General features: G+C 41.6%; 1 protein-coding gene and 1 long non-coding RNA gene across 2 annotated transcripts; one reads left to right on the forward strand and one right to left on the reverse strand.

Annotated features, from left to right (window-relative positions):
• Positions 1-37391: 37391 nt before the first annotated feature.
• MIPEP (mitochondrial intermediate peptidase) lies at positions 37392-237844 on the reverse strand. Its single transcript, XM_073227530.1, has 19 exons — positions 237567-237844; positions 234677-234850; positions 231474-231562; positions 228803-228889; positions 221167-221230; positions 217030-217212; positions 216326-216482; positions 212124-212172; positions 210537-210597; positions 206889-206941; positions 159090-159243; positions 157660-157737; positions 155972-156176; positions 154656-154765; positions 126388-126462; positions 123448-123567; positions 71325-71446; positions 68334-68407; positions 37392-37653 (listed from the first exon to the last, which is right to left on the reverse strand). Exons 1-19 carry the CDS (start codon positions 237723-237725, stop codon positions 37556-37558), a joined length of 2112 nt encoding a protein of 703 aa, XP_073083631.1. The 5' UTR covers positions 237726-237844; the 3' UTR covers positions 37392-37555.
• Positions 220799-224032, forward strand: LOC140847380 (uncharacterized). Its single transcript, XR_012127363.1, has 3 exons — positions 220799-220987; positions 221586-221698; positions 222343-224032. It is a non-coding gene; the product is annotated as an uncharacterized lncRNA (long non-coding RNA).
• Positions 237845-247466: the final 9622 nt, after the last annotated feature.

Below are 247466 nucleotides of genomic sequence, written 5' to 3' on the forward strand. Positions count from 1 at the left end.
TTGGTCCTGGTTTTCATCTGCTCTCATTGCTGCGCGAAACCTGGGCGCATGCAGGCAGCAGCTGTGAGATGTGGAGGCCAGGTTCCTGATGCGGTTCCTGATGAGGCCCCCGTGGGGCCTGGGAGGCCTCCCGTCCCCACACCCCGCTCCGGTGGGAGACCTGGGATGCGGGGTGCCTGCTCAGAGGGAGTGACGCACAGTTACCCCTTGCAAGTCCCCTGAACTGCCTAGGGTGCCCCTCCCGAGAGTCCCATCCCTCCAGACGCTGGGCTTCACGGGGCTGCCCGGGTTCGGAAAGGCCTGGATCCTGCTGACCCAGTGGAAGCTGGTGATCTCAGCATCGTGCAGCTGCTTTTCAGCAGGGAAGCCGGGCCAATTAAGCTGAAACCAGTCATTCTGGCATGAGGTGGAGAGAGGAAGAATTTCTTCTTTGTTGTGGACTCTCCCAAGGCCTCCAGCCCTCACTCCTGTGAAGTCCGTCCAACAGCAGTCTGTGCTCACCCACTCACCCTCTCTTCTCTGACTGCTGGCTGAGGTTTGCAGTCCTGCCTACAGCTCGTCGGCCTCAGACACCGCTGCTGCTTCTCACCCACACAGAGACCCTCAGAGCCGGCGGCGTGCAGGGGCCCCCAGAGCCGGAGGGGCAGGTCCGTGCTGCCGCCAAGCCCCACGGGGCGCTGCGTGCAGGCGGTACTCGCCATGCCTTCCAGATTTAGCCTGGCCCGCCTGCGTGTTGGCAAAGCCTGCCTTGGCCTTTCCCAAGCCGCTCAGCTATTTTGATGGTGCCCCGGGATCAGGGCTGGCTTCAGGGCTGTGCCACCCATGAGTCACATCCAGCCCCACCCCCGTGCTTGGGCTCACGCTCTGCTTGCCTCACGCTCTTGAAACTCAGTAATTTTTTTTTTTAACAAAGGACCGCAAGTTTTCTTTCTGAATTGGGGCCCCCAGTGGGGTCGAAAAACTGGGCCCAGACAGCAATGCTTTCATTTGAATGGCAAGGTGAGGGGCTGCCCAGGCCGGGTGAGGGGTCAGGGGAGACAGGGAGGGTATAAGACAGGTGAGATGAGCCGCCCTCCTGCCTTTCCTTAGCCCTGCCTCCCCTTGCCTGCATCTCTATTTCAAAACGCCTACTGTGCCTGCCAGGACCCAGTGTCTGCAAGGGTGTCAGGCAGCCCTGACCCCGTGGGCTGAGCCATCCCTGACCCGGGGGACAAGGAATGGACTCCACCACCTCTGTTTCACTGTGTTTGAAGCATCTCAAATCACAGTAACTTGGGAAGGAAGGTGGCACCTCTTTGGAATTCCTGATAGAACCTGACCAGAGAAAGCCCAGATCTGCCTAAGTATTGCAAAAGCATCCTGGCTTTCAAGAGGCTGCGGCGACCCTCCAGGGACTAAGAACGCATGGCGTTTGTGGTGCCCTGAGCTCTGAGCTCCAGCTTGTCTTGGAAGGCCTAACTGCTGACTCCCCTTTCTCTGGTTTTATGATCACCTCAGGTTTTGGAGGAGACTTGGCTCAGTCTTTACTTCCTGTGCTTTACGAACCACAGGGCCCTGATGACAGGCACCTGGGGAGCAGTGGTAGTAGGAGGAAGAATGGAAATCGGGGGACCTCCAAAGACAGGTCAAGGGGACACTGGACTACTCCCTTTCTCAGGCCGGGCAATGCTTCCACTCATTCTCTTTCAAATATAAAAAGGCTGGAAAAGTGGCACCTTATGGAAAGTATAGGACTTTGAAAAATCCAGCCCATTCAGTGAGATTCCACCCAATTCCATTACCCTTGGTCTGGGTGGGGGTGGGGGTGGTGAGGCATTTGTTAACCAGACCTAGAGAGTACATCTGAGAGCTGGAGGGGACTTTATACGTAATGAAGCCCTGAATATAAATGTATCGATACCCGGGAAGTGAGGCCCTGAGAGGGAAGCAACCGACAGAATAAACCGTCCCCATGAATCAACAGGATATTCATCAACCACGTCCTCTGTTTCAAGCACTGTGTTTGCCACTGCTTCACAACAGCCACGTTAGGCAGCAGGTACCTGGGGTGTAGTGGTTGGTTAAGTGTCAGCGGCCTCGGGGTTCAGTTCAGATTTCCTCCGGTGAGATCCCTCCCTGCACTGACTGGCTGCCAAGATGGCTGATTCGGAAGCTGTCAGTTTAAGGCGGGATTTGAGTTTGGAAGTGGGCGGCACATGGAAACCACTGGCATGGAAACCGCTTTCAAAGTCTGAGATGAGGTGTGGGCAGATCAAGTAAGGTTCTGGGGTCGGGAATGCGTGTTGTAGACCTGCTCATTTTCAGTTGATAGCATGCTCCTCAACAAAAATAATCCCAAAGATTCTGGGGTAAGTGGCTCCCGTAGAACAGAAGGGAAGAAAATTACGGGAAAAAAAAATGTCTGGAGGGCTAGACTCAAAGCCAGAAGATGTTGACAGAGTCTAAGCGTATTAAGGATCCCATTTTACAAGAGCCCTTGTGGACTGAACAATCCCTGTTTTATTTTTAAAGATTATTTAGAAAGAGAGCCTCCCTCCCTACGCCCACCACCAGGAAATCTTTATTTGTCTCCCATCCCATGCCTCATGATCAGATTTCTCAAATCTAAATGCAATCCCTTATTCCAGTACTAACCCATTCACATCATGTAAAAGAGATGGAACACATTGCTAATCTCTGTCCCTGATATAGCAATGCCTCGCCCACGAGAACACAGTTAGCTCATTGCATCTATTCCCCAGTCGAGCCATCCCAGTTATTTTATGTTTTCATTTTTCTGTCATTTTCCATCTAGTGCCACAATGGGCCCTGGTTGGCAGAAGTAACGGGATAGGCTGCATTCTGCAAGGCAGGCCAGCCAGGCAGCATGCCAGCAGCTCCAGGATATAGTTCATTCTCTTGGACATTCCCTCCCTGTTGTGGAGACTGGGGTAGGCGGCTGTCCATTAACTGAAACTAAATAAGCCTCCCACTCAAGGATGAGAATAGGATCCGAGGGCAAAAGGCGATAATTAAGGGCAGCAAATAAACGGAGGTCTGATGTGGAAAGAAACGCAAGCTATTACACTAAGCAGGACAAGACTCCCAAACACAGTTATTAATGGCAAGGAGATAAAGTATTTGGAAAATACAAACACTGAACGAGACCTCAGGGGAATGAAAAGAGGCCAACAAATTATATGTGAGCTTGTAATGCGATACAGCCGAAACAACCACTCCAAACACGAGTAATTCTGAATCACATAGTTGAGGTATCAAGTCATGGCCCAAGAGAGCTCTTTCCCTGAGCCCCCAGAGACCACAGCCAGGGCCCTTGGACAGCAAGGGGATGGAGATGAGATGGAGGGAACTGGAAAGAAAACAACTGCAAAGGGCAAGGCGTGGGAGGGACGCAGTGGTTTTAGAGGAGAATTGACCAGCAGGGCTTGTGCCAAGTGGTGACTGAGGGCCATGGGCCCGAGGCGGGGCCCTGCTGAGCAGGGGCCGGTCAACCAGCTGATGTGGCTCTGGGGTGCTGGGGACAGCCACAGGGACACCAGCAGGCCAGGGGGCCACTGGCCGGAGGGAGGCCAAGTAGCATCGCGACTGTGATGGGGTCCACAGGAGGCCAGGGCCATGGGTCCACGAGAGCCTTGTGGGTGCTCAGCGGGAAGGGGCCTGGGATTTACCACCAGCCTTACCAGAGAATCGCGGCCTGACACCTTCAGAGGTGAAATTCTCAAGGGCAGGGCTGCCTGCCCCACCTTCGACCAGCAAGACCCTGATGGCTGCGAGAAGCCGCGTGACAGAGATGATTTCTCCCTGGTGGCCCTCCCACCAAGCCTGGTCTTCCTGTGGTTTTCTGGGATGCATTTTCTGCCCATGATTTCATAAAATGCCAAGAGCTAAAGGCAGTAGAAGACAGAGGGGACAAGAAGAAGAGGGGCAGAGACGGGGGATGCCCCTTGGGCAGGGGTTGGGGGCCTGGTACAGCCCAGGGGTGCAGAGAGCCCCGGGCCCGGGGCCATGGAGCAGTGGGCCTGTGGGGACATGGAAACGGGGTCATGGAAGCAGAAGCATGCAGCCATGCATGCCAGCCTAAGTGGGAGAAGACGACGTGAGAAAAGACCCCTGAGCCAGGGGCAAACACGGCCTCTCCTACCAACAGGGAGGGCATTACAGGGACGCAGTGTGGCTCCTGCAGAAGGAATGGGGCCTGACCAGGCAGGGGAGGGCGTTAGGGCAGCAAGGTGGAGAGGTAGCTCTGCAAAGCAATGAAGTATAACATGGTCATGAGTAGCATGGACGCCAGATTAACTCTGTCTGCGTTTGAAGCCGTGTGACCTCTGGCAAGCTGTTTAACTTCTCTGTACCTCAGTTTCTTCATCTATAAAATAAGGATAAAAAAATAGTATCTACCTCTCAGGGCTGTTTCTGAGTGTTATATGTGTTAATGTACATAAAGCCCTTAGAACCCTGTCTGCCACAAAGAAGATACTTGTTATATAGGAGCAATTGATTATCTTTTCTGTCATATGTTGGGAGGACTTGGAGAAATTCAACATGACTGGGCAGGATAGGAAGCCAGCCAGGCCAGCAGCAGAAAAGCTGGAGAGGGCCTGACAGGGAGTGTGAGGCCAGCGAGGGCCCCTGCCAGGTGGCACAAGGCCCTGAGACTTGTAGAGAATCAGATGAGGAAGAGCTTCCTACTTCTAATTTATAGATTCCAAAACATATCACTTCTTTTCATTAAATTTTAAATCACTTTCCAATTACATGACCTACAAAACTAAAATTAAAAAACACTGGCATTTTTATATTGCATAATTTAAAAGCTGTAGGAAGCTATTGCTTAAACGTGCATTTACTTGTGGCCAAAAGAACAAACAAAAAACAAATGACAGAGTTTAATTATTTGGCCCAAAAAATACATAATGCTAGAGCAGCTTGGGGAGGAAAAATGAGCTCTACAAAAATAGGTTCCTGAAAATGGTAAAATTAGCGATCAAAGCAAAAATAGTTGACCTTTTAATGCCTCTGAAATCTTCCAGCTGAGCAGAAGGCTCCAGTGTCCAGCCGCCCTTCGGGCTCTCGGCCTGGGCGGTACAGGGCAGGGCCTCTGGGGCCCTGCGAGAGGTGCTGGGGGTCAGAAGGACCTGCTTCTGACACTCACCCCAAGTCTCAGCACCTCTCTTAGATGGCAAAGGAGAAATTGACTTTTAAATTAATTTATTCACTTGTGCTTCTCAAAAATATTTACACATCCTTTCTCCAAAAGCTGTATTTCTGCTAGTGCAGGATGGAAGGTGCAGCCGCTCTGTGGCCTCTGTGCAGGGGCCCCGGCCTCCCTCCACCTGGCTCCTGCCTGGGGAGCAGGGTCTCAGGCAGTGGGGCTCTGCAATGGCTCCCCCAGACAGCGAACTCCCGGGGCCCTGGCCGGCTCTCTCCTGTCTGCCCCCCAGCACTCGTGGGCCGTCGTCTCCTCTCTTTGCCCAGCTAGCTAAGACTGGGGGGAAGGCTTGGGAGGAGGCGGCCATTCCAGGCCCCTGGTGTCCGGAGTGCTGCACAGCCCCCAAGCAGTGACGAGCGATTTGGGTTTATGCGGCCATTGTATTTTGGGTGGAGGCCTCCTCCCTGGAGTTCCTGTCCAGAGGCAGCTGGGTCAAAGCCGGACTGGGCAATCCTGTGGCCACGTCCGGAACTGCCTCTGGCTACCACCAGAACCACCCAGGCCAAAGCAGGCCTAGGTCCCCATCCCAGCTGGTCTGCTGCAGAGCAGCCCTCCTATGTCACCGAAGTGCTGACAGGGGACATGCGGGAGGGCCAGGGCGGGTGTCTGGACCACCAGCCCCACGGCCCCCAGGCAGCCTCGCTCCCCCAGCCCCTTCCATCCATATCCCAACCTGAGTCTCTCAGCCAACCAGGTGTGTCCTGGGCCGATGCAGGAATCCTTGACCCGCTCTCTGATGACCAGGTTACCTGCCAGGCCTTCTCCAGCTTGCAGGCCAAACCGCAGGCAGTGTTTTGCCCAGTTGGCACTGGGCAGCGATTATGATGAGGACAAATAAAGCATGAGGGGCGTGACACAGGGATGTTCTCACGGGCTGAGGAGGGAGAGCTCAGCACAGGCCTGGCACGACCGACCCAGGCCCCTGACGCCTACACGGCCTCTCGCATGATTAACATGGCCTCTCTCAGGCCTCTCCCGGGCCACTTTCCATGCAGGCTTCATAACAATTATAAGCTACTTTCTCCGGGGATGCTTGGGAATTCTCATGGCCTCTTAAAATGCTGAGGTTTGGAACAGTGAGTCCAGAAGGGTAGAAAGCATCTGAATGACGAATTATGAAGTGGGTGGTTTCCAGGCAAAACTCTAGGCGTCATAATACCTTCAGGGTAAGATGGCAATATGGCAGGATCCTTCCTTTGACTGCAGCAGCAAAGTGTAAAGAGTTAAAAAAAAAAGTGCTCAAAGGTCAGGGAATTTGATGCCGGATTTCAGCAGCAGCTTCCCTGTGCCCACACATTCCCACTAACTGCCCGAGGTCGGCCTGAAGTCTTGCCAGATGCGCCACTTGAAAGACGAGAGTTTGTTCTGTGCTTGCTAGCACTGCAAGTTGGCAAATCAAAGCCTTTGATAAATATTTAATGATGCCACTCCTGTTCAACTCTTCTCCCTCTCTGCCCGGAGAGTGCCAGGACCTGGTCTCCGGGGGTGTCAGGGGCTGCAGGATTCTGCCCTGGCCTTGATGGGGACCAGCTGCTCACATGGCCGGAGCCCCCATAGCCCTACTCCCTGCGATTCCAGAGAGGCCGGGGGACACTTCTCAGGACGCATACGTAGTTTGTGTGTGAAGCAGTTACTGTGTGCCCAGCTCCAGGCTGCGGACCTAATGTCAGCTGGTCAGCTGTCAACAGCTTTTTGCTGAAGGCCTATTACGCCTGATGCTCTTCTAAGAGCCGAATAAAAAAGCGCTTTGCCATCAAGGGGCTTATGTTGTGAGTGCGGCAGATGTTCCCACATCACAAAACGAGCTAGGTAATCCCTGGTAGCGATGGGTGTGCTCTGAAGGTAACAAGGGCACAGGGCAGACACTGGGTGCACAGTGACCGCGGGGCCTGGTGCGGGGAGGTGCTGAGCTCCGGGTTGACACTGAGTCGTCGGAAGCAGCCACCCGGAGATCTCTGGCAAGTCTTTCAGGCAGGAGGGAAAGCACGTTAGGCCCCAGGAAACGGGTGAGATGTGAGATGGCATCTGAGAGGAAGGTGTGCCCGTGGGGCCCTGGGGGCAGGGTCACAAGTTTGCACTTGTTGTTTCCTCACGTTGGGTCCCCGCAGCCAGGCTTCACAGCAGATGTGACTCATTATTTCCCATTTTATGGCTGAGGAGGGTGGTGAACAGGGATGGGAAGGGAGCCACTAAGACCGTCTACCTCCTGAGCTGAGCCAGAGGGCAAACCCGGGTCTTCCTCTCGCCACGGTGCTGCCCTCAGAAGACCTGAAAGGACACTGACTTCCAGCCAGAGCCCAGCAGACGTCAGCCCTGTTGTGCTGTGACAGTGGCTGGTGCCTGTGAAATGGGAGTAATTGGCATCTGAGGGGACTAGGTCAGGGGAAGAGTCGAGGAGGGCAGGAACCAGCTGTGGAGTGCAGAAGGCGGGCAGCCCAGCGCGTGTTGGTAGGTGTTTAACAGCCAGTTCTCCAGCATGAGACCCTGGTTGGTGGCGTGTGTTGATGTCCATGGTATAAAGATCCTGCCAATTGCAAGTTATGCAGGTGACACCACCAACGTGGAGTTGTAAAGAGATTCACACCACGGGCTCTTCAGAGTTGGTCTGCTGGGTCCAGCTCTCCACCAAGGAAGGTGCCCTATTGGAGGCTGCATCATGTAGAGGTGAAGGTGAAGAGGACAGACCCCCAGAGCTGGAGAGACTGGGTCTAACTCACAGCTCCTGTGCTTATCAGCTGTGTGATCTTAAACAAGCAGTCTAACCTCTCTGCCTTGGTTTACTTCTCTGGAAAATGGGCACAACAGCAGTACCTCAAGATTGTTATGAGGATCGAGTGTGTATTTTCAACATTTAGAAAACCTTTAGCATGTAGTTCATGATGTTAAAATGTCTTCCAAGTAAAATATAAAAGAAAGAAAAGCAATCTGGGCTGAGTTCCTGTTATGGCACCTCTAGGTCCAAGGACTAGGTCACAAGCAGGTGCTATGTTGTACTGGCAGCAGAATGCTAGATAATAGTATGAAGGAAGCCCTTTCACTTGTTGCTCTTTAAAATACATTGTTAGTATTTAGCAGAATTTAGTGCTTTCAGGTCGACATCTACAGCCGCCAAAGGGTCAGACTTACTTCCGAATCAGAGCCTTTGCACGTGCTGTCCCCTCTGCTCTTCCCCCAGACAGCCCATGGCTTTTAAGTCACTGTTCCAAATGAGGGTGCCTCTGACCACCCAATTTTAAATTGCATATGTCCCCAGATTCCATGTTCTCATAGAAGTCGTTACCTCTTAACCTAACCAGTTCACTTCACTTGCTGACCTTCCTACTAGAATGTAAGTGCCATGACTGTGGAGATTTGTGAACAGATGTGTCCACTGCTGTATCCCTAGTGCCTAAGAAAGTACCAAATACACAGCAGGTGTTTAATAAGTATTTGTGAAATGAACAGAAGAGTATGTCTGTTTGGGCTCGGGTAAATTTTCAGAGTTACCGATTTCATAATAATTATACCAAACTGCAGTAAAGCTTCAGCTGTAAATTTTAGCTGTCTAGATTTTAATTCAAATATCAAAGTAGTTCAAGAAGACCCATCAATAAGGTTGCCATTATACAGTGTGTGTTCATTGCTTCAACTCAGATAACCTTTCACCTGTGCGCAGAACCATCTTTGAAGATTTATCTTACAGACTTTTCTTTATTCTTATCCCTACACCTGGACCCAGACATAAACTACTGAGGACTGATGTACCAGGTACTGAGGGGATAGATTTTCTCTAATCTGTTGAGGTAGATATCAAAACCTCAGTCTTCTATACAAGGGAACTGAATCCATCGAAGGTGCCGCAGCTGGTAAATGGCTGACCCAGAAGTTTGCCCAGATCTATCAAACTCTGACCCTGTGTTTTATCTGCTATGTCAAATTGGCTACATGTGTAAATTCTAGCTGACTCATTTGCTTATTGGGTTTACTTTTCTTCCACAATAAAGTTGAGTTAATATTTTCAAACCCCAATGTGGTTCACATCCCAGAAATGATACATTTGAAGGACCCCTATCAGTAAATTGATTAGATAAATGTCATGGTCTTCTGTCCTTCCATTTTTCATAGACCTCAAGGTCTGTTAGTCTCACTATTTTTTAATTTATCTATTGCTCTTGATAGTTGATCTGTCTCTATCATTTACCTAGTATAACTGTGCAAAGCATCGTTCTTGGAAGTAGGCCTCCAATAAGAGCAACAGTAAAGCTCTCACAGCACCTGCCTTTAAAGCTATAAAGTTTTCCCTGACATTCACATATTTGACAAAGATTTATTGGATATCAGCTGTGGGTAAATACAGGAGATAAAAATATGCTATTTTTATCCTCAACAGAGTGTTCCATATAGTAGGAGATATGTGGATAAAGAATGTAATAACATATTACAGAAATTCTGCAGATTCCCCAAATCATCAAATTAATAACAAGTGGTAACACTTATCTTTCCTGCAGCAGTCCTCAGGCAATCAGAGCCCCTGCATCTGAGATACCAGGAAGGCTCACACACACACAGACACACACACACACACACACACAGACACACACACACACACACACACAAGCAGGACTAGAAAGACTGAATCAGGATTTAAATTTAATCAAATGAATCACGTGCATGTTTCACATCTGTGTATATATGTTTTTTACTAACACATTCTTAAGACACTTACAATGTCTTTAAAACCCTGCAGTTATTAACTAGCAGATATATGTAAGCTATGATGAACTCTTTCAGTAATAATCATGATTAATTCATAATCACCTTAAACTTACTCATGACTTCCAGGAAAGCCAGGCGCACACTTTATGGTACATTTCAGAATGCTTTTGCACTATTAGCATAACACAATAGCTAAATTTTAAAGGCATGATCTGAATGGAAAGTATACATGACCACTTAAAGTGTTAGAAATCTCTCATTCTGAGGTCTCTGTCCTGGGTACATTTGGGCACCAATTGGATGCCATCAGGTAGTGATTTAATAGATCCACAGATCTCTAGCTCTGCACTGGGTGGGAGGCTGGCCACAAGACCTCAACTATTCCAAACAATTAAAGAGTTCCAGGAATACCTAAAACATGGCTAGCTGGCCATTCTTTGCAAAATTTAGGCAGGAAGAGGCTACCCTCTCCCACTCCTCTCACCAGAACATCTGGGCCCTGAACCACTCCTTCTACAGAACTTTAATTACAAAACCGTCTCTTTTGCCCTTGAAAAGCCAACAGTTAGTTTTGTTTTTTTTTTAAGAGTAACCTAAAAACTAAAAGATCAAAAACTGATAACTTACCACAGGGACAAAATTATATATGAAGGTGGAAAAGCTACACAAGAACAAGGATTATGTGGCCACAATGGCACTCACAAACACCTCCTGGCCTGAAATAGTACTGCCACGTTCCGAGGTGGGAGAATCCGTAACACTTCTCGAAAAATTTCTAGTGCAGCTCAGGAATGAGGGAATGGGTCCCCTGGGATTCTGCCTTGCCCCAGTGCCCCGTCCCCTGCCCCCCGGACACGTGTTCCCTCTGTCTCCAGGTGGTTTCCATCACCTGCCCTCTCCCCATCATCCAGGCCTCCCCAGTATCACTGGTGTGTCTGAAACCTGGTCGAGCTGGCTGTGAGGACTGCTTGGTGCCTCTGCAGCAGCTCCTGTCTGCTCTGGACACCTCAGCAGCACTGGCGATGGTCTCGGCCTTAGACCTTCCGCCTCATCCGCTGCCTTGTGCTTCCAGAAACCGACTCAGTCCCTCCCCCTAAGCCTGCTCTCCCAGTCCTCCGGTCCTCCACTGTCATAGTGGCATCCTCCTCGTCACACCACGTGCAAGGGAGAGGAAGGCATCTGCCAGGTTCTGAGCTCGGTGAAGGCCCAGGTCCTCGAGCTCCTGGCACCAGCCCTGTGTCTAACCGTTGCTTTGTTCATTCGATGGCTCACTACATGGGGAAGAGCCTCATCTTACACATTCGGACAGTCATGAGAGTTCCGTACACACTGGAAGAACATCCACACACGTTTGTCCCGCCATGGGAAAGAGTCTGAGCATTTCCTCACAGGCAGAGTCCCGCACGAGCTCGCTCAGAATGGGTTCTATTTTAAATGAACATATGAAAGAGTTTCATGGTGATCTAGTAACAAGAGAAATTTTTTACTCATGAGGTGAATGACAGGAAAGCGAGACAATAAAGCAAGTAAATCCAAGCTTTTAGTAATTGAATCATCTTTCCTTATGACATTAGACATCATTGGAAAATTGGAAAAATATACATTATCCTTAATCCCACTATCCTAAGGAATCAGGTAGCCATTTGTTACATTTCTTCCTTTCTCCTTAAATGCAGAATCTAAGTTGCCAAAGTGAGCTACGGGCACACAAGGACAAATGCCGTATGATTCCATTTATAGGAACATAGCTCCTGGGGGAATTCACCTCCGGGCAAGTTCTCTCTGGATTCGATGAGACTGAATAACCACATCAGGGGTAAAAGGGTTTACACCAAGCTTTATTCTCATGGTCGAGTGCTGGAGTCACATCTGCATCCGGCAAGTCTGCTGTCCACGTTGGCCTCAACCTTTGCCTCCGGATAGAGCGCTGGGCGGAGCTCTTTATATAGTGACGCGTCCATAATGGCTCATTGCCACGGGGTGTTGCAAGCACTGGCCCACTATGTAGGCCAAGTAGATTAGGGTCAGGGGAGGATCTTGGCCCTAGGAACTTCCATTTTGCCTGCAAGGAGTCCCTAGATCAGACAAGTTCATAGAGACAGAAAGTAGAACACTGGTTGCCAGGGGCTGAGGGACGAGATGGGGAATTCGTGTTTAGCGGGGATGGTTTCAGTTTGGGAAGATGAAAGGTTCTGGAGATGGATGGTGGTGATGGTTGCACAACAATGTGAATGTACTCAATGTCCAGAACTATGCACTGAAAAACGGTGAAAATGGTTAATTTTTAGGTTAGGTATGCTTTACACCAATTTTTAAAGAGTGAGAAAATTGAATGCTCAGAACTCAGAAATATTCTTTTCAAATGAACTGTGAACTACTGTCATTTATTTCACCTTAATTTAGCAGATGAGCAAGATGAACTAATGCCATGCCAGGTGAGGGAGGAATAAAGTGGGGGACCTGGTGTGTGGTATTGAACCAGGTGTGTGGTACTGAACCTCACAGTTTGCCTTTTGAATTTTCTACCCAGAAAACAACTTGAGAAAATACAGCTGACCCTTGAACAATGTGGGGATTAGGGGCATCAATCCCGGGAGGCTGGAAATCCACATATTACTTTTGACTCCCCAAAAACTATATTAATAGCCAAGTTAATTTTATGGTTGCAAATGATAAAATAGACTAGTGTCTACATATATTTTATGTATTCATGACTTACCTTTTCCTACATTTTTTAAATCTTTCTGGGCTACACGTTTCATCTTCAAGTTTTGTCAAATTGTCACAAATCTCCAAACACTTTTCCAATATATTTATTGAAAAAAATCTGCATATAAATGAACCCATGCTGTTCAAACCTTGTGCCATTCAAGGGTACACTCTCCTGAAAATGTGCATTGTGTGGCGATTTTTGTATCAAGTGCAGCATGAGGTGCCCGAGTATTCTTGTCCATGCTCTGGGCCCAGCCGCCCCTGCCCTCTGAGCCGGCCCATGCGGGACAGTCCTCTGGCTCTCCCAGGACTGTGCGTGCAGCAGAAGGAGGTGCGCACCCCATGCCAGGCGACAGCACCAGGCCCTGTGTATGAGGTTATCTTCCCTTAGCTTTCATTTTCTCCTGTCTCACAGAATTCATCTCAACGTAAGAAATATTTGGGAAATTTATTCTTTAAAAACTTTATCTTAAGTAGAGAATATTTAATTTTACCCCAAACCTCTTCTAGGGGGATTAAAAAGGCTGGTATATTTTTATTATGGGGATAGCTTTGAATTGTCTGAAGACCTGTTACAGAATAAACAGTTATGGTTAATGACTTTGCTTGTGGAGGGCTGCCTTGCCGATGGGTTTCAGCCCCGGCAAGTCCAGCATGGATTCTGTGAGACTGAAAAAAGGACACTGGAATATGTTCTTGGGGTGAAAGGGTTTATACCCAACTTTATCCCATGGTGGCAGGTCAAGCACTAGAATCCTCTCCACTCAGAGCGAGTCTGCAATAGGCAAGCTGGTCTCTGCCTCGGGGCCCCTCTGCCCCCGCAGCCGGCTCACTCTCTGTCCTTGGTGCTTCCACCACTCCTGCAGCCCTGCAGCCATTCAGCAGCCCAGAGCACTGGGCAGAGCTCTTTATATAAAGTCAATAACAAGGTATTGTCCACATGTGGGTACTGAGCAAGCTGACCAGGGCCAGGTGAGAATCCTGGCCACGGGAACCTTCACTTTCTCCACAAGTGCTGATTTTGTCTGTGGAAATCATACAATATTAGGAACATCTGTTTATATTTGAACATTCAACATTTTGTACACAGAGTGCTTTAAGTTTTACTGACATTGAAGAGCCTCTGCTGTTCTTTAATGAAGTAATAATTCAAATCAGAATGTTATCATCTTGAAAAAAGTAAGAAAGAGTTACTTCCAAATCGACAGAGGTAGTGTCTTTGACAAAACTAAATGTTCTTGGAAGGGACATCTTATAGGTGAGAATGTGGCTGTGAATGCACATATGTGTGAAAATAATCTTGCTTCAAATTGATTAGAACCGGCCCAATTCCCTCAATTCCAGTGTCAAATGCTAGATTCAAAGTAAATTTTAGTGGCACAGATAATTTGATTTAGGAATGTAATTGATAGAGTCAATAAAAAAGTAAGCTTTGTGAGGTTTTCTTTTAAATATGGCTTTTCACTTGAAAGGAAGACATTATTTTCTTCACTTTGAAAGGAAGACATTAGTTTTGGGGAAATAGAATACGGATAAAAGCCACATTAAATATGAAATATAAGATGTGATGAATATTATTTTCAATACAATTCTCATACCATTTAAGTATGATTTTGATCAGCAAATTTCTCTCAAATTCCAAATAGTCTTGCCTTCGATTGGCCTTGAATGTGACAGTAAATGGGCGCAGTCTGATTCTGAATTCCTGCAAGACAAAGAGTCCCCTAATGATAGAGACGGTAGCAAGCAGAGGGGCTGGAATGGTGTCTGCCCCGTGGGGTCCAGGAGGCTATGCCTTTAACACCAGCCCCTGGTTACAGCTGATGCTGCTTTTCCACCGAGAGAGAGAAAGAGAGAGTGTGTGTGTGTGTGTGTGTGTGTCACGGACAGTGGAAAGCTTGGGAAATTTGGAGGCCAACAGTAAGAGGCAGCCATCAAGGAGATGGAAACCTTCAACACAGGCTATGCAGTTGTCTAGAGATAAAATGTAATTGTAGCTGGAGGCCTTAAGACCCCATTAATTACAATATCATGCCCAGGCTGCTCATAACAGTTCTTTGACTTCCTTCTCTCAGGCACGAACACTCTCCTCGCCCTTTTCTGTTTATGCTATCAGGAAGTTATTCACGGCCTTGGGGAAAGTGCCAGTTGATCTTCTGGGGTGATACGACCTGCCAGTAACAGGACTGGCAGACTCACAGTGAACAACAGCCAATGCATATAGCATCGCCCAGGGACCTCCTTGTGCAGAGCGACCAGTGCGCGGATGCCCCTGTGCCTTCCTGTCTCTGTCCCTTCCTTCTCCTGCCTATTCAGTGCCCTGGGCCAGCACAGGGCAGGGCACACTGGAGAGCCAGGTACTTTAGGATCATGGAAGGCTTCTGTGATCGTGGATAAAATGAAAGTTCCTGTGGCCAGGATTCTCACCTGGCCCTGGTCGGCTAGCTCACTACACAAGTGTGGGCAATATGTTGCTATTGATGCTATATAAGGAGCTCTGCCCAGTGCTTTGGGCGACACAGTGGCATGGCTGCAGGAGAGCAGAGCAGAGGCTGGAGTGGTGGCAGTGCCAAGGACAGAGGCCCAGAGGAGGCTGTGCGGGCAGAGAGCCCCGGAGGCAGAGACCGGCTTGGTGCGTGCAGACTCACTCTGAGTGAAGGGGATTTTAGTGATTGACCTGCCACTGTGGAAATAAAGTTGCGTATAACCCTTTCACCCCAAGAACTTTCTACCGTCATTTCTTTGGTCACACTGAATCCATAGCGAACTTGCCCGGGGCTGAAACCCACTGGCAAGGCAGTGATTCCCACTTGTCTGACACCAAATGCACTGGTTTCTTTTTTCCCCACATTTATTTATAACAATAACAATATTATACACAGCAGTAATAGCGGTATAACTCCATTCAGGTTCCCGGCCCCAATTCCAGTGTGTGTAAGTCTTGGGGAGGGGGTCTTCCCACACATACTGACACCAAGCAATTCTCGAACACCAGCAGGGTAGCCAAGAACTCAACTCAATTCTGATGCTATCTGCCCGGAGTCAGCGCCAGACTCTGCAGGTCAAGGGCTCCATCCTACACCCTCCACCCCTCAATTCCAGATGCTGGTGGCAAGCCCCAGGCAGTTACCTGTGCTTCTGACCCACCAGCTACAGACGGGAGGGCCCCACGACCTCCCCCTTAGGTTCAATGAAATTGCTGGAGCAGCTCATAGAACTCAGGAAACCAGTTTAATAAAGGATACGAATGAACAGCCGGATGAAGACAGACACAGGGCAAGGTCCCAAATAAAGGAGCTTCTCTCCCCGTGGAGCTTGGGGCCTGTCTCAGTGGTATGTGGGGCTGTTCTGGTTTCCCAAGCCTAGAAGCTCTCTCCGACCAAGACGCAGGACCCAGCCAAGCAGAGCCGTGCAGAGTAGAGCGCAGAGAGAGAGTTCTTCTTTGGGGTTTTTTGTGAGCACTTCATTGCACAGTCATGATCGACTAAATTATTGGCGATTGGCTGTTCAGCCTCCCTGCCCTTCGGTGGGAGCCCCAAAGTCTCTCATTAACATGGCAAAACCCCCATTTCACCCTTAAGACTGCAGTGTTTTAAGGAACTGCGGATGCAGACCAGTCAGTATACCCGGGAAATACACGTACCTGGCCGTATGTGTGACCATTCACTACATCACTGCTTCCTATTAAGCTCCGTTCTCGCGGGCTGGGGGAGGGCTTTGAAAAACCCCGAGCATGTCTCCAGGGGTCTTCCCGCACCCTTCAGAGCAGACAGAAGCTTCTGCACCATCAGGGCCACCTCAAGCTCTGTTTCTCCAGCTTTGGAAGAGCTGAGTTGAAATATATACTCGGGAAAACAGATTCTTCTTTAAACTCTCTCCAAATAAGCTGAACTGAGATGTAAGTGCTTGTCAGATGTGCTTTCACTCTACCTCCTTCCTTTTTCCAAAGCAGTGGAGAACATTCCTAAATGAAATCTTAGTTGAAAGCCCAGTGTATAAATTCTGTCCCCTGTGTCTGTCAACACGGCCCACCCTGAGGTGACCCCCGAGGTCCTTGTGAAACTCCTGGAAACCACAGGGCTCTAAGAAACAACCCCCCGAGCCTCCCAGGAGCAGCCGCGTGCTGGCCCCGGTTCTTTCCTGCCACAGTCCGCCTGCTGCGGACTTGTACTCACTGCTGCCCACTGAAGTTTCTGCCCTTTGGGCAGAGGAAGGGTATCGCAGGTCCCTTTGGGAATTTGAAGCTGACTGTACACTCTCATCCCAAGGAAATGGCCACGCATGAAAAGGTCTGCATATTAATTTGGTTGCTCCACGGCTCTGAAGCCCATCTATACGGTTAAACTACGCCACAGTCCGGCCAACTGATGTCCTTTCACGGAGCGATTTTCATCCCAGGTCATGGGTGAGCCACGTCTCACAGATAATTCTTTGCTGAAGCAGCAGCTTCTGAGTAACCACGACGAGTCAGCTTCTTTCCTAAATGCTAGGGATCCGACGGGAACCCAGCCGAGGTCTCTGGCATCTTATTTTAGAGGGGAATAGACATGAGATGATAGTCACGTAAGTCGTGCAATGGTTTCCAGTTCTGAGAAATCAATGAACAGGCCTGACTGGCGGGCCTGGCAAGCAGGTGTCACAGCCCAGGCACAGGCATGGGCGGGGGCTCCCGTATGGCCTTTGGGCTGGGACCCGGGGACGAGAGGGACTCTGCGGAGAGGGAAGGGCAGACACTCCAGGCAGATGTGGCCCCAGGCGAGAACGAGCTCGACGGCTTGGAGAAGGAAGGTGGCCACGTGCCTGGAGCTGTGGGCAAGGGGATCAGGCCGGGGACGCAGTGGCTGGGCCGTCAGTTTGTTCCTAGTTCACAAGGACAGATGGGTCTGGGTCTCCCGGGAGGGCCACGCACACCTGCTCCCATCCACACCCCAGAAGCAGGAGGGGCCCGTCTGCCCCCGCTGCCTCACCCCACCGTGCCCCTCCCCCAAGGCACCACCCCTCTGCCTGGACTTGGGCTCGCTCATGTCCCCCCTGGGGCGCAGGCAGTGCCTCACCTGTCCCGCATTTCCCACGGTGCTGCACACTGGGAACCTTCCGTTATCACCAAGCACGATGATCTGTTGCAAGAAAGCAGCCGGCGTTTGTGCGGCCTCGGGCCTCGGCGGTGCCAGTGGTGCAGTGACGCCTGGGCCTAAGGTCTGCCTCAGATAAAAGCAAGCAAACAGCCCCGTTCTCTGGGGAGACCCCTGAAGGGCTCACTCTAGTCGGTGATTATTTACACCTACACTGTACCCATGTTTCCAGCATGTAAGCTTGCCAGGTGGTGAATTTTATAAGCCAAGTTTATTAACTATGTAACCATTAAAAGTGTAAGTAAATAACTTCAGTGCTGTTGGTGGCAGAGATTTCCTACAGTAAAACAGCAAGAGATGAAAACCTGGCCCACGGCGTTTATGAAGGTGTTGCCGGTGGCCAGCACATTTCTGTCCATCCCTGTCCCCCTCCCTCCCTCCTTCCCCTCCCCCCTTACACACACACACACACACCATGTTGCTGATGGAGAGAAAACACTGGTCAGATGGCACTGACGGCAAAGAACTCAATGAGCGCCGTCGCGAGACCGCGGCTGGTGTGGCCCCTGGCCGTGCACGTCCTGCTGAGCGCGGCCTGCCCCCGAGTGCGCGGCCCTCCTCTCTGCCTCCAGACTGCTCCTGGTCTTCACCACGGACAGTGGTATGTTGGTTTCCTGTCTTCTTTCCGTGCCAACTTCCAGAGAAAATGAACTGACCACACAGCTCCCGGAAAGAGGTGCGCCCAAATGGAGGAAGAGCCCAGGCTGGGTCTGGGCCTGCCTCCTGCTGCCAGGCCTCCATGTGCCCCTGGGAGTGAATCCGAGAGACTGTGTCTAAGGAGTCTGCCTGAGGACAAAGGTGACCCACAGGTGGGGAACCACAGTCAGACAAGGAGGGCAGCGAGGACTGCTGGGCATTCCCTCCCCGGGCTGGGCCTTTCACCAGCAAGGCGGGGGCTGGGAAGGGCTCACTTGGCAGTGCTCCACGCAGGTGCAGGAGCCGCCCTGAGGCCTCTGAGAACCTCTCCGCCAGTCCCTGGGTGTGAGGGACACAGGGCGTGGACGGCATGCTATGGGCTGACGGGCCAGAGACCACGGGCTGAAAGTCCTGGTGGCTCCGAGAGCTCCCGGGCGGTGTTCTGGTCAGCAAGCCTGAGAGCGCCCAGATCACTGTGCTGGTCAGCCGTCCTCCCTGGGGGTCAGTGGAGAGAGAGCTGCACAAAGCTGGGAGGGAGAAGGGGGACTGCTTTCAGATTCGCCCAGCCCCCACCCCTACGCCAGAGGCTCTAAGGGGATTCCAGGAGGGTCACAATTCATTCACTGCCTACCATGGGCCAAGCAAGGTCCACGCACTTAGGTTCACATGGCCCCCAGCCCTAGAACAGGTGAGGAGCCGTGTCTCCCCTGGGCCGTCCTTCATCAGCCCCACTGTGATGGCCCCGTGATCGGGAGAATATCTGTGTGCAAAAGTGGTGGGACAGGGACCACCTCAGGGCCTTTCGCCTTTGGAAGCATCTAGCCTCTTCGAGCAGTTTCTCTGCCTCTTCCATCCCCTTGTCCTCCAGGAAAAAGCCTCCATTAAGGCTACTTAAAACTGAAACAACACTCAAGTGCTGATGTTTGGCCCATCAAATTCACAAAGATCGACAGAACAGAACCAATGCAGAGCATGTGTCAGGGAACCTGGTCTCGTGTACTGTTCGTGGCCATGCACATCGATACAAACTTCCTGGGAAAATGCATCAGAAGCTATAAATATGCTGATATTGTTCGGCCCAGGAATCCCACGTCTGTGACTTTATCTAAGGAAATTACCATCAAGGTACACAAAGATTACTTACAAAGGCATTTATTGCAATGTTGTTTGGAAACAGACTGCCTCTCCCGGAGTGGGTCAGTTAAAGGAGCAGCGGGCCGTTCCCGCGTTTGCAGGGAGTGCCTCCTCCCCGGCCTCTAGTCGGTGGACTTTCCTCCATACCCCCGCCTCTCTCTCCATCCATCCTCCTCCCCAGAGAGGCAGCAGGCGCTGGCTGGAGCCATCAAAGGCCCTCTGCTGGGAGAACTGCTCTGTTCTCCATGCCTCTCCCCCAGGTCAGGGGGCAGGGCGGGTGGGAGCCTGGGGCATGGTCGGCTTTAGGCTTTCCCCGATGTGGCCTCTTCCAGGGTCCGGGCAGAGGCACAGGGTCAGCGAGCCTGGTTCATGTCTTACATACGAGGTCGCCTCCCACTTTAGCCTGAACTAGGAGAAGGCGGATAGTCTGGCCTCTCCACTGCTGTGGGTGGGAAAGACGGCTTCTACTTGTTAATCTCTGTCTGAAACCCTCAAACATTCAATAGCACTATGTAGCCATTAAAATGGTATAGAAAAATATCATAATTAAAATGGTCTTATTTTAAAGGAAAAAAGGCAGGTTTTAAAACAATATATCATACCTACCACAGGTTGGTACGAGGGCTTACTAACATATTGCTGTCACTTTCTTGCTTATTCTGCATCCTCTGGTGTTTTTACAAAGTTGTGTAGATTTAAAAAATGATAAAAATCTGTATTGAACAGGTCACTCTGCTCAGTCGTAATCACCCCTGAAGTCCCCTTGTGCTCCTCCCAGCTCCCTGGCGTCACCACACCGACCTCCTTCTTCCAGGCCCGCGTGCTGTGCGGGGCCAGTTCTGTCACCTCAGTGTCTACGATCATCCATTATTTAGCTCTTTTCTGCTAGATTTCAACCTCCTCGGGGCAGGGACCATAACTTCACCATCTGCCCACAGCGACCACCAGGGCACTTGGCTCCTATCTGGTGTTCAGTTGATGTCTGTCCAGGGTCTTGGTGAGCGCAAGGAGGAACGACACTCGAAGAAGGGCACCTAGAGGGCGGTGACAGGGGAAATGACCAGAGGCTACGTCATCCAGACTGGAGAAATGGAGGCACGCTGGAAGGAGGGAGGTGTGTCAGGCTCTGCAGTGGCAAGCTCCTCAGGGGCTTTGGGGGAAGGAGGGCACCCCTCCTCTGCGGGGTAAAACAGCCCGTCACCCGTCCAGGACAGATGGGGTGTGCCTGTGCCTGTGCCTGTGCCTGTGCCTTAGCAGGTGGCAGGATGAGCTCCGGAAGGCCGTCTCCCTCCTGGGATTCCAAGGTTAAGCAAGTGTGGCTTTATTGCTGCTATCAGGACATGGCCCCACCCCTCAGCTGGTGAGAGCCGCCTCTTACACAACAGGAGGCAAGTGTGCCCAGGGAAATACAGCGACCATGGATAGGTGTGACAGAGCTCTGTGGAATCCTGCAATCAACCTCATGACCCCATGCCAGACTCGGTGTGGACCCTACGGAGCAGCTGCGGCCGGACTGCCTTCCGTCCTGGTGGGCTGTGGCTGCTGTCCCCACCCAGCACCTTGCACACACAGCCACCATGGCATAATCCCTCTCATGTGAGCATCTACTGTTCTGCCTGCCCAGGACCCCATCCTCTGCTAACAGGTGGCTCTGGTGGCCATTTCCCTCGGGTGACCACTTCTCTTCTAGCTCAGAGCATGCTTCCCATTGGGCAATGGGCTTCTGCCTCCTGGATGGACACGTGTCCCGGACGCCACATGATCCTGTGATCCACACGACTGTACCAGAACTCCTCTGCTGCGGTGCTTGCCTCAGTGATGAACGTGGGACCAAGAGTGGCCCAACCGGAGGCCACCCGGGCGCTTGGCGCACTCTCACCAAAGGGGCATTCTGCCTGTGGGGTGGAGCCTGCCGCCCCCGACAGCCCTCTTTACGGCATTGTGGGACCAGGGCACCTGCCAGGGAGTGAAAAGCACAGACACACTTACCTAGACATTCAGAAAGAATAGGCTTTGGAAATTGGTAATTATTTTTTATTAGCTTTTTGGTCTTGGACAAACTTAAATTCTGCAAGGTATCCTTGGTAAATAATGATAATCGTAAAGAGCTTAAATGAGGAACAGATAATGTACTTGAAACAATATAAACTGTAACGAGCCATTAGTTAGCCAATCATGTGTGGCAATAGAAATAAAAACAAAGGGAGAGGAAAAATTTATAAGTAGTTGTGACCAGGAGACCAGCAGGGCACATGGAAGTGTTTGTTACATGAAGGTGGGGCAAAAGGATTCACTGCGATGTTTCCTCTGAAAATCAGTCATGCAAATTTGATGTGGTTGTGGGTGTGGGTGCTGTGGGAGCTGTGGACATGTACTGTTTAGATCTTCAAGAGAACCTGCTGTGGGGACGAGAGCTGACGGAGGGCACTGGTTGCTCAGCCTTGGGGTCTCTGCAGTGTCCTAGGCTACGCTTCCTGGGGCTCCGCCGGTCGGTGACTGAGCGTGGTGAGGTCCCAGGGCTGGATCATTTCTTTTTTAACAGCTCAACTGAGGTATAATTCATATGCCACAAAATGCACTCATTTAAGGCTGGTAATTAAACGGCTTGTAGTATGTAGAGTTGTGCAGCCATTACCACTACCAATTCTAGGGCATTTTCATCATCCTGAAAGAAACCGCATACCCATTAGCACTCCCTCCCCATCTCCTTCACATCTAGCTCTAGGCAACCACTAATCTACTTTGTGTATCTATAGATTTGTCTATTCTGGACAGTCTATATAATTGGAATCACAAAATTTGTGCTCTTTTACTTAGAATAATGTTTTAAGGCTCATCCACATTGTAGCATGTAACAATATTTCATTTTTGCTGTTGAATAATATTCCACCGTGTGGATACACCACATTTGTTTATCTGTCAGTTAATGAACTGTGGGTTGTTTCCACCTGTTGGCAATACAAATAAAGTTGCTATGAACATCCATGTACAAGTTTTTGGGTGGACATATTTCATATATGCATATGAATGGGTTATATTCATATAGATTCACATAAATATCAATATAGATTTGATATATTCATATTTCATTTCTCTTGGGTATATGCCGAGTAGAAATTGCTGAGTCATGTAACTCTATGTTTAGCTCTTTGGGCAATACCAAACTGTTTTCAAAAGTGGGTGCATCATTTTACATTCCACTCAGCTACATGTAAGGATTTCCAGTTTCTCCCCATCCCCACCAACACCTGTTGTCTTTTGCAGTCTAGCCATCTGAGGGATGTGAAGTTGATGTCATTCTGGTTTTGACTTGCATTTCTCTTATGTTTAGTGATGTTGAACATCTTTTCATATGCTTATTGGCTATTTCTGTGTCTTCTTTGGCAAAATGTCTTTTCAGATTCTCTGCCCATTTTAATTAGATCATTTGTTTTTGTATTATTGAGTTATAAAATTTCTATTTATATCTAGATAAAATTTCTTTTTATATCTAGATAAAAGGCCTTATCAGAGATAGGATTTGCAAACATTTTCTCCTATTCTGTGGGCTGTCTTTTTACTTTCTCATTGGTATAACTTGCAGCAAAATTGAAGTTTTAAATTTTGATGCAGTCCAATTTATCTTTTTTTTTTTGTCTCTTGCACTTTTTGTGTCATATCTGAGAAACTATTACCTAAGCCAAGGTCATAAAAATTTATAACTATGTTTGTAGTTTTAGCTCTTTTATTCAGGCTTATAATCCATTTTGAATAAATTTTAACATATGGTATGAGTTAGAGGTCCGATTTCATTCTTTTCTGTGTGGATATTCAGCTGATCTTGAAACATTTGTTGAAAAGACTGTTCTTTCCCCCATTGAACTGTCTTAGAATTCTTGTCAAAAATCAATTGATCATAAATATAAAGCTTTATATCTGGATTCTCAATTCTGTTTCATTGGTCCATATGTCTGTCCTTAAGCCAGTACTAGCCTGTTTTGATTACTGCAGCTTTGTAGTAAATTTTGAAATTGGGAAGTGTAAGTCCCCTGACTTTGTTACTTTTCAAGATGACTGTGGCTCCTCAGAGTCCTGTACATTTCCATACGAATGCTGGACAGTTTCTGTGGGAGTGGGACCTCTCTGGTGGGCAGTTTTGATGTGGGGACTCCACACTGCCTGCTCAAAACTTCCTCACAGCTCTGCTGGGGTGAGACTCTCCTGCCCCGTCTTCCTTCCCTACTCCTCTCCTTCCGCAGGTGCTAGACCTGCATCTGTGTCTACAGGCGCTCCCTGCGTGCGTCTGCCACCTCCTGTTGATCCTTCACAGGCATTTCCCCCGACATACCTCCTGCATATCTAGTCCAGTCCTGATATCTGCTTCTCAAGAACCCGAAACTGACTCAGGAGAAAAAATAATTAACCTTCAGATCTAAGACTCCTAATAAGTTCCAAGCAGGCTAAGTAATAAATAATAAATAGGGTACATAAACCTACAGTTACATACATCATAGTGAAACTATAGAATGACAAAGAGAAAAATCTTAAAAAGAGCTGAGGCAGGAGAGAATACAAAGAGATTACTTCAAAGGAGCAAGATTCAGACTGACGAGTGACTTCTCAATAAGAACAATGGAAGCCAAAAGGCAGTGGCACGGCACTCTCAGGGTGAGGAGAAAATAACTGCTAACATAAAATTCCATACCCAGTGAAAGTATGCTTTAAAATGAAATGAGAAATTTGCATGATAAAACAATGGAAAAGTAAATAATGAAATAAAGACTTCACAGGTAAATGGAAACTGAAAGAATCTTCTTCAAATTCCATTAAATTCTGAAGATGATCTCAATCCCACAATCCCACATAGAAAGTGGGAGGTAGGGGAAAGAATAAATAATTTATGTAGATAAAAAGATTTAGATAATTTAGATAATAAGTAAGAATATATAGTTTTTGAACTCATAGAGGAAATAGCATGGAATTAAAATAAAAACTCATATAGGAAATAAAAATGGAATAAGATAAAATAATTAAAAAATGCAAGAAAAAGAGAAAAGAACATAAAAGAGGTTAACAAACATAAATAATATACTGAGGATTGATTTTAACAGAAATGAATTAGCATTTTACATGAAACATAAATTAACTAAGTGATCCAGTTAAAAGACAAAGAATACCAGAATGAGAAACAATACACTGTGTACCCAAGACATCAAACATTTCAAGATATACTAAAAGAATGAAAAATATTGCATTCAAATGGTAATAAAAAGAAAACTAGTGTAGCTATACTAAATCAGGCTAAATAAATTTTAAGCTAAAGGTGTAACTAGAGGAAAAGGGAATCATATCATATGAATAAAATTTAATTTGCCACAAAGACATAATAATCCTAAATTCATTTATAGTTAGCAATATGGCCTCAAAATCTATTTAAAAAAACTAACCAAATTACAGTGATAGATAAATCCACAATTGTGGCAAGAGATTTTTAACTCATCTTTCCATAATTAGTAGAACAAGCAGACAAAAGATAAAGAAAGTAGACATGGTACTTAACTAAAAATATACCTTCTTTCCAAGCATGTATATAACATGTTTACAATACTGAAAATTACAGGACCATAAAGCATGTCTCTGAAAATTTCAAAAGATTCAAATTTTACAGTATAGTAACTGACTACAATGTAACTGAATGAGAATGATAATGAAAACAGTACATGTGGAAACTTCTGTGATGTAATTAAAGCCAGTACTTAGAAGAAAGCTTATAGTTTTAAGTGCCTATCTTAGAAAAGAAGAACAGTTGAAAATTAAAAATTAATGAGCTAGGCATCCACCCAAGAAATAAGGAAAAAATACAGCAAAATAAACATAATGGAAGTTGAAGAAAACAGTAACTAGATCAAAATTAATACCAATAAAACAAACACAAAAAGGAGAGGATCAACAAGGCTGATGGTTTTAGTCTTAGAAGATGAACAAGATTGATAGGCTTTTGATACTAGGCGAGAGAAAGATGCACACACAACACAGGAGACGCCTCGGACAGCGCACAGGTAACTCAGTGCACGCGAGGCCATCTCCGCAGACCGTGCACCAGAATAATCAAGCAGAGTGCTAGCCTGTGGGCACCAAGACCATGCAGGTGGGGCAGAGGAGCGGGCATCACTGGACACTAGCTGGAGGGAGGGATCCTTGCATCCAGGAGCTTAGCTGCATTGCCTGAATGTAAAGCTATGAGGCTCCTTCTCAGTGAGCTGTGGGCTTTTCCTTTTCCGCTGATGGCTGCAATTCAGTTCCCACATTCTGGATCCCTTTACCTAGAAAAACATCTCCCATGAACCAGCCCAACACCCACATTAATTTTCATTCTATTTTCCAAATACGTGTAACCTCACCTGGGTTATGAAAGCATGCAGCAGACCATGTGTTGAGAAAGAAAATGAGGCCATCACTAGTGTCCTACAGGAATCATAAAAGGATATTAAGAACAAATGAATTACCATGTATTGTGATATGCTCACCATCAAACTCTCATAGGCTCCTTGGCTTCCAGGCGGAGCTGGGATACAGGAACCACGTCCCGCTATTCCCAGGCCAGCCTCAGTGTTCACCTGCCTGCCCGATTCCCACATGATCAGCAATCTCCCATCAAGGGTTCTGGGTATAAGTGGGGTCCAGGTCTAAATGCAGAGGTAAACTCCCCAAGAATGTTATTTTTTACCTTCATCTCCCCCATTCTAGCTGCCTTTGTCCCTAAGACACTTTGATACATCCCTTGTCCTCTGGGGCTAATTGAACATAAATCTCAATGAGTTTCAGCTTTAACAAGCAAGATCAGGTGAGTAGTTACCTTCTGGTGCTTGGCAATCTTAGAATGAGGAAGAACAAGGTAAGTTTATGTCCACTAAATTTCCCAACTGTTCTTTAATGGAAATGTATATAAAGCAAGAGTATGGGAGATGTGTCTCTCTCTGGAGTGGTTCTGACAAACTTCCCAGAGCAACTGGTGCTCTAGCTGAGACTCTGAGATAGGTATAGAAATTTGTTAGACTAGTTAGCACAGGAGACACCATTTTTGAGGGTAGAGAATATATATCTGAAGCCAGAGAGGTAGGAATGGGTGAGAAGACACTGAAATCATAGGAAAATGGGTAAGCCTCTTAGGTATTCTTGGCAGGGCTTCGTCCCATGAGTTACTTAAGAGATGATAATCAATAAGAAACAACCTAAATAATTTAGAGAAGCATGGAGAAGTGTGCGCACTATATCCTAAATATTAACAGTGTTTTCCTTTCCAAACATACAGGTCTAATAACCGAGAAGCACAGGATGGGGTTCTGAAACTATGGTCTTCATTGTCAAATCATAAAGTGAGAAGGCATATGAGCTAATCCACCTCCCTCGCCACACAGGACCCCTTCTGGAGCAACCCTGATAGATGTTTATCAGCTCCTGTCCCAGCATTTCCAGTGATGGGGAGGAGAGCTCAGTACTTTATCTGAATCCCTGTCCCATTGCTAGCAGCTCTAGTTAATGGTAAGATATTCCTTATATTGAGTCATAACTAAACAGCTTCTACACCCTTGGGTCACTGGGAGTTTTGCTCTTCTGGGACTCACAACGAAGCCTGATTCCTCCTCTGGCTTTTAAATGGCAGCTTTTTAAATGTCTATAAAAGGCCATAATGAAGTCTAAAGGCAGTCTGCTGCAGAATTCCCTCCTGTTCCAGGGGGCCTGTGGGGTGCGGAATGTTAGTCTGTTCTGTTCAGGGTTTTGACTGATTGGATAAGGATCACCTAGATTATGGAAGGCAATCTGCTTTACTCAAAATCCACCAATTTCAGTGCTCATCTCATTGAAAAACCCCCTCACAGAAACATCCGAAGTGATGTTTAACCACCTACTTGGGGACCATGGCCCAGCCAAACCGACACATGAAATTAGCCATCATAAGGTATCACAACCACTATCATCACAGTGGAGACCCTCCCCTCCCCTGGCCAGTATGCTCCGCATTCCCTTCCCATTCTGTTCAGTTTAACAGCTAATGACTGTGTGTCAGGCACTGGGTGCTGGGGACAATGAGACTGCTGGACCCCATTTCCTCTTCAGTTCTCCTGACTCGGTCTCTGCTCAGGCTCTTTCTTTTCATGCATGGGAGAAAATGCACAGTAATAAAGAGACTGCACAGAAGTCTGTAAAATATGCATTATCCAATAACCAAGCACTGAGATTCCATATGAGCAAGACAACATAAGGGACCAACCCTAAAACAAGTGAGATGTGGCCTTTCCCCTCAGGGAATTAATAGTCTAGTAGCAGGACTGATAAACATGTTCACAAATACATACATTATAAAGTAGAAAGTCCAAGAGCTTTAAAAAAGACTCAATTATGTGCCATAAGTCAAGATCAAAGGAGGGAAACCTACTTTTTGGTCTCAGGCAAGTTACATATGTGGGTTGAGCCCTGAAGTGAGTGCCGGATGTGGGCCTGTGGGCAGAGGGAGGGCACCGCAGGCAGAAGCAGCCCGTACAAAGGCTCACCCGTGGCGTGGGATGGAAGGGGCATGGGGCCCAGATGTGGGCAGCCGTTCATTTCATTCTGAGCAGCTTGGCATTGTTCTAAAATGCTCAGCAGGGACTCAGTGGGGGTCGCAGCCACAACATGGTCCTGTGAGCAACATGTTTCAGAAGGGTCCTCTGAGAGGCACTCTGGTGACCTGGAATGAGCAGTGGTGGCACCAGGGCAGGTGGCAGGGCACACAGCTGAGTCAGAGGGAGGCCTAGAGCAGGCAGGAAGGAAGTTGAGCACCAGGCGGGGGGAGAGTGGCTGGGGATGGGCTGCCATGGGAGAGCAGGGCCAGGACAGCGCCTGCCCAGGAACTGGGCGACTGAGAAGTCTGCACTGCCTTTAACAGAAACAGGGCATTTAGAGCTACACGTGTTTGGGTGATGATGACTTCAGGGAAGAGGAACTTCTTTATGTGAAAGGCTGGTATCTCAATGTTGTGTGTGTGCATGAGAAACCAGCAAGGAGACGCATTCCCGTGAGACTGGAAGGTCAGGGGTGGTGGAAGCCACTTCCCTGCCCTGCTCCGCCTGGCACCTGCTGTGCACAGACTGTGCACATGTGCACGTGCGATTCAGGGGTTAGTATCAGCTTCTGTGTGTCTTGTCCTGCCTTCCAGGCTCTCAAGAGGCAGCAGTGCTGCAGGCAGCAACCTGCGTGGGCTCCCCGTCTCCAAGTACATGCCCTTGAACCCGGAGCCCTAGGGGCAGTGTTAGAGATGGTGGTGCCCATGCGTCTACTTCCGGGAGTCTGCCTGGCAACTTGGAAAGCACCTTGTTATGGATTAAATGGACTGATATTTGTGTTCCCCAAATTCCTAGATTCAAGCCCCAATCCCAATGTGATGGCATGTGGAGGTGGGGCCTTCAGGAGGGCGAGCTCATTCTCTGCCATGTGAGGACATAGCAAGAAAGCGGCCATTAGCAGCCCGGAAGGGAGCCCCCAGAGCCTGGTGATGCCAGATCTCCAATCTACAATTTCCAGCCTCTGGAACTGAGAAATGTCTGTTGTCAAGCCGCCCGGTCTATGGCATTTTGTTACCGCAGCCCTAGTTGACTGAGACATGCCTAATACCCTGAATGAACCCTTTCCTGCTTGAGCCACTCGGAGTGGGTTCTGCTCCCGTTCTGCACATTGCTTCTGGTATGTGTCCGCACTTGGTGGAAGGAGGAACAAGCGACCCGGTGCCGGAGCCAGAAACATGGGTCGTGAAGGGGCCTGTCAACATCGTTAAAAGCAGCGGAAAAAATGGGGAAGATGATAAAGAGGACACAGTGAGTGTGGCAATTTGAAAGTCACCTCGGAAAACACTGTCTCCCTGAGGGGCAGGGGCAAGACGGCAAAGGGGACTCGGGCGCCAGTGGCAGGGGAGCCAGGTGATCTCTCAAGAGGTCCCTTTAGGACGGGGAGATGGCTGGAACATCTGGTCAGGATGGGAGGTCACAGCAACACACAGCTTACCCTTGTCATAAATTAAACCTACTTAATCATGACTGAAATCCAAATGACATTAGAAATTTGCAAAACATGAACATCATTTAAAGCTCCCTTAATATTAGCATCTTTTAATTTGTAGGGGAAACATAAAATAGCCTGTCTAGTTCTGAGTCTCCCTGGTCCTTCTGAGCAATGATCGGTTTATCTTTTACTTGTTATTGGCATCCTTTACTTGTTAACCTCAGAGGAATGGACTTTCTCACGTCCAAATGGATGTAGGCAAATCCATCCAAAAGACACGCTGAGCCTTCATTTCAGTGACTTTCCTAATTTTCACTTGTCACTTATCTCAAGATCTTCCCAAAGTCTCACTTCCTCTTAAAATGCAAGGTGACATTAAAATTCCCTTGATTCTTCAGCATCTACTGACTACAATGTCAGCAACTGGAAGGCAGGACTCAGATTTTATTCATCTTTGTATTTAGAGCACCCAGTGTGGTGCTTAGTAAATGAGCCGCAAATGACTGTGTCACTGAACAACTAGCCCCTGCACTGAGAATCTACACACCCAGAGGCATGAGCACGACTCACACACGTGCTCTGATGTCACACGGTAGCATGCACGCTCCTACGTGTTCCTTCCTAGTGGTTCCCAGAAGCGCAGCTCCTCTATGCTCCCTGGGGCTGGCAGAGCCGTGCCCGTGGCCCCTGAAGGGGGTCAGCAGTGTGCTCACGTAAGGAGCCCAATCATGTGCTGCAGGAAGTTCCCCTGGCTTTTGACCTCTCAGGGGCCAAAGGGCTTGCTAAATGTTCTGTGATGTTTGATGAGCTAACCAAAGAATGGTGGCCATCAGTGGTGAGAGTGTGGCCCTCCCTGAGGATGCGACCCAGCCAACGTACCTTCACGTGCATGACGCATCGCACTGAAAGCACTGTGGGCAATCGCATCATCACGTGTTGTCTCGGTCTGCTCTGGTGCTGTCACAAAATACCACAAGCTTGGTTTATCAACAACAGGGATTTATTCCTCACGGTCCAGGAGGCTGGACACCTGAGATCAGGGTGCCAGCATGGTTGGGTGAGGGCCCTTCTCTCCACTGAGGCTCTGGTTGTGTCCTCATGTGGTGTGAGGGACAGGGATCTGGGGCTTCTTTCATCAGGCACTGATCCTGTTCACGAGACCTTCGCCCTCATGACCTCGTCACCTCCCAAAGGCCCTGCCTCCTAACACCATCACACTGGGGATCAGGATTTAGCACATGAATTTTGGAAAGACAAAGATTCAGACCGTAGCACATGTCTGGCTCTTATTTAGTTTTAAAATTTTGAACCTAAAAAAGCAAAGAGACTTGAGAACACACAGTGGGCCATAAGGTTGCCAATGAAGAGCCGCTGCGGTCTGGAACTGGCTGATTTCAGAAACAACGTGCCGACAAGAGCATCACTAGAAAGGTGGTGCCCCAGTTTGCCGCTGCCCCCGTGTGATCCTCCTCAGCCAGCTTCTGGGCACACCGGCCATCTTTGCTCTCAATCTCCACGCTTTTTCTCCAACTGTAACAAATTGTTAGCACAAGTTCGGCCTCTTCTAATGCTCGCGTCTCCCTCTTACGTTGGAGCCTGTACTGTCGGAGATGCAGCTGTCCCGTGAGGAAGCGAGTCCAGGGGGCCCTGGAGGGGCCATCACACTGCCAGCGCGCCCTCCACCTGATCGCTGCTCTTTGCGTCGGGGCTGAGCACTTCTGTCCTTCTTTCCTAATCAACTCTGTTTAACCCCAGATGCCTTTGCTGGAAAACAGCTCAGTGCAGCCTACCACCAGGCCTTTATGTGGCTGTGCCAGCCCGCAGGTGCTCAACAAACCATTTTGCTGGGGCTCATCCCTTTCCTAAGCTAGGAAAACTAGAACTAGGCCTTCTCGCTCCAATTTTTTTTTTGCAAAAATAAGAAATCCTCCTACTAGCTAGGCATAAGCAAATGACTGAATTTGAAAAGCAGCATTTGCACAGATATAAATATACAGTTTGGTACTAACTTTAACAAATTGCTATTACATTTGATAAGTTTAAATAAATCAACCTTAAACCTTTTTTCAGAGCAGCTTGGCCTCTGCAGGAGAGTTGGACAGGGTTTTAGTCCTTTCTAGGGGGGAAGGACTCTCCAAATTCTTAGCTAACAGCCTCTCCCAAACCACTGGTAAAAAAGAGCAAAAATAACTTCGTACTTGATGCTGAGTGAGCATAAAAAGCCATGAAAACGATTTCCGCCAACTGTTCATGACATTCGCCTCTTTGATGCTTCCCTCTTCCTGCTGAATATCTGCAGATTACCACCAGGCTTGTGTTTCAGAATTAAACCAAGATCTGGGCTCTGCCAGGGAGCCCCCTCCCAGTGAGCAATGCCTTTTCTCCAACTATCATGTAAAACACGCTGGAATAGAAATTAACAGCAGCACCAGGTCGAGAGGTCTCTACACAAACTCTAATGCAGACATGCAGCTGTGCATGGGATTTCTTTGCTGAGGGGGTTTTGGTCCTGGTTTCCTGGGTGGGTGTTTGACTCAATTTTCTTATAAATTCCAAAAAACACTCTGGGGCCTTTGTGGGTTCTTCTTATAGCAGCAATAGGAGCAGTAAGTCCTTCTTAAAGGAATAGAGAAATTTCCATTAATCTCAATCATTGTTAATTAAAAACTATATCTGATGGGCTTTTAAGAAGTTTCCAAGAGAATAAATTCACGCCCGCCTGCACAGTATTTCCTGTAACGGCTCCTCTTTTCACATCCGTGGCCCCCGCAATACTTGATGCCCAGGCTACACTGCAGGCTTCTACTGATGTTCCAATACATATCTGGTAATTGAGATTGGCAAAAGCAAGCTGAGTAAGACATGCCCCCTGCCTGATGGAGACAGATATGTGATCAACAGGTCAGGTGCCCACGGGAAGGATGAGGGTGCACGGGGAGGGACTAGCCCCTCTGTCGGTTTTCACTTCAGCAGCTGGGAAGAACGGCACGCCACTGCTCAAGAGAGTGGCTCAGGATGAGTGTTTGGGGTAGTTTGATGAGTTTGATTTTGGAAGTTGACTTTGATGTGTCTTTAAGACATACAGGTAATGCAGACAGCTTGAAACACACTCAGAATTCAGGATAAAGGTTCTAAAAATGGCATGCCACGTGACTTCCCAGGTGGCATCTGGATCCTCAGTGCTTGCATTACAGAAGGGAAACTGCATAAAATGGTCTGTCTGTCACCTTGTGGCCTCCCTAGGTCACATGCATTTTACGTTTATGTAGTAAATACATGTATTTATGTTTCCTGAGTCATGTATGTATCAGGTACTTTTATATTCCTCAATCCTTTATTTCATATTACCAAAAGCTGAATTCTCCTTTCAAGCATGGTAAGTTAGCACCTCATGCTTTGCCACGGTGAATTAATCACACTGATACCATGGGCTCTCTTTTGAGTCCAGTTCACATCCACCATCTGTTTCAAGCTTTTGCTTAAGGCTTGTTCCTCCTGGAAGTGTTCCCTAACCTGTACTCTGGCAGGAATGAAGATTCACCATCCACATTTTATACCACATTACTGCATATGCTCGAGTTGTTTTTTTAAATATAATCTCTCCCAAATGTCACTCTAATGGGGATCATTTCACCCACCCCAAAGAATGGACATGAGGATGAAATATCTGAAAGCTTGAGCACACTGCCTGTGGTGTGCAATTAACCTCAGACCAAGAGAGTACTGTGGCCAAATGCGTGTGCATTTCAGAGGGGCACCTGACACAGGCCTTAACGATTTTCGCATAGATGTCATTGAGAAAGGCCCCTGCGGAACAGTTCACTACTGTGGGTGATCTTACTCAAAAGGTGCAGATGACATAACACATCAACCTGACGGGTGGGTGCTGGAGGCCCTCCACAAGCCTGTGTCTCGTTCTTGCTTCCCCACCCATTTTTTCTAAAATCAAGTTTGAGTTATGATTTAGATGAGCACATAGGTGGTGTATTCACCTAATTCCATCCCACAACCATATACTGTGATGTCAAGTTCTGTCAATGAATATTTCAGAATGTCTGTCTCTCCACTCCATCTTCCCACACCAACACTGTCCTAATGCAGCCCCTCGTCTTTCCTCGTCTGATGTTGTCACATTATATCATGTTTCACTTCATCTTCTATCTATCCCCAGGCAGTGGCTTCCTCCAGCAGAAAGACAGTGTATGACACATGGCCCTGTGGCCTGTGTAGGTCATGGAACCGCCAACACCCTATGTCAGTGTTTAAAGGTACACCTGAGACCCCGCAGAAAATAAGCACGATCTCCTGAAGACTCAGACCGAGTGGAAAGGGTAGTAGGCGAGGAGTCCAGGGAGCTGGGGCTTGTCCTGCGTCAGCCAGTGACCAGCTCTGTGATGCGGACAACTCACCAGACCTGTCTGCCTTACTAGTAACGCTGACACACAAGGGCCTTGTTCTCTCATAGGGGAGGAGCATCCCAGGAGGCAACCACAGAACTAGCTCTTTGGAAACTGAAAAATACTAAATCAGTGTTGAGCACTATTGTCATTAATATTTTATCTCAATCACTTTTACCAAATCAAGCTAAACCTTGGGTATTAGTAAAGTTCTTGACTGCACAAATCATTCACTGAATGCCTCAGAGATATTTTCTGAATTTACTTACATTAGCTAAGCATTTCTTCAGAATTGGAAAAATGCTTTAAATTTGGCTCTGTCATCATTATTAAAGTTTTCATAAATTTTAAATTATTAAAATGAACACATTGTTTACTCTTAAAAATCTGGAAACAGAAGAAGAAAGGAGAAAAATAAAAGGCCAAAATCCCAAGACTAAAGACAACTACATTAACATTTGATTCATTATCCTCCAGTTCTTTTTCTACATTATTTTTTTTAGTGTTTACATATTTGTAAGTACTTTAAATTGCATTTTTGGAAGCTGGTGGTAAATCTCAGCTACAGGGGGGATGTTTTCCTGGAGGAACTGCTCTGAGCTTACAGGTTTATTCCCATTATAAGGAAAAGCACTCACAGTACAACCATTTGCTCTTATGATTTATCCAGCTGTTAGTGTGAGAAGGGGCAATGACCCCTCTGCATTCTTCAAAGTTCCTTGGAGATTTCTTTTGCTTTGATGCTCGGTCTGAAGTACTTATTCTTTCAGCAATGTTTGAAGAAGGGTACAAGGCCGGGATGTTTCCTGAGCCCTCATTAATCTGAAAATGCCACTTTGCATTTCAGCCTTACCTCTTAACTTTTTTTCATTGTCCTTTGGCTTGTAATGGTGATGAACAGTTGCATTCTGGGATTGCTGAGCTTTTGCTCCTTTATATGGAAGCCTGTTGTTTCTGGCTGAATGCTTTCAGCAGTTCTTTCCCAGTGTTCTGAACAATGCCCTTAATAGGTGCTCCAGTGAAGAGGGTAGGTTCTAGAACCAAATATGTTTGGGAAATATTGGCAATGTATGCAATGCTAAAGATGTTTTATGATTATAGGATTGCTAATGTGCACAGTGAACCTTCAATGCTCATTTGGAATTTCCCAAATTGTATTTAACAACAGGACTCTTCTGAGTTTATGGAACACTAAATAACAGTTCCAGGGAAGTGTTCTTGCAAAGCCCAATTTGGGATATGCTGGCTTATAATTTTAATTATATTTAAACTCTTAAAAGGAAAGGCAGATTGTGTCCAGGCAAGTCTCACTGTTTTGTTTGTTTTGGTCTGGAATGCAGGATTCTTTTTTTTTCCCTCTAAAAATTGTGGAAAAACATAACAAAATTTACCATTTTAAACATTTTGAAGGATAGAGTTCAGTGGCATTCAGTACATTCACATTACTGGGCAACCATCAAGGATTCTCTTTTAAATTGCACACTCATTTTTTCTTTTCATATCAATATCAAGAGAATTTCCTTAAATCCACCGAACAGCATGTATTCACCAGAGCACCAATAATGTGCTCGCGGCCATTCGGAGCGCTGGGATACAGCCAGGAGCACAGCGCTTGCTGCCGCTGCTGTGGCCCCACTCTCGGGAGGGCCACAGCCCAGAGGCGGCGCAGCGGTGCTGGGGGAGGTGGGCCGCGGCCCTGGGCCCCCTCCCTGCCGCCTGCCGGGCCCGCCGTGCGCCCTCCCACCCAGTGAGAGGCTCTCTGTTCGTCCTCGACCACTTTAACTCTCTGATGTGCTGTGTCTCAGTTTCTCTGCATTCCGTGCCTTCTTAGTCTGTCTTCTATTTTTAGTTTATCCTGTTAGCTTTTCACTTTTGCTTGTTTTCTTTGTGGCTTTGAGCCTTCATAAATATTGCGTTCTCTCAAATCTCACTAAGATTCCCAGAGAGGTTTTCTGCAATGTGCTTTAGCTTCCTTTAAAAAGTGATTTTCCAAGTTCTGATCTTCCAGGGGAGCTTTTCCTGCCCTTTTCCTGAAGGATGCTTGCCAGGAGGCTCACTGTTCTTCTCCTCTCTCACCCTCAACAGAGAAGGGATTTAGGAAGACCCAGGGGTCGTCACTTGCGGTACCCCTGGGAGGGGTGAGAGCACCTTTCCAGATTTACCTGTAACTGACTGGCAGCGTGATGCGAATTTCTCCAAGCCCACTTCCCAGAACAGGGTTAGGAGCATTTGTGTAGGGCGAGTCCCTGAGATAGGAGCTTCCCTTCCCTTAGCTCAGATACTGTGAGTAAGTGGATCGATGCAGAAACAGCTCGACTCCCCCCTGCGCACTGGTACTGGGACCCCTCCTGTTCTCACCATCTCCTGAGCCTCGCCTCCCTTGCCCGGCCTTGTGTGGGGTGCAGAGGAGCTACCACTGCCAGGCTCGCCGACTTCCTGCCCATGTATGTATGCTGTGCCAGCCGGAGTTACCAAGTGTTCACAGACAGATTCAAATGGGGAGGGACCGGCAGAGAGACAAAGGGCAGCGCCGCCGCTGACACATGGGTGCCGCTGCGGGCTGTGCTGGCGGCGCTGCTTTCCAGTGGGCACCACAGGGACCTCTCAGTGTGAGCAGGTGGGGAAGGAGTGCAGGGTCGGCCTCCGGCATCCGGCACACCAGGCACGGGCGGGGCCTGACATTCCTTCATCTGGTCCTATCTGTTTCTGAGCTTGCAGAAATTCCTTCAGGTCCCGTGAATAGGCTGGAAGTGTGTCCTAGTTTGGGGGATTTTCAATCTTGCCTGTTTGCAGCATCATTGGTCAGTTAGTGTGAGGCAGGAAGAGGCTGCTGGCAAATGCCATTTTCAAGTCTATAATTAAATCCTTGACTTTGATGGTGGGAAAAATCCATTAAATTATGTCTTTCCTGTTATTATCACAGAGGGATACAATATGCAGTAATGTAATGCAGGTGGGTTCAGGGCAAAGATGGACACAGGCTGAATCCAAGCTTCCTTCCTGTTTGGTTGCTGGATCTTAGGCTTGTGCCCCATCATCAAGCCAGAGAAGTGTGAGTTCAAGTCCCCTCTGCTCTGAGTGTATCTGTGCTGTGCCTAAACATGCAAAGAACTCCCTGCAATTTGAGCACTCTGGAAACCGTACTTGGCTTTCTGGTGGCTGTTAACTGACTTTCCAAGTGCCCCTTCCAAGCCTGCACAGTGATCGTAAGAAATGGTCATCATTCAAAGAATGCTACGTGCAATCTTTCTGAAGACTGCTTCAAACTAAAATAATTTTGCTTTTAATTAAGTCTCTAGTTTAATCAATTCAAGGTCAAAATGGAAAGGGAAAGAAGTCCAAAAGGAGAGTGGCTGGACTAAGGCAATGCCTGTATCACAAATTTAACAACTCTGTGCTATGGTTTTCTACTCACTGAGTAGATTTCCTTATGTTCAAAAATCTTCCAGATAGGCTAAAGGCCAGAGTAATTAAAACAAACTATTTATTCCAAGTTCCATCGATTAAGGTTTTTCAGAAGTTGTTACGGAAGTGAATGCTGAATCCAGAAATGCGCGTTCACAGCTGTAGCATTTACAATGAAGTTAATATCCACTTGACCTTGATTTAAAAGACTCAAGGTGTTATCATTCAGAATCCATGAGGAAAGTTTCGAAGTCCAGGTCCAAGTCCGAGACAAGGGCCCTTACAAAGTCATCGATAGAAGGACACTTCTGCAGCATACCTGCAAACAAGGAGAAGTCAGCCAGCACGCTCACCTGCAGGCAGTAAGGAGGACAGAGACACACATGCAGTCTATACCCCAGGGGAACACTCTGGCTTTTTGAAGTAACAGCATAGGATGACTATAAGGACCTTACAAAAAGCACGGGGGGGAAAAAAGTCATGGGCAGTGTGTGTGAGGTCTCGAAGCTATTTATGACGTTAATTCTTTTTTACCATCTAACCAATGCTTAGCATAGAGATTTAGGCCGAAATATGTTTCCCAGGGTTTTTATTTTGCAGATATTACTACATACTTGGAGTGATGTTAGAAGACTAAATTTTTCAGCATCTTTACTGGGGTGATTCAGTATTTAATACATTTAATTACTTACCAGGTCTTATTATCAAGCTCTGTACACTTTAAAATCAATCAAGCATTTATTCTTTTGCTGAAATCTTACATCAGAGTCAAGTTACTGTCTTTCCTCAGATTTTCCTATTTTGGAGAACACCTAACTTTGCAGCATGCTAACTGTGTAATGAGGAAGTCACTTAAAATCTCTGGTGCTCAGATTTCCTCATCTAAATATAATGTTGCTATAATGATAAGAAGATGTGATAGAAAGCAAGCAGGCATTGTGCCTGGCATAAATTAATTCAGTTAAAGCCTGAGTTTATCTCCATTCTTCACTCCAAAGAAGCCAAATACAAATATTTGAACAATCAATCTTGTTGCCTGGACCTCTGTTCTTGGCAGATATGCCAACTCAGAGGTTAAACAGGATGCTTTATACAGTAGCATTTAATCTGGGGGATCTTATAAAACTAATTCCAACGCTGATACAGTAACAGCCAGCCAGAATCCTCTACTATCCCCTAAATCTTTAAAAGAATTCAATGAACAAGTCCTGAGTATTTGCTGTGTGTAAGGGTCAGGCCGGGTCGTAAGCAAAGACAAACAGGAAGTCCCAATATGAGGGCAAGAGGGACACAACCAAAAGGAAACTGTGCGGAACTGGACGTCCAGTTGGGGAAGAAGCTAACCTTGACCCCTACCACATACCATACATAAAAAATAATTTGAAATGGGCACAGGACTAATTGGGAAAGCTAAAATTATGATGTGTTTGGAAGAAAATATATTTATTTGTGTGCTTTTGAGGTAGGCAAAGGGTCCTTTGGACGAGGAAGTCAAAACCATACAAGAACAAAAATTGCTATCTTAGATTTCATCAAAATTGAAAACTTCTACTCTTTAAAAGAAACCATCAAGAAAATGAGTAAGTGAATGACAGAAGGAGAGTAAACACTCAACACAATGTATCTCACATAAGGCTGGTACCCAGAATATGGGAAGGACTCCACCTGATCATAAAACCATTAAAAAAAATTAAAAATGGATGAAAGATTTGATCAGACCTTTGAGAAAAGATATCCAAATAAACACACAACTAACAGGCACTGAGAAGACACATCATCACTGTCATCTGGGGGAAAGAAAAAAATCACACACATACCACCAGAATGGTTAAAGTTAGAAAGACTACCACCGCCAAAGGTAGGCGAGGCTGTGGCGACCTGAACTGTCAGGCCTCGGCGGTGAAGGGCAAAATGATAAAAGCACTTCGGAGAAGCTCTAGCAGTTTCTCATACAACTAAGCACACACCTACCCTATGTATGACCCAGTGGTTCATCCCAGGCATTTGCCTGAGGGAAATGAAAGCATGTCAACAAAGGAAAGGACTTCACAGCCCCAGCCTGGGGACAATGCACTTTCCATCAACAGGATATGGACAAACATGTGGTCTGTTCATAAAGTGGAATACCACTCAGCAACCAACAGAAACAAGCTACCTATACATGTAACAACCGGGATGGAACTCAAAGCATAACACTGAATGCAAGAAGCCTTACACAAAGGAGTACATATTGTTGGATTTCACTTACATGAAGTTCAAAAATGGTCCAATCTAACTTGTGGAGAAAAAAATCAGGACAGTGGTTGCTTTTGGGAGCAGACATGGCAGTTGACTGAAAAGGGACACAGGGAACTTTCTGGTGTGATGGGAATGTTCTACATCTGCACAGTGACTTGTGTTACAAAGGTGCATGCACGTGTCAAGATTCATCAGATGGTCTCTTAAAAGATTTTTGCATTTCACTGTATACAAATTTTACTTAAACAAGAAAAGTGACTATTGAACTCTCATTAATGCTATGCATGTAAAAGTGCATAGGGATAAAATGTACAATGTCTACAACTTGCTTTAAAAAATGTATATATATGAATGATGGGTTGATAGGTAGACTGAGGAATGGACAAGAGGTGATAAAGCAAATATAGCAAATGTTACTTGTAGCATCTAAATGGCAATTATATGAGTATTTACTATTCATACAATGTCTCTAGATGTTTGAAAATTTTTTATATAAAATGTTTGAGAAAAATTGTGACTGTTCATAGCACTTAAAGTGCAGTCAGTGAGGGAAGAAAGAGAGGAAGATGAATTCTGATGGACAGATTCAGAAGGCTCTGTGCAGGGCTGGGATCTGAGCAGAAATTAAAAAATGGGGAGATGTAGGTTCATATTAGGGCCTTTGAGTTGGGGAGGATAACATAGAAAAGGCCCAAAGTGGGGAAATGCAGACCACATGCTGCCCACTGGGTGGTCTGGCGGGGCTGGCATAAGCGGGGAGGAGGTGCTGGGAGAGGCCTGTTCCAGAAGATTCTGTAGCTGGGAATCGGAGAGAGCAGGAAGGGGAAGGGTGGCCGTGCTGGAGCACAGGGGGACACCAGAGGCCTGCCATGCTAGGTGCCAGGGGTGCTCTGCCCGCAGGCAGCAATGCTTCTGCCAGCAGGGAGAACTCAGACTTCGGGACACACAGCCCTGCTCTGTGTGGGAAACAGCCCGAGGACTAGTTTGTATGGTGGACATGAAAACAGCGGCTCCAAACACATATTTATAAGCCACCAGTTAGACTCGGAGTAGTTAAAAACAGTAAGAATATTGTAATATTTTCAACTGTAAACCAAAGTATTTTCATCTTCCTTCAAGTTCAAATTCTAATATCCCCATTTTAGGAAATACCTGAGAAATAAGGAGAATTTCTTACTTTTTTAAAATAAAAGTATTGTTAATATACAACCTTATGTTGGTTTGAGGAGCATTTCACTGCGATGTCTTTATTTGTGAAATTAAAGTTCAAAACACAATTTTCTTTTTACAAGAAAATAATCTCTATTGATGAAAAAAGGCCTCTCCTTTGGTCCAGCTGTGTCACACTAATGACACTGAGTCTTTGATGACTGCTGAAGTAGCACATTTCACATCGTATCTTCTAGATGGAGGTTTTTACTCAAATAGATGCAATCTGATTAATAAATCAGGTTTCATCCATTTTCTATGTGCCAGGTTTCTTAATATAGGGAACATTTAAACATGGCTTTCAATCAGATGTGTTAACCTATTTCACCACTTTCCTCCTTTTAGTATGTAAAACATTCTATAATTAAATGACTGGTCGTTTATAATTAAATGACTAGAACTGTCAGAAGGCAAAACTCATTTATTCAGAGCCAACCTATTCGGTTAAGCATGGCCCTTCTGTCCCTTTGAAGTGGTTCATTTCAGCTTGACAAACCGCCAATATAAATATGACCTTGCTCTGTCCTTGGCAAATGGACCTGACTAGCACACATCCTTCTCCAATTTCCCATCTTCAACCATTCCTACATTTCAGAGAATGGCCATTCTGGCAACAAAGAGAAAAACATTTACACTCATGGCATTTTAAAATACAATCTGATCAGAGCTCAATGATTTCGTAATTTTGTATGTTATGTGATTGCTGAAGATGAAGGTACACAAAAAAGGGAATCAGGTCCAAAGGGGAGAAAGCATAGTTCCTGGGCCAGGAATTCTCCTGGTATATTGTTGTGCTATCCTTGCTTTAATTAGATTGAAATGTTTTTCAAGTGTCAACATGAACTAACTTCTACACAGAGAATTAAAAGAAAAATAGTGTTTTCAGGCAGTTCCACAAATAAGAAAAATTGAAGTTCACTTTTATATATGTGTATAGTCCAAAAATTCCAAGAACTCTTTTGATTTTTTTTTTTTTTAAGCTGACAAAGATGTCCTCTTTATCTTTAAGCCTTAATCTTAAAGGGTGATGATTAGACTTGCAGTTTCTTAAGAAGCCCTGGGAACCAGGTTAGAGCTCTTAGGGCTATCGGTGAGTGGGTGGGTACAAACACGTATCACTGCAGAAATCACTTAAATTAGGCAGGAAATAGACTGATTTTGCCAAAATGATGGAAATAAACAACAACAACTTTACAACTAAAAAGACAAAAGTGTTGACAGGAACGTTAAGAAGGACAAAACTGCATTAAGACACACACTGCGCTGCACGTATTTGTTCATAAAAGGAAAATAGGTGGTTGAGTTTTGTTTCCCTGTCCTACTCGGAGGAACAGAGAATATTTAATGAGTAGTTCAAGAACAATGACTTAATTTATTTTTCTCCTCATTTTACCTGAGAGGCAAACGGGCTAATAAAAGTTGGTACAAGCCAGAACATTTCACCTCGACTACTCTGCTAAAACTAGCATGTTTCATGACCCTGAAGCACCAGGGCAATTATTCTAGGCCTGACTAAAGTAAATTATGATATCAAAAGGATTCCAAGACTGGCTCTTGAAGCAGTAAGGGTTTCCAAATTACACCATATGCCATTCTTTCTGGTGACTGTTGACAAAAAGCTGGAAATAAAGTAAGAATAAAGACACGAGGCGTGAGGCCCTGACCCACAGACAGCTAGTATAAAAAGGGTTTACTGGAAAGACACAAACAGTGAAATGATGACGGCAGCTCTCTGTTGAGCATTTACTACGTGCCAGGCTTAGCACTACTGTGCTAAGAGCAGTAACTCATCTGATTCTTAGAACATAACTGTGAGGCAACTATTTTACAAGCAAGAAAATGGAGCAAAGAGGCCATACAACTCTCATATTTTTTGCCCAAGTCTGGTCCAGAGCCCATGCTCTTCGCACACCTCATGCCCCGGAATTTCATAGAATACTACACATGCTAAAAAGGTCCATATTGAAATATCAACATTCTGGATATGACAAAACCAGAAAGCATGGAGAACTTCTGGGAAAAAAAGTCCAATAGCTTCCTAATGGCACCCACCTTACTAATTGTCCCCTCACTGCCTTGAAGACAGAGCCCAAAGATCCTTAACTTTTTGGGCAACTCGGCTTCCATACTCTGGTGTACACTTCACAGGAATCACAACTATGTACCCATCCACGGAGGCAGAGGACAGAGAAGACTGGGAGCAGTCTCTGGTGGAGACGCAGTGGGCTTTGCCCAGCCGTGACTGGGACAGGCGCCCAGGTCATGGCCAAAAGCCTCTTCCTCTCAGGGCACAAAGCTTGGCTGTGCCCGGCTGCTGCTGGAGTTCTTCTCTAGGCCTAATACTAGGAGAAAAAAGTATCTAAGAGTTTTGCACCTTAGACATTTTCTGGATGGCCTCCAGGTGTCTGTGGTAACCCCTTGCAAACAGAAGCCCTTACATGTTTAAAGACTCCTAACTATGCATATTTCAATGCTTTTACCAAGAAAAAATTCTGTCAGCCCCAGGTTGAGTTCAATACATGTACAAAGTTGCAAGCTCACACCCTGTTATTTTGTAATATATAATATATAACCTAACCAAGCCATCATTTAACTATCAACATATTCTTGGCATGAACTCTTTAACCTCTTAAGTGCCCATTTGGATGTACAATTAATACAGTTATTTGAAAACATGTGGGGAGAAAATGGCTGGCAGTTTGATTATGCCTCTAAGCCAAGCTGGCAAAGATGGAATCTTGTCTTGGCCCCCTTTACCAAGTGCCTGGGGTGAAATGGTCTGTGTATCATTTCATTTAGAAAATACAGGGGATTACTGGGGCAATTAAAAAACATTAGAATTATTTTAAGCCTCAGAAGGAAAGCAGCATAGTTACATCTCCTCTTTCAGTCTATTTCATATATTGCTTAACATCAACTAAGGCTGCCCAATCAAACAAAACTGTGGTTCAGTGGGCTCAAAGTTAGTGACAGCAAAGATGTGTGAATGAAGAAATGTGTGAATTTCTTTAATTTATTCATTCATTTGCTCATTCTGTACCTTACTGTGTAATGTGAATTTAAGGCTGGCAAAAAGATCACATTATTTATTAGGAAGACACTACAGAGAAAAATTATTAACAATATGCTTTATAGAAATATATATCTAGTGGTTGTAAAAGTGTAGCTCCCAGACTAATATCATGAGTACGACCTGGGAATCTGCTAGAAATACAATTTTTCGGTCCTACCCTAGACCTGATGAGTCAGTACCTGGGGGTTGGGCTCACCCCTCGGTGTTGTGATAAGCCCTCCTGGTGTGGGATGCGTGACCAAGTATGGACACACTGCTCAGACAGGTGTGCAGGAACTAATTGAAGTGGAAAATGAGGGAACACTTTTCTCAGCTGGCAATGGTAACCTGAAAGATGGTGAACAAGGAAGATGTACTGGTTTTCTATTTAACTAAACTAAAAATTACTGATTTTTCAAATGAAATAGGAAACAATCTTGGGAAACAAAGGTGGGATGTGTTTGGGACACTGTTCAAAGTTATGATCCCAAGCCCCAAAGAGTTGACACAGCTGGCTGGAAAAGCACCTTGAAGGATCGAGTGGATCTGGCAGGAAAAGAGCCTTAAAGTCTGGGGAAGGAGGAGGAGGCGGCGCCCAGGAGCTGTGAGAGGAGGTGTGGACACTGTGCCTAAGGACCGGCCTAAGAAGGTTCCCAGGTGGGAGGCATACTTCAGGGCTTAGCGGCGGTATTTTTAGTTTTAAAAAAGAAGCACAGGCTCTTCCTTAATAAATTTAAGAAGAATAAAATCATACAGAGTATCTCTTCTGACCAGAACAGTATGAAACAAAAACTGGAGAAAACACAAATGTGGAGGCTGAACAGCAGGCTACTACACAACTGATGGGTCAGTGAAGAAGTCAAAGAGAAAATTAAAAAAAATATTGGAAGAATAATGAAAATAGAAATACAACAATTCAAGATGTTGGTGCTACGGTAAGTGCAATTCTAAGAGGGAAGTTTATCACATTAAAAGTCTACCTCAAGAAAGAAAAATCTCTATTTAACCCTAAACACTTGAAGGAACTAGAAAAATTAGAGCAATACCCAAAGTTATTAGAAGGAAGGAAATAATAAAGATGAGAGGAGAAATAAATGAAATAGGGACTAAAAACCAAAAGATCAATGAAACTCAGAGCTGGTTCTTTAAAACAATAAACAAAATTGACAAACCTTTAGCTTCACTCATCAAGAAAAAAAGAAAGAAGACTCAAAATCAGAAATGAAAGAGAAGTTACAATTGACACCACAGAAATACAACTATAAGAGATTACTATGAAAAATTACATGCCAACACATTGGACAATCTAAAAGAAATGGATAAATTCCTTGGAAATATGCAATCCACCAAGATTGAACTAGGATGAAATAGAAAATCTGAATGGACCAATTATTATTAATGAAATCAGATCTGTAATAAAAAAACTTCAAACAAAGTCGAGGATCAGATGGCTTCACAGAAGAATTTTACCAAACCTTTAAAGAAGACGTCATGCCTATCCCTCTCCAGCTATTAAAAAAAATCAAGAGGAAGGAAAGCTACCAAGTTCATTCTGCAATCACCTGGCAGAAAGACCAGCATCACCTTGATATCAAAACTAGACAAAGGTACTACAAAAAAAGAAAATTACATACCAGTATCCCTCATGAACACAGGTATAAAAAGCCTCAACAAAATATTAACAAACTGAATTAAAAAATATATTAAAAGGATCCAGTTTTAATTCACCACAACCAAGTGGAATTTATTCTGGGGTGCAAAGACAGTTCAATATCTACAAATCAATCAATGTGACACACCACATTAGCAAAAGGAAGGATAAAAACCACATGGTCCTCTCAATAGATGCTAAAAAAAGTATGACATAATTCAACCCCCATTCATGATAAAAGCCCTCAACAAAGTGGGTACAGCAAGAACATATCTCAACATAACATAGGTCATATCTAACAAGCCCACAGCTACCATCACATTCAATGGTGCTGGCAAAAGCTGAAAGTTTTCACTTTAAGGTCAGGACCAAGAGAAGGTTGCCCGCTCTCTTTTATTCAATACCGTACTGAAGTCCTCACTATGGCTAGGCATCCCCATTGGTAAGGAAAAAGTAAAACTGTCACCATTTGCAGATGACATGATACTCTATATAGATCCACCAAAATACTAAAATCAGTAAATGAATGGAGTAAAGTTGAATTCAGTAAAGTTCAGTAAAGTTACAAAATCAATATACAGAAATCTATTCCATTTCTATATGCAAACTACAAACAGAAGTTAAGAAATCAACCCCACTTACAATTACATCAAAAAGAATAAAACACCTAGGAATAAATCTAACCAAGGAGGTGAAGGCCTGTACTTTGAAAAGTGTAAGACACTGATGAAAGAAACTGAAGAAGACACAGATAAATGGAAAGCTATTTCATGCCCATGGATGGGAAAAATTAATATTGTTAAAATGGACATAATACCCCAATCAACAGATTCAGTGCAATCCCTACCAAAATACCAATGCCATTTCTCACAGAACTAGAGCAAATAATCCTAAAATGTATATGAAAGCACAAATGACAATGAATCGCCAAAGCAATCTTAAGAAAGAATAACAAAGATGCAGGTATCAGTCTCCCTGGTTTCAAACTATGCTACAAAGCTAGCTAATAATCAAAACAATATGGTACTGACACAAGAATAGGTACATAGATGAATAGAACAGAACAGAGAGCCCAGAAATAAACTCACACCTACATGGTCAATTTCTATATGACAAAGGAGGCAAGAATATACAATGTGGAAAAGACAGTCTCTTCAATAATTGATGCTAAGAAAACTGGACAGCTACATGTAAAAGAATGAAACTGGATTACTGTCTTATACCATACACAAAAATTAACTCAAAATGGATTAGAGATCTAAATATAAAACCTGAAACCATAAAACTTCTAGAAGAAGACATAGGCAGTATTCCCTTGGACACTGGCATTAGTAATTTTCTTCTGGCTATGTACCCCCAAGGCAGGGGAAACAAAAGCAAACATAAACAAGTGGAACTACATGGAACTACAAAGCTTCTGCACTGCAAAGGAAGCCATCAACCAAAGGAAAAGGCAAACTACTTCACAGGAGATATTTACAAATGATGTATCTGATAAGGGGCTCAGACCCAAAATATATAAAGAACTCCTACAACTCAACACCAAAAAAACCCCAAGTAATCTGATTAACAAAATGGGTGGAAGACCTGAATAGACATTTTTCCAAAGACTACAGATGGCCAAGAGACACATGAAAAGATGTTCAACATCACTAATCATCAAGGAAATGCAAATCAAAACCACAATGAGGTATCACCTCACATCAGTCAGAATGACTAACATCAACAAGACAAGAAATAACAAGTGCTGGCAAAGGTGTGAGCAAAAGGAACCCTCCTACACTGCTGGTGGGAGTGTAAATTGGTGCAGCCACTATGGAAAGCAGTATGGAGGTTTCTCAAAAAACTAGAAAAGCAGAAATACCATACGACCCAACAATTTCACCTTTGGGAAATACCTGAAGAATACAAAGTCACTAATTAGAAAAGATACATCACAGCATTATTCACAATAGGCAAGATATGGAAACAGCCTAAATGATGTCCACCAATAGATGAATGGATAAAAAAGATGTGTGTGTGGGTGTAATGGAATATTACTCAGCCATAAAAAAGAACGAAATCTTGCCATTTGTGTCAACATGGATGGACCTATAGGGTATTAATTCTAATTGAAATAAGGTAAAGGCAAGTATATTTTTTACTTATATGTGGAATCTAAGAAACAGAACAAATGAAGAAGCAAAACAGAGACAGACTCATAGACATGGAGAACAGACTAGTGGTTGCCACAGGAGAGAAAGGGGTAGGTGGATGGATGAAATAGGTATAAGGGCAGAAAATTAGTGAGACTATTTGGTATCTTGTTCTGGGTGATAGCTACATGAATGTACACAGATGTCAAAATTCATCAAGCTGTACACTTAACATTTTATTGCATGTACCTCAGTAAAAACATTTGTATACATGTCTATGTTCTCTGCTGAACTGTAAATTCCTTAAGGGTACAAATTTTATCTTATTCATGCCTGTATTTCTTGCACCCAGCAAACCACAGACACAAAATAATTGCTTAAGAGACAGCTATTGTCATAAACAAGAAAAGAAGAAGAAAAAAAGCAGCACAGCATATACTGATTATAGAAACCGCCTAGAAATAGTGCTTTGTGTAGCCAAGCTCCATGCCACACTGGAGCAAGCAGACCCACACCCCTGGGGAGTCTGCTCATGCGTTCATGAAAACCAAAATGGAATGAGTACCTGTGTGCCAAGCACTGTGTGCCAGAGACACCAGACACACAGACATGAGCAAGAGAAGATTTCTGTTCTCAAGAAGTTCAATATTTGGGAAGGAAACCACTGAAATACGTAGTTGTTCATGTAGAAAAAAATACATATAAAACACAGAGCTGGTGCAAAGGAGGGAGCTGATAACTGCTGGGGGAGGAGACACCCGGAGACTGCGCAGTGCACGCTGTCAGCAGACAGGTGGTCTCTGAGTGTGAACTGCGTGCAGCGGGGAGCCCACAGACAGAGGCGTGAGTACAGCCAGGGCCAGGCACACTGCGGACAGAGAGAGGCTTTGTCGTGTTGCTTTTTCTGCTACCTAGTCCCCATTTCCCTTCTGGTTGCAGGACTGATTTCACTCTAGAGCAGTGGTTCTCAACTGGAGGCAATTCTGTCTCCCACCCCCCAGGACACTGGACAATGTCTGAAGACACGTGTGGTCGCTACACTGGGGGAGTGCTGTGGGCACCTAGTGGGTAGGGCCAAGGAAACTGCTGAGCCCCATCTCATGCACAGGCTCAGTCAGGCCGAGGCCCGAGCTCCTGCCGCTGTCCTCCAGTGAGCACGGCCTGCTGGAGCTGCTGGCTGGAGGGCCTCCCTGCCGCACTTCCGCCAGCTGGGTGGGCCAGGTGCATCCCTCCTGGATAGCAGGCTGAAGGTGGCTGGCACTGGTTCACCGGCACCAACACCCGGACACCGGAGCTCTCGTTTCTACCAAGACTCCTGAAGCGCCTCTTCTGAGCCCTGCTTTGCCTTCTCTCTGATTCTGTGGCCTCCTCCATAAGGTTCCCCAAAATTCCTTTGCTATTTTGGTAAACCAGAGTTGCTTCTATTTCGTTCAAGAGGATTCCCAGTTGATAACAAGATTAGTTCACAATTTATTAAAAGGGATTTAGTGATGCCTCAGGGACAGTGACATTTTTGTTTATCAAGGACTTTCTCTAGATCCAAGGTTTGGGCTAGGAGCAGTTTTTTTATTTCACTTATATGTCTGTGTCTTTCCTCAGATTCATAAAGTCAGGGTGATATACAAGCAAGCTTTAATGTCAGATTTCCTCTCCCCAAGTTCACTGGAGAGGAAAGGAGAGTGTTCCTGGACAGAAAGAGGAAAATGATATTGCGCTGTCCCACAGCCCTGGCCAGCGTGGGCCAGGGGGGACAGCGGGTATGGTGAGAAGCAGGGTGGGAATGTCTCGGTAGTTTGTGGGTCCTTCTGAAACTGTGCTGAATTAATTTTCTGGTTCAGCATAGCATTAAAATTTCAGCATAACTTTAAATTTTAGTCTAATTCTCCTTTACCTTCCTTCCCTTTAGAATCAGGGAAGGAAATGCCCTTCTATTTGTGGGCTTCAAAAGTGCAATGGAAGTTCATGGATTGGGTGTGTCCAAAGGCTGTCCAGAAGAGATGGGGCCTGGGTGTTCCATATTTGGGGCCAGGTAGATAAAGTCCTGACATCTACCAGGATAGCCAGGTATTCAGAGCCCAAGATGGCCCAGGGCAAATAACTCATCAGTTCTTCTTAAAAATCAAAGCTAAAAGCCAATCATACTCTTCCATTTCAGATACACAATGGTAGTTGGCTTAAATTATGCCAGTTGGGTTTATATTTAAAGCCTACTGGTTTCATTTATTAAGGGGTCAGTCTGGTGAACTAAGAAGAGCCCTAGGCTCCAAAAAGTACATGTGCTGCAGCAGCCGGACCAGGACAAGTGAGCTGGGAAACCCAGAAGTAGCTACCACGCAATTCAACAGCCTCAGGGGCGCTGCTCGGGTTCAGATTTTAGGCTGAATGAATTTTCTGGTTCAGCACAGCATCAAAATTTCAGCATAACTTTAAATTTTAGTCTAATTCTCCTTTACCTGACCATACAAAAGTTTTCCTTTGAAGGGTTGCCAAAGAGGAATTGAGAGGAAAGAGAAATTCTATCTTTTCTAAACAATTTTAGATGCCCTCAAAAGACAGCACTATATCCTGATGGTTAGAGCAAAGGTTTGGTGAATGATTACCTAAGTTAACCAACTGGTTTAGGGACCTCAGACCAGTCACATAACTTCCTAAGCTTCATTTCTGCTAGAAGACATCTGAATAAAGGTAGAATGTTAGAGTGAGGTACAATGTTCGAAGACCATAAAACAGGCATGCTGTCTACTTGCCAGGCTTACAAGGATAAGACGAGGTAGTGCATTTCACAGGCAGAAACAGCTCCATAATTGGTAGCGACAAGAGTCAGATCCGATGGTTCGTGAAAACCTACTTCCCGGTTCAAGAGTTGAAGGATGAGGTTGCTTATTATTTTTGCACAAATTGAATTCCAAAACACTGGTCGATGATTAAGTATGTAGGATGTTACCACCAAACTCACAGTCACCAGCTAATTACCCAGCTAATGAATCACCGCTCGCTTTACCTCTTCTCCTTTTTATGAGATAACTGTTTATCTACTATAAGAAGGAAACACAAGATGTCACTAAAATCAATCTATTTTTCTATCTATTAGCAGCTGTGACTAAGAAGAGATCCTTGCACTGCAAAATGCCTCCAATGTGCCAATTCTCCATGCAAATAATCACAGATATAAAGGTTGTTTTTTTCAAGTTTGGGACAAGTACATTTGGGTTACTCCAACAGCAAGACACTTAAATCAAAAGGCCCCCGTCTGCTGGGAGAAAAGAAACCATTCTAACAACCATCACCCAAGCTTCACCTGATATTTAGGCTGGCCTCCCAAAGACCACTGTTCACACATAGTAACTTTACAGGCTACAGACTGGCTTGCCACAGACTGGACACCTGCCCTGGTATCCGTTGGTGCGCCCCGAACAGCACTCACTGGCTTGTGGGACTCATCTCTGGCCATGGCTCCCTCCAGGGTGGATAGAGAGGTGCCCTCTGGGATTTCCTTGGTTGTAAGGACGTTGGGTTAAGAACATCCCACACCCTGCAAACTTCCCAAGCCTCCAACATGGATGGACTAGGAGTGTTTTTCATTAGTATGATCACCTAGCTTCCATTTTTATACCATTTCTTGGTTTAGAAAATGTAATTTGGCAAATCAAATCCTTAACCAATTTTACTCAAAAGGCCTTAAATGATACTATCCAAGGAATAGCTCTCCTAAATACTGAAGTTAAACTAATGCACCAAGCAGTTACAAAAAATGAAATGGCACTAGATATCTTAACAGCAGCACAGGGTGGAACCTGGGCTATAATTAAAGTTAAGTATTGTGTGTACATTCCAAATTATTCACAAGATGTCTCTGATTGACTCCAGGACCTCCAAAAGGAAGTCCGAGCTATGTCAGGCCCAGAAGTCCCACGGACTACTACGATATGGAGCTGGGTTCCTAAATCCTTTTGAAGCCATAAAACTGCAAATGGTGATAGAAATGGAACCCAAGGTGGAAGTGCCCATCTCCCGAGGCCCTCCCGACTGACCAGTGATGGGGACCTAACTGCACCCTTTACTGCGCCCCCCTCTCAGCAGGAAGCAGCCAGAGCAGTCGTTGTCCCCTTTCCCTAGCAGCAGCTAGGGTCTCCGTCATAGACGGGGGAGTGAGACAGGAACCATGGGCTTAGACAGAGTAGGGTGAGGGCCTCCGGAAAAAACCAAGCAAGATCATCCATTGTGAGATTTGCTTTGGCTGCTGGGGGGCCTGGCTTATTTTTCTGACTTTACCCAGGTGCTGCTTTTCTTCCTCCAGCCCTAGTGAAGTGATTTGCAACCTGGGCAATTAACAAGCAAGCCCAAAACAACTAGTAAAAACAGGAAGGATTCTATCGTGAAGATAAGACTGTATTTTAAAACCGAATTAGTTAAATTGTAAGTTTCTTAACATACTCTTTAACAAACAGACAGTAACTCAGTCCACCTTGGGAGCAAAGCAGGCAGTCTTGAGTGATATGTTCAGAGACCAGGAAGCTGCTATCCTGGGAGGAAATCAGAGCAGTAAATTTCTTGTAAATAACCTGGAAGGAAACTTAATGTCTCTTCAAAGATAAACATTTTGGGACCACTTAGCAGGTGTACATCCCCCGCCCTTTGTCTCTCAACTGCCTATAAAACCCCTGGACAACGCACCACCCGGGGCTCTCTTGTCCCCTCCTGGCCTGAGCCCGGAGCTCTGCCCTCTCACTTCATCTCTAAATAAAAGCCTCTCACTTGCTCTCCTGAAAAGAAGTGGTCCTTGCAATGATGGAAAAGTTCCGAAAACAGAGAGTGGTGATGGTTATACAAGACTATGAACGTACAACATTATAAAGGCCACTGAACTAAAAATGGCTGAAATGGCAAATTTTATGTTATACATATTAACCACATTTTAAAAAGAAGAGAGACCCACAGTACTAAGATAGTGCCTTTGCCTCAACCTCATTCAGCTCTCTATGCTCCCCCATCCTCTCCTACCAAATACCAAAACCGGGATATAAGGAATAGCAGATCATCTATCTGGATTTCGGAGCAAGTGAGGACTGTCTGTATTCCCAACACCACTATTCATTCTAAAAACCCATCATAATAGTTCATGGCTATTTTTTATGTTGAAATAATTGTATGTGCTGAACTAAGCTCAGACTGATTAAGAATTAAAGCACAAAGGCTGGTCTGGCAGCTTGAAAAGTCTGAGGTGAACTTTATGGGATCAGAACCCTCCTTCCACATCTGTCTCTCCCAGGCCCGGGGCGACTGTACGGCTCAGCCCGTCTCCTTTGAAGTTTTCTCGGCTACAGGGCTGTGGTTACCCACACCTTTTTCTGAAGGTGGATTCCTACTGTCTACAATCAGTTCCTGGGAAAATCGGGGTGTCAGGCAGAAAGAGAAATTCCTTTTCTCCTTTGAACTGAAAAAACGCTGTTGCCCCCTAGGCTGGGTTAATACCTGCTGCTGCTGTCGTATGAGCCTCGGCCTCTGGGTTTACTGACGGACTGAAGCAGAGCGGAGCCTCTTGCCAGGCAGAAGCCTAGGCGGCGAGGGAGCCGAACGTACCTGCTCTGTTTACAGATTGGTTTCTTTTTAATTTCATCGTCAGATTTAGTAATTCCACTTACAATTACATTTCTGGGTTACAAAACACTTTGCCTTTTGAAGCTTAATGTCTTCCTTAAACAAACACACCCACACATTACACATGCACACACCCTCTTCATAAATCAGTGCATTTACAAAGGGAGGCTGCAGCCCTGAGAACACAGGTGCTCTCTTCCATCTCTCTTCCAAAAAAGCTCTCAGCTCTTTCTGAGTCTACACTGAGTAAATATCCAAACAAGCCAAAGATTAGGGATTCTATTTACTTGGCTATTATTCTGGGTTGCCTTTTGCTTCTATGATTGAAACTACGTTGTAATCCTAGAGTCACTGAAGTCTAAATCTGATCGCATGGCATGCTTTTCTCATTTACTTGTTACGCTGCACAAGAATAGAAGGTTTCTGCCAATAACTATGTGGTAAAGCACCAAAACTTGCTCTGCATTTCTGCGTTCTCATTAAAGAAATCTTATTTTGCTACAAAACCACTAGAGTACGTGGAAGGCAACTGTTACCTTATCAGTTCTAGTTAGCATATGCCACCTTTCAGATGTGCCCCCAGGATATCTTGCTCTGGGAACGCAACATCTTTTAAGTATCAGTGTATTCATGACAAGGCAATTCAATCACCAAAAACTATAAAAGAACAAGGGGAAAAACACAGTGGAAGACGCACACAGGTATTTCCAAAGCAAAAGCTGCCTGGTAGAACCTGAAAGAGAAGTTTGGGAGATTACCGATTCACACAAGGCACAGTCAGAGTGCCTGAATTCGGATCCTGCTTCTCCCACTTGCTGCTGCTTGACTTCAGGGGTAAGTTACTTAAGCAGCCCTTGTTATGTCAGCAAATTAAATGAGGTAATATATGCCGTGTGACCAGCACAATACCCTGACACCTCAAAAACCCCCAGTGAATGTTTTCAGCAGTAGTTGTTGGTACCATTCTCGTTACTGTCAATAGTACTGTTATTCTCTCCTGTTCATTCACCTCTGGAAATGGAAAAGTAGTGGAAATTAGTCTTACTGGTTAATATCCCATATAAAGTATTATTTATCTTGGAAAATTGGTATTCAAAGCCACTGCAGCATTTTAATAAAATTACTCTTCTAAAGTGAAAAAAGGCATGTGCATGAAGTGGAAGACAAAATGAATGTGGTGTTAAAATTCAAATTATTTTGAGTGTGTGATTTAAGGTTTTCAGAATCTTTTTAAGCTCTTTTTGGTTTAAACTTAAAGGGAAAATGAGTGGATTTGAGCTGTCCTAATCCTACAGCTTAATCACACTAAGCATACATTAAAGAAAGCAGTACTGTAATACTAAGCAGTACTGAAAGGAGTGAAAAACTAAAAATGTGTTACTTACCGAACATACCCTAACCTATGTGATGGGGTAGAAAAAGAATCTGATAAAATTATTCAAATATTTGAGTGTGCAAACTCTGAGATTAAGGAGTGAAAGCTGAACTATTAAGTAAAAAAGAAAATCAGGTTTAGGTAAAATCATTCCTCAACCTAGTTTTATTAGTAGTAATGTTACATAATAATCAAAAGGAAAAAGTTTCTTTTAGAGATAGTTGAAAAGACTCAAACACTAGAAGGTATCTTGCAAGTGACATTTCAGGAAATGATCCAGTTAAACCAAGAGAAATTTTCCTGTCCCTCTCTACCCTCTCTGGCAACATTTCAAACAAGAGTTGGTAAGCAAATGTCAATTTCAATTCTTCAGCTAAAATCTGCTCTAAATCTGCACTTTCACTGGTATACTTTGCAAATATAAATTCACTGGTGTATCCCCAGCACCAGTCCTGCCTGAGATACTTTTAGCTCCTAATTTCCTCAAGTCCTTGAAGCTCAGTGCCTCAGGGTATCAAGCTAAGAATCCAGATCAAGGGCTTTGGGGAAATGACATCTGCTTTTCTAACTTGCTTTTAGCCCACTGCCAACAGCACTCATTTGTAATCACATGTTAAGAACACCATCTGCAATGACCATCTTTAAAGAAGATTTTATAATGTTTCCATTAAAGCAATCCAAGTAGCTGAAAGAATACTACACGTTCCTTTTAAAAAGTAGTGTGTCACTGACATAATCAAAAGTGGAATCACTGGTACATTTCTTGGACTGAGTCTACAACCAGATATTTACTTGGAGGGGAAAAAAAGCCTCTCACACCCCAAATAAAGTCAGACTCCAGAAACATTATCCTAGATGGCTACACAAATGGAAGAGGGCTCCATAACATTTACCTGGCAAGAAGAAAATAAGTTTTCTAGTATTGAGAAAACTATCAAAATAAGCACTACCCACCAAAAGTAAACAGCAACAAGAGAGTTTGTTGAGAGTCCATGGCCCGGAGAGGGGTCAGGCGTAAAGCGCTGGGAGCTAGCAGATGCCGTAGGCAGGCACCTCTGGGGCTCTGAAGCCAAGGCTTGGGTCAAATCCTGACTATGCCAATTATTAGCTTTGCAACGCAGGAAGTTTCCGTTTCTAGGTCTTACTCTCCACTGACGTGAAATGGGGATAATACCACGCATCAAATGTTTGGTGGGTTACAGACACTGTGTCTGCATCTTGCATTTTCATTATGTCACGGTCCCTTGACCTTCTTTGCACAGCAAATCTCCTTTCTTCCAACCTGCTATTTCAAACATTATCTGAAATCATTTAGGCAGGAACTTCTGAGGCTCAGGGTTTATTAAGAGGTGCTCTTACTGTGAACACCAGTGAACTGCCTTTGTCTCCTAAGATCCTCTGCCCTCAACCTCTACCAGCTGTTCTGCAGTCAGCATACACTCACCCTGTGGACAGGGCCAAGGCACGATACTGAAATGAAAAGTGCCTAATATGTATATAAATACATAGTACATGGTCTACAAGGTAAAAGTTAAAATTGTTTAACAGTAACTTTCCCAGAAGTTTTTCATCTTCTTTGCCAACAAAAATTATGCTGGTTGAATTTAGTCACTGGAACATTGACAATAAAATAGGGAAAAAAAATCCAAGAATAGTAGAGGCTTCTGGGTTAAGTTTAGCAGAAGAGAAGATCTATCATTTTCCGGTAAAGGCTGACTTCCTTTTATTGGTGTGAAGAGATCAACGTGCCATGTGGTTTCTATTACCCTACACTGTAAATAAATACACTATGCTCATCCATTTCTAGTATTGTTGTATGCAATTATCCGCCTGGTGTGTTATCAAAACATCATAAAACCTGCAGGAATTACTTATTCCTGGTGTTCCAAAGTCAATTTATTTAGAAAGTCAAAAAATTGCCACCCTTTCCATAAGGGCATTTCACTTACAACTCATGCATAATTTCTTTTATCTATACCTTTGAAATACTGACCTTTTATTTCTTTGTATCTCAAATTCTACTACTCTGTTTAGCTCAAAGTTTGACTTTTTCTTTTCTATCTATAAGCAAAGAACACCTGAATAGCTATCCAACAGGTGGGTGCGTCTGGTCTTAGAGAATGCTACCTGTCCCTGGGAATACACTGATATCTGGGGAGAGCATCTGGTGAGAGCAGGCTGCAGACGTGAGGCCTGGTCATCTCATGGGTCTGTCTAGAGCCTTCCTGTAGGGGGCATCCTGTCGTATTTACTTACGTTTGTGCCTGGAGCCCCTCATCTCCCAGTACTCACTGAGGCACGGAGGCCCAGGAGCCTTGCAGCACCCCGGCCCTGTGTCCTGGTGTGCACTGCATAGGACCAGCCGGGAACCTTTCTGCAATTCCACCTCCCAGAAGGGATTCCATTTTGTAATTCTGACAGGCTGTTATAAAACCCGTATCAACATAGGGTCTATTTATTATTGCTTATTTTTGCATCCCCAAAGTGCCTGGTTAGCAGTAAGATTCAATAAGCATTTGCTAAGCGTAAATGAATTAATGTCATCAACAATTAACAATATTTTTTTAATTGTATCAGATTATTTACTAGCCTCTAACATAATAGTAAAATAATACATTTTAACAAAAGACAGTATTCTCAAGAGCTATTTTAATCTTAGGCTACAAAGGCAGTGTGACAGATGGTCCTGCGAGCCGACACCTAGAAGGAGCCTGTGTGGAGGAGGGGACATCAGAGGGAGGTGGTGAAGGCTGTGGCCTTCAGGGACAACTTGGCCAAATGTAGAGTTTTGCCTAGAGTTTGCCCTGCTTTAATGAAGCCCCAAGAGTTGACTTATCTCATCTAACAAAGTATACAACTGTCATGAATCAAGCTGCAGAATTTATCTCTGATTTCTTAGTGAAAGTATTTTCTACTTCCATGTCTGTTACTTAAGTAAATTTATTAATTTACCAGATTGACTTGGTCTCATGGTATGAGAATTATAAAACACAAGAATGACTTATTTTATAACACCTTGTAGAACACTGGTTATGTATAGTGTAATAAATACGTTGTAGAGGAAAAGCTCTACAAAGAACAGAAAATAGCTCAGATAGCCAAATGGATGGTGTTCACTTAAAAGCTGCGGCTCCCTTCTACGTGCTGACGTAGGCTCTTGGATCAAAAAAGGACTCAGGTCGGTGGGGCAGGGATCCAGAGAGCAGGTGCGGTGGGGAGCAGGAAGCTACGACTAACGTAGGGGGACACAGGCCACTGGACCTCGGGAAGACTGAGCTGATGCAGCGACAAGATATCACGGAGGGGCTGACGGACTGAACAAGCAGGCGACCAAACAGCTTTACTCTGTGTTATTTTTCATTATAAAAGAACCCCACAAGAATATTTAGGACCACAAACTACTTGGAAATATTTATGTGATGCAAAAAGTTTCAGAACAAGGTGAATAAAAACTGTCCCCTTCCTAATAATTACCGCTTTTTTATGGCACAAGATATTTGACCTCGTAAGATTATTTTAATGTCCATGTACTCACTCATTTAACAGATATTTATTGGTTGACTAGGCACCAATCCTATCATAATGTTACATTATGTCAGGAAGTAAGAATATGTTATAAAGAAAAGACAAAGCACAGTACCGGGAGGAGAATGACGGGGGAAGCCTCTGACTGTAGGGGGAAATCAAGATGATGTGTCCTTACAAACATTTGAGCGATACACCAAGACTATCTAACTGACTGACTCCCAGTGGCACAGTTTTGCTTGGGATGTTGGTAGTTTTAAATCACCTTATCTTTTAATATTTAATACATCCGCATGAGGGGGTTTCCTGATAAGTCACTTACAAATGTAAACTATGCACTGGGTATGCACGTGTAAGCCGTGGTGCGTCTCCTTCGAGTACGTCCTGGCGCTAGGCCCCCACACACCCGGGGCACAGACATGGGCTGAGTCAGGCAGAACTTCTCGTGTGTCCATGCTTATCTCTCCCTTGAAAATTCCACTTAGTTAAAAAAAATTAAAAGCAAAGAGGCCTATTTTAACAAATAAACTTAGGAGTAACCACCCAAAACTCGTGTACATTTACTATTCTCATACAGTGTCAGGCCTTTGCCCCAAAATGGCAATATTTAGGGATTACCTAGATTGCATAATTAAATGTTAACTGAGCGTTTTAAACCTGTAAGTAATAACTACTGCTAATTGTTGGTGTTATAAAACAATGTAAAATTTCTTTTCTGTTGAAGTTACTGTGTATACATTTTGAGAATAGGGAAAATCACTCAAGCCAGTCAAACAATGACTGTTTATGTAGCTTCCTTACTTTTCTGCTGGCAGACAGACTTACTGCTCCTTGACTGCTGTCATGTTTCTATTGTGCAAGTAACAACTGGCAGTAAAGCCGCATGCTAAGCACATTTGGTCTGTCAGGTCAGTAATCACGATATTAACAAAAAGAAAACATCCATGTTCATTACCAAAAAAATGTGGTGTCAACAAGACATCAATCTTTTCGAGTAGATGCAATATTTTGCTTCAATTCAAGGCGTTGTGTCATCCTGCCAATTAAAGCTGTCTAAACGAATGAGTTTGCCTTGTGCCAGGTTGGTTTCCCACCGTTAGAACCACTCAGGAAGGAGGGCTTCGAGCTAATTCAGTACAAGGGTCCTTTAGTGACTCAGGAATTGAATCTCTCAGCTTGGGAGCTTTTTGAACTGAATTTTACACAGTGGCTGAACTGTGTTTGGGCCACTGTCTACTTCTTGCTTCTATGCTTCTAGCTTGTCCTTCCTAAGAGGCCCTCCCTGCTCCCAGGGTTCCGGTGGCTGGGTTCCCAGGACTCCCTGCTGCCCTAACAGCACGATCACCTCCCCAGCTGTCAGAGCGGGAAACCTGGGAGTCGCCCTTGACATCCCTCTCACTCACTTCCACGTGGAATCAATTCCAAGACCTGCTGTTCATATTTCATAAATATTTTTAAATCAGAAAACCTCTTGTCATCCCAACTGCCTGCTCCCCCTGGCCCAGCGCCCTCATCTTGCACCAGGCCTCCTGCTGCTGATGAGGGGCCCATGCCAACCAGCCTGTTCCAAGGTCCCTCCCCAGCGCTCAGTGGATAGTGTAAGCTGTAGACCCAATCTCGCCGCCGCCTGCCTGACAAGCCCCATCAATGCTTTCTCGTGGTCCTCAGAATAAACGCCACAAATCTCCGGCGTCTCCACGGCCCTCCAGATGGGATGCTTGCCTGCCTCTCCCGCTTCATTCTGTGCCCCAGTGTCCCCTCCTCCCACTGTGCTGTGTGTGACCCCCCTGCGAGTGCCAGCAGCACCAGGAATGGCTGCGGGGAAGCAGGGTGTGTCTGAGGCAAACGGAGTCACAGTGGGGAACCAAATCATGGGTGGTGTCATTACCAAAAATCTTACCAGAGAGGCATCTTTTTTTTCACTTTTCTTTCAAGATAGTTTTATATTTACTGAAAAATTGTGAAGATGGTTCAGAGTTCCCACACACTGCACATCAGTCAGTTTCCGGCTTCTAGTATCTTACACTGGTTTGGCACATGTGTCACAACTAACTAACCGATATTGATACAGTACTATTAACTGGAGTCACACTTTATTCAGATTTCCTTAGTTTTTACCCAATGTCCTCTCTCTGCCCCATGGTCCCACCCAGGAACCCACACGGCATGTAGGTGTCATGTCCCCTTTGGCTCTTCTAGACTGTGACAATTTCTCAGATTGTTTCCCTTGTTTTTGAAAACCTTGACAGTTTTGAGGGGTACTGGTCAAGTATTTTGTACTATGTCCCTTAATCTGGGCTTGTCTGATGGTTTTCTCATGATCAGACGGAAGTGACAGGTTTGGGAGGAAGCCCCCAGCGGGAGGTGCCCTCCCCATGACAGCATATCAAGGGCACATGCGCACAGGCCCCATCGCTGCTGATGCTGACCTTGAACACCTGGCTGAGGAAGTGCTGGTCAGTGTCCTCCCTAGAAAGCCACTCTAATTTCCCCCCCTTCTCACACTGTGCTCTGTGGGAAGAAGGGCTCTGCAACCCAGCCCACACTTTAGGGGTGTGGAGTTAGGCTCCGCCTCCTTGGGACAGGGGTACCTACACCAATTACTGGCAATTCCTCTGCATGGGAGATTTTTTATTCTCCCCATTTATTTATTTCTCATTTATATCAGTAAGGAGTCATGAATATGTATTTTATACTGTGTTATATTCTAACATGGCCTTATTTATTTGCCACGATCAAATTATTGCAGCCCCAGCCAGTGTGAACCCTTTCACGGGGAGGCAGGGCGTGGTTTGGACTTCCTTTGTTCCTGTGCGTGTTTTTGAGCACACTCTTATTTCCTGGTGCTACAAGACTCCAGGTTCATCCTGTATGTTCAACCCTAGATTCAGCCATTTCTCCAAAGAGCCCTGGTCCTCATAATGAGAACACTAGGAAACCATGATCCAGCTGCTGGGTGTGCTCACTGCTTCTAAGACCAAGAAGGTTTTTAAAGAAAAAGTGTAGTTATCATTATGGATTATTTGCATTAATCTCCTTGGAGCAGGGGGATGTCCTTTTGGAATATAAACCTCAATTCTCTGGCTTGTTTCTTCAACAAAAATAACACATAATAAGTTAGAAGAGATGATACAGGATAATTATGGCAAAAATGAGTATGTTTTGAAAACTATAAAGCTCTGCAGAAATGTAAGGTATTATGATTTTAATCAGCTTAAGGTAAAGCCCTGTGGGCCTCTAGACTGGTTCCATGAGTCAGTTTGGCAACACAGACAAGCAAACTGCAGGGAGTTGCAGTGAGACCTGGCTCATTTATCTACTGTTTCGGTTGGTCTTATCTGAGGTTTGGCTCTTTTCAAAATTCTGTCCAATTATTATTTTGTCTTTAGTTGCATGATGTTTTTGGCCAGAAAGGCATAAAAAAATAAAGCTAAGAGTTTTTCTTCTGGAAAGGAGCACAGGAATAAAGTTGTTCAATATTTGAAATAACCTCGTGGAATGCTAATATCTTGGACTTTAACCTTTCCTTTCCCCCACAGAATTCTTTGCGCACAGGTTGAAGGTTGAGAGCACAAGGAATGTTATAACCAGAGGCAGGACCGTGAAGCCTGGCCTGGCATCAGCTGTCAGCCACGGTGAGAATCCTTCTCAGAACTGCCGTGACTAAAAGTGATTATAAACTGAGTCGATCACCTTACCACAAAAGTTCAACACAGTTCATATGAAAACAGATAAAGGAAAATTTTATTGGTGATCATGTGGATGTCAGGATGTCAGGCAAGCCTCTCCAGTGGTACTGGGAATAGGAGGTGACATTGAACAAACAAACAAAAAATCAGCCTTTGGGGAACATTAAGGTCTCAGAACTCGGGGCACTCACAGTTTCTGTGCTCTAAAGACCAGCTCAGTCTCAGTCAGAATTTAAAAATCAGCTGAGGAGGACATGGGAGTTGGGAGGAAAGGCAGCACAGAAGCAGAACGAACTTTATCTATGTCTCATTACCTGTAAAATGGGGACAATATAACCGATGTCATAGAGAATTAAATAAGGTCGTCTAACAGAAAGTGCCCTGCATGAGGCAATTTTTCAATGTCAGTATTTTTCTACTATTTATAGGTAAGTAAAATCTGAACCTAAAAACACATCAAGGGCCATTTACTCAAGAATTTCAGTTAACATAAAACACAAAAAGATAAAGTAGTCGGCTGTGGACTATATGTAAACTTGCATGAGTAATTCACCTGTCATTCACAAACTGCTGAAATAATGTAGCTTCTATCCCTAACAGCCATCTAATTCCACTCTTCCATTTGTTGTAGTAGGAAACAATTTGGCTTCCTAATGAGTCTAAAATATTATTTTTGCTATTCACAAACTATACTACATGTTTATCTTTCTGGATCATTTTCTGAAATGACTGTAACAGAAACTGAACTTTAGATCATGTTCACCATGCAGCACACTTAAAAAATATTCTTGCACATATATGTTTTTAAATGGCAAAATGAATGAAAATACCCTATCATCATGGTTTCTTTAAAGTAAAAACTTTAAGTTCTCTTATTACTCAGAAATGTGATACTTAACATAAACCAAAAAAACACTGTGTGTGGGTGAATGGAATGAACAGCAGAAAAACTTAACATTGACAACTGAATACAAAGAGTTCAACCTCACCCTAGGAGTTCTGGTAATTAAGAAAGCTGGTTTCAGTCAGGTATTGCCAAACTCTGTTTAGTGGGGGATTAAGCAACTAAATATTATACTTATTACATATATCTTTATATATGCTATAAATGTGTGTTCTATATAAGGACACAACATCGATCTGTAATGCTCTTTCTATTGCACCTATTACATCAATCATATAACACAACCCCATTTAGAGATGGACTGGGAGAAGGAGGTAAGAAGCAGGTTTGAAAGAAGTCATTCCACTCTTCCATTTGTTTTGAAGTCCAATCATATTTTCTATTCCTTAGGGAGATTAAGTGACTTTCTTATTCTTACAGATAGCAAGTAGCAGAGCTAGTATCTGTGAATCCAATTGTACTGTACTGTGTGGCCTCTTCTTCTCTGAGGACAGATACTGTTTAGCCACTATTTTGTTGTCTTCAAATGGTGTTTAGTGTGTTGACAGGACACAAATGTAGACTCTATAAGAAAAGACGCTGCTGTTGCATCGTGGATTTCCCGTGAGCCTCCCTCCATACGGAGTTAAGAGCACAGAAACAGTTGCCTAGAAGCCTTTAACTGATGAACGTGTAGCAAACAGGGAGTAAAGAAAGTAGAGGGAGGCTGTGTGCTCTGAGACTTCCTCTAGACCAGGTTCGGGCCACTAGGAGGCTCGCCTGTCAGTGGGGACTAGAAAAGACTAGGGACTCAGAGTGAAGATGACTCATTCTAAAAATGGTAAGTGACCAAAAGTTCACTTGTGTGGTCAAAGATCAAATGTGCTCTATATGTTATTTCTATGAATATGTATGACTCAAAGAACAGTAAGTACAATGGATAGGTATTCCAAGGCTAAGAAATGACTTGGAGTTCATAAAGTTGTCATTTGGTCAGGGAGGTACCTAACTGGAAGGTAGATAATTCCATCCACTTTTTTATTTTTTGCTACCCAATATAATTCCTTACATTTACCTAGTAGGTAGGTAAATAAAACATTACATTTTCATTAGTGAATAATACCAACTAGATCACTTATGCTTTTATATCACAACACTCAATGATTTTACCATTCATGACTCCCAGAGATTCCCCCCAAGTGAAGGCCATGAGCCATCATCCAGGACACTCCTGTTTTGGGGTACAGGCAGCCTGCATCCAAGAAAATGAGAACCACTGCTGGTCCTGTCTTACAAATCCAACCCTGTGGAGTGACAATGGGCATGAGCTCTTCACATGCTCCCTTTCACCATCAACATGTAACAAATCATGTGAATTAATAACATTGGACAGAACAACATTAAAAAAAATATTAAAGTTTAAAAGTAGAACTGTTCTACTGTTGGTGCTAACTGGAATCTTAAGACTTTATCACCCCCGGTTTGAACCACAATTTCATTTTTCTCTCATGAGTGTGTGAATTTTAGTGTGGAAAGTATTAAGTTTCTTAACACAACAATGTTTCATATAAAGAATAAAATTTTTAGAGAGGTTTGTTACAACATTCTTGGAAGCAAAGTAGAAAAACACACCTGCCAAAGACAGACACAGAGAAAGGATTTGTTTCTCCTTCAATGGAACCATATGTAAGCTAATATTCATGTGTGGATAGTATTTAGACCCTGGTCTCAAAAAGGATAAACTAAGCCTGGCTTCTGGGAGAATATTCTAGGTGTCCCCTTCTACAAACAGGAGGAACAGCATGGACTGCTGAAGAGCTTGGTCTCTGCTGCCAGGAGTCACAGGTTTGAATCCTGACCTTTCTGCTCACTGCCTCTGTCGTGGGCCAGGGACCCACCTCATCAGCTGTAAAATGGGGGTAGTGATGACTGTACCTCATAGGGTTGTTAGAAGGGTCAGTTAATCAGTACATGAAAACCATTTAAAATAGGACCCTGGCTACAGCAGAGCTCCGTAAGGGCCAGTGAGGGCCAGCTGGAAAAGTGAGGCACATCAGCCTGCCTGTTTGTTTTGAGGAGCCTGCTCTGAGGCACAGTCCTCGATGGAGACCGGAGGGCCGCTGTTCAGGGGTTGCATTACCTTGGTTTTGAACCAGCTGGGCAAGCCACATACACTGTAGGAGCTCTGGGCTGGCTGGTGTGCTTTACAAATTTGCTGTGGCATCAGGCACATGGAGCCTGCGAGAGCACACCCTCCTGGAGAAGCTGGCGGAATGCCAGTCCCAGGAGGGCGGGAGTTCTGTCTGGGTTGCCTGCACTCTTTCACTGGAAGCACTCGTAGCACCTGTACCGTGGTTAGCAGTCAGAAGGATCTGCTGAGGAAGGCGACGGCGGAGGGGAGGGTCTGGGCTCTGCAGAAGAGGGCAGGAGGAATTACCGGGACAGGGAACATTCACAGCCGGGCAGGCCCTGCCATCAGGCCCCACTCAGCGACATGCAGACCTCACTTCACTGCGCTTCACTTTACAGCACTTCATACGCACTGCATTTATTACAGACCGGAAGTTTTGGTGCTCCTGCATTGTGCGAGTCTTTCAGCACCATTTTTTTGAACAGCATTTGCTCACTTCATGTCTCTGTGTCACATTTTGGTAATTCTTATAATTCAAATTTTTTCATCACTACTATATTTGATATATTGATCTGTGATCAGTGATTGCTTTGGGGCACCACAAACTGCCATGTTAGAGGGCAAACTTAGTCAATAAACATGTGTTGTTCTGACTGCTCCATAGATCGGTCATCGTCCCACCTCTCTCCATCTACCTAGTCCCTGAGACACAACAATAGTGAAATTAGGCCAGTTAATAACCCTACAATGGCCCTAAGTGTTCAAGTGATAGGAATAGTCAGACATCTCTAATTTTAAATCAAAAGCTAGAAATGATCAGGCTTAGTGAGGAAGGCATGTCGAAAGCCAAGACAGGCTGAAAACTAGGCCTCTTGCACCGAACAGTCAGCCAAGCTGTGAATGCAAAGGGAAAGTTCTTGAAGGAAATTAAAAGTGCTACTCCAGTGAACACACAAATGATAAGAAAGCGAAACAGCCTTGTTGCTGATATGGTGGAGAAAGTTTTAGTGGTCTGGACAGAAGATCAAACAGCCACAACATTCCCTAAAACCAAAGCCTAATCTAGATATATCAAGGCCCTAACTCGCTATAATTATGAAGGCTGAGAGAGGTGAGGGAGCTGCAAAGGAAAAACTGGAAGCCAGCAGAGGTTGGTTTATGAGGTTTAAGGAAAGAAACCATCTCCATACCATCAAAGTGCCAGGTGAAGCAGCAAATGCCATGTTGGATCTGCAGCAAGTTTATCCACAAGATCCAGCTTAAGGTAATCAATGGAAGTGGCTGTACACTAAACAACAAAAATTCAGTGTAAATGTATCAGATTTATCTTGGAAGAAGATGGTATCTAGGACTTCAATAGGTAGAGAGGAGAAGTCAATACTTCAAAGCTTCAAAGGACAGGGTGACTCTCTTGTTAGGAGCTAATACAGCAGGAGATTTCAAGATAAAGTCAATGCTCATTGACCATTCTGAAAATCCCAGGGCCCCTCAGAATTATGCTCAGTGTACTCTGCCTGTGTTCTATCAATGGAACAACAAATCCTGGTGATAGCATATCTGTTTATAACATGGTTTACTGAATAAATAATTTAAGCCCACTTTTGAGACCCACCGCTCAGAAAAAAGATTATGTCCAAACTACTACTGCTCATTGACAAGGCTCCTGGTCAGCCAAAAGTTTGGATGGAGATGGACAACAAGATGAATGTTGTTCTGATCTCAGTACCACAGCATTCACTCTACAGCCTATGGATTAAGGAGCAATTTCACTTTCAAATCCTATTATTTAAGAAATACATGACAAGCTGTAGCTGCCAGATAGTGATTCTTCTAATGGATCTGGACAAAATTAATTGAAAATATTCTGGAGAGAATTCACTATTCTAGATGCCATTAAGAACTCTTGTGATTCATGGGAAGAGATCAAAATACTAACAGGAGTTTGGAAGAAGCTGATTCCAATTCTCATGTATGACTTTGAGGGGCTCAAGACGTCTGTGGAGGAAGTACCTGCAGATGTGTTGGAAACAGCAAGAGAACTAGGATTAGACGTGGGGTCTGGAGGTGTGACTGAACTGCTGCGGTATCGTGAGACAACTTGAACAGATGAGTTGTTTCTTATGGATGAGCAAAGAAAGTGGTTTCTTGAGAATGAATCTACTCCTGGTAAAGATGCTGTGAAGACTGATGAAATGACAATAAAGGATTCAGAACATTACTTAAACCTAGTTAGTAAAGAAGTGGCAGGCTTGAGAGGATTGACTCCAATTCTGAAATAAGTTCTACTGTGGGTAAAATCCTACTGAACAGCATTGAATGCTACAGAAAAACCACTCATGAAAGGAAGAGTCCATGGGCGCAGCAAACTTCATGTTGTCTTACCTTAAGAAATGGCCACGGCCACCCAAACCTTCAGCACCCACTGCCCTGCTCAGTCGGTAGCCACCCACACCGAGGCAAGACCCTCCCCCAGCAAAAAGATGATGGGTTCTTGAAAGCTCAGATGATGATTAGCAGTTTTTAACCACTATTGTTAAATTAAGGTATGTACATTGTTTTTTCAGACATAATGCTATTACACACTTGATAGACTACAGTATAATGTAAATATAACTTACATGTACTGGGAAACCCAAAAAATTCATTTGACTCATTTATTGTGATATGCACTTTGTAGTGGTAGTCTGGAACTGAACCCACAGTAGCTCTGAGGTGTGCCTGTACTACAACAAAACAATATTTCCTCCAATACCAGAAGTTATTTCCTAAGTGCAATTTTTATCAGCTAGTCACAGGGATCAGCTGCAAATAAGATTATCAATATACTGAGAATTTCCAATAATCACATCTTCCTTGAAATGTGTGACAACATTTCATGAAAAATCATGTCGGTCACTTTCATTTACAACTAAATTTTCAGTGAAAATACTTCAATAAAAGAACTACTTTAAAAATTACATTGGCCAAGAGGCATCGTGATGCCTCAAAGAGACAATTTAATCAGGGTCTAACCTTTCAATCGGGAAAAAAATCCAAATGGATGCCTCGGAGTTCATAGCAAATGTGCAGTTAAGCTTTCAAAGAAGGAAATAAAGGAATAAGAAATAAATGAGTTCTTTAGACTAAAGAATAAAGAAATATATTGTGACCTCTTAAAATCTAAAGGCAAATTTTTTGAAAATTTATGACAAATTAACAAATTTCCTATTAGAGCATTAGTACCATTCTGAAAGTTAAAACCTGAAATTTTATCCTAGCATCTAAGTAAATCACAGTAACTAAAAATTGCTGTTATTTGGGATACAATGAGATGGATGCCCACAACAAAGTCCACAGCTAAAGCATCATTTCTTTAAAGGATAAAGATGTATGCAGAAAATGTGAAACAGCTTTCACCACAGATGGTGCAGAAAGTAACTCAGAGCCAATACTAAAAGATGTAACCAAAAAGTCTTAAGAATTGGGGGAGGAGGGAGGTGTTACAGAGAAGTCCCCAGTCCGCATTTCACTTACCTTGCACCATGAGCAGAGGCTCCTTGCCCCCGCCGTGGGCCAGCATCTCCCTGCGGTAGCGCTCACCCGCTGCCCTGGGGGAGACAGGAGACGGTTACAGGCCCCTGCACGCACAGCCTGCAGCCCACACTCACACGGGCCATTGTTTCTCAGATGAAACTGCACTGATGTCACCCCTCCATAAGGCAATCTGGCCCCTTATTATTTTCTTGCCTCTAAAAATCTAGTTCCAAGTTTTAAATGATTCTAGTACGTAAAACCAGGTTTAAAGGGATAACTGTATTTTCAGCTTCCTGTTTTACAGCAGGCAACCTCTCTTCACAGAAAGCTTTATTTAGTTTATGTATTAGAGAATAAGTAAAAGATTATATCCTATGCTCTGTCATCTTTAGGATTATCTTAAAGGGAGACTTGGAATCATTTATGCTGTCTTTTCTGTTCAACAAAGAATTTGAGATGGCACCTAATAAAGAGAGAAAAACAACACTGAAATAAGAGAGAAGGAAAAAAAGCTGGTGGGAGAGAGTTAATGACACCAGGAGACCTGGGCTGAGGAGAGCAGCTAATGGGACAGAAAACTGCCCCTGGAGTGAACTGCTGGCTAAGGGGAAGGGGGTACATGCCTGTTTTTGTCTTCTGATGGATTCTAGAAGGAACATTGTCTATAATTGACAAGGCTGATTTTGAAGGACTCTCACAGATAGAAAGTCTCCAAATTAAGGGTAGATGGAGACGAACTATTTAGTGCTACTCATTCCTATTTTATGGGAAATTCAATTCCTTTAATGCCAATGACTACACGCTATAATGACATAAACTATATAAGTTATGTTTCATTCCACTATTTTTGAAGCATCTTTACGTCTGAGCAATTTTATGAATATGGTCTCTAATTAGAATTTTTGATAGCATTCTAGTATCAAAAATATGCTTATATCAAGCACTAATCCTAGTTAGATCCTAACGTGGGCACTAAGGCAAGGTGTGCCATGAAGCAAGAAATGTGGACAGAGGCTGGCCCTTCTCTGGGAGGGGACGCGGAGCCTGAGGAGCCCTGCCTGACCTCCGGCCTGTGGAGCTCGGAGTCCCCTCCCGGGCCTCCGGCTCTCGGCTGGCCTCAGCTCTGCACTGCCCGGCTTCCCGATGTGGGCTTCGGCCTGGTGGCTTTTCAGAGTCGGGATCAAAAAGGACCTTTTGACAGAGGTTAGCAATAGTCTAGTTCAATGAGTATTTTCACTAGCTTACTTTTACATGTCTATAAAAGTATGGCATCTACATGTCTAGGCAAGAACGCACCTATAAACAAGATATAAACACTTGGAAATATATATATTTAATAGTATGTGGTTTTCTAGTAAAATGTAGTTCCTTTAAACAAGATATTTTCCCTATTTTATAGAAACCTCCAGTAAAGAATCATAAGCCCCCAAATCGATTTACTGTAGTCAGTTTTGGCTTTAGATCCCTTGAAAATAGTAAAATCTGAAAAGCAGATCAAATGTCTGCCGTGTGCAAAGGGCAGAAGAAAATAACATGTGGGTACCAAGCTGTAAAACACTAAAAAATCCTATTACATCAGATACAAGTTCAAAAGACTCTGGAACCACTTGTGGTTATTGACTGCTGAAAAAATCCAAAGCTATGTCACACTGTATGAGGAGCTAAGGGGTACAGGAGACAGACGGGGGTGGGGGGGGTAAGAGGGCTAAGAATTAAGAGATCTAGACTACAATCTCAATCTGGTTTGTTAACAGGGAAGTCTCTGAACGGATCACGTCTCTCTGAGCCTCACTCTCCCTAATAATAAGTACCTGCTCTGCCAAGGCTGCTGAGCATGTGAATTACGTGCCCTAAGGCACGTCCAGGGCACTCTAAAATCTGAGAGGCCAGTTATCTTCAACATGGAAGCAGGGGAGCCAGCAGTCACCAGCCCCGGCTGCCTGAGCGGTAGCTGTGTGGTGAGGAGGTAAGAGGCTTTCTGACTATTGGACCAGGTCATAATTAGTGGTTTGCTTTCCAAGGAAGCTCCTTGTAAGGCATGAAACTGGAACTTGACTTCCCGTGGTTCCTGGGGTCAGAGGGAGGCCTGGAGGAGCACGAGTGAGGCCCAGCAGGGAGCACAGGGAACTTCTCTACCTCGCAGGAGGCTTCCCCTTCCCAGATCCGGGGACACAGGCCGCCCATCCAGCCCGACGGCTCCTCCTCTTCCAGCACCCCTCGGCCTGCTTCCATTGTGTGGTGTCTGAGCCACTGACTACCCTGACTACAGAAACCCTGAGCGAGGCTGCGCGGGAGGCCCCAGGAGGCTGGGGGGTGGTCAGCGATGTTGTCACCCACGCCACGGGGTGGCCACTGTCTCCACCGAGGGGTGCCTGGAGGAAGGCCGGGGGAGCAGTTCCCGTTCCTCACTCTGCCCTCCTCCTACCAGCAAGGCCTCCACCGGCAAGAGTGCCCCACAGCCATGCAGACGGGAACTTCCCAGGACAGGCTGGGCGGTCAACTGACATCGGTAATCAAATTCTGCATTGGCGCTGACCCCAGCGAAGCACAGGCCAGCCCTTTGCTGGGCAGTAAGGAGCGAATGAGGGGTTCCCTGTCAGGAGACTTCAGGAGCTTGGGCTGAAAATAAGGAAGCCCGCTGAAGGGGACAGGAGGCCCGAGGGTGGCAGCCGGGTGCCAACAACCAGGGGCTGGTGCAGCCAGGAGCCACAGGAGAGCCCTGGCCGGGTTTCCAAGGGCAGGCCGGGGGCGCGAGATGACCCGGCGGAGCAGCCCAAGGGCCAGGGTGGGAGGGGGCTGAGGAGCCCGGGCCCGGGAGCAGGAGTGGGGCCGGGCCTGAAGGCAGCTGGGCAGTGGTGGGGCTCGGTTTCCTGCCAGGTTTGGGCTGTATTCCAAGGGTCTGAGGCCCTCAGGGCCTGACTTCAGATGCTGGGGGTGGGGACTGCTGAAGTTGAAGAAGGGGGTGTTCTATGGGCCCCTCCCCCTTATTACCTGTTAAAAGGATCCTGTTGAAAACATTCCTTCCAAACCATGGAAGCTACTGCTCTGGACATCAGGTAAGCATAATATTTGGCACCATAGCCCACGAGGTGGCTGAATCGCAGCTGCCAGGCCTTGCAAAACAGAAACACAGTATGGGAAACAGGGAAGGCTCTCTATCCTCAGATGTTAGGTATAAGAACACAATGGAAGCATGTAAGGAAACCTGCAAATATTTTAATTTAACCATAGAGGGCCACATTATTCACAAAACTACTATTTTTTCACATTTTGTAAACTGTTACAGGCTAAAATGCATCCCCTTAAACTCACATGTTGAAGCCCTAACCCCCAGTATCTCAGAATCTTGACTATTTGGAGAGAGGGCCATTAATAGGATGACTAACGTCAAAGAAGCTGTTGGGCAGGGCCCTAATCCTACAAGGGGACAGGTCCCGGGCAGGGTGGGCACAAATGGAAGACCACGTGAGGACACAGCAAGAAGGCAACCGTCTGAAAGCCCCAGAGAGAGGCCTTGAAGACACCAAGCCTGGCACTTAGCCGCTCTGCACGAGTCTGACTCTGCCAGGGCTCACCCGTGTGGCCGCAGTGTTGAGAACAGCCCAGACACTGCAGCGGGGCTGAGGCTAATGCGGCAGGGCCGGACCTGTGCACCCCCTGCAGCCTGCTTGGACTGTCTGGCCATCGGCATCAGAAGAGGGGACTGTGGGTCTGGCACTAAGCGCACCCCTTCTTTTGGGACAATTATGTACTTATTACAAGGAGGGCCATGTGAAGTTTCAAGGAGGAGTGCCCTTCCACTGGAAAACTCTTTTTCTGCCAGTACTGTTCTTTCTCTGTACCGAGAGCTGAAACACCTACGTTGTGATTAGCAGGAGGAAGGTTATCCGAGTGCAAATGCATAAGGTTGCCATGGTGTATTCATGTTAACACTGACACAACAGAAGCTAGAGTTATCAAAACTATCCTCAAAAGACATATTTATCACTTAAAGATTTGTACTTCTCTAAAACAAACAAGTCTGACATGCAATAATCCACTGTCTTCTAATGTATGCTTTATCTGTCATTAAAGTTTGTTGGAAAAAAAAAAACGGGAAGCCTGTTTGTTTTTTTAAAGATGTAACCAAAAAGCCATGCATTACTCGTTACTGACAGATGGACATACTATTCTTTCATGCATAGTTGAATTTTTTCACTTTTTAAAAATTACAGTATAACTGACACATTATATTAGTTTCAGGTGTACAATACAATGATTCAGTATTTGTATATGTTGCGAAATGATCACAGTAAGTCTATAAGCCCAAGTTTTTTAAGTAAGTCATTCTCTAATACATCTTTTAATTCCTTGGAAAATAAAATATGAAGTAAAATCCTCACCACATATCTTTAAACTAGATAAGCAACTTCTACCTGATTAAGAAACAAATATTAAAAAAAATAGATGCTCCATGATCACAGTGGTGTGGTAAATTTTAGAACATACTCTAAGTCCCGTATCTACTGCACAGTGACTTTCATGATGAAATAACAGTGCTAGTTACTCTGTGAGTGTGCTCAACACTTTGGGACAAATATTGTGCCTGGATCAGGCACAGGTGCTGTGTTAAAGGAAAGTGTGCCCAGAGTACCTCAGCTAGTTCTGAACATGAGTGATGAGCACATCACGGCTGAGATGAACGATCACCATCCGTACGCACTCCAACCTTTTTCAAAAAGGATACGACTGGATAGGGCAGACGCCTGGTGAGTCATGTCCCTGAAGGAGAGACGCTTCCTCTGCTGCTTGCTGGTGTGACACTTGGGGCCATCTGTGAGGGTGAGGCCCCAGCAGAGGGACGGCCACAAGCCAGAAGCATGGTTTCTGACTCCATGCAGCCACCACCAGCCCTGGCGTGGCTCACAAGGCTGTGGTTTGGGGTCTGTTACAGTAACCAGCCCCGGGTCCTATCTAATTTGCCCCAGGCACTGGTGCTGCCACCGTACAGCACCATGGAAGCAAGAAGAGCGGTGGGGCTGAGGCCCTGAAAGCTCAGCCAAAGCCTTGCCCCGGCCAAGAGAACGTGACCACACCCTCTCCCGCCAACAGGTACCTCAGGGGGAGTGGAGGGCATGGGAAGGTAGAGACAGGCTTTCTACCCTGTTTATAAGCCAGGGGTACTTAAATCGAAGGCACAGAGCCAAGGACAATCTATGGGTCAAATATGATCACAACAAACTTTGAGTAAATTTTTAGTCAAAGAATTTGGTTCTTTAGGAATTCACCTGTAACATATACACACTTCTGCATACCCTGTCATATTTTTAAAAAAGAAATCTATGTGAGTTTTTGTGTTATGCTGGAATCTTAATGGGCCAGTGGTAATCTTTCTCATATAAAGCCACTGGAATGTGATGCTATCTTCTGTAATGGAATATGGCCTGCTGTTTTGCTACTCCACTAATACTGGTTCTCATGCTATTAACGATGCACACCTCTCTCTAGTAGCATGGTAGCATACAGTCAAGGGGCTCGGGCTTTAAAATGTTTTCTTCTTGGCGATCTGCCAGAACTAGTCTGGCAGTCTTTGTAGTATAGAGCAGAGTTTAATTTTGTTTAGATTCAAGCTGAATACAGTTTTGTTTTGTCTTGAAAGATGGCTTACTTCAACAGTGGCATTTGAATTGAGCTAAGAAATTCCTAAGTTCCTTAGTTTCATCAACTTGTAACTGAGTTCTCACATAAACAGAGTAATAAAAATAAGACCTTTCAGAAGTGTAGAAGAAACATCAGGATTTGTGCACTGCCAAAGCATCTGTCTTATACCAACATCCCTACCTGGATACAGATAATTTGGCACAACACACCCCTCATTGCATCCTGTTCTTTAATTACAGGTTTGAGTTTGGTACTATGCCCTTTCCATAGCACAAGAAATGTTAAATAAAATATATCCACCTGACACATTTCATAAGTGATGTGTAAGTTCATGGCACACTGACACCTACAATTCCACTGTAGTCTGACTACTAAGAGCTGAATTCCTGCTAATTCAACCCAATATTAAGTCATCGTTACCATTTCACTCATTCATTGGGAAAAATAAAAGCATTTCATTTTTAAGCTCTGGAATTATGTCCTCCCCCTTTTAAATAAAAGTTTTCTTCTTCCTAAGGGATATTTGTCAGATGGGACAAACGTTTCTGCCCTTTCTTCAAAGTGTAATGTGTAGATCTGACCTGGAAAACAGGACTCAAAATATCTTTGTGGTTTCTTTTTCATTCTGACCAGAGTGGCTTTTCCAGCCTAACACTATCCCAAGGCAAGGCTATTCAGATCGTTCTAAGTTGGACTATCTCAGTGATCCCATATGAAAGACAGAAATGTGGGGTGGGTGCTCCAACATATTAGGAACTCTGTGATACTGTGACTTGCTTCAGAAATCAGGGAAGGGGAGGCCTTTTGAGGATTCTTATTTGCTATAGACCCTTCCAGACCACCTGACCGCCCTCTAATTGGAGACACGACAGGTATGAAAGGAGACAGGCAGGAATGGAAAGGCTACAAGGTAGCCAGTCACTTACTCTCTATTTTCAGTTTGAAGCTAGAAGAGGGGCCAGTACAGAGTAAGCCCTCAGAAACTACGTGTTAAATGGCGAATGACTGAACTAATCATGTCTCTTAATTATACTTTCAAATAGTGTATCTATCATTTCTTCATTTCTAACTCTATGTGTGTGACTAATTTATTCATTTTAAAACATTTTTATTGGTGGAATACTATAAACTGTGTGAGAAGAGAAACGCAACTGCTGCTCCCTTGGTGAGCGACTTACTTAACTGAAATTCCCTCAAGAGCAGAGACCACAGCACTGTACCCATGCCCAGTAAGGTACGTGAGCAGCAGAAATTCAAAGCTGTCTCCTCAATGGATGGAAGGATGGACAGGTGGACGCTACAGGATTCTTTCATCATGATGCTCAATGTAATGACACATTAGACTTTTGACTGAAATGACGAGGTTAGGAATAACATCCATATCACAAACAAGGGGACATTACAGGGCTTGGAACTCAGGTTGACAATTTTAACAGTTTTAAAAAATATTTCTTTGGCTGCATCACTTGATAGGTGATATAAAACATTTGAGGCTACTTTTGGCACCAGAGCTCCCAGCCTGGACTATGTACAACATCTGTGTGGTGCTTCCCAGTGTGTGATTTCCGTCTCTTGTCAAGCTTCAGGGACCTACACTGACAATGGGCAAGAATCCCCTACCCGCTCCTAAAGCCCTGTTGTTCAACGTGGGCCTGTTGTAATTAGGCTAACTGAAAGACAGCCAGACAGAAACAAACTGCTGAGCTAGTCTTTGTGGACATACAATTGTGACTTCACATTCTCCATGTGCAATGCTGTTGGTCTGTGGACTATCTCTTATAATACTAAATCTGGCACTCGTATTTGTTTAACTATTTAACCACAAAGGAGAGCAGAAGGGGATATTTTCCTATCTGCCTTCACATGTTTACATTCTCTCTCTCAATGTGTGTGTATGTATATCTTTTCCATGAATTGGTATCAAATAGCAATTCTAACTTGATAAAAAGTCCTTATTGAGATTAAACAAAATGGCAGCATGAGAAGTGAGACAGACATCTCCATCCAAAACCACATATAACATGAAAATACAACAAATACCACTGATCCTGAAAGAGTAACCAGGAAGAAGACTTCAACAGACAGCCTACATTTGGGAAAAAGCAGACCTCACAGAAAAGGGTAAAATAGCAAAGTCACAATCTGGCGGGACCCAGGCCCTTCCCCCACCTCAGCTCACTGGTGGGAGGAAGAGAAACAGAGCAGGGAGGGAGTAGAAGCCCAGGACTGCTAGGTACCCACCCCTGGACATCTGCTCCCGGAGTACAGACCCACATCACATGGTGCTCTGGAGATCAGAGGATTGGAAAGCAAAGACAGGTGGAATACCAGGAGAGACTGAGATTCCAGCTGCTTATGGAGAACAGGTACCCACAACCGGCAGCTCCAGAACAAAAGAAAGGCAGGTATTTAGAAAGACTTCCTGACAGCAAGAGGGCTGCTAAAGGGGCAAGGATTACACAGAGCTTGCTGCTAAGGAGAAAGGACAGGTGGACAAAATCATCCTGGCACACTCAGCCCAGCAGGTTGGGAAATTTAAGGAGTTTCACACACACTACATCCCCCTGGTTGGCAATGCAGCACCATAGCCCCACACTGAGAAACACAGTCTGCTACTCCTTCCTCCCAGCAGGCATGGGTTGGTAAACCTGCTACCCCAGCCATTGGGCCAGGCCAGCAGGAGGATGGCTCCACCTGTGGCAGCTACAAGAGCATAGTATAGAGGCCCCTCCCTGCATGCTCGGGCCACTGGCTAGGGAAGTGGAGGCAGGCACTGCAGATGGGAAGCAAGAAAGAGCTCTTTCCTACCAGCAGGCACTGGCACCACTTGCCTGTGTCCCCCATGATATCACTCCAGGGGCTAGCAACTCAAGAGAGTAAAGCTTCTAGGCCACCTCTACAAAGTTATTATTCTATAGCAATCATTAGAAATATGAAACGGTAAAAGAACCTGGTACAAACCAAAATCCCATTAATACCAGAAAGAGGGCTAAGTGAAACTGAAATCACCAGTCTTCCTGATAAAAATTTTAAAATGAAAATCATAAATATGCTTATGGAGCTACAGAAAAATATTCAAGAACTCAGGGAGGACTTCAAGAAAGAGAGAGAAACTTTGCCAAATACAGGATCTGAAATGAAACATATAATGGAGGGATTTAAAAGAAGATTAGATGAGGTAGAGGAGACATTAAATGAAATACAAACTAGAGAACAGGGATACAAAGAGGCTGGGGCACAGAGAAAAATGGATCTTCAGGAATGAAAGAATATTAAGAGAACTGTGTGACCAATTCAAAAGGAAGAATGTTCACATTACAGGGGCAGCAGATGGAGAAGAGAGAAAAAAAGGGATAGAAAATCTCTTTGACAAAAGAATTGCTGAAAACTTCCCCAATCTGGGGAAGGAAATAGTCTCTCAGGCCATGGAAGTGCACAGATCTTCCAACACAAGGGACCCAAAGAAGACAGCAACAAGACATAAAATAATTAAAACAGCAAAGATCAAAGATAAGGACAGAGAATTAAAAGCAGCCAGAAAGAGAAAAAATATCACATACAAAGGAAACTCAGCAGAAATCTTACAGGCCAGAAGGGAGTGGCATGATATATATAATGCAATGAAATAGAAGGGTCTTGAACCAAGACTACACTACCCAGCAAAACTATCATTTAAATTTGAAACAGGCATTAAACAATTTACATATAAGCAAAAGTTGAGGGAATTTACCTCACACAAACCATCTTTTCAATGTATTTTGGAGGAACTGCTATAGATGGAAGTGCTCCTAAGGCTAAATAGCTGTCACCAGAGAAAATAAAACCATCGAAAAGGAAGTAGACCAATTAATTACTAAGCAAATGAAAAATTAAATTAACTACCCACACAGTCATTGAAGGGATACACAAAGACTGCAGAATATGACACCTAATACATAAAGAATGCAGGAGGAAGAAAAAGAAGGGAGGAGAAAAAAAAACTTTAAGATTGTATTTGAAACAAGCATACTAAGTGAGTTAAGTTAGACTCTTAGATAGTAAGCAAGCTGCCCTTGAACATTTGGTAACCACAAATCTAAAGCCTGTAAGACAATAAGTACATATCTATTGAAAATCACCCTAAATGTAAATGGAAGGAATGCACCAACCAAAACACACAGGGTTCCAGAAGGATTAAAAAAAAAGACCATCTATATGCTGCTATAAGAGATTCACTTCAAAAAATACAAAGACTAAAAGTGAAGGGATAGAAAAAGGTACCTCATGCCAATAATAGGGACAAAAAAGCAGAAGTTGCAGTACTTGTATTAGACAAAATAGACTTCAAAACAAAGAAAGTAACAAGAGATAAAGAAGGACATTACATACTGATAAAGGGGTCAGTCCAACAAGAGGATATAACCATTATAAATATCTATACACCCAACATAGGAGCACCTACATATGTGAAACAAACACTAACAGATTTAAAGGGGGAAACAGAATGCAATGCATGTACTTTAGGAGACTTCAACACACCACTCACTTCAAAGGACAGATCAACTACACAAAAAATAAGTAGGAAGACAGAAGCATTGAACACATTAGGACATATGGACCTAACAGACATCTACAGAACACTTCACCCAAAAGCAGCAGGATACACATTCTTCTTGAATGCACATGGAACACTTTTGAGAATAGATCAGATACTAGGCCACAAAAAGAGCCTCAGGAAATTCAGAAGGACTGAAATTGTACCAACCAGCTTCTCAGACCACAAAGGTATGAAACTAGAAATAAATTATGCAAAGAAAACAAAAAGCCACAAACACATGGAAGCTTAACAACATGCTCCTAAATAATGAATGGATCAATGATCAAATTAAAACAGAGATCAAGCTATATATGGAGACAAATGAAAACAATAACTCAACACTGCAAAATCTGTGGGACGCAGCAAAGGCCCTGCTAAGAGGGAAATATATTGCAATATACACCTACTTCAAGAAAGAAGAACAATCCCAAATGAACAGTCTAAACTCACAATTAATGAAACTGGAAAAAGAAGAACAAATGAGGCCCAAAGTCAGTTGAAGGAGGGACATAGTAAAGATCAGAGCAGAAATAAATAAAATCGAGAAGAATAAAACATAGAAAGAATCAATGAAAGCAGGAGCTGGTTCTTGGAGAAAATAAACAAAAGAGATAAACCCCAGCCAGACTTATCAAGAAAAAAAGAGTCTACATATATAAACAGAATCAGAAATGAGAAAGGAAAAATCACTATGGACCCCACAGAAATACAAAGAATTATTAGAGAATACTACGAAAAATTATGTGCTAACAAATTGGATAACCTAGCAGAAATGGACAACTTTCTAGAAAAATACAACCTTCAAAGGCTGACCCAGGAAGAAATAAAAATCTGCAACAGACCAATTACCAGCAATGAAATTGAACTGGTAATCAAAAACTACCTAACAAAAAATCCTGGACCAGATAGCTTCACTGATGAATTTTATCAAACATTTACAGAAGACCTAAAACCCATCCTCCTTAGTTTTCCAGAAAGTAGAAGAGGAGAGAATACTTCAAAACTTATTCTATGAGGCCAGCATCACTCTAATACCAAAACCAGGCAAAGACACCACAAAAAAAGAAAATTACAGACCATAGCCCTGATGAACATGCATGCAAAAATACTCAACAAAATATTAGCAAACCAAATCAAAAAATACATCAAAAAAACATCTAACAAGATCAAGTGGGATTTATTCCAAGGATGCAAGGATGGTACAATATTCGAAAATCCATCAACATCATTGACCACATCAACAAAAAGGACAAAAACTACATGATCATCTCCAGAGATGCTGAAAAAGCATTTGACAAAATTCAACATCCATTCATGATGAAAACTCTCAACAAAATGGGTATAGAGGGCAAGTACCTCAACATAATAAAGGCTATATACAACAAACCCACAGCCGACATCATACCTAATAGCGAAAAGCCAAAAGCTTTTCCTCTATGATGGGGAACAAGACAAGGATGCCCACTCTCCCCACTTTTATTCAGCAGAGTACTGGAGGTCCTATCATGGCAATCAGACAACACAAAGAAATAAAAGGCAACCAGATTGGTAAGGAAGATGTTAAACTGTCACTGTTGTTTGTAGATGACATGATGTTGTACATAAAAAACCCTAAAGTATCCACTCCAAAACTACTAGATCTAATATCTGAATTCAGCAAAGTTGCAGGACACAAAATCAATAAACAGAAATCTGGTGCATTCCTATATACTAATGAGCTAGAAGAAAGAAATCATGAAAACAATTCCATTTACAACTGCATCAAAAAGAATAAAATACCTAGGAATAAACATAACCAAGGAGGTGAAAGACCTATACCCTGAATACTACAAGACACTCATGAGAGAAATTAAAGATACCAGTGAATGGAAACACATCCTGTGCTCATGGATAGGAAGAATTAATATTGTCAAAATGGCCATCCTGCTTAAAGCAATCTACAGATTCAATGCGATCCCTATCAAAATTCCAACAGCATTTTTTAATGAATTAGAACAAATAGTTCTAAAATTCATATGGAACCACAAAGACCCCAAATAGCCAAAGCAACTCTGAAAAGGAAGAATAAAGCCGGGTGAATTACACTTCCGACTTCAAGCTCTACTACAAAGCCACAGTAATCAAGACAATTTGGTATTGGCACAAGAACAGACTCATAGATCAATGGACCAGAATAGATAGTCCAAACATAAACCCACACATACATGGCCAATTAATATATGATAAAGGAGCCATGGACACACAATGGGGAAATGACAGCCTCTTCAACAACTGGTGTTGGCAAAACTGAACAGCTACATAATAAGAGAATGAAACTGGATTACTGTCTAACTCCATACACAAAAGTAAACTCAAATGGATCAAAGAACTGAATATAAGTCATGAAACCATAAAACTCTTAGAAGAATACAAGGCAAAACTCTCTTGAATATCAAGATGAGCAATTTTTTTCCTGAACATATCTCCATGGGCAAGTGAAACAAAAGCAAAAATGAACAAATGGGACTACATCAAGCTAAAAAACTTCTGTACAGCAAAGGACACCATTAGTAGAACAAAAAGGCATCCTACAGTGTGGGAGAATATATTCATAAATGACATATCTGATTGATGGGGTTGACATCCAAAATATATAAAGAACTCACATGCCTCAACACCCAAAAGCAAATAACCCAATTAAAAAATGGGCAGAGGATCTGAACAGATACTTCTCCAAAGAAGAAATTCAGATGAACAACAGGCACATGAAAAGACACTCCACATCACTAATCATCATGGAAATGCAAATTAAAACCACAATGATATATCACCTCATACTAGTTAGGATGGCTTACATCCAAAAGACAAGGAACAACAAATGCTGGCAAGGTTGCGGAGAAAGGGGAACCCTCCTACACTGCTAGTGGGAATGTAAATTAGTTCAACCATTGTGGAAAGCAATATGGAGGTTCCTCAAAAAACTAAAAATAGAAATACCATTTGACCCAGGAAATTCACTCTTAGGAATTTACCCAAAGAAAACAAGATCTCAGATTCCAAAGACATATGCACCACTATTGCAGACTTATTGCAGCACTATTTACACTAGCCAAGATGTGGAAACAACCTAAGTGTCCATCAGCAGATGAATGGATAAAGAAGATGTGCTACATACACACAATGGATTATTATTCAGCCTTAAGAAGAATATAAATCCTACCATTTGCAACAACATGGATGGAGCTAGAGGGTGTTATGCTCAGTGAAATAAGCCAGGCGGAGAAAGACAAGTAGCAAATGATTTTACTCATTTGTGGAGTATAACAACAAAGAAAAACTGAAGAAACAAAACAACAGCAGACTCACAGACTCCAAGATGAGACTACCAGTTACCAAATGGAAGGAGGTTGGCGAGGGAGGGAGAAGGGGATTAAGGGGCATTATCATTAGCACACAATGTAGCGTGGTCACGGGGAAGGCAAAATAGCACAGAGAAGACAAGTAGTGACTCTGCAGCTTCTTATGATGCTGATGGACAGTGACTGCAATGGGGTGTGTTGGGGGAGACTTGATAATATGGTTGAATGTCATAAGCACAATGTTGCTCATGTGAAATGTTTGTAAGATTGTATATCAATGATACCTTAATAAAAAGTGACTATTTAAAAAAAAAGTCCTTATTGACATTTCCCCAAAACCTATGAAACAACAGTGCCAAACAAATAGGAATTCTCAATTTGGAACATGAAGTGATTTTAAGTGAAGTTAGCTACTGTGGCTGACACACTCTCAGGTGGGTGCCATGATCCTGTTCTCCTGTTCACACCTTTGGGCAATCACCTCCCTTGGGGTGTGGCCAGGACCTGTGCCTTGCTTGTAACCAATACAACATGGCAAGGTGATGGGGTGCCCCTCCCCTGATTAGTTACGTTATACGTAACAACACAGTGTCTCTTTCTGGCTCGTACACTCACTCTAGGAACCCTCCTTGGTCGCTTGATGAAGTAGAGGCCATGGTGGGAAAGCCCACCTGGCAGGGGCTGGGCATTACCTTCTAGGATCTGGGTGGAGGGATTTAAGACCTGGGGGTGGCCTTTGGGACACAGGGGTGTCCTATAGCTAACAGCCAGGAAGAAGCCATGGTCCCACAACTGCAAAGACAGAAATTCTGCCACAATCTGGGTGAAGCAGCCACAACCCCTGATGATACTCAGTCCAGCTCATACTTTGACTGCAGCCTTGGAAGCCCAGGCACAGCTGAGCCCTGCTGTCTCCTGACACACAGAGACCAGTGAGGTGTGTATCGGTTTAAGACATTAGTGTGTGGTAATTTGTTGCACAGCAATAAAAATCTGATACCATTATTCATTTCAAAAAATGAGAGTTGTGTTCTGAAATAGTATTAATATAAATAAACCCCAGAAAATAGGCTATTTATTAAATATATCCTGTGTGAAAATTAAAATCTTTTAGGAAGGTATTTTTATAAATATTTCATAATTTTTATAAATACCTAGCAGCTTATATTTTATAAACAGATTCAAGAAAGAGTAACTTGGTCAAAGCTGCTGGAGTAGATAAGCTGGGAGAGGAGGTAGTCACTTTGCTCCCCCTCCTCTGAGTAAGTCTGTGCAAAGCGTGCAGTTGCTCTGGCAGACTCCCTGTTTCCCAGGCTTCTGTGAGGCTCAGGGTGGCTGTGCGACTGTATTTGTGCAAACAAATGTTGAGTGGAGGTAATGGGGCAACCAGGTCGTTCAAAAGAAAGCTGCTCACACACTCATCCTCATTCTCCCTGTCTCCTGGGGGCAGTCAGAGTGGGGTGAGGGCCTTTGGGAAAAGCAACGCAAGATATTTATAGTCAGAGCCATGTAACTACAGGCAAGGAAACCCCCTACCAAAACTCTGTGTCAAACATTAAGCTCTAAAGTCATTGTTCAGTGAGATCAGTTAATATTCCCCACATAAAGAAGAGCAGCACATGTTTTTATTATGCTAATCATTTGTGATCATGTGTAAGACTCACATTAGCATGCTGAAAGGCCCAGGCCTATGTGCTGTCTTTCCTCCTTTAAACCTGATGAGGTGACTTGCAAACTGGGCAACTAATTTAGCATGTAGGCCCAGCTGTAAACAACATAACAAAAGGCAGGAAGGATTCCACCTTAAAGATAAGACTGCATTTTAATACCCAGGAAGTTAAAAAGTAGGATTCTTAACTTATTCTTTAGCAAACAATACCTCAGCCCACCTTGGGGGCTGGGCAGGCGGCCTTGTTTGATATGTTCCCAGACCAAGACACAGGTATCTCAGGGAAAAATCAGAGCCGGAAGTTTCTTGTGTTAAGTTAATTCTAAATATTCAGGGACCACTTAACAAGTCCACAACCCCTAAGCCTTTATCCGGTTCCCAAAAATCCTCAACTGCCTACAAAACCCCTAGACAACGCACCACTACGGGCTCTCTTGTCCCCTCCTGGAGTGAGCCGGGAGCTCTGTCCTCTCACTGTATCTCTTAATAAAAGCCTCTCCCTGGCTCTCCTACCTTGGGTGTTTGCTAAGTTCATTCTTCGACTCCACAAACAAGAACCCCAGCATCACTGGTAGCCTTGAAAAAGCGAAAACTGAAACCCAACACCTTGAACTCAAAGGTAAAAGTTATGTGCCAAGGAGTCACCAGCCTAAGCCTATTTGTTCACCTTTGCCTTGTGAGCAGGAGGAAACGAACTTTTTCTTATTTAAATAAAAAATTTTCAGGGTCTTGTCACAGCAATTTAACCAACACTCCAACTGACAGTTTTCCACAGAGGCCACATTCAAAGCCAGGTATCTAAATCAAGGCCCATGCTTTCTTGCTCCTCCATGTCACACATCCTAAAGTATCTAATCATGTGACCTCTTGCTTTCTACAAATGTGAAAATCAAGACCACCTTGATTTCAAACTGGCCCCCAAAACATTCCTATGCCATAATTGTGTGTTTACATTTAAAACCTACAATATGTAACTTAAGTTCTATCACAAAGACTGCAACACATATCAAAACACACCACTTAACTATTTTTGCAACTAAAAGTAAAGCCCTTATACAAGTAATGATAAAAGAAGGTATTATAATAAGACATTAACCCTGATGAACTGGGGGAGGCCTCTGGGGCTATCACTGGCCTAGAGCTGACAGCCAGCAAGAAGCTGGCTTAAGTATTATAATACTAATGTAAGTATAATAATAGTAAGAGTAGGTTAAAAGGTTAACACTGCTCTTCAATATGTAAAAAACTGCGTAAGGCACAAATCCTTCTCCTAATTACCATATAAATCTGAATAATTTCCCAAAGTGCCATGATAAGAATTTTATAACATCCTAATGACAACTAGAAAACATTTTTTATACTAATTCTAGAATTGTAACCTATTTTAAGAAGATTGGAAAAAAAAAAATCATTCTTAACTAACTGACCAAATTTCTTTAGGCAATTAACAGTAACATCAGATGTTCCGTTACTGATGCGCAAAATATTAACTAGGAGTATGTCTCTTTAATTTGCCAACCTAAATTATCAATTTTATTTACATACGGATATTGAAAAAAAATGCTTTGCAAAACAAAAGCCCTGAAAATAACCTACTGTGCCTATCAAAGCTAATCCATTAGCACAGCAAAGAGGTTATAATTCAATCGAAATGAATTTGTTAGATAAAACAGGAGTAGGTAATATTACTACAGTTAAATGAGATAACAGGTGAAAAACAACAAGCATAGAACTGGAATCAAAACTGCTTTTCCTTTGCCTATAACACTGAAAGAGAAAAAGGCACATTCATTCATTCATTCTCTCTCTCTCTCTCTCTCTTTCTTTATTAAGGTATTATTGATATACACTCTTATGAAGGTTTTACAAGAAAAACAATGTGGTTTTACACTCATCTTTATTATTGAGTCCCCCCCATTCCCCATTGCAGTCACTGTCCATCAGTGTAGTAAGATAAGGCAGATTCTTTTCTGTTCTAGAGGAACCTATGGCTAACTAATGTGGACCTCCACAGAATATGAAGACATCTGTGGTCAGAAGGGCACCCAGGAGACAATGGTGGGAGGACCTGCAGGAAGGAGAATACAACCAGGCAGCTCTGGTGTTAATACTGTGATCAAAAGAAGAGGGATACTAAAACCACCAGCAAAGAGTTAACAAAATGGTAACAATAAGTCCATACCTATCAATAATTACTCTAAATATAAATGGACTTAATTCTCCAATCAAAAGACACAGAGTGGCTGGATGGATTAAAAATAACAGACCAAATCTTATGCTGCCTACAAGACACAGACTTCACCTTTATAGACACAAAAAGTCTCAATGTGAAGGATGGAAAAAGATATTTCATGTAAATGGAAAACAGAAGAGAGCAAGGATAGCTTTCAGATATCAGAAAAAATAGGCTTTAAGCCAAAAACCATAACAAGAAACAAAGAAGGTCATTATATAATGATAGAGAACTCAATTCATCAAGAAGATATAACATTTGTAAATATATATGCACCCAACATTGGAGCACCTAAATATGTTAAGGAAATACAAACAGACCTGAAGGGTAAAATTGATAACCATTCAGTAATAGTGGGCAACTTCATCAGATAAACACTGGACTTGAACCATACATCAGATCAAACAGACTGAGAAGACCTATATATGGAACATGCCACCCAACAGCAGCAGAACATACATTCTCCTCGAGAGCACATGACACATTCTGCAGCGCAGATAACAGGACAGGTCACAAAACAAATCTTAGCAAATTTAAAAGACTGAAATCTTACCAAGTATCTTTTCTGACCACAATGGCATGAGGGTAAATATCTATAACAGGAGGAAAGCCTGAAAGTTCACAAATATGTGGTAATTAAACTAAACACACCTCTGAACAGTGGGTTGAAAAAGAAATCAAAAGAGAAATAAAATATATCTTGAAACAAATAAAAATGTTAGCACAACATATCAAAACTTACAGAATGCTACAAAAGCACTTGTAAGTGGGAATTTTATAGCCATAGATGCCTACTTTATGAAATAATAAAGATCTCAAATAATCAACTTAACTTTACACCATAAGGAACTAGAAAAAGAGAAATAACATAAATCCAAAGTTAGCCTAAGGAAGGAAATAAAAAAGATCAGAGCAGAAATAAATGAAATGGAAACCAAATAGACACAGAAGAGATCAATGAAACTACGCAGAGACCAGCTCCACAAACCAGCTGAACCTGAGTGGAGTGGGAGTGAGGAGCTTGAGGAGAATACAGAAAAAGATACAGGAAAGACACAGAAACCAAAGCTGAGATCAGGAAGTTCACTGCCGGCAGACAAGTGACGCAGTTTATTTTCTGAGTACCACTTATATACACAAGCTCATAATGATGTCACTTCCAGACTGATTTCATATCGGTGATTTCATATCCAGTGATATCACCTCCTGGTGCCCAGATCTGGTGATGTCACCCCGGTGATGTCACTTCCGGGGTGACATCACATCTGACCCTTCACATCTCCCCCTTTTTACTTTATTAAAAATGAAGGTAATAGACAGATACAATAGAGATTATAGAAAGTCTTCCCTTAAATATCCTGTTTTTAACATAGCCCTTCCCTTAAATTCCCATAGTGAAAGATTTTTTAAATTTCCTGTAGTGAAACAGAAAAGTGAGATTATGACCACTGCCTAGTTCTCAATCTGAGCTGTGCATGGGCAGCGAAGCAGCCATAGGAGGAGGAGACTTCTCTCAGAGATGGTGAAGATTCAGGCCTCTGCAAAGTCGGGGGGCTGAGGATCTATGCCTCACCTCTCTTTGCCCCCAAGTTCTCTCCTGATGGCCCCCCTGTAACTGTGCCCGTCTTAGGTTGTTTCTCCCTTGAGGACTCTTACCTGTCTCTGGCTAACCAGCCATCCTCGGGGGCTAATCAGGGTGATGTGAGGTATGAGGATGGGAGAGAGGCAGCATCGGTTTTCTGTCTCCTTGGAGTTTTATGTCTCCATGGCCTTCACACTCAGAACCTGCTTTAGGGATCCCTTGCCAGCCAGCAGGGTCCTAGCTCAGGTAATACATTTTGAGGAATTCAAGCTATTTTTTATAATGTAAGATATACCTCCCAAAACAACAGGGTAGTGAAGTTCTAGAAAGGGCTTTGTTTGAGAAAGAAAGAGGGAGATAACAGAACCAGCAAACAGGAAGAAAGGTGAAAAGATTGGAAAAACCTCAGGGCAAAACTTAGGGCACAGCTGGGAACTCTCGCCTTCTTTCTTCAATTGAAGTCGTAGGTGATGTTGGGTGCCAAGGAAGCAGACTTCTGGGGTGGTTTTTATCCTTATTTTGGGAGCAGACCACTATATGATGATGTTTGACCAGCTGTTTGGGAACCCAGAGAGGACCTGGAGCAGACATGACCTCTCCCTAGATAAGCACCGATGCTGGCTTTTAGTTTTTTATCAGTTTAGGAATAATAAACTATAAATGACAAAAGACTTACAATTTACAGTGGTTTAAGATCTGAGGAGACTTAGTATAAAACAGTTGATATAAGGATATTTGAATATATCTGTAATAGAAAACATTTAATAAAATTTAGCATTATTTTTTTGACAGTGCTTTCCAGGTAATTAAGCAGGTAAGTATATGTCAGATAAATAAACTGAATCAGCCAAATAATTTTTCCAATGAGGAGAAAATATTTTTCTATTATGTTCCAGGACCCTCTGGACAACATCAGTTAACTAGAGGTAAAAGTACCTTTTTGAATTTGGTGTAGCAAAGTTGTCAAAAGAAAGTTTTTAGGATGCATGCCTAAATAGAATTATAGGTTATTATTAAATGGTACTTATTATTTAACCAGAATGACAATAAAAAGGTTTAAAGGCAAATACAGAAGGTTACACAGTTGCTGACAACACTTAGCTTACAGTCCTTTTAATATTAAGATCTTATTTTCTTTAGCCACAAAATCAGACAACACAAAGAAATAAAAGGCAACCAGACTGGCAAAGAAGAAGTTAAACTGTCACTGTTTGCAGATGACATGATATTGTACATAAAAAACCCTAAAGAATCCACTCCAAAACCACCAGATCTAATATCTGAATTCAGCCAAGCTGCAGGACACAAAATTAATACACAGAAGTCTGTGGCATTCCTATATACTAACGATGAACTAGCAGAAAGAGAAATCAGGAAAACCGTTCCATTCACAATTGTATCAAAAACAATAAAATATCTAGGAATAAACATAACCAAGAAAGTGAAAGACCTATACCCTGAAAACTACAAGACACTCATGAGAGAAATAAAAGAAGATACCTATAAATGGAAACACATCCCATGCTCATGGATACGAAGAATTAATACTGTCAAAATGGCCATTCTGCCTAAAGCAATCTACAGAATTCAATGCAGTCCCTATCAAAAAACCAACAGCATTCTTCAATGAACTAGAACAAATAGTTCTAAAATTTGTATGGAATCAAAAAAGACCCTGAGTAGCCAAAGCAATCCTGAAAATGAAGAATAAAGCTGGGGGGATTATGCTTCCCAACTTCAAGCTCTACTACAAAGTCACAGTAATCGAGACAATTTGGTACTGGCACAAGAACAGACCCTAGACCAATGGAACAGATTAGAGAGTCCTGATATAAACCCAAGCATATATGGTCAATTAATATATGATAAAGGAGCCATGGACATACAATGGGGAAATGACAGCCTCTGGACAGCTACACGCAAGAGAATGAAACTGGATCACTGTCTAACCCCATACACAAAAGTAAACTCTAAATGGATCAAATACCTGAATGTAAGTCATGAAACCATAAAACTCTCAGAAGAAAACACAGGCAAAAATCTCTTGAATATGAACATGAGCAACTTTTCACTTAATGCATCTCCTCAGGCAAGGGAAACAAAAGCAAAAATGAACAAAACGGGACTACATCAAGCCAAAAAGCTTCTGTACAGCAAAGGACACCATCAACAGAACAAAAGGAATCCTACAGTATGGGAGAATATATTTGTAAACGACATATCCGACAAGGGGTTAACATCCAAAATATATAAAGAACTTACACGCCTCAACACCCAAAAGGCAAACAACCCGATTAAAAAGTGGGCAGAGGATATGAACAGACACTTCTCCAAAGAAGAAATTCAGATGGCCAACAGGCACATGAGAAGATGCTCCATGTCGCTAATCATCAAGGAAATGCAAATTAAAACCACAGTGAGGTATCACCTCACACCAGTTAGGATGGCCAGCATCGAAAAGACAAGGAAAAACAAATGCTGGTGGGAATGTGGAGAAAGGGAAACCCTCTTATGCTGCTGGTGGGAATGTAAGCTAGTTCAACCATTATGGAAAGCAATATGGAGGTTCCTCAAAAAACTAAAAATAGAAATACCATTTGACCAGGGAAACTCCACTCCTAGGAATTTACCCAAAGAAAACACGTTCTCAGATTCAAAAAGACATCTGCACCCCTATGTTTACTGCAGCACTATTTGCAATAGACAAGATATGGAAGCAATCTAAGTGTCCATTGGTAGGTGAATGGATAAAGAAGAAGTGGTGCATATACACAATGGAATGCAAGAAACAAATCCTGCCATTTGCAACAATATGGATGGAGCTAGAGGATATTGTGCTCAGTGAAATAAGTCAGGCGGGGTAAGACAAGTAGCAAATGATTTTACTCATTTGTGGAGTATAACAATGAAGCAAAACTGAAGGAAGAAAATAGCAGCAGACTCACAGACTCTAAGAAGGGACTAGTAGTTACCAAAGGGGAGGGGTGAGGGAGGGTGGGTGGAGTGTGAGGGAGAAGGGGGTTGAGGGGTATCATGATTAGTACCCATGGTGTATGTGGGGTCACGGGGACCACAGTGTAGCACAGAGAAGACAAGTAGTGACTCTGTGGCATCTTACTACACTGATGGACAGTGACTGCAATGGGGTATGGGGGGGACTCGATAATAAGGGTGAATGTAGTAACCACATTGCTTTTCTTGTGAAACCTTCATAAGACTGTATATCAATGATACCTTAATAAAAAAAAAACAGTAAAAAAGAATAAATGAGGCATTTACAATACTGCTTCCTAAGAGCACTAGGTAGGAATTAAGTAAAAAAAAGAAAAAAAAAAGATCATTATTTTCTTAAGGATTCAATAAACAACTGTACTTAAGAACAAAGTTACTCTTAATACAATGCATTTTTATTCCTTATACCTTCTCTTATCAAAACACACATTCTTTGGCATACAGAAATGTTTTCCTTACTATATTAAGTAGTTTTAATTAGATTTAATTAGAACTTAAAACAATTTGGTACCTTAACGTTCAGTGAACACTGAAAAATGGGCCATTGTAAACTGTTACACTAGCATTCCTCAGACTGACACACTGATGAATACATTTTATCATTTTTGGAAATGTGCCTTACAGCACAATTTGTCACTGAGCATAAAATATGTCTATATAATTTAGCAAAACTTTAAGAATTTTGGTTACTACCACAAAAATTCTTAGGCTATTTGAAGATATACACAGTGTTTTACATTAATACACTATTACTATTAAGATGTTTGTTTGCCACACTTGTTTACTTATTTTTAGCAACCATGCTAGATTACTTACAAAACTTTCACCAAACATTAGACAAAGTTAAGCCTGTCTTTAAGCATCTTGAAAGATTTAACAGAAAATATCAACTTAAATGACTTTAAGTAAACTTAGACATCTGATAAGTATAAGGACATGTCCGTTTTAGTTAACCTTAAATTAGCATTAATGCTTAATATTTTTTATTAGAATTTCTGGAAGTTTTAGAATGCCCAATTTTTATAAGCACTTGTCTGTAAACTAGTTTTTATTAATACCATCCAGAGGTAGAAAAATATTTTTCATTTACACATTTAGACATACATAGAGACTGAGAGTAATGACTACAGTTAACATAAAAGAATACATAGACAGAAATTGATACAAAGATTTTCTAGTTACTAATATTCAATTGCAAAGTGATGATGCAATTATGGGCTGAGCTATTGTCTGTTTGCTAAAGAGTAAGTTAAAGATGGAATCTATCCTGTCTTCTACTATGTAGTTTATGCCTTGGCTTGCATGTTAAATTAATTGCCCAGTTTGCAGATTACTAGAGAGAATGAGGTAGATTTGCAAAGGGAGGGAGCAGGAGATAAGGAGAGGTTATTTTAGGCTCTCTAAGGTCAGCTAGCTCTGCCCTGGAGTCCTAGGTGCGTCATCATCATCCTGCTTGCCCGCCACGACCCAGATTCTTTCTGAATGTATTGCTGTTTCTTCTGGGTTAGTTTCTGCTCATATTTGGGAGGCAAAGATTCATCACTCTCTGAGGCCATGGATTTTAAAATGCCTCATAGCTAGTTACAGTCTGTTTAAAATTTTCAGCTACATAACGTTCTCTTCAAGAGGTTTATCTGGCAAACAGAAGGCTGCGGGGGAGGAGTCCAAACTTTCTTTCACTAAATTCTACAGGGCAAATGTTTCCACGGTAAAGTCCTGAGGCCCATGAAGGGTGAAGTGCCGTTTAAGTTGTTTGCCCACTTTTTGCCAGAGCTGTTTGTTTATGATTTCTCCTTCAGGAAACCAGGGGCAAGTATTTTGCACCAAAGTAAGAAAAGCATCTAATTGCTGGGTGTGTACAGCAATACCACACTACGAAGAGCAGTTTTAAGCATATGCATAAAAAATGACTGGTCCTTTGATATCCAGACTGACCCATAGCTATAGCTTTAAACGTACAAACAAAAATTTGAGGGTCCAACAGTCCTTTGATCCTTGCTATCCGAAGTTTTACTCCTGATGCTACTATTCCTGTACTACCTCTGGGACTTCACCAAGTCCATACCTTACAGACGTGCACCTATTCACCAATGAGAGCCACTCCTCACTGAAGGTGCCAGCCATGCACGCGAGACCTGACTCTTCTCAGGTCCCCTTCACTCTGTACTCAGGTCTGTGTTCGGGCACCACCTGTGGAGACCAGCTCCACTAACCAGCTAAACCGGAGTGGAGTGGGAGTGAGGAACTTGAGGAAAATACAGTGAGGAAAATACAGAAAAAGATACAAGAAAGACACAGAAACCAAAGCTGGGATCAGGAGGTTCACTGCCTGCTGATGGCAGACAAGTAATGCAGTTTATTTTCTGAGCACCACTTATTTACACAAGCTCACAATGAAGTCACTTCAGGACTGGTTTCATATCCAGTGATCTCATATTCAGTGATATCACCTCCTGGTGCTATCACTCCCTGGTGCCCGGATCTAGTGATATCACTTCCGGGGTGACAAACCATTAACTAGTTGTACTAAGAAAAGAAGTGTGAGGTCTCAAATAAGTGTTAGAAATGAAAAAGACATTACAACTGATAACACAGAAATACAAAGACTTAAGACACTGTGAAAAATTATATACTAACAAACTGGAAACCCAGAAATGAATACTTTACAAGAAACATATAAGACTGAATCAGGAAGAAAAACTGAACAGAATGATTACTACCAAAAGATTGAATCAGGAATAAAAAATGTCCCAACAAATAAAATCCTAGAATGAGAGGGCATCACAGGAGAATTCTACCAAACATTTAAAGACTAATGCCAACCCTTCTCAAGCTCCCAAAAAATGGAAGAGGAGGGAACACTTCCATCTAATCTCTGAAGGCCAGAATTACCCTGACACCAAATGCAGACAAGGATATTAGAAAAAAAAGAAAATTATTGGCTAATATCCCTGGAGAAGATAGATGCAAAACTCCTGAACAGTACATTAAAAGGAGCATCAAGTGGGAATTATTCCAGGGATGCAAGGCTGGTTCAACATCTCCAAACCAATCAGTGTGTTACACTAACTTAACAAAAGATAAGATAAAAACTATATGATCATCTCAACAGATGCAGAAAAAGCATTTGAAAAAATTCAACATCTTTTCATGATAGCAATTCTCAAAAAACTGGGTAGAAAGGGAAAGTAGCTCAGCATAATAAAGCAATATATAGCAAGCCCACGATTGTTATCATACTATGGTGAAATGCTGAAATCTTTCCCTCTAAGATCTGGAACAAGACAAGGATGTCCATTTATCACTACCTTCATCAACATAGTACTGAAAGTCTTAGAGTAATTAGGGGAGAAAAAGAAATGAAAGGTATCAAATCAGAAGGAAAGAAGTAAAACTGTATCTATCTGCAGATTATGTGATATTTTATATATAAAACCCTAAAGACTATACAAAAAAGAATAATCAATGAATTGAGTAAAGCTGCAGGATAAAAACTCAATACTAAAAAATCTATGGAGGGGGATTAAAGATGGCGGTGTGAGAGGAGAGAAAGAGGCTTCCTCCTAAAACTGGATACAATTAGAAAATTTAATTGGCGCAACTAATCCTGAGAGAGCAACAGGAAAGAGGACGCGTCAGACTGCACACACCTGGAGAAAAGAGCAGACCTCAGCGAACGGGGTAATGTACCAGAGCTGTGGCTCCCGGGACCTGAGCCCCTCCCCCACCCCAGCTCACCAGCGGGAGGAAGACAAATGGAGCAGGGAGGGAGTGGAAGGCTTTGGACTGCTGAATACCTGGCCCCAGAGATGCTCTGGGACCATGAACCTACATTTCATGGTGCTTTCATGAGACTTGCATGACTACCGGGTTGGAAAGTTAATACAGGCAGAGTTCCTGGGGAGACTGGGATTCCGGCTGCTTGTGGAAAGCAGGGATCCATATCTGGCTGCTCTGGGACAAAAACTTATACCTGTGTGACCGGCCCACTGGCTCAGGCAGTGGAGACAGGCACAGGAGCCTGGAGACGGGGAACAGCTCTTTCCTACCCCCAGTACCGCTCCCCTGTGACCCCTGACATTGCTTCAGGGGCTCAGCAGCTCCAGAATAGAGCTTCTGGACACTAGAGGGCGCCATATACAAACATGAAATGCCAAAGGAACCTTGTCCAGAGTAAAATTGTTAATACAAGTCCTGAGAAAGATTTAAATGATATGGACCTCGTGACTCTTCCTGAAAGGGAGTTCAAAATAAAAATAATCAACATCCTAATGGAGGTAAGGAAAGACATCCAAGAACTCAGGAATGAATTCAGATCAGAGATCCAATTGTTAAAGAACACAATGGAGGGTATTAAAAGCAGGTTGGATATGGTGGAGGAGACAATAAATGAAACAGAAATTAGAGAAGAGGAATACAAAGAAGCTGAGGCACAGAGAGAAAAAAGGATCTCTAAAAATGAAAGAATATTGAGAGAACTGTGTGACCAATCCAAGCGGAACAATATTTGCATTATAGGGATACCGGAAGAAGAAGAGAGAGAAAAAGGGGTAGAATGTGTCCTTGAGGAGGTAGTTGCTGAAAACTTCCCCAATCTGGGGAAGGAGATAGTCTCTCAGGCCATGGAGATCCACAGATCCCCCTACACAAGGGACCCAAGGAAGACAACACCAAGACACATACTAATTAAAATGGGAAAGATAAAGGATAAGGACAGACTGTTAAAAGCAGCTAGAGGCAGAAATAAGATCACATACAAAGGAAAGCCCATCAGACTTCTCAGCAGAAACCTTACAGGCCAGAAGGGAGTGGCATGATGTACTTAATGCCATGAAGCAGAAGGGTCTGGAACCAAGATTACTTTATCTGGTGAGATTATCATTTTAATTTGAAGGAGGGATTAAACAATTTTGAGATAAGCTGAGAGAGTTTACCTCCCACAAACCATCTCTGCAGTCTATTTTGGAGGGACTGCTATAGATGGAAGTGTTCCTAGGGTTGGATAGCTGTCACCAGAGGTAGTAAAATTACGGTAGGGAGGGTGGAGCAGCTGATTGTGAGGCAAATGCAAAATTAAATTGACTATCCCCAAAGCCAATCAAGGCATAGAGAAAAAGTATAGAATCTGATACCAAATATATAAAGAATGAAGGAGGAAGAAAAAGGAGGAGAAATAGAAAAGAACCTTTAGATTGTGTTTGTAACAGCATACCAAGTGAGTTAAGTTAGACTCTTAGATAGTAAGGAAAGTAACCTGGAACCTTTGGTAACCACGGATCTAAAGACTGAAATGGCAATAAGTACATACATATTGATAATCACCCAAAATGTAAATGGACTGAATGCACCAATCAAAAGACATAGAGTCACTGAATGGATAAAAAAACAGGACCCATTATATGCTGCCTACAAAAGACTCACCTCAAACCCAAAGGCATGTACAGACTAAAAGTTAAGGGATGGAAAAAGATATTTCATGCAAACAATAGGGAGAAAAAAGCAGGAGTTGCAGTACTAGTATCAGACAAAAGAGACTTCAAAACAAAGAAAGTAACAAGATATAAAGAAGGACATTACATAATGATAAAGGGCTCAGTCCAACAAGAGGATATAACCATTATAAATATATATGCACCCAACACAGGAGCACCAGCATATGTGAAACAAATACTAACAGAACTAAATGAGGAAATAGACTGCAATGAATTCATTTTAGGAGACTTCAACACACCATTCACCCCAAAGGACAGATCCACCAGACAGAAAATAAGTAAGGGCACAGAGGCACTGAACAACACACTAGAACAGATGGACCTAATAGACATCTATAGAACTTTACACCCAAAAGCAACAGGATACACATTCTTCTCAAGTGCACATGGAACATTCTCCAGAGTAGACCACATACTAAGCCACAAAAAGAGCCTCAGTAAATTAAAAAAGATTGAAATCCTACGAACTAACTTTTCAGACCACAAAGGTATAAAAGTAGAAATAAATTCTACAAAGAAAACAAAAAGGCTCACAAACACATGGAGGCTTAACAACATGCTCCTAAATAATCAATGGATCAATGAACAAATTAAAATAGAGATCAAGGAATATATAGAAACAAATGACAACAACAACACAAAGCCCCAACTTCTGTGGGATGCAGCGAAAGCAGTCCTAAGAGAAAAGTATATAGCAATCCAGGCACACTTGAAGAAGGAAGAACAATCCCAAAAGAATAGTCTAACATCACAGGTATCAAAACTGGAAAAAGAAGAACAAATGAGGCTTAAAGTCAGCAGAAGGAGGGACATAATAAAGATCAGAGAAGAAATAAACAAAATTGAGAAGAATAAAACAATAGCAAAAATCAATGAAACCAAGAGCTGGTTCTTTGAGAAAATAAACAAAACAGATAAGCCTCTAGCCAAACATATTAAGAGAAAAAGAGAATCAACACAAATCAACAGAATCAGAAATGAGAATGGAAAAATCACGACAGACTCCACAGAAATACAAAGAATTATTAAAGACTACGATGAAAACCTATATGCCAACAAGCTGGAAAACCTAGAAGAAATGGACAACTTCCTAGAAAAATACGACCTTCCAAGACTGACCAAGAAAGAAACACAAAATCTAAACAAACCAATTACCAGCAAAGAAATTGAAGCGGTAATCAAAAACTACCCAAGAAAAAAACCCCTGGGCCAGATGGATTTACCTCGGAATTTTATCAAACATACAGAGAAGATATAATACCCATTCTCCTTAAAGTTTTCCAAAAAATAGAAGAGGAGGGAATACTCCTAAACTCATTCTATGAAGACAACATCACCCTAATAACAAAACCACGCAAAGACCCCACCTAAAAAGAAAATTACAGACCAATGTCCCTGATGAACGTAGATGTAAAAATACTCAATAAAATATTAGCAAACCGAATTCAAAAATATATCAAAAGGATCATACACCACGACCAAGTGGGATTCATCCCAGGGATGCAAGGATGGTACAACATTCGAAAATCCATCAACATCATCCACCACATCAACAAAAAGAAAGACAAAAACCACATGATCATCTCCATAGATGCTGAAAAAGCATTTGACAAAATTCAACATCCATTCATGATAAAAACTCTCAACAAAATGGGTATAGAGGGCAAGTACCTCAACATAATAAAGGCCATAAACGATAAACCCACAGCCAACATCATACTGAACAGCGAGAAGCTGAAAGCTTTTCCTCTGAGATCGGGAACAAGACACTCTCCCCACTGTTATTCAACATTGTACTGGAGGTCCTAGCCACAGCAATCAGACAAAACAAAGAAATACAAGGAATCCAGATTGGTAAAGAAGAAGTTAAACTGTCACTATTTGCAAATGACATGATATTGTATATAAAAAACAGTAAAGACTCTACTGCAAAACTACTAGAACTAATATCGGAATTCAGCAAAGTTGCAGGATACAAAGTTAACACACAGAAATCTGTAGCTTTCCTATACACTAACAATGAACCAATAGAAAGAGAAATCAGGAAAACAATTCCATGCACAATTGCATCAAAAAGAATAAAATACCTAGGAAGAAACCTAACCAAAGAAGTGAAAGACCTATGCCCTGAAAACTATAAGACACTCTTAAGAGAAGTTAAAGAGGACACTAACAAATGGAAACTCATCCCATGCTCTTGGCTAGCAAGAATTAATATCGTCAAAATGGCCATCCTGCCCAAAGCAATTTACAAATTTGATGCAATCCCTATCAAATTACCAACAACATTCTTCAACGAACTGGAACAAATAGTTCAAAAATTCATATGGAAACACCAAAGACCCCGAATAACCAAAGCAGTCCTGAGGAAGAAGAATACAGTGGCGGGGATCTCACTCCCCAACTTCAAGCTCTACTACAAAGCCATAGTAATCAAGACAATTTGGTACTGGCACAAGAACAGAGCCACAGACCAGTGGAACAGATTAGAGACTCCAGAAATTAACCCAAACATATATGGTCAATTAATATTTGATAAAGGAACCATGGACATACAATGGGGAAATGACAGTCTCTTCAACAGATGGTGCTGGCAGAACTGGACAGCTACATGTAAGAGAATGAAACTGGATGAGTGTCTAACCCCATACATAAAAGTAAACTCCAAATGGATCAAAGACCTGAATGTAAGTCATGAAACCATAAAACTCTTAGAAAAAAACATAGGCAAAAATCTCTTGGATGTGAACATTAGCAACTTCTTCATGAATATATGTCCCCGGGCAAGGAAAACAAAAGCAAAAATGAACAAGTGGGACTATATCAAGCTGAAAAGCTTCTGTACAGCAAAGGACACCATCAATAGAACAAAAAGGTACCCTACAGTATGGGAGAATATATTTGTAAATGACAGATCTGATAAAGGCTTGACATCCAAAATATATAAAGAGCTCACACTCCTGAACAAACAAAAAGCAAATAATTCAATTAAAAAATGGGTAGAGGAGCTGAACAGACAGTTCTCCAAAGAAGAAATTCAGATGGCCAACAGACACATGAAAAGATGCTCCACATCGCTAGTTATCAGAGAAATGCAAATTAAAACCACAGTGAGATATCACCTCGCACCAGTAAGGATGGCCACCATCCAAAACACAAACAAAAAATGTTGGTGAGGTTGCAGAGAAAAGGGAACCCTCCTACACTGCTGGTGGGAATGTAAATTAGTTCAACCATTGTGGAAAGCAATATGGAGGTTCCTGAAAATGCTCAAAATAGACTTACCATTTGACCCAGGAATTCCACTTCTAGGAATTTACCCTAAGGATGCAGAACTCCAGTTTGAAAAAGGGAGATGCACCCCTATGTTTATCATAGCACTATTTACAGTAGCCAAGAAATGGAAGCAACCTAAGTGTCCATTAGTAGATGAATGGATAAAGAAAATGTGGTACATATACACAATGGAATATTATTCAGCCATAAGAAGAAAACAAATCCTACCATTTGCAACAACATGGATAGAGCTAGAGGGTATTATGCTCAGTGAAATAAACCAGGCAGAGAAAAACAAATACCAAATGATTTCACTCATCTGTGGAGTATAAGAACAAAAGAAAAACTGAAGGAACAAAACAGCAGCAGAATCACAGAACCCAAGAATGGACTAACAGTTACCAAAGGGAAAGAGACTGGGGAGAATGGGAGGGTAGGGAGGGATAAGGGTGGGGAAGAAGAAAGAGGGTATTATGATTAGCATGTATAATGTGGGGGGTGGGAGAAAGGGGAGGGCTTTGCAACACAGAGAAGACAAGTAGTGATTCTACAACATCTTACTATGCTGATGGACAGTGACTGTAATGGGGTTTGTGGGGGGGACTTGGGGTTGGGGAGAGCCTAGTCAACATAAAAAAAAAATCTTATGCACTTCTATTTACTACTAATAAGCTATCAGGAAAAGAAATTAAGAAAACAATCCCATGTATAATTGCATTGAAAAGAATAAAATACCCAGGAATAAATTTAAGCAAGGAGATGAGGGAGCTATATATAAAAAACTACAAGACTATGATAAAAGAAATTGAAGACAGTGCAAACAAATGGAAAGATATCCCATGTTCATAGACTGGAAGAATTAATATTGTTAATATGTCAATACTAACTAAAGCCATTTATAGATTCAATGCAATCCCTAGCAAAATTCCAATGGCATTTTCCACAGAATTAGAAAAAAAGAATCCTAAAATTTGTATGGAAACACAAGACTTTGAAAGAAGGAATCTTATAAAGAAGAACAAAGCAATCTTAGAAGAATAAAGCTAGAGGCATCATGTTTCCTTATTTGAAACTATACTGCAAAGCTACAGTGAACAAAATAGCATGGTATTGACAAAAACAGACACACAGATCAATAGAATAGAGAGTCCAGAAATAAACCCATGCAGTCAATTAATTTATGACAACAGAGACAAGAATACTCAATGGGGAAAGGATAATCTCTTCAATAAATGGTGTTAGGAAAACTGGGCAGCCATATGCAAAAGAGTGAAACCAGATCACTACCTTAAACCATATACAGAAAGTAACTGAAAATGTACTATAGACTTGAACATAAGACCTGGAACTATAAAACTTCTGGATGAAAACATGCCATTCCTAGACATTGGTCTTGGTGATGATTTTGTAGATTTGATACCAAAAGCAAAGACAAAAAGAGCAAAAATAAACAGTGGCCTACATAAAACCAAAAAGTTACTGCACAGCAAAGAAAACCATCACCAAAATGAAAACAACCTATAGAATGGGAGAAAATATTCACAAACCACAAATCCATAAGAAGTTAATCTCCAAATTATACTAGGAACTCCTAAAACTGAAAACCATAAAAAACAAATTAAGTCCACTTAAAAATGGGCAAAGAGCCTAAATAGACATTTTCCAAAGAAGACATATAGATGGTCAACAGGTACATGAAAAGGTGCACATCATCAGGGACATGCAATCAAAACCCAGTAAGATATCACCTCACATCTGTTAGAATGGCTATTATCAAAAAGACAAAAATGGCAAGTTGTGGCAAGCAGGCAGAGAACCCTGCACACTGCTGGTGATGATGCTGGCGCAGCCCACTATGGAAAACAGTACGGAGGTTCCTCAGGAACTTAAAAATTGGACTACCTTTTGATCCACCAATCACACTTCTGAGTATATACCCAAGGGAAATGAAATTATTATCTTGAAGAGGTACCTACATTCCCACATTCACTGCAGCATTAGTCAAAATAGCCAAGGTGTGGAAATAACTGAAGTGTCCATCAATGGATGGATGGATAAGTAAAATGTGGTATATACATATAGAAAATCATTCAGCCTTACAATAAGAAGTCCTATCATTCGTGACAACACAGATGAACCCAGAGGGCATTATGCTAAGTGAAATAAGCCAGACAAAGACAAATATGGTATGGTATCAATTACATATAGATTCTTTAAAAAGAAAAAGTCAAAATCATAGAAACAGAGTGTTAGAAAAGTGGCTGCCAGGGGCTAGGGGACAGGAGAAATAAGGGTAGGTTGGTAAAAATATACAAACTTTCAAAAGAAGAAGATGGCCTGAGGATCTAATGTAAAATATGGTGACTGAGGTCACAGTGTACTGTATATTGGAAATTTGCTACAACAGAAAAATGTTCTCAGCAAAAAAAGAAAGGTAATATGTGAGATGACAGGTGTGTTAACTGACGGGAATCATTTCAGTATATATTGCAACATCACATTGTTACACTTTAAATACCTTAGTCAATTACACCTCCTAAAGAAGAGGAAAGCAGATCATACACATATTTTTTTAAAAGGGATACTGCTTCTGTTTATGATCATGAGCTTTTCAACAAAGGAAGTAGATGTCGGTGTATAAGAAGACAAAAACCATGGAAGTAAACATTGATAAGAAGGTGACTGTCTTCTGTAGATGATGGGATTTTCTGCCCATGCATTAAAAATGTGATGCAGGAAGGACAATAACTTCTCAATGTGAAAAAAAATCCTAGAGCAGGTGCATAACCCATGGACTCCACATGGTCCAGCTGTGCGGGCGGCCACACTTCAACTCTTACTTTACTCCTCCAGTGGCCTAGCTTGTAGCTGAATGACCAACATCTCCCACCTACCCTGGGGCAGGTGGACTGGAACCCTATCCTGTAAGATAAAGTTGCAACACAGAAAGAGGAAGGACAAACGAACAATCTGATGTTAAGTAAGGCTTGTTAACGTCTTGCATCAAACAGGCACGAACCCTGGAATTTCTTCCTCACCTGTCAGATGTCCTCTCCTATCACTCCTCCTCAGCCTGCTCTTATAACTGGTCAGAAAACACAATAGGTTCGCTCCCGCTCCTTCACGTCTTTGTCCCCGCTTTTCTCTCCGCCTCCGACACGCTTCCCTCAGAGATGTCTACAGGGGTCACTGCCTCGCTTTCTTCAGTTTCTGTTCAAATTACATTTCATCGATGAGGCCTTCTCTGAGGATGAAAAAAGGCCACTGCCTCACCCAGGGCTGATGCTGGGCATCCTCGGGGGGCTGCTGTCCCGGCCCAGGCAGCTGGGCATCCCGGGGTCCCTGCTCTTCCTCGCCCCCCGCGTGGAGGGCCATGCGTGCGCACAACCAAACGTGTCCTCTGGCTTGGTGGGGGCCTGGTTCCCTGCCTCTCTCCCCATGTATCTGATTGGTCTGCTCTGCGGATTTCCTAGCGGAGTGGCTGAGGGGGAGGTGATTAATGGAGGTGGGGGCTGAGAACACTTGCTGAATATTTTCAGAATATTATCCCAGTTACAAATGAGATTTTACTGTGCCCTTAAAGTCTTCACAGAGACACCCTGGTGAGGCTGCTCTTCCTTCAGCCACCCCGGAGCGCTGGCTACCTGCCAACAGCCGGGCCTGCATCACTCCTTCCGGGAGCGTGTGCTCCCTCCTCCTCGCATAGGGGTGTGCACACAACGGTTGCATATAGGCTCAAAAATTACCCACCTTTCCAAAATTCATGGAACAGCCACAGCCCTGCTACAGAGGGGAGTGTTCAGGGATGCTGCCCTTGAGGCCACACACTCAACTGGGAAGACAGACACTAAATAAGGGGTCACGCAGATGGTTACAATTTGGCAACAGCCACGTGAAACTGTGCTTGGCACTGGCCAGCTCTATGACAGTCGCCAGATCCCATGACCTCCCTAAACGCTTATCTTGAGCAGTTGACCTCCATCACACCCACCTCAGGGGGTTCCTGTGTGTGTTAAACAAGAGAAAGTACGGAAGCTGCCATGTTTTGGTCCTTGAGGATGGCTCAGGTTACCAGCTATGATCATAACCCTTCGCAAGCAGGGAGCATACCATGCCCAAGTGTACCTTGTGCCTAGCACAATGTCCTCAATACACACAAAAAGAGAATTTAAAAAAATAGAAAAATGAGAGTCAAATTAATGTAACTTAGACACAGTTGTTATCTATTAAGTACAAATTTTCTTTCTATAATTAACTAGTTTTGATAATCACTAAAATTATGAAGATGTTAGCAAATAGGTAAAAAAATAATTTGTTGACTACACACACACACACACACACACACACTGAAGAATGCATGACTCTTAGGCAGTTTATTCTCTATCACATTATTTCATTCCAGCAATTTGTTAAATCTGGTATCTGCACAGTAACACCTTCATTTAACTGGCTCTTACCTATAGACCTTCACCTAATAACTTTAAAGATATTTACTCAATTTCCTTGGTTTTAAATAATTGCTACTTTCCAAACTTATTTTCTAATTTGCATGGTGAAAAATTTGTCTGGACCATATTAGAAAGTCCACCCTATTAATTTTCCTTTCTGTTACCTAAAATGTACAGAAGCTAGACATGTACAATTAGGAAATATAACTAACTAAGGGTTATGCTCCTGGTAAGATGAAATTCAGTTAACAAAGATGGTCAAAAAACACCTTCAGCTCCTGGGATCCATAATAACCCCCTCTCCCCCACCAAAACACACATTCCCTCTGTAATACTGTGAAGGCATTCCAGAAGTTTTTTAAGCAATGGCATATTCTGAAGTATAGCCCAGGGCTTGCAGTAGTATGTCATCTGTAGGTCATGTTAGTACCTGTATTTTGTACAGACTAACTGACAGAAGTAAAATACATGACTGAGCCACTGAAATTACCAGGGTTGCCTGCTTTTCTATCACTGTCATCAATCCTAATTTTCTCATCTGAAGAATTTTCAAAATTCCTGATGCAACAGCTTTTAGCAATTTCTTATAAAAAAGACACTGCTGTACTTATGGCTGAAATACATGGAAAACCTGTGTGATGCCAAACAGGTACATATTGCTGCAGTTCAAAAAAGTGTCAGATAAAAGTAAACTAGCCATTTGTAGTTACAACAAAAAAGCAGCAACTAAATATTATTCTAATTCTTCATATAAAAATAGTATCAACTGGCATTATTTTATAATGTAACAATAACAGGAGCTATATATGGGCTTTCTTCTATTCTCATCTCCTTAGTTTGAAAGCTCCAGGTGTAATCCTCATGGGGTCAGCTGTGAGTGATGGCTTGTTTAGGGCTGCAGTGCACTGAAGGCCTTAGAATTCCTTCTAATCTATAGGTCACTAAGATACATCACACCCCACATAACAACAGCCACAACACCCTTTGCAAGATAATTGATCTCTAACTTGCAGAGCAATTCAGTCTCCTCCTTCACTGGCAGGAGTCGAGCTCACCAAATGTGACCCATCACACCCTTCCTGCTCCAAGGCTACGTTATGCCAGTACTCACTCTTTTCTTAAAAATTCAGAATTATCTTATTTCAAATAAGTCAGCTTAGCAGCATCTAGTGTTACTCTACTTTCTTTCATTTTCAAGAAAATACTGTGCTTTTTTTTTCTAAGATAAAACTTTTCTAAGATAAGTTAAGGAGCTGAAGGTAATACATATTAAAGAAGGCAATGGAGTGCTCACTTTTATAATTAAATATATTGAGAGTGTAAAGGCACCAAGATTAATGTCTCATACGTTAATAACGTGTGGTCACTGAAAGCAGAAGGGCACAAATCTGTCATAATGGTCCTTAAGTACTAGCCACACATTATTACGGGGACCTCTCGTGGCCTGGCAAATGGCCACATATTATTCTCCAAAATCTTTTCATGTAGTTCTTAATTCATTTCAATTCAAATGCAGTATGGGACTGGCTCAATATTTTAGAAGACACAATAAGTTTTAAGAGGGAAAACAAGTTCCAAAAAGTGGTTATAAAATAAATGTAAACTATCATTTAACTTACAGACCTCCACTGCTTTCATTTCAAGAACTTAGCACTGTGAAAGGCTTGTTTAGACTGTACTTTGGCTTAAGAGGGAAAAAGTTATTGCTGAAATTGTATAAATCATTTCAAATACTGTTTGATTTTAACTTTTAAGTGTCTAAGAGTTTCTATATGTTCTGAGAAAGTTTGGTTCACTTTTCACTCTCCATAAATCAGCAAGTATTTCAAAGCTTCTCTGAGACACAGAAAAATACACACATGTGAAAAGAATGATTGCATCATTAAGTTAAGGAGCTGAAGATAATACATATTAAAGAAGGCAATGGAGTGCTCACTTTTATAATTAAATATATTGAGAGGTGTAAAGGCACCAAGATTAATGCCTCATACGTTAATAACGTGTGGTCACTGAAAGCAGAAGGGCACAAATCTGTCATAATGGTCCTTAAGTACTAGCCACACATTATTACGGGGACCTCTCGTGGCCTGGCAAATGGCTGTCCTTTAGGAGCAGGGATCACCCTCAAAAGGCACTGGCAAAAGCACGCTGGACATACAAAGGTATCCCATCCTTTTTAATGTGTAAATCTGCTTTTCCTGCTCTCACCCAACCAACATGCAACTGATAAAATTATCTTTCCTACATGCCATTTTAATCATTTAAATTCTCCATCAATAGTCATTTCCGATGCTGACAATACTACTACTACTTAACATTTGTTTTGTGTTTACTATGCGCCAGGCATTGGGCTAAGTGCTTCGGACATACATCATTCATTCCATCCTCACAATAACCGTATGGGTTAGGCAGCGCCATCTCAGAGGTGAAGGTCCGATGATTAGCGCTGTGGTCTGGGCTGTCTGATTCCAGCACTCTGACTGCCATACGGGGTTAACTTCCCCTCCTCAGAGGGGCTATTTCCCTCGGCGATTACTCCCCTCCATGAAACTCCAGCTCACACAACCCGCCTCCACAAATGACTTTCTCACTCCTGTCTTTGTAATTTGAATATGTGACTCTCTGTCCTGGAATGTTCTCTTCTCTCAGACACACATACTAGCCCTCTTTCAAATCATTAGTCAAACTAGGAACAGTCCTTTAAAACCATAAACAAATCAAGGATGTTCAGTATCGCCATTATTATTTAGCATTATTTTGCAATTTCAAGCCATTGAACCAGTCAAGGACATGTGGAAGTATATAAATATTGGAAAGGGGCAGCAAAAATATTATTTATATAAGTTATGAGATATATGATGTACATGTATCTCTATGTAAATATATGTTTATAGAAAGAGACCTATCTGGAAAACCCACAAAATCCAGTGAATAAATATCAGAAACAGTAAGCATTAAGAATGTCACCCACAAAATCAACAAACCAAAATAAAAGGCTTTCTATGTACCAATGATGAACCAGATGGAAAAGGGAGGGGGAAATATACACCCATTCGTAAGAGCAAAAAAAAAGAAACACTCTTAGAACAGGAATACATTTCACAACATGTATGAGGGACTTTCAAGAACATTATAAATACATGACAGTATGATAGGAAGAGTGGAGCGAAGGCACCTGTATTAAAAAAACAAACAACAATCAACAGAAAAACACAAATGATTATATACCTTGGGTAAGGACTTCTGAAATGAAAACTTACAAACAACTCTTGTTGTATATGAAAACTTAGCAGTCACAGAGGAGGCCTTTTCAAATCTTTGGGGAAAAATGGGTTATTCAAAAATCAATTAGAAAACCTAATGCCAGTTCCAAATCTCATACCTGACACCATCATGAACTCAAAGAGTCAAAGATTTAAAAGTGAAAAAAACTGTAAGAGTACTAGAAGAAAATCTGGGCAAAAATTTAAATCCTGTTAGGCTACCAAGTTCTTTGTAAGCATGAGAGAACTTGAAAGAAAAGTCTGGTAGATTTAACTAAAAACAAGTTACAAAAACAAACCATTCTGAATGTGAAAAATCATAAAAGAGGCCAAAAGATAAATATCAAAATGGGGAAGATATTTATGACAAAAAGGATAAAAGGTTAACATTGCTATAAAAATCGGTAACAAAAACATCAACAAGACGGGAAAGACAAAAATAGGCAATTCACCCCCATCTCCTGTAGAGATGGTAAATGCCATAGGGGAAGATGTTGACTTTACTTGTAATAAAAAATATGCAAGCAAAAATAAGTTACAGAAGTTGTGGTCTAGATTGACAACTTAAAATCAAATCAGTAATCAGGGTGGTCAAGGGAAACTATCTGGATCTTAACTCGCAACATGTACTGGAATAAAAATTGTAAATGTACCTATCTTTTAGCCCAGCAATCTCACTCTTAGGAATCCATTTTAAGGATAGAGTAGTCAAGTGTACAAACAGACATGCACCCACAGGGCCTGCAGTCCTCTTATGATATTAAAAAATAGGTCCAGAACTTGAACAAGAGCTGGGGCCAGGAGGATCAAGCTCTGAGGCAGAGTTTCAGAGTTAGGGGAGGGAATGAGTACCAAATGGGCTTGGGAAAGCACACCAGAGGTGAAGCAGAGGCCACAGTTTGGCATGCAGATAAGTGTCAAGCATATTGTCTGCTCTGCACAAAGGATCAACATATTGTGCCTGGCATGCAATAATAAAAGCCCTTGGAAAATGATGAACAAAAATTTACAAAGTCTAAACTACATTTCATGGGGGATTAAATTAAATCCTAGTAAAAGACATGTAAGGCTTCAAGATGATTTGGCAAAGGGACTCACATTACATACTCAGTTTCAAATAAGTTCATTCATTTCTATTTATTAATGTGTGTATAAGTTTTATGCAGGCAAAGAATACAAATTCACTTTATGGTCTCCACCGTGGCACTTCTGCAGAGTGCACTGCAGCAAAGACCTGCCCAATGCTGCCAGGAGGCTGGTTCTCACCTCACAAGCCATTTCTTTTAGGATGCACCTGTTCTGAGGCAAGAGTGTTTGCATTCTCAACCTCCAAGATCACTTAAAGAAGAGAGGGAAAGTATTTAGGCTCCAGGGCAGTGGATTTTATAGCCAGAGCTAAAGCTGTGGGGAAGGGGAAATTCCACTCTGAGTGTAATTTAAGCTTAGCCCTGATACTTCATCTCAGCTGGGCTGCCCAGGCACAGAAAAGGCCTACATCATCACTGTCATTTCAGTTACCTGGACCTCTTAAATAGTACAGAGGGAAATGAATGCCTATGTCACTGGAAGCCAACTGAAAGTATGTGTGTTGGTGTGTGTCTGTCTTAACACCTCTGATTTTATAAGGAATACATTCTCATTATACAAAAACTGGAAGATAATGAAAAATACAAAAAAGAAAATGAAACCCTGAATCTATGACTCTGTGACAAACATTTATTAATACGATAAAGTTGTGTTTGGTTTGTTTTCTAAAGACGAACTCACACTATCTACAATTTTATACCCATTTTTCACTAACCTGAGTTTGCGAACATTAATGGGTGTATACTATTTCATATGGACTACAACAGGATATGCTAGTTACGATTCCAATAAATGGACCCTAAAATCTCGGTGGCTTCCAACAACAAAGATTTGTTCCTTGAGTACGTGCCCTCTCGGGTCAGCAGGCGCCTCTTGCGTCATCAACACCAAGGTCCCCATGCTTTTGGGGTCTCTGCCATTGCAATGTCACTGGCTGCTGGGCCAAGGAGAAGGAAATGTGGATAATTGCATAGTAGCTTTTACAGGCCACAGCTGGTAATGAGACACTTCTGCTCCATTTCTTTGGTCAAATCAAGTCACAAGGTCACAATTAATGGTATGAAGCAAGGAAGTGCAATTTCACATACCGAAGGTAGCTGTGGAATGCTCTTGAATGGGCGGGCATTCAGAGGGGCCTGATGACCGGCACAGGGGCACGGCATGGTATGCTCACCCATTCCTTGAATGTGGGACTCTACAGTTTTTTTGTGAATGTGATTATCATGCATAAAGCTGTATTTGTTTTCTCTTTACTTCTTTGGGACAAATTCCTAAATGTCACCTTATCGGCTGAAGAGGTATGTAAGGTCTTCACGGTCTTGATCTCTTCTTCCAAACCAGTTTATACTCCTATGAACAAATGTAAAAATACTGATCTCAGTGGATCAGTTCTGCACTAGAGTGTTGTCTCTTTGTAAAATACTTACTAATTTTAAAAGTGGGTGTGTCATCTGTTATCCCAGTTGGACATTTTTTGAGTGCTAGGGAAGTCAAACAATTTTTCATATGTATATTAATCATTTAATTTCCTCTTTTGTGACTGACCCTTTTATGCTCTTTTGTCCATTTTTCTATGGGGGAGTATTGGGACTTTGTTGTTATTGAATTTGTATGTACTCTTTATAGAGAAACAATGCAAACCATTTGTCATAAATGTGTTAATTTTTAAAAACCAGTTTGCTTGCCTGTGAATTTTATTCATGTTTTCTGAGAGAAATCCAAATTTTTGTCATCATAGCTATTAATCTCTGTTCTCATTTATGATTTCTTCCATTTCTTTTTAATTTTCTATCCTTTAAATGAAAAAAGATATCTTTTTAATGGCTTATTTTTTTCTATTTAAGTGCTTACTCCATCTGGAATTTACTTTGTGACAATAAATTAATAACAGAGACCTCCAGTCCAAAAGCCAGGTAATACATTTACTAATTCTGCCTGTGGCACCTGAGGCAAGTACTTAACCCTCCTGCTATCCCGCCCCTAGGACACAGCTTCAAAGTCACAAAGCTTCTTAACTTCACTGCAAAACTGAATGCACATCTGAGCTTCTGCTATTGCCTAGAGTATCGGGTATAAATAATAAACAGAAATACTGTACTTGTGTTTTGCACACTAATGTGAAAACATGTCTCATTTTTCATCCATTATGATGGATTTGAGCGCTCCTCATCCAACTGCCACGTGCTCTGGGGAGACCAACCCTTCCCTGGCCTCTACTGGCAGCCGTCAAGGGGGGAGGCTCCTCGCCCCCGTCCTGAGACCATCTGCCTTGCATGTATCAGCCACCACAGAGCGCTCTGCACGCCCATAGCTCTGTGTATCCTCGTTCTGGCCTCTGCTTTCTGTATTTTCACTTGCCCCCCTGTATTTTCACTTGCCATCTTTCAACGTGCCCTTTGCTCTCTGGTTCTAACAAACCTGGATCTCTGCTGAGGATCTTACTCCTCCTGCAACTTTTCAAACCCTTTGTGGCACTGAGCTTGTAATTAATGGGTGTTTTCTCTGTTTTTCACAGCCAGCTCTAGACTATCCTCCCTGTCCTCCTCAATACCACTCCCACTTCGGTTCCCCCGACTGGCCCGTGACACCTCGGCACCTGCGCGATCACAGTTGGCGGCTGCAGCAGCAGCTAGTCCCACTCATTCCTTCCAGATGTTTGCTTTCTGCTTTACTTACACTCTAACTGATGCCACTCCTGGTAAAACCATGACGATCTCTATGACCCAAGGCCGACCTTTCGAAGGCCCTGTGTGGCAGAGAGAGCCGCGGCCCCTCCTGCAAAGATGTGCGTGCCCTCACCTCCAGGACGGGTGAGGGGTGCCTTACAGACTAAAGGGACTTGGCGGATGTGAGTAAAGATCCTGAGATGAGGGGATCACCCTGGATTATCTAAGTGGGCCCTGAATGTAAGCACAGTGGTCACTGTAAGAGAGAGGCACAAAGGTCAGTGGACAAGGAGGGCGATGTGGGAGGAAGCAGACTGGACGTGGCCAGGAGCTGCGGGGAAGAGATTCTCCCCTGGAAACTCCACAAGGATCAAACACTGCTGACACATTCATTCAAGTCCCTTAAGGCTCATTTTGGATTCCTGACCTCCAGAAGTGTAAGAAAATACATTTTTATGCTGTTTTAAGCCACTAAATTTGCAGTAATTTATTAGAGCAGCAATAGAAAATGAATACACTTTGGTCTCCTGACTCCTTGGCCGTCTCTCCATTGGCGACATTGCCCTTGGGCCTGACTCAGCCTCTCACTTGCACGGTGACAACTTCCCCCTCATTACTGTAACCAAAACCCCTCCCCAGTACCAATGTCAAGTCCTCAAGGTCACCCCCTCTCTTCACCACTTCATCTCAAACCCACTGGGCCCGGCCTGTGCCCCAGCCTCAGTGCTGACGGTCCGTGACACGGTTCTCACCTGCCTCGGTCCCTGCAGTCATGCGCTGCCTGTGCCTCAAGCCCGCTGCACCCTCCTGTGTCACTGTTCTCACCTGGTGAAGGCACAGCTCCAGTGAGCTGGCCCTGTACCTGCGGGGCTGAGCATGGCTGCACAAGCCCTGACTACCTCTAGTGGGTGGCCCTTGCCCCAAGCAGCCCTCCTTGCTGCCAGGCGGTGGCTCACCAACCCCGGACCACCACTCTGTCACTGACCCCAGCATACCTGCCCCTCTCCCTTTTCAGTGTCCCCTCTTGCCCTCGGCACTTTCCCCATTGATCTCCTGGATCACCCGTTTAGCAGTCCTAACAGGTCTTTCTCATTAGCCTATTCATGTCACTTCCCTCAGGAAAACCAAAATGAAATAAATCAAACAAAAAAACAACCTCTTTACCCTGCACTCCCTCCAACTCCGATTTCTCTCCTTTGCTTGCAGGAAAATACCAGAGTTGTCTGGACTCACTGTCTCCGACTCCTCTCCACCTTCTCCTGAAACCCACTGTCCTTGGCCCTTGGCCCCCCACCCCACCGGCACTGCTCTCATCTAGGTCTCCAGGGACGTCCCTATCGCTAAAGCCAGGTGTTGGCAGCCGTGATCAGAAAATAGCGCCCAATGCAGGGCAGCCAGAAGGCCCCGAACTTCCTAATGACAAATCATCCCACACCACTAAACTACATGCTAATTGCGCCTTGGCATAAGGACCAATGAGACCCACCAAATGGTTATGCTAATAAGGCATATGGAGCCGCACCAACCAGGTCAGAGCATGAGAACTATATAAGCAAGCCTCTCCTTCCCCTCTGGGTCCTGCCCAACTCATTTGTTTCACAAAGAGCTGAAGAATAAAGCTTTCTGCAGAAGAATCCTGCTGTTGTTGCATGCTGTTCTTGCCGGCGAGGACAGGGCACGCGACAGCCAGGAACTAACTCTCGGGCCTCAGGTCGTGGGACGTTGTGCCGGCTGACGCATTCGTCCCTCGCGCCTCCTCAAGACGCTTCCTCTGCGTGGTTCACAGGCATCCGAGCTCTTACTTCTTCCTCCTCCCTCACTGGTTTCTCTCTCTCTCATTCTCCCCTGTGGGTTCTGACTCATTCCCCAGCCCTCTCATTGCGGGCCCAGGGCTCCCCCTGTGCACACACCTGTCTCCGTGTATGCTCACTCACTCCTATGGGTGATTTCAGCTTTAGAAACAGTCTATGTGTGGATAACTCCAAATCTGTGTCTCCAGCATGGACGCTCCTCTGAACTTTGGACTTACATATCCACCTGTCTGCGCGACAGTTGCTCGTTTGTCTAATGACACCCCAAACTTAGTTTCTAAAGCTTCTTTCCTGACTGCCCTGACGGACCTGCCCTTCCCACAGTCTTCCCCATCTTGGTGGCAATGCCAGCCTTCTGGCTGCTCCGGCCCAAGCCCTTCAGTCCCTCTTGACCTTCCTCCCTTACACTACACATTCCGTCTGCCAGCCCTCAGCTTGAAGCATTCCAGGGCTTCCCATTTCATCCAGATTAGCCAAAATCCTTCCACAAAGAAGACATTCAAGTGGGCTATAAACAAGAAGAAGAGCCCAGTATTATTCAAGAGGGAAAGACAAACTAAAATCACAATGAAAAAAGGCTCCATACTCTCTGAATGGCTGAAATTAAAAAAGGGCTGACAGTATGAGCATTAGGCAGGATGGAGCAAATGGGACATCCAAACATCACTGGTTGTATGTAACTCAGGGGAATTATTTTGAAAAACTGCTTGGCAATAGCTACAATAAAACAAAAGTACACCCCACATTATTCGTGGGTACACACTCCCCAGAAACAGATGCTTACGTTCACCAAAAGCCACATACAAGAATAGTCATAGGAACTTCATTCATAATGATCCTAAATTTGAAATGACTCAATTGTCCATCAAGAGTGGGATGGATATATAAGTTGTGGCATATTTAAAGTGGAGTACTGCAAAGCAATGAAAAAGAATTACGGGAACATGCAACAAGATGGATGGATCTCACAGACGCACTACTTTATGAAAGCGGGCAGACACAGGAGAGTGCATGACAACATACCATCCAATGGTGCGTACGTGTTACCTCGTGGGGAAGGCATACTGACTGAGAGCGGGGCAGCAGGGGCCTTCGGAGGCACTGGAAATGTTGTCTATGCTGATCTGGATAGTGGTTACACAGGTATATTCATAGATACAATTTTATGGAGCTGTGTATTAGGATAGTGAACTTCCTGTAAATTATGCCTCAATAAAAAGATTTTTAAAAATCTTCTATAAATATCTGTTGGGCATCTACCATGCATAGTAACTGTGCAGGAGAAACAGTGAACCAATCAGAAATGGGTCTTGCTCTTTTGTGAATTTCACTCTCATTGGGAACACAGGAATTAATCAAACGAAATCAAGAAATTATAAACTGGGATGACCTATGTGAAAGGAAAGACCTTAGTTTTGTGAGAATATTTAGCAGAGAAACTAACTAGGTCATTTCCACAGAAGTGGTGAGGAGAAAAGAGACAGTGCTCTGGGCAGAGGGAAACATATGCCAAGAACCTGATGCCAGAGGAGGCGGGGTGTGTTCTGCGGTGAAGCCAGTGACCAGGCTGCGCAGGAACTCACAGGTGGCGAAGGTCTCTGGCCTTCAGCTTAAGGGCAATGGGACCACTGAAGGGCTTTAAGTGGGTGGGAGGTAGAGGGGTCTTGGCCAAGCCTGTACTGCCATTAGAAAAGGTCTCACTCATACTGGTGTAGATTTGCAAGAAGAAAAGTAGAAAAGGGGACACTCATTAAGGGGTAATTAGAACTGTCCAGTCCAGAGTCAACCTGGATGGGAGAAAAGCAGGAAGAACTCGAAGGGAAGGGAGGTCCTGAGAACGGCAGATCTGCTGTGCCTTTATATCTAACGGAAGTGTCTCGCATATAGGTAAGAATGGTGAGGCGGGCTCCCTCCAGGGCCAGGGGGCCAGGGCAGGGGCCACCGCAGGGGGCAGGCCTCACACTGTCAACTTCTCACATCCTATGCTCTTTAGTCATGTGCATATATTACTTTCCCAAAATATAACTAAAATATAAAATTAACATCACTCAACGGGAGGCTTCCTTGTATAGCTCTGTTGCCCCTGGCCTCCCTGTTGGTCACAAGGCATGAAGGAAAAAGGACAGTGGAACAAGGCCCCTGGGTACCATCCCCTCCTGGGTCGTGGTGAGGCATCTGTGCCCCGCTCACAGCTCACTGTCACTGTGTATGACAACATGATTTACCATAGAGGATCACCCCAGAAAAAGCTTCCTGAAATGTAAACAGCCTAAAATCTAAAAGACACATGTGTACATTTAAAATACAGTTTACCTGGTAAAGAAAGAACATTCTAATATCCTGGATTTTTATTTTATTTTAGCTAGCCTGTGCAAATTTGCCTGGGGGGGTGGGGGGGGCAATGTGTAGCACTATTCATGAAAACCAAGACAAAAATGAAAGTTGGTGACTTGGCTCAAAAGACTATATTATAAAAACAACCCGGTAGTAACAGAATTTCCTCATGTTTTAGATCAGTGAAATTTAGAGTTGCAGCTGTCCCACAAAGTGAAACCATATAAATTTTTAGAAAATGAGTCAATCATGAGATTAAAGTTTCAATTTATAACACTTCTATGTTTTAGTTACAAAGTCATAAATAAATCTAGCATGACAGAGAAGGTAAATATTTTCTCAGTTGTTTATGCAGCCAAAGAGGAAAGGAATTTAACATGTAATTAACCACTTAGGTTTTTCCAGATATGCACCATATGGTCTTTGTATGTAAGATAAAGAAAAAAAATAAACATTGTTTTGTTTAATCTAACATTTGCTTAGCAACATCAAATACTCAAAAGGAGGGCAACCTGGGCGGTACCTGCACCTCACCAAAGAGGGTGTCATTTGCACAAGAACTAGGACATAAAAATAGAAGGAAATTCTTCTCGAGGAAAGAAAAGAAAAGAAAAAAAGAAAAACGGAGTAAGGATTTTTATTAAAGAATTTAAGTTGAATTCTTTGGAGAGAAAATGATGAACTTTTAACCACACTGGGGCTCTAGTTCTATTGTTTAATAGATAGTATTTTTGTTTTTTTCATTCTTTAAACCAACATCTGAACAAGTGTGAAGTAATAGCAAAGGTCAAGAGCAGACCTCAGATTTCTATATACAGACTCTCATGTGATCCTGGTTTCACTTACCAGCCTTACTTTAGAAATAACTAATTAGAAAAAAATCTGATAGCCATTTTAACTAGATGGTAGAAATCGTTTAACAGATAATTACTTCTTATCTTCATGACATCAATTTTTCTAAGATTAAAGCTTTTAAAATAAAATCAACATTTGAATGCTATAGGACATAAGGTTAATAAGCTGTGGTACAATTTTCTATTAATGACTGAATTAAAATTGTGAGATTGCATACAAAAAACTTTGAGATGTACATTTAAAATAAAAAATATAAAAACATAATTTTTCACCTGTTTGAATGCACAGTTGTCGGACATCTATATGGATCTCTATACATATACACTCACATATATACTTTGGAGAAAGAAGTTCTTCGAAACTATCAAGTACACAGGAAAGAATATAAGCTAGTAGCAATAAATCAAAGTCTTAACACACAAACTGTGTGTGGCAATGCCACTTTCTCATGGTGGATGTTTTTATTTTTCTTCTCTTCGAGACTATTAAGAAACAAAACTCCACCCAGTATAGTAAGCATGTTAAGGGTACTCTCAAAATCGCTCTGCCCTCTTCCTTCGCATTGATTTCATCTCCCTATTTCTGCTCTGCCTTTCCACGTGGCTGAGGGGTCTGTTGAAAGCTAATCTGGGATGAGCACACTGTGTAAACAGCTGGGTCACCACTGCTTGCACTGTATCTCCAACTGGTAAATTAGAGGTTACTTTCCCTTGCACATATTATCATGATGACAGTGATGTCAGCTTAAGAATCTGCTTTAAAAATAGAGCCATTTCAAGATGGGGAGTCCTCAAATTACACACACGTTGTATACTAAAAGTTTATTAGTCTGTTATTTGGGAACTCAAAACCACATCTAAAATAAATGTTCTACAAATGATGTTCCAAGCCACCACCATTCGGTCAGTGTAACCATATAAAAGAATAGAACAGAGTGGAGCATTAGACTGTTTCAACTGTAGTAGTCAAACCAGAAGAGAAAATAATATGGTTACAATTTTGGTTTCTGCTGGTATTTGAAAAAAGTCTGTTCCAATTAGAAGATCTCCCCCCACACGGGCTGAGGTGGTGTGTGCGCTCACTGACACGCCCCTCTGGACTGACTGCTAGGCACCCCCTCTCCTGGCCCGCAGAACCCCGCCCTCCCCCACCTTGCCGCTGTGCCTTCTCTTGCTTACCCTCCGGGGTCTGGCTGCTTCACTCCAGGAGGGCTTGCTAGGCAGCGTGCCGCAGGGGCAGGGGCACGTGAGAGGGAGACACCCCGGCCCAATGCAAGTGCAAAAGGCACCTCTTTCTCATGATCACTGCAGGTAAGAAGCCTCTCTTCTGAAATTAAAAATTTGGGGCCCAAACGCATCCTGTGTACTGCTGTACTGTGCATAAGAATATCTTGATCTTTTCAGCTTTTATGTTCAGTCCATCTGTTCACAAGGGACTTGAGTATTTTGCTTAATAATGAAATGTTTGACAGCCAGCCAGACATAAGGATAATTATGTACAGACACCCCCAACAAGCGATTTCTGATACAGGCTCCGCGAGGGCAAGGATTTCAGTCTGTTTCACTCACTCTTCTATCTCCATCACCCAACAGTGTACAGGCACATAGTAGGAACTTAATAAAAATATATATTATAAATATAATATGTAATTCATTTACAGTAATCTAAATGGTGTCTATAACAATACAAATGACATAACTGGATTAAGTACAAATATATAAATTGTATGACAGTGGTTAAAACCCTTCTTTACTTTTCTTCTCTCAAGAAATAAATATATAAAATGATTTGGAAATCAGTCCTCAGTGGCTGCGCCCTTTCTGCGATGACGCCCCCAGCAGGCGGCCGCAAACCAGGTCCGCTCCCCGTAAGCCCGTAGCACATGCCACGCCCGCCCCCAAGGCCAGGGCACGCGGTGCGGCCAGGTCAGCCCCCTCCCCAGCCCCGAGCAGGCGGGAATAAGCGGCCTCCTGCCTCTACTGCTGCAGCCGTGCAGCTGTGAGAGGAGTTTGTTGTTGGATTTTAAAAAATGACGCTTTTAAATGTAGAATGAACAGTAATCACAGGAAATAGGTCTCCTTCACACAGTCTTTGTTGGTGTTTGTTCTGACATGAAAATGACCAGATATCAACACGTCACTCAATCCCAGTCGGTAACCGCTTTCCTAAAATTATTTTAACCTTAAGCAACTTTTATACTGTCAAAATACATTTTAAATTATGAATGGACAAGAAAGACAATCTCCTCAGATGTATTATGGTATTTTCATGAAATAAAGATTTACAGGTGCACAGGGCTTTCTTGTCCGTACACATCACTATTTCCAATGTGAGGTGGATAAGGGACAAAGAGGTCCCGCTGGCAGCGAGGTTTACTCGGAGAACACCGTTGCTCTGAGAAGAGCTATGTGTGGACACAGTTTTACGAACGAAATTCACAAAGATCAGTTCAAAATAGTGAGGTGCAACTGCGCCACTAACAAATCCTAAAAAACTGCAGCCTAACAGTGGTCAGTGTTCATGTTTTGAACTTGAGAAATACTCGTTAGGACAAAACTGAAGGGTCATCAAGCGAGAGAAAGGATTCATCCCAGACGTTCCCAGACATGGCCGTCTCTCAGCTGTCTCAGAGAGGTAATGGGGAGATGCACAATCACTTAGAATATTCTGAGAAGAGACGGCCATTGACCAAAAATTAAAACACTGTATTCTCAACAGAAGAGAGGTGGGAGCACCGGAACACGGCCTGCCGTATGCTGGAAGTTGCCCTCCATACGGCTTCTGAATGTCTAGCTTCAAACAGCAAGAAAGTACTAATTAAACCTGTCTTCTTGTTATACAGAGTACTTTACTGTTCACATAAATATTAATAAATTGCTGACATAATAAGGCTATTCATTCACTTGAAAATAAGCATCCATTATTTATTGTGGAATATTGGTGGAACTGCCCCTGTTCAACAGTTGCAGAATATAAGTGCATTTTTCCAAAATATGACCCAAAGAGGGATAGTGCCTAGAAATAAACTGTGATGATCCATGGTTAATAAGTCTGGGAACAGAGCACTAGAGACTCATAATGCTCATTGGCACATTGCATATACTGAGATGTCCTGCAGCAAGAAGCCTAACATGCCAACATGTAACTGATGCAACACTTTATTCCCAAAACAAGTTATTCACGTACTTAAAGAGGTGTGAATATGGATATAATCCTTGTTTAAAAGTTTAGATCACATAATGTACATATAATTCATACAGGCTCTGTAAATATTACAAATACTCTGGAGGTTGTTTATATTTCCTTTTTTTCTCATTGCTTAATTTGAGGGAATAAAAGGATCCATTTGGGAGAAACCCTTTCTGGAGATAAGTTTATTGGGGAGAACTGTGACTCTTTGGCCTGCATGGGAAGACATACCATATAGTCACCCTCTACTTGGTTTCCCAGTAAAAACCTTGCAGTCATTCCTGATTCATGCTTCTCCCTCGCTACCCTACAGCCACGTCAGCCAAGTTCCTATCAACTGTGCTCATCCTGCCTTCTAACTGTTCTCAGACCCATTCCAGTCTTTCCATGTCCATGGTGTCTTATCCTAGTTTAAGCTGCCATCAGCTTTGCCCAGCTCGGTCAGTAACTCCCCAACTGCTCTCCCTAAATCCATCCTTTACCCCATATATTGCAGCCAAAATAACTTTTCAACATTTAGAAATACTTCTTATATATGCCAAGAATATATTTCTACTAATAAGGTAAAAAGAATGACAAAATGATCAATGATCTCCCTTCTAATCACTTAAGAACTACAATATTTCCAAGACTTTGTGGTCCCTTTCCTTACTCCAGATGCACCATCTGAATCTTGTGTTTATTATTCTTTCCCTTTTCTTTATAGTTTTACTACTTATGTTATCTATGATAATATACTGCTTAGTTCACATTTTGAACCGCATTATAAATGGACAGTTTAATTCTTCTGACTTTTTATACTTTATATTGTGCCTGTTAAGCTCATCATCTGTGTTCCTCAATTTCCACTGATGAATAGTATCGCAGCTGAAGAATGTGTTCCAATTTACGTACTTTCCTGTTACAATCTCTCGGGTTCTTTCCAGACCCTACCTGCCCCTTTCTTCCCATCTACAAACAGTGCTCCTACAAACCTTCCATTTCATAACACCTGGTACATAAGATGATGTCTACAGGTTACATGTACGAGCTGAGCTGCTGTGTCATAGGGTTTGTTCATCTTCAACTCTGACAGGCAACACCCAGGTTCAACATGGGTGCTCTAGCCTGCACGTGTGACTCCATGCCCTTGTCAACACTGGGTACTGCCAATTGTTTGATTCTTTTTGCCAAACTGGTAAGAGTAAAATGATATCCTAAAGTGATTTGAATCTGCACTCCCTGATTAATATGGGGGTCATTTTATACGGCTTCTTACCTGTCCATGTACTTGCCAATTCCAAGCATTTTAAAAATATTCCCTTTCCAGGGTGATTTTTTTATGTTGTGTTGCTTTTTACCACAGTAAAAGGATATAATTAAAGAAAGGAAAATATATACTTTCCAAATTACACATACTGAAAGAATCTACTTCCAGTTTGCACTTTTCTTTTCATTATTTTTTACTTGTTTCTTTGATTAAGAGAAGACTCAAATTTTAAAATAGTTGAATTATCAGTCTTGTTTTATGGTTAATGCCTTTTATATTAAAAGATATAAGATAATCTAAGCAAGTACAAAAAGGGACTATCAGAAAGACATTTGTATTATATTCTACAAATTTAAAGCTTTACCTCTCACATTTGGGTCTTTAGCCCACTTTACTTGTGTGCAGTATGAGACATGTATTGAGATCTTTTCCATGTGGGTGATCAATCACTACAGCACCATTTTAAGAAAGAGTCCCTTCTTTGCCCACAGAGCTGCGGTGCCACCCGGCGTATGTTCAGGAGTCCAGAAACACGCTCAGTTGGCCTTTGGGCTCTTTTCTGTCCCCAGCGCTCTCTGGGCAGCCCCACATGAGCAGGACACCGCCTCAATTCCTACAGCTTCACCTGAAGGCTAATCCTGAGAGGGCAAGTCTACCAATTTGCTGCTGTTCTTCAGTGTGGCCACAGCCATTCTTGGGCCATTGTTCTTTCACATAAAATTCTATAATCAGCTTGTTAGATTCGAATAAATAGAATTATATTACATTAAATGTATAGATTAATTGGAGAAAAATTGATACCATTTTGATATTTAATTTTCCTGTCTATAAATATGGTTCATTTCTTCATTTAGGTTTTTGAATATAAAGGTAATACACTTTTTTCTTTTAGATATTTTAGTAGGTATCTCATACATTTTGTTACCATAATAGAATCTTTAAATTTCTTTTCAGCTTATTGATGGTAAACAGAGATAGAATAAATTTTTATGTATTGATTGCTTACCTAGAAAAGTTGCTAATCTCTCATTAATTTTAATAATTTGACTATAGATACTTTTGATTTCCTCAGCAATCATCTGCAAATAATGAGTTTGTTTCTTCCTTTCCAAAGCTTATATCTTTTCTTTTCCTTGTCTTACTATCCTGATGAATGTTGCATTGAAGAATTCCCATAAATACCCTCATTTTATTCTTTATTTTTTATGAGAATGTTATAGGTTTACAGAATGAACTGACAAATGAATGAGGAAATGCAGAAGTTTCTAAGAATAGAACATGCAAATCTAAACAAGCTCTTCTCGGACATTAAAAAAAAAGACAAGTCTTAAAAGAATGTCTTTCTTCCCTAAATGTAGCTATGCTTCTTGTAAAGACCTTTTAAAACAACTTACTCAAAGAGCTATGGCTACTGACAATGAATAGGGAAAATAATTCCTGTGAAGAAATAAACCTTTATATTTTCTCAAAAGGAACTAGGACAAGGATAGTAGAATTAACAACATCCTTCCTTCTAAATTAAAAACAATCTACTGCTGTATTAGAATTTGTTTGTCACTGTGACCTCATCTTTGTATATTTAACTATTACACAGAAGAAACCCAGATGGTAAGGAAGTTTGAGTTCTATTCAAGACCGAAGCATTGTCAGACCTATGAGAAAGAAAAGCGGGAGCAAGCCACTCTGCCAAGTCGAAGTTCTGCAGCATTGGGAAGTACCCCAGTTCCCCCTGATCCTGGCCTGCCTATGACTTCACTGCTTACTGCAGTTGTAACTACAGGGAGTTTAAGTCACTTGCATTTCAAAGCTAAGCAAAGAAGCAGAAAAGAACATAAAATGCACACAAAACTGCACAAACACAAAAGCACGTGAATGAGGCAATGATCTATAACCTGGAAAAACCTATTAAAATCTAGGCAACTGTTATTATGATTTATTCCACTGATAGATTATTCTTATTACTAGACATTCTCACTAATAGATAATCCAGAGCTCAACCGTACAGAGCATTAGAACAGTAAATTACATGTAGGGTCAAAGACAGGTAGTATAACTAGCATGATGTATCTGGAGCAAGTGAGTAAGATTCTAAGTCAATCAAAGCCATAGACAAGGGAAGATAAAACACCCTGGTAGTTTATTGCCTGGTAGATATGAACTCTTCCCATGCATGTTTCAGTATTAGGGCCTGAAGATATAGTGGGAGATTATAGTTCAGTTTACTGATTAACTTCAGTTAATCTCTTCAGTGCTAATCTCTTAGCACAGCATGTGCTGGTATCTGGTACTGTAACAAATAAACCCACATGTACTCGGCATTTTCCAGTTTACAGAGCACTTTCAAATCAGTTCTCTTTGTATTAGGCTGGCTAAGCTAGAAGGACAGAAAACTGGACCTACGTGTAGCCACCACACCATCAGTCAGGGCAGCCTGCCTGAGAACAAACCACCCAGAAGAAAACAGAATTGAGAAATGAAAAGAAAGAGAAACACTTCTAATGATGGTCTGTAGGAACTGACTAGATCCAACTTGCCTGAAACCAGACCGACCCCTACACCTTTCAATTTTGAGACTCAGCAAATTCCCTTTGCTGCTTAAGCCAATACGAATCATGTTTCTATTACTTGAAACTGAGAGTCCTGAGTAATAGAAAAGGGTCAGTCACATTGCTAACTGCACCGGCCAGTACTCTGCCCCACTCCCAGCTTCCTTGCAGGAGCCCTGGAGCGATGAAGAAAGCATGGCTTTAGAGGTTGGTTTTAAATCCCAACACAGTCACTTACTACCCAAGAGATCTTAGGCAAGACATACAATGCATGTGAGCCTCAATATGAGCCCAAATATGGGGATTTTACCTAATTTGTGGGGCTGAGAGTTAAGGAAGAGATGTTTTCTCAAACAACTAGAGTCTGGCACCTCGTACTCAATAAATGGTAACAATACTTCTGCTCTCCATCCCGGCAGGGCACTCACTGGGATCAGATATGTAAGACATCTAATATAATCCCTGGCACCATTCAGGCCCTCTGTAAATGCTAATTCTCTTTGCAATGAAAATGATTAGGGTTGATGATCATTCATCTTGTATTGCTAACCATTTTTCTCATTATAGAAAAACAATGGAAAAGAATATAGGTAAACTCCAAAGACCTTTTTTAAGCCCCCACTTTTTCATGAATCTCAAAAAACACTGTTAGCAGGAAGAAATAAGCACAAACCAATGGATGGATGAGGCAGTACACGAGCCAAGCATTTCTAACCTTTGCCCCATATGGGACCTTGACACCAATGTGAGGATTTCTGCAAAGGGGAAGGCGATCGTGCCCTACTGTCCGACGGGCACGACAGAAGAACCGCCCAGTGACACACACCAGGGTCAAAACGCCAGACTCACAGTATTTGGAACATAGGGTAAGCCGTAACATTTTTCCTGTGTTTCCTTGAGAATGTCTGTGGTGGAGCTCCTCAGGGGATGCCTCCCATGGTAGATCTGATCCAGAGTAGCATAGAAGACCTAGCCGGACGAAAACACCGGGTCAGAGTGGGTAGTCCGTCCTTCTACTGAAGACATGGCTGACCGAAGATGGTATCAGTGTACCAAAGTAATAATTATAAATCACAGTTGAATACATCCACAGATATAAATGTATATGGCTTGAGATATATTCTGTACCCCATTTAAGGCCATATTAATGATGAAAAGGAAAGCTCTCAGCCTTTTCATAACTAAGATTATTAAAGAATTCTGAACCTAATTTACATGGTACTCTTTACATACAGTGCAGCAAATTAGTGATCACAAAATTGGCATTTGCCTATATTGCATATATGTATATATGCATTCATTAGCTAAATCATATATATATATATATATGTATACACACACACATACACACACATATATAGGCAAAATATATAGTTTGAAATAGGAAAAAATTAAGTTATAACTTGTGACCCTCTAGACCTAATAAATCCTGTTTGGTTTCTTCCTGGCATCCTCATATATCTTAATGAGAGACATGAAATGGTCAGAACCCAAGTTTTGTGATGAGAGTTGAAAGAACCTTCAACTCTCTGAATAGGTGGGAGGTGGAGAATGGAATAGCAACCTCGCATCTGGTGAGTACAGATGTTACAAAGAATTCTGAGCAGCTGTTGGGAGATTCTGGCGCAGACCCCACATCGGGTGTCAGAGGCACAGAGGAAGCAGCTGCTGTGCGGGGACAATTCTGGCTTAACGAGGTGACCGGGAGGGAAGGCTCACTCACCTCTGAGCGGAGGACTTGGGTCACCGAAATGTAACAGGAGAATAAAGCACCAGAAGAAGTCTGAACATGAAACCTGCTGCTTACAGAGTGCTGAAAACTGATTTTTACAAAGATAGTCTAAAGTAAAATGCCTTTTCACTGTAATTTTTGACTATTAACATTGTTTGGAGTTCACCTGAAGCAAGAATGTAGAAAATGCTTTATTTCAAAGGAAAAAGTCTCACATGCAATTATGTTTCTGATATGTATCTTTCTGTTTCAAAAATGGAATTTGTAGAGAATGTGCAGCTGTTGACTTGAAAGAACTGAGGATTAGTTTGGATAAAGAAAAAATTTAAATGACCTCTAGCTTCTGGCTTCATCTAGATATAGAATTATGCTTCTAAATTATAAAGTCAAGTTTAAACCTTCCCTAGAAAAATATAGACATTTCCTAAATAAAAATATTGTTCTACTCTAACTGGTAATCTAAACATATAGCTGAATACAGCTCTTTCAGGTCTATATTCTACAGTGAATAACAATGCATAAAGCTAATCAGAGGAGCCAAGACTACTTGTCTATGTCTTGTCTATATTCTAACAGAATAAATTATTAGGAACTCTTAAATTATAATCTCAACTGAGAAGGATCTTTGCTCCGACCTCCAAACAAATCAGAATTTAAGCGTTTCATTCCTTCACTTACACCTTTCACAAATAGAAGGCATAAACATGGAATTACTTTTTTTAAATTAAAAAAACGGAGCAAAATAAATTCGAAGTGTATAGCTTTTAAGCTCACTTGCTGATAAACCAAACAATTCTAAAGTGATGAGTCTACCCATGCACATAAGGCTTCAAGTTTGCCTGGGACTAAGAACCTTAGAGGCTCAGAAAACTATGAGTCTAATTTTAAAACAATGCATGACAAAAAAAATTCACAATTTTAAAAACACTGTTAATACCGTCTCAAAAGTCCGAAAGGCTCATTTCCTTTCCTCCCTTATCTGTCTTCACTGCACACGGGGACTATTGTGTCATATGGAAGCTGGAAGCAGCAGCTCCACGGCAAGAATTTCCCCCCTCCCCACCCCCACCTTCCTTTCTCTTCCAATCTCTCCCTCCTACCCCCTCTCTCTAAGGAGGCTATCCCTTTGGGAGGCTGGGAGGGCTTTCCATTTTAGAAGAAAATCACTGGAACAATTGTTCAAAATGCAAGCCACAGCACACACTTTTAAAAGGTAGAATTTCCACTGTAGATATCAGCAACTCCAAAGACTTTTGCCAAGAAATGCTAATTTTTTTCAAATAATTCAGGAATCCTTTTTCAACTACATTGATAGGAATAGACATTAAATAATGTAAGTCAATCATGAATTCATGATTTTGTCTATAGTACGTATTTTCTTCACTGAAATATATATTGTAAGGTACAACAAAACCAGAGCTCATAAGCACTGAATTTTACAAAACTATAGCAATTAAGTAATGGCTACAGTTTTAAATAGGTAACTGGATCATTATGAAGTGAATATGGCCTGAGATGAAAGATGGGTGTTTAAGGTCTGTTTATATAACTCTCAAGATCTGATGAAGAGAAAGACTTCCATAAACAATCACAATCTTAGTAACTACAAACAACCAAATACACCTGAAATCAAGACGGTCCCTGAAAATTTTCTATTCTTCATCTGGAAACCTGGAAAAGTGGTCTTGAATATTGCCTAAAACTAAGTCATCACTGTTTAAACTTCCTATCTAAACACACACATTTTTAAAAAGATGCAAAGTGAATAAAAATACATAGCATGGCTAATGACTGAAAGGAGTGACTTAGAAGTCATGTAACTTTTCAAGCTTTGATTTTCCCGACTGAAAATGGGAAATAACCTTACTTAACATCCATTTCTAAGGACAGTGTGAGGACTGGATGAGTCAATTTTGGTCAAGTCCTTTGAACTCAGATGAAAGAAGTTTTAGAAGTATAATTATTATAATAAATGTGTAGCATTGGCAAGGACTTAAGGTCATATATTTATTTTGAATAATCATCACTCGGAAAAACTTCAGAACACGGGCACATACCTGAAGTTGCATATCAGCTGCAGCACAAACCTTTTTTGATTCACAAAGGCGAGACACCATACTTCTGGGCAGTGACTTGAAAACCAAAAGAATACAGATGTGAGTAAGTTGCTACTAATTCATTGCACTATGTACTTGTGAGGCAGCAAAGTTAAAGATAGCATCAAATGAAAAAATATAATTTCATTATGGTTTATAAATAACAACTTTGAAATATTTTAGTTGACAAGATAACAAAGGATGAAGGACTTCATTTAATTTTAACAAGTGGTGATTGTCAAACGGGTTTGTACATGAAAATCCAGCATTGTTGGGAACTAAGGCAGGTGGTATGAATCTTTCAAAATCTATTAAAAACCTTAGTAAAAGCTCACACTTTGGTTACCAATGAAAACCTGTTCAAGTGTTCTACTGGCTCTTAAGTGCATATAATGACTGATGATAGGAGTAAAAGACTAAAATATCAAGAGATAAAGTATAATTCATGGTTGCAGCCACTATTAGAGCTGAACTGATATCCTAACAAATAACCATGGTAATGAATTGCACATTCTTTTATTTTCCAACAGCAGAGCTTGGAAATTCAGTGTAATGTCCCTCCCTGATTTAAGGCTTCCTCTCTGAGCTTAATTAGGCCTAACCATATAAACATCACATATTCTCTTCAAAATAAACTAATAATGTGGTTTGAAGAAGTACTTTAGTCAATCTTACTCTACTTTAAAATCATTAATATTGATGTTTATTGAAGAAAGCTAGAACTTTATACAACTCTATAATCTAAATTAAGCTGAATGTCCCTCTAAAGAGAAATGCTTTACAGAAGAGACCTATCACTTGGCACTAGAGTTGTATAACCACCAACAAATGCTATATGAGCTGTCTGCTGGAAGGGGAACCAGGCACTTCTTGCTATCTATCTATCTATCCATCTACCCATCCATATATCCATACATCTATATCCATCCATCCATCCATATCCATCCATCCACCCATCCATCCATGTCCCTAGGGCCTAGAATGGTGCCTGGCATACAGCAGACACACAACAGGTATTTGCAGAAGAAATGAACACAAGAGTGATCATTAAAAAGTGATTGCAAAAGTGAAAGACTATAGTACTATACGGCAAAAGCTCATACAGCAAACCTCTCTCAGATATGACAGCCTTTCCCTTCTCTGTCCATTTGGTCATAGGAAAAGCAAACCAAAAAAAAAAAGCAATTTTCAAGAGTTAGGACACAGACTGGAAGACAATGTATAGTATGAATTCTGGTTGAAGTAAAAGGCCTGGGGCTTTCTGACAAGAGGGGCACCCACCTCGCATAAAACAAAAATTTCCTCCACCAGGATTTTAAAAGCAAGATTTAGTTAAGTCATATATGCCAACAGCTTATACCAAAATGTTCAGGTTTCCTTAAACTTTACATTATACCTTCTGTTGACCTGGCTCGTGCTGTACTTCTGTTTTCCATTCTTCACAAAGCTTTGATAGTTTTATTTTCATAAAAATAAAAGTACATGTGCAAGGATGGTATTTTCTCATTTATTCAACAAACAATGAAAAATACCACAAGGCAAGCACTGTATTAGGCACGAGGGACAGAATACGGTGACCAGACAGGGTCCCTGGTCTCCTGAGCTCCACAGGCCAGTACTAGCCACAGAAGCAGGACTTGATAAAGAGTCACAGCTTAACAAGGGCTCGGAAAGAAAAGGAGGGCAGGTCGGTATGAACACCAGAACCTCGAAAGGCTCCTGCAGGAAATGGTGCAGAATTGAGATGTGCAAAGTGACCGGACAGTAACTGGACAAGGAGGGATGGCTGCAGGGAGAAAGCAGCATTCCACAGAAGAAACAGCATACACGAAGGTCAGAAAAGAAGAAACAAAGGTCAGAAAAGAAGAGGGCTGCTGGCAGGAGGTGGAGGAGAGTCGTGGGCAGGGAAGCAGGGTTCTGGTGATGCGACAGGCAGGATGAAGCCAAGCAGGGACACCGGTCTCCACCCTCAGACCCTGCCTCTGTGGTAGGCTGCTGGGGAGTCTGAAGTGGAGAAGACACACGGTCAGATTTGTGTTTTTAAAAGATTCCTTTGGCTGCAGTGTAGACACGGGTAGGAGGAAGGTAAGAGTGGATTAGAAAAACAAGTTAGGAAGCTATATATAGTCAGTGGACCAGTGACACATATCAGTGCCCTAAGCAACTGGCACAGGGGCCCCACTAGAGAGGGCTGGAGCCAAGAACAGAGCCGGAGACACGTGACAACTGTGTCCATAAGCGGGAGGACAAGTGCGGAGGGCGGGCAGGAGCTGCTGCAGCGCGAGAAGGTGGAGGAAGCTGTGGTTTAAGCTTGGGAAATGCCTAAGAAATGCTGACGGTGATGACCCAGAGAGGGGACAAAAACTAGACATGTGAAAAGAGAAGAAGCAATGAGTAAGGTTCCTGGCAAGGCAGGAAGAGAAGCTGGGCAGACGGCAGGTGAGAGGGCAGGGGGGCTCCCACCGGATGAAGCTTTCTGCGAGGTCGGAGAGGACACCGTCAGAGGGAGCTGGCTCGGGGTTCAGGGGGTCAGAGGGCATGGAGAGCGCTCCGCTGGGAAGTGCACCCTCCTGGGCCCCACAGTGCCTTGGGACTCCACTCTGGCCTGGGATGAGGCAGAACCGAGTACCTCCTTGCAGACGGGCGGATGGAAAGTAGATGGGGAGGAAAGTCAAGTCTGTGGTGGGGGAGGGAGAGAACAAGAAAGCCCATGGAAGGTGCCCCTGCAGACAGCAGAGGCACAAGCGGCCCCAGGGCCCAGAGGTGGTCAGGCATCTTTGAAAGGTTTACTATTTCTGCTCTGTACACAATGATGTGGAAATGCCAAGTACTGAATCTAAGAGCCAAACCCAACATACCCCCTTTCCTTTGGAAGTCGCTTGTTTATTTAGTGGCCAGTATCTCAGACATTCAAACCCACACAGGAATGGCAAACATTAAAGGGTCAGATTTAATGAGGCTCGTTTCTTTCCTTGTCAGGTTTACAATAAAACAAAAGATGAAAAGAGAAAGAGCATGTGAGAACATGGACAACTGAAAACAGTTCATCAAAATTAAGTACTGGAAAAAGAAAACATATGTGCTACTATAGTTATACAAAATGCCAACAGAGAGAAATGAGTACCATTGCTGGTAAAGGTTACATGCTGGTAAAGAGACCTCTGTATTATTTCTTGCAACTGCCTATGAATCTCTAATTTCAAAATAGAAATTTAAGTACAAAACACCTCCCAAAATTATGTATTCAAGGCCTACTCTACATAGTGAATACAAAAAATGTTTACCAAAAATATAAGGAAACATACATAGATAATAAGCACCATCCTGGCAGAACAGCTATAAGGAATCATTAAACCATCAAATCATTACTTACATGATACATTTATATATGTGTGGTGTAATTAGGAAAAAACAATGTTTAAAAATCTAGTTTGGTTGTTAGTTGATTGGAATTAATAAATGCATTTCAGTTCCTGGAATGGAGTTACAGGCATGGAGGGGGGTACTGCAGTTTGGTTTCAGACACCACAACAAAGCAAATAAGCGAAAAAGTAAGTCAAATGAATTTTTTGGCTTCCCAGTGCATATAAAAGTTATGTTTCCACCATGTACTGTAGTTTACTAAGTATGCAGTAACTTCATGTCTAAAAGAACGTACATACCTTAATTAAAAAAATACTTTATTGCTCAAAAATGCTAACCATCATCTGAGCCTTCAGCAAGTTATAATCACATTACCAATCACCATAACAAATATAACAATAATGAAGTTTCAAATATTGCGAGAATTACCAAAATGTGAGACAGAGACATGAAGAGAGCAAATGCTACTGGAAAAATGGCACCAATAAACTTGTTAGACATAAGCTGTAAAATACACAGTACCTGCAAAGTTCAATAAAGCGAAGCATAATAAAAGAAGCTATGCCTGCATGCCTGTACGTATTTATCCTCTTATAAAGCACTTCTTTTTAAATTAAAAGAACAAAAAACAAAACTTAAAAATGCCATACAAACTGATTTTCAAGTTATATGTAAATTAAATGAACAATATTTAGCAGTTAAGTCTTAAGCTTTAAATTAGAAAAATGATTCCTGGCCAAGATTTTCTTCCGTAAATATCACTTCACCAACCAGAGTCATGATAACTAATATTAAAATAATTTAATTTTTTTCTGTCATTCCCATAGTGGTTATATCTACAGAGTAGCACGGATGTTTTGTATTATTGCCTCTTAGTCAAGACTCTGAGAGCTGATATACTGAAGAAACAGAATGAACACATCCATGCTGATCGCAACTATATATATAGATAAATGAAAATGCATTTAAAACACCTGAACTTCAAACAGTATCAGAATTACTTTTCACTACATTAGAATGGAAATTTACCAAAGTCCAATACATTAAAATAATAATTCTTTCACCGTATCATCAACTCTATGTTTTACTAGATTCTACTTCAATCTTCCTAATTTCCAAGGGAGAAAATACTCCCATTCATCACTACATCTCCTATCTCAACAATGACGTGTAATTCTTCATAGGATCTGAATACTGTCCTATTTATTACAGGTTAAAAAGAAATCTAGTGGTATACTAAGAATGCTATAAATCAAGAATGAATTTCAGATAAACTAATTTTGGTAAAGAATGATTATGTAAGAAATTGGATAACTGGAAAACTCTCAAGCCTTTGAGGCTGTTTCCGGCGTCCTTAACGTCTGCCTGCTGAAACAGCTGCCTCACATCATTCTGTACATCTAGAAATACCATTCCTTCCGGGAAACCTTCTACTTATATCCATTAGAGGAGAACTGAGAGCATGTCTGCCTTAAACCAACACTGGTCTGAATCTAAAGTTCCCATTATTAGGCTTCACCAGAATGTAAAGGGAAGAGCACAGGTTTTGGAGCCAGACAAAACTATGGTTGAATCCTAACTATGCCACTTCCCAGCACAGTGGCATAACGTGGGACCATGTCCTGAACTTCTCTAAGCCACATTTTCCTCATTTGCAAAATGTCCGTACTGTGTTGTCACAGAATTAGATAAAAATTCAACAAGTTAATGTATTTAAAAAACATATTATGTCAGGTTTGGATGTTAAATGGTAGCTAGTATTATTTACTATTACAACTGTCTTAGTACATAATAACTGATTTTGACATACCTTATTTACATTTTACTGTTTTATTTACATATTTTGTAAATTTGATCTGCTTTAGATTTATAAATTCTTAGAAGATAGGAATTATAGCTAACTGGTCTCTCTGGAGCACTGAACAATCAAGTTCTTAATAAGGAAATGTTACTTTCATAGTTTCCTGTTTATATTTCACTTATAAAATAGCCAAATATGCTTAATGAAACACATGTGCCTCCTCAAAATTACTCAGCTTTTTCTCCAACATGGTGATTGTTTCAAGGTTTTTAGAATAACAATGAAATCAAGTGTTATTAGTCTTTCATATTTCAATATCTACCACAAAACTAAGACATCAATTCACATTCTGAAAATATTTTTCTCTCACTTTAAGTAGAATTGGTTATCAAACAATGAGTCAGTTCTTTATCTGCAGGATCCAGTTCATACTGAGAAGAGACTGGTACTAACCAGAAAATGTTCCCCTTCTGATGTTCCCTTCTGATGGTATTTTAATCAAATGTATCTTATGCTATGGATCTTGGTCATTCAGACTTTCATAGTTTCTAATGCCATATGTGCTATGATTTCTATCTCTGTTCTTTGTGTCTTCTATTCCTCAGGCTGCCTTCAGAGTTATCTCTGTATCTTTTGTTTCCAGCAGTTGAATATAATGTTTCTAGATGTGTTCTTTTTATTTATCCTGCGTGGGGTTCTCTAAGCTTCTTGGATCTCTGGCTTGATTTTCATTATTCTGCAAATTCTCAGCCACTACTCCTTTAAATAAATATTTCTTCTCTTTTGTAACTCTCTCTTCTTCCTTATGGAGCTCTACTTGAACATGTTATACTGCTTGATAATGTCCCAAAGTCCTTGGAAGCTCTGTTTGTCTCCCCCTTCCACTCTTTGTCCCCTTTGTATTGGAGTTTGGATAATTGCCACTGACTTATCTTTAAGATCACTGAATTCACTCATTGTTTCCTTAGGTGTATCAAGTGCACTGATGAGCCTCCTCAAAGGAGTTCTTCATATATGATGGCAAGGCCTTATTTCTTGCCTTTCTACTTGAGTGTTTCTCAGGTTCCATCCCTCCTCCCCATCTGTTTATACATTCTGCCCACCTTTTCCATGATGCCCTTTAACAGTATTTAAATCCTGCTACCTACTCTAAAATTACTTTAGCTATTAGTTATTTTAAAGTCCCTTAGCCTGATTCTACTGATTTCTTTATCTTTACGCCAGGAGGCAGGGTTTTGTGCTCTTTCTGCAGCTGCAGCCAGTCACCTCCTGTAGGCCTCTGGCACTGACGAAGGCTCTGCACAGTTTCCCCCACCGCTGCCCTTATTTCTGATGAGCACCTGGTGAAGGCTAATGGAAAAGAACCTTATATCAGGGCCTTCAACTATTCCAGACTGATAGGCCAGCCCACACTTGGCCTTAAATAATTTGTTAAAATGTTACCTGATGTCTCCTTACCCATTTGTATAGCAGCCGACCTCCCACCTATGCTTTGCCACAGGTAAGCCAGTCTGTAGGATGCAGACAACTTGATGGCTCTGTGGCCTCAGCTATCTTATGAAAAGATGAGATAAGGAAAAATCAGAATTTTATCTGTGTTTTTCCCCATATAGTTAGCTTGGGAGCAGACCTCTTTCCAGCTTTCCACATCCCCAACAGTTCTCCATGAGTCGTATGATCTGGGCTTTTTGCTTCCAAAGGGGAAAACAAAACAAAACAAAAAAGCAGAAGAGCTTTGCAAAAGTAAACTACTTCATCTAGTTAGGAATCAGAAATTAAAGATGATTATGAAGGAACTTGCAATCCATCATCATGTGTGTTAAGACAGTTTATTTTAATACTGTCAAGCAGGCATCTACGCATATCAGTTCATGTATCAGTATGAGTATCAGTTAGTTTGTATTTTAGCCAAGACACAGTCACTCAATATGTGCTGATTGCCCACTATGGGGACAGGCACAGCTGACAGATCAGTGAACGAAACAGATAAAAATCCCAGTTCTCAAGGAACTCAAATTCTAGATCTTGTTGTTTTTATTTTAAATTACCATTAGGGGAAAAAAACCCCACATTTTTCATTATTTCAGTTCCTGTAAGCTTGAGGAATAAAAGGTCAGATTTAAAGCACCATCTCCTTTAGGCTGGCCAGAAGGACCAAGCTATACTAATTGCAATGCCATTTACATTTGCAATCTTTACTAATTTTAAGTTCATTTAAGTGGCTTTTTTCTACTTTTATATTTAACTAACAAATGTCAAAAAACAGGGAATGAGGGTTAGATATGCATATAATTCACATTCATATACTTCTAAAGACAATGAAATGGTGAAATACACAAATATATTATCTCAATATATGCTAAAAAGCACCAACCAGTTCTTAGTATAAGGTGCCATAGGAAGAAAAAGACACAACACCATCTCCTACCCTCAAAAGAATTAAAATTCCAACATCTGCTTCAAAGTTTATGATATATGTTGCAGTTTGTGTAACTTCAGGTTTGGGAATATATTTTCAACTTATTTGCCCCTCAAAATTCAATAATGCAATTAAGGTATACTATGACACTTGATGGCAAAAATAACCCTTTGCAAAATTTGTTCTATTAATACTTCAACAAGTTCCTTCCAAAAAAGGTTTAGTAGTGGCAATAAAAATTTCAGTCAATATTAAATGCATGTATTTAATATATAATTAGTATATAATTAACAGATGAGGAAGTTAGAGAGAGGGGAGATGAAGGTGGGAAAATAAAATGAGGTCAGAATTGAGTTCAGGCATGCTAACAACATACATGTCTTATACTTTCCTTCACTTTGCACAACTGGGCCATAAATCTATCTTTAGTCAGAGAGGGGAACTCAATGATATGCCTATTCAAATTGCTCTGAGTACAGGTCTTTTATTCTTTCATAGATCCTTTATCTGGAATCCCATAATCCAGAGAGGTCTGAAGACTGAAGGTTTTTCACAAATTTGACACAAATACATTTGATGGCAAAACCTGCCCTGAACAAATGTGAAAACTGCAACATACTTTTTCAACTTTGTGACAAAACTGAAATATGCATTCCTTTGACTACAGAGTACCCTGCCAAATGCCACTATGTTTTAAACATTCAAAATATACAAAATATCAACTACTTTACTTGTCTAAGATCCAGAAAATTCCGAACTCCAAAGCATCTAATCCCAAAGTTTTAGATGGAGAACTATGAATCTCTATGTGACACATATTTTGCCTGAGATATAAAGTGAATTTTCCACATAGAAGAACACAGACAAATAATAATAAAACTTTTCATTCAAAGTTTTCCACCAACTGCATTTTGTTCGTCTTCCTGCCGAGGTTTAGAAGTGTGTCATTATCAAGGGGTTTAAGTAGTTAACTATGTGCGGAACACTCTTCCTACACTCTTTATTTTCTATCTATGGAATCCAACTGGGTCTGAAGGTACTTGTCCTTCGTGTGATGCTGGCTGACTCCCATGCCTGTGTTTGCTGAGTGCAGGCCCTGCTTTGTGGTAAAAGATACAGCAATAAAAGCAGGTCAGGTTTGTCCCGGAGATTTCCAAAATTAAGTTCTTTTCCTGGAGATTCACAATTCAAATTAGCATATTGAAAGTTATGAGCAGTCCCAGCTTCTAGAGCACAGAAACCCATTCCACTTCAACACTCATTTTCCAAAACCATCTGAGCATAGCACGTTTCTACTTCGTAAGACATCTTTACATAAGCAGGTGATTTAGTCTAGAGGACACTAGTTGGGACATGATCTGTTAAAGAAACTAAATGTAAACTTCCACTAATGAAAGAAAAACTATTATAAATAAAATTTCTTAAGGAAATGAATGCACAAATACAGTTGTATCATTGTCACTGATCTTTAAACTTCTTTCCAATCCTGAAGATACACACACTTCTTTGGAAAACTCCTTCTCAGCTCTTTAAGTCCCATTGGCTCTCTCCTCTCCCCAGGCTGCCTGACTCTCCAGGCTCTCTGGACACTTGCCTCCAGGATGCCCCAGTTGCTTCCTCAGCCCCCCAGTTTCAGTGCCTCAGTCAGAGTGGTCACTTCTAACTCACACAAGCTGATGAGTCAATGAAGGAGAACATGCTAAAGTGCTTTTCTTTCCAGCCCGGAAGCAGATGGGCAGAGCTGCAGAGAGATGCTCTTCTCCCCACCCCAGTCTCGCAACGTGCAAGCAGGTTCCAAAGCTCCTTGTGACCTCTCTGCTCCAAACCACCGGCTGCTCTCTGCTGAGCCATAGCCGGGAGCCACAGCCACCCGCAGACAATGAGTCCGCACTGCGAAGACCAAACAATACAGGCCCCAAACCCCACATTACTTTCTTGCAAATTTCCTTTTCCACAGTAAAAAGAGGCCAATTTCTACTTTGCTCTTTTTCATGTATTTCCTAGTATCTGTAGTGGTTCATGGAGTCACTTCATTTAAACACAACAGTGTATCTAGTTATCCTATCAACAAAGCTTAGCAATCCGCAACCCTCACAAACCAGCTTAGCAGAGTTCTTCAGAAATGCTTCTCTGGGATAATCTGTATCCTTTACCAAGGGCAGACTATTTTGAACAAGATTTGAGAGTATTAATACAAATTTATTTAAAAATAATATTTACTGAATGAACTTTATATTTCAGATAATTTACACCCTTGCCTGAGTTTCTTTTATAAAAACGCGTGCAGTTTTTGTTGTCTCTCTAGAAGCCTGCTGGGCCTGAAGCAGCCATGGTTTGAGGTAGGCTGACTCCTGTGCGTACTGAGCGCACAGGCACTGCTTGGGGAGGAGAGTAAAGAAAATGAGACCCCTTCTTTACCAGCTCATCTTTGCAACCCACTGTGTGCGAGGCCCCTCCTAAGCAGCAGGTTAATACAACAATGAATTCCTCTTGACCCTGCTGTCAGAAATGAGAAAAGGAATGTATGTGGAAACTAATGACCAAGGGAAGATGCCCTAGTACCACAGAAGAGGTACAGATAAAAAGCTTCCTCTAAACAGAAGACAGTACTTACTTACAGAGTCTGAAAGGCAACTGTCCTATTGATTACATATTAGTTAAAACTAATTATAACTCTTATATTGTTGTGTTGGTGGCATTTCTCTTTCAAAGATCCACCTATCTACAAAATGTAGAAAGACACTGTAGGTTTTTATCCCCAACGGATACATAGGAAAATGGTAGAATTGTTATTTCTATAACTGGAACATAATATGCCCACAATTAACCATACTGATTTAGTCTGACCTAATTTTAATAGTTCAATATGAATTTTTCCACAATGATCACTGCTCTTTATTTGAAACAAAACTGCCTGCTTGTATTGTTTCTAAAGAATTAAGACCTGACCCTGTGTGAGTATAGTAATGACAACGCAGCCTGTCTAATAATAAATGCCAAGTTCCCACAAACTACAAAGCCTCAGAGTAGCAGGAAGCCATGCTGCCCTGCCCCACGGTGCTGCTGGGTGTTGAGCAGCAGTTCCTATTTCTAGTATTTAGCTAATTTACTCATCCTATATTCATGGATGCATTCAGTGGTTTTAATGTTAATTTCTGGGGAGGCTCAGGTGCAATCGGCCACGGGGATGTGAGGCCCTTCAGAGCCTCCTAGGGAGCGGAACCCTCACCCTTTTCTGCACCCAAAGCACACAGCCATGTTAGAACCTGGTCCCGGCACTCATTCATTCATTTTTTTAAAGGCTAAAGCACAACCATGGCCAAAAACTGAAATCAAGAACTAAAAAAATCAACCCTTTCTTTTACTAAGAACGTACAGTCTTGTTTCTTAATTTAGAATTCAAATGTGAATTTTAAGAACAATAATCACCCAACTCTATGAAGCCCGAAGCAAGCAGATACCAGCAGCATCAGCATGATCTGGGAGCTGCTTGAAGAAAGGAAATCTCGGGTGCTCCACACCCACTGATCAGAATCTACATTTCAACCAGATACCCAGGTGACTTTACATACATTAAAGTTTGAGATGCCCTGAGTTGGAAAAACATAATCATCACAATGACTTGGAAAACAAGGTGAGCAAAATTAAATTATCCCAGTTTTATGAGCAGGACTGTCCACAGGAAAGCAGCACCGTGAGAGATAGGGAAAGAGACAGGACGGCAACTGAGGCTAGGCAGCTTGCCATTTTGTGTTGCTACTCCTTTGCTCTGTGACAGCAGGTAAGTCTCTGCATATCATGTTTTATAAATTATAAAATAAGGATAAAAATACCGCTGCAAAAAATATAACATGAAGATTCAATGTGATAATAATTATTCAATCAACTTGTGAAAAGTATTAACTAATTGCAAGAAATTCAAGTTCCTGCATCTAACACATCTGTCTCTCTAAATGCTGTTGTAACTGGGTGACCCCACATGCAGGTGGGCCTAACAGTCTTGGTGTGATTAATAACAGCACCCCTCTTCCTTCTTAAAAGTGTTCTGGCTTGGGCAATAGATTGCATCATCGCCCTAGTAACAACTAACTTTCCTGAGAGCTTTGGGTGAGTCAAACTCCGTTAGTTGTCCAGAACCGACATAAACTGCTTCACCAGAAGAAAGAAGTAGTTTACTGTATTGCAAGCCGCACTGTTTGCTGGACATATGCAGGAACAAAAATATTAAAATAATAATAGCTTTTATTAAGAAAGCACATTTTTGGAGGATTTTAGAAACCTAAAAAAATGCAAATGCTTTAGCAAACTTGGCATTACTTGCATTCCCTGAATGTTTCCCCATGAGCTTAACTTGTATGTAACCTCATAAATTTGCCAGATATTTTCTATCAATTCACCATCTCACCAGTTTAGTTTAAATAATGTCCTGTTAAAAGTTTTAGTATAAATTCTTACAGAGCCAAGTCATTATGATAAAATATCTTGTTTTATTAATGACCATTTAGAAAATTTATTATGGTAGAAGCTGCATAAATATTAGAAGTTAAGACATTCTCTGGTACAAATCCTTGTTATGGTAATAATTCAAACCTTCCTGAAGCAAAGAATTCCTACCATCAATATCCCATGAGAACATGTTGGATCTAATGATGTAAACTTGTTGAGACACTGTCATCCAGAACAAGAAAAGGCTTCAGAGGCAGAAAGCCCAGCAACAAAGCTGTCCAGGCCACAAGTCAGCAGCTTCAGTTCTGCAGCTTGGTTCCACCCACCCCAAGCGCTAAACCTCCACAGGCGTCTGTAATGGGTCAACAACTGGACTCAGTGTCTCAACTAGTCTGTTTTGCTACTAACCAGTAATCCAGATGACACGTGATCAGTAGAACGTAAATGCTGCCTAGGCCCAAAGAGACAAAAATCTCAGATCTAAACCGACAGGAGACAACATTATTTTTCACTTACTTGATTTTTAGTGCAGTATCCTAACAAACTAAAATGGTAGGAGATGAAAGAATCTTTAGATATGCTTACATATTATCACAGACTCACCAATGGGTCAAAGAAACAAATATTTTGAATTTCACAGGGTTCAACATTAAACATTTTAATGTGTGATAGAGGTGTAACTTCCTTTCTTTCTTTAAAAAATTCCAATAATACCATGTTTATAGCTTGCATACATTATTAAATTTGACTGACTAGAATTTTTGAGGTCACTATGGAGATATTAATTTTTAGTTTCCAACTTTTTAATTTTTGCTTTATATAAAAGAGCAGAGAAGTCTCAGACGAGTTCAGTGATTGACCTGAGGTGACCTGCGTGTGGTGGTGGGGCCAGGGTCAGACCCATCTCTCCCTCCCAGTTCAGGGCTCCTGTCTAGAAACAATTGAGAAGCACTAAAGCTAAAACTAAGAAAAGTTTCAAAGTAAATTAAACCCGCCAAAACTAATCTAGGTCTAGTTGTACTATAATTTTTACCTTCAATTCTTATTCACATCTCCTGAATGAGAATGACAGGAGAAGATCTATTACAAGTCTGTATGTCTCCTTGGAAATAGATCTTAAGAAATTTTAGCCGTAAGCTGACTTTTACAAACTAAGGGAACAAACTAAATCTTACAATGACTCAGCACTGAACAGTTCTAAAATGAAGGCTCTAGAATTTTACTATTCTACAAGTAACAGAATGAAATGGGCCTGTTACTTTGTGAGACATACTATATAAGAAGTACAAGACATTTCCTACCATACTAAGAGATTTTTCACTATCAAAAACTGGGAAAAGAGAACACCTACGATGTTAAAATATTGATTTTGGCAACACTGACAGAACACTGATGTGAAACTAATAGATATACTAATAGATCACTAATAGAAACTAATAGATCAACCCCCATGTTACTACTGTGTGACCCTGGCAAATTATTTAACCTGTCTAACTCAGTTCCTATGACATGAGGATAAGTATGTACCTACTTCATTCACTGCTGGATAGGATTAAGATAAAACATAGAAAATAATAAATGTTAATTTTATTATTTTTGTTGATGAATATTTTGTGAGAAAGATATCTAGAGAAACAAACATTTTAATGTGGTGGCCAATGGACAAAATCATACAAAAAAATGTAGGTTCTCTCAACTGAATGACTATATTTGGTGATAAGTAATGTAACTAGGATTAAACAATCATTAGAAAAAAACAGATTCTAAGATGAAGCATTACAAAGATTAAGAGGATAACACATGAGAAAGAAAGGAATAGTTCAGTAGGAAGATAAAACAGCTCTGTATGTGTGTGTAGACAATATACAGAGAGCGAATATGGGTAGAACAATTTATAGGGCATTGAAAATATTTGTCATGACACCATGTCATTATACATCTGTCTGAACTTACAGGATGTATAACACCAAGAGTGAACTGCATTATAAACTATGGACTGTGGGTGATGATGGCATGTCAATGCAGGTTCACCATCTGTAACAAAAGTCCCATTCTAGTGGGGGATGTAGATAACAGGGAGGTTGCGCGTGTTTATAGATATGGAGGGGGTATGTGGAAAACCCCTGGACCTACAATTCAATTTTGCTATGACCCTAAAACTGCTCTAAATAACGTCATAATCATTTCAAAAGTAGAACTAATTAGCTCAGTGTCCACCTTAAGAAAGCAGGTGTGGGGTACGGGGGCAAACCAAGAAGGAGGAAGGAGAGAATAATAATAAAAATAGAAACTAATGAGCTGAAAGAAACGAAATAGAGAAGATAAAGTTGGCATTCGTTCTTTGCAAATACTGACAAAAACTTCTGCCAAGATTAATAGAGAAAAAAATGAGAGAACAATCATTAGGAATGAAAAGGAAATAACTATACATTTAGCAGAATTTGAAGGACAAAAGAATGTTATAAAGAACTTTATGCCAATAAACTTGAAAACTTGGATTAAATGGATAAATTTCTAGTAAATTACAACGTAGCAAAGCTTCCTTAAGAAGAAAGCCTGAAGACTCCTATGATTATTAAGGAATCAGCCATTTAAAAAATCTTCCCACAGAGAAAATAATAGACCCAGAATGGTTTTACAGATTAGTTCTGACAAAGTTTCAACAAATAGATTATTACAATGTTATAAAAGTGCTTGTAAGGAACAGAAAAGAAACACTCAACAACTCATTTTATGAAATGGTCTCTACTAACACCAGTATGAAGAACAAGAGGAGAAAGAAAAGTCACAACCCAAGAAAGTTCAAAAAGAAGCAAAAATCCTCTATATGTGAAATACAGCAAACCGAAGTCAACAGTGTATTGCCAATAGCAAGTTAGGACCAAGGTCGTTTAATCCTGAAATGAAAAGGGGGCTTAACATTTAACATTAACCTTCACCACAGTAAGAGATTAAAGGGAAAGAATAACCCAATTACCTGAAAAGACCCACACAAAAAATCTAATGAAATGCAATATCCATGAATGATTTTAAAAAAAGAATAGTAAACTAGAAATAGGAAGGAATTTCCTTCTCCTGATATTTCCACCAAATCTACAACAAACACCTTTCCTTATGGTAAAACATTAGAAACATTTCCTTTAAACATCAGGAAAAAGGCAGAAATTCCCACACCACAGCTTCTATTCAACTATGCACTGGAGGTTCTGGTAAGTTGAGGAGGACAAGAAAAAGAAATTTAAAAAAAATGAATTGGAAAGAAAAACAAAACTGTCGCTATTTGTAGAAGTAAGTAGATAAAAAAATGTTAAAAATTCTATAGACAAGTTATTAGAATTAATAAGAAAGTTGAGGAAGGTTGCTGAAAATACAGTCTATACACAAAAGAGGAAAATTTGCTCTTTTAAACACTAAAACAATTAGAAAATGTAACTTTTTTAAGTATACTGTTTACAACAGTATCAAGCACTAGCATCTAGCTCTAAGTCTAACCAAAGCTGAGTCTTAGGAAGAAAATTTTAAAACTATTAAAAGATGTTTTAAAAAGACCTAACAAATGGACAGAAATGTCACATTCGTGGATTAGAAGATTCAATATTCAGAAATATTCATTCTCCCCAAATTGATCTATAGATTTAATGCAATCCCAACCAAACTTATCTCAGAGTGTTTCAAAAAAACAGAGAAGTTGGTTCTAAAAATGTGGTACATGAAAGAACACAAAGGCCCAAGAATAGATGAGAAATTTCTTAAGAATAGAGAGAAGAGCTACAGTAATAAAGACAGCATGGTACTGAAATCAGGACAGACAACTTAAACAATGGGATAAAAGAGAAATCCCATAACAGGTTATTACATATAACGGGTACTTTGTCTACGACAGATCACTCAAGAAAGAATAAACAGTTATGGGACAATCAGTTATCCATAGGCAAGAAAGGAAATGGGGTTTCTACCTTGTACCAAACACAAAGAGAATTCCCAACTTGATTTATTAAGACTTAAAGATAAAGAAAAGATATTAAAATTTTTAGAAGAAACAGAAGAATACTTTTATGACTTTTACAGAAACAAAGGTTCTGTGATGAGGTTAGGTAACAAAGGTTCCATAAAAAGAAAGGTTCTTAAATAAGATATAAAAAGCACAACTACAAAGTAAAGACTGCTCAATTCAAAAATATTAAAATGAAGGAATTAAATCCACCAAAGATACCATAAAGAAAGTGAAAAGACAGATCATAAACTGAGGGAAGACATATGCCTATCAAAGGATTTTTTTTCTAACACATCATGCATGCTGAGAAATCATAAAGAAAAAAGTAAGCCACAAAGTAGGAGAATGAGCCTAAGACAAAAAGGCATTTGGCAGAAGAGACAACAAAACTGAACAACAAAACCATAGGAAGATGTTCAATTTTAAAAGTAATCAGGGAATGCTTCTGCCAATTACGGTCACAACAGCATTCCATTTCATAACCACACAATTAAACTAAAACTTCTGACAATATCAAATGCTGAGGAGAATGTTGTGAAATGGGAACCATTGCTGAAGAGTACAAACAAGCACAAATATTTTGAAAAACAATTGGGCCTTATCTCCTAAGCTTAAACACCTTACAAACCCAGCAATTCCAATCCTGCACATGAATATAAAGAGAAAAGTATAAAAATGTTCACAGCAGGATTATGTGAACTAGCAAAACCCCGGAGGAAGCCATGCACCCGTGGCAGGAGAAGGAGTACATAAATTATGGAGTATTATACTGAATTCAAAGTACATATGCTTCAGCTACAGGTAAAGCTCAGAAACAAAAACAACACCGTACTGCTTACAAATAAATAACTCATGTGGCAGAAACGACTTTGAAGCAAAAAATTAGTAAGAATTCAGGACTGTCCTTACCTCTGGAAAGGAGTATATGATAATGTTTTACTTTCTAAATTGGATGGTGGTTTCATTCTACAAATATTAATTTGCAACATTAAATGTTAAAAGTTTACTACTTTAAGGGTCATCTCCTCTCTACTCATTTATGAGAAGAATCTACTGATCTGAAATCAGCTTCATTGTAATTCCCATCCACTCTTCCTTGTAATATCTCTTTTTCTTCTGGAATGACATAGAAAAAAGTTGCTTCTTCCCTTTACATGGTATCCTTCAATTATACGACAGACCAGTTTCTTTTTGTAGTCTTGTATCATTCCAAGTATGAAATGGTTTCCCATTTCATGCTTAATGGGGCAGCCACCCCTCAGAATGTTTTCTAGTTTATCAATGTTACTGTAAGACATGGAGGCCCAGACCGAACAAAATATTTCCCATACACTGAAATACACTGGGGCTGGAAGTCCTGCTCCATGCAATATACCAGGTGGGCATTGTGGGAAAGGTGTGTGGGAGAGGAAGGGGGGCTGGAAATTGGGAAAAAAAAGAGGACAGAAGCAGGTACTGCTGATGGGAAATAGGGTGGTGTGACACTGTGACATAGTAGGAAATACCTGGTCTTCATCCTGATCTTAGAACAGAGCTTCTGAAACTCCTGGAATTCCTGAGAGGTAGGGGTGACGGAAGTGTCATCTGCTAAGGTGATGACTCTGGGAGGATGGGGCTGGCTGCCGGAGGAACCACCCATGCAACCAGAAGGCTAGAACTTTCAGCCCCAGCCCCGAGCTGACCTCTGGGGAGGGGAGAGCGATGCAGACTGGCATAATCACCTACGGAAAATGACTTAATCAATCATGTCTTTTATGAAGACTTCATAAAAACTCTAAACAAAGGGGTTTGGAGAGCTTCCTGTTTGGTGAATACTTGGAGATGCTACAAGTGTGGGGTGCCTTAAAAGGGCATGGAAGCGTTATACTTCCCTCAGAGTTGCTTCCTTTTATAATAAACTGGTAATCTAGTAAGCAAACTATTCTCCTGAGTTCTATTAGCCTTTCTTTCAAGTTACCCAATGTGAGGAGGGGTCATGGGAACCTCCCATTTATACTAGACAGTCAGAAGCACAGGTGACAAACTGGACTTGTGACTGGCACCTCAAGTGGAAGGCAGGGGAAGCAGTCTTGTGTGATTGAGGCCTGAACCCATGGGGTCTGCAATGACTTTGAGCAGTTGGTGTAGAGCTGAGTTAAAACTGTAGGACATCCGGTTGGTATCCTTTGAGAACTGAAGAACTGGCTGGTTTGGGGAAAAAACCCGCCCCCAGTATTTGGTGTTGGAAGTGTTGAATACAGAGGAAATATTAGTTTCTCTCTTAGATGGGAAATTAAGTACCAGGTCTACTCCAGATCCTGGCTAATTCAATTCAGTTACATATTTTTCCCAGAGTCCTAGAAAAATTCAATCTGAGAGAGATGGGACAGAACGTTAGAAATGCAAAGCAGAATTATGAGATGGGTTCAATTTTTCAAACCTACCTAAAACTTGTGAATAGATAAAAAGTCTAGGGCAGAGACAAGATTTAGGAATCAATATCTAAGTTGTGAGAGAAAGATAAAAACTTTGGTATTTCAAATAATCCAAGCATCAGGGATAGCCTAGCTTTCCCATGGGGGATGTGCATGTATGAGAGTCAAGGGTCAGGCTTTTAGACTAATGGAAGTGCTTTAGCATTTTCAGCTTTGGTGTAGAGGCTAAGACCATGTTATTTTCTTCACTCCAAGAGCCCAATAATTATATATATTATAAAAAGTACCTGTGATTTTATAACAGATAGGGATGAAGTGTACTACACCATTAAATATAAAGAGCTAACAGGAGATCTCAACTCCAGAATTACTAAAATATAAAATATAAAAAATCACCTCCTAAAATTAACTCAAAAAGAATCAAAGACCTAAACTTAGGACTGAAAACTATAAAACTCTTAGAAAAAATACAGGGGAAAAACTTCACGACACTAGATTTGGCAGTTATTTCTTGGATATAATACCAAAAGCACAGGCAACAAAAGAAATAGATAAACTGGACTGTATCAAAATGTAAAACTTCTGAGCATCAAAGAACACAACCAACAAGAGTGAAAAGGCAACCAACAGAGCTGGAGAAAATATTTGCAAATTACATATCTATAAGGGATTAATATCAAGAATATATAAAAAACTCCTACAGCTCAATAACCAAAAATCAGACAACCCAATTAAAAACAGTACAAAGGACTTGAATTGACATTTCTCTAAAAAAAGATCTATGAGGGGGCCTCTCTTGTCCCCTCCTGGCTTAAGCCAGGAGCTCTGTCCTCCCGCTTTATCTCTAAATAAGAGCCTCTCACTTGCCCTCCTACCCTGAGTGTTTGCAAAGTTCATTCTTCTGACTTTGCAAACAAGAACCCCGGCATCATTTTTGGGGGCTCGTCCAGGATAACTTCAGAGGTGAGTATCGACATCCAAGCCTGCCTTTTTCTTTCACTGTCCTTAGAGAAGTAAGCCGTCTATGGCCACTTAAATGGGACTAGCCCAGCTGCCAACCTCAAACTCTCGAGAGACAGGCTCCCCTGCGTCTCCCTCAGTGGATCCCCCATCTCCTTTGGGAGCCGGAAAAGTCACCAGAGTGGAGGCCAGGATTCCCTTTCAGAGGCCTCTCCTTGGATGCAAGCGGCTGAGGAAGGCCGTGGGCAACTGCGAGGGTCCAGGCTGAGGCTGCACTTCAGCGGCTTCTCAAAGGCCGCGTGTCTGGACCCAGACCCCGACAGCCCTGCTGGGTATCCCTGAGAATAACTACTCTCTGTGTCTCTCTGACTTCCAGCCTGCTTCTTCAGGCCGCCCTGGCCTCTGAGTGAGGCAGGGGTGCTCTTTACTTTCCCTACATGCTCTCTGTGTGCCTGTAAGTTCATCAATCTCATGGAACCTGATGCTCACCACTGCAAGGTAGATCTATGCTTTGCTCTTATTCTTAACTAAATGCTGTACTTTTTATCTCATAAAAATGTCTGGGCACTCGTTAGCCACTTAAAAGACAAGTAGCATCAGCTAACAGTCTTAAGTTTCTGGTGAAAGGTTTCCAGGTGTCTGCCGCTCCTCGATCCTCCGCCTCCAGGCAGGAATGTCGGGGAGTGGCTGAGCCGACTTCCTACTTTCTATCCTAATTTGTGGGCTCCGAGGGCAGATCGGACCAGTAGACAGTGGTCCTTGGATCTTGGCTCTGGTCGATGGATCCGATGGCGCTGAGTAAACCTCAGCTAGGCTGCTGCCTGTGCAAGAGTCACGGATGACCCACAACCTCTTTGCCTGACAGGTCAGACTTCTTACAGTGGGTGACTAGCAGGATAATTCCCAGGCACTGGCAGAAACTGGTGTTTGAGAGTATAGGCCCCCCTCCTTCATAACTGTCCGTGGCAGCCTCTGTCTGAATTTTATCTTTGGCCTTAGAAAAAGTTCCCCTGCTCCCCATTCGCAGCAGTCCTCTTGGGACCGAGCCGCTTTCTCCTGTGCAGTGTAAATGAGGTTTGCGAAGCAGTCAAGCTGAAAACTGAGCCCAACATGTTAATGGCTCTATTCTGCTGACCTCTCTTCCCTAAAGGCAGTCATCCTGGGGTACAGCATTTCCTTTTCTGCAGCCCCAGGGAAGTGGAACAGGCTTGTGTCTGACTGACCAGTGAGAGGTCGCACAGTCCCTGCACTTACCACACAGGCAGGGGCCTCTCAAAGAATGATCCCGAGTGTACTCTGCTAAAGCCTGTGCAGAAGAAATCAGGGTCTGGATTAGAACTCCCAAGAGGTGTAAAGTAGGAGCACACTGGTTCGGTCCCACTAAACCCAGAGCTCTGAGGGGACTCTTGCTTAGTGGGAGGGCAAGAGGGAAATCAAAGCAAGGTACAGGCCACGCTGGGAAGGAGTGGTTAAGGCCAGTAGGCCCAGCAGAGGAGGTGACTGACCACTGTCACCTGGGCTCCACGGCGAGGAGACACCCTCACAGAAAAGGCCGACCAGGTGTTGCCCACCTGTCCTTCTCTCTGTCTTCCAGATGGGAGCGTCCTCTTCAAGTTTAAAGCCAGAAACGCCTCTGGCATGCATTCTGAATTGGGAGCAATTTGATCCCCAAACCCTGAAAAAGAAGTGCCTTATCTTCTGCACACAGGCCTGGCCTCAATACAAATGCTCTGATGAGAGAGGCTTGGCCCCTGAGAGAAGAATACAATATAATAAGGTTATGCAGCTAAATTTATTTTGCCACAAGGAAGGAAAATGGTCAAAAGTCCTGTGGACTACTACAATATAAAACTGTTTTTCTAAATCCTTTTATTGGAAATCTGTTCTACTTATTAGGTTCATCATTATTCTAAAAAAATTGGAAGGTTTTTAAACTAGACTCCCTGAGACAGAAATTTATCTTCTGCAATACAGCCTGACTTAAATCTCTCAAAAGAAAAAAATGCTTAAAGAGAGGCTTGACGTTGTCATGTTTAGTGAAGGTTTTGTAAGTAATCTAGCATGGATGTTAAAAACGAGTGAACTAAATAAGTGTAGTAGCTGAACTTCTTAATAATTGTGTGTTAAAGTGTGTGTTACAGAGCATATACCTTGAAAATCTTTATGGTAACCTAAAACCTTAAAGTTTTGCTAAGTGGACATATTTTGTCCTTATTGAGAAGTTGTGCTGTAAAGCACATGTTCCTAGAAATTATAAAATGTGTTCATAAATTTGTCAATCTAAAGAATGCTAGTATAACAGTTTACTATATTTACTTCTCAGTGTTCACTGAAAACAAATTTCTAATGCTTTGAAGTTCTTATTAAAACTACTTAAAGTAATGAAACATCTCTGCATGCTAGAAAAGATGTGTGTTTTGATAAAAGAAGGTATAAAGAATGGAAATGTATTTTATTGAGGGTAAAAGAAGGTAATTTTGTTCTAAAATACAGCTGCTTATTTAAAGAGAGAGAATTCTGAATGTAAAAAAAGTTGTAGGAAGTTTGTGGAAGAATTCATATAGTCATGCTATGAGATTAAAACAAATGAGTCTTGATATCAAGTACACAGCAGAATTAGAATTTTGTTTTCCTTTCGTTAAAAGGACAAAGTTTTCTTAAACTGTTAGTCTGCTTTTAATGTTGAAATATTGCAAAGTGTTTTCTAATTGTTTTATCAAAGCAGTTTCTCATGCCTAAAGTCTCAGTAAGTTAAAGGGCATAAATTCCCCTTCTCTTATAATGCCACAAAGAATTTAACTACCATTATAGCTCTACATCAACTGCAAAATGCTTCCAATGTGCCATTTCTCCACGCAAATAATCACAGATATGAAAGGTTTTTTTTCAAATCCGGGACGAGTACATTTGGGTTACTCCAACAGCAAAACACTTAAATCAAAAGGCCCCCATCTGCTGGGAGAAAAGAAACCATTCTAATAACCATCGCCCAAGCTTCACCCGATATTTAGGCTGGCCTCCCAAAGACCACTGTTCACACATAGTAACTTTACAGGCTACAGACTGGGTTGCCACAGACTGGACACCTGCCCTGGTATCCGTTGGCGCACCCCAAACGGCACTCACTGGCTTGTGGGACTCATCTCTGGCCGTGGCTCCCTCCAGGGTGGATAGAGAGGTACCCTCTGGGATTTCCCTGGTTGCAAGGACGTTGGGTTAAGAACATCCCACACCCTGCAAACTTCCCAAGCCTCCAACATGGATGGACTAGGAGTGTTTTTCATTGGTATGATCAACTAGCCTTCACTTTTATACCATCTCTTGGTTTATAAGATGTAATTTGGCAAATCAAATCCTTAACCAATTTTACTCAAAAGTCCTTAAATGATCCTATCCAAGAAATATCTCTCCAAAATACTAAAGTTAAGCTAATGCACCAGTTATAGAAAATAGAATGGGACTAGACATCTTAACAGCAGGACAGGGTGCTATGATTCACAAGATGTCTCTGATTCACTCCAGGACCTCCGAAAGCCAGTTCGAACTATGTCAGGCCCAGAAGTCCCACGGACTACTACAATATGGAGCTGGGTTCCTAAGTTCTTTTGAAGCCATAAAACTGCAAAGGGTGATGGAAAGGGAGTCCAAGGTGGAAGTGCCCATCTTCCGAAGCCCTCCCGACTGACCAGTGATGGGGACCTAACTGCACCCTTTACTGTGCCCTGTCTCAGCAGGAAGCAGCCAGAGCAGTCGTCGCCCCCTTCCCCTGGCAGCAGCTAGGGTCTCCGTCTGTAGAGGGGGTAGTGAGACAGGGACCATGAGCTTAGACAGAGGAGGGTGTGGGCCTCCGCAAAAAACAAAGCAAGATAATTGTGAGATTTGCTTTGGCTGCTGTGGGGGGGCCCAGGTGCTGCTTTTCTTCCTAGAGCCTAATCAAGTGATTTGCAACTTGGGCAATTAACAAGCAAGCCCAAAAGGACGTAGTTAAAATAGGAAGGATTCCATCTTGAAAATAAGATTGCATTTTAAAACCCAATCAGTTAAAAGGTAAGATTCTTAACATACTCTTTAACAGACAGACAATAACTCAGCCCACCTTGGGAGCAAAGCAGGCAGTCTTGACTGTATACGCTCACAGACCAGGAAGCTGCTATCCTGGGAGGAAATCAGAGCAGCAAATTTCTTGTAAATAACCAGGAAGACTAATAAGAAACTTAATGTCTCTTCAAAGATAAACATTTTGGGGCCACTTAGCAGGTGTGCATCCCTAGTCCTTTGTCTCTCAATTGAATGTAAAACTAGACAACTGCACAACCTGGGGCTCTCTTGTCCTGGCTCTATCCTCTCACTTTATCTCTAAATAAAAGCCTCTTACTTGCTCGCCTAAAAAAAGAAAAAGATCTGTGAATGGTCAACAAGCATATAAAAAGATGATCAGTATCACTAGTTATTAGGCAAATGAAAATCAAAACCACAATGAGATACCTGTCACACGCATTAGAACAGCTACTATCAAGAAATCAAAAAAGAACAAGTGTTAAGGAGGAAGATGTGAGAAATTAGAACCCTCATGCACAAGGGAGGAACGTAAAATGATGCAGCCACTGTGAAGAACAGTATGGTGGTTCCCTAAAATTTTAAACAGAATTACTATATGATCCAGCAGTCCTACTTTTGGGTATATACACAGAAGAACTGAAAGCAGGGACTCAAACAGGTATTGTACACCCACGTTCTTAGCAGCATTATGCACAGTAGTCAGAAGGAAAAAACAACCCAAGTGTCCATCAGCGGATGAATGGATAAACAAAATATTAATATATACATAAAATAGAATATGATTCAGGTTTAAAAAGGAAGGACGTTTCTGGCACACGCTTCCACACAAACCAACCTTGAAAACATTCAGAAAGTAGGATGGTGGTGGCCAGGGGGTGGGGGAGGGGAAATGGGAGGTTAGTGCTTAAGGGATACAGAGTTCACTTTCACAGAAGGAAGAAATTCTGTGGATGGATGGCAGAGACGAGTACAACACTAAGAATGGATTTACTGCCACTAACTGGCACACATAATGACAACTGAGATGGTCAATTTTACATTAGTTTTCCTAAAAACAAGTTGCATCGTAGAAGGTTTATGGGAGGGCTAGAATCATGCTTCCAGAAGCGTGGGGCCACCTCTAAGTAACTTGGTGCCTACGGAGAACACCTGGAGAGGGATTCGGCGGAAGTCGGAGCCAATAAGCACTGAGAAGCCAGACGATATTCTCTAGTTTCTGAGACGCCACAAGCCCCTAATGTGAACTGAGAGACTAAGTGGGGAAACCCCACCACACTGTGATTCAAGTTAAATTTATTACATCTAAAAACCTGGTATTTTTTTCACATGATCTGCTACAAGTCTCTACTCCTTCTATATGGACTATTGATTTTAAGATTAATTGGAAATAAATTTCACTTTCACTTTGATGTTGTTACTTGTCAAGACAGTTTTGATTCCCAAATGAGCACCTCTGATACTTATCTCTGACAGCTGTGCAGCACCTGCCCCTCTGCTAAGCATCCTTACAATTCCTCTACCACAAGGGATTCACTGGCCACGTTCTAGTGCGGGTGAAATACTTGTAGGTGTTAATAAGTCACTGATAATAAGTCCTTGCTCTGAGAGCAGCTCTGGAATATACCACATGATGGCAAAAAAATAAACCCTTTCCTGACATGCAGCAGGATAGGAAGTGAAGCCTAAAGACAGAACCCTTTATGGGTGTTAATGTCATTTACTTACAAAGACTTGGATTTCCAGGAATTAACTCCTTGTCCTTAAAGCTAGGACTGCCCTTGAAGCAAACACATCAAGCCACTTCCACTTGGTATCTGAACTAGTGACCAGAAGAGGCCAGTCCCTTGCGAGCCACCAGGCACTGGCATGCCTCCTGGCGCTCCTCTGATTCTCCGTGGGACTGCAAATTATTGTAAATTCCTGAGACGCTGTGTCTGCAAGTCCCTTTAACCCACTGGGCATATCTTCTGAGGCTGAAATGTGAATGAATTCAAAGTAGCTTATTGTTTTCATTGTATCTCATCTAGTTTGAAGTGCATGTTTGGACTTAATATTGTTTTCTTGAAACTATTTTTTTCAAAAATAGTTTTTCTTACTGAACAACTTAGTAATAAAAGAGAAACTTGCTTTCCTAAGGGCATCATCCACCTTCCAAGCAGTAGCTCTAGTCCTTCTTTGCTCTTCTGATTGTTCTGAAAATAGATATTTTTTAAATTGACCTAAGTATTTGTGACCTTAGTATTCGGTCCAAGCGTTAACGGTTTTTGTCTTAGATATTACTCTGAAAGGCGCATGGTACTGCTTTCCTGCGTGTGTCCTGCTCACTGCTGTCCCTCACCTCCCAGAGTCTGAGCTCCTCAGACAGCTCCTCTCCAGGCCCTGCTGGTGTCCTTAGATGCCTCCTGCTTTCCCTCACAGGCAGTTCCCATCTCCCTCCACTTCAGCTGTGATGTCTATGCCAACTGTTCCCACACATTGACAAAATTTGATTTTGAATTTCAGCCCAGTACTACTAACAGCCTCATGGACAATGAGATTCATCAATACATTCAAAAAAAGAACTCATTGTCTTCCTTCCTCAAACTTGGCCTTCTTTCAGAATTCTCTCTTCATGCAGGCTCCCGCCCTGACCCTTACCTAAGGAGCTCAAGCCCTTCTAATGCAGTTTCCTCTAGTTCTGGGCTCTGCTTCTCCCAGTGGCGCACAGGCAGTGCCTTAGTTCTGGCCATCATCATCGCCTGCCTCGCTGATGCAAGCCTTCGCTTAAGCCCAGCACACAGCTGAGCAAGGTCACAAGTTCCAAGGTGGAGTCCAGGGAAGCTGCTTGCCAAAGGCCAATGAGACACTGGGTTGGGCCAAGTTATATGAGAGCCGGTGGCCAGGAGGACTAGACACAACTCTCAAGAGGAAGTGTGACAACAAGCCCAGCATGGACAATGCCAAGAAAAACCACCAGTCACAAAAGGTGCTCAGCAAATGAGCTGGGATTAAAAGGTGCATGTGGGAAAAAGGAGGGCAGAGAGTGGGGGCAAATTCTGGGAACAAGAACATTCCAATGTCTTTTTCTGTCTTTCCTTCCCTTCCTCCTCCTTCGGCTCTTGCCACGCCATCGTATTTCCACGTCTCAGATTTCTCCATGACTCTGTATGGGCTTTTCCTTCTGGCTAGAATGATCTTGTCTTTAGCTCTGCCTTTGTTCCCCTGAGATTCAAAGGCTGGGAGTGCTGGGATGTTGTCTCCCTTATTCTTGGGTGTTTCTCAGATGCTGAAAACAGTGCCAGGTACATAATAAAAGCTCAAAAGATATTTCCTAACTGCAGGGCCTATGTATGTCTTCAGTGTGTCCTCAATACATATTTTGAATGAGATGGATGACGGCTGCTGAGAGCTGACTGCCAAACTGCCCGCCTTACATATTTTTGCAGGACCGAGTTCCTCTAGCACCTGCTGCATGAATTCTCTCCCAACACCTCTGGGCAGGGTTAGCGGGATGCTCCCCCATGGCCTCACGCCTGCTCACGGAGCTGCGTTCCAGCATACCCACACTCCCCTACCCTTGAAGCTGGGCAGGGCAGCAGTTACAAAAGGAGGATTTTAATTAGGTTTTCCTAATCATTCCCAAACCCCAAAACACGGACCCATAGATAGATTATGCTATTATCCGATGGGTTATATGCTTCTATGTTAAAGACTGAGTCAATGTAATTCCCAGAGTAATTCTTTGCAAATTAATGGACAGGTAGTTAACTGGATCACAAATATTTCAATTTTATCATCTTAATAACTGAAAAAGATCATGATGAAGATTCACTAAATTAGTTATTCAGAAACTCATCCATTATGCTATAGTTGGCAATAATGATTAGATCAAATCAAGTCCAAAAAAAAAAAAAGAAACAACCCAATCACAGTATGCATCTAGAGACAATCAGAAAAAGTCACAAATACAGGTTTGATTCCATTCATTCTTTCTAATTCCACTCATTCTTTCATTTAATTTCTTGTAGTGCTTTTTATGTGAGGCATGACTCTTAAGTGCTAAGGATTCAAAGATCCATTTAATTTTAGACCCACTCTTAGGGAGGCGCAGTCTAAAGGGGAAAAACACTAATGTGATATGACATTATATAATCAAAGTTCCTAGAGAAAGTATATAGTTTCCAAAATACATGTGGACGGTAAAATGCACAATATTGATAATTAGAGTTCCAATTTATCATAAAGTAGCTCTCATTTTAGTTTGACTTTACACAACTTTAAAATCACAATTTAAACTGAAACCCTAAAGTTAAGGAGTTTACGGACATAGCATCACCCTAAGCACATCGGGAAATCACGGCAGTGTCGTTCCGTTTCACTAACCAACATAAAAATTTAGATGAAGATAACAAATATTCCAAAGCATAAAGAAAAGAGGGAGGAACAAAGGCTTTTTTGAAGCAAAACAAGCTTGAAGGCTCATCCTACTAGAAAATGAATGAAGGCTCATTCTCCTCTGGAGAATGGAACAAAGAGCTTCCCGCAGGGGGACGGTTCTGAGGAGGAATCGGGCTATCATCTGGCATGTAACAAGGAGTAGCTTTTTGTCAACACATGACTATATGCTGTGATTATAATGCTGTAGGCTGGTAAAAAGAAAAAAAATGGTTAGAAGGTTTCCGGTACTGAGAGAGGGTGCGAGAGACCAGAAGAAGCACGGGGAGCTCAATATCTACAGCAGGTCACAAAGCCAACCACGGCTCCAAGGGCAGTACCACATATTAGTTTCCCTACCTGCCCAGTTTGATAATGTCTGGCAAACTGGTTAACTACTCGATAATCATTTGCAAAGTACTCCATCAGAATAGAAGGAACCTCAGCAAAGTCAGTAGGGCACCTGGTCCCTAAAATGGGGAAAAAGAAAAAAGTTGGCATGAATCAAATCAACATATTTATCTTACTTTTTATGTACTCTTTTAAAACTTTTATATGTACTTCTGATGAACAACGATAAGCTTTAACTCATTAAATCAATATTTTACTTCTATAAAATTATTGCACATATTTGTAATAGAAAAGTTTACTATAATCCCATATATGTTTCTATATATTGAAAGTAACACAAAATATTTGCACAGCTGGATAAAACACCTTGTAAAGCAATGGCTCATACCCTCTGCAAACAAACCTGTCTTCAGCTACACTGAGCTATACATGAAACACAAATTAAAACATTCTTACAATTAATAGAGCATTTGTATTTAATTCACTGAAATCTGCTACCAAATGCTTTTATCCTTCATGTGTTTTAAAAGTACTTTATTTTATCCATTGATTGCTTCTTGCAACAAAGTCGATCTTCAATACAGAAAAGCAGTATTTTAAACTCAAAATGACTCAAAGCAACAAATCCTGTCTAAGAACTTCTGGGTGACATTTTATGATTCTACCCAGCCCATCTATAATCTTTTCAAATATCTTCTCTGCCAAATACTGTGTGTACAAAATTAGTTAATAAATACCAATGCCAACAATTTACTGGGTAGTCTAAAGCTGACCATAAATGATAGTGAGCTTAAGACTCAGAGATGAGACAACTACAGAGGAAAGTATTATCATCAAATATGGACATGTGTCAGCATGAGAAATTCTGATTTTATACAGGGGAATCATAAGAAAAATAAAAAGTACCTTATCATACTTTCTCAACATGCATTAATATGTTTTCTAACTGATTTTGGGTAAGACGAGGCAACTTCCACCCACTCCCTCACTAACTCTGCTCGGTACTGAGAAGGTACATACATGTTTATTCACACACATACAGCCATAAACTTAAATTCCATATAAAACAGTATGAAATGTAAACTGGTACAAACTCGAAAGACACAACTAAGACACTCCTCAGTGAGAACTGTCAGCAAGAAAGGAGAAACAAAGTAAGATCATAAGGTTGCATGACACTCAGAAGGACAAGAAGAAGCCAGCTCCGTAAATACCACAGGACAGTATTAAATGGCCTTCTAAATAAACAGCTTTTTTCCAATTTAAGCTAAAATATATCTTTTTAAAGGACTGTATTAAACAAACATCTCCTCTTTGCAGCTCACCAGTGATGTGTTGGTAGCGAGTACGGCCCAGCATAGAGTGCATGGCATGTCCCATCTCATGGAAAAGATTTTCCATCATTCCCGGAGTTAATAAAGTTGGTAAATTCCTTGAGGAATGGGGAAGATTCAGCATAAGAACTACTACTGGGAGCTGATAGTTTCCATCTTCCTTTAATCTGCCTCCACGGATTGTAAAATGGCAATCCTGGAATCAGAAAACATTATAGGAGAAGAAAATATGAAGTAATCCAAAGGGTAAAATAGTCTTAATGAATACAAAATTACACCAAACTGTGTAAGTCTAACTTTTAACTTAATTCCATTTTTCTATTCATTTAGCCATAGACACTTTTTCCCAACACTTTTTATTTTGTTAAAATGTTAATTTTTAAAAACCAATAATACCTTGAGCTGTGTTAATTCACTCATTCCAAAATTATGCATTCAGCTGATGCTATCTATCTACCAGATGCTGGAAACACCGTCATCAAAGAGCTTAGACGGATGTCCACAGGCAAGAGGGAAGGGACAGACACTGAGCTACATTATTTACTGAACCCCTTCAATGTGTCCGGCGAGGGACTAGGAGACATGCCTACTGTCTTCATCACTTGGACGTGATGACCACTTCCATAAAGCAGGGAATCTGCAAGGAGTAAATTCCTCTGAAACAAGACAGATTCACGTACACGTAATCACTTATTCTTCACAATAACCCTACAGGGCAAGAATCTCATTTTTTAGATAAAAAACTGAAACTAAATCTGGAAATATTAAGTCACATGTCCAAGGACACACAGCTAGGATTACTGCACCTGGGATCTGAAGCCAGGAAGACTGCTAGGAGCTGGGGCTCCCGATCACTAACCTGGACTCTGCCCCAACCAAGAGGAGCTACACAGGACTCAACGTCTGATGCCCCACCCTCTGGGCCTGCCTTAAGCACCCGCCAGCCGAATCATCTTGGGAAGTAGCAGTTGCCCAGATTTTACCACCTCATGTCTATCAAAAAGCTTTGGAACCACTATTCAAATATAAGGTACCATAATTTCTGTTATAACTTAAAACCTGAATTCTTGACAGTTCCTATCAAGTTACCTGAAACTGAAGCTGATCGACTGGCAAACCGGGTACACAGCTAAATGAAATGAGCCTCACATATTCCAAATAAAGAACAAACTGGTGGTTCCATATGAACACACCATCTGTATTCTCAACAAGGCCCACTGTCAAATATGGAGAGTAGTTAAGAGTGGGCTCTAGTCAGAATGTTTGATCTATATCTTAGCACTTCTAGCAGTGTGACTCTGGGCAAGTAGCTTAACCTCTCTGGCCTCAGTTTCCTCAAAATGTTAGTGCCTAGTTCAAAAGATTGAGATGAACATTTAAAGACATGTTGTGTATGAAGAGCTCAGCATACCAGCTGGCACACAGAAGGGCTCATAAAACGTCAGCTATCAGTACTACCATCATTATTACCAGGGCCCAGACAAAAGTGACAGATACAGATTTATGTAATGACTTATATAACATTTATTATCTTGAAATTCCATCTTGACTTCAAATTACCTATTTAGTAACTAACATTCCTTTTAAATAGTAATAGAAAAATGAGAAATAAAGTTCACATTAATACAATGAACTGTTGATCACATCTAGAGAGACCAGTTTGTAAAATAAAGCATCACCTGATGTGGTTTGTCTGCTCGCTGAAAAAAATCACAGTAAATGTACCCCAACAATCCTTCAGATTCATGAACCACAGCCTAGAAAAAGAAAATTTTAATTTGGTGGTAAATGAGGCCATCAGAAACTCTAAAAGTAGAAAAACATTCTAACACAAGAATCTGTACAAAAAAACATCCAAAGCCACAAATGTAGACATTTTATTACTTTCTGCATTTTCTCATCTCTCAGATGACTTTGATTTGGGAATTCTATGCAGGAGAGGAAACCCCCCTCGTTGGGGTTCTTTGTCCTGACTGCCAGTCCCTGATGACACCTCTACCAAACCCAGCTCTTAAGACTGTGCCCGGGCCATGCAGAGGAGTGGGGAATAAGTGCTAGCTGGACAATTTTAACTAAATTATTTTTTCTTCAGATCTTCAGGCTAAGAACTGCTTGAGGCATCTGGGACACGGTGGAGAACAAAGTGCAAACAGCGCTACCCACCTAGGGCTCACACCTGCCACATGCAAAATCGCAACATCCCTTGCTTTTTGTCCTCCACTCTTCTGTCACCAGTTTTTCTGTTCATTGCAGCTCTGAAGTTTATCAATCTCGACCTCTTGTGAAGTACATAGTACAAATAGGTAGACACCGAGGTGATTAAATGCAGAGATGAAATGTGCCCCATTCTACCCTTCCAATCCCACCACCACACCTGCTATTCTCATGATTTGTGGCCCAGAGATAATGAGATATTTTTAATTTCTTGCAGTATAGTGAAAAGAGCACTGTGTGGTAAGCATATGAGCAAAAAGTAAAACAACATAATAACAACACAATGCCTTTGTGATGATAAACACGTGCATCAGTAGATCCTCAGAATCTTATCAAAAGAAATAAAAATATTAACACTTCAAATAAAGTGGGCCCTAATAGGAGAAGGGTGAACTCTAGGCTTGAGTTCCTGTCAAAGAAGTCAGATCAGAACACGGGATATAAATTAACATCAGATACCTGCAGAAGCACCTACAAGATGGGAAAGGGTTAGAAGGAAAGGAAAAGTACTAAAGTCATGGATTCTGAAATTAACCAGAAGGGACACTCAGCACTGCAGGGATATGGAAAGTAATGGCAAATTTTCCTTTAACTAGAATTTGTCAACATATGAAGACTTAGCTTTCTAACAAGTTCCTAAGAAGATATTTTCTCAGAAATCTAACTCTGTTGTTACACGTCTACATCAGATTCAGGCAACAACAGATTTGAGAGAAAAATGTTTCTTTTATACAGTGTCCTAAATCAGAAGTGGTGATTTGGATTTTTCATGAGCAGTTATAAGGTTAAGACACGCTCTACAGGGACAAAGTTAACTTGAAGAGGAAACTGCTATTGACTCAATTACCAAACCCAGGAGATGAACACGGCAACTTCATACCAATCAGATGCTTACCAGCTTGCGGACATCCTCGCACCACACCTCTCCTTTTGCAGGCTGCTCTGCATATAACGTGATGCCTAACAGTTTGTTAAACAAAATATTCAGCCCCTCCATGCATGCTCCAAGGGAGAAAAATGGGCAGTATAAACTGGGTTCAATATTATACCTAAGGGAAGAGAAGAGGTTCAATGGCATTTGCGTTTACTTCAATGGCTCAAGATAAATTCAGTTAATTTCTCATGTAAAATTTAGGACCACAGTAGCTAATCAAGTATTGAAAACATAAAAGTATACTTCTGTCTTTTGAGGAATCTTCAGACTCAGTTTTCCTCAGAAGAAAGGCAGTCTAATTATTGCTAATAGTAAGAGGAATGCTAGTAATTAAGGTAGACATACCCGTCCCCAATCTTCACCCCTTTCAGGTTATTTTCTCTTTCACTGACTCAAGTAGGCAATCTGTCTTTTGCAGCTGATCACACGACACACAATCCTTTGTGCACGCTTGTACATAAAACCTGGCCAGCTGGAGCTATAATGGCAAACCTCACTTTATGAAATGCATTATATCCTAAAAAAATGTGATCTGTACCACATATATATTAAACAAATACAAGTCCTAAGGCACACAAAGTGAATTTAAAACTTACATTTCATGAAATATTTGTTAATGGAAATATCTACAAATGTAATATAAATACATAATATATAAATATATATTTATATAAATGTATTAAATATGTATATATGTACATATTTAAATATATTAAACATATATATTGTAATATAAACAATCAGATGTTAATTTATTTGTCTTATAGTTATATGTCTGAAGTGAAGGTCAACATGCTGGTAAGGTTAATTATTCTTCATCCAAAACTTTTTTTGTCCTTTTCCAACATAAACCAAAGAACATCTAGAATATGTGATAGGAATGTTCATTTTTGAGTCCTTAAGTGAGGGCAAACTTTATAACCACTGCTAGAAAGAAGGGTTCTAGAATAATAGAATAGACACTTATACTACTTCCATTTTCTGGGATTAACAAAATTTATACAAACATATATAAAAACATACATATAAAATATATACAAACTTATGTACTGATAAACTGGTGATGGGATTTAGTGAGTGAATGAATATAAACTGCACCACAAATGAGATTGCAGCTGCAGAAATCCACAAATTTATGACTTAATTTCTGAGTGATTTTTCATGAAAACAGAATCTTGGTGGTAGAAGAGCCCATAGTGGCCCAGGCCCTCCGTCACTGAGGGGGGAAGGTGGAGGATGCCAGGGAGAGCGCAGGGCAATGACCGGATTCAGAGTGGAGGGTGGAGACAGGAGGGGCCCCAGAAAGGAATTCAGACACAGGAGTTTGCTGCCAGGATAGGGAGGGGGGAGGACAGAAGGGAATGCCAGGCACAAGCAACAGCATAGCACCATTTGAGGTCATGAAGCACCCTGGTAACTTCTAGTAACCAGGTGCTAACTGGGAAAGAGTTCCTGAAGCAGGAGCTAAGAGGGAAAAGAAGGAGAGAGTCCTGGGCAGTGGGCAGGGCAGAGAACTGAGTGCGTACAGGAACTTGAGGAACCGGGGTTTCATACTGCAGGCACATGGTCTCCCAACTTTTTGATTATGCATTCCTATCAATAAAATAATTTTTTGAGTATCCAACCTTAAGTATATTCATAAATTACATGCATGTGCTTTTGGTCTACTACATTTAAAAACAAAAAAAAGGAGAGACACTTATAAAAACTGAGATAAAAAAATAAATATAGAGATTGAGCCAGGATGGCAGCGTGAGTAGAGCAGGGGAAATCTCCTCCCAAAAACACATAGAGCTATGAAAATATAACAAAGAAAACTCTTCCTAAAATACAGACCAGAGGACACAGGACAACATCCAGACCACATCCACACCTGCAAGAACCCAGCGCCTTGCGAAGGGGGTAAGATACAAGGCCCCGCCCGGCGGGACCCGGGCGCCCCTCTCCCCGTCTCCCAGCAGGTGGAAAGAAACCGGATCGGTTTTTTTTTTTTTTGCGAGTGCTTTTTGGAAGCCTTAAAGGGACAGGGACCCCGTTGCTAGGGAGGCAGGGCGGCGGGACCGGTGAGCGGGTGCCTGGGACTGGCGACTGAGGACAAAGAAGATCATCGTGCGTTTTTCCCTACGGGACTGGTGGGCGGGTGTCTGAGACCGGCGCCTGAGGACGGAGGAAATCGCGCGTTTTCCCCCTTTTTTTTTTCTCTTTTTGGCGAGTGCTTTTTGGAAGCCTTAAAGGGAAAGGGACCCCGTTGCTAAGGAGGCAAGGCGGCGGGACCAGTGAGCAGGTGCCTGGGACCAGCGCCTGAGCACAAAGAATATCGCGCGTTTTACCCTGCGGGACCGGTGGGCGGGTGCCTGAGACCGGCACCTGAGGACGGAGGAAATCGCGCGTTTTTCCCCCCTTTTTTTTTCTCTTTCTGGCGAGTGTTTTTTGGAAGCCTTAAAGGGACAGGGACCCCGGTGCTAGGGAGGCAGGGCAGCGGGACCGGTGAGCGGGTGCCTGGGACCGGCGCCTGAGGACAAAGAATATCCCGTGTTTTTCCCTGCGGGACCAGAGGGTGGGTGCCTAAGACCGGCGCCTGAGGACGGAGAAAATCGCGCGTTTTTCCCCTTTTTTTCCCTCTTTTTGGCGAGTGCTTTTTGGAAGCCTTAAAGGGACAGGGACCCTGGTGCTAGGGGGGCAGAGCAGCAGGACCGGTGAGCGGGTGCCTGGGACCGGCACCTGAGGACAAAGAATATCGCGCGTTTTTCCCTGCGGGACGGGTGGGCAGGTGCCTGAGACTGGCGCCTGAGGACGGAGAAAATCGCGCGTTTTCCCCCTTTTTTTTTCTCTTTTTGGCGAGTACTTTTTGCAAGCCTTAAAGGGACAGGGACCCCGGTGCTAGGGAGGCAGGGCAGCAGGACCAGTGAGTGGGTGCCTGGGACCGGCGCCTAAAGAAAAAGAATATCGCGTGTTTTTCCCTGCGGGACCAGTGGGCGGGTGCTTTTTGGAAGCCTTAAAGGGACACGGACCAAGGTGCTAGGGAGGCAGGGCGGCGGGACTGGTGAGCGGGTGCCTGGGAACAGCGCCTGAGGACAAAGACTATCCTGTGTTTTTCCCTGCGGGACCGGAGGGCGGGTGCATGAGACCGGTGCCTGAGGACAGAGGAAATCGTACGTTTTTCCCCCCTTTTTTTTTTTCTCTTTTTGGCGAGTGCTTTTTGGAAGCTTTAAAGGGACAGGGACCCCGGTGCTAGGGAGGCAGAGCAGCAGGACGGGTGAGAGGGTGCCTGGGACCGGCGCCTGAAGACAAAGAATACCACACGTTTTTCCCTGCAGGACCGGTGGGAGGGTGCTTTTTGGAAGCCTTAAAGGGACAGGGACCCCAGTGCTAGGGAGGCAGGGTGGCAGGACCAGTGAGCGGGTGCCTGGGACCAGCGCCTGAGGAAAAAAAAAAAAGAAAAAAAAATCGCATGTTTTTTCCTTTTTTTTTTCTGTTCCCTCTCTCATTGTTGCTGTTGTTGTTTTGGTTTGGAGAGTGCTTTTTGGAAGTCTTAAAGGACAGGACACTTAGACAGACGCAGGGAATCTGGGGATCTCTGGGCACTCTAACCCCCTGGGCAACAGGGAGCACAGAGGCCCCTTACGGAGAAAAATAGCCTCCTGGCCACTCCCCCTCCAACGAGGCTCCACCACTTTGGAGAAGTGGCCCCAGCCAGGCCACACCCACAGCAACAGTGGAGATAAACTCCATAGCAAACGGGCAGGTAGCAGAAGCCCTGCCAGCGCACAGCTGACAAGCATAAGCCACTAGAGGTCACTATTCTCCCAGGAGAGGAAGGCCAAAAACCAACAAGAGGGGAAGCTCTTCCAGCAGTCACTCGTACCAGGTCTGCAAACTATCTCTATCACCATGAAAAGGCAAAATTACAGGCAGACAAAGATCACAGACACAACACCTGAGAAGGAGACAGACCTAACCAGTCCTCCTGAAAAAGAATTCAAAATAAATATCATGAACATACTGACAGAGATGCAGAGAAAAATGCAAGAGCAATGGGATGACATGCAGAGAAAAATGCAAGAGCAATGGGATGAAGTCCGGAGGGAGATCACAGATATCAGGAAGGAGATCACAGAAGTGAAACAATCCCTGGAAGGATTTATAAGCAGAATGGATAAGATGCAAGAGGCCATTGAAGGAATAGAAGCCAGAGAGCAGGAACGTATAGAAGCTGACATAGACAGAGATAAAAGGATCTCAAGGAATGAAACAACACTAAGAGAACTATGTGACCAAACCAAAAGGAATAATATTCGTATTATAGGGGTACCAGAAGAAGAAGAAAGAGGAAAAGGGATAGAAAGTCTCTTTGAAGAAATAATCGCTGAAAACTCCCTCAAACTGGGGGAGGAAATAATTGAACAGACCATGGAATTACACAGAACTCCCAACAGAAAGGATCCAAGGAGGACAACACCAAGACACATAGTAATTAAAATGGCAAGGATCAAGGACAAGGAAAGAGTTTTAAAGGCAGCTAGAGAGAAAAAGGTCACCTATAAAGGAAAACCCATCAGGCTAACATCAGACTTCTCAACAGAAACCCTACAGGCCAGAAGAGAATGGCATGATATACTTAATGCAATGAAACAGAAGGGCCTTGAACCAAGACTACTGTATCCAGCACGATTATCATTTAAATATGAAGGAGGGATTAAACAATTCCCAGACAAGCAAAAGCTGAGGGATTTTGCTTCCCACAAACCACCTCTACAGGGCATCTTACAGGGATGCTCTAGATGGGAGCACTCCTAAAAAGAGCACAGAACAAAACACACAACATATGAAGAATGGAGGAGGAGGAATAAGAAGGGAGAGAAGAAAAGAATCTCCAGACAGTGTATATAACAGATCAATAAGCGAGCTAAGTTAGGCAGTAAGATACTAAAGAAGCTAACCTTGAACCTTTGGTAACCACGAATCTAAAGACTGCAATGGCAATAAGTACATATCTCTCAATAGTCACCCTAAATGTAAATGGACTGAATGCACCAATCAAAAGACACAGAATAAGAGAATGGATAAAAAAGCAAGACCCATCTATATGCTGCTTACAAGAAACTCACCTTAAACCCAAAGACAAGCATAGACTAAAAGTCAAGGGATGGAAAAACATATTTCAGGCAAACAACAGTGAGAAGAAAGCAAGGGTTCCAGTACTAATATCAGACAAAGTAGACTTCAAAACAAAGAAAGTAACAAGAGATAAAGAAGGATACTACATAATGATAAAGGGCTCAGTCCAACAAGAGGATATAACCATTCTAAATATATATGCACCCAACACAGGAGCACCAGCATATGTGAAGCAAATACTAACAGAACTAAAGAGGGAAATAGACTGCAATACATTCATTTTAGGAGACTTCAACACACCACTCACAACAAAGGATAGATCCACCGGGCAGAAAATAAGTAAGGACACAGAGGCACTGAACAACACGCTAGAACAGATGGACCTAATAGACATCTACAGAACTCTACATCCAAAAGCAACAGGATATACATTCTTCTCAAGTGCACATGGAACACTCTCCAGAATAGACCACATACTAGCTCACAAAAAGAGCCTCAGTAAATGCCAAAATATTAAAATTCTACCAACCAATTTTTCAGACCACAAAGGTATAAAAGTAGAAATAAATTCTACAAAGAAAACAAAAAGGCTCACAAACATATGGAGGCTTAACAACATGCTACTAAATAATCAATGGATTAATGAACAAATCAAAATAGAGATCAAGGAATATATAGAAACAAATGACAACAACAACACTAAGCCCCAACTTCAGTGGGACGCAGCGAAAGCAGTCTTAAGAGAAAAGTATATAGCAATCCAGGCACACTTGAAGAAGGAAGAACAATCCCAAATGAATAGTCTAACATCACAATTATCGAAACTGGAAAAAGAAGAACAAATGAGGCCTAAAGTCAGCAGAAGGAGGGACATAATAAAGATCAGAGAAGAAATAAACAAAATTGAGAAGAATAAAACAATAGCAAAAATCAATGAAACAAAGAGCTGGTTCTTTGAGAAAATAAACAAAATAGATAAGCCTCTAGCCCAACTTATTAAGAGAAAAAGAGAATCAATACAAATCAACATAATCAGAAATGAGAATGGAAAAATCACGACATATCTCCACAGAAATACAAAGAATTATTAAAGACTACTATGAAAACCTATATGCCAACAAGCTGGAACACCTAGAAGAAATGGACAACTTCCTAGAAAAATACAACCTCCCAAGACTGACCAAGGAAGAAACACAAAAGTTAAACAAACCAATTACCAGCAAAGAAATTGAAACAGTAATCAAAAAACTACCCAAGAACAAAACCCTGGGGCCAGACGGATTTACCTCGGAATTTTATCAGACACGCAGAGAAGACATAATACCCATTCTCCTTAAAGTGTTTCAAAAAATAGAAGAAGAGGGAATACTCCCAAACTCATTCTATGAAGCCAACATCACCCTAATACCAAAATCAGGCAAAGACCCCACCAAAAAAGAAAATTACAGACCAATATCCCTGATGAATGTAGATGCAAAAATACTCAATAAAATATTAGCAAACAGAATTCAACAGTATATCAAAAGGATCATACACCATGACCAAGTGGGATTCATCCCAGGGATGCAAGGATGGTACAACATTCGAAAATCCATCAACATCATCCACCACATCAACAAAAAGAAAGACAAAAACCACATGATCATCTCCATAGATGCTGAAAAAGCATTTGACAAAATTCAACATCCATTCATGATAAAAACTCTCAGCAAAATGGGAATAGAGGGCAAGTACCTCAACATAATAAAGGCCATATATGATAAACCCACAGCCAGCATTATACTGAACAGCGAGAAGCTGAAAGCATTTCCTCTGAGATCGGGAACAAGACAGGGATGCCCACTCTCCCCACTGTTATTTAACATAGTACTGGAGGTCCTAGCCACGGCAATCAGACAAAACAAAGAAATACAAGGAATCCAGATTGGTAAAGAAGAAGTTAAACTGTCACTATTTGCAGATGATATGATACTGTACATAAAAAACCCTAAAGACTCCACTCCAAAACTACTAGAACTGATATCGGAATACAGCAAAGTTGCAGGATACAAAATTAACACACAGAAATCTGTAGCTTTCCTATACACTAACAATGAATCAATAGAAAGAGAAATCAGGAAAACAATTCCATTCACCATTGCATCAAAAAGAATAAAATACCTAGGAATAAACCAAACCAAAGAAGTGAAAGACTTATACTCTGAAAACTACAAGTCACTCTTAAGAGAAATTAAAGGGGACACCAATAAATGGAAACTCATCCCATGCTCATGGCTAGGAAGAATTAATATAATCAAAATGGCCATCCTGCCCAAAGCAATATACAGATTTGATGCAATCCCTCTCAAATTACCAGCAACATTCTTCAATGAATTGGAGCAAATAGTTCCAAAATTCATATGGAAACACCAAAGACCCCGAATAGCCAAAGCAATCCTGAAAAAGAAGAATAAAGTAGGGGGGATCTCACTCCCCAACTTCAAGCTCTACTACAAAGCCATAGTAATCAAGACAATTTGGTACTGGCACAAGAACAGAGCCACAGACCAGTGGAACAGATTAGAGACACCAGAAATTAACCCAAAAAAATATGGTCAATTAATATTTGATAAAGGAGCCATGGACATACAATGGCAAAATGACAGTCTCATCAACAGATGGCGCTGGTAAAATTGGACAGCTACATGTAGGAGAATGAAACTGGACCATTGTCCAACCCCATATACAAAGGTAAACTCAAAATGGATCAAATACCTGAATGTAAGTCATGAAACCATTAAACTCTTGGAAGAAAACATAAGCAAAAAGCTCTTAGACATAAACATGAGTGACCTCTTCTTGAACATATCTCCCTGGGCAAGGAAAACAACAGCAAAAATGAGCAAGTGGGACTACATTAAGCTGAAAAGCTTCTGTACAGCGAAAGACACCATCAATAGAACAAAAAGGAACCCTACAGTATGGGAGAATATATTTGAAAATGACAGATCCGATAAAGGCTTGACGTCCAGAATATATAAAGAGCTCACACGCCTCAACAAACAAAAAACAAATAACCCAATTAAAAAATGGGCAGAGGAACTGAACAGTTCTCTAAAAAAGAAATACAGATGGCCAAGAGACACATGAAAAGATGCTCCACATCGCTAATTATCAGAGAAATGCAAATTAAAACTACAATGAGGTATCACCTCACACCAGTAAGGATAGCTGCCATCCAAAAGACAAACAACAACAAATGTTGGCGAGGCTGTGGAGAAAGGGGAACCCTCCTACACTGCTGGTAGGAATGTAAATTAGTTCAACCATTGTGGAAAGCAGTATGGAGGTGCATCAAAATGCTCAAAACAGACCTACCATTTGACCCAGGAATTCCACTCCTAGGAATTTACCCTAAGAACGCAGCAATCAAGTTTGAGAAAGACAGATGCACCCCTATGTTTATCGCAGCACTATTTACAATAGCCAAGAATTGGAAGCAACCTAAATGTCCATCGGTAGATGAATGGATAAAGAAGATGTGGTACATATACACAATGGAATACTACTCAGCCATAAGAAGTGGAAAAATCCAACCATTTGCAGCAACATGGATGGAGCTGGAGAGTATTATGCTCAGTGAAATAAGCCAAGTGGAGAAAGAGAAATACCAAATGATTTCACTCATCTGAGGAGTATAAGAACAAAGGAAAAAACTGAAGGAACAAAACAGCAGCGGAATTGCAGAACCCAAAAATGGACTAATAGGTACCAAAGGGAAAGGAACTGGGGAGGATGGGTGGGCAGGGAGGGATAAGGGGGGGAAGAAGAAGGGGGGTATTAAGATTAGCATGCATGGGGGGGAGGGAGAAAGGGGAGGGTGGGCTGCACAACACAGAGAGGACAAGTAGGGATTCTACAACATTTTGCTAAGCTGATGGACAGTAACCGTAATGTGGTTGTTAGGGGGGACCTGATATAGGGGAGAGCATAGTAAACATAGTACTCTTCATGTAAGTGTAGATTAAAGATTAAAAAAAAAAAAAAGAAAGAAAGAAAAGGGGGATTACTCCTTAACAGGATAAAACTATTGGTAAATCAAAGATCAACGCATGCTTTAAATATCCTTAATGTTGATCACTTAAAGGGTGTCAGATGATCAGCTATGGAGGTACTCTTTTCTGATAATATTCCTTTCTCTTAATTAAAAAAAAAAAAAAAAAAGGCAGTCCCTGTGTGCTGACCTCCAATGAGTTCTGCACAGTGGTATAGAGGGCATGTCAAAGTGTGGGCAAAGGGTCTGTTTGTTTCTATGCAGAAGATCAAGGCCTAGCTTGGATACCCAGAAAATGAACTAAGATACGATATGAGGAGGAGCTTCCGGCATCAGCACTCTCTGGGGGACTCGTGCCGGGGGATGATCATCAAAAAACCTCCACAGGGATCCGGGCGATGCTGCGGTTGTGGCTGCATCCACCCCACCGTCTCCTGGACTTGCCATTGGAATGAGGAGGGAGATGTCTAGGCTGGCATGTGCATACAGTGAGACAACGAATTGACTGGATCTGTACTGTTGGAACTCAACCAGGAGTTGGGAGGGGTGCAAGTTGGAGCACTCCAAAATCTTATGACTATAGACTATCTACGGTTAAAAGAACATATGGGATGTGAACAGATCCCAGAAACGGGCTGTTTTAATTTGTCTGATTTTTCTCAGACTGTTCAAGTACAGTATGACAATATCCATCATATCATAGACAAATTTTCACAAATGCCTAGGGTGCCTAAATGGTTTTCTTGGCTTCACTGGAGATGGATGGTAATTATAGACTTGCTTTGTTTATGTCACTGTATTCCTATTATGTTAATATGTGTGTGCAAATTAGTTAGTAGTTAAAAACCTATACATACTTAAGGTACTCTACAAGAAGATCTGTCAAAGAAATAATCAATCCTCCCATGTTTTCTTCCATATGCTACCTCTATAGCTTTTCTTCTTCCTTCCTAATTACAACCCTTAAATAGAATTCGTGCATCATATCGAATTTACCGAGTATCATAATTCCTCCAGGTGGTAAAGATACCTCGAGACAAGTGCTGGGCATAGAAGCCACAGGGCATAAATCTGCAAAGAAGTAAAAAGCTAACCTTTGCAAACAATATGGCTTCTCTCTCACTTACCAACTTTACATTTCCCTGTATGGCCCCGGAAGATGACTGGTTAGCCAGAGAAGGGTAAGATTCCTCAAGGGAGGAACAACCTAAGACAGGCACAGTCGCTGTGGGGCCATCAGGTGAGAAATTGGGGATCAACAGAGGTGAGGCTCAGAACCTCATCCCCCCTGCTTTGAGAGAAATCTTCTGCATCCGTGGATGTTTTGCTGCCCTTGTCTAGCTTGGATTAATACTTAGTCCATAGGCACACACCTGATCATCTACATTTGCCCTCTTACAGCACTAAACTATATTTTCTACCTTTATCTTGCATCTACCTACCACTTCAGCATTTTATTAAAAATAAAAATAATAATAATAATATAGGGAGAAATGTGGGATCAACATATAAATCAAGTATAAAAATAAAACGAATATTCATATTTGACCTGATTGTTTATATTTCATAATGCGTGATCAAAACCAAAAGTTTCTGTGATGAATGCCCTTGTACTGTTCACCATGTAAGAATTTATTCACTATGTAAGAATTTGTTCACCATGTAAGAACTTGTTCGTTATGCTTCAGAAGACTGGAGACTGACGAGAATTAGGCTTGAGATGGATTAATGATTGTACATTGAGCATTGACCCCCCTATACTGAATTTTATTGTTTTTAACAACCATTTGATCAATAAATATGAGAGATACCCTCTCAAAAAAAAATTATGTAGATTGTAGACATAACTGTTGCTGCAAATAATGCATATATCTGAGTTTTCAAAATATTGCATGTCTATTACAGTCTTTGAAAATAAAGCAATTTTCCATGAAAAAAAATAAAAAATAAAAAATAAATCTAAACAGAATTTCAAGTATTTTATATCCATACTCTCAATGCATTGTTTACAGATTGGGAGACATGAAACTGCTTCTGTAAGCAACAGAGACCATCTGATTCCTTCTGAACACTGAAAGCTGGCAGTGTGGAGGAAGGAATGAGCAGAGAGAAGAGGAGATGGCAAACTGATACCGGCCTGCGGAAGGGCAAGAGCAGGGGATGAGGATGAGGAGGCTGACTGGAATCTGGCTTTTTTTTAGATGAAAAAGTTTCCGGAGTATGAATGATTGGATTTGGAGGGCGAGAAAGAAAGGTCTAGAATAACACACAGGTTTCCACCTTGAGCAAATGGTTGGACAGGATGGCAGAGCAGTTTAATCATAGCAATGAACGCCAAGAAAGGAGTTAGGGAGTAGGCGTGTGCTTGTGGGGGAAGAAAGGAGGATGTAATGCCACTATGGGGGACAGACAGAAGGTTCACAGAGAACAAACAAACTATTCTGGAGACACTGACCTCAAAGGGCCCATAAGATGTCAGACACTCAGGTTGTAAGACTGAGGAGACTCCATTGTTTAGGCATTAGTTAAAGCTGCAGGAAAAGGGGCCACTGAGAAGGGTGATGAGAAGCAGGAAGAGGATCAAGAGAAGGGCGCTGGGCTTCCAGAGGAACGGGGGGAAAGTCAGAGCTGTCGGAGAATCAAAACGGACATCATGGAGATAGGAGAGACTTCCGGTTTCTGGTCCAGCATGTAAGGAGCCTAGAAGGCATTACTCCATCCTAACAACAAGTAAAAAGCTGAACAAACTGATAATCAACTACTCTTCTTAGATCCTGCAGAGAATTGGGGTCACAGAGCAAATCACTGCCCCCAAAACTGGAAAAATCAGCAGGCAGATCCAGAGAATCACAATTCACAGATCCTCCAGTGGGGATCAGCAGTAAGGTAGGAAAGTTTGATCTATAGCTGACAAACTGCTGGAGGCTCACAGTGAACAAATCTGAGAGTTAAAAACTCCAGGGATCCCCACACTTCTTGAGTTTTAACTCCAGGAGCTCTACCAGGTTTTCACAGTGAAAAGTGAGAAAAATTCCCCCAATGCTTCCAGCATGGGAAAGAAAAATGAGTGGTGTTGAAATCCACCAGAGAATTCTGCTATGCTTAACATAAGCTGCCCTCAAAAGAAACTAACCAGGACCTAACCTGCCCCAGGAGGACAGAAATATCCAACTGGAGCCGCCTCTACCCTTCCTGTCTCATCAAAGCAAGGAGGCGGCACTGAAAGCACTTGTGAAGTCACACCCTGGGGCACAGGCTCACTAACAGACTGAGACCAATCACAGGACCACCGAAGGCATCCCCTCTCCCACATCTCACCACACAGCAAAAGGGCTCCTGTAAAATAATAAAGCAACACAACTGAAAGAACTGCACCAATCAGAACTTATTTAGGTAGAAGTCTCCAGAGAAACCCAAAGACAACACAGGAGACAAAAAATGAAACTTTAGCCTCCAATACCACAGCTACTGCAAAAAGTCAACACAGCCTAACCCTCAGAAGATAAACACAGGACCTCATACTACAGCCCTATTTACTCCAGTCCCCTCTACCCACTACATTATGTCAACAAAAAAGTTCAAATCATACTAAATGACAATTTAATCCCCACAGCAACCATAAAGAAAACAGCTATAGAATATACACAATAGAAAATTAAGAAGGAATGTAAACATTTTATTACAAAAAAGTCATCTAAATACACAAGAAGACAGAAGTACAAGGAATGAGTGAATAAAAAAGTATAGAGAAGGTGAGGCTTAGAACCTCACCCCCTCTGTTTTGAGAGAAATCTGCATCTGTGGATGTTTTGTTGCCCTTGTCTAGCTTTTGGATTAATACTTAGTCTATAGGCACACACCTGATCATCCACATTTGCTTTCTTAAAGCACTAAACTATGTTTTCTACCTTTATCTTGCATCTACCTACCACTTCAGCATTTTATTAAAAATAATAATAATAGGGAGCCAAGATGGCGGCGTGAGTAGAGCAGTGGAAATCTCCTCCCAAAAACACATAGAGCTATGAAAATATAACAAAGAAAAATCTTCCTAAAATAGAGACCACAGGACACAGGACAACATCCAGACCACATCCACACCTGCAAGAACCCAGCGCCTTGTGAAGGGGGTAAGATACAAGCCCCAGCCCGGCGGGACCTGAGCGCCCCTCCCCCCGGCTCCCGGCGGGTGGAGAGAAATCGGAGCAGTTTTTTTTTTTTTTTTTTTGGCGAGCGCTTTTTGGAAGCCTTAGAGGGACGGGCCCCCGTTGCTGGGGAGGCAGGGTGGCGGGACCGGTGAGGAGGTGCCTGGGAACGGCGCCGGAGGACAAAGAATATCCTGCGTTTCTCCCTGCGAGACCTGGGGGCGGGTGCCTGAGACCGGTGCCTGAGGACGGAGGAGGTCGCGCGTTTTTCCCCTTTTTTTTTTTTTTTTCTCTTTTTGGCGAGCGCTTTTTGGAAGCCTTGAAGGGACGGGGACCCCAGTGCTAGGGAGGCACGGTGGCGGGACTGGTGAGCGGGTGGCTGGGACCGGCGCCTGAGGACAAAGAATATCCCCCGTTTTTCCCTGCGGGACCCGTGGGCGGGTGCCTGAGACCGGCACTTGAGGACAGAGGAAATCGCGCGTTTTTCCCCCTTTTTTTTTTCTCTTTTCTGCGAGTGCTTTTTGGAAGCCTAAAAGGGACAGGGACCCCGGTGCTAGGGAGGCAGGGCGGCGGGACTGGTGAGCGGGTGCCTGGGACCGGCACCTGAGGACAAAGAATATCCCGCATTTTTCCCTGTGGGACCGGTGGGTGGGTGCCTGAGACCAGCACCTGAAGACGGAAGAAATCGCGCGTTTTTCCCCTTTTTTTTCTCTCTTTTTGCCGAGTGCTTTTTGGAAGCCTTGAAGGGACAGGGACCCCGGTGCTAGGGAGGCAGGGCGGCGGGACTGGTGAGCGGGTGCGAGGGACCAGTGCCTGAGGACAAAGAATATTGAGCGTTCCTTCCCTGCGGGACCGGTGGGTGGGTGCTTTTTGGAAGCCTTGAAAGGACAGGGACCCTGGTGCTAGGGAGACAGGGCAGCAGGACCAGTGAGCGGGTCCTGAGGACCGGCACCTGAGGACAAAAAAAAAAAAAAAAAAAAAATCGCTTGTTTTTTCCTTTTTTTTCCTTTTTTTTTTTTCTCTTTGTTTCTGTTCCCTCTCTCATTGTTGCTGCTGTTGTTTTGGTTTGGAGAGTGCTTTTTGGAAATCTTAAAGGGGCAGGACAGGTCACTTAGACCAGAAGCAGGGAATCTGGGGATCTCTGGGCACTCTAACCCCCTGGGCAGCAGGGAGCACAGAGGCCCCTTACGGAGATAAATAGTCTCCTGGCTGCTCCCCCTCCAACGGGGCTCCACCATTTTGGAGGAACAGCCCCAGCCAGGCCAAGCCCACAGCAACAGCGGAGATAAACCCCAAAGCAACTGGGCAGGAAGCAGAAGCCCTGTCTGCGCACAGCTGCCCAGCACAAGCCACTAGAGGTCGCTATTCTCCCAGGAAAAGGCTACAAACCAACAAGAAGGGAAGCTCTTCCAGCGGTCACTTGTACCAGCTCTGCAAACTATCTCTATCACCATGAAAAGGCAAAACTACAGGCAGACAAAGATCACAGAGACAACACCTGAGAAGGAGACAGACCTAACTAGTCTTCCTGAAAAAGAATTCAAAATAAAAATCATGAACATGCTGACAGAGATGCAGAAAAAAATGCAAGAGCAATGGGATGAGATGCAGAGAAAAATGCAAGAGCAGTGGGATGAAGTCCGGAAGGAGATCACAGATGTCAGGAAAGAGATCACAGAAGTGAAACAATCCCTGGAAGGATTTATAAGCAGAATGGATAAGATGCAAGAGGCCATTGAAGGAATAGAAGCCAGAGAACAGGAACGTATAGAAGCTGACATAGAGAGAGATAAAAGGATCTCCAGGAATGAAACAACACTAAGAGAAATATGTGACCAATACAAAAGGAAAAACATTCGTATTATAGGGATACCAGAAGAGGAAGAAAGAGGAAAAGGGATAGAAAGTGTCTTTGAAGAAATAATTGCTGAAAACTTCCCCAAACTGGGGGAGGAAATAATCGAACAGACCATGGAATTATACAGAACCCCCAACAGAAAGGATCCAAGGAGGACAACACCAAGACACATAATAATTAAAATGGCAAGGATCAAGGACAAGGAAAGAGTTTTAAAGGCAGCTAGAGAGAAAAAGGTCACCTATAAAGGAAAACCAATCAGGCTAACATCAGACTTCTCAACAGAAACCCTACAGGCCAGAAGAGAATGGCATGATATACTTAATGCAATGAAACAGAAGGGCCTTGAACCAAGGATACTGTATCCAGCACGACTATCATTTAAATATGATGGTGGGATCAAACAATTCCCAGACAAGCAAAAGCTGAGGGAATTTGCTTCCCACAAATCACGTCTACAGGGCATCCTACAGGGACTGCTCTAGATGGGAGCACCCCTAAAAAGAGCACAGAACAAAACACACAACATATGAAGAATGGAGGAGGAGGAATAAGAAGGGAGAGAAGAAAAGACTCTCCAGACAGTGTATATAACAGCTCAATAAGCGAGCTAAGTTAGGCAGTAAGATACTAAAGAAGCTAACCTTGAACCTTTGGTAACCACGAATCTAAAGCCTGCAATGGCAATAAGTACATATCTTTCAATAGTCACCCTAAATGTAAATGGACTTAATGCACCAATCAAAAGACATAGAGTAATAGAATGGATAAAAAAGCAAGACCCATCTATATGCTGCTTACAAGAAACTCACCTTAAACCCAAAGATAAGCATAGACTAAAAGTCAAGGGATGGAAAAACATATTTCAGGCAAACAACAGTGAGAAGAAAGCAGGGGTTGCAGTACTAATATCAGACAAAATAGACTTCAAAACAAAGAAAGTAACAAGAGATAAAGAAGGCCACTACATAATGATAAAGGGCTTAGTCCAAGAAGAGGATATAACCATTCTAAATATATATGCACCCAATACAGGAGCACCAGCATATGTGAAGCAAATACTAACAGAACTAAAGAGGGAAATAGACTGCAATGCATTCATTGTAGGAGACTTCAACACACCACTCACCCCAAAGGATAGATCCACCGGGCAGAAAATAAGTAAAGACACACAGGCACTGAACAACACACTAGAACAGATGGACCTAATAGACATCTATAGAACTTTACATCCAAAAGCAACAGGATATACATTCGTCTCAAGTGCACATGGAACATTCTCCAGAATAGACCACATACTAGCTCACAAAAAGAGCCTCAGTAAATTCCACAATATTGAAATTCTACCAACCAATTTTTCAGACCACAAAGGTATGAAAGTAGAAATAAATTCTACAAAGAAAACAAAAAGGCTCACAAACACATGGAGGCTTAACAACATGCTACTAAATAATCAATGGATCAATGAACAAATCAAAATAGAGATCAAGGAATATATAGAAACAAATGACAACAACAACACTAAGCCCCAACTTCTGTGGGATGCAGCGAAAGCAGTCTTAAGAGGAAAGTATATAGCAATCCAGGCACACTTGAAGAAGGAAGAACAATCCCAAATGAATAGTCTAACATCACAACTATTAAAATTGGAAAAAGAAGAACAAATGAGGCCTAAAGTCAGCAGAAGGAGGGACATAATAAAGATCAGAGAAGAAATAAACAAAATTGAGAAGAATAAAACAATAGCAAAAATCAACGAAACCAAGAGCTGGTTCTTTGAGAAAATAAACAAAATAGATAAGCCTCTAGCCCAACTTATTAAGAGAAAAAGAGAGTCAACACAAATCAACATAATCAGAAATGAGAATGGAAAAATCACGACAGACTCCACAGAAATACAAAGAATTATTAAAGACTACTATGAAAACCTATATGCCAACAAGCTGGAAAACCTAGAAGAAATGGACAACTTCCTAGAAAAATACAACCTCCCAAGACTGACCAAGGAAGAAACACAAAAGTTAAACAAACCAATTACAAGCAAAGAAATGGAAACAGTAATCAAAAAACTACCCAAGAACAAAACCCCGGGGCCGGACGGATTTACCTCGGAATTTTATCAGACACACAGAGAAGACATAATACCCATTCTCCTTAAAGTGTTCCACAAAATAGAAGAAGAGGGAATACTCCCAAACTCATTCTATGAAGCCAACATCACCCTAATGCCAAAACCAGGAAAAGACCCCACCAAAAAAGAAAATTACAGACCAATATCCCTGATGAATGTAGATGCAAAAATACTCAATAAAATATTAGCAAACAGAATTCAACAGTATATCAAAAGGATCATACACCATGACCAAGTGGGGTTCATCCCAGGGATGCAAGGATGGTACAACATTCGAAAATCCATCAACATCATCCACCACATCAACAAAAAGAAAGACAAAAACCACATGATCATCTCCATAGATGCTGAAAAAGCATTTGACAAAATTCAACATCCATTCATGCTAAAAACTCTCAGCAAAATGGGAATAGAGGGCAAGTACCTCAACATAATAAAGGCCATATATGATAAACCCACAGCCAGCATTATACTGAACAGCGAGAAGCTGAAAGCATTTCCACTGAGATCGGGAACCAGACAGGGATGCCCACTCTCCCCACTGTTATTTAACATAGTACTGGAGGTCCTAGCCACGGCAATCAGACAAAACAAAGAAATACAAGGAATCCAGATTGGTAAAGAAGAAGTTAAACTGTCACTATTTGCAGATGATATGATACTGTACATAAAAAACCCTAAAGACTCCACTCCAAAACTGCTAGAACTGATATCGGAATACAGCAAAGTTGCAGGATACAAAATTAACACACAGAAATCTGTAGCTTTCCTATACACTAACAACGAATCAATAGAAAGAGAAATCAGGAAAACAATTCCATTCACCATTGCATCAAAAAGAATAAAATACCTAGGAATAAACCTAACCAAGGAAGTGAAAGACTTATACTCTGAAAACTACAAGTCACTCTTAAGAGAAATTAAAGGGGACACTAATAAATGGAAACTCATCCCATGCTCATGGCTAGGAAGAATTAATATCGTCAAAATGGCCATCCTGCCGAAAGCAATATACAAATTTGATGCAATCCCTCTCAAATTACCAGCAACATTCTTCAATGAATTGGAACAAATAATTCAAAAATTCATATGGAAACACCAAAGACCCCGAATAGCCAAAGCAATCCTGAAAAAGAAGAATAAAGTAGGGGGGATCTCACTCCCCAACTTCAAGCTCTACTACAAAGCCATAGTAATCAAGACAATTTGGTACTGGCACAAGAACAGAGCCACAGACCAGTGGAACAGATTAGAGACCCCAGAAATTAACCCAAACATATATGGTCAATTAATATTTGATAAAGGAGCCATGGACATACAATGGCAAAATGACAGTCTCTTCAACAGATGGTGCTGGCAAAACTGGACAGCTACATGTAGGAGAATGAAACTGGACCATTGTCTAACCCCATATACAAAGGTAAACTCAAAATGGATCAAAGACCTGAATGTAAGTCACGAAACCATTAAACTCTTGGAAAAAAACATAGGCAAAAACCTCCTAGATATAAACATGAGTGATCTCTTCTTGAACATATCTCCCCGGGCAAGGAAAACAACAGCAAAAATGAACAAGTGGGACTACATTAAGCTGAAAAGCTTCTGTACAGCGAAAGACACCATCAATAGAACAAAAAGGAACCCTACAGTATGGGAGAATATATTTGAAAATGACAGATCTGATAAAGGCTTGACGTCCAGAATATATAAAGAGCTCACACGCCTCAACAAACAAAAAACAAATAACCCAACTAAAAAATGGGCAGAGGAACTGAACAGACAGTTCTCCAAAAAAGAAATACAGATGGCCAAGAGACACATGAAAAGATGCTCCACATCGCTAATTATCAGAGAAATGCAAATTAAAACTACAATGAGGTATCACCTCACACCAGTAAGGATAGCTGCCATCCAAAAGACAAACAACAACAAATGTTGGCGAGGCTGTGGAGAAAGGGGAACCCTCCTACACTGCTGGTGGGAATGTAAATTAGTTCAACCATTGTGGAAAGCAGTATGGAGGTGCGTCAAAATGCTCAAAACAGACCTACCATTTGACCCAGGAATTCCACTCCTAGGAATTTACCCTAAGAACGCAGCAATCAAGTTTGAGAAAGACAGATGCACTCCTATGTTTATCGCAGCACTATTTACAATAGCCAAGAATTGGAAGCAACCTAAATGTCCATCTGTAGATGAATGGATAAAGAAGATGTGGTACATATACACAATGGAATACTACTCAGCCATAAGAAGTGGAAAAATCCAACCATTTGCAGCAACATGGATGGAGCTGGAGAGTATTATGCTCAGTGAAATAAGCCAAGCGGAGAAAGAGAAATACCAAATGATTTCACTCATCTGAGGAGTATAGGAACAAAGGAAAAACTGAAGGAACAAAACAGCAGCAGAATTACAGAACCCAAAAATGGACTAACAGGTACCAAAGGGAAAGGAACTGGGGAGGATGGGTGGGCAGGGAGGGATAAGGGGGGGGAAGAAGAAGGGGGGTATTAAGATTAGCATGCATGGGGGGGAGGGAGAAAGGGGAGGGTGGGCTGCACAACACAGAGAGGACAAGTAGTGACTCTACCACATTTTGCTAAGCTGATGGACAGTAACCGTAATGTGGTTGTTAGGGGGGACCTGATATAGGGGAGAGCATAGTAAACATAGTATTCTTCAGGTAAGTGTAGATTAAAAATTTAAAAAAAAAAATAGAAAGAAAGAAAGAAAAGGGGGATTACTCCTTAACAGGATAAAACTATTGGTAAATCAAAGATCAACGCATGCTTTAAATATCCTTAATGTTGATCACTTAAAGGGTGTCAGATGATCAGCTATGGAGGTACTCTTTTCTGATAATATTCCTTTCTCTTAATTAAAAAAAAAAAAAAAAAGCAGTTACTGTGTACTGACCTCCAATGAGTTCTGCACAGTGGTATAGAGGGCATGTCAAAGTGTGGGCAAAGGGTCTGTTTGTTTCTACGCAGAAGATCAAGGCCTAGCTTGGATACCCAGAAAATGAACTAAGATACGATATGAGGAGGAGCTTCCGGCATCAGCACTCTCTGGAGGACTCGTGCCGGGGGATGATCATCAAAAAGCCTCCACAGGGATCCGGACGATGCTGCGGTTGTGGCTGCATCCAGCCCACCGTCTCCTGGACTTGCCATAAGAAGGAGGAGGGAGATGTCTAGGCTGGCATGTGCATACAGTGAGACAACGAATTTGACCGGATCTGTACTGTTGGAACTCAACCAGGAGTTGGGAGGGGTGCAAGTTGTAGTACCCCAAAATCTCATGACTATAGACTATCTATGGTTAAAAGAACATATGGGATGTGAACAGATCCCAGAAATGGGCTGCTTTAATTTGTCTGATGGTTCAAGTACAGTTGGACAATATCCATCATATCATAGATAAATTTTCACAAATGCCTAGGGTGCCTAAATGGTTTTCTTGGCTTCACTGGAGATGGATGGTAATTATAGATTTGCTTTGTTTATGTCACCGTATTCCTATTATGTTAATATGTGTGTGCAAATTAGTTAGTAGTTTAAAACCTATACATACTTAAGGTACTATACAAGAAGATATGTCAAAGAAATAATCAATCCTCCCAAGTTTCCTTCATATGCTACCTCTATAGCTTTTCTTCTTCCTTCCTAATTACAACCCTTAAATAGAATTCGTGCCTCATATCGAATTTACCGAGTATCATAATTCCTCCAGGTGGTAAAGATACCTCGAGACAAGTGCTGGGCATAGAAGCCACAGGGCATAAATCTGCAAAGAAGTAAAAAGCTAACCTTTGCAAACAATATGGCTTCTCTCTCACTTACCAACTTTACATTTCCCTGTATGGCCCCGGAAGATGACTGGTTAGCCAGAGACGGGTAAGATTCCTCAAGGGAGGAACAACCTAAGACAGGCACAGTCGCAGGGGGGCCATCAGGTGAGAATTTGGGGATCAACAGAGGTGAGGCTCAGAACCTCACCCCCCCTGCTTTGAGAGAAATCTTCTGCATCCGTGGATGTCTTGCTGCCCTTGTCTAGCCTGGATTAATACTTAGTCCATAGGCACACACCTGATCATCTGATCATCTATATTTGCCTTCTTACAGCACTAAACTATGTTTTCTACCTTTATCTTGCATCTACCTACCACTTCAGCATTTTATTAAAAATAAAAATAATAATAATAATAGGAGAAATGTGGGATCAACATATAAATCAAGTACAAAAATCAAATGAATATTCATATTTGACCTGATGGTTTATAGGTCATATTGCATGATCAAAACCAAAAGTTTCTGTGATGAATGCCCTTGTACTGTTCACCATGTAAGAATTTATTCACTCTGTAAGAATTCGTTCACCATGTAAGAACTTGTTCGTTATGCTTCAGAAGATTGGAGACTGACGAGAATTAGGCTTGAGATGGATTAATGATTGTACATTGAGCATTGACCCCCCTATACTGAATTTTATTGTTGTTAACAACCATTTGATCAATAAATATGAGAGATGCCCTCTCAAAAAAAAAAAAAAAAAAAAAAAATATGTAGACACTGGGCAAAAATGCATCAAAATGCTAATGGTGGTTATCTCTGGGGGATGGGGATTATGGGTGATTGTTGTATTTTTACTTTATTCTTTTATGTATTTTCTGGTTGCCTGCAAGGAATATGTATTGCTGGTAAAATTAGAAAGATAACAATAAATGCCATTAAAAATGAAAAAAAAAAATAATAATAATAATAATAATAATAATAAGGGAGAAATGTGGGATTCACATATAAATCAAGTATAAAAATCAAATGAATATTCATATTTGACCTGATTGTTTATAGTTCATAATGCGTGATCAAAACCAAAAGTTTCTGTGATGACTGCCCTTGTACTGTTCACCATGTAAGAACTTATTCACTATGTAAGAATTTGTTCACCATGTAAGAACTTGTTCGTTATGCTTCAGAAGATCGGAGACTGATGAGAATTAGGCTTGGGGTGGATTAATGATTGTGCATTGAGTCCCCTATACAGAATTTTATTGTTGTTAACAACCACTTGATCAATAAATATGAGAGATGCCCTCTCAAAAAAAAAAACAAAAAAAAACCCAAAACCAAAACCACTGTGAGTTTATGGAGAACAACACGTTGACTACTGGAAAGGTTTGGTACCAACAAGTTTTCTGACCACCGTCTTGAACGTGTGCTGAGGGGCCAGCAGTTTTAGCTACTATCACTTTTGTACCATCAGTGCAAATGTCAATAAATGCCAGTGACAAAAAAAAAAAAAGAAAAAGTATAGAGAAAACTAACAGTACGATGACAGAAGTGAGTCCCTCCTTACTAGTAATTACCTTAAATGTAACTGTATTAAACTCTGCAATCAAAAGACAGAGATTGGCAGAATGGATAAAAACACATGATCCAACTGTATGTTGTCTACAAGCAATTCACTTGTGATCCAAAGACACAAACAGGTTGAAAGTGAAAAAACAGAAATAAAATTTCATGGAAACACTAACCAAAAGAGACCAAAAGTAGCTACAGTAATATGAAAAAAATAGACTTTAAATCAAAAAAGTTTAGAAGAGACAAAGAAGGACATAATATGTTAATTAAAGGTTCAATACAGCAAGAAGATACGACAATGAAAAACATTTACACAAAGACGGACTACCAAAATTTATGAAGTAGAAACTGACAGAATTGCAGGGAGAAATAAACAGACAAAAATAACCACAATAATAGCTGGAGACTTTAATAACCCCCTCACATTAATGGACAGAGCAACTAGACTGAAGATAAATAAGGAAACAGAGGACTTAAACAACACAATAAATCAACTAGTTCTAATAGCATATACAGAACACTTTACCCAACAACAGCACACACATTCCTCCCAAGTGCAGATGGGACAAGTTCCAGGATAGACCATATGTTAGGCCATAAATTATCTCAACAGATTAAAAAATATAAATATTACACAAAGCATCTTCTCAGATCACTAGAGGATGATATCAGAAATCAATAACATGAAAAAAGTAGGAAAATTCATGAAATTGCGGAAATTGAACGACATACTTTTAAACAACCAATGGATCAAAGAAGAAATCACAAGGGAAATTAGAAAATACTTAGAGATTAATGAAAATGAAAACACCACATACTGAAACTTACAGGATGCAGTAAAAGTGGTGCTAAGGAGGAAATTCATACCTATAAATGCTTACATTAAAAAATAAATAAAATCAGGAACCTAGCTTTATAATTTAAATAACTAGAAAAAGAAAAAAACTAAACCCAAAGCTAGCAGAGGAAATAAAGATTAGAAATGAGATGAATGAGAGAACAGAAAAATAGAAACAAATCAATGAAACCAAAAGTAGGTTCTTTGAAAAGATCAACAAAATCAGCAAACCTTTAGCTAGAAGGAGTAAGAAAAAAAAGAAGGCTCAAATTGCTAAATTCAGAAATGAAAATGGACATATTATTACTGATTCTACCAAAAAAAATTATGAATACTATGAACAATTAATTGTAGGTCAAAAAATTGGATAACCTAGGTGAAATGAATTCCTAGAAATACAAAATTTACCAATAAATAGATAGTAAAGAGACTGAATCAGTAATCAAAACAAAGAAAAGCACTGGACCTGATTGATGCCGGGGTTCTTGTTTGCGGAGCCAAAGAATGAGCTTCACGAACAGTCAAGGTAGGAGAGCAAGGTACAGGCTTTTATTTAGAGATACAGTGAAAGGACAGAGCTCCCGGCTCATGCCAGGAGGGGACAAGAGAGCCCGTAGTGGTGCATTGACTAGGGGGTTTTATAGACAGCTGAGGATTTTTCGAGAACATGAAAAAACTTAGGGGTGTGGACTTGTTAAGTTGTCCCTGAATATTTAGAATTAACTTAACACAAGCAACTTCCTCTGATGATTTCTCCCTGAGATACCAACATCTTGGTCTGGGGGCATATGAAACAAGGCCACCTGCTCAGCCCCCAAGGTGGGCTGAGGTATTTTTTGCTAAAGAATAAGTTAAGAATTTATAACTTCTTAACTTCTTGGGTATTAAAATGCAATCTTATCTTTAAGGTGGAATCCTTCCTGCCTTTTACTGTGTTGTTTATGCCTGGGCTTACTTGCTAAATTAGTTGCCCAGCTTGCAAAATCACTTCATCAGATCTGAAGGAGGAAAGACAGCATACAGGTCTGGGCCTTTTAGTATGCTAAAGTGAACCTTACACGTGATTATAAATGGTTAGCATAATAAAACATGTGCTACTCTTCTTTATCTGGAGAACATTAACTGATTTCACTGAAGAATGATTCTAGAGCTCAATGTTTAACATAGAGTTTCACCAGGGGGGTTTCCTTGCATGTAGTTACATTGCTCTGACTGCAAATATCTTGCCCTGCCCCCTCCAGAGGCCCTCACCCTACTCTGACTACATCCACGGTCCCTGTCTCATGATGACTTCACTGGTGAGTCTAAACAAACACTTAAAGAACTAATACCAATCCTTCTAAAACCTTTCCAAAAATCTAAAGCAGAAGGGCCACTACTTCCTAACTCATTCTATGATACCATCAGAGCCCTGATACTAAAGCCAGACAGAAACACTACAAGAAAATAAAAGTTATAGGCCAGTATCCCTGATGGGCATAGATGCAAAAATCCTCAACAAAATATTAGCAAACCAAAATCAACAGTATATTAAAAGGATCATACACTATGACCAAGTAGGGTTTATTTCTGAAATGACAGGACTGTTCAACACATGAAAATCAATCAATGTAATATGCTATGTCAACAAAATAAAGGAAAATACCATGATTGTCTCAACTGATGCAGAAAAAGTATTTGACAAAATTCAACACCTTTTCATGATTAAAAAACACTAAACAAAAATGAAATACAAGGAAAACTACTTCCCACATAATAAAATTATATATGAAAAACCCACAGCAAATATGTTAACACACAAAAATCAGTTTCATTTCTATACACAATGAACAATCTGAAAAGGAAATTACAAAAACAATTCAACTTAAAATAGCATCAAAAAGAATACAATACTTAGGAATTAACCAAGAAGGCAAAAGACTTTTACAATAAAAACCTCAAAACATTGCTAAAGAAACTGAAATAAGATATAAATAAATGGAAATACATACCATATTCATGGATTGTAAGACTTAATACTGTTAAAATATATTACCCAAGGCAATCTATAGATTCAATGAAATCTCCAACAAAATCCTATCCTAAAATTCATGTGGAATCTCAAGGGACCCCCAACAGCTAAACCAATCCTAAAAAGAACAAAACTGAAGGACTCGCACTCCCTGACTTTAAAGCCTACTGCAAAGCTACAGTAATCAAAATAGTGTTGTACTGGCATAAAGACAGACTTAAAGATCAATGGAATAGAATAAAGAGCCCTGAAATAAACCTTAGCATATATAGTCAACTGGCAGGTGTTCAACAAGGGTGCCAAAAAGTGGTGAAAAGAACAGTCTTTTCAACACATGGTGCTGGGAAAACTGGATATCCACATGCAAAAGAATAAAGCTGGACCCTTACCTAATACTATATACAAAAATTAACTCAAAATGGATCAAGGACCTAAATGGAAGACCTAAAACAAGGAAATTCTTAGAAGAAAATACAGGACAAAAATTTCAAGAACCTGGATTTGGCAATTTCTTGGACATGATACCAAAGACACAGGCAACAAAAGAAAAAATAGTCAAACTGGACTTCATGAGAATTTTTAAATTTTGTACACTGAGACACTATTTACAGAGTGGAAAGCCTTCCCACAAAATGCAAGAAAATATTTGCAACGCCTCTATCTGATAAGGGATTAATACCCAAATATATAGGGAACTCCTAAAACTCAACACCAACAAAACACAAACCACCCAATTAAAAAATGGGGTAGGGACTAGAATTTACATTTCACCAAAGATACACAAATGGCCAATAAACACATCAAAAGATGCTCAACATCAAAATCTGCATTAGTGAAACACAAATCAAAACTACAATGAGCTACCACTTCACGCCCATTAGGAAGATTACTTTTTAAAAAACAGAAAAGTAGTGTTGGTGAAGATGTGGAGAAATTGACACCCTTGTACACTGTTGGTGGGAATATAAAAGGTATAGACTCTCTGGAAAACAGTATGGAGGGTCCTCTAAAAACAGAAATGCCGTAAGAACCACCAGTTCTACGTTGGGTATATACCTAAAAGAATTGAAAGCAAGACCTTAAACAGGTGTCCATATACCCATGCTTACAACAGCATTATTCACAATAGCTAAAACATGGAAGCAACCCAAGTGCCCATCTACCACTGGAAGGATAAGTAAAATGAGGTATATACATGCAATATTATTCAGCCTTAAAAAGAAAGGAATTCTGCAATATGCTACAACATTGATGAACCTTGAGAAAATCACGCTAAGTGAAATAAACCAGTCACAGAGAGACAAATACTATTATGATTCCACTTACATGAGGTGCTTAGAATAATCAAAATCAAAAAGACAGAAAGTGGAATGGTGACTGCCAAGGGCTGGGGGTAGGGAAATGGGGAGTTATTCTTTAATAGGCATAGAGTTTATAAGATGAAAAGTAGGGACTGATGTAGTAATGGCTGCACAACAGTGTGAATGTATTTAGCACCACTGAACTGTATACTTAAAAATGGCTAAGATGGTAAATTTTCTACGTTGTGTGTATTTTAACTCAATTTAAAAAAGAAAAAATAAAGGAAAATAAAAAGAACCTCTATGTTTTAAACCTTCTTAAATTATGAAACATGTAATTTATTTGCTTATGTTTATAGAAAAGAAACAGTAAAGCTAATAACAACATTGCCTATCCATAACTTAAAAATATTCATTGACTTACATAACATCTATGATACCCATATGTGATAATCAGGCAAAATTTAAGGAGATATTTAGCTTGGAGAAAAAAATTTAAGTATAGAATATAAGTTTATATAATACTCTACATATGACTTCAATTCTGTATATGTATGCTAAATGAAATCATTATAAGTGCTGAAAAGTGATTAGCATTAATCTGAAATGATAACAACAAATATAAAGTAATATAAACTCCCTGTTTAAAAAAAACAGACAAACCTCAAATAATATCCCCTATCCTACTATTCTCATCATTCAGAGGTAACTACTATTAACCATTTCTTCTATATCTTATTTAGGTAAAAAGGTTTAGAAAAATGTGTGTATGTATGCATACATATACCTATACACATAAATACACAGACACATACATATACATAAAAATATATGTATATATATGCTTTTAATGTAAGTATAATCTTACTATTCATACTGTCCTGAAATTCCCTTTTTTAATACAAATGTAATTTGAAATACTGTCCATTTTGGCGGTATTCTCTAAATCGTTCTCTCTCGGGGTTGGACAGCTATCTACAAGCATCTGCCGTAACTTCCGTAATGCATCTCCTACCCTGCTGTGTGAGGGTCGGGAGGCAGGCCAGGGAGCTGACTCCCTCAATGGGAGTATCCTGTCACTGACACCGATCAGAATCGCCCACACATGGAGATAATAAAAGGAACCAGGAGTTTTTGTCATTCTTGAATTGATTTTAACTTTTCTACAGAAAATGCACCCAGAACTAGCCTCCCTGAGCTGGCCCCCCTCTGCCCTCACTGAGTAAGTGAGTTTCTCTCTGCTATAAACCATGCTTCGGTGAACATAAAGACCTTCAATTTTACTGTCCTTCCTAGAACCTAGTAAAATTAACAAAAAGACCATCAATATATGTAACAATAGAACAGATCAGGAGGGGGGAATAGGAAATGGGAGAATGTGATAGCAGGAATCAACAGATAGTACCTAAAGTTGATACACCAATAAGTAAATGTTTGAGTATTATAACAAGCAATAGATACAACCACCAGAGGAGCAAAATAAAATATAAAATGCCAGTGCAAGCCCATTGGTGGGATACAGCAATGACACTGTTACAAAGAAATGAAATCTTAAATTTTTCAGTAGGTATGGCCAACATTTACATTCCTTTCAACTGTGTATGAAAGCACCTAGTGTCCTTGCAAATGTAATTCTGTTACGTTCTTTGTAATGCTTCCTTTTGTTTTCTTTGGCCCTGTAGGCTGCATTTTCTTTTCCCTTCTAGTAATTTGGTGCATTTTATATTTTGTTTTACAGGAGGATAATCTCCCTAAGGTTATAAGTAGTGAGGAGAAGAGATGAGGTTTTCTTTTTAGTTGGTTGATAATGGTCCAGGAGTTGAAAAAAATGATCCTGAAGAAAAGGACTAAGGGTGCCTTGGCTTGGGCTAAGGCACTGAGGGCGCCTTTCATCGGGATTTGCTACAAGTCAAAGCACTGATGGAAGCGCTGTACTTGTGTGTTCCCTTCTTACATTTCCCAAAATGCACGCATGAGTGAGAGAAGTTGCTACTGATCACACTCAGGGCATGAGGACCATGAGTTCACTCCTCGAACTGCCAACTGAGAGAAGAAAACAAAAAGGCGAACTGAGTGGGCAGAGAGCAAGCCGAGGGCGGGAGCTGAAGGAAGGTGCCTGAGAATCTAGGAAGCAGGAGGCAGGAAGCAATGTCAAGAGCAGCAGAAGTGCATTATGACGTTATCTGGATACTAGGTTCGAGATGTTGAGGACTGAAGGGGTTGCTGGGTTTGATGAATGGCAGGAAGCAATAACTTGGAAAGGCAAGTCTGATGGATTGATGGCTATAAATCTTAGGAAGAGGAAGCGTCCAGCATGGACTACTGTTTGGGGCAGTTTGGCAAGAAAAGAATAAGGGCTACAACCTCTCCAAGGGTCATTAGAGGGGTAATGACTTGTGTTTTAAGATAAGAGTTGTCTTAGCACCTCTGCAGGCAAAGGGGAAGTTACTAGAAAGGAAGAGACTAATGATACATAATAAAGTTGGGATAACTGATGAGGCAATACCTACAATGATTTGAGGTGATAGCTTTATATTTGCATAGTTCTTTATATAACTTGCAAAGGACTTTCACATTAAGAACTGCCCACATTCCTTACATAATTCTGTGAGACAGGTGGGGCAAGAATTATTAATTTTACTTGAGGAAACTGAGGCTCAGAGGCATGGCAGGACAGTCTGCAAGAAAAGGCCTGGCTTGGAGGTGAAACCCTGGCTCCCTTTCTCACCATTTCTGTGTCCTCAGCAAGTTATTTGGCTTTGGGGGGTTCAACTGCTCACCAGGAAAATGGAGATAATACTCCCCAGGCTCCACTGATGATCAGATAAATGCAGGCAAAGGAGCTGGCAGGGAGAAGAGCAGGAGCTGCATGAACTACAGTGAGACTCTCTCAAGAAGCTTGAGTCGATACGGTAAATGCTCCGTAACGACCACCAAGTGCCTGCTGATGCCTTGACGGAATAAGGCACTGGAACCGTACAGGTGACTGAGCCAAGCGGCAAGCGGTCTAAGAACGGTGTACTAAGGGCTTGGGAATAAAGATGAGGCTGTGGCTACTTCTGCTGCCAGAGGGAGAGAACGAGAATGCGAGGAGCAGGGAGAAGCACAAAGAGGCGCGGCATCTGAGGTGGACGCTGGAAGATGAGCTCCCTGGTGGGGGCAGAGGGCCTTCTAGAAGAGGGGGCACCAACCAACGCTCAAGGGCATTAAAGCAAACAGGGCACACAAACTCAACCAGGCAAAGGCTGTCTTATGCCTCACTCAGCCGCCTCAAACAGTGGGTGCTCACACACACCTGAGTGCTGCTCCACGACCTCGGCGACTCTCACGAATGGGAGATGATTCCTAAAGACAAGCCAGGGGGGAAAAGGTCCAGAGAGGGCGCATGAGGTGCAAAAAGCGCAAAGGTATTTCCAGCAGCTAACCCACGTCTGAGGTGCCCTGAAGAGCAGTCCCTTACACACGCCAGTCACAGGCAGCCTGGCTCAGCATGCCGAGCCTGAGGGCCCCCTGCCCTGTATGCTCTCAGCTTACATCTTAACACAGTGTGAAAGAGTACCCAGGCCATCAGTGGTCACAGGTCACTGAACCCAACAATGCTATGCCAATGGCCAGTAAGCCACTGCCTTGGCAGAACTGAAGTGTGGGGATAATCTTCACAGCTGGTGCTCCCTGCTCAAGAGGCCTGCAGCACCAGGCTCACCAAACCTGCCCATGGCATCTTTGCCCACAACTTCCTTATCTGCATAGATACCACATACAAGAAAATTTCCCCTATCATCTAAAGACCCCAAAGCAATAGAAAAGTACTCAGGCAACATGTAAAAGCTTACAGCATATCAGAGCCTAACATAAACATAGTAAAAGTTAAATGTACTTTGACTTAATTTCATTGCCATTCATTTAATCACCTAAAACTCTTTCATAATTTTACAAGCAAGTTATACTATTTATTTTAAAGATGTTACACTTATTTTAATTCAGAAATAAGAGATCTCTAGAATCCTTTGATCCTCCTTCCTCAGAAAGAAATAGAAGAAAATTACTGTTATCCATCATGGTTGCTAACTGAAGTTCAAACAATGCTATGCTATTTGTTCTGGTTAAAAATATGCTACAGATGGGTATTGGAGGGATTAAAGATGGCAATGTGAGAGGTGAGATAGAAACCCTCTCCCAAAACCACATGTAATATGAAAATATAGTTAATACAACTAATCCTGAAAGAGCAACAGGAAAGAGGGCTAAGCCAGACTGCATACACCTGGAGAAAAGAACAGACCTCATGGAACAGGGTAACGTACCAAAGCCATGACCCGGTGGGACCCAAGCCCTTCCCCCACCCCAGCTCACTGGTGGGAGGAAGGCAAACAGAGTGGAGAGGGGGTAGAGACCTGGGACTGTTGAACACCCAGCCCTGGAGATCTGCTCTGGTGCTACATTACATGGTGCTCTGGAGGTTAGTAGGGTTGGAAAACTAAGACAGGCAGAATACTTGGAGAGACAGAGATTCCAGCAGCTTGTGGAAAACAGGGATCCATAGCTGGCCACTCTGGGACAAAAGAAAGGTGGGCAGTCAGAGAGACTTCCTAATAGCAAGAGGGTTGCTACAGGGGCAAGGATTGCACAGAGCTTGCTGTTCAGGAGAAAGGACAGGTGGACAAAATTATCTGGGCACATGCAATCCCTATCAAAATACCAACAGCATTCTTCAATGAACTAGAACAAATAGTTCTAAAATTCATATGGAACCACAAAAGACCCTGAATAGCCAAAGCAATCCTGAGAAGGAAGAATAAAGCTGGGAGGATTATGCTCCCCAACTTCAAGCTCTATTACAAAGCCACAGTAATCAGGACAATTTGGTAATGGCACAAGAATAGATCCATAGATCAATGGAATGGAATAGAGAGCCCAGATATAAACCCAAGCATATATGGCCAATTAATATACGATAAAGGAGCCATGGATATACAATGGGGAAATGACAGCCTCTTCAACAACTGGTCAAACTGGACCAGTTTGCAAAACTGGACAGCTACATGCAAGAGAATGAAACTGGATTATTGTCTAACGCCATACACAAAAGTAAACTCAAAATGGATCAAAGACCTGAATGTAAGTCATGAAACCATAAAACATAGGCAAAAATCTCTTGAATATAAACATGAGCAACTTTTTCCTGAATATACCTCCTCATGCAAGGGAAACAAAAACAGAAATGAGCAAATGGGACTACATCAAGCTAAAAAGCTTCTGTACATCAAAGACACCATCAGCAGAACAAAAAGGCATCCTACACTATGGGAGAATATAGTTGTAAATGACATATCTGACAAGGGGTTAACATCCAAAATATAGAAAGAACTCACACATCTCAACACCCAAAAAGCAAATAACCTGATTGAAAAATGGGTGGAGGATATGAACAGACAATTCTTCAAAGAATTTCAGATGGCCAACAGGCACATGAAAAGATGCTCCACATCGCTAATTATCAGGAAAATGTAAATTAAAACCACAATGAGATACCACCTCACACCAGTTAGGATGGCCAACATCGAAAAGACTAGAACAACAAATGCTGGCGAGGATGCGGAGAAAGCGGAACCCTCCTATACTGCTGTTGGGAATGTAAATTAGTTCAACCATTGTGGAAAGCAGTATGGAGGTTCCTCAAAAAACTAAGAATAGAAATACCATTTGACCCAGGAATTCCACTCCTAAGAATTTACCCAAAGAAAACAAGTTCTTATATTCAAAAAGACATATGCACCCCTATGTTTATCACAGCACTATTTACAATAGCCAAGATATGGAAGCAACCTAAGTGTCCATCAGTAGATAAATGGATAAAGAAGATGTGGTATATATACACAATGGAATATTATTCAACTATAAGAAGAAAACAAATCCTACCATTTGCAACAACATGGATGGAGCTAGAGGATGTTATGCTCAGTGAAATAAGCCAGGCAGAGAAAGACAAGTACCAAATGATTTCCCTCATTTGTGGAGCATAATGACGAAGCAAAACTGAAGGAACAAAACAGGAGCAGACTCACAGACTCTAAGAAGGGACTAGTGGTTACCAAAGGGGAGGGGTTGGGAAGGGTGGGTGGGGAGAGAGGGAAAAGGGGGATTGTGGGGTATTATGATCAGTACACATGGTGTGGAGGGTGTAATGGGGAAAACAATGTAGCACAGAGAAGACAAGTAGTGACTCTGTGGCATCTTACTACACTGATGGACAGTGACTGTAATGGAGTATGGGGGGGACTTGATAATATGGGTGAATTTTTAACCACATTGTTTTTCATGTGAAACCTTCATAAGAGTGTATATCAATGATAACTTAATAAAAAAAATATGCCACAGATGGCTTTACAAATTTTCAATTTTCAAAGAACTAGAACATATGATAGTCAACAATAAAGTAGTGAAATTGGGTATTTCTTAATAAGAGCAATAGAATTTAGCAAAATCTCAAAATCCTCATCAGGAACACTCACTCTCATTGAAATAAGTACAGAAATATAATCAATGAGAGATTTTTCAAATGAAGAATTCATTTGTTGTGATTTGAGGATTTTTTTTTTTAAATGAACGTATCACTGTATTTATGAAGCACACTCTATGAGTCAGACTTCTCTTTCAACCTCTAATCCGCCTGGAATTAAGGTAAAGAAAGAATCTGGATATTACTTCCAAAAATCTTGGCAATGAATTTAGCAAAAACACAAAACACAATTTCGTCAGTGACTCCTAGGTTGAAACACTACAGGTAAACAGAGGCTTCAGTCCTACCTCATTCTTGTATTCAATGAATTCAAACAGAGTAAGAGAACATTTTCACCAAATGGCAAATGCTTACAGAGTTATCACAGAATGTACACGATGGCCTGCCGGAGGACATGTGGAGGTTAGGGAAAACGCCCACTTAATAAAAGCAGAGTATGTGACAATGTTGTCAGAGGAACTATTTTTAACTTTATCGGAAGGAAATGAAGCAGAATGTTCTGGGCATTAAGAATGATTGTCTAAGCATGATTATAACATGATAATTGGGTGACATTTTGAAATGGTTAGTCTTCAAAGCCACAGGGAGAGCTACTGTTTTATCTGGTTAAATAAACATAAGGGAGCAAAAGAACTGAATGATACCAGAAAGCTGTTTACCTTTCAGTAAATTACATTGTACTGAAACTAAGGGTCTTTTTTCCTCTGTTTTACAGAGAATCAGTAATTGCCAGTTTGGTTCTATTTTACTTCTGAAGCTAAAGGCAAGAAAACTACCCACAACAAACTTACCGATAATCTGGCAACAATTTTCTTTCATGGTGCAGATTAGCCACACAGTTTACTGGAAATTATAGCTAATATAAATCAAAACTAAAGTTAACAAATACAGTACAAACAATTTCATCATTACCCTAGGAAAGTAGGAAAGTGAACCAGGCAGACCTGACTGTAGAAGGAAAGGATAATCATACTACCTGACGTGGCACTAGGTGACAGATGTCCCATTTCAGAGACTGGGGCCAAATCTTAGGATAGCAGGGAGACCTGTACTTACAACAGTCTCTCACTCAGCTTCTTAAATTACATCACTACATAAAATTAAATAGTCATATCTGAAATACAGCAGTGAGACAGAATAACCAAAAATAATGAGAAGGGGTCGTGGGGGGGTGGGGTGCGGGGGGCATAACATCTGTATTATAAGAATAGAGGAACCAGAGAAATGGCACCAGGAGAAAGCAACTAGGTAAGTCCACAAGTTTGGAAATCCGGTAGGAGCAACGACCTGGTCTCTTCAACAAGTGGATAATATGAAAAGGTGGGGGGGTGGGGCAGGGGCATGAGGTGTGGAGAAGTGCCCTAGAAAACACACTTAGGAGAGGAAAACCAAATGGAATATGTAGGCCTTGTTAGGATCCTCACCAGGAAAAAAAAGGCTGGATACAATTAAGGAAGTAAGAATATACACTAGCTATCAGATGATGCAAATGACAGCTGTGGACATTGGTAATAATGGTACTGGAGTTATGCAGAAAATACCCATATTTTTTAGAGATACATAATAAATACATAAGAGTGGGATGACACGAGGTCTTGGATTTACTGTACTAATAAAAAGAAAGAAGAAATAAAAGGAGATGAAAAGGAAAAGGAAATAAATGAAGCAAATATGGAACAATCCCAGTAATTACTGAATCCGGGAAAAAATAATTATATTACTTTTTCAATTTCTGTTTATTTTGAACGTCTTCATAATAAAGCTTAACTTTTATAAAAACTGAAAGCACCAAGCTCACTACACATAAACTAACAAATAAGTGACACAATTTTGCATATCAAACAAAAAATCTTTATGATCTTGAAACCCCAGCCCACAACCCTGTGAGAGTCTGTTTTCTGAACAATTTAAAACACAAAACATTCTTATTTCATCGTGTGAATGCTCTTGAGATTTTGAAAATATACCTTAGCAAAAAAATAGAAAATACTCAATTGCACTTCCCAGCAACATCTATATGTACAATAGCACCAAAATAAATTAAGCATGATTCACTGACACTCATTATTGGCAGAAAAAAAATAAAGTCTCCAGGCATTAAAAACAAAAATCAAACACCAGACTCTGTTACACACTAACAAGTTTAACATGATTCACTCTAGGGGCAGGGAGGAAAGCTGTGAGCAGAGACAGGGATGAGATCAAAACTACTCAAGAAATATTTTTTAATGTTGTTTTTATTTTTTAAACCATGTGATTGTACTGCCTACTCAAAAATAAATTGTAATTCTAAATAAAATACTTGCATATATACTTATCATAATTTCAAAAATTATTTTTACTCTTCCATGAATAATCAAACACTAGAACTTTAAAAAGAACAAAATTAAGATTTTTTTGTGTGCTCTAAGATTTACCATCAGTCACTTATGCCACTATTTTCTGGGATCAACCACTGGCAGTTTTAAGACCCATTAATTTCTTATCTTACTTCTAATAGGTTCTTTCTTTTCTTTAGGCAGACATTTAAGAAACTTGAAATAAATCTGAAGTATTTAACATAAAAGCAAAAAAAGTCCCTGGGGTTAGCTCGAAGAAAAACTCAAATCAAGGAAAGCCCCTTCTATTTTTCACTCTCTGTCAAGCCACACACTTAAGTCTTTACTTGACAGTAAAGGAATTTAACAAGGATTTAGAAATCTTCATTTTGTTCCACTCTTCTAACCTCCAACCCAAACTATTATATTTTCCCTTTCTTTTCTCACCCATTACCTGTGCTTCTCAGTCTACTCTTGTCAATCAAGTTTATTGAAATCTCAAACAAAACTCAATCATTTGCCTTTTAAACTACTTAAAATAAGATATATAAACCCTCCTGTTCTTCCAATCCTATCTGAAGCATTCTGCATCTCTCTTCCTGATAATTTTACTGAGTTGATGGCTAAATAAACGAACTAATATTGAAACTTCAAGTAAATTAACTAAAGCCCTTTGGGGGTCTCAGGTGGATTCCACTGTGTTCCTTAAGTAGCTGGTGGCTTCTTACTCTAGAAACTAATAAGCCCGGTGGAAACCTCCACCAACCAAGGAACACTGTGAAGAACTCCAGATGGCCACACCGCTTTCAACAAATCTGACAGATGAAAAATATCATCCACAAAAATATGATATTCTCTTCACAAAAAAATCTTATCACTGGATTGCTTTTAAGAAGGATTTCTAAATGCTGATTTAGACCCAGGCTTAAACAGTAGCTATTGACCAATAGGTATTTACTGAGAGCCCTCAGTGTGTGTTTGGCTCTTAACTGCAAACAAAAGAAGACACACTTGTTAAGAGCTTTAAGATATGTTGGACAAGACACACTTAACAACATAACACAGAAGAACAGGTCAGCAGGCCAACTGTGTAGCACATCCGTTGTGAGCAGGCAGAGCCAGTTGCTGCAGGGGCTACAGCAGACCCGAGGTTCCACGAACTCCTGACAACACTTTGTAGGTGAGACAGCACAGGAAGGCGGATGCAACGCTCCTGGTTGCCAGATACAGGCTGCTCTGTCTCTGAGACAGAAAGCGATCTGGCTGGGGGACACAGGGTTTGGTTTGGCTGAGGTAAACTGAGAAGAGGAACAGTGGAAGAGACCCACAGGGGCAGGCCACAGCCAACAAGGAAGTGTGGGTGTGTGTGTGCCAACTGCTGAAGAAAAGTGGGATGTGATCAGATCCTAGAAGACCTTGGATGACAGTTGCAATTTAATTTTGAAGACAGCAGTGATCCCTCAGCCTTGAAGAGGGAAGGAACCGAAAGTGCACAGTCCTGCCAATCAGATGCAGGTTCCTTCACCCTGGACAGGACGATGCTGCAGGCAGGCATGGGCAAGAAGGGCCTCCATGTCAGTATTTCATCATCAAAGGGCCTCTCATGAACATTCTACAGCTAACTTGATACACTCATTACATTTTAGATGAGTGCTTTCTTTTTTTTTTTTTGGTATCATTAATCTACAATTATATAAAGAACATTATCTTTACTAGGTTCCCCCCTTCACCAAGTCCCCCCAACATCCCCTTCACAGTCACTGTCCATCTGCATAGTAAGATGCTGTAAAATCACTACTTGCCTTCTCTGTGTTGCGCAGCCCTCCCTGTGTCCCCCACGCACTATACATGCTAATCGTAATGCCCTCTTTCTTTTTCCCTGCCCTTATCCCTACCTTCCCACCCATCGTCCCCAGTCCCTTTTCCTTTGGTAACTATTAGTCCATTCTTGGGTTCTGTGATTCTGCTGCTGTTTTGTTCCTTCAGTTTTCCTTTGTTCTTATACTCCACATATGAGTGAAATCCTTTGGTACTTGTCCTTCTCCGCTTGGCTTATTTCAATGAGCATAATACCCTCTAGCTCCATCCATGTTGTTGCGAATGGTAGGATCTTTTTTTTTCTTATGGCTGCGTAATATTCCATTGTGTATATGTATCACATCTTCTTTATACATTCATCTACTGATGGACATTTAGGTTGCTTCCATATCTTGGCTACTGTAAACAGTGCAGCGATAAACACGGGGGTGCATCTGTCTTTTTCAAACTGGAGTGATGCATTCTTAGGGTAAATTCCTAGAAGTGGAATTCCTGGGCAAATGGTATTTCTATTTTGAGCATTCTGAGGAACCTCCATACTGCTTTCCACAATGGTTGGACCAATTTACATTCCCACCAGCAGTGTAGGAGGGTTCCCCATTCTCTGCAACCTCACCAACATTTGTTGTTGTTTGTCTTTTGGATGGTAGCCATCCTTACTGGTGTGAGGTGATATCTCATTGTGGTTTTAATTTGCATTTCTCTGATGATTAGCGATGTGGAGCATCTTTTCATGTGTCTGTTGGCCATCGGGATATCTTCTTTAGAGAACTGTCTATTCAGATCCTCTGCCCATTTATTAATTGGATTATTTGCTTTTTGTTTGTTGAGGCGTGTGAGCTCTTTATATTATAATTTTGGATGTCAATCCTTTATCAGATCTGCCATTTATAAATATGTTCTCCCATACTGTAGGATACCTTTTTGTTCTATTGATGGTGTCCTTTGCTGCACAGAAGCTTTTTACTTGATATAGTCCCACTTGTTCATTTTTGCCTTTGTTTCCCTTGCCCGGGGAGATATGTTCATGAAGAAGTCACTCGTGTTTATGTCTGTGAGATTTTTGCCTGTTTTTTTCTAAGAGTTTTATGGTTTCATGACTTACATTCAGGTCTTTGATCCATTTGGAGTTTACTTTTGTGTAGCTCCTTTATCAAATATTAATTGGCCATATATGTTTGGGTTAATCTCTGGAGTCTCTATTCTGTTCCACTGGTCTGTGGCTCTGTTCTTGTGCCAGTACCAAATTGGGGTTAGACAGTGATCCAGTTTCATTCTCTTACATGTAGCTGTCCAGTTTTGTCAGCACCATCTGTTGAAGAGACTGTCATTTCCCCATTGTATGTCCATAGCTCCTTTATCAAATATTAATTGGCCATATATGTTTGGGTTAATCTCTGGAGTCTCTATTCTGTTCCACTGGTCTGTGGCTCTGTTCTTGTGCCAGTACCAAATTGTCTTGATTACTGTGGCTTTGTAGTAGAGCTTGAAGTTGGGGAGCGAGATCCCCGCCACTTTATTCTTCTTCCTCAGGACTGCATCCACTGGTGTCTCTTTTAGGAATAGTTGTATTTATTGTATTTTCATAAATATATATGTTTTGGGGAGGAGATTTCCTCTGAACTACTCACACCACCATCTTCCTAGATGAGTGCTTTCTTAAAGACACTTTAAGGGAGATTTGACACCTCCCTTCAAAAAATTTTAGGCAACACTTTAAAAGCAACTTGTACAATGGAACATTCTCTAGAAGAATGTCTACAGATGGCCAATTCCATATAATAATAATAAAATTTTAGTACTAATACAAACATTATCTCATTTAATCCTGACCTATGAAGTAGGGACTGTTAAAAACCCCACTTTGTAGGTAACCTTCCTGAGAGGCTTAGAATGTAAGTGCCTTTCAGAAGATCATGTATGGCTCATTTAGTGGTGGAGCTGGGGCTTGCTGAGGTCTCACAAACCTCAGGAAACATGCCCCTGGCCACACCACCACCATGCCTCAACAACTGTCCCCTTTCTTTCCAATGACCCATTTGGACAAGAAGACCCACCCCTGTGGTTGGTGCAGGGAGTGAGAACGCCAACCTTGCTTGCCAGCTCTGGATCACAAGTAATGACTCCAGAGTCAGCCAGCAACAGAAAGACTCTCCCATGTTATATTTTTGGTAGAAACAGTGAAGAGGGAGTTACTATCCTTTATATAGTATCTTTTGTTTAAAATTACTGTTAAGAGAAATAACCAAATCATAGGCTTAAAGATGGCGGCATGAGAAATGAGACAGAAACCTTCTCCCAATACCACATATAATATGAAAACAAAGCAAGTACGACAATTCCTGAAAGAGTGACCAGAAAGAAGATTGCAACAGATGGCCTACATCTGGGGAAAAGAGCAGACCTCACGGAAAAGGTAAAGTAGCAAAGCTGTGATACGGTGGGACCCAGGCCCTCCCCCCACCCCAGCTCATGGGCAGGAGGAAGAGAAACAGTGTGGGGAGAGAGTAGAAGCTCAGGACTGCTAAATACCCAGCCCTGGAGCACAAACCCACATTACATGGTGCCCTGGAGATCAGCAAGGTTGAAAGCAAAGACAGGAAGAATACAGAAAGACTTAGATCCCAGCCTCTTGTGGAGAACAGGTACCCACAATGGCTGCTCCAGGACAAAAGAAAGGTGGGTTCTTTGAAAGACTTCCCAACAGCAAGAGGGCTGCTAAAGGGACAGGAATTACACAGAGCTTGCTGATCAGGAGAAAGGGATGGTGGGCAAAATCATCCTGGCACACTCAGCCCAGCAGATTGGGAAATTTCAGGAGCTTCAGGCACTCCATCTGACTGGCTGGCAACGGGTGCTGAGGCCCCCCACTACAATATGCAGCCTGCTACTCCTTCCTTCCAGCTGGCACCAGCTCACAAACCTCCTGCCCCCGCCATTGCACCAGGCCAGCCTGAGAGCGGCTCCACCTATGGCAGCTACAGGAGCATAATTCAGAGGTTCCTGCCTGCACACTTGGTCCACTGGCACTGGAAATGGAGGCACGCAGTGCAGTTGGGAAACAGAAATGAGCTCTCTACTCTTGGCAGGCAATGGCACCGCTCGCCTATATCTCCCTTCATTGTTCCAGGAGCTGGGCAGCTCTGGAGAGTAGAGCTCCTGGGCATTGGAGGATACCACCTACACAAAGTTATTATTCCATAGTAATCATTAGAAATATGAATGGCAAAATAACCTGGTACAAACCAAAATCCCATGAACACCAGAGAGAGGGCTAAGTGCAACTGAAATCACCAATCTTCTTCATAAAGACTTCAAAATAAAAATCATAAACATGTTCACAGAGCTTAGAAAAATATTCAACATCTCAGGGAGGACCTCAAGGAACAGATAGAAATTTTGAAAAATACAGTATCTGAAATGAAACATACAATGAAGGGATTTAAAAGTAGATTAGATGAAGTAGAGGAGATGGAAAATGAAATAAAAATTAGAGAAAAGGAAAATAAGCTGAGGCATAGAGGAAAAAAGTAACTCTATGATTGAAAGAATAATAAGAGAGCTGTGTGAACAATGCAACAGAATAATATTCACACCAGAAAAGAAGAGAGAGACAAAGGGCTAGAGAGTCTCTTTGCAGAACTAATTGCTGAAAAACTCCACAATCTGGGGAAGAAAAATAGTCTCTCAAGTCATGGAAGTGCAGAGATCTCCCATCAAAAGGGATTTAGGAAGACAACACGAGGACATATAATAATTAAAATGGCAAAGATCAAGGTCAAGGAGAGAGAACTGACAGCACCTGATAAAGTAAAAAGATCACATACAAAGGAAAACCCATCAGGCTATCATCAGACTTCTCAGCAGAAACCTTACAGGCCAGAAGGGAGGGGCATGATGTATTTAATACGATGAAACAAAAGGGCCTTGAATGAAGAGTACTCTACCCAGCAAGATCATCATTTAAATTTGAAGCAGGGATTAAACAATTTCCAGACAAGCAAAAGTTGAGGGAATTTACCTCCCGCAAACTGTCTCTACACTGTATTTTAAAGGGACTGCTATAGATGGAAGTGCTCCTAAGGCTAAACAGCTGTCGCCAGAGAAAATAAAGCCACAATAGAGGAAGTAGCCAAATTAATTACTAAGCAAATGCAAAATTAAATAAACTACTCACAAAGTTAGTCAAGGAATACACAAAGAATGCAGAATACATAAAGATATATTATGTATATATCATTTTATATCTGAAATGAATCTCTAATATATAAAGAATGAAGGAGGACGAAGAAGAAGAAGGGAGAGAAAAAAAGGAAACTTTCGATTGTGTTTGAACTAGTGTAATAACAAAGTTAAGTCAGACTGTTAGATAGTAAGCAAGCTTCCCTTGAACTATGGTAAACACAAATCTAAGGCCTACAATGGCAATAAGTACGTATCTCTCAATAATCACCCTAAATGTAAATGGACTGAATGCAACAATCAAACAATAGAGAGTTTCTGAATGGATAGAAAGGCAAGACCCATCTATATGCTACCTATAAGAGACTCACTTCAAACCCAAAGACATACACAGACTAAAAGTGAAGATATGGAAAAAGATAGTTCATGTAAATAATAAGGAGAAAAAAGCAGGAGTTGCAGTACTTGTAGCAGACAAAATAGACTTCAAAACAAAGAAAGTAACAAGAGACAAAGAAGGACATTACATAACGATAAAGGGGTCAGTCCCACAAGAGAATATAACCATTTTAAGTATCTATGCCCCCAACACAGGAGCAACTAAACATATGAAACAAATTCTAACAGATTTAAAGAGGGAAATAGAATTCAATGTTTTCATTTTAGGAGACTTCAACAACTCACTCCAAAGGACAGATCAACCAGACAGAAAATAAGAAGACAGAGGAACTGAAAAAGACATTAGAACAGCGGACCTAACAGACTTCTACAGAACACTTCAGCCAAAAGCAACAGGGTACACATTCTTCTCAAGTGCACATGGAACATTTTCCAGAATAGATCACATACTAAGTCACAAAAAGAGCCTCAGTAAATTCAAAAAGATCGAAATTGTGCCAACCAGCATCTTAAACCACAAGGGTATGAAACTTGAAATAAACTATGCAAAGAAAACAAAAGAGCCAAGAAACACATAGAGTCTTAACAACATGCTCCCAAATAATCAAAGGATCAATAACCAAATTAAAACAGAGATGAAGTATATATGGAGACAAATGAAAACAATAATTCAACAGCCCCAAACCTGTGGGATGCAGCAAAGGCAATGCTAAGAGGGAAGTATACCGCAATACAGGCTTACCGCAAGAAAGAAGAACAATCCCAAATGAACAGTCTAAACTCACAACTAATGAAACTAGAAAAAGAAGAACAAAGTAGGCCCAAAGTCAGTAAAAGGAGGGACACAATAAAGAACAGATCACAAATAAATAAGACTGAGAATAAAACAATAGAAAGAATCAATGAAAGCAGAAGCTGGTTCTTTGAGAAAATAAACAAAATAGATAGACCCCTAGCCAGACTTATCAAGAAAAAGAGTCTACATAAATAAAAAGAAACAGAAATGAGAAAGGAAAAATCACTATGGACACCACAGAAATACAAAGAATTAGTAGAGAATACTATGAAAAATTATATGCTAACAAATTGGATAACTTAAAGAAATGGACAACTTTCTAGGAAAATACAACCTTCCAAGGCTGACCAAGGAAGAAACAGAAAATCTGAAGAGACAAATTAACAGTAATGAAACTGAATTGGTAATTAAAAAAAAAAAACTACCTAAGAACAAAACCCCTGGACCAGATGGCTTCAGTGCTGAATTTTATCAAACATTTACAGAAGACCTAATACCTATCCTCCTTAAAGTTTTCCAGAAAGTAGAAGAGGAGGGAATACTTCCATCTTATTCTATGAGGCCAGCATCACTCTAACACCAAAACCAGACAAAGACACCACAGAAAAAGAAAATTACAGACCAATATCCCTGATGAATATAGATGCAAAAATACTCAACAAAATATTAGCAAACCAAATTCAAAAATACATTAAAAAGATCGTCTAACATAATCAAGTGGGATTTATTCCAGGAATACAAGAATGGTGCAATATTGGAAAATCCATCAACATCATCCACCACATTAACAAAAAGGACAAAAACCACATGATTATCTCCAGAGATGCTGAAAAAGCATTTGACAAAATTCAACATCCATTCATGATAAAAACTCTCAACAAAATGGGTACAGAGGGCAAGTACTTTAACATAATAAAGGCCATATACAACAAACCCACAGCCATCATGGTTAAAAGCAAAAAGCTGAAAGCTCTTCCTCTAAGATCTGGAACAAAACAAGGATGCCCACTTTTCCCAATTTTATTCAACATAGTGCTGGAGGTCCTAGCAATGGCAATCGGACACCAACAAGAAATAAAAGGTATCCAGATTGGTAAGGAAGAGGTTAAACTGTCACTGTTTGCAGATGACATAATATTGTATACAAAAACCCTGAAGAATCCACCCCAAAAACAACCAGAACTAATAACTGAACTCAGCAAAGTTGCATGATACAAAATTAATACACACAGAAATCTGTTGCATTCCTATATACTAATGATGAACTAGAGGAAAGAGAAATTAGGAAAACAATTCCATTTACAATTGCATCAAAAAGAATAAAATACTGAGGAATAAATGTAACCAAGGATGTGAAAGACCTATATACCCTGAAAACTGTAAGACACTCACGAGAGAAATTAAAGAAGATACCAATACATGGAAATACATTCCATGCTCATGGATAGGAAGAATACTGTCAAAATGGCCATCCTGCCTAAAGCAATCTACAGATTCAATGCAATCCCTAACAAAATTCCAACAGCATTCTTCAACGAACTAGAACAAATAGTTCTAAAATTCATATGGAACCAAAAAAGACCCTGAATAACCAAAGCAATCCTGAGAAGGAAGAATAAAGGTAGGGGGATTACACTCCCCAACTTCAAGCTCTACTAAAAAGCCACAGTAACCAAGACAATTTGGCACTAGCATAAGAATAGGCCCATAGATCAATGGAACAGAATAGAGAGCCCAGATATAAACCCAAGCATATATGGCCAATTAATATATGATAAAGGAGCCATGGATATACAATGGAGAAATGACAGCCTCTTCAACAACTGGTGTTGGCAAAACTGAACAGTTACATGTAAGAGAATGAAACTGGATTACTGTCTAACTTCATACACAAAAGTAAACTCAAAATGGATCAAAGACCTGAATGTAAGTCATGAAACCATAAAACTCTTAGAAGAAAACAGAGGCAAAACACTCTTGAATATAAACATGAGCAATTTTTACATGAACATATCTCCTCAGGCAAGGGAAACAAAAACAAAAATGAACAAATGGGACTACATCAAGTGAAAATGCTTCTGTACAGCAAAGGACACCATAAACAAAACAAAAAGGCATCCTACACTGTTGTTGAGAATATTTGGGAGAATATATTCTTAAATGACATATCTGACAAGGGGTTAATATCCAAAACATATAAAGAACTCACATGCCTCAACACCCAAAAAGCAAGTAACCTGATTGAAAAATGTGCAGAGGATATGAACAGACACCTCTCCAAATAAGAAATTCAGATGGCCAACAGGCACAGGTAAAGATGCTCCACATTGCTAATCATCAGGGAAATGCAAATTAAAACTACAATGAGATATCACCTCACACCAGGTAGGATGGCCAACATCCAAAAGACAAGAACCAACAAATGATGGCGAGTCTGGGGAGAAAAAGGAACCCTCCTACACTGTTGTTGAGAATGTAAAATTAGTTTAACCATTGTGGAAAGCAATATGGAGGTTCCCAAAAAAACTAAAAATAGAAATACCATTTGACCCAGGAATTCCACCTCTAGGAATTTACCCTAAGAACGCAGCAGCCCAGTTTGAAAAAGACATATGCGCCCCTATGTTTATTGCAGCACTATTTACAATAGCCAAGATACGGAAGCAACCTAAGTTGCTTCATCAATAGATGAATGGATAAAGAAGATGTGATACATATACACAATGGAATATTATTCAGCCATAAGAAGAAAATGAATCCTACCATTTGCAACAATGTGGATGGAGCTGGAGGATATTATTCTCATTAAAATAAGCCAGGTGGAGAAAGACAAGTACCAAATGATTTCCCTCATTTGTGGTGTGTAACAACGGAGCAAAACTGAAGGAACAAAACAGCAGCAGACTCACAGACTCCAAGAAGAGACTAGTGATTACCAAAGGGGAGACATGGATGCAGGTGTGTAGGGAGGGAGGGAGAAGGGGACTGAAGGGCATTATGGTTGGCACACATGGTGTGGGGGGTCACAGGGAAGACAGTGTAGCACAGAGAAGACAAGTAGTGTCTCTGTGGCATCTTCATATGTTGATGGACAGTGACTGTGGTGGCATGTGTGGGAGGACTCGATAATATGGGTGAATGTAGTAACCACAATGTTGCTCATGTGAAATCTTCATAAGATTGTTTATCAATGATACCTTAACTAAAATAAATAAATAAATTAATTAATTAATTTAATTACTACCAAATTTCTCAGGGATTTCATACCCCTATTAATGCATATACTTTAAATTACAATTGATTATATCTTTCCAAATCTTTAGATATTCATATGTAATTTCCACAGAACCACCATTGGGCCTGCTATATTTAAAGAGTAGAGCTATATGACAAAACTGTCACTTAAATTTCAGATGAAGATGTTAATTAAAATAATAAAGAGCATTGGACCTGATTCACCGTGTAACAATCAGTAGCAAATGAACAAAAAAACACCTAATTTACATTACTTTCTAATGTCAAAAATCAAATGAAATACTTCATATAAATATGAGAAGAAATAATAAAATGTTAGTGTTCCTTTCTGTCACATTGTAACCTGCCAAGCAACCAAGCTAAACCTTTATTTGAAAGAGAAATTCTATTTTTTATGCAACTATAAGGAGCATGGTCTGAAGTTTTATAGTCAGAAAATATGTCTGTGAAACAGTATCTTAAGTTAGACTATCACAGATTCTAAGCTCACCGTTTATCACGTGATTTTCAATAACCTTGTGCGCTTTCATAGCGATGACTGATGCTGATGTTGGGAAACATGAATGAAAACTAGTAGCTGACAAAATATTAGCACCTAGAGGTTATAAGATAATAATGCTTTAGAGTAAGATTGGTGTGGGTATGGAGATGTAATGGAGAAGCCAAAGAGGGGAAAATAAGTAAATATTAAACAGGTAAGCTCTTCAACAAGCTAACTGATCGTAGGGCACCTCCTCCTCCACATATCATGATATATGCCAACATGCGTTAAAGAAGAAAAAGGCAGAAATTATTTTCTTCCATTACTTCAATCAATCTTAACTCTCAGTAAAACTGCTTATCTCAAGAATGAAATAGAAGATAAAAATGTTAACCATTTGTTAAATGTAGGATTCTGAGATTTTAAAAATATTCCTGTTGCACATATGAAGTCTCTTGAGCCATGAACATTTTTAAAAGTGTTTACTTCGAACAGGCCTCCATGAACATGCAAAGTAAAAATGACAGAAATAGTGTATACTTAGGGAAAAAATATATCTACTCCTTTGCCATAATATAGTAAACACAGGAGAATACAGAAGCCAGAGTAGTAGTACTTCAATCAGCTTAAGTTTCTTAAATCTTTTATTTCAGTTTTATCCTTACAATATGCTAATAATGTGTTGACAATATATTCAAATAAAAATGAGAAACACTAAGAAAATTACATAGCGCCATACCAGGTACTACTTTACTCCTTCACTGGTTCAACAAATATTTGCTGAGAGCCACCATAGGCCAGAAACAGGATACAAGGGTTCTAGCAAAGTCCCAGCCCCCAGATGCCCCGTCTAGAGAGAGAACCTGGAAACCACACATGGGGACAGAGAGAGAGAGGCCAGATCCCAGACACCATGGGGAGGTCATTAAAAGTTTTAAGAAGAAAATGGCTTAAGCCATAGAAAAATGGGCTTGTTAGGGAAGAGCATAACTGAGCATAGCTTTGTAATTCAGATGAAATAACACATGGGCAGATGGGGACCATGCCAAAAGGGGGCCTGGATTTGACAGGATACAGGTTTGTAATGTGGGCAATGGAGTGAGGACAGTAGTTGCACAATTAATGTGCAGAGTGCTCAGTAAGTATTAGTTTCTGTCATCCCATATGTGAGTATTTGTCAAAAAACTTACCTCTCTGCACGAATCACACCACTATAGTATGGGGGATCCCAGGGCATTAATTCCTACAATGGAAAATTCACTGTTATAAAGTCATTCACTATTTAACAATTTTTATCAATAATTCAGCCAGCTTATAAAATGTAAACCCGTTATTTATAGGAGAAGTTTTATAGAAACCCTAAAATCTCATGACTTGGCAGGAAATACCTTTCTCTGTATTTTGCCTTCCCTGTAATCAGCTGAGCAGAGAGGTATACAAAAAGGCATAATCCCAGAGTTTGGGGGAAAGGCAAACAAATGCCAATCTACAATGTAAACTAGTAAAAGTCAACATTAATAGATTAAATTAGCCATGTTGAAATTTTCCCCAAAATGTAACCCATGTATTAATCCATAAAATACTGCAGGCAAGATTAGGGTTCTTTCTAAATCTAAGCAAGAAGCTTAGGAAGGATGAAAGCAACAAATGGAAATGAACGCAGCAATTTAAAATGTAACTAAGAACTAACTTTAATCTTGGCAAAGAAAAGATGTCATAAAGAAATATTGTGCTAATAGTTATTTCTGACAAATGACTGCAGAATGTGGAAAGGAGAGCTTGAGTGCATGAACAGATTGTCCTCCCCACAAACCGTCCAGGTGACAGACGGGGGTTAGGACCAGTCTATGGAACAAGACTGCCAGGGTCAAGTTCTCAGTGCACATGCATATGGCTTGGAAGAATCACCAATGCTCTCCACGGCTTTTCCATCCTCCTTCTACATGATCTGTTCTGCCCAACTGCACCGAGCCCGCCTCCCACAACTCCCCCACCTCATCCTAGCCACACTGCTATCCTCAGCATTCCTTGGTCACACCAGGGAGGCCCCTCCCTACCTGAAGCCTCTGCATTTGCTGTTCTCTGTAAAGGACGCTCTGCCCTACAATACCTCCATGGCATCTCCACGGCGCACTCCGGCACTTCTTTCTGGTCTCCGCTGCAGTAACCAATCCATACCTACCAGCAACCTCCACCCCTTTCCCTGTGTTCTTTTCCACTGCAGGTTTCCACTTCTTTTCCACTCATATGACACTGAACATATTTATTTTTTTCATGCATTTACTATCTGTTTTCTTCCCCTAAGATGTCGCTTCATGAGGACAGGAACTGGGTTTGCATTTTTTCTGTTAAATCCTAGCACCCTGAATACTGCCTGGTACACAGCAGACTCTCAATAGTTATCTGGTGAATGCATCAACAGCGTCTCCCAAATAGTACAGCTTAATGCACTCAAACTGTTAAAACCCAGCATTGAGTATGCACTCCCTGAATGTTAGTTTCTATCCTTATTACCATTAACTTTAAAAATTTCACTTTGGACATTTCTCCTCAAACAGCAAGCGTTATTTCCCATATTCCAGGATCACATATTTATCAGGGAACATGACCAATGTAAGATACTTGAACATTTCTGCCTTTCTCTCTGTGAGCTCCTGAAGGGCAGGGGCAGCCTCTCTGGGGCTCTAGGCCCTGGGTGTTCCGCTCTTAGCACACATCTCCTCCCGCAGATGATCACTTACTATCTGCTACATGAGAGAGTGCACGCAGGCTCTAATGAAACAAAACCGAGGAAGACATGATCCCTGTGCCAGGAGCTGATAATGGGCTGGCAGCGAAAGGTCAGGAAATGCTTGGAGAACACCAAGCCCAGGCTGAATTTTGAAAAACGGGAGCACTTAATCAGATGAGAAAGGGGAAAGGCATCCTTTTGTACAGTATCTGTGAGTGACTGGAAGCTACTGCCATAGTTATCAGCACAATAATATCAGTTAGAATCAAAAACCAAAGGAAAGCAAAGCAAAAAGGAAGAGAAAAGCCACATGAGCCCCCTCCAGGTATTATTTAGTAGGGACCAGAGGGCACTAACTTGGCTTTTAGGGGTGGCAGAAGATAAGGCTAGAGAAGCAGGCAGGGGCGAAATTATGATGGGCTTGTGAAAAGCTAAGAAACAGGAAGATAAATCTGAGAATTACAGGGAGCTACTAAAAAAATTTCAACTAAAGAGTGACAAGATCAGATCTACTTCTTAGAAAAATCCCTCTAATGGCAATTTATTCATTTATTCATTCAAATAAGTGCTAAGTACACATACTCTGTGTGTAACACTGAGCTAGGCACACGGCTCAGCAATCCCAAGCCAGGACGGCTTTGAGGGGAGCCAGAAAAGAAGGCTAGGAACCAGTTCAGCAACTAGAGCTGTGATCAGGGTGAGAAGCAATAACGACCTCAAGTGGGCTGCAGCAGCGGGTGTGGGGAGAGGACAGAGAGTCCTCAGAGAGCAGAAGACACAGGCCTTGGAAACTGAGGACATGGCTGCAGGGAGGGCGCACCAGTGGGTAAGTCTCCTGCACAGCTTGTGGAAACAGACTGTGGGACTCAACAAGGATTTGTATTTCTGACAAGTCCCCAGGTGATGCCGTTTCTGGTCCAGGGAACACGCTCGGAGAACCACTGGTCTGGAGTAATTCCAGGTTCTGGCCAGGGCAGCAGGTGAAAAGGCGGCACCATTCATCACAACAGAGACTTCATGAGAAGGAGCAGGCATTTCACATATGTCTGCAGAACAACCTGTATCAATAAGCTACACACAAATGTCTAGGGAGGACAGTTTCAAGTCTTTTGACAACACATTTTACTTTTTTGCATTTCTTTTCACCACACTAAATTCTCACCTATGATCTGGTTTCCCAAGTGAACCTGCCTACCAGGCCAACGTGCACAGGGTGACTAATCCTAGTTACTCTGCTAGACACAGTTCCTACTCCAGAAAATCAGTGAGTTTGAGAGGATTAATCTATTTCTTAGTGACTGCATCCGGGAAGCTCAGAGTTTCTAAATCTGAGAGCTCACTCACCCAAAACCTTGCCTATGACTATGGCTCTGGCAGCCACCACCAAATCAAGACTCACCAACAGCAGCACGTACAGACGAATGGTGTAGACAAACCCAACAATCCTGCCCCGTCCCTGAGCCAAATAAGAACTTGGGTCCTAGCTCCCAGGATCCCATCACATTTCAGGGCACCCCAACCACAAGGGCAGCATCCTGGCCATGAGGATACTAGTCGGTACTTTAAGATCATGTAATCATTTGATCTTAATGATTGAAAACACCACTTACATGTTTTTAGGATGGGGTATAGTACTTTGTCAGTCAACAGAGATCTATTTAACTGAGCTCCATAAATTAACAAACAAATGAGTAAACTACAGCATTAACAATGATGGCTAAATTTGCCACTGCTGGATCGGTCCTCCACCAAGACCCCTTAAGGGCTACTGCCAACGAGGAGCCAACTCTCTACAGGAGGAAACAGCCTTGGCATGAGTATATATGAACATGCATCGTGCTGATACACATTCACAGAGGTGGGTGTGTAATGTCAACTAACCAACAAAAATACTGGATCTCCTGGAAATGTCAGATGTGGACATATCGACCGAGTATTTCAATACTTATTCACCGAATCCAAAGATTAGAAACAAGACCGAAGATCAGAAATAAGACTATATACACACCTTCAGCACATCACAAGAAAGTTTCAGAGTCAAAAGATAATGACCTCAGCTAACAGACTGTTTATATTATAATAAAAATAGTTCAGCATTGTTACTTACAGAATTTTGAGGATTTAGCTTCATTTTCATCCCTCGTATCATCTCAAAATCTTTCATAGTTCTGTAAAACAGGTTTATCATTGGTTGCCAGAATAAAATTGTAATAATTACATTGTAAAATAACTCATTTGCTTATTTCACTTTCCAATATTTATGATAAAATTAGAAGTAATTTATAGTGCAAATATAAACCAGTATTAATCCAAATTTTACATGTGTTAGAAGAGACAACAATATATACACACATGAGCAAATTATTGCAATTTCTACCTTATAAAGCACTTTGACAGATGTCTTAAAAGTTCTCAAGATCTTAAAAGTACTATAGCTTGGAAAAATTAGCAATGTCACAGAAACATGTGAAGTATTAAACAGCAAACTTAAAGTCCCTACTTTCTGCTATACCTTACAAAGGTCAGAGACTAACAAATTACTTTCTATAAAAGAATATTAACATAGATTACATTTAAGATAGCTATTCATTTTACCCATACAGGAAAACTCTAGCTGGGAAATAATTAAATTTATATTAGATTTGATTAACATGCTTAATATTTATAGAATATGAAGTTTCTGTTCGAATTAAGTGCTAAATGGAACTGTAAAAATCGGGAACTATGTTTGCTCAAAACATAATCTACAGCTCCATACAAGGAAGGAAAGAACACTGACACTTAACAAAACAAAACAGAATAAATTCTCAAATAACTGCATAATCAACACTTCCTCTTCATTATATCAAAGCCTTGGTAGTTCACTAGATTAAAAGAAAATTTGAGAATGTATAAATATAATCCAAATTAGAAAGGACTGGGTTCTAAGGCATGCGTGTATAATAGAATACGGAAATTTGAGCTAAAATTCAACATGCCTGTATAGTTAAAAAGACAAACGAAATTTTAGACAGTGCAAGAAAGAAATGAGAGAACGTCACTGGCTTTTACAAACCACGACATGCCTCTACCCGGAATCCAAGGCATCTGAAGGCCACTGGAGCACTTGGCCCTCCGCAAAGCTCTGGGGGAGGGCTAAGTGAAGGACAAGTGACAAAATCAGAGAGGCCAGACGCCCAGGGGAGAGATGCAGGAATGTGACAAAGGGACTTCCTAGAGAGAATGCAATTCTTCAGCTTGACATTACAAAGGCTGAGGCAAAGCATTCCTGAAATCAAAGCCACAGATCAAATCACCACATCCAGGAGCCTCTTATATTTAGGCCAAAAGGAAAGAAATATTACTTTAAGAACTCATAAAAATACAAAAGTTATGATTCTATGAAACTGATGGCACAAATGAAAATACATAGTTTCAAAAAGGTTTGGAAACTTTTTAAAATTCCACATCAGTGACAGGCACCTCGGTTAACCAGAGAAGACAGCCTAAGTTCTCAAGATCGTCACCTGAGGAAGAAAACTATGCGCTCAAAGGTACCTCAAAGTTAACTGAGTCTCTTGCTGAATAGTCCACAGATCTGACTTAACATTCTAACACATTCTTAAGAGGTCACTTTTTAATTTTTCATAAATCAAGTATTTTTTTTAAAAAAAACTAAATGATATATACGCTAAACAGCAGAATAAAAACTAACCTTTCTGAAAGTTTGTCTGATAGTTTTTCAAGGAACTGCATGACAGTCTCTAAAAATGAAATCCAAAAGAAAATCTCTTTAGTTACATAAAATGAGTATCTGTAAAAATTATAATATGATCATAATCCATACACTATACTAGCCTTAAAGTGATGATTTTCACTTTCAAAGTGATGAAAAGAGTTAATAATGGGTAACTGAAAAAAGAATCCAGAATTTCACTGTTTCCTCTATTCATGTGTTAAGAGAAAAAACAAGTTTCTTAGACATGTCTAACTTTTTCTGAGTTTTAAAGAGATAGGTAGACTGATTTGTTCATAAAAATCAGTACAATTTCAAAGCATGATTCACTCAAAATTAGATCTTAAAAATCAAGGTTTTTCTGAGTAAATAATTATTTTTTATTTCTGTACATACCTGCAGAATAATATATTCAGGATCAATAACAAAAGAAAATACAGCAAAATTAGAACATTAAAAATTTAAACTGTTAGAATTTTTGTAAAATTAAATAATTCAACCATAAGTCATTAGATTTTACAAATCCATGATGGCAATGTGGTAGAATTACCATTCTTTTCCATGATAGGAAAATGTTCATGTGTATTTTTAAATTTAACATATTTTGCTATTGATTTGTGTGTACAGAGCTTTAACATGTTTTTTAGAGTTTGCCACAGTTTTTATACTTTCCAGATGATCTTTTATACGGTTTTAAGTTTCTTGCCCTCTTCAGTTTATCTCCTTTCTGAGTGAAATAAAAGGCTGAGAGAAAGATGAAGGTTAACCTAAATCAAGAAGCCATGGGTTTCTTGCCACTGTCAATACTCAACAGGCCTATATATCGTAATTCTAAGAACATTGCCTCAGGTACCATGTTAGGCATTATTAGGACTTTTGGAAAAAACTGTTACTTAGTTAACAATGAAATCTTATTTCAGGATATCACACCAGCAGCCACACAGAACCATTTTAAAATCTGTATGTTTTTTACTTCTAAATCATCACCTTTAACTACCTGTAACCCATTTTGCTTTTCTAGCTATCCTAAATAAGACAAATCTAACTCAATTAATCTACCTGGAAAATTGTCATATTAAGAAGAATAGGTTTGAAACTCCCTGAAAATGAGTGCCTCATTGGCAAAAAATTTCCCAATTCACCTATCACATAACTACCCACCTTGACCTTTGTTTGTCCCCCTTTTAACCTCTTCCTCCTCTGCTACAAGCTCACCATTCCTTCACTGTCCACCTCCAGTTTCACTTCCCCCACAAAACCTTCAACAGATACCCAGGCATCTTTCAAATTATCCAAACTCCTAAAATCCTATGGCATTCTTTTATCTACACTAGCCACGTGGCACTGAAAAGACACCAACCTGTGTCATTACTTATCTTTCCATGCATATGTCTGAGCTCCCCAACTAAAATTTAAATTTCTCAAGGACACAGGTCACATTCTACGTGACGACTACGTGTGCAACAGTCTAATTCTAAAGTATTACCATATTAACCACTTGGTGAGCAATGGATTTGCTGGTACTGCTCTCTGGCATTAGCTGCTGCATGTCCAGCGACCTCCAACCCACACCGCTCAAGCCAATGTCCAGTCCACAGCCTCCATCAGACCTCGCCTGCCGCAGCATCGCAGTCGGCTGATCGCTCTAGGCTCCTTGAAACGCTTCCTTCACGTGGCTTCCAGGGCCCCACGCTGCTCTTTCCTCCTCGACCACTGACAGCTCCGTCTGGGGGGCCTTAATGGCTTCCCCTCCTACCTCGGCCCTCTTAAACTGGGAGCCCCAGAGCTCAGTCCCAGACTGCTGTTCCACGCCCTTGGCAACCTTGCACAGTCTCATGACTGTAAATACAGACCCAGATTGTATCTCCAGCTCAAACTCTCTCCTCAGCACCCGTAGAACCACACCTGTCTACTCAACACTGCCACCAGCACACCAACCGGCATCTCAAACTTGACTTGAGCCAAACCACCCATCTTAGTTACAGTAACTCAGTCTGTCTGCCCAGCTGTTCAGGTCAAAGACCGTGGCTCTGCCTTCCAAAGGCTATGGATCCAGAAGCTAACCACATGTACCCACCTCCACGGCCACCACCTTGCCAAGCTGCCGTCCTTGTCACAAGGATCATTGCAAGAGAGCTTCCCCAAGGTCTCCTTCCAGCCCTGCCTCTCTCAGGCTGTCTTAGTATCAGCACTACATGACATACATGTTAAAAGTTAAGTCAGATCATCTCACCTCTCACTCAAGCCCCCCAACAGCTCCACCTGTACCGCTCTCTTCATTCACTCCGCATGAGCCACTCTGCCCTTCCTGCTTCTCCACAGATACCTCGGCACTTTTCTGCCCATTTGCACTTGCTGTGCCTCCATCCAAAACCTTCTTCCCCTGGACAGCCACAGACGTACTTCCGCACCTCCTCCAGGTCTGTGCTCACGTGGCACGTTCTCATGAGCTCTCCCCTGACAGCTGTTTCAGACGCCCGCTCCACTCTACGCGCTCACATGTCTCATCCCCTCCATAGGCAATTTTCTCCACAACTTGTATCAACTAACGACATACCATATTCTTTACCTGTTTATTTTGTTATCTCCCTTACAAGAACATAAACTCACAAGGGCAGGAATGTCCACCTGTTTTACACACTGACCTTTCCAATGCCTGCGTTATCTTACAGTGGGCACTCGGTAAACATTTGTCAAATCAGTGAATGAAAGTAGAGGAGGTAAGATGACATAAAAGGATGTTTGTTCTCAAGCAGCCTGTGGCAGACCATAAATTCAGACCTTGGCTTTAGGTTTCAGCTCTGCCACCTTTAGTAATATAACCTAACGTTAGATTCCTTATCTGTGGAAGAGATACAAAGATTTCCCTTATAATTCCTCTATAACATAATGGTCCAGAGTAAGCATTATAGAATAGTAATAATATAACAATCTAGTGAAACAGTGACTACAGAAAAACATACAAAATGGTATATCTACTTAGGAACTAAATCATGTGTGACAAATTTTAAGTGCTTAAAAGGTTCAGAGACAAGGGAGTCTGAAGGAAGTGACGAAGTTTAACAGGCTTCACTGAAGAGGTCGGTTTCAAGCTGAGCACTGAAACACTGGATAGGATGTTCACAGACAGACCAGGAAGGGGAAACTTTTCCCCAGGCAGGAGCCTGAGCACAGGAATGGGTGTGACGTGCTTACAGCTGACCAGAGAGCCCTGACAGGTCAAGGGAAATGACTGCACAAAAAAGTAAGAGTAAGATAAGGCAAACTTAAGAAAGCTTTGGAGAAGGTACAAACGTCCTAGACGGAGGAGGGACCTGCACAGAAAAGACAGAGTATGATGAAGGAGGTGCTCTTCCTCCCACACACAGTCCATTTCCAGGGTTCCCTCCCTGCTTGAATGGCATTTCATCCAGATGCACAACAGACACCAAGAGCACCGGCACACCGGCTCCTCCGGCCTCTCTGCCCCTAACCAAGCCCTGGAAACCGGCCTCCACAGCAGCTCTCGTCTGAACAGCTACGCCACCGCAGCCACCCTGTTCCTGGCTCATGTCTAAACTGTAACGGTAAATTCATAAATGCCTTTGAAACAACTTGCTATATACTATACTAGTATAGTATATACTATTACTATTATATAACATTTTCTCTTATACATTATAAATCATCAAGAATTCAACAGAGCACAAGGCGAAATTATCACAAGCCCAAAGAAAGATGTTTTCCTCCCCTCTAGCACAAACCTTCCCAAAGCAATGCTCTTCTCTCTGAAAAGGAGGCTTATAGAACTATAGGTTTTTATGTGACCTAGGCTATATTTAATCTTAAGCAGAAATACTGACCTTTCATCATTTCTCATACTAATTCTAACCTATCTGGTTAGGTTAAGCACAGAAACTAGCTAAGTTAAAAGGAAAATAATTTGTATTAGCATCAATGAAAACTGAGGTATGACTCACTCTCAAAGATGCACACAAAGTGAAACGCCTAGGTTGAACAGAATATATTCCAAATTATTAGCTCCATTTAAAAATTGTTTCCATCTAAGGACGTAGAAAATCTCAATAAATGGGTCTCTGAGTATATTAAAAATAGAACACTAATTTTTAGTATTTAAGATCAGAAGTTCAACTCCATAGCAACCCTATTTTGTTCCTTAAAAGTTAAATAAACAAGCTTACCTGGATTTTTAGCTATTGTTCCTTGGAGAGCTCTGTGGGAATATGTGGAATACCCTACTAGTTTTGCCAGAAGATTCCTATTGTGGAGCAATTCCTCTAAACATTTCAATTGACCAGCACTGGGATAAAGAAAAGTTTTATAAGCAGCTTCTCGTACCTATATTTAAAAAGTAAATGAGAAAAGTTATAAATACGATACAAAGTCTTACACAATGAAAATACAGGCTTTCACCTCTTTATTCAACAGTTCACTATTACTTTAAAAATAAAATAATGGTTTACACAAGATGAAGTTTTTAGATTCATAAACCAGCATGGGATACAATATACTTGACTGGAGTTCTCTGTTACGGGGTATGTTTGAACAAAATTTTACCCAATTCATAAGCCATAAAGCACCTTTAACCAGGTCAGGTGGAGACTATATGCATTAAAAATCTGAGTAGTCTACAATGTCAAACATTGTTCTTATTTACCATACTTTAAAGATGAGGAATCCTTTATAAGACAGGAATAAATAATCAAACCATTATTATCATTCAAAGCACGTACAGAATTAGTAATCCCACAGTTAATTTTTTAGGGCTTAGTAACACCAAAGTATTTTTAAAGATATTATTATATTATCACTGAATTTTGGGTTAAAGCGGTGGCGACACACAGATGAGGAGACCTCAACTATAAAGAGAAGGGAATATACATACCAAGTCATCTGATGCTTCTGCATGCAGACCATCAATTAGTACATGATCACCAGCGAGCACAAAATTATGGTGAATGTGTTCTGGTAAGAGATGCTTCTCAATCTTGATGGGAAAGTTGGTTCCCATAAGAAACTTACTGCTCAAATCCAAGATTTTAACATTCAGGGCCACTGCTGTTTTACGCTGTATATGAGGGGAGTAAATGTTATTTAAAGACATTAAGTGTAATATGGTAAGTTAACAGATAATCTCTAAAGGTGGCAAGTCAACATTACAGTTGAATTATAAATTAATACATTAATATATTAAATAATAAAATATTAAATATACTGTTATATACAATATACTATCAATATGTTAATTCTACTTTTGATACTTAATATCCTGACCAAAAAATTATACTTGTGGTTTTATAGTGTTTCTATGCTTTAAGATTTCCATAACTTAAAGCAAAGTTGCAACTGGAGTTCCATTTTCTGTGTAGGTTATATAACTAGTCTTTGAAACTAATAACATTTGGAAGTACAGAATCCTCCTCCGTCCCCCCAAAAACCTTAGTTAAGTGAATCAGGGAGATGAATCTAGTCAATATGCTTAAAAGTATTTTTAGACCAAAAAAATTAAGTATTTGAAGGGCAAATTAGAAAACACACTGTCTTAAAAGATTGGACCAGAAAGTAAAGGGAAAGAAAAGGAACTAATCCAATTCTTCCAGAGAGTGTAGTGAACACGCAGAAGGCAGGACTGCACTGCGTGAGTTCTGATTCGGCACCTGCGTGGGGAGAGAGGCCAGCGCTGCCGTGGCGAGGAGACCTGGGCTGCAGCCAGCACCACGACTTCTGGCTCAGAGCCTGGCACCCGCCGGGCCCCCAGACAGTCACTGATGACGATGCGGCTGTCGCTGTCGCACCCATGTGGGTTTATCTCGCGGTCACACCTTTGGGGCATGCCATCTCCTGAGAAAACGTGTTATTTTCAAAGGGGGCACCACAAATGTTTCAGATGAAACATGAAGTGCAGTCCATGTAATTAGGTCTAGAGGAGGACGAGGGAGGAATTTGCAGTTATTCATTGGTAGAACATGAGGCTCCAGGACCTGGGCTCACTGTGGGCTTCAGGTGAAATCTAGGCAAACCTTTCTGGGAAGGGGGTCAATGCTATTAATAGAGTTTAAACTCTACTATGACCCTAAAAATGATTAAGCAGCACTAATGTTTTTTAGAATATAAATATATAAGATGCAGATATACATTTAATAAGATATTGAAAACAATTAAGTATATATTAATAACCCAAAATTTTTCAATATTGAAAATTCAAACTTCTACAGAAAAACTGGTTTTCAGATACACCGTCTGTATAGTCCAGATCTCTTTGCCTATTTCATTTGATACGGCCATTTATCGCCACCTAATGGTAACCAGTGGGATAACAAGAGGTAAACGATCTGGAAATTAGTGTTAGAAAAATTTTCCCCAAAGGCCTCACTATGAAAGAAAAAATGTAAAATAAACTATTTCAAAGATTTTATCACCTGTTAAAATCCCTAGAAAATTAAAATTTGGGTTTACTTTCTGCCTTCACCACTACCTATATTTCACCATTTTGAGATAAATATGCAGTACTCTGACCTCTAAGAATTCCATGAAATTATTATTAAATGATTGCTAAAAATATATACTTCCATTAATTTTAAACCTTAAAATTATATTCATATGAGACCTTAAAAATTAACTAAGAAATAACCTGGAAAAAGTATAGAAAGAATATAGGCCTTTACAGTTTGTATATTATGTTGGTGGGTTTATTTCAAGATCTCTCATTTTAGAAAGTGTAGCATGCCTTCCTGTTCTCCTGCCCTAGTGAAGCTCCTCTGAGAACAGTCACAGACGTTACAAGAGAGTGATTCAGGTTTGCTTTACTCCCATCTATGTCTGTAGGTTCGCAAGAGTTACTTGCTAGGAAGGGCAGCTATAGCCTTGAAGAGCACACATTAGATGAAAGCGTCAGGGTCAATGCTGATAAAACTGACCTTGACTTGACACATATTAGTAAAGCTTCAAAAACATCTCTCATGAGAATTTTATAAAATTATAAAATTATTCAACTAGATTCTCACAAGCAACCTTTCTTCTGAGGATACCAAACTTGATGAATATTAGCTAGCATTATTATGATTCATCATATATCCATTCAGTATTTCACTGAGTCAAAAACTGGAAAAAGCATGATGCATACTCTGGGTCCTCGAAAACCTTCAACTTAGGTGAGCAATGCAATAATGATAACAACTTCATTAAAAGACAGCTGACAATAAATGCCATATGCATGAAATAAGGTAAAATATGAGTTCAGTTGAATACAAAACTCCAGCTGGGAGACTGATAAAAGCTTTGCAGACACCATGACCTGCAAATGAAGCCTGTAATGGGGACTGTAGGCAGGCAAAGCTGATGAGCTGGCAGAGGACAACAACACAGGAGGGCACGGGGCATGGGGGACAGGGAGATCAGGAGTAATGGGTTACACGGGGGCCCAGGGGACCTGGGAGACCGCTGCCATGTGAACTCTCAGTTACATATTAACTGCTGTTTATACTTTTCAATAGGCAATAGGAAGTTACTGAAAGGCTCTGGGCGGGAGAGTAACAATCAAATCAGTACTTTAGGGAAATTCCTCCACAGTTCACAGACAGTTTAGACTGCCCAGCAGAGAACTTGCAGGCAGTGCTGGCTAAGCAGGATCTGGAGTCTCTGGCATATGTGACAGCCTCCTCCACCTACTGGCTCTGTGACCTTTAATAGGTAAATCACAGAACCATCTAGGTACCTGTTTCTTCATCTATAAAGCAGGAATAAAGACGTGAAGATCTGATTAGAAATGCATGCTATAAATAGCAAATGCTTAATCGCTGTTAATTGTAATGAGTGTGAGGGAAGACAAAGACCTTTAGGACAGTCCAGGTATTTGTTGATAATGATCAAGGTGAGTCGTTTTTGGATGTAGACAGAAGCAAGAGAAGCTCTACAGAAACAATCCAAAGAGTTGGTCACTAATTAAGATACGGAAGTATTAGAAAAGGAAAAAACCCAAACTGACTCCAAAATTTTATTTAGGTGATTCAGAGAACAGTGGTGTCATTGGAAGAGAGGTATTAATAAAGAACTGACTTGGAGAGGGGCACATGTTCTATTTTAGGCAATGTGAGTTGACAGTAGAGCTCATAGCCTCACGGACTGCTGGGAAGGCACATGCGGGCTCGGGTGAGGCCAGGAGTCACGTGCGAGCAGCCGGCACCAATCAGAACGATCTTATCTACTGTATGTGATACATATTCCCAAGAACCTGACCTCTACTTTCCACGAGACACTGATAAACTCATCTCTATCAATAGATGAGTGGCTTTATACTATATTTATTAGAAGAAACATATTTATCTAAAAAGAAAAAAAAGCAGCGGCAATGATAGTCTAGGCAAGCAGTCAGTAGGAGCGATCTTTCAGTGGTGGTCCAGTCACTTCCATTCTTCCAACTCAGCTTAACACGGAAACAAGGTTCTCAGTTTCTTAGGATGTCATGGTTAAAGAGAACAGTGGCCAGGATCAGAAGTCCTGGAAACTAAGGGTGGGAACTGGAACAGATTGTTTTGTCTTGTTTCCTCATCTGCAGAATGAAGGATCTGGAAGGTGTTTAAGGCCCCTTCCACCCAGTTTAAACGTTGTGTAACACATGCTCACTGCTTCCAGAACAAAACTCTGTGGCTCTGCCAAAGATACGATACGAATACACTCATACATAGGTCTTAATGATGTTCCCTGTCCTCCCATTTACAGACCTTCATCTTCAATGGCATCAGCTTTCCTGCTCACCTCTCTGCTTTTCTGATCTCATCCTGATTCCAAGAAATCTACAACACCCCAACTGTCTCAAATGATTTCTTAATTCTGAATTATCACAGGTGATGGGCCAACTTCCAAAGAGCACTACATTCAAATACACCTTATAGAAGAATTTCCTAACACAACCTATGAGTTTTTACAATACACAAACTCAAGCTATAGACAAAGATTGTAGCAACAAAGATACCAACTAAATATTAGTAAAACAAGAGGAGTCAAAACCAGAGGAAAGAGTTACCTTTTCTTTGTCTAGATGGATTCCACTGATTTCAAAATCAAACATGAACAGTTCAGCCACTCGCCTATAAATAAAATGAACCCCAGGTTAAAATGGGTAATAACTAATAACAAAAATCAGTTTTTTGTTAAGTAAATTGGCCTTTTTTCAACCTGACTGCCAAAAAGCCAAATATTTCAACACATGTACACACACACGTGCACACACACCACTCACCCACACACAATTTCCTTGAAACCAAGAGTTTAACATCTCAGAATTCAGGGAAGACATCTAGCTGATGAACTGGGTTTTAAGCTCTCTTATGGATTACCTGGTATCACACACATCATACTAACTACACAATAAGCCTTAAATTAAATTGAACCAAAAGAATCAGTTTATTTCAGTGAGGCCAAACTTACCTGTTTTTTTTCTAGAGGAAGTGGGCATCTTTTGAACTGCCCAACTGTCTTTCCTTCAAAAAAATACTTTTTGCAATGCACCATACAAGTACTTGTGAAACATATACATGCTACCTAACTGCACCTAGGTAAGTCTATATATGTACAACTGGAATGTATTTTATGCTTGCCATGGGTATTTAACAGAACTATAAGTGGCTTGTGGGTAAAGACTTATGCACATTCCATAAAGCATGGTCCCATAAACATATACTTTTCAAATGAATGAATATGAGGTAGAAGACACAATAAATGTCGTAAGGATAACAAAGAATTGAGTTCAGAGAGATCATCGATGGTACCCTTTCACATGTCACAAGTATTAACAGATCACCTCTTATTCTTGCATTACTATTAAAAAGCAGACTCTTTATCAGCTTCAATCCACCATCCTCTTCCTTTTGTGCTAAATTTGCTCAAGTCGTGTGAGGGAAAATTCCTCACGATTTCAATAATTAGTTCTAGCATGCTTTGTAGAGATCCACATTTTTTAATGATTATAAAATGCATCTGCAAACTTAAGAACAGGCTCTACGTTTCCTAACTTTTCCCTGATGTAACAATTTCATCAGAGTAATTTAAAAAAAGAACAGAAAAACAGTGGAAAGTATCCTGAATAACGTCTTAAGTAAGGGGCAACTTTTCGTTAATTTTTGCCTGTATTATTTTCTACTTAAAAGTACATCTTTCCCTTTTTATATGACCTCATTTAGTTTCTTTTACTTTCCGATAGGTACCAGGGGAGTCAAAATACTCAATTCAGAAATGAAAGAAAATGACATGTGCACTGGAAACCAGACATTATCATGCTGTGCTTCAAAAGACATGGGCTGGAACATACTTCAATGTATTACAGCGAAAAGCATGGTCCCTGACGTCTGGGAGGTAGCAGTCTGCTATCACACATAAATAAACATAACTGATAAACACCTCATTTTACTGTGCTTTGCAAATACTGTTTTTTTTTAAACAAATTGATGGTTTGTGGCAACCCTGCATCAAGCAAGTCTATGGGTGCCATTTTCCAACAGTATTTGTTCACTTGTGTCTCTGTATCACATTTTTGGCAAATCTCATGATATTTCAGAATGTTTCCATATTATTTGTTACGGTGATCATCTATGATCAGTGATTACAGCTCACCCAAAGCTCAGATGAGAGTCAGCATTTTTTAGCAATGCTTTTTAATTAAGGTATGTACATTATTTTACTAGACATAATGCTATTACACACTTAATAGACCACAGTATAGTATCCATAACTTTTATGTGCACTGGGAAACCAAAAATCCATTTGACTTGCTTTATTGTGATATTCACTTTATTGCTGTGGTCTGGACCCGAACCCACAATCTCCAAGGTGTGTCCGTATCAGGGGATCAGGAAACAAGCACATCTCACAGAGCTTATGTTAGTATTACTAAAATATAAGTAGCATAAAATTGCATATCACTTGTTCATTTGCATATGAAAGCTGCTGAGGGAGAAGAGGATTAGAAAGGAAATGGGTAATCGACTAAATGAACCCCGTTTCTCTTCCTCCTACCGCCATCCCTGTCCAGGCACTGTCAGCCCTTCCCTGAAGGTCGTTGCCCACAAGTCAGCTTGCCGACAGCCCTCCTTCCCTGCAGGACGCTCTTTCTCAAGGTTAGAAGTCCTGGCATCTCATGAAACACCCCACCCACCACCAACCCAATTAGGGGCCTCTGAGAAGGCCCCCAAGAGCATTCACGATTCACACTTAACAAACTCAGCTTTAAAAAAATATATTTGTTGGGACAAATATATTTTAAACAGTCTGCTGCTATTTTGTTCCTTCAAATATATATTTTTTTTTAATATTTTTTTTAAACGGTTGTGCTGAAGTCATTATGTTAGCCTCATGTAAAGTTATGTATTAAGATAGAAAAACTTTGTAATAGATGTGTTAGTAAGCAAAGAGGGCACAAAAAATTGCTTCAACCAATGTATAAATACATCAATATATATATTGCAGAACAAGAAAAAGCTTATAATTAACTTTTCATGTAGGAGCTTATTCTTTTATTCATAGAGTACAAACCTGTGAAAGCCACTAAAATTACTTATTTAAACTCCATCCAAATCCCAATAATTAAAAACATAAAACGGTTTATACTTGGACAAAGGCCTTCTGCATGAGATTTTCAGTTTTTCTTCCAACGAGTAGCAGCTACTTAGAATATTAAACTCTTTGATGCTGTGCTGGAAGATGAGATTCTTGGCAAATGAGAAGCATTTTCTTTCTTTTTAATCCTGCTGCATGCTTGGAACCAATTTCAAATGTAACACCTCTTTCTGTCAAAATATTTTTTAAAAAGTACTCTTCTTTCTGGAATTAAGTTAACCAAATATTGGATCTCCTCTCCTGGCTTCCCTGCCTTTACATAATGGATATATTTATCTTTCTGATTGTTGTGCCAATATACCTTGAGTGAACACAATTAAAGTTCTTCTAAAATTCTGAAAATTCAACAGACCACAATAGTCATTTACCTTCTTTCTTAAATAATGTAAAGTCCTTCATTCAAGTCCCTAAACTATCTATATATTCTTTTTTTTTATACTAAGGTATCATTGATATACACTCTTATGAAGATTTCACAAGAAAAACAATGTGGTTATTACATTCACCTTTATTATCGAGTACCCCCCATGCCCCAATGCAGTCCCTGTCTATCAGTGTAGTAAGATGCCACAAAGTCCCTATCTGTCTTCTCTGTGCTACGCTGTCTTCCCTGTGACCCCCCACACACCATGTGCACCAATCATGATACCCCACAATCCCCTGTTCCCTCCCTCCCTCCCCACCCGCCCTCTCCCGCCCCTCCCCTTTGGTAACCTCTAGTCCCTTCTTGGAGTCTGTGAGTCTGCTGCTGTTTTGCTCCTTCAGTTTTGCTTTGTTCTTATACTCCACAGATGAGGGAAATCATTTGGCACTTGTCTTTCTCCACCTGGCTTATTTCACTGAGCATAATACCCTCCAGCTCCATCTATGTTGTTGCAAATGGCAGGATTTGTTTTCTTCTCATGGCTGAATAGTATTCCATTGTGTATATGTACCACATCTTCTTTATCTATTCATCTACTGATGGACACGTAGGTTCCTTCCATATCTTGGCTATTGTAAATAGTGCTGTGATAAACATAGGGGTGCAGATGTCTTTTTGAATCTGAAAAGTTGGGTTTTCTTCGGGTAAATTCCTAGGAGTGGGATTCCTGGGTCAAATGGTATTTCCTAAACTACCTTACGCTGATCTCCCTCCTTAAACAATCAACCTAAAAAACATACCACTCTCTTCTAGCAAAAAGGTATTTTCTGTTTGCTTTAATAAGAGAAAAGAAAGATAGAAGGAGTTGATAAATTGGGGAGGGAATCTTTTAGCACAAGCTTACGTTACTATATAATATAGTTTTCTTACATAACAGCTTTACTGTAGAAATGTAGGAAAAAATTAAAATCATTAATCCCACCCAAGATAACCACTGTTAAAATTCTTGTTATTTTCCAATCTGCTTCTTTTACTTTTTTTTTTATGGCTACGAAGAACATGTTAATAAGACAAGGTTAGAAAAAGAGCACAGCACCCAGCATATAGCGGGTACTTGAAAAACATCTGCCGAGTTTCTGAACAGACACGAGGGACCCTAACTGACTCCCTCACTCTGACACATCTACTGCCCCTGGGTGCCAGGCCAGGTGGACTCTTGTCCTGAGAAACGCAGGCTGGGCAGCATCTTTGGTCTTACCAAGATACTGTCTCAGTGGCACTGAACGTGGGGCTCACAGCGACAGCAATAAAGACCTTCTCTTGGCTCCTGTCCAATCTACGGTGCACTTGTTTCTTAGAATAACTGTGACCCAACTACACAGACTTTTGTATCTCGCTTTTTCTTATAAAAGTGAACCACAAACATTGAGCATTTCTCTATAACTTTAAATATTCCTCAAAAACATGGCTTTAATGTTTGTCAATTTTTTTGCCATTTAGACTAAAAATGTTTTTATTTTTCCCCACTCCTCTAAACTATGATAAAAATCCTTATTACATACATCTCTTTATCCTTGTTTGTTTCCTTAAGATAAACTCCAAGAAATTAAATTGACCAAAAAGTACGTACATTGATACACTTATTACCTAATTGTCCTCCATAAAATAAAGATGTATCAATTTATACTAACCAGACAAGACCCACTACCCCAAACCACTAAAACACTCTTCTTACTCTGTTGCAGGGTTGTCAAGGGACGGGAGCTTCACTTTATTGTCTTTCTTTCATGGTGGCAGGTCCCATCACTGAGTGAATACCCTCGCAGATACTGACAAAGCTTTTTACATGAATTACTTCATTAAACCCTTGAAACACTGAGGCTTGGAGAGCTATGGAGTCAGTAGCCAACCAAGGCGGTCCAATTTCAAAGGCCACCTCGCCCACCGCCACCTCGCAGGTGTTCCCAGCGCTGCTTACTGCGTACTGATACGGGTTTAATGGCCATCTGTTGCTCTCCCTTACTTGGTGAAATTAATCCTTTACCCCTTTTTTCCGTAAGAGGGTTCACTATTTTTCTTTTTTTAAATAATTTGTAAGGCCTCTTAACATAGTAAACATATTAACCCTCTGTCATTTAAGTGCATTTATTTTCATGTATTATAACTTTGAACTGTGCCATACCAAAGTTCGCAGTTTTTATTTAATCAAATCAATCTTTCCTTTTGTGCTCGGACTTTGGCACCACTAGAGGAAAGACTCTTCCACATTCAAAAGTAGCAATACTTTTGTGATTTCTTCTAAAAATACTTAAATCTTTAATTGACCTACTGTCTTCCCCAGTTATCCTCTGGCCTAACATCATTTACTGAAACTCGAGTCTTCCCCTACTTGTATGAAATGACACTTCTATCATATCCTAAACAGTCTCATACATATTTGTGTCTGTGTCTGAAATTCCTCTATTCCTCCAGTGATCTAATGGACTATTCTGATATAACTATAAAGCTCTTGTAAAGAATTTTTACAAACGTCTTACTATTGATTAAAGTCCCTCTTAAGTACTTTCCATTACCATATTTTTCTGCCTATTCTAGCATATTTATTGTATATGGCTTCAAAATCATTTTAAGTAACAACCACCAAAAACTCACCTTTTCTTAGATGTGGATTGGATGGCATTAAACTTACAAACCAGTAGAGAACACTATTTTCTTTCTCATCTAAGAACACAGTATGTTTCTTCATTAAATATCATGCTCCCCATTTGTCTGTGTGTGTGGGTGTCTGAGGTTCTGTCCTCTGCTGCCTGAGTTTATCCTACGGTGTATGACAGCCGTGGTTGCCCTTGTGACTGGGACTTTCCTTCCATTATATTTTCTGGAGAGAGTGTATGTTATACTTGCAGACAAGAAAGCTCCGGATAGTTTTCAAAAACCTCAAGCAAAACAAGTTTCTTTATGGCTGGACTTCTCATAGACTCCAAGAGGGGAAAATATACTAATGTGTCATATTTGCAAACTTAACTGGCCAATGGGATCCTTCTGGGAATATATTTGAATATCTCATAAAACGAATATTTTAAGGAATGCATCTAAGGATAAGATGCTGATCTACTCAAAGTAATTTCTTTGATACATTAACTTGTCATGATGAGTTAATTTATGAAATCTCTAATTCCTTGTTTTATCCTTACATTTTGTCTTATACTTTACCATATGCAAGGTTTTCTACAGGTCCTAGCCAACACTTTTGATGATGTACCAGTGCCATGGTATTTCAGCAAAAAACTACTTTAAATTCTTATGTCCTCCAACTTACAAGTTTCCTTTCTCTTCTAGAATATTGCTATTCTACCCAGCTTATTTTTCCCAATGCATTTATCATTTTGTTAGTTTAAAATCATACTGGCATTTCCAGTAACATCTAGAAATGTGGTATGTATCTGTTAGAACAAGTCCTTTATATCTGAAATAGTCCACTACAAATCTATCCATTAAATATGGAAAGGGCAACCATTAGTAAAGTCAGATCATGAATGACCTGCTGCTGCTGCTCAAAGTCAGTACCAGCTGAGTATAAATCTGGCACAATTAGCAGGCATTCAACTTTTACTCTTTTTGCTAATGGATGCAATATAATGCTCAAGCCTAATAGTAGAGCTCCCCTGATAGTACAACTGACTGCTTGCATCCTGAGTGTCAGGATTAATGAATGAAATAAGACCAAACTAGCATCTGCATAGCTGGCAATCAGGTGAAAATAACCCTTCAAAGACAGCCTCACTGGGCTGCTCGTGTGGTGTGATACTTATATCAGACTCACACAAGATTCCATTATCAGCCGATCCCTGTAGAACAGCACTTTGCATGGGGGTCACAAGCCACATACGGAGACAGAAAGGAGAAGACGAAGCAGGAAGAGGAAGAAGCAAGGAGGCGAAGGAAGGAAGTGTCCCATGAATAAAAAATAGATAAACAAGTACAAACAAGTGCGAGGTAAGAAAAAATATTAATCTCTGTGCTGAGACAAATCATATATAGGGGGGTTAAGGACAAACCCTACTACACCAATTTTATAAATAAAATTTGAAGAAAGAAATATGATATCTAAAATCCTTTATCAAATATTTTTACGTACTGACTTAGCAATTAGGCCTTTTCAATTCAGGTTAATAAGTGTAATCTACTGAACCAAAGCGAATCATCCCAAGGAGCCTGGCATGCACCCAATAAAGAAAATCAATTTGTCTACATTTTCAGGTGGTACAGATTATGAACTTGAAGCTGGAAGCTAAATGTAATTACCAGCTGTTTATGGGAATTCATTCACTAGTGAAGCACCTCCTAGAGGCCATGAGGTGTTCCAGGTGCTAGGATGCAGCAGTGAACAGAACAGTGTCTGCCCCAAGAAGCTTCCACTCTGAGGGGCAGAGAGATGGAAAATTAACAGATAAAAGTAATCTGCAAGTGATTCGGACTAAGAAGAAAAGCAAAGCAGGGTCAGGAGATGGAGCCTGACCCGGCACAGAGACTATGGAGGAGACACGGCTTGAGAGGAATGCTACGGAAAGACACCTGGGGAGAAGCATGCCAGACAGAGGGGGCGGGGGCACACAAACCCCGGGGAAGCCTTCCGATCCCAGCCCTGAGAGGGCAATCACAGTGAACGCAAAGGAATGAATACCTGGTTTCTGGATCAAGGGAATCCACAAGTTTTTTATCAGCTAGTAATTTTTGCAAACTTTGATACAATTCCACATTTGTGTTCAACCTAGAAAAATTACAAATGAAAAAAGTTAAATGACTTTTCTAATACCTTCTTTTTAACTTTACATCAAGAGAGGAGTGTCAGATTCTCACACACACATGCCCAGAAGCTAGAAGTTTAGGTTTTGATTTGTTTCTTCATTTGGACAAGAAATCGCATAACCGTGCTTAGTATGGGGACAGGCAGCTGTTCAGCGTCAGGTACTGGTCTCGGAGGGAAAAGGGTGAACTGAACGCCATAGTCAGCAGCGGGCCAAAGGGAGAGGAAAGAGGGGAGGGGGCTGGTGGCCTGACCCTGCTCCCACACTGAGAACCAGTTCCCACCAGCAATACGCCAACGGCCACTTGTTCTTTTAATGAAGAAAAGGAAAGGAGTGAGGATGGGAGCAGGATGGGAACAGGATGGGCAGCAGAGATTCTGTTGATGGGAATTCACCCACTGGCTGGCCCACGCTGTGAGCACAGCTCCAGGGTCCAGGCCCCAGGGCCCCTTGCTCCCATTCCAGCGCCAGTCCCACCAGCCCCACAACTACTCTCTGACCTCAGGCAAGTCACTGGAACTCCCTCAACTTGTTAGACCTTCGGAGACCCTGTGGGTTAAATGAGATGGTGTGTGTACAGCATGTTCCCCCCATAGGAACAAACAGCAGCCAGTGTTAGGTGGCCACCAGCGCCTCCCCAGCCCCGGGCCCCACACGGAGAACCGCGGTTCCTCCATCAGGTCCTGAGCCCCCTTCCCCGGGAGCCCCAAAGCCCTGACACTCAGCGCTAACTCATGAACTGGTGATAGACACACTCTGTTCCCTGGCTGGAGCATCTTCAGGGAAAGGGGAGGTTGTAAGAACCTTTCAGCAATCCTGCTCAGGCCTCAAGGACGGCCAGGTTCCCCACTCAGTCCTCAATCACAACTCGGCAGTTTTCTGTAAATCCAAGGGCTTCTGTTGCTGCAGTTCTCCTGGGACCCCAAACACCAAGGGCACTGGGGACGAAAGGCTCAATGACAAGGGCAGGCACACCCCCCGCCCTCTGCTCCCAGACTTCCAGCCCAGGACACCAGGAGCTGGGCCAGCACTGGACCCTCTTCCGAAATTTGAACACATCTCCCACATTATGTTTCATGTCATGAGATCCTGAGATACTTTAGTCTGCAGCTGATCTTAACTCGAAATAAACACACCTAACACTGGTCTTCTTTTTCACTATTAGAAACTAAATCAATTCTACACCTGCACCTAAAATTGTCCTATTTTTTTCAAAACCCAACAGAAGCAGTTAAGATGTGGTTCAGTTAGGGTAAAGGAGAAAATGAGTCAGAATACTTTTAGAACAGAAAGCAAAGCTCTGGTTCAAGGCTACAGCTGTTTCCTGACTACTCTGGGGTCCCCGGGCGACAGCTCGAGTGGGGGGAAGAACAGAGACTGCCAAAGCCCTCGGACGGACACTCCGGACAACTCCACCACTCACCGCGGGTCTGCTGCCCTCCCCATACTGAAGGGCCTGAGCCCTCAGCCCAGAACCTTCTAGATTCCGGCAGACCAGGCATTGGGGCGCCTCGGGCACTGCACTGGCCTCCCTCTGTGGGGCCCTTTCCCCCAGCAATGCTCTTTTTAGCCCCCTCATTCTGCCCAGGGCCTGGGGCTCACAGGGGCCAGTTTCATCCCTCTCAGCGAGGTGATTTTCAAGGGCAATAAGGACAATCACACACATCACCCTTTAAGGAGCAAATGACACGCAGTGGGAGAAGGCAGCGGCAGCCTGTCCGGGAGCACTAGGCCCCAGCAAGCCTGTCTGGCTGGAGGACTTCGGGATTGTGAAAGGCAGTCTAGTCTTCCCATGTTTTCTCAGTCATAAGTTCACGCCAGGCGGGCCCTACGGCTCTCCCCAGGTGTAGACGCTCCCAGCCTGGCCTCCCAGAACGCTTCCGGATTGAGCTCTGTCCACATAGAAGTCATTTTAGCAGGCACCTCCCTTTAAATGGCTTAGAATAAACTCAATTTACCTCAAAATCTCTTTAGAACAGCTCTCTTCATCATAGCCTCAGCCTGCCTGTGCCCTTTGGGAGAGTTTTATCATCTCCCTAGACCCCTAGGCCCGAATCCACAGGGATTGCGAGGCCACTGTGTAGTCCGTGTTGGCTTCTTGTCCTGTGGCCCACAGCCATCAGGGCGACAGCAGTCAATCACAGGACAATCTAGAAATGCCAACGGGCCACGGAGATACTAAGAACCCCTTCCTTAACATAAAGAGGAGTAATGATACCAAGGATGAGCGATATGTCTTGACACCTTATGAGCACTTCATATTCACTGTCTCATTTTCCTCACAACAAACCTAAGAGACAAATCATTTTCCCATCCCATTTACAGACAAGAAAACTAAGTGACAGAACTAGCCCAAAAGTCACACGGCTAGTGCTGGGCAGGTGCACACAGTGGCCTGCCAGGGTGCCCCTCCTCCCGCACCACCAGGGCAGCTGTGTGGCAGGGACACAGGCCATCCCACACCCTGCAGGATGTAGACCAGCCCCCTGAAGCACAAATCCACGAAACCAAGTCACCCAATATTTAACAGAGGAGAACAGAACATACTTCTCTACCATGGTGCCGATACTTCTACACGCTTCTTCAGCCGCCTCTCTGAATGCTGGCTCAGGGTGAGCAATTTTCACAAAATCAGCCTAATAAAGAAGACAAAATCAAGAGGGAATTTGATGGCAAGCTTTCTTCCAGTGGTGAGGGCAAAAATGAAAACCTGTGTTTTAAAATGTGCCATTTGGCTTGACGTATGCATTTCCATTACTGAAATTTTCCTAAACTAGTCGGACAAAGCAGCTTCTATCTGAATATTTATTCTGTTACTGCTTGGAACCAAGTTTGTTTCATTCCAAAGAAAATACTTTCACTGACTTTATTTTAGAAAACTCTTTCTTGTTTCAAATATAAACATACCAAGTGAATTTTCCTAATTCTGTAGGTACAAAAAGCAGACTCTTGTTTCAAATATTCTAAAACTTTCTAACTGAAACTGTTTGCAATATGGTTCTCACATGTCATTCTGGGAACAACTCTTAAAGAGGCATTTTTTCCAATTGTCACACAGTATAATCTCAAGACCATTTTAACTACATTTCTTTGTGCAGAAAACAATTATAACCTCTCTTTATAACCCTTTTAGTAAATTTGAATTCCTAGTCCCAGCTTAAAATGGTACACATCTCCCTCTGCTGCAGCAGCTGCTACATTGACCTTAGAATTAAACTGAGCTAGAATTCTTGTTTTGAAATGAAATCATGTAAAACTAGATTTTCATGTTAACTGCAGTACACTACAAAAGAAAAATGCTAGGAAACTACAAAACACTATACATTTTCTTCCTTCAGCAAGAAAACAACATGTGTGACTATAACATGAAATAAAATCACAAGGTAAAATCGATTTTATTATCAAATCATTTTTAATGGGAAAACATTTAAAACCATAATTTGATACTTCTGATGTAACAATAAGACAACAGTAATACTAGAGAACCTGAAAAATCAGCTGTGAAATTACAACAAACTGTTTCAGTGACTAATCTACATGTTGCAGAATTTACAATCAATATTAAATTCAGCAAACACTTGCATGCATTTCAAAACTCATTGGTCATAGTGATAAGGAAAATACTGTTATGTAGCAACCATATTTAAAAAGGAAAAAAAATGACTATTTGATGGGAAATATAGTTTATAAAACCCTTGCCTTATAATGGTATTGATATTACAGGCAGGTAAAATCTTAAAAATTCAAAAAGGATGAAGGTTCTTTGGATTTTTCTACCCAAGGATTTACATATATAAATAACACCATAGTTTTTTTTAATGAGATATTATTTTAGTTAATAAGTAGAAAAAAAACTTTAAAAACTGCACGAGGTATGAGGCAGAGCATTTGAAATCTTTTGGGGAGGAACAGCAAAAATATAGAAAACACCCTAGAACACTGCTTAATTATGATGGGGTCTAAGATGACAGTGAGTTCTGGGATTTCTGACAAAAAAAGCCAATACTTGATTACATACAGGTTCACTGGCAAACTCTTTCCCTTTCGGATTTCCGTGACACAATTAAGCAGAGAAGGTGTGACCTCCCTTTAGCAGTACGCGCCCCACGTCTCCTGCGCCGTTTACAGCGATGGCTGGGCACAGTGGAGGGCGGGGCTGAGACCTGTAAGCCTGAGAACTGACGCAAGGGGCACACCCCGTTTCACTCCTGGGAACCTTGAAGAAAGACACGTTTTCAGTGTTGTTAAAACTAGGAAGGCTAGAGTGACGTATGATAATCTGGAAGGTTTTACTGCTCAATTATGGTGTATGGGAGGAAGGAAATTGTCTGAAAAAGGATATAATGAAGGTGGTAGGGTGTTACGCTGGGTGGAAGAAGTCAATCTCAAAAGGTAAATAAATATGAGTCCATTTACCCTACATTTTAAAAAAGACAAACCAGAGGGCTAGAGAACAGATCGGTAGTTGCCAGAGGTTAGAGGTGAGAGGTGGTATGACTACAAAGGGAGTTTTTGGGGGTGGATAGAATAGTTACAAGTCCTGATTGTGGTGGGGGCTACATGAATACATAAGTTAAAATTCACAGACCTATACCAACCTCCTCCTCTCCCAACTGGAAGAAGTCAGTTTTAGTGTTTGGTAATTTTAAAAGTGAATAAATATTTTGGAAAAGATGGGGAGGCTAACTTCCCAGCCCCTCTGGATAAGCAAACCTGCTTCTCTGACCTAAGCCACCAGCCAGTCCCTAAAAGGATATGAAACAGCAGGTAAGAGCGTGAGTTCTGCAGCCAGGCTGCCCAGACTCAACGCCCATCTCAACCACATACTGGCTGGGTGACCTGAGTCACATCACCTAACCTCTTAGTGCCTTTCTTTCCTCTTCTGAAAATGGAATTATGCTGAGAAAGTCAAATCAGTTAAGCAGGTAAAGCTATTTCCAAGGTCCGGTGCCTAGTAAAATCTCAAAGTTAACACCAGAATATAACTCCCTGAGTCAGAGATTGTGTCTGTTTTATTCATGACAGCAGTCCCTGTGCCTAGAACAGTGCCGGGCACATGCTGGGGGCACAATACAGAATGAAATGTGAAGACAAAGCTGCTTGCAGCCCAATACCAAGTAGACAGGATCAAGAGCGACCACAAGTTCGGATTATGTGCACCACGATAATCACCTTCACTGACACGACTACCAGGATGGGCCTTTTGGGGGCTGACAGTAAATCATGCCTTCTATCTCAGCAATGGGTTTCTCAGTTGGAGAAGAGACTAAGCTACATTTCTATTTCCACTTCAAAATATGAAAGAAAGGAAGTCTTTAACATAATCGGTTTGATGCCAAAACTTCATTTTCATGAGAAAAGGCATTCCTGAAAAGATTTATAAAAATTGGTTTTTCTTAAGATTAATTGTATTATAAATGTACGGCTGAATGTTGTATTAGAATTTCAGTAGTTTACATAAATGAAGAATCTTGGTCAAATGAAGAATCTCTGCCATCCAAATAATCATTCTTTTATTATACGTTACACATATTTTAAAAATATGTATTAAAGTACAAGTTCTCAGCATCACCTTTTCCTGTATGTTTCCGTCCTAATGACGTACTTCACTATAACAAAACACACGCAACAGCTTTCATATTGTTCAGATATTTTTAACCTTATAGTCTAACATTAAGGCGAATCAACTTAGCTTAAATTTTAACAGCTTGAAAGAGAGGCAGACGGCAGTCTTTCGCCGAGCGCCTTACCAGGTCAGCCACCCTGCACAAGCAGTCGGAGAGCTCGTCAAAGATAAGCACGGTCCGCGGCCCCGGGGGCGTGGAGCACACGCGCTCCACCAGCAAGTCCGCCTTCCTCAGGGCCTCCTCCTGAGCGACACGAAATCCTTCCGGGGCGCTGAGCTCAGGAACTCCGAAAAGACCCTGAAATCCAACAGACTGTTCCAGTTTGTAATTCAAAATATGATTTTTCTGGTATTGGGTATACATAACTTTGTTCATAAAGGAAACCTTGGTTCCCAGCAATGCCTGGGCTCAGTTAGCAGTCACATCCCTGCATCATTCCACATGGGTTACATTAAAAATGTTTTAGGAATGTGATTTTTCTTCTATTTTTAATTATCTTATAAAAAACAAAACAGTATGGTACCGGTTCAAAATCCAGCTTTGTCACTACTACAGAACCTATCTCATAAAGTGGTTAAAAGGATTAAATGAGATAATACATGTTAAATATATATATATTAACAGTGCCTGGCTCAGAGAGTGCATTTAATAGATGTTAGCTGTGTGACCTTGGTGGACCTATCACTCTGCCAGGCCTAAATTTTTCATCAGTGCAACAGGAATGGCAGTATATACCTCACAGTGCGCACACAGGTACTAAGGGTAGAAAGTTTATATAGAGTCCTTACTGACACTGTCACACATCCACCCAAGTCCAGTACACAGTACCAGCCACTCCAAAATCAGGAGGATGAGTTGATTATTAAGCACAAGGCATTTTAAAAAGAGTTAATGGACAAGTTAAAACATGTCATAGGCTGAAACTGGCAGCAAATTTTATACTTTCTAGAAACATTTCATTACCTTGATAAAGACAAAATCACTCATCTAATGGGAATGACCATCTTCTTGTACCAGTTTAACCACACTTGTTACAGCCCTCAGGAAGGAGGAAGAACACACTACCATACACAACTACAGTATGCCAAGAAGTGTACTATGTACTTTATATAAGTTCTCACTTAAATCACATAGTCTGACACTTTAAGAGGTTAAAACAAACATGTTTGAGGTCACTGATTGACAGTAGGAAAGTCAGAACTTGAACCTGCTCCCTATGTCTCTAAAGCCCACGCTTCTGTATTTCTGCACACTTCCGGTATTACAGAGTTCCTCCTGAGAAGGCAAGCGCCTAGAAGCAGGAACCCAGCTGTTTATCATTTTGACCAGCTGCCCAAGGTAGCACCTGCCACATCCGGGAACTCATGAATGAAACAATTACTGCACCAGATGCTTAACTTTGCAGATTAACTTTGTGCTGCTAGACGTGTTGATTTGGAGAAATACCAAGAAGTAAAACTTTCACGCCTGATACGGCCTACTTTTCTGCAAGAAGGGATACATGAACTTAACTTTACAATATATATTAAGAAGTTGAAAAAAATATAGACAGTTAAGGGCAGGACAGAAACAGGACCAAAGATAAATTTGATCTTTACACTGATTTAATTTGATTCAAGTACAGACTATTTTAGGGGGAGGTAGGCTATTCAAATGATTTTATTGAGGGGCTCCAGGGAGAGTGTCAAAGGGCTGGGAAGACCATGAGGTCTAACATCCTCTTGGCTTCAAAGTTGCTGAAAAAGCCAAATGCATACTATTTATTTTCACTTCCCAGCACACCTTCCCACACTACTCTTCAGAATTCTAAATCTCAGACTAGACTACTAGTTACGGTAATGCTAAATAGACTACCTAAACTTTGGGGGTTTTATTTTTTAGTCAAAAAAACAATTCACATATTTGAAAGTGAATTGATATATAATATCATGATGTACAAAAGAAAAATAAAGCTAAAATTAGTTACATTTCATCCACCCAAAACCAAGCTTGATCTTTCCACCTTTCTGCTCAGTTTATACAGTTTCTCTCCTCATACCAATTATGTTATTACCAACATTATGTACCTGTATGCGAGTTGGTGTAGCAAATTTCATAAAATTTTTTTTAAAAAAAGCTAATGACAAGGATAAAGTAATAAAACAGACATATCATCAGGCTCACTGTAACCATATCCTAGATACCTCTTTGTAAGAAAAGCAATGGTAGAAACGATGAAGAAACAAATAAGGCAAAAGTAAAAGTAACAACTCAAAGTGGACAAAATCTACAAATGTGAAGTACAAAAGTAAGTCCCTTTCAGCTCGCTTTCTTTTCTCCTTTCATTCAATGAACATAATTGAGTGCCTACTGAAAGCCAGACACCGTGCTGGGCCTGTGGATATAAAAATAAACAGGAATCAAAGAATTCAATCAGTGACTTTCTGGAGTTACAAATCAGCAGAACAACTCCATCACATCATAGGAAATTAGGCTGTTCTCGACAGTCTTGTGCTTTAAAAAACAAGGAGAGCCCAAAGTTTTGAAAAAAACTGATGGGCATTTGGGCAACAGGGAATTGTGTATCCTTGCAAAATGACAACTTGATACCGCGGGTGAACCCACAGGACGTGGTCTCCTACTGCACAAATGTAGCGCGGGACAAAAGCGAACTTTAGCCGCGGTTGGACCGAATACAGGGAGAGGGCGGTACCCGGACGGGCGGAATTCAAGCCGCCGCCAAGGTGAACGCTTTGAAGTTCACGTGGAGCAAGGGGCTCACGCAGAGGCAGGTGCGGGTCCCACACTTCGGGGACAGGACCACCAAAGCCCGCCTCGCCCCTTTTAAACCAGTCCCTCAGAAAGGAGGTGACGGGCGAGGTCACCAAGACCGCAAACGACACCGTCCAGGACAAAGTGGCCTCGCTGCCCGGCGCCTCCCAGACGCAAACGACCTTGCCCAGATCCCCGCTGTCCACGTGGGGAAGAGGCCGGCGATCTCAGGGCTCGGAGGCGCCCCTCCCCCGCCGCGTACCCGGCGCTCGCCGAACAGGTCCAGGAGGCGGCCGTGGGGCTTGACATTGAAGGCGGCGCCCACGGGCGACCAGCTGGTGCTGACCCTCCGAGCGCGGAGCCCGGACGCGAGAGCCGCCGCGCGGGCCCCCAGGCCGCCCAGCCCCCGAGCTGACAGCATGGCGGTCCCCGGGCAGCCCCTTCCCGGGCCGCGGGGCGCCGCCCCAGCACCGCAGTTCCGGCCGGGAGCTCGTGCGCCGCGTCTCCACGGCAGCGGGACACGCCGCACCACGTGACGCCCGCGCTTCCGGGTCGGCCCTCGAGGCCCTCATAACGTGGGCACGTCGGCGTCCCGAGGAGGAGCGTCGCCACTCCGCCCTCTCGGTAGCAGCTGCGCTCTGGCGCCCCCGTGTGCCCGGCGCCAGGGACTAGTCCTTCCCTCCCACGTGACCCGAGGGGCGGACGGGGTCCAGGCCACCGGGCGCCGAGCTCCCGTGTTTGCCAGGGCGCGGTCTGGCTGCCCTCCGCGACCCCACGCGGCCGCTGACACGCCGCCACCGAGTCGGCCTCCTCCAGGAGGTGGTTGACATTAAGCAGGAGGTGTGCCTGCACGTCCCAGCCGGGGGTGTGTGTAGAACCCCGTAAATTATCAGCGATCTTCACTTATTTTGACTTGTAAGGTTATAGTAATCGACCGTATAAATTTGCTGAGGGAGGATTTTGCCAAATTTCAGTCAACAATAGAGGAATAGAAAGGTTTGGGGGCAGGAGGCAGAGAGAACATTGTGATTTGGGCTTAGGCTGGAGAGAGTGGGATGGCTCTGCCTGGGGGCTGTGGACAGTCTGGCCTCTGAAGGAAGGGAAATCACTGCACAGTGCGAGTTGGGCCACGTTCTTGTCCAGGATCAGCGCCTTAACCTTGCTAAACTTAATCGTCGGGCCTCTGCAGAAAGGAAATTGTACTAGGTGCCTCACCTACCTTCCAGGGGTGCCTAGAGATTAAGGAAGGGGGTCTTGTTAACAGCAACGTGTTTTATTTTGAAAGGCTTCTGTAGATGGAGAGGAAAAATACAATACAGCTGACCCTTGAACTACCAGGGCTTGGACTACATGAGTCCATTTATATGTGGATTTTTTTTTTCAATAAATATATTGGAAAGTATTTTTGGAGATTTGCACAATTTGAAAACATTTCTCTAGCTTACTTTATACTAAGAATACAGTATATAATACATATAACATACTAAGTATGTGTAATTGACTGTTAATGTTATTGGTAAGGCTTCCGGTGAACAGCAGGCCATTAGCAGGTAAGCTTTGGAGGAGTCAAAAGTTATGTGTGGGTTGTCCGCTGGCCCTGGGACTTCGGCAGGCCAAACCCTGCATTGTTCAGGGGTCACCTGTAGTTGGAAGAGGGACCGAGAGAAAGCGAGGCTGCCAAAGCCACTGTCCCTCCCATTTTTCCTGCCTGCTCCAGACACCTGCCACTGCTTGGGGCGGAGCGGGGTGGCAGCTGCCGAATGGGGACTCAGCATCGGCCTGGGCCCTTGGGAATAAATACTGATGCAGAAGGGAAGCCAGGTGGCTGCGTGTGAGGAAGATGACCGCCTAGGAAAGCAAGCAGGAGAGAGAGCCTGTATTGCAGCCTTCTGCCAGCTCCTAAAAATACCATCTGCACCTCAGCTTTCTGCAGGAGCTGGACCCCACCTGACTTGGATACATCAGTGCCTCAGCGTAGACGGCACTGGGGGCCGTGGTCTTCCGTGAGCTACGGGTGATTCCTTTGTCTTGGATACCAGAGGTGTGGCTCGTGCAAAGGAAGAAGAACCCAGGGGAACATTTTTATTCCCTGGAAAACTACAGCCGCACATTCTTATATGTGCTTTATCTTAAGTCCTTTCAGAGCTTTATCTCAACTGAATGTTTGGGCTTAGGATAAAGTTCTGCTCATTTTAACATTGCCTGTTGGATTTGAACAGTCCTCAGAACCTTCTCTAAAGTTCCAGAGAGACAGAAGTGCAGATAAAGAGTCGTACATGCTTCCTACAGTTGGCTTCTAACTCCCACCACCACCCCCACAAACAATTTAGTTTTTTTTTTTTTTTTGAGAGGGCATCTCTCATATTTATTGATCAAATGGTTGTTAACAACAATAAAATTCAGTATAGGGGGGGTCAATGCTCAATGTACAATCATTAATCCATCTCAAGCCTAATTCTCGTCAGTCTCCAATCTTCTGAAGCATAACAAACAAGTTCTTACATGGTGAACGAATTCTTGCACAGTGAATAAATTCTTACATGGTGAACAGTACAAGGGCATTCATCACAGAAACTTTCGGTTTTGATCATGCATTATGACCTATAAACAATCAGGTCAAATATGAATATTCGTTTGGTTTTTGTACTTGATTTATATGTTGATCCCACATTTCTCCTATTATTATTATTTTTATTTTTAATAAAATGCTGAAGTGGTAGGTAGATGCAAGATAAAGGTAGAAAACATAGTTTAGTGCTGTATGAGGGCAAATGTAGATGATCAGATGATCAGGTGTGTGCCTATGGACCAAGTATTAATCCAGGCTAGACAAGGGCATCAAGACATCCACGGATGCAGAAGATTTCTCTCAAAGCAGGGGAGGTGAGGTTCTGAGCCTCACCTCTGTTGATCCCCAAATTCTCACCTGATGGCCCCCCTGCGACTGTGCCTGTCTTAGGTTGTTCCTCCCTTGAGGAATCTTACCCGTCTCTGGCTAACCAGTCATCTTCCAGGGCCATACAGGGAAATGTAAAGTTGGTAAGTGAGAGAGAAGCCATATTGTTTGCAAAGGTTAGCTTTTTACTTCTTTGCAGATTTATGCCCTGTGGCTTCTATGCCCAGCACTTGTCTCGAGGTATCTTTACCACCTGGAGGAAATATGATACTCGGTAAATTCGATATGAGGCACGAATTCTATTTAAGGGTTGTAATTAGGAAGGAAGAAGAAAAGCTATAGATGTAGCATATGAAGGAAACATGGGAGGATTGATTATTTCTTTGACATATCTTCTTGTAGAGTACCTTAAGTATGTATAGGTTTTAAACTACTAACTAATTTGCACACACATATTAACATAATAGGAATACGGTGACATAAACAAAGCAAATCTATAATTACCATCCATCTCCAGTGAAGCCAAGAAAACCATTTAGGCACCCTAGGCATTTGTGAAAATTTATCTATGATATGATGGATATTGTCCAACTGTACTTGAACCATCAGACAAATTAAAGCAGCCCATTTCTGGGATCTGTTCACATCCCATATGTTCTTTTAACCACAGATAGTCTACAGTCATGAGATTTTGGAGTGCTACACCTTGCACCCCTCCCAACTCCTGGTTGAGTTCCAACAGTACAGATCCGGTCAAATTCGTTGTCTCACTGTATGCACATGCCAGCCTAGACATCTCCCTCCTCATTCCTATGGCAAGTCCAGGAGACGGTGGGCTGGATGCAGCCACAACCGCAACATCGTCCGGATCCCTGTGGAGGCTTTTTGATGATCATCCCCCGGCACGAGTCCCCCAGAGAGTGCTGATGCCGGAAGCTCCTCCTCATATCGTATCTTAGTTCATTTTCTGGGTATCCAAGCTAGGCCTTGATCTTCTGCAGAGATACAAACAGACCCTTTGCCCACACTTTGACATGCCCTCTATACCACTGTGCAGAACTCATTGGAGGTCAGCACACAATAACGGCTTTTTTTTTTTTTTTAATTAAGAGAAAGGAATATTATCAGAAAAAAGTACCTCCATAGCTGATCATCTGACACCCTTTAAGTGATCAACATTAAGGATATTTAAAGCATGCGTTGGTCTTTGATTTACCAATAGTTTTATCCTGTTAAGGAGTAATCCCCCTTTTCTTTCTTTCTTTCTTTTTTTTTTTTTTTTTTAATTTTTAATCTACACTTACATGAAGAATACTATGTTTACTATGCTCTCCCCTATATCAGGTCCCCCCTAACAACCACATTACGGTTACTGTCCATCAGCTTAGCAAAATGTTGTAGAGTCACTACTTGTCCTCTCTGTGTTGTGCAGCCCACCCTCCCCTTTCTCCCTCCCCCCCATGCATGCTAATCTTAATACCCCCCTTTTTCTTCCCCCCCCTTATCCCTCCCTGCCCACCCATCCTCCCCAGTTCCTTTCCCTTTGGTACCTGTTAGTCCATTTTTGGGTTCTGTAATTCCACTGCTGTTTTGTTCCTTCAGTTTTTCCTTTGTTCCTATACTCCTCAGATGAGTGAAATCATTTGGTATTTCTCTTTCTCCGCTTGGCTTATTTCACTGAGCATAATACTCTCCAGCTCCATCCATGTTGCTGCAAATGGTTGGATTTTTCCACTTCTTATGGCTGAGTAGTATTCCATTGTGTATATGTACCACATCTTCTTTATCCATTCATCTACCGATGGACATTTAGGTTGCTTCCAATTCTTGGCTATTGTAAATAGTGCTGCGATAAACATAGGAGTGCATCTGTCTTTCTCAAACTTGATTGCTGCGTTCTTAGGGTAAATTCCTAGGAGTGGAATTCCTGGGTCAAATGGTAGGTCTGTTTTGAGCATTTTGATGCACCTCCATACTGCTTTCCACAATGGTTGAACTAATTTACATTCCCACCAGCAGTGTAGGAGGGTTCCCCTTTCTCCACAGCCTCGCCAACATTTGTTGTTGTTTGTCTTTTGGATGGCAGCTGTGCTTACTGGTGTGAGGTGATACCTCATTGTAGTTTTAATTTGCATTTCTCTGATAATTAGTGATGTGGAGCATCTTTTCATGTGTCTCTTGGCCATCTGTATTTCTTTTTTGGAGAACTGTCTGTTCAGTTCCTCTGCCCATTTTTTAATTGGGTTATTTGTTTTTTGTTTGTTGAGGCCTGTGAGCTCTTTATATATTCTGGACGTCAAGCCTTTATCGGATCTGTCATTTTCAAATATATTCTCCCATACTGTAGGGTTCCTTTTTGTTCTATTGATGGTGTCTTTCGCTGTACAGAAGCTTTTCAGCTTAATGTAGTCCCACTTGCTCATTTTTGCTGTTGTTTTCCTTGCCCGGGGAGATATGTTCAAGAAGAGATCACTCATGTTTATGTCTAAGAGGTTTTTGCCTACGTTTTTTTCCAAGAGTTTAATGGTTTCATGCCTTACATTCAGGTCTTTGATCCATTTTGAGTTTACCTTTGTATATGGGGTTAGACAATGGTCCAGTTTCATTCTCCTACATGTAGCTGTCCAGTTTTGCCAGCACCATCTGTTGAAGAGACTGTCATTTTGCCATTGTATGTCCATGGCTCCTTTATCAAATATTAATTGACCATATATGTTTGGGTTAATTTCTGGGGTCTCTAATCTGTTCCACTGGTCTGTGGCTCTGTTCTTGTGCCAGTACCAAATTGTCTTGATTACTATGGCTTTGTAGTAGAGCTTGAAGTTGGGGAGTGAGATCCCCCCTACTTTATTCTTCTTTTTCAGGATTGCTTTGGCTATTCGGGGTCTTTGGTGTTTCCATATGAATTTTTGAATTATTTGTTCCAATTCATTGAAGAATGTTGCTGGTAATTTGAGAGGGATTGCATCAAATTTGTATATTGCTTTCGGCAGGATGGCCATTTTGACGATATTAATTCTTCCTAGCCATGAGCATGGGATGAGTTTCCATTTATTAGTGTCCCCTTTAATTTCTCTTAAGAGTGACTTGTAGTTTTCAGAGTATAAGTCTTTCACTTCTTTGGTTAGGTTTATTCCTAGGTATTTTATTCTTTTTGATGCAATGGTGAATGGAATTGTTTTCCTGATTTCTCTTTCTATTGATTCGTTGTTAGTGTATAGGAAAGCTACAGATTTCTGTGTGTTAATTTTGTATCCTGCAACTTTGCTGTATTCCAATATCAGTTCTAGCAGTTTTGGAGTGGAGTCTTTAGGGTTTTTTATGTACAGTATCATATCATCTGCAAATAGTGACAGTTTAACTTCTTCTTTACCAATCTGGATTCCTTGTATTTCTTTGTTTTGTCTGATTGCCATGGCTAGGACCTCCAGTACTATGTTAAATAACAGTGGGGAGAGTGGGCATCCCTGTCTGGTTCCCGATCTCAGAGGAAATGCTTTCAGCTTCTCGCTGTTCAGTATAATGCTGGCTGTGGGTTTATCATATATGGCCTTTATTATGTTGAGGTACTTGCCCTCTATTCCCATTTTGCTGAGAGTTTTTATCATGAATGGATGTTGAATTTTGTCAAATGCTTTTTCAGCATCTATGGAGATGATCATGTGGTTTTTGTCTTTCTTTTTGTTGATGTGGTGGATGATGTTGATGGATTTTCGAATGTTGTACCATCCTTGCATCCCTGGGATGAACCCCACTTGGTCATGGTGTATGATCCTTTTGATATACTGTTGAATTCTGTTTGCTAATATTTTATTGAGTATTTTTGCATCTACATTCATCAGGGATATTGGTCTGTAATTTTCTTTTTTGGTGGGGTCTTTGCCTGGTTTTGGTATTAGGGTGATGTTGGCCTCATAGAATGAGTTTGGGAGTATTCCCTCTTCTTCTATTTTTTGGAACACTTTAAGGAGAATGGGTATTATGTCTTCTCTGTGTGTCTGATAAAATTCCGAGGTAAATCCGTCTGGCCCCGGGGTTTTGTTCTTGGGTAGTTTTTTGATTACTGTTTCAATTTCTTTGCTTGTAATTGGTTTGTTTAACTTTTGTGTTTCTTCCTTGGTCAGTCTTGGGAGGTTGTATTTTTCTAGGAAGTTGTCCATTTCTTCTAGGTTTTCCAGCTTGTTGGCATATAGGTTTTCATAGTAGTCTTTAATAATTCTTTGTATTTCTGTGGAGTCTGTCGTGATTTTTCCATTCTCATTTCTGATTATGTTGATTTGTGTTGACTCTCTTTTTCTCTTAATAAGTTGGGCTAGAGGCTTATCTATTTTGTTTATTTTCTCAATGAACCAGCTCTTGGTTTCATTGATTTTTGCTATTGTTTTATTCTTCTCAATTTTGTTTATTTCTTCTCTGATCTTTATTATGTCCCTCCTTCTGCTGACTTTAGGCCTCATTTGTTCTTCTTTTTCCAGTTTCGATAATTGTGATGTTAGACTATTCATTTGGGATTGTTCTTCCTTCTTCAAGTGTGCCTGGATTGCTATATACTTTCCTCTTAAGACTGCTTTCACTGCGTCCCACAGAAGTTGGGGCTTAGTGTTGTTGTTGTCATTTGTTTCTATATATTCCTTGATCTCTATTTTGATTTGTTCATTGATCCATTGATTATTTAGTAGCATGTTGTTAAGCCTCCATGTGTTTGTGAGCCTTTTTGTTTTCTTTGTAGAATTTATTTCTACTTTCATACCTTTGTGGTCTGAAAAATTGGTTGGTAGAATTTCAATATTTTGGAATTTACTGAGGCTCTTTTTGTAAGGTGGTATGTGGTCTATTCTGGAGAATGTTCCATGTGCACTTGAGAAGAATGTATATCCTGTTGCTTTTGGGTGTAGAGTTCTATAGATGTCTATTAGGTCCATCTGTTCTAGTGTGCTGTTCAGTGCCTGTGTGTCTTTACTTATTTTCTGCCCGGTGGATCTATCCTTTGGGGTGAGTGGTGTGTTGAAGTCTCCTAAAATGAATGCATTGCAGTCTATTTCCGTCTTTAGTTCTGTTAGTATTTGCTTCACATATGCTGGTGCTCCTGTATTGGGTGCATATATATTTAGAATGGTTATATCCTCTTGTTGGACTGAGGCCTTTATCATTATGTAGTATCCTTCTTTATCTCTTGTTACTTTCCTTGTTTTGAAATCTATTTTGTCTGATATTAGTACTGCAACCCCTGCTTTCTTCTCACTGTTGTTTGCCTGAAATATGTTTCTCCATCCATTGACTTTTAGTCTTTGTAAAGGTCTTTGTGCTTCAGGTGAGTTTCTTGTAAGCAGCATATAGATGGGTCTTGCTTTTTTATCCATTCTATTACTCTATGTCTTTTGATTGGTGCATTAAGTCCATTTACATTTAGGGTGACTATTGAGAGATATGTACTTATTGCCATTGCAGGCTTTAGATTTGTGGTTACCAAAGGTTCAAGGTTAGCTTCTTTAGTATCTTACTGCCTAACTTAGCTCGCTTATTGAGCTGTTATATACACTGTCTGGAGATTCTTTTCTTCTCTCCCTTCTTATTCCTCCTCCTCCCTTCTTCATATGTTGTGTGTTTTGTTCTGTGCTCTTTTTAGGGGTGCTCCCATCTAGAGCAGTCCCTGTAGGATGCCCTGTAGAGGTGGTTTGTAGGAAGCAAATTCCCTCAGCTTTTGCTTGTCTGGGAATTGTTTAATCCCGCCATCATATTTAAATGATAGTCGTGCTGGATACAGTATCCTTGGTTCAAGGCCCTTCTGTTTCATTGCATTAAGTATATCATGCCATTCTCTTCTGGCCTGTAGGGTTTCTGTCAAGAAGTCTGATGTTAGCCTGATGGGTTTTCCTTTATAGGTGACCTTTTTCTCTCTAGCTGCCTTTAAAACTCTTTCCTTGTCCTTGATCCTTGCCATTTTAATTACTATGTGTCTTGGTGTTGTCCTCCTTGGATCCTTTCTGTTGGGAGTTCTGTGTAATTCCATGGTCTGTTCGATTATTTCCTCCCCCAGTTAGGGGAAGTTTTCAGCAATTATTTCTTCAAAGAGACTTTCTATCCCTTTTCCTCTTTCTTCCTCTTCTGGTATCCCTATAATACGAATATTATTCCTTTTGTATTGATCACATATTTCTCTTAGTGTTGTTTCATTCCTGGAGATCCTTTTATCTCTCTCTATGTCAGCTTCTATACGTTCCTGTTCTCTGGCTTCTATTCCTTCAATGGCCTCTTGCATCTTATCCATTCTGCTTTTAAATCCTTCCAGGGATTGTTTCACTTCTGTGATCTCCTTCCTGACATCTGTGATCTCCTTCCGGACTTCATCCCACTGCTCTTGCATTTTTCTCTGCATCTCTGTCAGCATGTTCATGACTTTTATTTTGAATTCTTTTTCAGGAGGACTGGTTAGGTCTGTCTCCCTCTCAGGTGTTGTCTCTGTGATCTTTGTCTGCCTGTAGTTTTGCCTTTTCATGGTGATAGAGATAGTTTGCAGATCTGGTACAAGTGACCGCTGGAAGAGCTTCCCTTATTGTTGGTTTGTGGCCTTTTCCTGGGAGAATAGCGACCTCTAGTGGCTTGTGCTGGGCAGCTGTGCGCAGACAGGGCTTCTGCTTCCTGCCCAGTTGCTTTGGGGTTTATCTCCGCTGTTGCTGTGGGCTTGGCCTGGCTGGGGCTGTTCCTCCAAAATGGTGGAGCCCCGTTGGAGGGGGAGCGGCCGGGAGGCTATTTATCTCCGTAAAGGGCCTCTGTGCTCCCTGCTGCCCAGGGGGTTAGAGTGCCCAGAGATCCCCAGATTCCCTGCCTCTGGTCTAAGTGACCTGTCCTGCCCCTTTAAGACTTCCAAAAAGCACTCTCCAAACCAAAACAACAACAGCAGCAATGCGAGAGGGAACAGAAAGGAAAAAAAAAAGGAAAAAACACGCGATTTTTTTTTTTTTTTTTTTGTCCTCAGGTGCCGGTCCCAGGCACCCGCTCACTGGTCCTGCTGCCCTGTCTCCCTAGCACCAGGGTCCCTGTCCTTTCAAGGCTTCCAAAAAGCACCCACCCACCGGTCCCGCAGGGAAGGAACGCTCGATATTCTTTGTCCTCAGGCGCTGGTCCCAGGCACCCGCTCACCAGTCCCACCGCCCTGCCTCCCTAGCACCGGGGTCCCTGTCCCTTTAAGGCTTCCAAAAAGCACTCGCCAAAAAGAGAGAAATAAAGGGGAAAAACGCGCGATTTCCTCCATCCTCAGGCACTGGC

Source organism: Manis javanica, chromosome 1 (genome assembly GCF_040802235.1).
Source record: "Manis javanica isolate MJ-LG chromosome 1, MJ_LKY, whole genome shotgun sequence".
Lineage (NCBI taxonomy): Eukaryota > Metazoa > Chordata > Mammalia > Pholidota > Manidae > Manis > Manis javanica.

Coding starts and splice junctions, on each gene's coding strand:
- MIPEP (XM_073227530.1), bottom strand. CDS start 237,725: ATGCTGTCAGCTCGGGGGCTGGGCGGCCTGGGGGCCCGCGCGGCGGCT. Junction 231,563..234,676: donor TGTGCAGGGTGGCTGACCTG/GTAAGGCGCTCG, acceptor CTTCTTTATTAG/GCTGATTTTGTGAAAATTGC. Junction 210,598..212,123: donor TCAGACAAACTTTCAGAAAG/GTTAGTTTTTAT, acceptor CCTGTTTTACAG/AACTATGAAAGATTTTGAGA.